The sequence below is a fragment of the Rattus norvegicus genome, chromosome 8, assembly GCF_036323735.1.
Source record: "Rattus norvegicus strain BN/NHsdMcwi chromosome 8, GRCr8, whole genome shotgun sequence".
In the NCBI taxonomy this organism is placed as follows: domain Eukaryota; kingdom Metazoa; phylum Chordata; class Mammalia; order Rodentia; family Muridae; genus Rattus; species Rattus norvegicus.
This window is the reverse complement of record NC_086026.1, coordinates 99,256,327-99,544,684: the sequence shown is the minus strand read 5'-3', so window position 1 is coordinate 99,544,684 and position 288,358 is coordinate 99,256,327. Positions and strand designations below refer to the sequence as shown.

Here is a 288,358-nt window from a genome sequence, read left to right as displayed (position 1 = left end):
CACATCTCTGGGGCCTCATTTCATAACTAAGCATCTGCCCCATGAGCCTTTTCTATCCGTTCACCGCTAGCTAGTGATTTACTTATTTCTTTCTCCTTGTCACCAACAGAAAATCAAATCTGGGTTGTAACAAGCCTCTGAGGTCTGGATACTCAGGGGACTGGGGTTGGGGGATTGCGGGCGCGGGGCGGGGGGGGGGTATCTCCCGCTCCCCTCCCCCATTGCTCGCGTCAGTGGAGGCTGAACTACCAATCCCGGCGTGCCTCGGGGGCGGCACGGGCGCAGGCTTGTGTGCGCGGCGGGTAGCCGTTGGCTGAGGAGGCGGCTGCGCCGGTCGCTGTGCTGTGAGGTCAGACGGCGCTGGCAAATCGCGCCCAGGATGTAGAGCTGGCTGTTCCCGACGGCGCGTCTGACGCTAAATTGGGTGGGGTAGAGAGTAGGGGGCGGTAGTCGGGGGTGGTGGGAGAAGGAGGAGGCGGCGAATCACTTATAAATGGCGCCCAAGCAGGACCCGAAGCCTAAATTCCAGGAGGGTGAGTGTGCAGCTTTGGGAAAAGGGACCTAACGGTGCAGGGGAGGGAGGCTGACTTGGAGCTGTTGAGGTTTGGGGGTCGGGGTCGGCGTGGCTCGAGGCCTGGGGAAACTGCGGGCCTGGCTTTGTAGGGGGGGGGGAGGCGCATTGCGGTGGGTAACTTCAGTGCGTCATTTGGCGACAGTGCTTCGTGGCGCGAAAGCGAGCCTCCGGCACAGGCAAAGCCGAAGGATCCCCGTGCGTATGGCAAAGCCTCGTCGCTTGTTTGTTTTTCTGCGAGCAGAGAAAGTCTATTGTAGGGAGGTGCCCGGAGGGCGAGCGATGGCGACGGTTAGGAAGTGATGTGGCGTGGGGGAGGGGAGCAGCGACAGCCCATCCCCGCGCTTAACTCTCGGCCATCGGCCGCGCGGGTGACTGTGGGCTGAAGGTTCGAGGCTGTTGGACACTGGGGCTATCTCAGCGTTCTGTGGAGTTCTACTGTAGGAGGACACGGGGGGTGGGCTGTGCGCCCCGCGGCGGGAGAACTGCGTTATAAAATGGCCGCGGCAACATGGCCGCGCCATCATGGCTGCCGGCGTCTCGCAGCTACGCGCAGCTTCGGGCCAGATGGAGCGCCCCCTGGCATGGAGATCACGCTCATTGCCTCCTCTTGCCTCTTGAGTGATGGGTGGGGACAGAAAAAAAAATAATAAACTTGAGCCGCCCGAGCGAGTTCCTAGGCTCGCTGTTGCCTGAGGGCATCGTTTTGCTGGTTTTGGAGTGCTCTCCGAAGCCGTTGTTCGTGAAAACAATTTTCAGTTCCTCCTTAGGGCGTTTCCGTTTAGAGGTCCTTGGCCACGTTGTCATTTTTAAATACAGTAGTTGCTTGACTGGTTGTAATAGTACTCGATTAATGGCGATTTGAAAGCTAACGCTTATTGACTTTGATTAGAACAGTGTTGCTGAACTACGGTACTAACAGTGGAAAGCAGTTACTCAGTTCTCACAACTCATTCTGTCCAGGTGGTTTATTTGGCATACTAAAGGGAATAAAACTATAAGCATAAAGAGGAACACTTTAAACTTTTTACTGCTAGCAATGTCTGTATGTGCTTGTTATACATGCTGGGTCCAGCTTGCATAACAAGTTTCAAGTGCCACCAAATAGAAACGTTTTAACTAATCGATGTACATAAGAGAGTATTGCAGGGGTATTTTAGTGCGGCCTCTTAATATTTTTCTCCCACTTTGAGACCATTCATTGTTTTTCTAGGTGTTTTGGAGAAAGCTTTTTGTTTTTTGTTTTTTTGAGACAAGTCTTGGTATGTAGCCCCAGCTACTGTATTGATCTTCCTTGTCTTAGTCTTTAGAGTATAGCAGCTAAGTCTTGTTTGCCGTATCCTGTACGTTCGCTCAATATTATATAATTATAATGACACTTAAAATAGTTTTGAGGGGCTGGAGAGACCAAGTACTTCCTAAGGCAAGCATGAGGACCCGAGCTTGGAACCCTAGCAAGCAGTTTTAAAAGCTTGTTTACTTCCGGTTGTGTTGGTGTGCACGTTAATTCAAAGCATTCAGGAGGCAAGGGAGGGTGGAACTCTGGGTCTGAGGCCATCCTTGATACTTAGAGCTACGTAGGACATCCAGAACTATACAGAAACTCCTTTGCGTATGGAGGTGTGTGTGTGTGTATGTGTGTGTGTGGTGTTGCTCTATACCCAGCAGGGGTTGGAGGGGTGGAGAACTGCAGCAGCAGGTAGATGGAGACCTCTGTAGCTCATTGGCCGGCAGCCTACTAATGTGTGAGTTAAAGTGAGAAACTGTCTAAAAAAGTGAAGAGTTAGTACTGTGGCAGACATTAAACTGGTTGGCCCTCACTTGTAGAAAGATGGTGTACCCTGTAGTTTTGCTAACTCTACTAAGTTGTTTTCCTTAGTAATGCCATGTTTTAGGTATCAAAGCATGCCAAGAGGCTCATAGGCTTCTCCAGGTTGTCAGAACAAACACAAAAGCGTAATCCTTGCTTAATGTTAGAAACTAGAAATCAAGAATGGTTGTTTTGAAAGAAATGCTTTCTTTCTGAAGGAGACAGTGCCAAAGTGAGGTGGATAAAGGCAAACCAGAAGGATGGTGTTGGTGTAGTTGGAGAAGAGTAGGAACAAAGGCTAGGTTGTGAAAGCCTGGTAAATCTCTGCTTTACCATTATTTCCCAGCTGTGGATTCCAGGTGTAGCTGGGTGTGATACCTAAAATTCTGTCCAGCATTACAGAAGCAGAGGCAGGAGGCTGACCAGCCCAGGGGTACATAAGATGACCCTGTCTCAGAAAACAAAACCAAACCGAAGAAATCCAAGCTAAGATAATATGGGTATCTTTTTAAAATTGTATAAAAGACATGTTCGGTCCTCACCTTGGCTAATTCATAGGGCCTATGTGGTAGAGGTAAAGAACTGTCTCCCACAAGTTGTCATCTGACCTCCACATATTTACAGTGGCATGTATACATACATTTACTCCCCACCCCATAGTAGATAAAAACCCAGAGAACATCCAGAAAGGAAACAGTGTTGATTGGATTATTTTGAAATCTTGGTAGAATTTTGATAGTGAAAGGTGGTAAATATACATTTTGTGTATGTGTATGTGTGTGTAGGAATATCCTCAGAAGCCAGAAGAAAGCATTAAATTCCCAGGAACTGGGGCTGCTGGGAATGGAACTGTTTCTCAGTTCCCTGTAGGGGTTTCTTAAGTAATTAATTAGCCCAGGGCAAGATTTTTGTCCTTTGAGACTAGAGTGGGTCTGAGGGTGGAGAACTGCCTTTGTAATTTGTCCATTCCACTTGTTTGACTGGTGTACACCATTTAGCTGTGTGTGTAATTTTTCATTATTCAAGGAGCCTTACTTATTAGTGTAGCTTTTAGCTGAAGTAGCCAATTTTAAAAAAAATGTATTTCAGAGTAGCTTAAAGATACTTGGAGTGAAATCAGTAATCACAGATCTGATCTTAGTGCTTCCGTTTAATAGAATGTTTTACCCACTTACTTGGGTCTTACCTCTAGACTGTTGGAAAAGAAAGCCTGGTCAATTATCCATCTTAGCCCCATTCAGGGGCTAAGGATGGATTTGAAGAGTGCTTCTATAGCATACACAAATTTGGATACAGAATCATTAGATACGGTGGTAGGTGTGTAATCCCAGGACTACTTTCACATGTTCACTCTGTTCATGGGTAGTGAACAACATATCAATACATTTTTACACACTTGTTTCTGCTATCTGGATTCTGTTATGTGAACACTCACAAGGAGTTGGCTCTTTTTATTGCTTACTGGGAAGAAAAGTACAAAAAAGGATTCAAACATTTGATTACCTGTGTGTCCCTTATGAATGTGAAATGCTTAGCATACAACAGAGCCAGCAAATAGATGCTTTAAGGGCCACATATAAGAGTGAGGAAAAGGTTTCATTCACCAGGTAGCCTTGGCTGGGCCATGTAGAACAGACCAGCCTTGAGATCTACCAGCCTTTGCCTCCTGAGTGCTGGGATTAAAGTTGTGTGCCACCATGGCACGCTCATAATATATATTTTTATATTTTATAGTGTACTTTTTAATGGAGTTTTTCCAGCATAAGACCAGTAGATTAAGTTTTATAGTCACATACCTGACCCTATTGGATACTTCAGTTGCTTGAGATGTGTGAAAAGCAAATGGACTGATTAATGTGTGAGATAAACTTCTGCTATCATCATGTGGGATCAAAGAGTCCAGAAATCACCTAACTTGGTTGAGCACAAATGGCTTCAAATCTTAACTTTAGTCAGATTTTATTTGGATTTGCAAGTGCTGATTACATTGGGTATAAGTTTCCAGTGTTAGGATTGTTTCTGTTGCTCATCGAAACAGCCTAGCTTTCAGAATACTGAGGAATAAACATAGGTAGGATAACTTAACAAACTAAAAACAACTAACCATTCCATCTCCCATGTATGCAATCAAATTTTAGTGTGTAGAAAGAGTATTCATTAAAAGGGAGTAGAGGTCAAAGTGACTAAACTTAAGATACTTGGAGAAGAACATTTTCAAAGTTCTATTTTCAGATAATTACAACAAGTGAAATAGCCAAACATTATCCCATAAGTACTGCAGTAGAATTTATTAGGTGATTAAATAGAAATTTAAGTTGGTTGTTGTTGACCTTAGACACTAAGGATATGGTAAAGCTTGTTCTGAAGTGTTCATGTATAGTCTTAACTGTTTTTCCTACTTTTGCTGGGATTATTAGCAAGTGCAGTGACTCTTGGAGTTGCATCTTTCTGTGTGGCAGAGGACTCACAATTAACCTGGCTTTTCCCGTTCTTTTCCAGGCGAGCGAGTGCTGTGCTTTCATGGGCCTCTTCTTTATGAAGCAAAGGTATGGAACCTGCTTTCTTTTGAGAAGGTGACCAAAAAGGTTGGCTAGATTACGTATTTTCTTACTTGATATGTAAAAGTTATTTCATTTTTTCATAGATTCATAAATTTCCCATCTCATTTTGAGTTTATTACTGTTTGGTGGATTGAGAAAGTTCAGACTTTTCTACTCTTCTGACTTTTCTAAATTTAGTAAAAGCCTTTTGGTTGGAAATAGCATTTAAGTGATAGGTGAAGGTTTGTTGGTTATAACAATTTATATAATAACCTCAGCAGAAAACAATATTGTATGTTTGTAAGCACTTGTACAGATAATATGTGTGCTACCTCATGGGTGGAGGTTAGAGGGCAACCTCGTGCCAGTCTTTTCCTGCTTCGGGACCGTCTTTTGGTGTCCTTATACATGCCTATCTGACCTTCAGATTTCCTGTGATTTTTATCAACTTCCATCTCAGTGTAGGAGCAGCAGGATTATGAGTTTAGGGGAGTCTACTTGCATGGCAAGCACTGCTATTCACTTAGCCATTTCCTCAGTGTGTGTGAGCATGTGTCTATCTCTTTATGTCTGTCTGCTTTTGATACTTGAGTTTTACAGTTGCTCAAGGCTGGCCTTGAACTAACAGCAGTCATCCTCAACCACTCATGCTGAGGTCTCTGGGATGGTTGTTATACACATTTAACTTCCCCATGGTTACATGGTTAAATTTGAATGGTAAACTTATAATCCTGAGTAAAGGAGGCTCTTTTCTTTTCATCAAGTGCTCCTCTTATATAAAGACTTCAAATTTAACCAGAGATACCTCATACATTCATTCCCAACACTCAATAGGGGTAGGTAGGGGTAGGCAGGGGCAGGTGGATATCCCTGTCCCAGCCTGGTCTACAGAGCGAGTTCCTAAACAGCCATGGCTATACGGAGAAACCCTGTCTGAAAAAAACAAAACAAAAATCCCAAAGATAACAGAAAAATGCATTTATTTTTATTAAAAATGTTTGTAGCACTCATGATTAAACCCAGGGCTTTGCAGTGCTTGGAAGAGGGCTACCACTGTAGTTACATCCTTATGCCCTGTACAACAAACATGAGTCTAAAATTATTTTCACTAATTTATTTCTTAGGACTTTTGGTAGTCTTTAGGTTGGGATATCATTTTAGTAATGAACCTGGATTTAAACATTCCAGCCATTTTTGTCTTTGAGCTCTCCTGTGATAGAATGCTTCCCTAGCCATTTATTTTTTTGAGACAGGATCTTGCTATATAGAGCTCAGATTGTTCTCAGTGGATAGGTAGTTCAGACTTTAAATCATATTCTGAGTGCCTAAGGGTTGGGATTACAGGCATTTTTTTTTTTAAACATTTTTGGGCTGGAGAGATGGTTCAGCTGTTAAGAACCCTGATTGCTAGGGGAGGGGAACACCAATATATAGAAGGGGAGGGGAAGGGGTTAGGGGGATGTTGGCCCAGAAACCAGGAAAGGGAATAACAATCAAAATGTAAGTAAGAATACTCAAGTTAATAAAGATTAAAAAAAAAAAAAACAAAACAAAAAAACCCTGATTGTTCTTACAGAGGTCCTGAGTTCAATTCCCAGCAACCACATGGTGGCCCACAACCATCTGTAATGGGATCAGATGCCCTCTTCTGGTGTGTCTGAAAAATAGCTACAGTGTACTCATATAAATAAAATAAATCTAAACTAAAAAGGCTTACTTTGTTGCGGTAGTCCTGGAACACCACTCTTTAGACCCAGGTGTCTTGAACTGCCCCTGTCTTCTTAGGACTGGGATTAATTGTAAAGGTGTGCCTTTACGAATTGAATTGAACACGAAGGCTGCTGATACTTGCCTACCATGACTGAGGCGCTGAGTTCAATCCTCAGTACTGTCACAGCTGCCCCTGAAGGAAACAAAATAAAAACACCCACACATGGAATCTGAATGCTGGCACAAGCCTATGGCTAGGCTACTTGGGAAGTAGAGAGAGAGAATACTTGGGGTACAAAGTTAAGGGTGGCCTGTGCAATTTAGTGAGACCAAAAAGTCTCACAAAGTAGTAAACAGGGCAGGGGACAAAGCTCTGGCAAAGTGGTTTCCATGAATGAAGCACTGACTTAGTCCTCAGTACAGAAAACAAAAGCCCAGCATCTCTTTGTCTTTCTCTCCCTCTATCACACACACTCTCACACACACAGACATATACTGTGTGTGGGGGGGGGTGTTTAGAAGCAGTTTCTGCAAATTTCTAGCAATTTTATTGTATGAAATACTGAAAGTGGTGTTCATTCCCCGTGTTTTGAATGTACATTTGTTTATAACTGAGTCCTTTTGATGATCGAGTATGGTTTCCATTGTTGATTTGTTGAGTGAACTTTCAGCATTCATCTGAACTGGCTATTTTTCTTTGACAGCAAAATACTCTAGTGAACATTTTTTTAAATGGTGATTGGAGAAACTTATTGTTTGCTTTGCCTATAGTGAACAACCTTAAATCCAGTCAGATAATCATCACTTGTCATGGTGACTTTCCTTTAATATTTTTTTTTTGCTGAATTTAAGAGTACTTTAAAAACTTAATTTTAAAAAATCAGCATAGTGTCATTCATTTACTGAGAAGACAAGTTTCTTTTGAGATTTTTTTTTTTAAATGCAGTTCTTAACTGGAGTTTGCAAAACAAAAATAGCTTTTATTTCTTCACCTTGGATAGCAGATCTAGCCTATTGATTTATAGTAACTTCTTATTAATACTGTGTATTTTAAATTGCAGTTTTGTAACTATAGAAAGGTATTCTCAGCACTAGATTATAAAATCAAATTGGCTAACAACTCTCAGTTCTCAAAAGTGTTCTGAAAGTTACAGTATCAAAGTAGTTCAAACAGTGTAATTCTTCATAGTAAAAAGAGCACATCTGTCATTAGGATGCAAATTTGCTTTTGTCTAAGAAGTGGTAAGATTATGTGTATACCAAACAAAGACTTATTCTTTTTTATTTCAGTGTGTAAAGGTTGCCATAAAGGACAAACAAGTGAAGTATTTTATCCATTACAGTGGCTGGAATAAAAAGTGAGTATTATATTTTTAAAAGCATTTTGTCTACTCTTGTAACATACACATTGAAGCAAGAAAGAGTCATTTTTAGTATGATGAAACTATGATGAACTAACCATTTTATATGTATTTGATTCTTGGCAATATTTCATGTACTTTGTATCTAGTGGTTATACTTGACCAACTGTCTTGGTTCAATTATGGGTGGATGCATGTTTTAGGATGGTGTGAATTTTTGGCCTGAGCACAAACCAAATGACTTCTCTCATGCACAGTTAAACTCAAAAATTGTTGTAGAAAAAGGGGGGAAATGTTTTAAAAAAGACAGTTTATAAACCCATTTTATGAAGTTTTGAAATATAATGCTGTTAACAGAAAGTAGATTCATGTGGCTCAGCATAAAATTTACAGAATTTAACTTTCTAGTGGCCATTGGAGCTTTTTGTCAGTAGTGTTCTCTTTGGGACCCAAAAGTAACAGCACCTAATGAATTATCCAGGCCTTTTTTGGTGTTTGGAATTGAACGGATTATTATTTTTACTAGGGAAATCTAAAATCATTTTTATTATTGATCTTTTGTACTTTCGGGATGGCGTTGCAAGGAACTAGCTGTTCAGGAGCTACTTTCTGAACTCGTAATGTGATGTCTTACTTGACACCTAGAGTCTGGTACCTGGGAGCAGATGCCAACTGTTAAGATGGTTGGTACTGGGTTGGGGATTTAGCTCAGTGGTAGAGCGCTTGGGTTCAGTCCCCAGCTCCGAAAAAAAGAAAAGGGAAAAAAAAAAGATGGCTGGTACTCTAGATGGAAGGGGGTAGGGGGTTGTTGTTGGTTTCTTTTTTTTCCCTGTTAAGTTTCCTGGCCCTATAACTTTGGTCTAAATTACAGTTTAGAGTTCTTGTCTGAGTAGCCAGCCAGTCAGTTCAGTTAGTTTGTTAAAATAGGCTAATACTTGTGGGTAAGAAATATTGAACTTTTAACTTCTTGATTAGTATAATTGTAGAAAGGCCACAATTCCAAATACATGAAAGCATATTTTGATAACTTATAAACAAAGTGATTTTAATAATGGTTAGTAAGTGATGTCAGTATTTCAGGATGGTGCCAGTATTAAGGAATGGGGAGCTGGATGTGCTTGCACATGCCTTTAATCCCAGCACTTAGGAGGTAGAAGCAGGAGGATCTCTTGAGTTTCAGACCAGCCAGAACTGACCCTGTCTTTAAAAAAAAAAAAAAGGTATAAATTTTGGTTTTTAAGTTGATTGTAATATCTAGGAAGCTGACTTTTAGACTTCTAAAGTATCTCCACATTAAGAAATGAATTAAAAACTGAATTTCTGTCTTATAGTTTATGAGGCTTATATTTGTTGTTGATATTTTGCTAATATCTAGCTAAAATAATGTGTAATAGACTCTTTCCTATAGGAAGTAGAATGTCTTTATGCATACCAGGGATGGGAAAGTTAAAAGTCCGTGTATATATAAAGTATGAAAGGAAAACATGAAGCACATCCATGGGCAGGGTCTATTTCCCCTTCCCTTTAATAACTGAATACAGCTTTCATGCTTCACTCTTGTATATTAGGTATTTTGTATAAAATTATATGTGGATATATATAATATATCCATGTTATTATCTCTACATTAGGTAACTTTTGCTGTAAATTGTGAAACTAAAAGCCACCAGTTTACTAGTTTTACTTTTTCATAAAGTTTTTCCTTTGTTGGATTGCGGATCATGACAGCAGTGGTAGTGTTATTTAGAGCTTGTTCTCTTGGGAAAATAAGGAGGGGGAAAATGGCCATCGTAGACATTCTTTGACTGTCGTTCTTAGGAGTGATGTTTAAGTGTACTGAGGGGAATTAAGATAACATAGGTGCCTTTCATGGTTGGCTTGTTAAACGTTCCATTTTAACCTTTGGGAAGTATTTTAGAAATGCTTTTTTATTTTTTTTCTTTGTAGCTACTGGAACTTTGAGTAATCTTTCTGCCTCTGGAATGCTGAGATTACAGGCTTGTACACCACAATCAGCTCTAGAGAAAGTTTTAAACCCATTTCAGAGGAGTGTTCTTTAAATGGCTGTAAAGTATACTATGTGTATATAATTTTATCTGTGGGTTTGACTTTTGGGATTAGTCACAGCTACTTTGGAAAAATACGAGAGTTACATGTTTGATCTATATTTAAAAATTTGAATAGCCCGTAATTATTAATTTAGTAGAGATTCTCAGAATGAAGATAATTGTTTTTGGTTTTTTTGTTTTGTTTTGTTGTTTTTTTTTTTTCATTTTCATCAAGGATTTTTAGCTCTTATAAACTCTTGAAATGACTTGGTAATTGGATATTGGTCCAAGTGCTTGTTTAGATGTGGTTTACATCTGAGGGGGATGGAATTTCTAAGGTTTTAAGGTTTAAAAGCAGTTAAAAGTTAGCACCTTTTGACTTGGGGAGAACAGGAATTATAATTTAAAGAAAAAAGATCTTCATCAGTGTGTTGGCGGGGGGGAGGGTTCAGTGGTAGAGATCTTTCTTGCCCAGCATGCATGGAGCCTTGGGCTTAGTCTCTAGTACTCACCTGACCTATCCCCAAGAGAAGAAAAGAGAGAAATCAAAAACAACTGTTTGTAGAACACTTCTATTCATTTATTTAGAAACTGTGTCTTAATATGTAGCCCTGGCTGGTCTAGAGCTTGGTGTATAGACCAGGCTGACCTGGAATTCAGATTTACCTGTTCATACTTCTAGGGTGCTGGGATTTAAAGTATACACCACTATGCCTCGCTGTAGGACACCTTTTTAAATACCCTGGTACAGCAAAATCATCAATTGTAAACTGGAATTTTTTAACATTACTTTAAATTCACTTTTAAAAATCACAGATACTAAGATATTTCTAAATTTTCAAAAAAATTTTACCAGAATTTGTTGACACAGACATTAAAATATTCCATTTGTAAATGAATCTTGATAAAGCTTAAGCTAAATTCTGCACATAGTTACTGAGATTACTTTGTACTATGCTGTCTGTATCAGAAGTGCTGTGAGGCCCAGGCGCTCTGAAAAATCTTTGAAGACACGTGAGGATATTGTAGCCCTTTTTCCTGTTCCTGAAGGAGCTCCCTCAGTACACCACCCCCTCCTGACCTCTAGGTAAATGCATGTTTTAAAGTTTTCTTTAGGAAATCATGTTGAGGAATGTTTTTTTATTTATTTTCCTTTTGGCTATACTCTATATAAGAGGTCAGAGGTGGGAATCATTAAGTAAAAGATTACTTCAAGTATACACTTGATGGTGTCACTAATGGAGCTCCATCAGCAGGAGAAAAGACCAGTTTTGCTCAAAAGTTAGTTTGCTTCAAAACTTCAGCATTCCATCAGAAAGTTTTGTTTTCCCATACATGTCAGCAAAAGGCTTGTTTTGTGAGATGCCAGATAGACACATTAGCTTTTAGAAAGCTTCTAGTCATCCTTGTAAATTGGAATGCTCCCTTTGAAGAGATGAAAATGAACAATTGGGGTATCTGAAAAACTATTCTAGGCCTTTAGTGTACAGACTTAGTCGAGTCATCTAGGTGGTGAGTATTATGGAGTTTATCATGTGTTCCAAATGCACCCTTTAGCATGTGTGAGTTATATAACAAGACAGTGCTGTAATTCTGAAAGGGTAATAATAACCAAGAGACTCTTAAGTGATTTATTTTTAGACCATTTAAAATGAATAATTACATACATAAAGTTTATATTTGAAATGCTACTTCTCACTAGAACACACTTTGCCTAGATTTTTCCTTTAAGAATGGATTTGCAGGTTGGGGATTTAGCTCATTGTAGAGCGCTGGCCTAGAAAGCACAAGGCCCTGGGTTCGGTCCTCAGCTCAAAAAAAAAAAAAAAAGAATGGATTTGCAGTGCCAGCTTCTAAAACTATTTTAGAAGCATGGTTTGTGAATTCCTGTAATTAGAGAATTTGGAATACTGAGACAGGAGGACTACCATGAAGTCAAGGCAGAGTTGGGGCTCATTTAAAAAGGTCTCAAGAAACTAGGGTTGACAGGATGGCTCAGTGGGTAAAAGTACTTGGCACCGAGGGTGAAGACCCAAGTTGGAGTCCGTGGTCTACGTGGTGGAAGAATGGACTGCTAAAGCTGTTCTCTGGCCTCCACACACACAAACGTCAGAAGGACAAAAGCAAACATGTAGTTAGTGCAGGGGAGGCCAAAGTTTAACTCTTAAGTCCTCAAAAGTTATCTAGGAAGAAACCCTACACTGTATTAAGAGTGTACTTCAGTGCTGTTCTAACTTGTCTTTTTCAGTTGGGATGAATGGGTGCCAGAAAGCAGAGTGCTCAAATACGTGGACGCCAATTTGCAGAAACAGCGGGAACTTCAAAAGGCCAACCAGTAAGCTTGATGTGAAAAACGGGTTTTGAGATTTTTGGACAGGGAATGAACAAAACGGGGTCATGTTGACTCCTCACTCTCTACTTTTTGTAAAATGATTCTTGGTACTTGTAAGTTCCAATGTTAAAACTTGATTTCAAATACATATTATCAGGGTAAAAAATATTGCATCATTTCTGAGTCTGTGTTCTTGCAGAAGAACATCGTGTTGGAAATTATAGATATCTTTTTTTTTTTTCTTTATTTTTTTTTGGAGCTGGGGACCAAACCCAGGGCCTTGTGCTTTCTAGGCAAGCGCTCTACCACTGAGCTAAATCCCCAACCCCTTTAGATATCTTTTTAACTCATAGCTTTTAAACCTCTTCTTGGGTACCGTAGAAGGCACAGTTAACTGATGGAGAAACAAAAAGAGATATTCCCACTAATTAATATCTCTGAAAACACATTGAGGAAAAGGGACCAGAAAAATCATCTAAAGGGTAGTTATTACATTTGATTTTTATAATATTTAAAAGATTAAAATTATAATATAGAATCAAAAGAAAATATTGGAACTGCTAGTGAGTTCCCAATCAGGCATAGCATTAGAGTTTTCCGTTTCTGAGATCATATATTAGTCAATTTGTATTAAATTGACTTTAGTAATTTTTCACTCATTTATTCCTTTCCATGTGGGCTTGGGTTTGCCATGATGAGATTGTGCTGGTTGGAGTCAGTTTTTCTCTCTTAAATGTGGGTTCTAGGTCAGTGGGCTTGGTAGCATTTGTAGCACTTTGACCTCTTGGGCTCCATGGGTTTGTTTGCTTTTCTTTTTTTAATCTTTTGTTTGATTTCTGTAGGCCTTTATTTTGGTGTTTATTTTATATATATGAGTATTTTATCTTTTATATATGGGCACTGCATGTGTGCCCGGTACCTGAGGAAGCCAGAAGAGAGGGAATCAGATCCCCTGGAGTTACAGATGGCTGTGGGCCACCATGTGGGTGCTGGGGATCAAACCCAGGCCTTCTACAAGAAGAAGGAGTGCTCTAAACCTCTATGCCATCTTCCCTAATTTTGGGTGCACACGCACACGAGTAGATGGTATCAGATCCCATGGGACTACAGTCATACGTAGTTGGGAGCAGCCAGGTAGGTTCTGGGAATTAGGATCTCTGGAAGAGCAACCCAAGTAAGTATTCTTAGCTGAAGAGCAGCCCTGATTTCACACTTTCTGTGGGAACTTACATTTTAAGACATTTTAACTCTTAAGAGTTAATCTGTACAACATAGACAATTTGGAACATTCTGAAAGTCCACTTATACTAACAGATAGGCTTTTGTCACTGTACAAGTCTTGCTGGCTGGGAACTTAATTACTAAGTAGACCAGGCTGGCCTTGACCTCACAGGCATCCATCGCTTCTGCCTCCAAAGTGCTGGGATTAAAAGTGTTTGCCACCATACCTGGCTGGGAAGCTCAGTTTAATAGAAATTCTAGGTGAAATCAATCAGATTTAATTTTTCTTAGATAAGTATAATGACTTTCTGACATTATTTTTGAAGGGAACAATATGCAGAGGGCAAGATGAGAGGGGCTGCTCCAGGGAAGAAGACATCCGGTCTGCAACAGAAAAATGTTGAAGTGTAAGATACTCTTTGCTTAAATATTGCATGCTGCTTTATGGGTATAATTTAAATTTACTTTTTATCATAATATATATTTTGTTTCTAATGGAAGCTTTTAAAAGTGTCAGTGAAATTCTTAATTCTCAGATACCAGGTTATTAAGGAAATGTAAATTGTTTTGGCAAGGATTACTTTCTTAGTGCTAAAAATACATGGGTAAAATGAGAGTGAGAAAGAAAAGTATAATTTGTTAACTCTGGATTGTAAGGCTTCTTGGTAACCATAATGTGAAAGTCAGTGTACACTGATCTCTAAAGGTTATGTAACTGAAAATGAGTATAGTAAGGTGACCAACTACATGATCTTTTTTTTAAGATTTTTATTTATTTTACGTGTGTGAGTACACTGTAGAGTGAGTACACTGTTGCTGTCTTCAGACACACCAGAAGAGGGCATCAGATCCCATTACAGATGGTTGTGAGCCACCATGTGGTTGCTGGGAATTGAACTCAGGACCTCTGGAATAGCAGTTGGAGCTCTTAACCACTGAGTCATCTCTCCAACCCCCAACTACATGATCTTAAATATTAGTTATACAAAAACATAGGGCACAACTATTATTGAAGGATAAGTTTTGTGTTCGTGGTTATAGGGCCACTCGGTGGAACCTGGGCAGCCTTACTAGTGGCCATACTCCTAAAGGGAAATGGCTCGCTCTTCCTCAGCAGCCATGAACTGCCAGTGGCTCCTCAACTGTAGGGCAGGTCTCATGGGCTCTTCAGTTCCTGCTGGAATGTTGGCTTGTACAAGTAACTCTAGTACAACTGTCATGTCCAGAAGTCAGCATTTCATGGCACTTTTTCCCTCCTGCTTTTACATTTGTTCCACACTCTCTTGGGCTTTGTTCCCTGAGCTCCTGGGTCTACAGCCCAGGTCCTGTGTGGAAAAGCAGCCAGTGTTCTTAATGACTGAATCATCTCTCCAGTCCCCTAGCATGTGGTTTTAACAGTTTATCTTTTGAGTACATATATACTTATAAATTTTAGCACTAGAAATCAGAACATTAGCAATTATTATATGAATTCTACTGTATACTTGAACTGCTTGCATATATGTTTAATAGGTAGCATGTAGATAATAGAAGCAAGACTGTTCAGGAATCCTTATTAGGAGTCATTAGAATGAGTGGTTTTAGATTAGTTGAGTAGTCATTCTCATATTATGGTACAGAGCTTGTGTATTAAGGATTAAGTATAATATTCCTTTTGGTTACCATGAATCATTAGCATGTACGTATATGCAAGTGAAGAAGTTCTTGATTTAAAGACTAGCTTCATACTCAAGAGATCTGCCTGCCTCTGCTTTTCCAATTTTGGGGTTAAAGATGTGCATCACCACACCTAGCCTTTTGTTGTTAAAATTATTTTTTGAACCTTTAAATTGATGTGTATATGGGGCTGTGTGTTCACAAGTGTGCAGGTCCTCACAGGGACAGGTGGATCTGAGTTCAAGGCCAGCCTGGTCTATATAGTGAGTTTCAGGATGCTAGAACTGCATAGTGAGACTGTCTATAATAATAATAATAATAATAATAATAATAATAATAATAATAATAATATCTAAAGTCAAGATTAATGTTTTGGGAAGCAGACTTAAAATATAGTCACTGATAATTTTGCTGGGCCATTTTTCTCTGAATTTACCATTCAAAGAATTGGAACAATTTTTATGGGAGTAATTTTTGTTTTTTGCTCTTTCCAGGAAAACAAAAAAGAACAAACAGAAAAGTAAGTATAAATGTTTTTAAAATTGACCTATTAATATTTCAGTTGTGAGTTCACTCTATGAAACTGACACTGGGACAGTATGTGGCTTAATGACCTCAAGTAGAGGTCTCACAGAGTTTGTAGATAAGGACGGAGTGGTTTTTATCTTGACTGCCTGAAAAGATGTGGTTGTTTTCACTGTGCTTTAGTCTTAGGGAGATAGCCTTTTAAATATGTTATTAAATATTTCCTAAGTAAAGTGTTAAATAAGTTTTTATTTTTATTTTTTTTTAAGAAAAACTATTCTATAAGTTGGATTAATTAAATATCTGTAATGGGGAAGTGAGAACTTACGACACTCTTTACATTAAGAATTTGTTAGTTAGCCAATACCAGCCCCGCCATTCTTAAACGTTTTGTAGCACCTGGAAATGGAGATGGTGGCAGTACCAGTGAGACCCCTCAGCCTCCTAGGAAGAAGCGAGCCCGGGTAGATCCAACCGTTGAAAATGTGAGTTTTCGTCTTTTCTTCTGGCAGGCTGTCCTAAAGGCCCTGGTGATCCTTCTCTACTTCCGCACTCTCTTCCCTTCCAATATTTATGTTTGAGACAGGATCTTGCTGTGTAAATGGCTAGTCTCTGCCTCAGATTTCCAAATGCTGGGGTTACTGGCACACGCTACCAAAGTGCAAAGGCAGGTTCTGGTTTAGTAACTGAAAAATTAAAAGTGTCTTTAAATAAAGATAAGCCATGTTAGCTGTGCCTAGTGGGGCAAGCTGTTACTTCTAGGACTCAGGAGGCAGAGACAGACAGATCTATCTTGTGAGTTTGAGGCTAGCCTTGTCTACATATTGAGTTCCAGGACAGTCAGAGCTACATAATAGGACCATGTCTAAATGGGGTGGGGTGGAGAAGAGAGAAAGTCATGTTTGGTATAAGCATTTGGATATCAAGAGTAAATGTGAAGAAGCTGTTAAGCTGTATTAAGAATATTCCATTTCCAAAAGAGGGAAAGGAGTCCTAATAACTCAAGACCATAATTTTTTTCCTGGCTATATGATTTCATGTATCTGTTCGCCTACAGAGCCCCACCCTGTATGGCAATTCCTTCTTTTGAGTGGTTCCTTCAAGGAATTAGTGTATACCTGATATCTTAAAGATCAAAAGAGAAGCAAAAAAAAGTTTGCAATACCTTTCTTTGCCTTTCTTCTTTAGGAAGAAACATTCATGAACAGAGTTGAAGTTAAAGTGAAGATTCCTGAGGAGCTGAAACCATGGCTTGTAGATGACTGGGACTTGATCACCAGACAAAAGCAGGTACCTTGAGAATGACACAGGGAGCGCTCAGAGTCTTATGATGAACTGTTATAATCTTGTTTTACAGGTGTTTAGTTTTTGCCTGCATGGCATGACCTATGTGCAGTGCCTGTGGAGGGCATTGGGTCTCTTAGAGCTGGAGTTGTAGGTGACTGTGATCCAGCACACAGAGTGGCGCTGGGAATTGAAACTTGGGTTCTAATGCTCTTAATTACTGAGCCATCTCTCCGATCCCTTAAAATTTTGTTGATGATTAAAAAAGTTAGAAGTTTGCTGGAGCAGAACTCTCCCAAAAACGCCAGTAGACAAAGGAGATACGTGCATCTTCAGTCTTAATGTGGTCACCATTAGAACATTTACACATGTCCTCATAATGGAGTGTAGTAGAAAACATGGCAGTCATTGCCTACAATTGATCCTGAATGCAATTAAGGTCCTAGGTTTAATTAATCATTTGCAGAATGTGAAAAAAAAAATTCCCTGTGGGAGAGGTGGAGACAAACTGATCTTGTCCTTAGATAGATAGAATATATGCCAATAGCAGAACAGCCGGCAAACAGGTGAGGCTTTGGGGTTTACAGATGGATGGTGGGTTGCTTAGAGAATTGTGCCCAATTCAAAAGTAGGTACACCACTGAAACACCCACCCCTAAGGAGCCCATGACTCAGCAGAGCTGCTTGTGAATATGTTGCATCCCTGGAGCTCCAGCTTAGGTGTTGGGGACACTGGGTCATTTAAATGTAAGTTTTCTGAGTCTTGTTTACTTATTACTTAGTCTTAGGAGCCTCTCCTTCCCTCTGAAGAAACATGTTCAAAATCTAAAGACTTTATAAACTGTTCTCAGAACAATCCAGAAAAACTTGAATGTTACTAAGAGTTGGCTTCTCTAAGTTCAGATTTAGAAGCTCTAGACAAACTATTTAAATTGACAAATGGCAGGTGCAGTGGGAATGAATGGTGGGGATGAGAATAATGTTAAAGATTGATGAAATTTGAGATTCATGGACATAGTTGGAATTTGCTTGATGATTTGGCTGGATTATACATTACATCTCCCTGCAAGGTATTTGTAATCTTGAACCCATTTATCAGACTTTCTGTGCCTCATCTACTCATTTTGGAAGGAATGTAATTTTTATAAACATTTGTATTCAAATTTTTTGCCTAGCTTTTTTATCTTCCTGCCAAGAAGAATGTGGATTCCATTTTGGAGGATTATGCAAACTATAAGAAGTCTCGAGGAAATACAGATAATAAGTAAGTGCACCCTTTTTGAGGATACACAGAGTACTCAAGCACTCTTAGGTGTAGCTGAAAGTATGCAGTGGGTACTTCACAGGCATTAGGAGTTTTGCTATTTTGATGCTGGGTAGTGGTGGTGTGTACGTGCCCTTTATCCCAGCACTTGAGAGGCAAAGGTAGGAGGATCTCTGTGAGTTTGAGGCCAGTCTGATCTACAGAGTGAGTTTCAGGACAACCAAAGTTACACAAACCCTGTCTTGAACCTCACTTCCACCCCATCCTCCAAACTTTCTATTTTGAAATTGTAAATGCCTTCTTATTTTTATATAATTTTAAATGGGTTTTAGTTGTTAAGTCTTAGCCAGGGTTGGGGATTTAGCTCAGTGGTAGAGCTCTTGCCTAGCAAGCACAAGGCCCTGGGTTCGGTCCCCAGCTCCGAAAAAAAAGAAAGAAAAAAAAAGTCTTAGCCATAGTTCCTTACCTTTATATTCCTCAGAAAGGAAATATCGTGAAACTAATGTTTTTGTTCTTTCATCAGGGAGTATGCTGTTAATGAGGTTGTGGCAGGGATAAAGGAGTACTTCAATGTAATGTTGGGCACTCAGCTACTCTACAAATTTGAGAGACCACAGTATGCTGAAATTCTGGCCGATCACCCGGATGCACCCATGTCCCAGGTGTATGGAGCGCCACACTTACTGAGATTGTTTGGTAATAAGACTTAAGAAAAAAAGTGACACCCCCCCCCCCCAGCCTTTAGTAATTGAGTTTTTGGCCTGTACTAAATGACTGAGAGGTAAAGTAACTGAAACATGACTGTTTCAGTTTGAATCTTTAGTTAAATTTTCTTTTTTTCCCCTTTCTTTTAAGTTTTTATTATTTAATGTATATGAGTACACAGACACAAGAGAAAAGAGAGGGCATCAGATCCCATTACAGATGGTTGGAGCCACCATGTGGTTGCCGGGATTCGAACTCCGGACCTCTGGAAGAGCAGTTAGTGCTCTTAACCACTGAGCCATCTCTCTAGCCTCTAAATTTTCATTTAAAAGATTTAAATACCAAATCTTTTTGCAAAAAGTTTTTTGAAAAATCATTAAGACTGGGGAGAAAACTCAGTTTATAAAATCCAAGTGTGAGGATTTCTCCATCCTCCCAAATTCACCAAAAAAGAAAAAAGAAAAAAGAAAAAAAAGAAGCTGGATGTAGTGGTGCATACTTGTCACCCAGTACTGGGTAGGTAGAGGGGGAACATTCTGGATTCTCACTGGCTGCCTTGACCTAGTTGGTGAACCCTAGTCCAGTGAGAGAGGTACTCTGTCTTTAAAAAAGGGTAGGTTGCACTTAAAGACACATTCAAAGGTTTTGTTCGTTTGTTTGTTTGTTTAGCTTATAAGACACACAAAAACATCTAGTTTTAAGGAGTCAGTGACAGCTCACTTTGTACATAGTTAATACATGTTACAGTGCTACTTTGAATATAACTAACTTAATTCTTTGTTAAATAGTGCGAATTGGAGCGATGTTGGCCTATACACCTCTAGATGAGAAAAGCCTTGCTTTATTACTGAACTATCTACATGATTTCCTCAAGTAAGTTTAATTGAAATCACAAACAGTTGGGATAGTTACATAAAGTGTGAAAGAATAGATTAACGTGAATTATACTAAAATAACGTATTTGTCAATAAGGCAATAAAACTATAAATAGCATATATAGGAATCTTACAGATGGAGAGTAAACTTGTAAATGCTGTTTGGGAAATGATGGAGTGACTAGACTTCCAAGCTATTAAGACAGTGAGAACATTGTAGGTTGATTTTGTAGTTTTACAGTTAGAGTAGAAAGATTAAATTGGTCAGGGCAGCAGTAATGTTTAAGATGTCTCATGCCTGTCAAAATTGATGCAGGATATTTGTAAGTTAAGCCATACTCTTGATGCCTGTCTCAAAAATAATGCCCAATGATATTATACAAGTATAAGTTAACAATAGTTAACTTATCACATTGAATTTAAAAGATTGAAGAAATGGTGAAGTAGTTCTAGGTCCAATATGTTAGAGAACATTTTTATAATAGAGAACTTAAAACGGCAGCTTTTGAGAGTGATAGGATTCTCTAAATATATTAACAAGAATACTACTGTTTAGCACTCTGAATTGAAGAAGAAATTAGCTGTAGAAGTATGCAGTATTCTGATTCTTGTTAAGAGAGAAACATTTCAATTTGAAAAAGACTGGAACTTCCAGAATATAAATCATAGCTACTGTGGGTTACTTCTTAGCCTTGGTATTGGAGGAAAGGATTGGAGTGTTTGTTTAGGACCCTTTTTCTACAGTGGTAAATATTTCCTTCAGACTCTTGATTTTGTTGACAGTATAGAATTGAGCTACTGTTTCACATTGTGCATCCCATTATTTCAGATTTGAACTTGAAATATGTTTGTAGACAACCTTGTACTTAATTGAAGTCTTAAAAAGCTAAAGAAAATTAATATTACTGTTTTAGGGTAGTGCTACTTACAGTAGGATAGCCATTCGTGATTCCCTAGGGATAAGGCAGCTGTCCCTGTTCTTGGTTTTGTTTTGTTTTGTTTTCCCTCTCCTGGAGCTGAGGACTGAACCCAGGGCCTTGCGCTTGCTAGGCAAGCACTCTACCACTGAACTAAATCCCCACCCCCTGTCCCTGGTTTAATAGAGAATAACTTGAGGTGCATTTTTGTCTGTTAATGTAATCTTAGTGGATTGTATTTTAGTGATGTGGTTGTTCAGAGAAACAATGATTTATGGTTAGTATCTGTAACTTTTAACATTTTCACAATGAATGAACAATTTTCTTTTTAGGTACCTGGCAAAGAATTCTGCAACTCTGTTCAGTGCCAGTGATTATGAAGTGGCTCCTCCTGAGTACCATCGGAAAGCCGTGTGAGGAGTGTGCTCTCTCACTCGTGCTTGGATCTCTGTAAACAGTTTGGTTCTTAGTCCTTCTCTTGTACAAATGATGTACTTTGAAGACCGTTAGTGTATAACAGAGTTGATGTTTGTTTCCTGTTTGATTTTAAACAGAGAAAATAAAAGGAGTTAACTGCTCCTTTTTTCTTTCTTTTTTTCATTTCAAAGTTTCTACCAGTGTATCAGTGATGGACAACGGAGAGACATGCTGTAGAGTGTTTGCCTAGTTGACAAAGCTGCTTTTGAATGCTGGTGGTTCTGTTCCTTTGACACTACGCACTTTTATAATATGTGTTAATGCTCTATGACAAAATGCTCTGACTCCTAGTGCCAAAGGTTCCCTTCAGTGTGTATAACTGAACACTCATCCATCTGTGCTCTTTTTTTTTTTAAATGGTGCTTAAAGAGCCCATCCTTTGCAAGTCATCCATGTTGTTCCTTAGGCATTTTATCTTTGCTCAATTGTTAAAGAATGGTGGCTTGTTTTCATGGTTTTTGTATTTGTGTCTAATGCACGTTTTAACATGATAGACGCAATGCATCGTGTAGCTACAGTTTTATGGAAAAGTCAATCTTGTAGGAGTTGTTTTTCAGATCTTCAATAAATTTTTTCTTTAAATTTCAAGAGATTGTGTGTCCGTGTTATCAAGACCATGGCACATTGTATATTGTGATTAGAAGTTGATTGCTTAGGGAACTGGCTAATTATCTGGTCGTTTATGGAGTGAAAAGCTTACTTGGAAGTGGAGTAGACTACTGGTCGTAGGATTTTGTCATCCTGAGTCCTAGTAAAAAGCCAGATGTCCACATGATAGTGCCCTTTATTTGGATTCTTGGTAGTTTTGAGCTTTGGGGGCATTTTTTTTAAACCTGTGTAAAAATTGCTGTTAGTGTTGTTTAAGGCATTTCTGTGAGAAGAAATGTGCTAAAAATCAGTATGAAATGTAGCATTAGGATATTTGAAAAGGAAAGCATTGTTATCTTTAATAGAGATATCAGTGATTTGGATCTAGGTACAGAATATTGGGGAAGGTTCAGATGGCAAGATCTAGGTGAGTAGTATAGGAGTGAGAGGGATTGAGAGTAAGGTAAGTGATGGAACAGTGTGAGCTCATAGGCTCGAGCTGTAGTAGTATTTGAGTACATGTTAAAGATAGTGTCTGTTAATTACTTATTGAGTCTTGGGTTCAATTCCTAGCACAGAACGGGGAATAAACCTGTTTTTTTTGGTACATATAAGGAAGTTGGGGGACAGTGGTGTTTTCCTGTATTTAGTGCCTGTATATAGACTATTGTTTTTAATCTAGAGTAGGGTTAGGGAGGTTGCCACACTGCACATGTGAAGCTGGTCGGAGGACAACTTTTTAAGAAAGTTTACCCCTTTCCCCTTGTACATGATTCTGGGGATTGAACTCAGGTTGTCAGGCCTTTCCCTGCTGTTCCCTGGACCCAGTGGTGTATTGTAGTTCTATTCAGTCACAGTGGGTTTATGAGTCATTTAATTTATGCAACTGTATGTCTAAGTTTGAATTTTTTTTATAGAAGCACCTGTGCTCAAAGCTTTTTTGTTTTAGGACTTTTATTTTGTTAAAAGTAATTGGCTAGGTATGATTAACACTGGGAAGTCAGAGGAAGGAGGAATGTCTGAGGACATCCTGGTCTAACACATCAAAGTAAAGTAAGACCTTTTCTTTCATTCGTTTAGACAGAATTTCTCTATATAGGCCTGGATTTGGAACTCGCTCTGTAGACCCTTTGGCTCCTATGTGCTGGAATTAAAGGCATGCACCCCACTGCCCAGCCCCCTCCTGTATTAGTCCAAAGCATGGTTGTTGGTAAGACAGAACTGGGAAGGTGGCTCTTAGCCCTGAAGACTCAGTTACCCAAGCTTGAACCCCAGAACATAAATCTAACTCTTGTATAGAGAGAAGGTAGAGACAGGTCATCTACCAGCAGAAACAAAAGACTTTAGCAAAGTCGAAGCAAGAATCAACTACTAGACTCAAAATACAAGGGAAAACAACAAAAACCCAAGAAACATAAGCTAAAAATGGCTGTTTTAGTCTTGGAGTATGAGACATACTGACCCTGAGTCTATAGTATCTGCTGCTGTTGAGACCAGGATAGGAGGGCCACTCGAGGCCAGTCTATAGAGGATCCCCATCCAAAGATGAAAAGCTCACTCTACAAGTTATGGCTTGAGACTAAAATGACCCTCAGGAATTTGTTAACATTTGATCTCTAGCTGGTAGCACTGCTTAGGAGACCTGTCTGGAAGAAGTAGGCCCATCCAGGTCGACTATCCCTCCTGCCGTACTCTGCTGCTTGACCTGCCAGTAAACAGGTGGTACCACAAGTTCCTGCCACCGTGAACTGAACAGTCCTAGTCTCTATGCTTCCCCTGTCTCTCTGAACTGTATGCCTTGACATTTGTATCTAGATTTACCACAACAGCAAAGAAGTATGTTTATGGAGAGAACAAGTTGTAAGCTTTAGTGATGCTATTGTGCGCCCCTGCCCCCCCCCCCAAAAAAAAAAAAAAAACCCAAACCTTTAAGTGGTTATTTAACTTACTCAACCTGTTTGGCATACTTGGCTCTGGTTTGCTCTCATCGTTTCATTGTTGGTCTTTGTTGAGCATAACTGTACAGGTCGTACTGCTCCATGTCTTCCGGTGCTGGGAAATGATTACCCAGGTCCTCTGGAAGAGCAGCTAGTGAGTGCTTTTGACTGCCGAGCTGCTATAGTTCCCACTGCCTGTTCATACTACAGTGTTCCTGTCTTCATTGTTCTTTCAGCCAATATTTGGGTTTGTTTGGAGTTTTGTCTTCCCTTTTAGGTAGCGTTCATGTAATGAGCAAAGCACGTTGAAGAATAACACTCTCTAACACTACATACATACATACATACATACATACATACATACATACATACATACATGTAAAACTTTGAGAGTCCCACAGTCTTTACATATTAAAAGTTCAATCCCTTTAAAATATCCAATATCTCTTAAAATTCAAAGTCGTTTTAAATTCAAAGTCTCTTAACTATGGACTCCACTAAAATACTTTTCTTCAAGAGGGAAAAATATCAGGACACAGTCACGGTCAAAAGCAAAATCAAACTCTTAACTGTTCAGTGTCTGAGATCACCAATGATCTTCTAGGCTCCTCCAAGGGCTTGGGTCACTTCTCCAGCTTCTCCCTTTGTAGCACACACCTTGTCTCTAGGCTCCAGCTGCCTGTTCACTGCTGCTGCTGCTCTTGGTGGTCATCTCATGGTACTTGGCATCTCCAAAACATTGCTGTCTTCATTGCAGCTAGGCTTCACCAATAGCCTCTCACAGGCTCTCTTCATGGTGCCAGGCCTCAACTCCTTTGCATGACCCCTTAGTCCTGGCCCACCAATTGCAACTGAGGCTGCACCTTCACCAGTGGCCTTCCATGGCCTCTCACAGTGCCCAGCCTCAGCTGCTCTTCATGACCCTTCATGCCTTCAAAACCACCACCACCTGGGTGACTCTTACACATTACCAAGTCCAGCCACAGCACACAGTCCAACCTTGGCCATCTCTGGAACACAGCCTCTTTGTGCTCTCAGAAAACACTTCCCAGATTTCACCTCAATGCTGTCTCTTCTTAGTCACCACTACTTTCTTAGCTCCAGCTGACCAGCATCAATAGTCCCAGTAATGCAAAGGTTTGCTTTAGTAGTTCTGATATCTTGTTAATCACAGCTGATTGATTCTTCAGCCCCAGCTAACCAAAACCACAGAATCTTCACAATCAAAACCGCAACAGCCTGACAAGAGTCTTTAATCTTCCCTCTGAAAATTCACAAGCCAGGCCTCCATCTTCTGCACTAGAATTCTCAACATTATCTTCAAAGCTCCTACAGAAGCCCTTAACATCCCAATAGCTCTTCTAGCTTGAAGTTCCACAGTCCTCCCCAAAACATGGTCAGGTTGTCACAGGAATACCCCACTGTGCTGGTACCAATTTGTCTTAGTCAAGGTTTCTATTCTTGCACAAACATCATGACCAAGAAGCAAGTTGGGGAGGAAAGGGTTTATTCAGCTTACTTCCATCACCAAAGGAAGTCAGGACTGATACTCAAGCAGGACTGGAACTCAAGCAGGTCAGGAAGCAGGAGCTGATGCAGAGGCCATGGAGGGATGTTTCTTATTGGCTTGCTCTTTTTCTCATACATACGTGAGAAATATGGTTCTTCCCAAGGTTTATATAAGCGTGTATCAACATTTAGAAGTCTAGACATGTGATCTTTGGCCAGTATGACATCATAGATCAAGAGTTTACAGAATATCAAAGAATGAAGAGGAAGTGTGACTGGGCATTATATGCAGGGACAGAAAGAGACAACAGTCTGAAGATTCATCTGCCTTCAATGTAGATAATGAGATATCCCATAGTTTTAAGATAATTTAACGAGAAGACAAATGATACTCTATTATGTAGAATGTTTGGAATAAAGGAAACAACCAAACAAGGGCCATTAAAAATAAAAGGGCCCCAAATTTGCTCAAGGAATTCCAGAAAGCAGCCAGCAGATGCCCTGGAGCACAGAGGTCACAGAAAGCAGGCAGTTTGACTTAACTTTTTGTAGTTTGGAGAATGTTTACCCAAAAAAGCAGTTTGTGCAGTGTTGTGACACCCCCCCCCCCCAATATTCTGGACTTTGAAATCTGATTCTCATACCCTTACTGTGTTCTCTACCATCAAACCACTCCTGTACCCTCATACTAAGGCACGATTTGAAGACATTGACTCTTAGACCAATGAAAGTTTGTCTCACTGTTTTGAGTTGGAAGAGACAGTATTTAAAGAAGAATAATTGAAAGGAACAAAATGGACTTAGACCAAGAAAGTTATACCAACCACTATTCCAACAGTATCAAAAACAAAACTATAGGGTGGTACACACATATTTAATGTAGCTTACTGGGGCTAATGGTTGCTCCCTTAGAAAGTGCCTTAAGCTTTGTGTGATGACTCATGCTTTAAGTCCTGAGACGTGTATGTTTGTTTGAGGCCAGAATTGAGCTGATTTACACAGTAATACTAAGTTCCAGGGTATACAGCGCTACATAGACTTAAAAAAAGGTAAATATGTTTTAGGTTAAAAAAACAAAACAGGTATATGTTTGTTTGCAAATTCAGTATGGTGCAGGCGAAGGGTGCCTCTGCTGGTACCTCTGAGGTACCAGGCACACAGTGGTATAGTATAGAGTTTATTTAGGGCATAGGGAGGAGAGTTGAGAGGATAGTAGAGACAGTGGAAGGGGGTGGGAGTAGAGACCAGCCATGAGCATGTGGGGAAGGGGAAGGAGAATGAGGAGAAAAGGGACAGGGAAGAGGGTAAGAGCAAGAGAAGAGACTGAGCAGAGCCCAAGCAGCCCCTTTTATAGTGAGTCAGGCACACCTTGCTGTTGCCAGGTAACTGGGGTGGAGCCTAGAAGAAATGTTAACAGCAAATGTGCTTTAAGATGTAGCTTTGTTGACTTTTTGCAGTTGTGTAAAGGGAGAACTAATGTCCATTGTTGACTCAAGTTGCCTTCATTTTACAGGGAAGAAATAAATTCAGTTTTTAGAAAAGTCATTCTTACAATGATACATTTAAGAATATACTTTCTGAAATCTTAAAAAAAAAAAAAAAAAAAGCCAGGGGTTGGGGATTTAGCTCAGTGGTAGAGCGCTTGCCTAGGAAGCGCAAGGCCCTGGGTTCGGTCCCCAGCTCCAAAAAAAAAAGGAAAAAAAAAAAAAAGCCAGAGGTGAAATCTTTAAAAAGAAGAATATACTTTATGTATTCAAAACTGAAATATCAGCATTTAAACCACAAGATTAAGCCCAAGAAACAATTGACAGTAAATAGAAACTCAGATCCGATATGGCAGCATAACCTGTTACCTAGTGTGTGAGGGTTAAGATCTACAACACAAATATCTAAGAGTGATCATTTAAGACATGCAGGCTCAGCTGAACAGTTCTGGATTTGCCTTGGAGTTCCTTGTGAGGCAAATGGTTGAGGTAAACACTGAAAGACAACATCGATGACTAGTCAGATCCTTAAGAATGATTAAATGTATGAGTATGGGTGTCTTACTTGTATGCTTGTCTGTCTCATGGGGTTCTGGTGCCGTGGAGGACATCAGAACATCTGGGACAAAGCCACAGACAGTCGTGAGCTGCTGTGGTGCTGGGAGTCAAAGCCCAATCTTGGAAGAGCTGCCAGTGCTGCTAATCTTTATCTCTCTTAGGAATTCTCAGGAATGATCTTTGTTTGTTTGAGTTTTTTGTTTTGTTTTTTGTTTGTTTTTTTTTTTCTGCAAGCGGGTCTCATGTAACCCAAGCCAGCCTCAAACTGTGTAGAAGAGATTGACCTTGAACTGATTCTCCTGCCTCAGCCTCCTGAGTGTTAGTATTAAAAGCTTCAGCCATGGGTGGTAGAGGTGGCTCAGAGGTTAAGAGCACTGACTGCTCTTCCAGAGGTCCTGAGTTCAATTCCCAGCAATTACATAGTGGCTCACAACCAACTGTAATGGGATCTAATGCCCTCTTCTGGCCTGCAGGCTTACATGCAGGGAGAAAGCTGAATGATGTTTATATAAGAAATATTTTTAAAAAAGCTTCAGCCATTACATCAAGGCCATCATGTTTTTTCCTGCTACTGAGGATATGCATGGTTAGTAAGTGCTGTACCACTGAGCACGAGAAATGGTATTTGAGGTCACTGAAGCAAAGCCAAAATGAACACAATTGTTTAGGTGCTGGCTGATAGCAAATGGGTTGAGACATGGAATCAGAAGATGGCGCTGGAGAGATGGCTCTGGAGTTCAGAGCACTGGCTCCTTGAGGTCCTGAATTCAATTCCCAGCAATCACATGGTGACTCCATCTATCTGGAATGGGATCCAGTGCCCTCTTCTGGTGTGTCTGAAGACAGCTACAGTCATATACATACTCTTAAGAAATGCCAGCCTTCCCCTTGTGACCACTTCTAGAAATTAAACTATATACCAATGTGTTTCCTTTTTATTTCCCCCTTACCCCTCCCCATCTCCATTCTTCTGGATAATTTTTGTTACCTTTTCTATGTAGTCCAGACTACATAGATCTTTCTTAAGTTCTGGGGTTATAGGTGTTCTCACAGGGAGAGTAGGTAGTCTTGATTTCAGCCTGAAGTGTTTGTTGACTGTTCTGGTGATAATGTGTGGAAGAGTGTTAGGGGATGAGCATCCTCAGAGGAGGGCAATGGCTGAGTATATTATGTAGATACTAGATCTGCCTTTGATCCTGTATTAAGTGACCAAGCAAGATGGTCAAGAGGTGAAGAAAAGCACTGTGCCAAGTCTAACAAACCAGGGTTCAATCTTCTGCACATATTTGGTAGAGGGAAGGAACTGACTCCTGATCTGACTGACCTTCACTGTGGCATGTACACACACACACACACACACACACACACACACACACACACACACTCTCATAACTCTGATTTCTTCTGCAGTTAGGGTCATTAGAGAGAACCTTGGAGAATTGAAAGGTCCTCTAGCTTGCTGCCTATGTCAGCTGTTGACCCAAGTCCTCATTTTCTGAGGGATGACAGCCCAGGCAGAAGAGTTCTGCTCTCGTTCAGTGGACTCCTTCCTTGAACATCCCACGAGTCACCTTTTGTTGGTGGTGCTGCCCACTTGGAGAGCAGCAATTTCAGCCACAGTTTTGCTGAGGCAGAGTCAGGAAGAGATCATTTGATTATTTTTTAAAACAACTGTGGTTAGATTCTCTGTCCCTCCCGCTTTCCTTCTCTTTACCCCCAATCTCTACCCTTCACTTCCTTATCCCAGGCTGACCTAGAATTAAATGTGTAACCTAGGCTTATCTTGTATGAAGGACCCTCTTGTCCCTTGTCTTCCCAAGTATGGAGATTATATGTGTGCACACTCCTGGTTTATTTTGAGTTTTTGGAAAAGCTTTGTGAAGTGTTTATTCTGGTATTCAGGTTTACTTTATAATCTTAGAACTGTAGCTCTTTTTGTTTTTTTCTTATCCTTTGAGTTAGGGCTTCTCTGTGTAGCCCTGGCTATCTGGATCTGTCTGCCTCTGTCTCCTGATTCATAAAGCCACATTGCCACCACCACCCAGCACAACTCTATAGCTAAAAGCAACATCATTTTCTTTTTGGTTTTCTTGAAAAGAGGTTTCTGTGTTAGCCCTAGCTGTCCTGGAACTCACTCTGTAGACTAGGCTGGCTCTGAACTTGAGATTCTTCGGTTTTTGCCTCCCAAGTGCTAGGATTAAAGGTAATGTGCCACCATCACGGTCGGTCCAGCTAGCTTAAAGCAGCATTTTAAGCTGGGTGACATGGAGCATGTCTGTAACCCTAGCTCTTGGAGGCGGAGACAGGAGACACTATGTGAGTAAACCCAGCCAGGACTACATAGCAGTGAATCAGGACTGGTGCCAAGGACCAGCCTTGGCTAGGTCCAGATTCCTGAGGGAGGGGTGTTTGGGAAGTCAAATTGTGGGTTGAAGCCAGTGGCCTAGCTTCTGGGCTGCCTTTCTAGATTGCTCAGACAGCTTTTTTGCTGTTCTAAAACTCTGGTTGAGACAGCTCTCTCTGCTGGTAAAAATTCTAAAAGCTTCTGGATTGCTCATGGGTTTTCTGACCAAAGTCAGCAGAGCTGCTATAAAAAAATTCTTGAGTCTTCTGACCCAAGTCAAGATTCCTGTTAGAAAAAAATTCTTTTTTTTTTTTTGGTTCTTTTTTTCGGAGCTGGGGACCGAACCCAGGGCCTTGCGCTTCCTAGGTAAGCGCTCTACCACTGAGCTAAATCCCCAGTCCCTAGAAAAAAATTCTTGAAGAACTGGTTTCACTTTCCAGAGATCTCCAGATAGCTTTCTCTAGAGAAAAAGTTATAAAAACAAAACAAAACAACAACAGCAACAACAAAAAACACTGCTGTTGCTTTCTGTTAGCTCACCTCATAAAGACCAAAAACCAAGTTTGGTTTTTTTTCTATTTTTTTTTTTTTTCGGAGCTGGGGATTGAACCCAGGGCCTTGCGCTTGCTAGGCAAGCGCTCTACCACTGAGTCAAATCCCCAACCCCAAAACCAAGTTTTTAAAGTTTACATATCAATTCAGTTATTTATTCCAGGTTCCCTTTTGATTATCCTAAGAATCAGCATCTCATGACCCCCAACCTCTTAATTCTTAAGAGGCAGCAAGCACACATTTTCACATTGTAAAAGAATCTAGAGATGGCCTGCCTCTGTCAAGCACAGACAGTAAACTGTGGTAAACAGGGATCCCTTCTTGAAATTACCATTTCTACCCCACCTGGGCCTAAACTGCTGCTTCCCAGGCTGACCTTGAACTCAAGTATTTGTCTGCCTTCGTGTCTGACAAGCTGTTTCATAGTGTAGTTGCCTCTTGTTTCTTTTGATTAGTAAAGCTCCTTATATATATATTTTTTGCATAGTTGAGAAATTGTATATTTCGAACTCATGTTTTTAGAGTTCTTTTCCACAGCCTTAAGGGCTGTCCTCAAGGTCCCATTGTTTACGATTTAGCTGAGACATTAGCCTTTTGCCTCTGTGACTTATGCTTATCATAGTCATTAACGTTAACAGGGAGGACATTGAAGGCATATGAAAATATATGTACATTGTTATACAAACAAGCCTTATGCTCACGGCAGCCATCAACACCTGTGGAGGTCCACATCTGATGGCCGGACGTCCCAGGCGCAGGAACCATGTCATTTTGTCCCCACCGAGGCCATGCTGGACCCGGCAGACAGGCTTGCTGGCTAGTTCCTCTGATAGGTGTGATGTTGGCTGCTGTCTTAGCCAGCGGTTCTGCTGTGGGAGGGCTTCTGCATGTTACAAGTGATTCTACTTCTTCACACTGTGTCAGCTTCAGGTGAATGTTGAGCTTCTTACTCAATGTCTCAGGACTCCTCTACAAGAGTTCCAAGAGAAACTAGCTGCTAGGCTAGTTACAGGCTAGGCTGCAAAGTTGTGCCTCTCCACCCCTTCCCCCCCATTTCTTTTTTTCTCCTGCTTTTCCTCCTCCTCCTGACAGGGTTGCCCAAGCTGGTTTTGAATTGACATCTCCAGTGATGATATTCCTGCCTAGCAGGGTTGCAGGGACAATCCCAATTCTTGGCCTAGCACTAGGCAAATTACTGTTTACAGTTTTGAGCACTCACACAAGTCAGAAGAAAACCTGCAGGAGTTGCTTCTCTCCTTCCACTAAGTGGATCCTGGGCATCAAACTTGGGTTGTTAGGATCCAGGCTTTTGTTTGTTTTGTTTTAAGTTTTTATTACTCAAAGAAGTTACAAGATTCAAGTATAAGGGACAAATGTGGGTTTTACTGGGAAAGGTATCAGGGTTCAAGGTGAACTTGAACATAGTTGGAACCCCAACAAAGGAAAGAAGAAATGGGCTATGTTGTCATTCAAATGAGCTATTCCACCCTGAAGTCTGGATGAGAACAATGTTATCTACCTCATGAAGATACTGATTAGTTGGGAAATCTTACATATTTAAAGTTTGTGTGTGTTACCTGAGGAATTTAATATGATTGCTTATAGCAACATGGGTGAAGGGTTTTCAAGAGCATGGACAATTTTTCAGTGGCTTGCCCAGCAACCATTACCTGTCCATAGAACATCCATTCTTTAACCTGTAGGTTTCAACTCCTAACAGGTGTCACACCTCAAATATCCTGCACATTACACATTTAACATTATGATTCATAACTAGAAAAATTACAGTTACAAAGTAGCAACAAAGATAAGTTTATGGTTGGGAGTCACCACAACATGAGGAACTGAATTTAAGGGTTGCAGCATTAGGAAGGTTGAGAACCACTGCTGTAAAACCTCAAGGTGGGTGGAGCCTAGTGAGCCCCACCCTCCTCCATGACTGAACACATAATACAGCTATTCTGGGTGCAGTGGCTACATTTACAGAAGACACCACTACCGCTTCCCCTGCTCTTGTATCCTTTACAATCCCTCTTCCGCAGTGCTCCACAACTCTCAGAAGGGGTGAAAATAGCTAATCAGGGCATTTAGGGCAGAGCATCAAGAGTTCATTACACTATAACCATTTATGAGCCTGGAGTTACTGTTGCCCTCTACAAAAAAGTTTCTCTATCCAAAACTAATTTATGGGCATGAACGTAAATATTTTTTGTTAATTTTTTTAATGATTTTATTTTATGTGCATTGGTATTTTGGCTTTGTGTGTGTATGTGTGACAGTCCTCTGCCATGTGGGTGCTGGGAATTGAACCTGAGTCCTCTGTAAGAGCAGCCAGTGCTCTTAGCTGCTAAGCCATCTCTCCAGCCCCCTAAAGATATTTAGAAGGCAGTTTTTTTTTGTTTTGTTTTGTTTTTGTTGTTGTTTTTTTAGCAAACTTCCCCACTGGTGCCTGTGGCCTCTATAAAAACAACCAAATTTTAATTTTGTATGTGAGTGTTTTGCTAGCATGTATGTATGTGCACTGGGTAGATACCTGGTGCCCATGGAAGCCAGAGGAGGGTGTGGGATCCCTTAAAACTGGAGTTCTAAATGTTTCTGAGCCATCATGAGACTACTAGGAATTGAGCGCAGGTCCTCTGCAAGAGCTGCCTGTGATCTTAATGACTCCACCCCAGTTTTTCTGAAACAATGGACTTTTGATGATTTCATCACATATAGTAGCAAGCACACTGCCAGGTTTTATCACCATGATTCTGATTGCTGCAGTCTCTCAAAGTCTAGGCATTGTGCTGTAGCAATAAGAAGACAGGAATATCAGGGGTTTTGTCCATTCTCACATCTCTTTAGCTATTAACTGTTTGCAGAAGTTTTCTTGTTTGCTTTTTTTTTTTTTGCAGTGCTAAAGATAGTTATGGCCTTACCATGCTAATCAAGCATTCTACCTTGAACTACATCATCTATCACCTTAAATGGGGCATTTTGGGGGAAGACACGGTGTCTCAGTGGGTAAAGGTGCTTGCCACCAAACCTGATGATCTGAGTTTGATCCCCAGGGCCCACATGAAGGTAGGAGAGAACCAACTCTCACAAGTTGTCCTCTGACTTCCATTTATACATTGTGGTACCTGCGTTCTACACACATACACATGCACACATGTAAAATAAACATGCAATAAAACGTTTAAAGGGGGAAGGGTCAGTAAGATAGCTCAGTGGGTAAGGTGCTTGCCCACAAGACTGAGTTCGAGGTGGAGGAAGAGAAGATTCCTGAGGGTGGTACATGATTCTGATCTGTGTACATGCTTTGTGGTTGTACAGGTCCCCTTGCTCCTTCCCAAACAGAAACACAATTAAAAGCTTAAATACAAAAGAAAACTGGGATCTCTCTTACATATTTCACATGGTAGACCGCTGATATTTTGCAAATCCTGTTGGAATTTTCACTTGGTATCCTTTAATATATACAAAAGACTTTGGGATGATTTTTCTTTTTTCTTTTTTTTTTTTCTAGATCTTGAAAGTGTATGTGTCCTTAGGGTATATAAGTTGCCATCTATGGATAGAATAGTTTTGATTCTTTTAATGTGAATACTTGTTCCACCATTCTCTTAAATGATTGCCCAGGCAATCAATGTATATGTCTTAGTTAGGGTCTCATTGCTGTGATGAGACATCGGCACGACTACGGCAACTCCTATAAAAGAAAACATTTAATTGGGGCTGGCGTATGGATTCAGAGGTTCAGTCCATTATCATGGTGGGAAACATGGCAGCATCTAGGCAGGCATGGTACAGGAGGGGCTGAGAATTTTACCCATTTTACCAAAGGCATCTAGAAGACTGACTTCAGGAAGCTTGAGTCTCAAGGCTCACCCCGACAGTGACACACTTCCTGCAACAAGGCCACACCTACTTCAACCAATCAGCACCTTCTAATACTGCCACTCCTTAGGCCAACCTTTTTCAGGCCACCACAGTATAATCTGTTTTACTGGGCAGAACTGGTGATAGCCAATCCCTGTCTTGGCCCTGTATTCAGTATTAAATCATTTACATATGGGCCAAGGGGTTTCTTAGAGGCCCTTTATCAGACTGATGTCTTCCTAGTTCCTTGAGGTTCTTTTTTCTTTTAAATCTATTTATTTATTATGTATACATCATGCAGCTTCCTGCCTGCATGTGCACCTACAAGTCAGAAGAGGGCATTGGATCTCAATACAGATAGTTGTGAGCCACCATGTGGTTGCTGGGAATTGAACTCAGGACCTCTGGAAGAGCAGCAGTGCTCTTAACCTCTGAGCCACATCTCCAGCCCCCATTTTATATATTTTTAAGTACAAAAATAATTTCTCACTACTTGTTTGTAAAAATAAATTTTCTCTTGGGGCTAGTGAGATGGCTCAAGAGGTGAAGGCACTTGCTACAACCAAGTGACCTGTCTGGGGTAAATAGACCTTCCATTGTGGACGGCAAGGTTTTCCACAAGCTGTCCTCTGGTCTCATGTGTACATGCATGCACATCCAAGATAAATATTTTTTAAACTTTAAAAAACTTACGTGTATTGCTCGTTTTGGCTGCATGTATGTGTGTGCAAAGATGTTAGATGTAGAAGTTACAGGTAAGTTGCGAGCTACCATGTGGGTGCTGGGCATTGAATCCGGGTCCTCTGGAAGAACAGTCAGTGCTCTTAACTGCTAATCTATCTCTTCAGCCCCCAAAATATTTTAAAATTGACTAAAACCTGGTAAAATTTAAAAACTCTTCACTTTTTCCCCAGGTAAACAGACTCTATTTATTTTTTGAGATTTTAGTTGGAAATATACTAAACATATTTCTATTTCTAGCAAAAGTCAATTCACATTAATCTTAGCACTTGAGGATATACTATGCTCTGTACTTCTTGGGGTGTCTCATAATCTTGTTGTTATTGGCTTTTTGAGATGGAGCTTGCCCTGTAGCCTTGTCTCGCCTGGAACTTCTATGTAAACCAGGCTGGCCCCAAACTCAGTGATTCGTGCTGAGCGTTGGGACTAAAGGTGTACGGCACCATACCTGGCGATTTTTTTTTTATAATTTAATTATTTCCTTCATATAACACATTGGCAGTTATTCTTAGACACCGTTTTGTTATATAAATTTTTTCCTGATTTTGTTAAATTTTTAACTTATCTGATTAAAAACTAGCCATTTTCTGAGTTCTTTTCTTTAGTTTTATTTTTGTTTGTTTTGCTTTTCCAAGGAGCTGGGGATCAACCCCATGGCCTCATGAATGTTAGGCAAGCATAGTGGCTAGATTTCAGGTTCATAGTGAGCAGTTGTGGTGTTTTTGGACCTTGCTGCTATCATCTGCCTCAATGGGATTCTTTTTGTATCCCTGTCCATTGATTTGGGAGCTTTTAATATACTTAGAAATTATACTTATACTTAACTATATGTTCTTTTTTAACTATAACAAAATTTTATCTAATCATGTTTAGGTCTTTTCAGTTTGTGTGTGTGTGTGTGTGTGTGTGCGTGCACACGCGCGCATGCACAGGCACATGCACAGGCGCACTGGGAATTGAACTCAGGGCCTCACACAGTCTTGGCAAGTACTTGACAAGTACATTGACCTACAGTCTTGTGTGTGTACATATGTATGTATATCCTGTATGTGCACATGTGTGTTGGGTACACATGTGTGCTGAGGCCACCAGGGCACATTAGGTAGCTCCTATATTATTTATTATTTTTCATGTACCACATATTTTTAAAATTATTTTTGTCGGTCCCCAGCCCCGAAAAAAAGAGAAAAAAAAATTATTTTTGTGTTTGTTTTGCCTCAATACCTATTACGTGGATGCAATGCCCTTGGATACCAGAAGAGGGCACCAGATCCCCTGGAGCTGAAATTCAAAATGGTTTTGCAATGAGGATCTGATCTTCTGGAAGAGAAGACAGTGCTCTGAACTGCTGAGCCATCGTTCCATCCTTCAATGCTGGTTTTTGAGAGTCGTCTTTCATGGAGTCTGAGCATGCTGTTTGCTAGCCCACTGCTTCTTTGCCCCAACACTGGATTTAAAGCACTCATGGCCACTCCCAGGTTATATGTGGGTGCTGAAGACTTAAACTCCAGTCGTCTTGTGTTCACAGCAAATGTTCTTACCTCCTCTGAGCTACTTCATAAAGCCCATAAGACCCTTTTTGAATTTTGCGACTAAAGTTACCCTGGCAGGCCTTAAATTTAGGATTCATTACCTGGCACCACCAGGCCTTAACTAGATGACGATGACAATGATGATGATTGTGTGTGCGTGCACATGCGTTGACTTAGTTGTAGTGTCTTATGTCACTAGAATTTTCTAATAGATTAAACTACAATTGCATTTGCCAAATTTTGTCACGAACATTTTTTTCCAATTGAGTTTTAGCTCTCAGGAGGCCCAAGTAACAGGATAGCCTTTCTCACTGACACAAAGAGCAGCAGTAGACAGGCTGCTGGAGCTGAGGGGCCTGCAGAATAGCTTCATGGAAGAGGGGGATGCTGTCCGAGGAAGGGCCTGCTGAGGAAGCTGTGGGGCACCCCTACTGGGAGCCTGCAGCAGCAGAGGCCACAGGCTCCCCTGGCTCTGCCACATTCTGGCCCATTTGCTCCATTCTTCCTCCTAGGATTGGAAACCCAGAATCACTAAACCTGCTCTTCCTCCTGGGATCTCCCTCTGGCTGGCACCGGCACCCCCACCATACTCCTAGCTAGTGATGCTGCTTCTGTCCAGGGAGATGGAATAGAACGTCAGTTAGGGGTCTAGGCCCAGCCCAGGCAGGCGTTCACTGCATTTATTGAATATACAACATAGAAAAGGTAGCCATCGGAGCTTTCCCTATATGAAGAGAGCTGAAAAGAGAAGATTCTAGGTCCACATGGTTTTGGGTCATTTAAAAACCATATTCAAACAAAGCGTATGGCTGGTGATGTCGTCACACGGGCGGGCTTGTTGCTGGTCAAGTTCTTCCTTACTGTCTTTAGGCGTCTAGACTCAGGAGTGAGAGGGCCTCTGGGTGGATTTCTGAACAACTTTCTCCAGGGCGGCATTCTCATCGTAGGACCAGTTCCTCCCTTTGTCTGCCAAGCAGTTGCCTGTGCAGCCGTGGCTTATACCTGAGGGATGGGGTAGGAGGCACAGGCAGCCAGGCCACACATGTTCTTTCCACGCTCAATGAGGAAGTACCTGGGTAGAGAGAAGGGATTGAAGACTGACTAGTGGCATCTGTACCTCAGAACTTTCTGGAATGTTCTGGTGCAAACCAGACTTGACTTGAGAGATTGGGCCCTCTGTATTTATTTATTCACAGAACAGCTACCACAGGTTTTCCGCAGGAAATGACTGGCCTTGCTTTGCAACTAACTTCTTCCTTTTTCTCCTTGCATATCCTACTTCTACCCAGAATGGACAGAGGTCCCCTCCTTGCTGCTGTCTGGGTCTCCACATAGCTCACTAACAGCCAAATAAAGACTCCAGGTGTGTCTGTCTGTCTCTTCATCCTGTTTCAAAGGAGGGGCAGTCCCTCACAGTAACAAATTCATTGCTTTCATTTCTCAGACCCTTCTAGAGGTTGGCTTTGTCCCAGCAAGATGTTGAAGTGTGCCTGTAACCTTCATAACAGACCTCATTAAGCTAATTGGTGTCCTGTTCCCTGCAGACTCGTTGGGACCTGGGATCTTATGAGGGGGTCTTGCTAACCGGACCTTGGCATGTTAAGGTTCTATTCTCATGTTCCCCTTTCCTTGGCTTGGCTAGAGCTTGATGTCCAACTCCTTAGACTCTAACTTTGAGCTAATGATGCCTTTCACTATGGAACGTCCCCAGAGTTTAGCATCCTGGGCTCCTTACCCATTGTTCCCCCAGTTGGAGCCCCAAGAGTTTTTCACAATCCAGTAGAGTAATCCATTCTGTTCTCCATAGCCAACAGCCAGGACTGCATGGTTTACTTTATCTGGAGTTTTATGACAGGAGTTACTGGAAATGAAAATGAAATTTATAAAGGTTTGTAGTATAGAGAGGGCAAAGGCAAGGACTGTCACAAACAAGGACTCTCCAGTGCTGTAGAGAGATGTTTCCCATTGGAGGCAGGGTGGTGCATTGGGTATCAATCAGCTACGGCTCAGCCATGTTGGGAAAGAATGAGTCTCATCAGTTCTAGCCCTTCTGCTTCAGTAGTCTCCACACAGTACCAGCCACACTCTACAGTGGACACTTCCCAGCAAGGGGAGGAGCCCCTGCTGTACTTCTGTGGGCAACAGTATTCCATCCTCTGCTGTTGCCTCCGAGTTCCTTTTGGCTCAGTGGTAGAGCGCTTGCCTAGTAAGCGCAAGGCCCTGGATTCGATCCCCAGCTCCGGAAAAAAAAAAATAGGAAAAACTACCTCGTACTTATGACAAATATGTAGGCTTGCCATTTATCCTCTGTGAAAAACTCTAGGACTCCAAGAAGACAAATGTTGATTCAATGGGCCACTTGTTGACTCAATGGACATGGAAGAAAGGGTGGCATAAATCTTTAATCCTAGCACTCTGGAGACAGAGGCAGGCAGATGAAAGAAAGAAAGAAGGAAAGAAACAAAGATAGATCCCCAAGGATATACAGAAATTAGATGGACTTGGAGCTGTCACCAGTATATGTCGTATACAGGGCAAGGTACTGAACTACAAACAACAGGACCCACTCTGCTCTTAGAAAGGTTTGTTTGGTAGAGGGCAGCTGGGCAAAGAAGCAGCTCTGAAATGGTCTGTGGATTGTGCCAATGAAGTAGGAGCCCCAAGGAGTGGGACAAACCAATAGGGTGGGAAGCGAAGACTCCTTGAGGAGCAGGAGTTATACATGAAACTCTAAGTCCTTCCTCATGGCTCAGTGAGGGAGCAGGGGCAGAATGAGCTTTGTAGAAGAGACAAGAAGGGAAGTTTGATGACAGATGTGGTGCAGAGGAAGAGGGGAGCGAGATCACCAAGGACAAGCTAAGACCCTGGGTAATGGGGGAGGCCTTGGCTATTTATACCCAAGGCATCGTAGGGCTGGGGAGACAGCTCATGGAGTAAAGGTGAATGGATCCGAGTTCCGATTCCCAGCATACATGTAAAAAGCCAGTTTACTTTTGTAATTCCAGTGCTGGGGAGGTGGAGACATTTGTCAGCCAAACCAGCTAAACTATTGAGCACCAGGTCTAAGTGAGAGACCCTGTCTCAAAAACTAAAGTCATCAGGGAAGACACCTTAGATTGACTTCTGGCCTCCATACACACATATGCACCTACATAGTTAGGTTGACTTCTGGCCTTCACACGCATATACATGCACACTTGGACACACTCCCATGGATGGATGGATATATATATATATATATATATATATATATATATATATATATATATATAATATTTGTTGTCAGTGGATTTATGGCTGTATCTGACAACTGCACAGAGGGCTGAGGGCAAAGCCCCAAAGAACATGGACATTCTAGGGGTAGCTAGAGAACAGAGAACATGAAGAGGAGCCTGGAGAGCAGAGGGGTAGCTAGAGAGCCTCTCAAACGTGCAGCCTAGGGGGTGTGGACACAAGAAATCCCATATTAGACATGCTATGGAGGACATGGTGCAGCTAATCCACAGAGTGACTGCCTATACTATCCATGCAGCTCTGGGTGCTAACGTCTCTGTGTGGTCTTCCTGAAGACCCAGATTGTGAACTCTCTAGCACAGAATTCTGGTGTCTGAAAACAGCTACTTTTCCTTTCCCATTGTTGTTGTTGTTGTTGTTGTTGTTGTTTTTATTAAGCTCACTACACAGCCATGAGCTTGAGCTTCTGATTCTCCTGCTTCTATCTCCTCAGTGCTTGAATTTTAGGTACCATCACGTCCCATTTATGAGTTGCTAGGGACCACTCCTACTAGGCAAGCTCTTACCAAATGAGCTACATCTCCAACCCCATCTTCAAATATTTGACTCTATTTTGAACCTTAGTTTTCTTGACTGGATGCAGCACTGAGCTCTGAGCATGGATTTTGGCCTTGGTTGTGATTTAGCTATCATGGCTGGGCTGGTGGCATCCTTCGCTACCTCTTTGCTGGGATAGAGACTTGGTCCCTGGCAGTCAGAGCTGCAAGGAGACAAATAGAGGGAACATATACTAAGTCTCACAAATATAATCTAATTAGGAGTCTAGGTTGAGGCAGAGGCCATGTGCTGGGTTTGAGGAGGTCCCTTAGCTTACCTGGAGTAGACACCACTTTTATACATCATAAAATCTTCAGTCACCTCAAAGGCAAAGCTCACAGGATTGTATAGGGCCACAGCCTCTACCATTGCAGCCTCATCATTCTGTGGACAGACAGAAGGGCTGACAGACATGCATGGCATCTCCCGCCTCCCCCACCATGTTTATGGCCTGTTGACTGAAGCCAGGGGCTGGAGTTCCAGGGCTGTGCAGGTGAACATGAGGAACAATAGCCCCTGGCATTTAGAAGGAATGCAGACTCCAGGTCGCCTTTGTTGTTGTGGTGGTGGTGGTGGTGGTGGTGGTGGTGGTGGTGGTGGTGGTGGTGGATCAAGCCCAAGATTGAATCTTGTGCATGCTAAGCAAATGTAATATGACTAAGCTACATGTCATTTGGGGTTTTATCTGGCTTATACTTCTTCCTCCCAAACCAAACTAACTTCCTGTGACTTCGGCCTCTGCCCTTCCGTTCTGAGTGTCTGGGACTCTCGCATTCGTCTCTCTTACAACTTCACACGCAGCTCAGCCATTCATTCTCTCCGTCACAACTGACCGCCGAGGCCAGCCACTATGGAGGACATGGAGATGATTGTGTCGCTCTTGCTTCAGCTCCCAATACTCCACATCTAGGAAGACAATCTAGGGGAGCTCACTGGTGGAACACAGATTGTACAGAGCCACAAATAGGTAATAACTACGCTGAGGTAAAAACTAGACCAGCCAAGGTTTGGGGGCCTTCTGAGTAGGACCTGCTACTTCAGTAAGGGGAGGCAAGCAGAAGGGAGTCATGGTAGCTTTCTGGAGGCAGGGAGTCAGCAGCAGCTAGAAGCACCTGGTAGACCTCAAGTCTCCCACCAGGGCAAGGTGGGTGGTTCCCACACTCTGTATTTTAAAGCACCCCAGATGGGAAAAACTGAGAGGGGGTCATGGTAATGAGATACTTAGGAGTGGAAATGAGGAAGTAAGGCTCAGGAGGAGGAAGAATGCAGAACTCTGTGTGTCCTCACTCAGGCAATGGGTTCCTTCCAAGTACTACTAGATTTCTTGGGAGATCACAGAGGCCTGCCACATTAGGGCCAGAACCTCAGTGGCTGGCACTGTTTCAACAGCTGTCCCTTGTCCTGTCTTGAGAGTTCTGGCCTGCTCTCTGGGGCTCTGCTGGTGCTCCCGACAAGTGTCTTCCTGGGAACCAGACAAAAGATAGCTTTTGAGTGCTTCCTTCACTTCCTGGTGGAGTACAGTGGCCCAGAGGGCCAGTCTTGGTGGGTGTGATAAAAACCAGGTTTCAGGAGACAATAGTATCTCAATTGCAGGAAGTGGACTGTGTTGCTGAGAGCGAATGTCAATTCTAGAAAGACATTCCTCAGCTCAAATCCAGCCCCACCCACTAGCTTCTGACTTCCTTGTCTCATCTATCACATGAAGGTAATAACCACATTCCTGCTGAAGGTTATTTGGAGATAATGTCTTATCAGATGGTTTTAAACTGCCTCTAATCACTCCAAGCTGTTATTGCCATGGAGATCTTGGCATGTCTGTCAATTAGATGGCAGCCGCTGTCTTTACACAAAGTACATGTTTGTGGCACTCACCCCCTTACCTGCACATCACACCTGCACACACCGTGGCGCTTTCTCACATCATACTTCTCCCTGACTGAGCCCATGCTTACCAGACTCATGAGGTCACTCATGCCCGCTCACACATTGTCTTGGAAAAGCAGGCTATGACTGTGTACTCGGGAATGTCGTCCTTCAAGTAGAACAGCCATTACCACCTTAGAGTGACCTGATCAGACTCAGTAAGATTTGACTTGCTGATGTTCCCTCCTAGGAGGGGCAAGGGAGATTCAGGAGATTCTCACCTGCCGTTCCAGATACTTCCTCCCTCTGCGTCCCTGTCAAGGCTATAAAAGCTCTGTCCCAGCTCTGGGCAGTCTCTGCAGGTTCTAGTGTACACAGGAGGTGGTGGGTGCTACCTGTGCAGCTATGCGAAGTTGTTATCTTCTCTAGGATGGGACATTTTGATGATACAGCTGTTTTTGAGCTGTTTTACACATTTCTGTAAGTTAGCCCAACAAAACACACTTACAGGTTCACTAAGCTAGACGTGGGTGCAATGTGATTATTTTGGTCTGTGGTTGGTAGCCTAGCTGGTATGAGCAGGCGTCTATTAATATCTTACCAGGAAAACTGAACGTGTTTCCCTGGGTACTCAAGGTGAGGTGTGGTATACCTTATTAGAGGTATGATTTGGTTACTCTCTTTCCCTCAGCTTGGGTGCTGAACACCCAAGAGGGTGAAGAGGGAGACCAATAACACAGGATACACACAGCCCCACCTAAGCCACAGGCAGGTTACAGCGGTGAGACACACGTGCCTTTCAGACTTGAGGAAGGCTGGGGCTGCTGCAAATCCTAGCCTGACCTGATTGACAAGTGCATGGCCCTCACCTTCCCGCATACTGACTTGCCTGGGCCAGCCGCTAGTGCAATGGTTCTCAACCTGTGGGTCTCGACCCCTTTAGGAGGGTGCTGTTGATGACTGATCCTTTCACAGGGGTCACATATCAGATACTTTTTTTACATTATGATTCATACCAGTAGCAAAATTATAGTTATGTAGTAGCATATGAATAACTGTATGGTTGGGGGTCACCACAACACAAGAAACGGTGTATTAAAGAACTGCAGCATTAGGAAGGTTGAGAACCACTGTGCTAGAGGGATGGTGGCGATTATCCCTTGCATTTTAGACAAGGAAACACACCCACAGGCACAAAATCCCCTGTTACCCCATGATTCCTTCCTGTCTTCCACCACAGAGCCTTGGCAGTGAGCAGGAGTTAGCAGTGACCCAGATTCCTTCGTCCTTGACAAGCTGCCCAGAAGAGCTGCTCTGTGGTCTCCATAGCAGAACATACTCCCTAACTAGAGATGGACGCAGTACTCACGAGTGTGATGTTGACAACATTCTTGACGAACGCGACGGCCTTTTCTGGGTTGAATTTGCACTGACCATTCTGTTCGGGGGTAACAGGGAAGAGAATACAGATTAGAGATGCTTAGCTGTCAGCTGAGGCGACACTCTCCCCATGAACATTGACAGCATTTTCTAAGCAGCCTGCGTGCACCATGGGCTTGCTGACAGTGGCATTCCAGAGGGACTTGGAAGTATCCTTGTCCTCAAAGTGTTTACAACCAAGGAGCGGGAGATACTTCTGTGCTGGCTGGGCTATACACTTAGTGCTTGGTCAGAGCCTAAGGAAGGACCTGAGCCGTGGCCCAAGGAAATCAAGAAAGGGAAGTAGAGTTGAGCCCTATGAAGCAGGGTGGGAGGGACAGTCCAGAAAACAGTGCTGACCAGAGGCAGGCAGGGATTACATCACCAGCCAGAAACTGGGGGGGAAGGGATGTGGTTTGTGGGAGCCGGGAGTTGATGGGTATAATAACAAGAAAGACATGGCCTTGTAGGGTGAAGCAGATCCCAGGAGCCTCCAGAGTTCTCTGACCAAGGTAGGTATTTTGGTCGAGCTGGTCAGAGAGGTGTTTTCTGAAGAGGCCAAAATCTGGATGGAGGTGGACACAGGGTGGACCAGTGGAATCACAAAGGCATTTGGCAATATGAATTGAGGTGGGAGGGTCCTGAAGAAAGGCATTCATGACAGAGAGAATTGATGCTCCGGAGGCAGGAGTGACAAGAAGTGCCTGGTAAGAGCAGAGGGTACACGCAAGCTCCCCAAAGGCTTCCAATTTGAATGGCAGCAGGGTGGAGGAGGATAAGGGTGAAAAGGAGAGACACAGCTGAGGCCACCCACAGTTACCTTGCCTATGTAAGGGTAGCTGTCCTCTCCCATGATGCCCTTGTTGTACAGGATGTACTCGAAGGCCTGGCTGGGGAGACCTCTGAAAGAAGGACACACGCATAAGCCCTTCTGGGCCTCACCTCAAGACAGGACTGGACATCAGCACTGGAGTTTGGGACGTTTGCCTTTGCCCAGATCACTGGGGTCTTGGTAGGGCACCTTCCAGTGGCAGAGGTTTCTGAGAGATTAGCAATGTTTCCCTGGTCTCAGCCACTGGAGTCTGTGTGAGTCGTAAGTGCCCCTCTGGGACAGGGACCCCTGTCAGGAGAAGCAGGCAGCCTCTCAGGGGGTTGAAAGAATCACCATCACCACAAGGCCACCCGCATCAGGCATCCTCATGGCTAGTGTTCCACAGACAGCCTGCCTGACCCCTCCTGTCAGCTCCAGGTGGTAGGTACTACCATGCCCAGGCCGCAAGCTGAATTTAGACTCTAAAGACTCTAAGGGTCACTTTTTTTCCCATCTTACTACCTTCCGCCAATAAACCAACCAACCAACCAACCAACCAACCAACCAACCAACCACTCAGCAGACCCCACTCTGTCTAGACTTTGTTCTTTCTCTCTATAACCCGTGTTAACACCTGACCTACAACATGCTTGTTGTGCATGGCTTATCCAACTCTGAGGAATGTTATTTCTGTGTGTTACTGTCTCTTGGGTCACCTGTGCCTAGGTCCATGGGGGCACATGCTGGGAACTGGAACTTGCAAAGAAAATGGCGGTAATGTCATGAACCAAAGCAAAGAGACGTCAAAAGATGGTGAGAATCCAGCACGCTCAGGAATCAGCCTCCTGCCATTCATGAGCAGTCTGACGATGGACAGAAGGAGGAGATTAGAAACTGAGGGGAATGTGAGCATCCCGGCAGGCTGTAGCACCAGCCCCGGATGGATCTCCGAACTCAGGCTAGAACATAGCTTTCTATAAGAGACCCTGCTAGTCACTGCTACCAGAGAAGATGGCGCATGAGACGTCCCACTGAGGAACAGTGAGAACGAGTGGGTCTGACAGGAAGTCAAGGCTGAGAATATGCCCAGAGGACCCTAGGGGACACTTTCTGCACATTATATGCCCAGAAAGGCCCAACCACACAAAACTCCCAGAGATCAGCTCACATGGACAAAGGGAAGAGGGTAAGTGTCACTGTGTAAATGGGAGCTACTTCCTAGTAACTTATTAAGAGGATGACCAGGAAGCTGGCACAGTACAGAACTCTCAGAGCTCTCAATACCTGGGGCAGCTTATGCTTCATGGAAAATGTCTAAGGGCCCATCAGTTCCCCACGTGTGAATCTGGAGTTTGGAGGGTGGTGTTTTTTCCTCTATTGATTCTTTTGGTCACTTGTCCCGAGGCTTTGGTGACTAGTGAGGCTGACCACACTGGGCACAGGGCTGGGTGACATCTTGGAAAGAGGCTGGACTCTTAGCCTTGAACTTTCAGCTTTGAGATCCTTCGATTCTACCCATGGGGGTGGATGGCATTTCATGACTCTAGCAACTACTAAATCAGACAGCAGCAAAGGAGGGAGATGAGAAGGTCGGAGCGCTCCCCTTCCCGAACATACCCTTGGCAGCCATGATTGTTGAAGTTCTGGGCACAATCCACCAGCTGCTGCTCAGCCTAGAGGAAGAAGCACAGACCCTGTGAGGAGATGGCTGAGGGGCCCTGGAGGTTCTGTTGTGAAGCTCAGCACTCACTGGCTCATGTACATTTGTGGCCTAATTAGTGTCGTGTGGTGATGATCCTGTGTGATATCTGAGTATCCTAGAGTGTCTGTCCTGCAGCTGGCACATGCTGGGAAGGGCACAGAATGACCTGGTTGTCAAGCAGGTGGGAGGGCCTCCTTCCTAATGAGCACTTGTCTTGTAGAGGTATACACAGGATGAATGGCATATCTCATGGTACTGTGCTAGAGGGAGAGGAGTCAGATCCACAGTCATTGCCCCATCACTCCTGAATCCAGGCTCTCATGGCCACACTGACCTTGCTTGACTCTCCCTCTTCCCTATACAGTGGGACAGTGCTGTCCCTTGTGGGACCCTTCTCTTGGGGGTTAGTGGATAGACAGATAGGCCCTAGCTCTCCCCTGCATGAGGATAATGAAGCATGGGAAAGAGCACAGCGCCTAGAAGGGGTAACTCCTAGGCAGTGCTGTCCAGAGCTCTTACTGGTAAAGTAGCAGGTTGAAAAACTGAGGAGCATGGACACCCACATCGACTCAGGAAGGAGCTCTTGGGGCCTTTCTTCGCTCACTTTCTTTCTGGGAAAACACTAGCTGAACTTGGGCTAAACGTCATCAAGGTTGGGACCATGAGATCCAAAGGAAATAGAACTCTTGGCTGACACACATGAATGAGCCTGAAGGACCAGGCCCAGTGTTGAGAGGTGGTCTGTAGGAGGTGGCCAATGGCTGACTTCTTACCAAGGTCATCATTTTCCCACTGGCAATAGCCACAGCTGACTCTAGGGCCCCAGTGGTTGAGAAAGTCCAGCAGCTGCCACAGGCCCCCTAGAGAGAACACACGGGGAAGAGGGAGTCAATGAATGTGTGTGCCCTCAGGACACAGCTTCACCCGCCAGTGTGGGAACCTTAAAGCAATGACACCCTGAGCCTTGCAGAGAGAACTAGAGAGATGAAAGAAAGAGGCAGGGGCAGGATATGCTTGCAGAGGTGCTGTGAGTATCTGAGTTCTCCATCCGAGTGTGCAGTCTGACAGCACGGCTCTGTTAGAGGGAAAATGTGGGGACTGCCAGACATACCTGGTTCTTCACTGGTGAAACGACATTTCCTTTCTTCCTCCAGTCCATGGAGGATGGGTAGGGGCCAGTACCACGGAGGTAGTTACTTTTGGTGGCTGAGCAATTCTGAAACAACCAAATACATTATTTTCAAGGAAAATGTAATCAAAATGTAATCGTTGTAAGGGATTGAAAGGTCTGGGGAGATGGTTCAGTGGGTAAAAAGTTTTCTTTTCTTTTTTTTTTTTTTCCTTTTCTTTTTTCAGAGCTGGGGACCGAGCCCAGGGCCTTGCGCTTGCTAGGCAAGCACTCTACCACTGAGCTAAATCCCCAACCCCAGGTAAAGAGTTTTTTGTCTGCAAAATGAGGTCCTGCATCCTCACAGCTATGTGACTTTGTGACCCTAGTGCTGAGGGAGGGGCAGGAGGCAGGCAGATCCTGGGGATTTGGTCAGAGAGTCTAGTTGAATGGGTGAGCTCCAGGTTATGGTGGAGGTGGGGTGGTGTGGCACATGCCTTTAATCCTAGCATTCAGGAGGCAGTGGCAGATGGGTCTCTGCGAGTTCAAGGCCAGCCTATTTTACTTAAAGAGTTTGAGGTCAGCCAGGCTGCACAATGAGACTTTGTCTGAAAAACAAAATGAAGGGGCTGAAGAAGAGATGGCTCAGCTGAGAGCACTGGCTGTTCTTCCAGAGGACCCAGGTTTGGTTCTCAGCACCCACATTAGATGGCTACTAACTATAATTTCAACTTCCGGGGATCCAATACCTGTGTCTTCTGTGCATATGCATATATGCACAGACACACACACACACACAGACACAGACACAGACACAGACACACAGACACACAGACACACACACACACACACACACACACACACACACACACGCATGCACCTAAATACATAAAAAATAAATCTTAAAAAATATCAGGTGGAAAAAAAATATCAGGTGGTGGCCTCTCATGGCACATGTCGGTGTCTAGACAAGTGCACTCACACACACACATCCACACTGGTGTATCCACCACACCACATGCATATACCACCTATACACACAACTCATACACCGTACACATATGCATCAGTCAAGCACATGCATACACCGCACACATTCGAGCACACATGCACATAAGGGAATGAGAAATGAAAATTTGAGTGTGGTGTCAACCACGGAGCTCTTTTGAGGTAGATGCAGGAGGATGAAAAGTTCAAGGTTAGCCTTGGTTACTTATCAAGATCCAGGCCATGGTCTTACTGCACCTTGATATGCCGTGGCTGGTTGACATTCATGGAAGATCTACCCTTTTCTGAAGAGATACAGGGGAATGGATTGGGGTTCAGGAAGAGGGGAGATAAGAGGGGAACGGGTGGAGAGGAGGGAGAAGAAACCGCAGTCGGGATGTTAGGGGAAAAAAGGCCTGTCCGAAATTCATTTTCAAGTGGGCACCTGTAGTCTATCTACTTCTAGATTACAGGTTCATATAGTTAAGGCCAGAGCCCTGGACTGAGGATGGCTGAGAGATGGACACTCCTGCTCCCTTCAGAGAACTCAGGGACACCCATACACCCCTGGGCATGGCTGGGGATAGGGTGGGACCTACTGGAAACACCACAGGCTTAATGTTTAATTTACAGGTATGAGTGGAAAGACCCAGATACATTTACAATGAACTGTACTAACCTGAGGCTCTGACCAGAGGTATTTGTGTTTTATTTCGGCAAAGCTCATATCTGAAAACTGGTTCAATCCCACTGGAAACCAAACCAAACACAGCCACAGTGAAATCGAGGGTTGTAGTGAATTGCTAGTAAACAAACGAACAAGAACCCTCATCCACCCATGTTCTACTTATAGGCGCTGCAACTTGGCTCCTATAAAATTCTCTATTTTGTATGATTCAATACAGCAAGGTCAACTGATACCGTGCCTCAGTGAAGTCTGGGCAGACAGACACACCCCAGAGTTCCTGGTGGGTGAGGTAAATCTGGGGTGCAGCTAGGCTCCCACTGGTGCTGATGAACACCCAGGTAAAGAGCGGTCTTGCCGCCCGCACCGTACCCAGCATTCACTGCAACCCAGCCAGTTCCGCTCCAACCCAAGTCAGCCCCTGCTCCAAGACCATATATGCTAGTGCCAGACAGAAAAAGACAGAACTCCTGTTTTCCTTTCAGTCCATGCTCGCTGCCCAGAGTCCCTTTAGCGGAGCTACCATCATCCTCAGCAACTGCTGCGATCAGGTTAGCCATGTATCTAGTGACCCTCACCAGGAGTGAAGCTGGATGAGACCCCCATGGTCTCAGAGCAGTCTGAGAGGCAAGGCCTCACAGCAGCCCAGACAGACCTGGGTTGTGTGTGCTGTACCCCAGATGACAGTGGGGTTGTGGTGGGGCAGGGCTTCTCTAGAATCTTTTGTAAACTTTGCTACTCCCACAGAAGGTTGCCAGTGCCGTCTAAATTTATTACATACAGTGCAGAATCTGAGATTCACCAAAGGCATCCTCTGATTCTGAGTCTCTGCTCTATACACCCATTGACCCTGAGCAGATCCTTTCACCAGCCTCTGCCACTGATCCTCTTTTTTTCCAGATCTGAGATGTTCCCACCCCTCCTTCTCCCAGAGGTCTGGAGGAAATGGGGGCTTCCCAGTACTTTTAAATGTGTGGTTCCTCTGGTTGTGGGCTTGAATCTTCCTCCAGTTGTTGGCAAACACCTGCAGCCTGTGGCTGTACTCCCTCGAGCTGTACGTCTTTTGATGCTAAAACAAAACACACCGGCAGCAAGTCCTGAGAATAGGTGAAACTTACCAGAGGGGGTCTTTTTAGAGAGTTCCCCCACTCCCCCCAAGAGTCCTCCAGGATGTCATGTATGTGGGCTGATTTCAAATGTCCCTAGACAAAATGATCGAGAACATCTAAGATTCCTATCCTAACTCTATACACCCCCGCCCCCGCCCCAAGGGCTGGGATTGCAGGCATGTGTCACTGTGCCTGGATTACAGGGTGCTGGGGCCACAGTGGAGTTCTGTGCATGCTAGGCAAGCATGCTACCTGCTGAGCTGAATCCCCAGCCCATGGGGGTTTTCATTCTGCCACTATCCCAGGGCAAATCTACAGTTAGACGGGACTCCGTTCTTGTTCTCTACTGCCAATATGGGGAAGTTACAAAGCAATCCTTTACCTCCAGGGACCTGTGGCCAGAATGAAGACCACAGGACCGTCAGGACATCAGTTAAGAGTTCAGGAGACCCCAGTGAGGAGACCTGCCAAGAGTAGGTGGCCCGCAGACACCATGACTCATTGCTGAGCCAAGTTGTATGGCTGACCCACAATTTTCAAAATGGTACACAGCGGTGTCCTCAATAGATTCTGCAGCCACTATGCCACGTGCTCTGAATATAAACTACGACAACGAAGAGAAGGCATGGAAGGCTTCCGTCAGGTCATCACTGGGCAACACTCCTTGGAAGTTCACTTCACTCCTGGAGTTTGACCAGTTTGAATCATGGAAAGGCCCAGGACAGGTAGAGCAAGGTTAGAAGAGTGCTCTTTTGTCTCAACTCCAATACAGTTTGGTTTGCTAACTGGAAGCTTTGTGACGAGAGAAACTTCAAAAGAAGAAGTTGGTCACTGACCTGTTTCATCCATGACGTAAAGTGAAACTTTTCTGTAAAGAAAAGAAAAAGAAAAAGAATTAGGTCTACACATGCTTTGTGATCATGTTGAGTCCAGAGCCCAATAGGGCACTGGAGAGCTGGTTTGCATTTTATTAATTTATGATGATGATGATGATGGTGGTGGTGGTGGTGGTGGTGATGGTGGTGATGATGATAATGATGATGATGATGGTGGTGGTGGTGGTGGTGGTGGTGGTGGTGGTGGTGGTGGTGGTGAGACAGGGTCTCACTCTGTAGTCTTGACTGGCCTCACACTCATAGAGATCTGTCTGCCTCTGTCTCAGAGGGCCAGGACTAAAAGTGTGCTACCAAGCCTAGCTCATTTGCATTTACAAAATATCAAAGTGGAGGTTGATGTGGGTTATCTAGAGCTCAAGTGCAAAGAGGAACTCAAACTATTTCTGCTTTACCGCCACAAGATATTTTGAGAAGCTGCTATTGGCATTGGTATGTGGGGGAGGTGTGCAGGCACGTGTGCACACGGGAAGGCCCTAGCTCACTAGATGTCTTCCTCTATCTCTACCTTATTTCTTGAGACAGAGTGTCTGGAAGAACCCGGAGCTGAGTGATTTGGCTTTACGGGCTGGCTAGAAAGCCTAGGATCCTTCTATCTCTTCTTTTCAGCACTGGGGTTATTATAGGCGTGCGCCCCCACATCTGGCTTTTTAGGTGGATGCTAGGGATCAGAACTCAGGTATGGGGATACTTGGGTCATAAGCACTTTACTCACTGAATACCCCATCAGTGGTATACTTAAAAGTCTGAAATTATATTTATTTGTGTGTGTGTGTGTGTTTTGTAGATGTCACAAGATAGCTTGTGGAAGTTGGGTCTTTCCTTTCACCAAGTGGACCCTCAGGATCAAAGGTCTCCAGGCTTTGTGGCAACTTCCTAGAAAAGCAGAGATCAGTCGAGATGCGGATTTCCAGCTATCATGAGCTGTCACCCTTGCTGGGGAGGATTTGTGTGGCTGCAGCACTGAGTTACTTCTGTTCCTGTCACTGGCCCTTTACCCACACTCCAGTAAGTTACCCTGGTAAAACTTATTGGTTCATCAAACTGGACTTTGGTGGTTTACTTTGGTCTGTCATTGATTCTCTGTCTGTGGTGAACAGATTTTTTTCCATATCTACCCAGAAATACAATTTTGGAGTGTTGGGGATATTTTATTGTTTCGTGCGGTGCAATTTACCTGAGTCTGTTCAATCATGGAAATTCACTGAAATTCATGTTTAGTGATTAGGGTACCTTTGCCACTACAGTTCAATATAAAGTTAATTGAAGACTTGGATACATTTTCCTCACTCTCCTGAGATTTGGGATTACAGATCTATACCACCATGCCCAGTGAGGGGAAGTGTTTAATCTTTAGCAATGCTTACAGTTACAGATATTACTCATCTTTGTCTCCTAAATGGAGCCACAGGTAATGGGAAAAGAAATGGGTATGGTCGTGTCTCCTATGAAACTTGACAAAATCGGGCAAACCAGCTGTTTGTGGATTCCAGCTACATCCTCCCTTGTATACCATTTCAATTTTCCACTTTAAATTTAAATAGCTGCACAAGATGTGTTCTGGTGTACTATTAATGTTTTAAATTTTTATTTTTATTATTATTTTTTTTACAGTGTGTACATTTGTTGTGCCTGAACACACCACGGTGTGACTGTGGTGGTCAGAGACAACATTCAGAAGCATGTTCTTGCTTTCCACCATGTGAATTCTGGGAACTGAACTCAAGGTGTTAGGCCTGGTAGCAAGCACCTTTCCTCTCTGAACCGTCTCATTGGCCTCTTATGTTAACTATTAATATTTGAAAATAAGACCATGGCTAGAGAGATGGCTGAACAGTTAAGGCACTGGTCACAGAAGCAGAAGGACTGGAGTTTGCATCTACAGAATGATTAAATGCCAGTAGAATGTGGAAGCTAATCTGAAGTTCCAGCCTGGGGTGGCGGGACAGGGGAAGCCCAGAGTGTATTCAGCAGTACTAGCCAGATTGGTTGACAGACCTGGCCTCAACGAAGAAGGTAGAAAACAATCAAGGAAGGTTCCTGCTATCAACCTGGGGCATCCACACATATCTACATGCATGTGAGTTCATATATGAGAACATACATGCATATACTGCCTACGCACAAACACAGGAGTTGAATACCAAGCCTGTTAATTCTAGCTCTGGGGAAGCTGAGGAAGGAGATCTGGAGGAGTTCAATGGTGGTCTGGGCTACATAAAAGATCCTACCTCAAAACCCCACCACCAACAGCAACAACAGAAGATATTTTACATATTTTTTTCCTCCTTGAACACCTGTCTTTCTGTCAGCCTAAGAAAGAACACTTATATTAAATCACTCTACGCCCTTTTCTGCAACACAAAAAAAAAAACAATTAAAATTATTTTTGCCCCCTAATCATTAAAAAATTATTCTAGATTGAGCAATAATCAAAATTATTATGAAGAACTTGATTATTTTTTTTCCAAATATATTTTGCACTATGAAAAAGGCACTGTTAAATCTAAAAGAGTAAAACTTGGGTGGAAATGTTTCTTTCCTATGTGTGTTTAGAATAGCATCTGGCTAAATAGCCCAGGCTAGCCTTGAATTCACAGTCTTTACGCTTCTATGAGTGCTGAGATTACAGCTCCAGATTGATCTGGTCAATGGGCAGTTTGGAAGTATAGGGTGTAGTCTGGTTTCACTGACACCATCGGTGTCCAGATCCTTTGGGATGATGGCTCCATGTTGCCACAGGGGATTCCTAGGGATCTAGGCCAGCGCAGCGGTTTGAAGGCCATTGCTCTGTAGCAGCTACATGTCTATCTAAAAGTCCCAGACCTGCTCCAGAAGCAGTCATATAGTTCCTCAAGACAAGCCCTGAGCGGGGTGCAGGCCCAAACCCGGGTTAAGGGCCCGCTGTGGCTGAGGCCTTCAGAGAGGACAAAGGTCAGCCCGGGACCAGGCTCTGCAGCAGGCAGATTTTATGGCTAACCTTTACCTCTTGTAGGGCTTGGGGGGTGGCAGTGGTGGTTTCCAAACCAACAAGAAGAAAGCCCCAGAATTCTTCAGTTTTGGTGGATGAAGGCACAGATGACCTCGACCCATCCCAAGCTTACTCTGACTTAAATGAAGTCAATTTCATCAATTTATCCTTTTACATGTGTCTGTGTGTGCACTGTGTGTGCAGGGCAGGGTGCACTGTGTACTCGCAGAGATGGCCCATGTTTTCCTCTCTCTAGTACTCTGCTTTACTGAGGTAGAGGTCTTTAACTGAACCCAGAGCTCGCTGATTCAAGGCGCTCTAGCTAGCTAGCTAGCCTGTTTACTCCAAGAACCTTTCACTGTTGCCTCCTGAATGAGGAGATTACAAATGGCTGCTGTACCTGGCCAGTTCTTTCATAGTTTGAGGGATAAGGACTTTGGGTCTCAGACCTGTAGGGCTTTAAGCGCTGAGCTACCTCTCTAAAAGGAACGTTTTTTACCTAGGGCATGGCACATGCCTGTGATCTCAGTACTTGAAGGATAGACAAAAGATCAGGAGTTCAAGGTCATCCTCGGCTACTTAATGAGTTAGAACAAACAAAACCAAAAACGGGTGAAGGGGCTCCCACAGTCTTGGTCCTGCCTGAGGATTTATAGGTAGTTAATAGTTGCTGGAGGAGGAAAGATACATTGGTGGTAAGGTGGTAAGGTAAGGTGACCATGTTTTTGATAACCTAATAAAGCCCAGAGGGTCATAGAAAGATTTGAAGGAGGGAGAGAGGGAGGAATGGGAGGAGGTGGGAGGAACTAGTTTCTAAACTGATGTCGTTGCTGATACCATCTGTGTTCGGATCATTTTTTGGGTTGGCTCCATGTTGTCCAAGGAGGTCCCCAGGGATCCATGCCAGTACAGCAATATGAAAACCATTTGCTATGTGGCATTTATATCTCGTTCTGAAAGCCCCAGACCTGTTCCAGAAGCTCAGCCAGGGCCATTTCTCTCTAGGAAAAGGCTACATAGTAAATTACCAAACAAAAAAGAAAGAAAAGAGACAAGCTGGGAAGAGGAAGTGGAAACGGGAGGGGGACAAAAGAGGGTAATGAAGGCTGAAATATGGTCAGAACATTTTATAAACACCCATGAAAATGTAGGAACGAAACTTATCATTCAACACAATTAGTATGTGCTGATAAAATCATTTTTAAAAAGGAAGTTTTGTGTGTCCTGCTGAAGGGCAGTCAGCAGGGCTCGGAAACCACAGACCAGCACCTACCCTGGAGCCGGGGGCTTTGATTGAAGGGAGTTTTACATTTAAAAATGGCTGGCGGTGGGGAGGGAGGTGGGAAAACAGCTGCGCCTGAAAATCATTTAACTTCTGTCTTCACTGTCCACAAATAAACATCTTTTAGAACAAGCTACTGGTAGCTGCGTTCGTCCCACAGCGAGCCTTTAGGAGCTGCTACAGAGACCAACGTTGTACACAATTTAAATATTTACTAGCCAGTCTTCGTTGCCAAGAGTTGAGGCAGCTTTCCCGAGCCAGCTTTTCCAGGCACACCATAGACACTAGGGTTAAAACTGTTGTGGGTGCAGTGTGTTCCTCAGGGCAGGGAGTCACCCAGCATGGAACAATCGGACTAGGCGATCCCCGGGGAGGCCAAGTCCACGGAAAGAACAAAAGTACAGGCTGGGATGTCCCGCTCCCACAGTGGGGCAGGAAAGTTCCGTGTCCTCAGCTGTCCCAGCTGTCGAGCAGAAGGGGCTGAGGGCTTCTGTATCTAGACCCGAGACAGAAGGACTCTGGGTACCTGCCAACCTGTTCCTCGGATCGCACAAGATGCATGTCCCCCGAGACTAGCCCGGAGCTCCCCGTTCCTCCTCCGGTGTCCCCGGAGCCCTGAGCCCCACTTTCTCCCTCATACCTATGGCATTCACGGTCAGCTCAGCGGTGGCCCCAGCACTCAGCAGCCAGGCCCCAGCGCACAGCAGGGGCAGCGCAGTCCACATCGCGGCGCTCACTGCTCGGTCCCCGCGGAGTGCCCTTTGAGCCCAGCCTGTGGGAAGGAGGTGGGGCGACTCTGGCCTCCGCCAAAGAGATGCTAGTTCCTCTCCCGCCCCCTGCGGCCATTACACTCCTTCTCTTTTCTTGGGAAGAAGAGCTCTCAGGGCCTGACCCTAAAGACTAGTCTCTGCCAAGTGGGAGGAAGCGCAGCCTAATCCCCAGTTTCCTTTTTGTCCCCATCTCCATGGAGGTTTCTTGAACCATAGCTCCCTGGCCTTCCCCACAGCTTGAAATGAAGTAACAAGAGGGCTCTCCTGACTGCTCACCCCCAACAGGAATTTGAGTTGGTTCCGAGGACGTCACACTGTACTTTTGCCATTTTCTTTATTTTCCAAGTCTGAAGGAGGAAAAGAAACATTTAAGGTCCGTATATGATATAAACAGACAAAGCACTTTTTTGTACTAAGGAGCCCTCTTGCTAAGATTCCTCTAAAAGAGAAAGGGGAATTCAGACAATATAACACCAGGCCTGGCACTCAAACCTGGCACGCATGGAGGCCGTTACCCCACTTTTATCATTGCCTTACCAAATGGCTCGTTTTTTACTCCTTACTTTATAAATGGGAAACTGAGGCCTTAGAACTAGATGGGTAGTTTCCCCCATAGGAAGTTTGAGCCTACTATAGCATTTCTTTCCTTCTCTCCCCCACTTCCCCTCTCCCTTCTCTCTCCCTCTCTCTCTCTCTCTCTCTCTCTCTCTCTCTCTCTCTCTCTCTCTCTCTCTCTCTCCATCATATAGTCTTCCATATAGCCCAGGCTGTCCTTGAATTTGTAACTCTCCTCTTTCAGTCTCCTTTATAAGTAAGTGTCCCCTGGCAGCCCATGGCATTTTGATGACGATAGAATGACCTTCCTCTCCTGACATTCTTTGGTCAGATTCTGCCTTTCTGGTGCCAGGAGAAGCAGATTCCAGAAGTCTTTTAAAATTAAGTGTAGTATGGTGGTTCTCTACCTGGAGGTCAAATGACCCTTTAAAAGAGGCCACCTAAGACCATCTTAAAAACACAGATGTTTATATTATAATTTATAACAGTAGCAAATTTACAGTTAAGGTGTAGCAACAAAAATAATGTAATGGTTGGGGTCACCATAACATGAGGAACTGTATTAAAGGGTCACAGCACTAGGAAGGTTGAAAACTACTGGTCTAGTGGATTTAACCAGTTCTCAGAACTCTAGTGAAGAAGCCTCGGGACTAAGGATGTAACTCAGTGAGCACGGCCCAGCAATGCACAAGCCTCTAAATTCAATGCCCAGTCCTTCTACACACACACACACACACACACACACACACACACACACACACACACACTACAAATAACCAAATAGACAAACTGAACCAAGAGCCACCACACAACGGCATGCCTTTTGGATGCCCTGGACATGTGGACACTGAATCTACACTCATCTGTTCTGACAGACCTGCAATATGATTCCAAGGACAGATAGTATGGAAAGGGCTCCCATTTTAGGATTTCTGACTTGATGTGTTTCAATTTTGAATTTTGAGCTCTTTCCAGGCCGGCAGCTTCAGTGCCCCGAAGCTCTAGTGAGCACAGAGATACTGAGGGAAGCAGCTAACATTCTGAAGCAATCTGTGTGGCGAATGGCTCGAGCTGTTTGGTCTTTGGTCTTTACTATGTAATGGGCTTCGTTTGTCAAATGGTCTTGCCCCACTGTTGGCGATGGTTGGCTTTTGAGTGTTTTCTTTGGGCAAAGCTGTGATGTTTGGTAAGTTGGATACATAGTAAAACGCACTCTTGGTTTATAGTGTTTTCAACTATGGAAGTCGAAGAGCATTTGCACTTTATTTATTATCCATTTCTTTCCAAACACATGCAAGCACTCACTCTCAAGTGTGGTCACGCGTATGTGCAGGTGTCTCATGCAAGTGAGTGTGCACATGCGTATCGAGGACCAAAGTTGACTCTAGGTGTCTTTCTTGATCATTTGCTCTATTTATTGAGCAGATTCTAGCTTGTCTAGACAGTCAGCTTGCTGTGGCTGTGTTCCTGTCTCTGCCTCTTGAATGTTGTGATTAAACAGAAGGCACTGAACCTGCTTGCGTTTTAGTGGGTTCTGGGGATCTGAAGTCTGGTCCTCACACTTGTTGGCCAAGTATCTTACCCACTGAGTCACCTTTCTAGCTCCTGCACGTCTGGTACTGCAGATGCTCTACTGGAAGAGAGCTGCGCTTTGAGGACAATGTCTCTGAAGTGAGCCTTCCTGGTTGTTAATTGCAGTGTAAGTTCCTGATCTGATGAAGATGCCCTCTGTTGCAGATGTCTTGCCCTGCAGGGTGTGGAGACTGCCTCACCCTTCCTTCACTCTGGCCTCCTGGAGAGGAGCAGGATTTAAGGACCCTGCATATTGAATTGGCTCAGGGCTGTTCCTGTGGCTTAACAATTGTGGATTATCCAGAGGCAGAAGCCCCTGGATAGTGAGAAGTGGAGGGTACCTACCTGGTCTCTTGGGTCCCAGTGTGTCACTTTAGCCTTACTGTCACCTGAACGGATGGTTTGCTCCCAGAGGGCCTCAGTCTCCTTATCTGCAAAACGAGTTAACTGTCCTTGTCAAAGGATTAAATACAGTCACAGGAAAAGTGCTGTAAGGGAGCCCTGAGCATGACCACATGTGAGCTTCTCCAAAGTCTGGATACACTCTGTATTCTGAGCTTGTGACACCTGATTTTTATTTTATTTTATTTTATGTTTTACTCTTCTCTCAGTTATTACATCCCCTCCCTCCTCTTCTTCCGGCTCCCTAAACCCCCCTCCCCTGTCTCCCTTAGATCCACTCTTCCTCTATTTCTCTTCAGAAAAAGGCAGGCCTCCCAGGGATATCAAACAAATATGGCATATCACGTTGCAGGAAGGCTAGGTACACCCCTCTTGTTAAGACCGGTTAAGGCAAGTCAGAAGGAGGACACTCCTACTTTTAGGAGTTCCATAAGAAGGAGAAGCTATACACCTTAACATATATTTAGCGGACCTAGGTCAGATCCTCTCAGGCTCCCTGATGTGAGTTCAGACTTTGTAAGCTCCTATGCACACACTTAGTTGGTTCCGTGATTTTCCCTGTAGTGTCCCTGACCCCTCCGACTCCTACAATCCTTTCTTTCCCTCCCCTGCAGGATTTCCTGAGTGTTTGTCTGTGAGTCTGCATCTGTTCCCAGCAGTTGCTTTGGATGCAGCTTCTCTGATGACAATCATGCTGGGCTTGGGTTTATGAGTAGAGCATAGTATTATTAGGAATCATTTCATTAACCTTTTTTTTTCTTTTTTGCCAATTGTGTTTGGTTCTGTTGTGGGTCTCTGGGGTCTCCAGCCTCCAGTTCCTGGTCCTTCAGGCAATGTCAGGAGTGGGTTCCCTCTCCTGGCACGCGTCTCAAGCTGGACCAGTCATTGGCCCCTCCCACAAGCTGGGTTTCATGGTACTTGCTCTGATTGTGAATTTATCTGCCCTACTGAAGTCAGCTGGCTTTTGCCTCTGCACCTGTGAGGTTTCTTCTCCTTGGATCTTGGCTTCTATGCATCTGCAGTGAAGTTATTGAAGGCTGTTGCTGATGACAGAGACTTGTGGGGACAGGCTCTGGGTAGACTCTGCAGGTCCCTTTTTTTCAGGTTATCTGGTCAAACAAATTCTGAGTACTGCTGGGAAGGGACTTTACAACCTGAAAGTAACCCTAAGTTAATTGACTTTAAAACATGATCAGTTTGGGAGCCTTGTAATCAATCACAGGACCCTCAAAGGCCGAATGCTATAGGTTATTCACTAGAGAAGACTGCTCTGCATGGGTTTAAGCCAACAGAAAACCTTTACTAGCTGGCCAGCAATGATCTCAGGGTGAGCTTTTAAGCACAAAACTCATGTTCTAGTTGACACACTTCAGTTAACAAGCATAGTCAGCCAGAAGTGGAACTACAGAAGCCAAAAGCAAGGTTAGTGCATTTAGAGACTTCCAGAGCTGTGGACTTTGATGGATTAAGTCTTTGCTTTCATGTGGCAGGTGGTGCTGTCTCCTCGATACGTTTTCCAGTCTGAGTGGTATTTTCATAATTGGAGTCAGTTGTGCTAAGACGTGGGGCTGTGAAGGTCTGGGACCCTGTTACAATTGGAGGAGGAAAGGTGAAGTAGGAAATGAGGTTAGAGGGAGTCAGAAGAGGAAGGAAAATTGGGCAGAGAGGAAAGACTGGGGACCTAAGTCAGTCAGCAATGTATTTGCTCAATGTGCAGGAAGCTCTGGGTTTAGACTCTAGCTGGGGGGTTTGGGGCGCTGACTCCTGTCTTGAGCTTGAGGCCAGCCTGGTCTACAGGCCAGGGGCTACACAGAGAAACCCTGTACTGAAAAGTGAAATCAAAGCAACAGCAACAAAATCCCTAGCACCATTTGACATGTAGCACAATAGTATATATACTTTCTATATAGTATATGTAATAGTATATATAATAGTATTACATATATTATATACTAGTATATAATCTGAGCACTCTAGAGGCAGGAGGGTCAAAAGGACAAGGTCACACTCAGTTACATCCAGAGTTTAAGGTCACACTCAGTTACATCGAGAGTTTAAGCTGCAATAGACATGATCTTAAAAAACAAAAAATAAACAACTACAAACTTAGGAAGGGATGATGCAGGAAGTGAGCCAGAGAGTTTAGAATCCTAAGAATCAGAGGGCTTAAGTCAACAAAAACAGGTAGACCCTTTGGGCAGGAAATGGCCTTGCTTGACTCCCTAAGGAACCTACGTTCTGTAACAACACAGCACTGACAGAACAGTTCTGTCAGTAATCTAAGTGAGTTCAGAAGCTAATTTGCCTCCAGGTCCTTGAGAAAGGAGAACTCTCCCTGGAATTTTGATTTTGACTGTGGAGACCTCAAACAGGCAGTACCATCAAGAAGACACACGTGATCTCCGAACCACAGGCAGTTCAGGAATGTGTGTGTGTGTGTGTGTGTGTGTGTGTGTGTGTGTGTGTGTGTGTGTGTGTGTGTGTTGTTCCCAGCCTCTAGGTCTGTAGCAATGATTATGTAGCAATGATTATGTAACAGTGAGGCAAGAGCCTTTCCTCTGGTGACAGAAGGCTGGAGAAAGCATAAGAGGTCTAGCATAGGAGAGGCCAAGAGAACAGGCTTAGAGCCACTGCCTCCAAGCACCACGGGTTTTGCAGGGATGAACTTTGGGAGTCTGGACTCTTCATCCTCATACAGGTGAGGTGACAGCCTGTGAGTGGCTTGGCTAAGTGTCAGACCCTCCCGGGCCCCCTCAGTGTTTACCCCCTGCTGAGCCTTGCTGTGAAAGCCTTTGTTCTTTAGGAAGGTAATTCCAGGCCTTGTTTAGCCTTGGGCAGTAACATCTTTGATGCCAGTTCTTTCCTTTTCTGTTTTCTTGCTGAGAATGTAAACTTGTTTTTCCATTGTGCTTCCTGGAATTTTCCACTTGGTGGACTTGGGTATATATTATGTGAACCTCAGGAAAGTTTGGCATTCTCGTAACACAAATGACCTGAGTATGTTGTTCTTTCTTAAATCCCGCAGGCCTACGCTCAGTTCTCCGTACCATGAAGGCAAGACCACAACTGACCTGGGATTGGAGCTTTGAATGCCTGGATAACTGAGCACAGAGCTCTAGGTTTAGATAAGAAAGTGCAAGCGTAAGGAGTTCAACTTCCAGCACCTACATAAGGCCTCGGGACAGGGTAGATGGCATTTGAAGACCTAAAGTACCAGTACCACACTGAGCTCCAGTGTGCACACACACACACACACACACACACACACACACACACGGACTGTGACAGTGGATGAAGGAAATCAAGACTTGTCTACCTTCCTAACCTTCTAGGCCCAGAATCCCAAGCAGCCTCAGAAACGCTTTTGAGTGCAGCCAATGCCAGCTTCTGGACTCAATAGTGAAGCTGCCTGCAGAAGGCCTCCTGGTGGCTAGTCTTCACATCCATTTTTTTTCCCTTAAGACAAAATTTGCTGCCTCCCTGCCCTGCCTTGCCCTGCCCTCACCCACCCCACCCCACCACAACTTTTTCTCATCTCAGACTGTTACCTACAGTCTTCAGAGTAAATGTCTTAGCAGATAGACTGCCTTGTGAGCAGATTCAACCCTGGCCTCAACCCACGGTATCTCATTATGATAACAGTGACTTCGGTAACAAGAGCGGCCACTGTTGAAGTGGAATTTGTCCTTTGATGTTTGTAAAAAACCTTGCCAATTTTATTTTTTAAATTAGAATATATATATGTATTTGTGTGTGTGCATGTGTGTGTGTGCATGTGTGTGTATGTGTATATGTGTGTATGTGTGTATGTGTATGTATGTGTGTATGTGTGTGTGTGCGCGCACATGTGTTTGTTCACATGCCTGCCACAGTGTAGAAGCCAGAATACAATTTGTAGGAGTTGGTTCTCTCCAATTGTGTGGAACTCAGAGTTCATCGATCCAGACTCAGGTCATTCGGCTTAGTGGCAAATGCCTTCACTACCTGAGCCATCTGTCTGTCTATAATTAACATATTAATTACATACAATAATAGATTTCATTATGAAATGAAATTCACAATTTTATACACTGTATTTTGATTATACTTATCCCCACAGTTCTTTCTTGACTCTGTTGTGGCATTCAAATCCAGTGGGAGAAATCAGAGACTTAGACTCAATTCAAATTTCTACTAAATGAATTTTTCTTACTGCTAGTAGGAGGACATAGAGCCAATACAGCCTGTTATGAGGAAGTGGTGGTTAAGAGTCGTTCTAAGGGCAGACAACAGAAAGATATATACTTTACAGAAATCCATGTAACTCATAGCTAAGCAAGAAAATTATTTCACTTCCTTCAGTGTCTTTTCCTTCCCTCTGTAGAATAACATAAAGACCATTTGGTCCCCTTTCGTATAGCACTAAGCAGATTTTACAGAAGCAAAGGCAGCTGTCAACACCTTATCTCCCATTATCTATTTTTATCTCACCCACAGGCCACTAAGATCTCCCAGGGATTCCGGAACACAAAGGTCAAGAGCTCTTAAGTGATGCCTGGCTCCGTATTGAGTTTCTTTAGTCATCACAGGACCTGTGTAAATTATTATTCATGTCTGAATATTCAAATGGCTGGGATAGAGCAGTTCACTTCTAGGCAGAGAAAAGACCTAGGCAGTGCCATCAGGTCAGGAGGCACTGACCTGGGCTGGCTGTCAAACCCTACAGTCCCACTCTCACCAGCCTTTTCAGTTTGCAGTGGTTACAGACCACCTTCTTTTTTTTTTAAATTTATATAATACTTAATAATAATTCTTTGGTTTCCGGGCAAATATCCCCCTCCCCCCTCCCCTTCCTTATGGGTGTTCCCCTCCCAACCCTCCCCCCATTGCCGCCCTCCCCCCAACAGTCTAGTTCACTGGGGGCTCAGTCTTAGCAGGACCCAGGGCTTCCCCTTCCACTGGTGCTCTTACTAGGATATGCATTGCTACCTATGAGGTCAGAGTCCAGGGTCAGTCCATGTATAGTCTTTAGGTAGTGGCTTAGTCCCTGGAAGCTCTGGTTGCTTGGCATTGTTGTACCTATGGGGTCTCGAGCCCCTTCAAGCTCTTCCAGTTCTTTCTCTGATTCCTTCAACGGGGGTCCTATTCTCAGTTCAGTGGTTTGCTGCTGGCATTCGCCTCTGTATTTGCTGTATTCTGGCTGTGTCTCTCAGGAGCGATCTACATCCGACTCCTGTCGGTCTGCACTTCTTTGCTTCATCCATCTTGTCTAATTGGGTGGCTGTATGTGTATGGGCAACATGTGGGGCAGGCTCTGAATGGGTGTTCCTTCAGTCTCTGTTTTAATCTTTGCCTCTCTATTCCCTGCCAAGGGTATTCTTGTTCCCCTTTTAGAGAAGGAGTGAAGCATTCACATTTTGATCATCCGTCTTGAGTTTCATTTGTTCTAGGCATCTAGGGTAGTTCAAGCATTTGGTCTAATAGCCACTTATCAGTGAGTGCATACCATGTATGTCTTTTTGTGATTGGGTTAGCTCACTCAGGATGATATTTTCCAGTTCCAACCATTTGCCTACGAATTTCATAAAGCCGTTGTTTTTGATAGCTGAGTAATATTCCATTGTGTAGATGTACCACATTTTCTGTATCCATTCCTCTGTTGAAGGGCATCTGGGTTCTTTCCAGCTTCTGGCTATTATAAATAAGGCTGCGATGAACATAGTGGAGCACGTGTCTTTTTTATATGTTGGGGCATCTTTTGGGTATATGCCCAAGAGAGGTATAGCTCAGGCAGTTCAATGTCCAATTTTCTGAGGAACCTCCAGACTGATTTCCAGAATGGTTGAACCAGTCTGCAATCCCACCAACAATGGAGGAGTGTTCCTCTTTCTCTGCATCCTCGCCAGCATCTGCTGTCACCTGAGTTTTTGATCTTAGCCATTCTCACTGGTGTGAGGTGAAATCTCAGGGTTGTTTTGATTTGCATTTCCCTTATGACTAAAGATGTTGAACATTTCTTTAGGTGTTTCTCAGCCATTCGGCATTCCTCAGCTGTGAATTCTTTGTTTAGCTCTGAACCCCATTTTTTTTGGTTCTTTTTTTCGGAGCTGGGGACCGAACCCAGGGCCTTGCGCTTCCTAGGTAAGCGCTCTACCGCTGAGCTAAATCCCCAGCTGAACCCCATTTTTTAATAGGGTTATTTGTCTCCCTTCGGTCTAACTTCTTGAGTTCTTTGTATATTTTGGATATAAGGCCTCTATCTGTTGTAGGATTGGTAAAGATCTTTTCCCAATCTGTTGGTTGCCGATTTGTCCTAACCACAGTGTCCTTTGCCTTACAGAAGCTTTGCAGTTTTATGAGATCCCATTTGTCGATTCTTGATCTTAGAGCATAAGCCATTGGTGTTTTGTTCAGGAAATTTTTTCCAGTGCCCATGTGTTCCAGATGCTTCCCTAGTTTTTCTTCTATTAGTTTGAGTGTATCAGGTTTGATGTGGAGGTCCTTGATCCACTTGGACTTAAGCTTTGTACAGGGTGATAAGCATGGATCGATCTGCATTCTTCTACATGTTGACCTCCAGTTGAACCAGCACCATTTGCTGAAAATGCTATCTTTTTTCCATTGGATGGTTTTGGCTCCTTTGTCAAAAATCAAGTGACCATAGGTGTGTGGGTTCATTTCTGGGTCTTCAATTCTATTCCATTGGTCTATCTGTCTGTCTCTGTACCAATACCATGCAGTTTTTATCACTATTGCTCTGGAATACTGCTTGAGTTCAGGGATAGTGATTCCCCCTGAAGTCCTTTTATTGTTGAGGATAGTTTTAGCTATCCTGGGTTTTTTGTTATTCCAGATGAATTTGCAGATTGTTCTGTCTAACTCTTTGAAGAATTGGATTGGTATTTTGATGGGGATTGCATTGAATCTGTAGATCGGTTTTGGTAAAATGGCCATTTTTACTATATTAATCCTGCCAATCCATGAGCATGGGAGATCTTTCCATCTTCTGAGGTCTTCTTCAATTTCTTTCTTCAGTGTCTTGAAGTTCTTATTGTACAGATCTTTTACTTGCTTGGTTAAAGTCACACCGAGGTACTTTATATTATTTGGGTCTATTATGAAGGGTGTCGTTTCCCTAATTTCTTTCTCGGCTTGTTTCTCTTTTGTGTAGAGGAAGGCTACTGATTTATTTGAGTTAATTTTATACCCAGCCACTTTGCTGAAGTTGTTTATCAGCTTTAGTAGTTCTCTGGTGGAACTTTTGGGATCACTTAAATATACTATCATATCATCTGCAAATAGTGATATTTTGACTTCTTCTTTTCCGATCTGTATCCCCTTGACCTCCTTTTGTTGTCTGATTGCTCTGGCTAGAACTTCAAGAACTATATTGAATAAGTAGGGAGAGAGTGGGCAGCCTTGTCTAGTCCCTGATTTTAGTGGGATTGCTTCAAGTTTCTCTCCATTTAGTTTAATGTTAGCAACTGGTTTGCTGTATATGGCTTTTACTATGTTTAGGTATGGGCCTTGAATTCCTATTCTTTCCAGGACTTTTATCATGAAGGGGTGTTGAATTTTGTCGAATGCTTTCTCAGCATCTAATGAAATGATCATGTGGTTTTGTTCTTTCAGTTTGTTTATATAATGGATCACGTTGATGGTTTTCCGTATATTAAACCATCCCTGCATGCCTGGGATGAAGCCTACTTGATCATGGTGGATGATTGTTTTGATGTGCTCTTGGATTCGGTTTGCCAGAATTTTATTGAGTATTTTTGCGTCGATATTCATAAGGGAAATTGGTCTGAAGTTCTCTTTCTTTGTTGGGTCTTTGTGTGGTTTAGGTATAAGAGTAATTGTGGCTTCATAGAAGGAATTCGGGAGTGATCCATCTGTTTCAATTTTGTGGAATAGTTTGGATAATATTGGTATGAGGTCTTCTATGAAGGTTTGATAGAATTCTGCACTAAACCCGTCTGGACCTGGGCTCTTTTTGGTTGGGAGACCTTTAATGACTGTTTCTATTTCCTTAGGAGTTATGGGGTTGTTTAACTGGTTTATCTGTTCCTGATTTAACTTCGGTACCTGGTATTTGTCTAGGAAATTGTCCATTTCCTGTAGATTTTCAAGTTTTGTTGAATATAGGCTTTTATAGTAAGATCTGATGATTTTTTGAATTTCCTCTGAATCTGTAGTTATGTCTCCCTTTTCATTTCTGATTTTGTTAATTTGGACACACTCTCTGGGTCCTCTCGTTAGTCTGGCTAAGGGTTTATCTATCTTGTTGATTTTCTCAAAGAACCAACTTTTGGTTCTGTTGATTCTTTCTATGGTCCTTTTTGTTTCTACTTGGTTGATTTCAGCTCTGAGTTTGATTATTTCCTGCCTTCTACTCCTCCTGGGCGTATTTGCTTCTTTTTGCTCTAGAGCTTTTAGGTGTGCTGTCAAGCTGCTGACATATGCTCTTTCCTGTTTCTTTCTGCAGGCACTCAGCGCTATGAGTTTTCCTCTTAGCACAGCTTTCATTGTGTCCCATAAGTTTGGGTATGTTGTACCTTCATTTTCATTAAATTCTAAAAAGTCTTTAATTTCTTTCTTTATTTCTTCCTTGACCAGGTTATCATTGAGTAGAGCATTGTTCAATTTCCACGTATATGTGGGCATTCTTCTCTTATTGTTATTGAAGACCAGTTTTAGGCCGTGGTGGTCCGATAGCATGCATGGGATTATTTCTATCTTTCTGTACCTGTTGAGTCCCGTTTTTTGACCAATTATATGGTCAATTTTGGAGAAAGTACCATGAGGAGCTGAGAAGAAGGTATATCCTTTTGCTTTAGGATAGAATGTTCTATAAATATCCGTTAAGTCCATTTGGCTCATGACTTCTCTTAGTCTGTCTACGTCTCTGTTTAATTTCTGTTTCTATGATCTGTCCATTGATGAGAGTGGGGTGTTGAAATCTCCCACTATTATTGTGTGAGGTGCAATGTGTGTTTTGAGCTTTAGTAAGGTTTCTTTTACGTATGTAGGTGCCCTTGTATTTGGGGCATAGATATTTAGGATTGAGAGTTCATCTTGGTGGATTTTTCCTTTGATGAATATGAAGTGTCCTTCCTTATCTTTTTTGATGACTTTTAATTGAAAATTGATTTTATTTGATATTAGAATGACTACTCCAGCTTGCTTCTTCAGACCATTTGCTTGGAAAGTTGTTTTCCAGCCTTTTACTCTGAGGTAGTGTACAGACCACCTTCTATTGCCATGCCCCCCCCCCCCGTGGTGTGTGTGTGTGTGTGTGTGTGTGTGTGTGTGTGTGTGTGTGTGTGTGTGTGACTCACTTTGTTTAATTAGGGTTCCTCATAAGAACAAAAACATAGGTTATTTACAAGAGCCTGGGAACTTATCTGTGGTTATAGCACTGAAGAAAATGCCTCTCTCTCCCTCAGCAACTGTTAATTGCCTTTATAGCATAATGGAGGGGTCAGGCCTCATGGTCCCCCTATCTCCACTTCATGACAGGATGTTGACAGACCCAGGACCTCTGAGATGATTGCAAGGGTAAAGCCCTTGCTGTGTAAGCCTAGAGTTTGATCCCTGGACACTACATAAAAGTAGAGGAGGCAACCAACTCCATAAAGCTGTCCCCTGACCTCCCCATGTGTGCAACAAATAAAAGAAAAAGAAAAGAATTTGACAAGCTCAATCTTGGGACGCTGCATCTCGTGTGATAATCACAGCTGCTGAGCTCAAGAATGCAGGGCGTGGATTATGCCCAGAAGAGTTTTCCACAGCACCCCAACCCTTCCTCTAGCTCCTACATTCTTTCTGTCCCCTCATCCATGATGCTCCCTGAGGCTTGGAGGAGGTGAGATAGGTGTTCCATTTAAGGCTCAGTTTTCAATGGTTTGTTATTCTCAGAACATAGACCGGCAATGAGTCTCTGCAATAACTTCTACCTATTGCAAAACGAAGCTTCTCTGTTTAGCCCAATAGCAGCTCTTATCTATGGGTCTAAAACGAAAACACATTTAGAAGGCAGTTTGTTGAACACATTGTATCTAGTTATCAAAACAACAGTAGTAACTTTCCCACCAGGGCCTACCTCCCCAGCCTTGGGTTTTGGACCAGATTTCCTGTACCAGATGTGAGTTGCCTCCTTCGGAACACCCAGTCATTAAATGGTTCATCGTTCTCAATAACTAAGAAATGGAAACAACCTTGTGGCGAGCTCTTGGTGCTGTTTCAAGGATATCATGTAGAAAGCGTGTAGGAACCAGAGGGACAGAAAGTTTACTGTGAGACCATGTCTTATAGAAATGACAGAGAAGGTATACCCATGTAGTCCCATCAAAATGGCTGCCTAAACAAGACGTGAACAAGGACAACAAAAGACATGCTGACATGGGAAGGGAAAGCTGATGAGGCCTCAATTCTAAACAAAAACCACAGGGATGTAAGGAATGCTGAAAGTGGGAGAAGTGGTCTTCTCCAGGGAAGAGCCTCCAAAGTTGGTTACCTAATACCAAGGGGTCAGCCTTGAAAGCGTACACATACCAGTAACATTATATAAACTGAGCAGATTTTATTTATGATTATGTATGTGTGTATATGAATATGATGTATGTGTATATGTATATGATGTATATATATGTAATCTACACACATACATGTGCACTATATGTACAGAAATTAAAAAATAGAGCTATGAATTTGAGAAAGATCAAGGAGGAGAATGTTGGAAGGGTTGGAGGGAGAAAACAGAAGGGGAAATGATGTTTATTTTAATTAAACAAAAGTCAGTGGTTGGTTACCTTCATAACAGACTTGCCATGACAGCACTACCTGCCTGGCCAGTTGGTGTGTAGCGTGCAGAGCCCACAGCTGAATAAGACTATTGACGTCAGCTTCCCCCACAAGCTTCCATAACACCTTCTAGCTATAAGGACTATCTAACACGGAGGAAGCTTCCAACCAAGTTACAGCTCAGTTTCTCCAGATCTTGAAAACAAAGCAGGAGGCATCTTCAGCAACATGGAGTCTTACAAACAGACACAAGCTCAAAACCACAAAGACTCAGAGAAGCTAAAGAGGCCGAATGCTGGGTGTTGGAGCTCTTTCCACCCGCTAGTTTTATACATTAAGAACTACATAGAATACATGGTTGGATGCCCACTGTAGGGATGTACATATGGATGACTAGGAAGAAGGGGTGGAAAACAGCTTCATGATGGAGTAAATACACGATTGGATGGACAGATGGAAACATGGGTGGATGGGTGGAAAGGAAAAAGGGTACCTGGATTAAAGGAGGGATGGATGAATGCAGAGATGACTGACCCAAGTTTGTGGTGAGAATACTAATGGATACAGATGTATGTGGCAAAGGACAAACTCTGGTTTCTTTATTTATTTAATCAGCTATTTTTGAGACAGGGTCTCATTATGTAGCCTGGAACTTGCTATGTATGTCAGGATGTCCTTGATCTCACAGAACTCTGCCTGCCTTTGCCTCCTGAGTGCTGGGATTGAAGTTACAGACCACTCTAATATTACAATGTAAATACATTAATAACCTCTCTGTTTCCTCTCCCCTCCTTCCCTCCATTTCCCTCCCTCCCTCCCTCCCTCCCTCCCTCCCTTCCTTCCTTCCTTCCTTCCTTCCTTCCTTCCTTCCTTCCTTCCTTCCTTCCTAGGATCTAGCCATGTAGCCCGAAGTTGACTTAAACTAATGATCCTCCTGCCTCAGCATCACAATACTGGAATTTAGTATGTAGTTATCATAGGGCTGGTTTTATTGTCAGTCTTACAATCTGGCAACCCTTCTGTCTTTAAATAGAATGAGGGCTACCGTTGGCTAAACAAAGGTAGAGAACATTTGGACAACCACCACCACCACCCATGTACAATGGACAGTGGTGGCACACACTTAATTCCAGCACTCAGAGGGGAGAGGCAGGAGGAGTGAGTGTGAGGCCAGCCTAAGGAGTGAGTTCCAGGATAGCTGAGGCTACAGGGGAAAATCCTGTCTTGAAAAAACAAAAGACAAGAGAGGATTAGCTTTGCTCTTTTTCTTGCAAGGTGTGTCAGGGCAAGGAAGGAGAACAAGAGAACAATAGGCAAGTTACTAATTAGCACTAGGTGACCTGGTTGCTTTGTACACCGCTCCCCATGAAGTTCCAGGCTGGTCTAGATACTGGAATAGTCCTGCCTGAGCTGAGATTACAGATGCTCACCGCCATGCCCTAAAGTTACTTTTCTGTATGTAACGATTAATTTGAGATAAAGGGAACTTTAGTATCACAGAAAATGAAACTGGCCTGTTGGGAAATAGAACCATCACTTCTCTATTGTTTCTTTCTCCCTCCGTCTGGACCACTGAGTTTCAGCTTCTTAAGCTTTATTGTGAGTGATCGTATTTTGATTCCAGGTCTTGGCTGGTGGGGACTAGGGCAGGGTCTAGTCCACAGAGATATGAGTTCTTCTCTAATTTTCATTTAACAGGCAGGAAGTTAGTTCAGTCACCAGAGTGGCTGAGGTTGGATTGTAAAGTAACTTGGGCCTTTTGTTGGCTTCATTTTAGATCAGACGGCATCCTGCTCAGTCACTTTGGTCACGTCCCATCACTGTGGGTCAGAGAAGAGCCCTCAGAAGAATGTTTTCTGATTACACAAGACAGTATTTGTCCCCTGGGATGACAAGGAATAAGAATAATAGCATCTCCTGGCTGAGCACTGAAAGCTGTACACTGTAACCTAGCCTGTGGAAGAGCCCAGAAGCTGGCCCTTCATCACAGCCAGTACTGGGAGAAGAGGTAAGGTCACACTGCAAAGCATCCACAGACAGTGTTTGCTTTAAAATGGGATGTGAAGAGATGGCTCAATAGTTGAGAGCACTTGTCGCTCTTGCAGAGGACCTACACTTAACTCCCAGCCCCCACATGGTGCCTCACAGCCATTTCTAACGCCAGTTCCAGCAGATCCAACAAGCACACACGTGGTGTGCTCATACACACAAGCTGGCAAAACATTCACACACAAAGTGAAACAAGTAAATCTATAGAAACGAAGAGCGGGATGTATTGTTAAGTATGGCATTAAATGTCTTTTATTTTTTTAGCTGGGTATGACGGTACATCTCTAAAATCCTGGCATTTGAGAGGTTAAGGATTACCCTGAGAAAAGCCAATCTGGGCTACATAACAAGACTATGTCTCAAAAAAAAATTGATTAAAAATGTTTGCATTACTCTTTTCCTTCTCTACAGCTCCAGAACCGTAGCCATCATGAATGACACGGTAACCATCTGGACCAGGAAGTTCATGACAAACCATCTGCTTCAGAGGAAACAGTACCAAAGACAGAAATTTGGGAAAAGCTGGCTAAGATGTACAAAACCACACCAGATGTCATCTTTGTATTTGGATTCGGAACCCACTTCGGTGGTGGCAAGACAACTGGCTTCGGCATGATCTATGATTCTTTAGTATGCAAAGAAGAATGAGCTTCAACACAGACTTACAAGACGTGGCCTTTATGAGAAGAAAAAGACCTCCCACAAACAGTGAAAGGAACACAAGAACAGAATGAAGGTCAGGGGGACTGCAAAGGCCAATGTTGGTGCTTGGAAAAAGCCAAAGGAGTAGCTCTGTGGTGACTTAATATTCTGCTGTGATATGCAGATTTCTGAGAGGATAAAATAAATAAAAAGCTTCTAAAAAATGTTTGCATTAAAGAACCAGGTATGGTGGTACACACAGTAGTTCCAATACTTAGGAGAGAGAGGCAGGAGGATGGAGAGATCAAAGCTAACCTCAACTACCTGGCAAGTTTGGGTCAGCCTGAGTAACACCAGACATTGTCTTAATACTTCTCAACTCACCATGTATTGCATAAGCCAGTTATGGTGATGCACACCTGTAATCCAAGCACTCGGGACGTGCAGGAGTTGTAGCAGACGGTTAAGGCCAATTTGGGGTATGTGAGTCTGTGTCTTAAACAAGCCACTGCATTAAATCATGAGTTTTAGCTACTGAGTAGGAACTCTCTTAAATTTTGCAACGGGTGTGCCTCACTTCTAACCCTGACCTCATCATGATACACCAACCTATGAACATTCCTGTAAATCCCTTCTGCACCATTGTGTAGGAACCGATCCAGTCTCAGCCTGTTTCTCATCTGCATAGGTCAGAACTTAGAACACATCTGCCTCCAGTTTCCTCCCCAGGGCCTCCTTTATTTTGTGATGGAGCAGAGGTTCCTCCGTCTTGTACTCTTGATGAGACCTGTTTCCAAGTTTAACTAGAATCTGAGCTCCTTGGTGGAGAATTCCATGGAAAACTACCCAGCTCTATTGTAGGTGCCAAAGGTCAGGATGTCCTAGCTAACTTATCTTAGCCTCTTTTTATTAAAAGATTTATTTACTTATTCATTTAATGTATACGAGTACACTGTAGCTGTCTTCAGACACACCAGAAGAGGGCATCGGATTCCATCACAGATGGTTGTGAGCCACCATGTGGTTGCTGGGAATTGAACTCAGGACCTCTGGACAGGCAGTCGGTGCTCTTAACCACTGAGCCATCTCTCCAGCCCTACCTTAGCCTTTGTTAAAACTGCATTTAGTGCAGAACCTCCTTCTGCTAACCATTTATCTTAGCTGCCTGTTTGTTCAGAACCCCTCCCCAGCTGCCTGATCACTTTTCTTAGCCTCAGTTAAAAAGTGTTGCTTCAAACTGCTTACTCTATGAAGGCCGCTCTGCAGCTGCCAAACTAGAAGCCTCCATGAGGCCTCTGCCCTTAAGAATCTCATGTTCTGGGGTTGGGGATTTAGCTCAGTGGTAGAGCGCTTGCCTAGGAAGCGCAAGGCCCTGGGTTCGGTCCCCAGCTCCGAAAAAAAGAACAAAAAAAAAAAAAAAAAAAAAAGAATCTCATGTTCTGTATACTTGGGACCACACCTAAGTCCCCAGACACTAGGATGAGATCTCAGAGAGCCGGAACAAAGACTTTAATTGGTTATACACTGTGTCTGAGTGGTCAGCTCTGCTGGGCTCCCTGTAATAATTCTCCCAGCATTCACAAGTTCTCACTGCACATTCACTTTTGTTGGAAATTTTAGCTCCTCTGTGGCACATTTCTATTCACATTACACTGATCAACACAGCACGCATTGTTCCACAGTTCGGCTGCCTGTTCTGGGCACAGCGCCACCTTTAACTCTCCTCTGTACTTCTCCACAGTCACACCCTTCTTACCCACGTTGGAAATCCCCTCTTCCTGAATTCCTAAGCTAATTGCCTGTACTTCATACCATCAGTCTTGTTTAATTCTGTCTGACTTGCGGGGCTTCCTGAGGAGCCTGGTTGTGAAGACTCTTGTATCCTTTGGCTGGTGGTAGTCTGAGAGGCTTTGCCTATACCGTACTGTGGGCTGGTGGTTCTGGAGATCCACAGCAATGCTGTACCTTGCCCTCATTGGTGACAAGTGGAGGGTGACATTCTTACACATTCAAGGGCAGAACCTTAAATCCTAGCAGCCCTGGGCACTGCTTATTCTGAGTCAGATAGCAAAAGGTTTGTGGCATGGACTGTGTTCGGATTTGGGTTCCAAGTGACTGAGATTTGGAGATATTGAAGGAACAAAGTCAGGCACAGAGGCTGTACATTTGTGGTTTGGGTAGGGTTGAAAGTGGGTTGTTGGCCTAGACCCTTGTGAATATCAAAGAACAGTTTTCAGACTGTCCTAGAGACTTGAGAGCACTTTCCCTGGGTGGGCAGAGTTCTCTGACTTCCCCTACTGGTACTCAGAAGTGGCCTGGGCAGTTTCTAGGTCATGAGTCACTTGGTCTGAGTATGGGGGCTAATTGCTTGGTAAACATACATCACAGATGCTGTGATAAGGTCTGAGGAAAGGCCTGACTGCACCTTCTTGGAATCAGGTTGGCCAACAGGGACTAGCAGGATTTCACCATCATTCCATGATGTGGTACTTCTTGAGCCAGTCACTTACATCTCCGGTTGGCCCCTCCACCTACCTTGGCCCCATTCAAAGCATCTGTCCTTCTTGTTCTCTCACACTTCAGCCCTTTCCCATGAGGGGCCTGACTTACCTGGGACAGCCAGGGATTCCTTTCTACTAGGAGCCCAAGGTTTCTATTAAGGGCCTGCTTTTATTTGGTTTTGTGCTGGCCATGGAACCCTGGGTCTTACCCTTTCTAGTAAGGTCTCTCCACTGAATTACAGCTCCATCCCCACGGGCTGGAGTGCAGACTTCTTCACGGATGTGGGTCCAGCACAGGAGTTCGGACCTTCGCGGCTTCCCACCTGTGCAAAGGCTCCCCTTCTTAGGCAAACTGGTGACTGTCTGCACCTGAGAGGCCAGAGTCATTGTCTCAGCCTTAGCACCACTGTATTATGGACATAACACACCCAGCCCTGAATTCCTGGGCTCAAGTGGTCCTTCTGTCTTAGCCGTGGTACGTGATCCTTCAGCTGTGCTTCCCTACCCGGGATTTTGGTTTGACATTGAGGTTAAATCCCCACATCATAAGCAAATTAATAATTTTAGGTTGGGCCTGGTGGTGCTTGTCTGCAAGCCTAGCACTTGGCAGAGGCAGGACTTTCAAATTCTGAAAGTTTGAGTTGAGGCTGGTCTACACAGTATCCAGCCAGCCCGGGATACATACCAGGAGCCAAAAAGAAACCCAAACAAAAGAACAACCAAAACACCCAGCAGTTTAAAGTGTACAATTCAGCATATTTAGTATGTGTATAGCATTACAAGACCACTATCTTCTCTCTGGTTTCAAAATATTTCATCGGTCCAAAAGAACAGTCTCTGACGTCTACACTTTTCTGACAGCTGTTGAACTACCTTCCGTCTACAGATATTTCATAGAAGAAGAATCATACATTTGACTTCTCTGTGTCTGGCTTAGTTCACTTAGCATCCAAATTTCAGTACATATCTTATTCCTTTTGGAATCTGAATATGCGCCAGTATATGGTTTTATCATGTTATTCACTCATTCGCATACATTTAGGTTAGTTCTACCTTCTGGCCTGTCGCTGCTAGGACTGTTGCTTGCACAAATAGCTTTCCAATACTAACAGATTCTCACTAGGATGGCCTCAAACTGTTTATGTAGTCAAGTGGTCTTGAACTTCTTGTTTTCCTGGCTCAACCTTCAAAGTATCATTACATCAACTCTTCTTTTATTTATCTATTTAACTATTGGCAATCGAATCCAGGGTTTCGGACAGGCCAGGTAGGCTCTCTATGGTGAGCTACATATAGCATCTGCTTACTGTTATTTTTAAATGTATCAATAAATAAGTCCTCCCAAAGTTTTGAATAAAAAATCATCAGTACAATTATATTGACAGATATTATCCATATATGTGAACAATTTTAAGGGTTTTCAGTCAGTTTTAGAAGTATGGAGGGCTCTTGGAAGCCAAAGTGTTAGAGATCAGCTCGCCCAAGGCGACAGTAGCCTGGACCTCATGGCCCTCTGGAAGTGGGAAGTTAGAGAGTGGCATTGTTGACTTGGCAAAGTGGATGGGAGTGTTAGCAGAGGGGATGGGAATGGCAGAGAAGGTGACAGAAGTGGCAAGTCAGCACGGTAGGGTGTGTTGGACATGGGTGCAGAGAACCTAACCTGGGATGGTGACGAGAGTTAGCTCTAAGGGTCTAGAGCCTACAGATTGGATAGTGGTGGCTGGAACTGGAAGTGTGGGAGTCACCTCACTTGTGGGCTTCTTCTCCTCAATGGAATCACTAGTCAGGAGTCAGGAGGTGGGTAGATGCTTGTTGCCTAGGTGTGCACACACAGAAACTCACTCCAAGGGGCAGGTGGGTGGGTCTGGATGGCTCTGGATGGCTCCTTTATACTCCTCATCAGGACTACCGTTGGGAAAGACGCTGTGACCATTAAGCAGCTTGGGGAGGGGCAGCCGATGTCAGCCGCACCATTTGCGATGTCATGAAACCTACTTACAACAAAGGACACTGTGATGGTTAGCCTGCTTTTTGTTTTGCTTCGTTTTTGTAAGTAGCAAACTTTAATCCCAAATTATTAATTTCATGCACGACCCAAACAACAAGAAAACTCCAAAAACAATCAAACAACCCCCCCCCCTTAAAAAACCAACTCCCCTTTCTCACTGAGAGCCAAGCCCCAGGCCTCAGAGTCCCAACAAGGCCAGTGTCAGCCACATGACAGACTGGTTTTAGCGGTCACTGGTGAAATGTAGAAGGGGCTATGGACACTAAGGGTGGTCGGCAAAAGTGTCCAGACCATCCTCAGTGAAAAGAGATAGAGCCTTGTTGAAGAGCAAGCCCCAAGGATTTCCCAGGGGGAACAGAAACTTCCCAGGAAGAACTGAAACTCAGCAGTGACAGCCAAGACAGGAAGAGGCCAACAGCATCCATGTCCCAACAGCATGTGGCCCAGGTCTCACCTCTAGGGGGTAATAATCTTGATCACCGGGCATAGGCTGACTGCAGCCTGGGGTGGGTCATCTCAGCAACCAAGAGAGGGAACAAAAATGATGGGATAGACAGATGGGCCTGTCCCAGGGCACCATTAGGCTCAATAGTCTCCCCTGAGGCTATTCTCTGAGAGTCTTCCCTGGGGACAACAGATGGAAAGAAGCTGGCTGGCTCTGTGCCACCTCAGTTAGCATACTCATACTGCAAGACCTGCTGAGGGCGGAGAGCTTCCTGGCACCAGAGACCTCCCATGGCTTTCCAAGCACAGTGGGCTGGACAGAAGACTTCGAAAAGTAGCAGAGGCAGTGCAAGGAGTGGCTTTTGGTTTTGTACTAATCACTCCTACCTTTTTCCTTAGGCCCAACCACTTGGTGTAGGCAGCTTCCGGGAAGCACTCCAAACACATGCTGGCCATAGTCAGGCAGCTCTTGGCCAGCACCAGCTTCAATGTACTACAGAAAACATTGCTCTGAAAGGTCTCTTTCAGTGTGTCCACCACCATTATCTTGCTGTCGTTGGTCATAGCCTCACAGAACCCCATGATATCAGAGACTGTCATATGTCAATGACAGCAACATCCAGGGACTCTTGGACCTCATCATGGGGCAGGTATGTTGGCAATGTGGCTGTAATGTATGTCCTTGGCATCCTTAACAACTAGGTGCTTGCTCTAGGACATTTGAAAGCACCAATCTTGTCTCATCAGCTTGGTATTTCACCCCCCCTTAGACAATGGGCCCAAGATTCACCTGGATCTCCCTCCACCCCCAATGTCTTGCTGGGGGAGCCAGGCTGTGTGGTAGGTAGGTAGGTGAGATAGCTCATGACTGCTTTAAATTGCAATAGCACTAGGTACTCTTGGCTGCTGATGGTTAATCTTGACTGTCAGTTTGATGAGATTTAGTATCCTCATGGAAGCAAATGTCTGACAGCTGGGAGACCCAAAACCAGCACTACGGGAGAGGCCTGACTCTGAAGAGAAAGAGACTCTGAAGGACGGCGTCTCCAAGTTTTTCCACAATGGCTTCTGTTTAAGAAAAGATGCGGTTGCAGCCAGTATTCAGAAGGTCGAGAAGATTCTCCAGTGGTTTGAAAATCAGAAGCAGCTTAACTTCTATGCAAGTTCTTTACCGTTTGTTTACGAAGGTTCATCTCAGCCAGCTACCACAAAATCAAACGACAGAACTTTGGCGGGGAGGTTTCTCTCCAAAGGACCCCTGTCGGATGCGGATGTACTAGAGTGTAATAACAACTTCCACCTGTTCAGCTCCCCGGCCAGCCGGACATCAGTAGGCAAGAGCTAATCTAAGGCGTACTCTGGGCACAGAAAGCTGTATGCAAAAAAGCACCAGAGTCACACTTCCCTCAAAGTTGAAACTCTGGAGCAAGACAACGGGTGGAAAAGCATGTCCCAGGAACACTTAAACGGAAACGTGCTTTCCCAACTGGAAAAGGTGTTCTACCACCTTCCGGCGGGCCGGCAGGAGATCACAGAAGCGGAAGTGCGGATGATAGGCTTTGCTCACGTGTTCCCTAGCAACAGTGGATGAGGGGTATGGTTACGGTCTGAAGCATCTAATTGCCGTGCTTCGGAGTATCTTGGACAGTTGAGTCTTGCTGCAGTCTGTGAAGGAGCGGGCCAATCACCACGGAGAGCTGCAGGCGTTAGCTGTGCACCTGTACTGCTCTGTAAAATTTGTATTGTGTGTCAGTGTTTTATTTGTCTTTATACTTTTGGCAGATGGTTGACTTTTTTTATATTCTTACTCAGGAATACTAATTTGTTCATTAGAAAACTATGAAGAATAAGCCTGGAAACTGGGAAAGGGAATAACATTTGAAATGTAAATAAGAAATACCCAATTTAATAAAGATGGGGGGAAAACTATGAAGAATAAAGAAATGTCGAGCATGGAATGTGTGGGGCACGGAGCAAACAGCTGTAACACTTGCAAATCATTACGCAGTCATCTAGAGGTCACATAGCTTTCGTAGCCTGTCACCATGAAATCTCTGTTCACCCAATCTGGGTGAGCTGACTCTACACTATAACTTTATCAGGCCGTCCTAAGATCTAGAAAGCGTCCCTAAACCTGGAGAACATTTTACACAGAAAGGCTCTGTGGGTTCTGTATTAAAGGCAGAGCGCGCAGTGTATGAAAGAAAGGTGCTTAAGTGGGTGCGCTCCACCAGCAGGGCTCCCTCCAGCCCCTTCTGTGCTCAGTGCCGAGCATCATGGGAAGGGGAGTGGGTCAGATGGCCGGCAACAGTCTTGGAATTAACAGCACAAATTTTCCTCCCTAGGGTCAAGAGAAGAGAGATTATTTGTAAAAAACACATTACCTTTTCTTTCTTTTGTTTTAAAGAATTTCACTCATGGAAAAGTCTCCACTTACTGTGTTGTGAAAGCTGGCATGAAGCACAACGCTTTTTATCACCAGTCTGAGGCTTCGGAGAGGTGAATGGTGGAAACTTTATTTCTTTTTTAATTTTTAAGAGTCTTTTCCATTTAAAAAAATTCTTATTTTTTAAATCTCCATTTACTTTTTAAACATTAGCATAAATATTTCTCAGAATTTGGTTAAGCATCAACGGACCCTGCCATGCCCAGTGCACCGGAGGAATCCTGCTTAGGTTTCATTTCCGTGGAGTCTAACAGAGATTTCCTAGATAATTTCTCTCCGAGCAACGGGCATGCAACTTTTCCTTGAAAAAATAGATTACTAAGTGTCATCCGCCTTTTTCAAAGTAACTGTTCCTTGTTAAAGTATTTTCAGACCTGAAATTGAATTTGCAAATCCTTTTGCTGTTAAGCTGCCCTTGGTTGCACTTGACCTGCTGATGTGATAAAATAACTGAACGGCCTGTTCTTTCTGCACTAAAGGGTTATGACCTGACCTTTCTTCTCCCTTTACCTCTTTTTCCTTGAGAATTACAAATCAAACTGCTAAATCCAAGGGCCATTTTCTGTAACGTGGAAGGACTTTTTCAGGCCAAACGTGGTTTGCAAACGCCCAAGCTCGAACCTGAGCCCAAAAGGAATGGGTCTTTAATCGGAGTAGGTCTGGGTAAGGTGCCTTCTGGGGGTTTTCTCTAGGAGGCTGCAGGCGTTCTCTACAAGAACTTCACATTCTCTGCCTAGGTGTGAACTGACTATAGCTATTTTTTTGTCTCTCCCGTTTTGTGGGAGTGAGTTTCAAGTGATAATTACTAGAAAACTTTCAGTTTTATCTTTTCTTCTTACAATATTGACTTGTTATCTGGGTGTGATTCAGGAACTCTCAGGCTCATCTGGTGAACACTATTTTGAATCTTAAGAGGCAGTTTGAGATGGTATCAGCCTATATACGAGGAATCAGGAAACTTGAGCTCTGTAAGTCTCTGATCTACAGCTGTTTTGAACATTTCAGACGCCAGCATCCTGCCCCTGCGACAACTAAATAAAACAGGAAGTGATTCTTATCCCTGCTTCTCAGGGAAGGGATTAGCATTCAGTTCTCCTTGTTCACATTTTACCAACTGCTGCCCTCTTTGTGTTACTTTGTGCTCTTTGTTTACCTGATCAACGCTTATGATGTAAGCAACTTGTGGCAGGCATCCAGGTCTGCCCTGTCTCTAAATGATACTGAGATTTGCCACTTGGGTAAAGAGGCATGTGTCACTAGCCACCCATATGTGAACACACAGACATTTAAGACATAAGCAAGTGAGGCGGTTTGAAGTGGTATTGCTAGCCGCCACTCCCACCCCCCCCACATGATTTTAGTGTGTTCCTTATGGGACGCAGTCATGGAAAGAGCTTTTAAAGAAATTGTGGGTGTGAATACATTTCTCAAATAAAAGTTTAAATTGTAAAATAGTTTTGTAATAAAGTATTTACATTAATTATTTAATATATAAAAAAAGAGAAGGCATCAACTTTTACAGTGTGCTGTCACAGGGTAGGATGCAGCCCTAAAAAGCCAGTCAAATACAGATGCACAAAAACCAAACCTGTCTTCCCAGGAATTAATCTTCAACCCAGAGCAGTGTCGTTCTCTCTCTCTCTCTCTCTCTCTCTCTCTCTCTCTCTCTCTCTCTTTCTCTCTCTCTCCAGAGCTGAGGACTGAGTCAGGGGCCTTGAGTTTGCTAAGCAATTGCTCTATCTCTGGGCTATCCCCTCAACTTTTCTTTCTTGAGAGGCATTTTGTACATTATCAACAAAGGGTCTACAGTCAGCTGTATAGGATCCTGAGGTTAATGGGTATTTTAGTTAGTGTTTTTACTGCTGTGAAGAGACACCATGACCACAGCAAGTCTAATAAAAAAAAAAAACCTTTAATTGGTGCTGTCTTACAGATCAGAGTTTTAGTCCATTTATCATTATGACAGGAAGACAGACATGGTGCTGGAGAGTAGAGAGGTAGCTGAGAGGTCTCTATCTGAATCAGTGAGCAGCAGAGAGAGAGAGAGAGAGAGAGAGAGAGAGAGAGAGAGAGAGACAGACAGACAGACAGACTGACTGACTGGGCCTGGCTTGAACATTTGAAATCTCAAAGCCTACCCCTAGTGACACATTTCCTCCAACAAGGTCATACCTACGCCTACAAGGCCATATCTCCTAATAGTGCCACTCACTGTGAATCTATGGAAGCCATTTTAATTCAAACCACCACAATGAGAAATACCAGTGTGTCTGATATTTACAAGTTTGACATCTTGGGTATTGCTAATTTCTGTGTGAACTTAGTCTTTTAAAAAACATTACATTAAAGGATACTTATGGTCTGGTAAAAGATTTAGTAGCAAAAGATTTGCTAAATAAGCTGACAGCTGGAAGTTGGGATCCCCAGTACCACATAAATGCCAGATGATCAAGACAATGTCTTGAACAAGATGGCTGTATAGGTGAGCTACATACGTTCTGGGTTTGATGGAGAAACCCTGCGTTCCTTTCTATAGAAGATTAAATACTGTTACGGGATGCTGTAGTTTTGGTATGCAGTGGATTGCAACAGAACAGACTAAAATCCAAATTAGTCACCCATATTCAGGTTTCACATGATCAACCCTAAACTAAGCTCTTTGTTTGACCCTTAAAACCAAAGACTGGATGTGGTAGTGTATGTCTTTAATCTCAGCACTGGGGAGGCAGAGGCAGACAGATCTTTATGAGTGAGTTCAAGGCCATCCTGGTCTATGCAGTGAGTTCTAGGCCAGCCAGGGCTACATAATTAGACCCTGTCTCCAAACGAATAAACAAACAAACAAACAAACCAAAACTAAAATAAATATACAAAATCCCCACAAAAGCCAAAACAACAAAACAGAACCATAGAAAAGAGAGATGACAGCCACATTTTCAATCAGGTTGGTCTCAGAAGAATGAATTTCTTTGGTCCTGAGAGCTTGCTTAAAGGTTCTAGACAGGGAAAACAGATACCCACATTCAGAGTTCTTCAGTATTTGGGAGAGCATACAGCTTCAGGAGGAATGCACATGGATGAGGAAGGAAGGGGACACCTGCTTAGCCAATCAGATCATCGGCATCTACCCTGGCGACCAACGAGGCGACAGATGTCACAGACAGATCATCCTCACATTTCTTTTTGTCTTTAATCCTCACACCAGAAGTTACCTTTCCCCTCCCCCCCATTGTCCTGTTCTTCCTCTTTTGTAAGAAAAGGATCGTTGAGATAACTAGATGACCAGCCAGTTTCTGTGTGTTCATACGTGGGTCAGCAAATGCTGGTACACGGAGGTCAGAGGTCAGCCTCCAGTGTCATCCCTCTGTCCCTGTCCATGTTGTTTTTTTTTTTTTTTTTTTTTGGAGCTGGGGACCGAACCCAGGGCCTTGCGCTTCCTAGGCAAGCGCTCTACCACTGAGCTAAATCCCCAACCCCTCCATGTTGTTTTTGAGGCAGGTTCTCTCATTGCATGGAGCACGCTGATTTGGTTAGATTAAGCCCCAGGGGCCTTCCTGTCTCTACCTCTGCGTTATAGACCCAGGCTACCATGCTCAGCACTTCTATATAGATTCCAGGAGACTGAGCGAGGTTCTCATACTTTTATTGCAAGCACTTTACTGACTGAGCCATCTTCCTAACTCTGTTTAATTTAATTTGATTTAATTTAATTTTTAAAGATACTGTCCTAAGTAGCCCAGACTTGACTACCCAACCTTCCTGCTTCGGCTTCCTGTTGGGATTACGAATGAAAGCCACACCTTTTTATTCTGTGCTAAGTATTTTAAGGTTGAGTATTTATCTGAAGCACTTGTGATCAGAAGTGTTTTATGGTTAATTTTTTTATGGCTAATATTTATTTATTTTTTGCATATATATATATATGTATATATATATATATATATATATATATGATGAGATATCTGGGGACATGGAACCTCAGTCTAATATACAGATAGCCTGAAGGTAATTTGATACGCCATTTTAAAAATTATTTTAAGTGTATGTATGGGTGTTTTGCTTGCCTGTGCGCCAGTTGTCACGTTCCCCCAGAACGGGAGTTTTAAATGGTTATGAGCTACGGTGTGGGTTCAGGGAACCAAACCCAGATCCTGTGGAAGTGCTGTAGAGGTGCTTTTAACTGCTGATCCGTCTTACCAGCCAGCCCGTGATGCACCATTTTTGATGTGCTTGTTTTTGACAGTGCTCTGTCTCATGAAGTCAACTATGTAATTTTCCATTTGTGCCTGCCATGTTGGGAATCAAGGAGTTTTAGGTTTGGAAACATTTTGACTTTGGGTTTTCAGTGAGTGATTCTTGGCTTGTGTTGGCTCAATTAGTTCTACTTTGTGATGAAATGTAACTTTCCTTTTTAAAGCACTAACACGTGTGGATGTTCTGACTGCATGGATGTCTGTCTGTGTATACCTAGTGCCTGTGGAGACCAGAAAAGGGTGTGGAATCCCTGGAACTGGAATTGCAGACCCTTATGAGGCACCATCTGGGTACTAGGATTGGAACCTGGGTCCTTTGAAAGAGCAGCTGGTTTTCTAAACCTCTGGGCCATCTCTCCAGATGCACATGCTATTTTCATATTCAGTTTTTCAGGTAAGGAAACTGAGTCTCTGAGAGGTTCAGTGACATTGTTGGTATCTACTGGGAGCCAAGCACACTCTGTCTCAGGTATTTTCCTCAGGAGTTTTCTCAGGCTCACTTTTACAGCCCTTTGTCTCCAGGAAAACTAGCCAGTTATCTATCTGTTCCTATCACTTTACAGTCTCTGGCTCTGGGAAACCTAGCCAGTTGTCTTTTCTTCTCAGTTATACCTGCAATTTATGGTTTATGGGAGGATGATGATGGTGATGCATTGGTCTTGGGCCCTGTGTGGCCTTCCCACCTGCTTGTCTTTTTAAGCCGCTGCCCTGAAGTAAAGTTTGAGAGCTTGATCAGACAATCGACTTGCTCTCCTTCTTTGTGCCTCCTGTCCCCCATTCTTTCATCCTTTCCCAGATCTTTGCTGAACCCCTGTAGGTCGGGGCATCTGGCGCCCAGACGTGAGGCTCGCCCATGGATGTCCCCCTCACATAGGATCGCCGCTTCCCGAAGGACACAAGAGAAGATCCACATTGCAATCGCCACAGTCACCCACTGTGAGTCCGATGTAAGGTAAAATTAAGCAACGCAATTATGGGACAGGCATTGAGTAAACATGACTTGTTTTTAAAGGGTCTTAAGGAGTCCCCCAAGGTGTGAGAAACTCGGGTTAGGAAAAAGGATTTTGCCAAGTTCTTTATATTCATTGATGATGTTTATTCTTGGTTTCCCCAAGAGGAAACTATTGATGAGAAAAGGTGGGCCAGAGTGAGAGGCTTTGATGACTGAGATGAGGATATCTATAGATATCTTGGGGCACTACAGTGCTGGATCTAGTAGGGGAAAAAGACAGCCTTTTTTGTAATTTTACAGCAAACAAAGGCTTGCGGACTGTAGATCCCCTGCTGTGTGATAAGTAGTGACAGCTCAGAGAGTTAGAGATTAAAGCTGCTTTTTAAAGAAGCTATTTAGAAAGTCTTTCAGGGTGCTCATATTCCTTCTAATGTGGACTCCGCAGGAATTTTGGGTTAATTTCCTAATATGACAGATTAGAAAAGCCTATCAGGCTCATTGTTTAACACTATTGTTTAGCTTACTTCCTTTTAAAAATTGTTTAATCTTCATAATGGGTGTGACTTTGAGTTTTATGGTTATATTATTACTCTGGGAGAGAGTGCATGATACAAGCTTTTCTGGTTACAGACTAAGGAGCACAGTATTCTGGGAGAAAAGGTCCTACAGTGCCATTCTGAGCTCCTCTGTCTCCATTGTCATGCCAGACCCAGTCCGAGAAGGCAACAGCACAGGTCCCTACTCTTAAAATTTACCCCTTCTTGACTGAGTTGAAAGCCCCAGTCCACAGCAAGCCCGATGAGGCCCCTCCCTCAAAGGATTCATTATCCCTAGAAGAGAAGGCTGCTCCACCCTTACACGCTGCTGGATCTGGGCCACCCCCCTACGCCATTGCTCCCCCATTTTGCGCTCCCATTTTTGATTTTGACTCAGATACTGCCAATGCCACTGAAAATGCTAAAACGAAATTTTGCCGGGAGGTAGCCTCCCTTAAAGATTTACTCTTAAAGAAAAGGGAACATCTTACTCTATTGAGAGAATTTCGGGCTTTGGATCTTGAGCTAACCCGGTCCCTCCCGAGTCCACCCCTCTTAAAATTGAGACAAAAAACAAACAAACAAACAAGCAAACAAACAAAAAAACAACTGAAACAAAGAAACAAAAAAAAAATGCCCTAAAACCCTTCAAGGGTTCCTGGTCCCATGGATCAAAATAGGTCCCCTCCCCCTAGAAGGAACGGCTGGAAAAGACAATGTTTCTGATCAGGGAGGAACCCCCCGCCCTCCCCCCACCCCCACCCCCACCCCCACCCCGGCTGATGAAGCCTCAGATGATGAGAATGAGGTTTCAGGAGATTCAGAAGGGGAAAAGGATAGCAGTTTCATCAGCCACCTGATGAAAGCGGCTGAAAGGTTTGTTGGCCAAGAGGAAAACGAAAGTAAATTCATTAAACTTCTTGCTTTTGAAAACACAAATCCCACCTGTCAAGCCGCCATACGGCCCCACCATAGCGGCAAGGACATTTCGGGCTATATCAAACTCTGTGGGCATCGGTTCGGCTCATACTATCCGCCTAGCCATCGGAGTCGCCCTTAAAGACTTTACCCAGGATAGTTGCCCAAAGACTTGCTTCAGTTGCAAACAGCCAGGCCATTTTTCCAGAGAATGCAGGGCCCCTAAGGCTGAACCCACGTCTCCCTCCTCTCTGTGTCCTTGATGCTAAAGAGGCAGGCATTGGACTTCTGAGTGCCTCTCTAAAACGGATGCCCAGGGTAACAACCTGCCTCCAAGGCAGGGAAACTCCCAGGGGGCCTAGCCCCTGGCCCCGAATTAGAGACAAACCCCTAGGGCTATCAGGTTTGTCCCCCAGAAAGATTAAAAAGTGATGAAATCCAGGGAAGAGAGACTCCCTGAGACCCCTCTTTCCTTTCCTCTTCACAGGTTAAGAAAAATGGATCATTCCCTGTCAAGATTTGTCTGAAGTGGTTCTCCAGAACTGAGGAGAACTCGATTTGCTCTCCCTCCAGCAAAGGGGGCTGTGTGCCACCCTTAAAGAAGAATGTTGCTTCTACACCAACTATACCAGGGTAGTCAGAGATAGTATGGCTAAGGTTAGAGAAAGTTTAGAACTAAGAAAGAAACAGAGAGAAGAAGAGGGCTGATTTAGGAGCTGGTTTTCCTCCTCTCCCTGGCTCACCACCCCCCTCCTCCCATTTTGGGGCCCCTGGTCGGTTCCTTCCTGCTCCTGGCTTTTGGGCCTTGGGCCTTTAACTGGCTCACAGACTTTATCAAACAACAAATTGACTCCCTGGCATCCAAACCCTCACAGGTTCATTACCATAGGCTGACAAAGGTTTGGCCAAGCCAGGAGAAAACAGACCTCCTTTAGGAGCTGCATAGGACTCAGACCTATGCTCGTCAGCCGGACAAGGCACGGGCATGACGTGGTTACCTGACAGGGTTTTGAGACTAAGTACTGCAAGGGGAGGACCCTATTGTCTGTCTCTGAGTCCCCTGAGAAGTAAACCTGATTGCATGGAGGTTGGTGTTGTTAATCTCTCCCTTGTTCGAATTTCACAGATAATACTTCTGTTGAGATCACCAAGACAAAAATTCGTCTGCTCCCCAAAAAGACACCCCACTGCACAAGTGCTGGGGGATCAGGTCACTGCTTCCCACTTCTGGTTAATGCCCATTTGTCCTCATAATGCAATCATCCCTGGCTGCTTACTGGCCTCATAAAAAGAGTTAAAAAGGGAGGAGATACCGGGAGCCAAGCACGCTCTGTCTGTCGCAGGTATTTTCCTCAGGAGTTTTCTCAGGCTCGCTTTTACAGCCCTTTGTCTCCAGGAAAGCTAGCCAGTTATCCATTCCTATCACTTTTACAGTCTCTGGCTCTGGGAAACCTAGCCAGTTGTCTTTTCTTCTCAGTTATACCTGCAATTTATGGTTTATGGAAGGATGATGATGATGATGCATTGGTCTTGGGCCCTGTGTGGCCTTCCCACCTGCTTGTCTTTTTAAGCCGCTGCCCTGAAGTAAAGTTTGAGAGCTTGATCAGACAATCGACTTGCTCTCCTTCTTTGCGCCTCCTGTCCCCCATTCTTTTGCCCCCTCCCCAGGTCTCCGTTGAACTCCCCTCAGGTCGGAGCACTCATCTAGCCAGCAAGCACTTGTATTGGTGGCTTGTCTTGGTGCTGTGACTAAATCCCTGACAGAAGCAGTTCAAGGGAGGAATTGATTTTTGGCTCATGGCTCAGGGGACGGACATAGTCCATCATGGTGGGGGAGACATGGTGGCAGGAGCATGAGGCAGTTGGTTACACTGCATCCACAGTGAAGAAGAAGGAAGGAACGGTTGTCAGCTGCCTTCCTCCCATTACCCTTTGTGTCTAGCCATGGATCAGCCTGTGGAAACCCAAAATGTGTTTAGGGTTGGGTGTTCTTGCCTCACTAAAGATCCTTCTGGAAATACTCTCCCTGACACGAGTCTCTTAGGTGACCCTAAGTCTAATCAAGTGGACCATGAAGATTAATGACCACACTGATGAAGCCGAAAGTTAAATCTGCTTTATCCTTTGGAGACCATTTTCTCTCTGCCTTTCCTTTAGCCCCATCATAAGTGGGAGGAGGGAACATTCACAGGTTGGGGTGTGGTGGGGTGGGGGGACTGAAGAGCAGTTAGAGAGCCTGGCTTCATGTCCAGGGGAAGGCGGGCCCAGGAAGCTCTGCATTAGGCCTCATCTCACAGTAGGTTTTCTACCTGTGATTGATGGTGGTGGTTATGGGTGGCGCTGAGGAGACATTTGAGGTGGATGCTGGTTCCAGGACTCATGCCTAAAGACCCATGCAGTGACCAGCTACCTCCTCCAGGGGGCAGGGCTCAGACCTTTTCCATTTGCTGTCTGCTCACCTTCCCCTGTCTTGAGTGCTCTTCTGTTTGGAATCCTTTTTCTGGGTTTCCATTTATTTGTGGTGTGTGTGTGTGTGTGTGTGTGTGTGTGTGTGTGTGTGTGTGTGTGTGTGTGTACATGCGCACATGTGGCACAGAGTGCATGTGGTCAGAGGCCGTTTTCTCCTTCCCCCATGTGAGCCCCAGAGATTGAACTCAGGTCGTCAGGCTTGGCAGCAAGATCAGCCTTTGCCTGCTGGGCCACTTGCAAGCCCTCTTCCAAGTTCCTATGGCTTGATTTCCTCTGCTGTACTCCCCACCTCTTTTCCAACAACTTGAACACCCTGCACGTTTGTGCTAGCATTTCTCAAACACTGTAATTCTCTCATGCCTCGGGGACTTTCTGTATGCCTCTCCCTCTGCATGGCATGCCCCTCCCCCAAGACCCCTTTCTGCCTGGCAAGATCACTTTTCCTCAACTTTGATGCCTTCCCTCGAGTGGAACTTCATTACTCTCCCCACTTTGACCCCAGCACTCTGGTCTTAATCCCACCCGTGTCTGGCAGTGTGGCTCTCATAGTCTGTCTTTCTAAAAGATAGCTACACATTTCTTCCCTTCCTGTTTCCAGCAAGAACATACATCCTCTCTCCTTTCACCAGACATATAGAATGTTGTATGTCATTCTGAGGCTTCTGGGGCTGGTTTGTAACAAGCCTTGCAAATTTCTTCCTGAGACTTGGAGCAGTCACTCTTGGGATGCAGCTGACATAGGGCAGGACACTCAAGTCACATAGGATGCCACTCTGAATGATCCTGTTGACAGTCCCAGAGCAGCACCTGGCCAAATGTCAACTTCCGGCTGTGTGAGGCAGCCATCTTGGGTATCTGGGCCTGCGTACCTTCCTATGACTGAAGCCCTTGCTACTGTTCCAGACCATAGTCTAAGGGCAGTCTCCACACAAGAGCTGCTAGTGCAGGCCAGTCAGCCCACATAAAGTAGTACAAACAGTTTAAGCCACTCTGTTTCTGAGGGGTTTGTTTTGAGTACAGTAGGTGATGGGATCAGTCAACCTCATCAGACCAAAGCAGGGATGATGTCACTGTCATTTGAGAGCTCTGGTACTAGCCCAGGTAAGGAACAACTCTCATCCAATATTTTTTTGTGGGAACAAACTAAACCAAGCAAAACTTACCATTTATCCTGAGATAGAATAGGCTTACTAACAAGGGGTAGTGAGGAAACATATATTTTTATAAAAATGGAAATGTTTTTCTAAGCAAGCTGTAAGTTGAGATATTTTGGGGCTTGAAATAGGATTCTCATACCACTAGGTATTGCTTACAGCAAACGTTGTTTGTCTGCTGCAGGGGAGAATGCCTGCCACTTCTGAGTGAACCTGTATTCTCTCTACTGTCTAATGTTAAAAAAAAAAAGTCATGGTAATCTTCACAGAATCAAGCACCACCTTAGCATATTCCTGCTAGAAGGCATTTAGACAAGACTATACTATATGCAATAGAAACACTCCATTTTGGTTTCCTAATTCTATATCACGGGACTAATTACTACACGGTATACAGACTCAGGGTATCTCAACATAAGCTTGTAATGACTGCCAGGCAGCTGAAAAAGGAGAAGTGACATTTTTATGTTCCTGACCTCCAGTGGAGGCTGGACAGAAGTTAGCCGGGGTCATCACAACTTGGTGTTCAGATTACATTTTCCAAGAGAACTTCTAGGGACATGTCCACCTCTACTGAGCCTGCTTTTCATGCTATCTGGTGTTAATCCTCGGGCTGAGAGCAGCACGGTGCTAGAAGTGGTGGCATTTGGTGCAAGGGTCATGGTTTGCAGCAGAGAGGACTACCTTCCAGCCAGGTTTACTGGGAGACAAAGGGGGACTGTCGAGATCTGCGATTCTGGCTGAAGAGGCTGCTTTGGAAATTGACATCACCGTCAGCAGGAAGAGGTGTCAAGGACTGGACTTGCAGGTATGGCTTTCCCTTCCCTCCCCCTGCCCCACCCAGTTATCATGACTATGTGGAACTTGTTGGGGAGGATGCCTCCGTAGTCTGAGACCAGGGGCCTGGGCTGGGCGGGATGTAGCAGGACTGAGTTTGAGATTTGTGTCATATTGGTTCTGTCTCCTTTTCTGACTGAAATGAAGGCCTGGGAGAGCTGACAGGGAGTACGGCCGTTTGAAGGAATAGGCTTCCCAGAAGATGGGACAGAGTCTCAGAGTGCAGACATTTGTATTTTGAATGCAGACATTTATTCTTCGGGTTTACACGACAGGAACAGATTATATATTCTCAGAGAGGCGCACACCGCAGAACAAGTACAGAGGAACACGAACGGTTCTTCTACAACATTACATGGTTATTCTACAACATCACATAGCAGGTGTTCACAGAAGCGGCTGGGGTTACGGCATGGGGTTACGGCATGGGGTTACGGCTGGGGTTACGGCATGGGGTTACGGCATGGGGTTACGGCATGGGGTTACGGCATGGCACGGCGCAGCGCAGTGTGGCGCAATGTGGCGCGGTGCAGCAGGGGTGGGGAGTGCAGCCTCATGTGGGGAGTTTTGGTTCAATTCGGAGGGAGGCCTCATACAGACTTTCGTCGTCCAACACAAAGGTTTCATCCACTAAGTACTGAGTTACCTGAAATGAGAGAAAGAAACAATAGAATTGTGGGACTTCTCAGGCTGTGGAAATGGGTGTCCTGTGAAAATTTTCTTTTTCTTCTTTCTTTCTTTCTTTCTTTCTTTCTTTCTTTCTTTCTTTTCTTTTCTTTTCTTTTCTTTTTTTTTTTTTTGAGACAGGGCCTTATTCTACAATCCAAGGCTGGCCTGGAACTCACTATGTAGCCCAGGTTAGCCTTGAGCTTGAGACCATCCCTCTATTCTAGTCTGCCAAATGTAGAGATTACAGATATACATCACCATGCCTTAATGGAACCAAACTCTTTTGTAGGTTCAGGACACACACGTGTGGGATATACATTTTTGGCCTCCTCTACTCCCTAAAGGGGTCTTGTTATGAGACAAGGCTAACTCTAGCCTCCAACACAGGATCTCTTGCCATAGCTTCCCAAGTGCTGGCACTACCATATTTGGCTGTGTTAATATAACTTTTCTTTCCACCTCCTCCTCTTCCCCCTCCTCGCCCTTTCCCCCTCCTTCTATTTTTAAAGATAGGGTTTCTCTGTGTAATAGCCTTGGCTGTCCTGGAACTCACTATGTAGACCAGGCTGGCCTCGAACTCACAGAGATCCACCTACCTCTGCCTTCCTAGTGCTAGGATTAAATGGGTGCATCACCACAGCCAGCATAACTTTTTTTAAAAAAAATTATGTCTTAAGATTCATTTTGTGTGTATTTTGCTGGAGTTAGAACTACTGAGTTATATCCACAAGTTCCTATATTCTCTTAATAAACAATCTTAATAGTAATAAACCGTACATGGTAAGAATGAGCCTTGATTGCTTTTCTTTCTTTGCTTCCTCCCCTCTTTCTCCTCTTCTCCCTCCCCCACTCCTCCCCTCCCCCTTCTCCTCCTCCTCCTCCTCCTCCTTCTCCCTCCCCCCCTCCTCTTCTTTCTTTTGTTTTAGTTGATCACTTGAGGAAATGTTTTGGACTTGAACAGAACAAACAACTCCCTGATAGGCCAATTGTTGAATCTAAGTGGCACGTTGATGGTGTTCACAATTCTTTCTGTTTGAACAGTTCCTTTCCAATGCCCTACAGCAGGATTAAACGGTATTGTGAGACTCATCTCAAGCAGGACTGTCTGGGGGTGGGGAGGACTTGTGTAGGCTTCCATGGCTGGGACTGAGGCAAAATGTTAGCATGAAAAATTGAGAATGGTCGCTCTGGGAAATTCAGTTATCTTTCCTTGGGCCTGTCCACTTTCCTCCTGATTCCAAGTCTTTGCTAAGTTCCTGTACATTCAAGGAGAGATCAGAGCTCTGACCTCTGGATCCAAGGTTCATGCATTTGTCAATTTGGAAGCAAGCATGCCTTTTTCCCTCCACAGAAACCAAGAGCAAGAAGGGAAAAGAAATGGTCCCTGCATTCTCTGCTTGCAAGTCGAATGACAGCTGTTTCAGGGGAAATCAAGCCTGCTGCTTTTTGTCTTGGGGAACTGACTCTGTCACCATGAAGGTCAGAAGCATCTGGATGCTGATTGACAGTAACAGATGGCCTGTCCACTTTCCTATGTCTTATCAACAGCTCACACCCTGCATATCTAGGAAGACCACCTTTTATCTGACGGCACTCAGCCTGTAGGTGAAGACAGGGTGACCTATGGCCTCATCAGATGAACTAGTCTTCCAGCCCTAGACAGGAGCTCCATGTAAGGGGATCCTAGAATTTATTGGAGTACTCTGCTCCCAGAACAGACTGGCCAGTCCTTTCCATGAATACATAGTGCAGTATCCCTGTGATGCTCCCCTGGAGCTGGAGACTGGTGGTAAAGCCATCCCTGCAGAGACACTTGGTAGGTCTGAAGGAGCAGTGGTGTTTATTTGGTCTGAACCTCAGAGCGTGGGAGAAGGTTAAGGTGGTGGTAGGAGATAGATGAGAGCCTTGAAATTTGAGGATAACTTCTGAGACTTTCAAGGGTGCCATGTTCATTATAATGCACAGTGTGTGAGACACCAACATAGTTCCTCCAAATGCTGCTAACTTTAAATGGATAGTTATGCCTTAATATTATTATTTTCTCTCTGTGATGTGTGTGTGTGTGTGTGTGTGTGTGTGTATGTGTGTGAGTGAGTGTATGAATGTAGGTGTGTGCATATAAAGATCAGAGGACAACCTTTTCCAAAGACTCTTTGGGTCTCTGCTGTGCACTGCTGTGAAGTCAGTTTAGTTGGCAGGTGTGATGGTTTGAATAAATATGGCCCCCATAGGCCCATAGGGAGTGGCACTCTTAGGAGGTGTGGCCTTGGGGTAGGTGTGGCTTTGTGGGAGGAGGTGTGTCAGTAGGGGGTGGGTTTGAGGTCTCAGAAGCTCAAGCTTGGCCAGTGTGTCACTGTCACTTCCTGCTACCTACAGATCCAGATGTAGAACTCTTCAGCTACCTCTCCAGTACAATGCAGTCTCCCTGCATGCCACCATGCTTCCTGCCATGGACTAAACATCCAAGCCTGCCTCATTTAAATGTTTTCCTTCCTAAGAGTTGCTGTGATCACGGTGTCTCTTCACAGCAATAAAAGCTTAACTAAGATAGCCTGAGTGTCTGGAGATTTTCTTTCCCAGTCACAGGAGTCAGAGACTCCCATCTTGTCATAGGAACATGGTGCTTAAGAACACAGTGTGAACATGAACTGTGACTGGATTTTATGGGCTTTGAGGATTTGAACTCAGGTCCTCATGCTTTTATAGCAAATTGTTTTACCCACTCAGCAAATGGTTCTCAACCTTCCTAATGCTACGACCGTTTAATACATGTTGTGGTGATCCCAGCCACAAATTATTTTTGTTGCTACTAATTTTGCTACTGTTAAGAATCATAATGCCTCCGTCCCCAGCTCCGAAAAAAAGAAAAGAAAAAAAGAAAAGAATCATAATGCCAATATCTGTGTTGACAGATGGTATTAGGTAACTCTTGTGAAAGGGTCGTTTGTGCCCAAAGAGGTTGTGATGCACAGGTTGAGAACTACTGCGCTAGGCCATCACCTCAGCCCTTAATCTTTATTATAGGCTAAATGATGTGTGGCTGGGGATGTAACTCAATGCTTGCCCAGCATGCTAGAAGTTAATTCTAGCCCTCAGGAGGTTGCTAGATGTGGTGGGAGGCAGAGTGAGGCCAATCTCTATGAGCTCAAGGCCAAGGTGGACTACATATTGTGCTCCAGGCCAGGCAGACCACAGACCACACACATTTTTGGCTTAGACCGGGTGTGTATGTGTGTGTGTGTGTGTGTGTGTGTGTGTGTGTGTGTGGTGTGTGTGTGTGTGTGTGTGTGTGTGTGTGTGTGTGTGTGTGTGTTCTGGAGATTGAACTCACATCTCTGGATGGAATCATCTTGAGTATCATGATTCTTCCTCTGCCATGTGTTTGCTAGTATAAGAGCCATCTTCTCATAAAGAATCACTATGACAGTCATGACAGGTAATTGACATACAATTGCCTGATATACAAGTCATTCAAATTTCAAGTACCCTTCAAATCTTCATAGAGTCTTCCAAGTACTTGTACATTATTATTATGTGTGTATATGTGGTGTGTGTGTGTGGGGGGGCATTCATATGCCATGGTGTGCATGTGGATATCAGATGACAACTTTTGGGAGTCAATTCTCTTTTTGTGGGTTTTGGTGTGTTTTAACCTAGGGTAATATCGTGTGTGTGTGTGTGTGTGTGTGTGTGTGTGTGTGTGTGTGTGTGTTTGCACACATGTGATTTTTCCTTTTTGCTCTATGAGGTTGGATGGAACTTCATGGGCTCCATGAGGCCTCAAGCATGCTAAGCAAACATCCTACCACTGATTGATACTGTGGCTTTACTTTTTTGTCTATTTCCCTCCAGCGTGCAAACTCATGAGGACAAGTACTTATCTATTTTGTGCTCTGTGCTTTATGGCCTGAGACGGTGCTGGAAGCACAGTACTCCTTCTATAGATAGGTGTCTGTTGAGTGAATGAAGAGCAACATACTAATGGCCCAGTTAGTTCTCCATGGATCTTCTCTACATGGCAGAACAGAACATGGCACAGAATTAGAGACAGGTTCTCTCTTTTATGTAGCTATGACTGTCCTGGAACTCACCATGTAGACCAGGTTGGCCTGCCTTGAACTCACAGAGATCCTCCTGCCTCTGCTTCCTTGGTGCCTAGATTAAGGATATGTATCATATCATACCCAATAACACTTTTTTTTTTTTGAGACAGGGTTTCAGGTAGTCCAGGCTGGCCTCAAATTTTCAATGTAGCCAAGAATGTCCTGGAATTTCTTGATCCTTTGCTTTCACCTTTTAAGTGCTAGTATTATAGGCCCTGATCACGTGCCTGGATTTATGCTAGGGATCCAACGCAGGGCTTTATGCATGCTAGGCAAGTACTCTGTCAACATCACCAACTCCAACACAAGAGTTGGGTTTGGTTAGTAGCAGAGAAAGACAAAAATGAGCTAGATGTCCATCCACATAAAGGATTAGTGAGAGGGATGGCTGTCTTTGCAACTTTAAACAAGGGTAAGTCACAGGAAGGAGTGACTCCAGACATATGAGAAAACACAATGGCGCTGGGCCATGAATGGCAAGTAACATCATAGTGACATCATAGTAGAGAAAATATGCTGTGTTTATGAACTGGCCCAGATGTAGACTTGAGAAGAAGGATAATCTTGTCTTTGGGAGGAAATATATGTGATTTCCGCGACTTGGAAGTATAATACTTTTCAAGAAGAGAAGTATCTGGGACTGGGGATGTGGCTCACTCTCCTGACTTCCATTTGCAAAATCCCAGGTTTGAGCTTCATTCAGCCCCATACAAAAAGAGCATGGTGGTGTCTGCTTATTTTCCTAGCCCTTGGGAGACAGAGGCAGGAGTATCAAGAGTTCAAGGTCGTCTCTGGCTACATATTGAATCTGAGGCCAGCAGGGGCTACATGAGACTTTGAAAAACGTCAACCAAAGGCCAATTTACCAGGCTGATCAAGATGGCCCAGCTGGTAAAGGCATTGCTGACAAGCCTTGTGATGTAAATTCAATTCCTGGAATTTATATGGTGGAAGGAGAAATGTGACTCCTACAAATAGTCCTCTCATTTCCACGGGCACTGTGGTACATGTGTATATGAACACACACACACACACACACACACACACACACACACACACACACACACACACATGCACACCCTGTGAACTGAAAAACAAGCAAAACCGCAACTAACCAACCAACCACAGGGGATGTCCAGAGCCCCTCTAGTCTTGTGGGAGAGCAGACATTGTTTTAAGCCAGCCCTCGGGATGTCAAATAAGGCAAGAATTACAAGGAAGGACCAGCTTGTTTAATGGCCAGGGGACAGGGATGGTTTCCTGATGGAAATGGCATATTTAAGCTGGACCATGAGGATCCTTGAAGGGATGAGGGAAGATGCTTCAGAAAATGTCAGAAGCCTATGCCGACGCACCACTGTGAAGGAAAGGAGACTTCTTACCTTTGGCTGGGGCTCGATTTTGTAAGTAGTCTGCTGAAACTGGCGAATCTCGCGGATAATATGGGAGATCTGCAGGAAGGCAGAAGAGTTTTAGAACAGTCTGCTCTCCTTTGTTGCCTTAGGGATGGAAAGGGTCATTGGTAGCTATATCTGAAGTCACGCTGGCTCCTGGAAAACTCCGCTGGCTTTCTTTACACCAGCCATCTGTTTCTGAGGTGAAATCTGTTTGTGTGGGGGACAGCTGTGCTGATGTGTGCATGCATGAGGCATGCGTGCGTGCATTTTAAAGAGAACTCCCTCAGTCAGGGCTGCAGATTTCCCAACACCACTACAACACAAACGTCAGGCTGCCAATCAGAGTGGGTGCCAGATATGTGGGTGTCTAATGTGTGTATGCCAGGATGCAGAGCATGAGGGCTTCTCTCCATCGCCAAGATGGAGTTGCTCATCTGTGTTGGAAAGATACCCTTTTTATTACTATGTAAGCCCATTTGACAAAACAGGTGCAAATAGAGGCTCTGTGGTTGGGGTGAGTGAGAGACATGGACAGCTAGGAGTCCTGTGCCTGCTCAGAGAGGTCTCCTTAGATCCTCTCAGCCTCGTGTCATGGATCTTTTGGAGCAGATTTGAAACTTGCTTTCTTGAATGGTGGTGTTGCAGAGTGACTTTTCCATAGTTACACAAAACAAGCATTTCTGTGTCTATTAAAGGGTGAGGATGAGGTGAGCTTTAAGATCAGACCCAGCTCTTCTTTTTTACATAGGTGAGCTATCTTGCCCTCATCCATCCTCCCCTATAGGGAGGGGTACTGGACTGAAGTGCGAAAGGCAGGTAACACAGGGCTAAGGATGTTAGTGTCAGCCATGTTGTCAGCCATGGTTTTACTGGAGGCCTTTTGAGCAGCAACTGGCAGCACAGGTTGTGCTGGGGCAGAGGCTGGGTGGTTCAGTCTGGAGTGAGTTGTGCCCCCATTTGCCCAGGGACACATACCATCCTCATCTTGGAGAAGTTGACCAGGCCGTCCTCTGTGTAATTGGGTGTTCCTTCCTCGAGGAATGCCAAGTCGGTCAGGTACATCCCCAGGTAAGGGACACAGGGTGGATCACAACTTGGAAAGAAATGGCATTCACAGTTTTTTACTTAAGGAAAGGGACTTCTGCTAAGAGAAGAGCACTCTGCATGCAGATTTTGCCTGGATAGAGGCAAAGGGATTGGTAGTTATGAAGAATCACAGGGCACACACAGGCATTGATAGACTCCCAGCCATGCTGGAGTGTAGGATAGTATGGAGCTGCCTGGGCCCTCACGCACAGGCTATGAGAAAGGGTCTTACTGGAATCTCCTCCCTCTATGACCCCAAATGCCTTTTTACTTCTCTGACATATTCGCAGTGCAGTTCCCCATCTGTTCCCCATCACCTCCTGGTTCACAGTTTTTCCCCACTGTTATTCTGTGTTTAGTCACCTCTGGGAAGGCTGTGCCACCCATGCCCAAGTTCCAGCAGTCACTCAGTGCGGCGTTCCCAAGACCTGTCTTCTTGTCACCTAGGTTTGAGGGCCAAAGCAGGAAACTCTGGCCCTCTGACCATTTTCCTGGAAGTGTCTTCTGGAAAGGGTGGGGGAATTCTCAGGGTCTGTAGTTACAAGAGATGAGACTCTGGTGTGATGGACCAAGCCTCTGATGTGTAGCTCTGAGCATGGGCTCATGTCCATGTACCATGGCAGCTTTCTGGTGCCTTGGGTGTGGAGGGGTGTTCAGGGGGAAGGAATAATGGGTTGATGATGGAGTGAGCAGCCACCACCCTCCTCCCTTCAGCAGCTTTGGGGGAGCTCCTGAGATAGTCCACTATGGCAACCTCTTCTCAGCTCAGCACAGAGATGCCAGAGGAATTGTTCCTCTGGCCACTTGAGACTCTTGCTATGGTATGAGGTACAGACCTTGAACCTGTCTCCATCTCCCCTGTGCTGGGATTAAAAGTGAATACTATCACATCTGATTGTGTTGTTATTGTTTTTGCCACTGGGTCTCTCTACCTAGCCCAGGCTGTCCTGACCATCAAACCTGATTTTATTGATACTGGCGAATCAAACTTAGAGAACTAAGTAAACACTGTACCAACTAAGCTATATTCCCATTCTGAATTGCTTAGGAGGCCATCAATAGATAACTATCTAGTAAGATCGTTCTTGAACAAGGATGCAGCATTGCCCCACTGTTAAGAGTTAATCCAAATGGACCTGTCAGTCACTTGGACAGGGAAATGCTGCTTAGGAACCTGTTCCTGAGATCTTTTAGAGTGAGATGCCTACCTAAGCCTGTAGGTCACCACAGTGGTCAGTCCCCTTCTTGCTCATTCTCATCCCTTGGGCATGTATCTTAAATGCTACTGTGAACTCCATATATTTCTATATGTCTTCTACACTGCACTGAGAATCCTGCCTGAACTTTTGTTTTTTGATGGAAATCACTAAGACCAGTGAGATGGAGTGTACAGAGTAAGAACCCAGTGACAACCCAGTGATGAAGAAGATTTTAGGGATTTATGAATGGGGTGTAGACCCTTCAGAGATTTATGAATGGGGTGTAGACCCTTCAGAGATTTATGAATGGGGTGTAGACCCTTCAGAGATTTATGAATGGGGTGTAGACCTTCAGAGATTTATGAATGGGGTGTAGACCCACATGGGAGAGTCACTACAAGACCCTTTGGGTAGGTCACCATTCCTGCCTGAAGACTGTTGTCAGTTAATTATCTTCTGGTTTTTGTTCCTTTCCTGGTGAAACAGACGCCCCAGCATCACTGGACATGGTTTGCTCTCCATCTTCACAGAGCAGATCTGCCTTACATAAAGACCTTGGTTCCCAGAAAACCCCTGAGCTCTCTGCCCTGTGCCACAGGCAGCAGAGGGCTCGAGGGGAGGCACTTACACAGGCATACAGGAGACCTGAAAGGGAAGACAGTCAGGAGAGGGTCAGACAGAATGGGAGCCACGGAGACAGTTAGGTAGCAGTAGTGGCTGCGGTGGGTGAGGAAGCCGTGTGAAGGAGGCAGATGGAGTAACGCCCAGAGGCAGACGGACAGTTGGTGAATGCACAGGGGCAGCTCCGTACAAGCACAGTCCACAAGGGCTCCAGGGAGCCCGGGCGGAGGAGAGACGGCCGGATAGCACAGATGAGTTCAACATCTGTCTGAGGACATAAACAAAGTTGAAATGGTCAAGGCAATGGCACACTGAGCCAGTGAAGGATGGACAAGAGGTAGGGCAGAAAGGAAGCAAGAAGAGGAGGCAGGTGAGGCTGACTGGGAAGAAGGAGTTAGCAGGGCATTCCAGCCAGTGTCAAGGGCTGGAGTTGTTGGCTGTCCCAGGCCAATGTACAGTACTGGGGCTCTTATCCGCTCTGGTCAAGAGATCCCTTACAGAAGGGAAGAGAGTATTCCTGGAAGCTGGAGGGACCCAGCATTTCCAAGGTCCAGTGAGAAGCCAGCCAGCTAGGAACGAGACAGGGACCGATGGGAGTGGAACCTAGTATTGACGCCTGAAGAAACCATCTCTCAGGACTAATAAAAGCAGAGCATTGTCTTTTCAGAGTCCACATCTCATGAGTACGTGGCCAAAGCGAGCCCAGTCATTGCTTTCTTGTTAGTGGTACGCGAACTTCATGAGATGGTACCCAAGGCAGACTTCAGAGTACTGGTCTTGGAGACCAGCAGAGGCCAAATCCAGGCTCTAATGCCATGGCCACCTGACCTTGGCATGCACCCCCATCCTTCATTTAGGAAGACAGGATGGAGCGAGCTGTCTTAGGGTTAGGGTACACAATGTCTGGAGATGTTTCTGGTAGTCTTAAGTAGAGAGATGTCATTAGCAGCCCATGGAGCAAAGCCAGGGTGTGCCTACAAATCCCACACTGTACCAGGAAACTCTTGAACACAGAACCATCCTGGTCCAAGTGACAACAGTCCTGGAGTTGAGACACCCACATCCCAGGAAGTGTCGATGGGGTTCAATGGCAATGGTTAGGGAGGTGCCTTGCAAACTGGAAGATAAAATTATCAACCATTGGTAAAACCGCATTTCTTTGATTCTAAGATGCAACTGTCAGTAATGTGTGCACTCGTTCTGATGACTATTTCTGCACACGAACAAGAGATAGCGGCCTTAAATGAATCGCCTGGGCATATCGCTTATTGGAATCACTAAAATGGAGAATTGTATTTAAGAATCAAGAAATCTGGCACCGACTCTATGGTCAACCCCGGATATTTGTTCTGGCATTTCTCTGACAGGTAATGGAAGCAAAGGAGATCGGCTGCTGGGGCCTGGAGAGTCTATAGGTCTTGTGAGTAGGCAGGGGGACAGACAGACCTCTTGCTTGGACTGGTTGTTGCGTGAAGATGCCTCTGTAACGTGGGACACAATTTTAAACACAACAGTGAAGACGCAGCACTTACTTTCGCAAAGTTTCTCTGAGGTTCTTAAATCGGCCATCTGATGACACAAGCTTTTGGAGCTTGTCAAACAGAGATTTCGTCTGGAAGGAATCAGAAGCATTTACTAACATTCATCACACACCCAGGCCCCAAGCCCCAGACTCTGGCCCGTGATCTAACAAGCTCCAGGCCACATTTGAATTTGGAGACTTTCTGTGCCTGGCAACCTCATCCCTGATGTCCTTAGGAGTTCGGCTCAATTTCTGTCATAAGCACCTCTCTTCACATACATCTCCCAAAACACCAAAGTGAGCAATGACCCCGGAAACTGGTGAGATCCTGAGAACTGGTGATTTAGGAAGACGTGGTGAGGAGTGTTTGTATTTAGAACAGAAAATGATTAACTAGAATGCTCATGGTCGTGAGTTTTGGTTTTGTTTTTGTTTTCAGTGCTAAGGACTGAATCTGGGGCTTCTGACATACAGAGTAAGTGCCTTGCCACCGAGGTATACGCCAGCCCTTTAGGGAGGTTCCATGAGCTGGCCAGATGGACCAGGCAATTTTTCACACCTTTACTCTGAGGAGCCAGGAATGCCATCCAAGGTCAAGAATTAAGGGGAAGGATGGCAGAAGAACGGATCACCCCAGAAGGAAAGGCTTGGGTGGAAAGGGTGAAATGCTTGGGAAAGGGTGTGTAAAATGATCAGCCAGGCCTGGGCTAAGCAATGAGCAGGGGAGAGAGTAGGCAGCTGAGTTTGTCTGACAAGAATAGCTGCTTTCTCAGGAGAGTGCCCCGTACTGCATCTGTCTCTCTGCTCCCTTCCCTGCCTGGTCTACAGGATGTCTCTTTGATGTACTCAGGTCCCCTAGTTATAAAAGGGAGGGAGGAATTAGTTTTTCCCTATCCAGATCTGGTCCTCAAAATCCAGAATGTAGCTGAGAAACCATGCCAAGGATCACAAGACCAGGAGTACTGATCAGCCCCAGATGGACATAGTTGCAGGCCACAGTGTGTGCAGTCACAGAACATGGCAATCCAAACATCTATGCTGATGGATGCTCAGTGTACGCCCTTTGAGGAGGAAGACAGGACAGAGACATTGACTGGTTTGGCTCCTTAGCTGCAAAGAGCGGGAGCTCCAGTGTTTAGACTGACCTGTCTCAAAGCACAAACACATTCCAATCTGATGACAGACATGTGACAGCAGAACAGAACCTACACCAAGTTAAGGCATGTGACTGAGTTTCCTTTAAAACTATCTTTCAGCACCCTGAAGCTTGTAGACTAATCTATGCCGGGGTCTTGGTGACTGCTCATATCATCTCTTCCTTTGGTAGTACCCTCTTCCCTTCTTGTCTACTCATGTGCAGAGAAATGACCCAGGATGGATTCAGGTCAGATGTGGGGGTTTAGCAACAGATGTGGGACCTTCTCAGCCTCTGTCACATACCCTCAGCATGCACAAGAGCAAATCCCCATTCCTTAGATACTCACTAAGGGTCGTACTAGGGTAGAAATGGTAGGTTTTGGACAATGGATACCCATACTTTGAAGCTATAAACATGTATACAGGCCAGTGTGTGTGTGTATGTGTGTGGGGGTGTGATTTGTAAATGTATGTAGAGGTCGGAGGGCTTACTTCAGGAGTCTTCCTTCTACCATGGGTTCTGGGGATTGAACTTAGGTTTCAAAGCTTACACATGAACCACTTTACCTACCTACCAAGCTATCTCATTGGCTCTATGTAGGTTACTGTTGTGCGGGGACCAGCTATGGCTCTGAGCAGTGCACAATTTGTTTCATCGACCTTCTCATGCCTATTGTGTACATAGACTGCCTTTGGGCTGCTGTACTCTATCCAGGATAGAGTTTGAAAGGCCATAGAGCTTTTTTATTGTGCTTAGGTTAGACCTAGAGCTCTCACTTTCTAGTGCTCCTGGGATGCTAGGCCCCTGGATCTTGAGGGTCTCTGGACATCAGAGGGCAGAAAAGGTAGAAGATCTAGATATGTTACTGGAATCAAGGCACAAGCAAAGTCTATGTCAGGAACATTGTCAAGAAGGAAGATGCTTCTGTTGCCTCCAAAATACCTTCTTTTCCTGCTTATCAAATAGAAGACACCAAGTGATGAAGACTGTCTCCTTCCAAAGAGGCCAAGGTATATAGGGAGCTGAAGACTGGCTTTTGTCCCTACAGACTCAGCCTCCCTGAGCTGAGGAAACACAGGCCCATCACGTATTGTTGTTATCCCATAGAGTCACACTGAACACTTCCTTAAGGGACAGAGATTGTTTGAAAGATGACAGGGAAGGGAACTGAAAGCAGAAAGGAGAAACACAAAATTTCAAAGCACATTTGACCTTTCTGTATGGCTGGTCTGCATTTGACGTCATGCTTTATTGAATTAGGCTGACATACTGAAGAATGTGATAAAAATGAAACTTGTTTCAGGGGCTTAAGGAAGTGTGGCCATCTTGGTAGGTTACAAGAGTCCACAGGCTATCTGCAGAGAGTTAATGAACCCGACTTTTGCTGCTGGGGCCACGCACACGGCCTTCCACAAGCCATCAGAGCCAAGCACAGTGTAGGTGTGTAACTACTGCATAGACAGAAAGACCAGAGAAGGCAGCCAGTTCAATACACTAGTAAAAGTTGAGGCCTGTGTGTGCTTCTAAGGTGCCTTTACCTTTATTAGACCAGGCTTGCTGGCTCCTAGTTCTGAATGATGTTCTAGAAAGCAGGTCAGGCTGCATACACTGACCACTAACTTCTTTTGTTTTAGACTCTCATGGAAGAGAAGGGATGATTTCAGAATGGCCATGATCCCCATACCCCTTAACTCCATGAGGATGGTGATGCTGAGGAAATACGGTCAAGAAATACAGCATGTGAATTCTAGGAAGAGTCTCGTGGGATAGGAAGTGAAGCCCAGTCTAGGGGATCCTTGAAAAGGGTGCCATAGGCTCTCTATGACCCAGGCTAATCCTTCACAAGTCATATTGACTCAGAAGACTTGGAGCTTCTGCAGGGTTTTGTTCAACCCTGACTTCAGTTTATGAGAGCACTGGCCTGTGTGGCCAGTTGTCTCCGAAGTTCCCAGCTTCTATTCTTTCGTGGAATTACTAACCATAAAGACATCTCCCATGGCTCTAACCCTGATCTGGGCATCAAGTGTGCCATTGAGGAAGAGGCCCAGTCTCACTGAGATGTGAAGACTGGAGCTGAGTTGTACAAAGCAGGGGAGGACAGAGATGGGAGTATTACAAAGCTTTCCTGGTTCGGAAGCTTACCTAAGTAGGAAGATTAATGGAGCTGCTAAACGTTAGTGGGTAAGATCCTAACCTGCTACTGGCTCTAGGAAGATAAAAAGAAACAGGCAGGAAAGGGAAAATCGAAGGGGATACAGAATGCAAATCTAGAGGGCTACAGATGGGGCAGGCTCCATGGTGACGCTAGGTCCTGCAAGATTCTCTCAGATGAAAGACCACAGATGCCACTGTCCAGTAGATTACAGTTACCCAGATGGCTGGTGAAAATTGGAATCTTGGAAGGGAATATCTTAGCTCCTCTTCAGATCTTGGCTGGGAGTTTTATGAAGTTACTGCTCTTGTTCCAAACCAAGATGAAGAGTATTGGTACCAAAAAAAAAAAAAAAAAAAAAAAAAATCACTGCCTTATGGCTCCCACTGTGGGATCTTAATTGGCTAAGTAGGAACTGAAGTTTCACAGGTCCACTGCCACATCTGTGGGCCAGATATCGGGCCTTAAGTGGCACTGTTTTCCTGGAAATCTGAACCCTCAGCTCAGTCTTTCATTCACACCTGACGATTCTGGTTTCCCTGCTCTCAAACCCCAGCCCAGGACCCTCCGGTGGCAGTACCAGCTTTCTGTCCGCACCTGCTTAGAAACTTTGAGCCATGTCTTCTTGAGTCGGAAGATTGCGCTGCGGTTGATGGAGGAAGTGATCTCCAGCACAGCATTGTAGTTGTGCAGGCAGCGGCAAATGTCGGCAACAGCCACCCACTTCTCGATGGTGCTTGCCCTTGCACTGACCTCCTCGTTTCGGAGAATTTCTGAAGCGATCAAGTTACTGATCTTTAAGCCAATGCAATAAGAGAGGAGGAAAAAAAGTATGAGAAATGAATACTGTAAAGATAATAAATCGTTATTTATAGACACAATTTCATGTTAAAAATCCCCAAACAACGAATTAGAAAACTGTCGGTACAGATGCTTAATATAAAAAGGAGACATTGCCCTATAAATTACTGATGCTCAATTAAAAAACACAATGAAGCTGACCATGCACCTGTAGTTTCAGTACTTAAGAGGCACAGGAAGGAGGACCCCAAGTTTGAGGTCAGCCTGAGCTACATGGTAAGATGTTACCTCAATAAAATAAAATAAAAACAAATGAGCAAAAATATAATGGCAAAGATTCTTTTGGCCACCAAAATAGCAAGAGAGCTACGAATTACCTTGGAATTTAAGTTTAATGAGAACCATATAGGATGTTTCATGGGAGTAAGAGGTTATTGGAGGATGTAAATGCTTGAATAAGTGCCACTTTTTCATACTAACCTATGAGTTCAATGTAAAACAAACACCCAGTGAAAATTGCTTTGGAACTTGATAGAGTGACTCTTCAAGTTCATGTGGAAGAATAAACACATATGACAAGCCTGGTTCTGGGGAACTTCCCACCATGCTCCCTTCTGGAATAGGACACATACTTGGTCTCACATACACAGCAGACTAGACCTCCTTAGAATCCTGCAGTCTGCCAACAATCACATTCATACTAACAAGTCATGTGTGAGTTTGAACTGGAGTGGCTAAGGGGATGGAAACTGGGGCCCAAACACCAGAAAACTAGAATTGCAAGGAGCTGGGGAATCAGGAAACATCTGCTTCCCTGCATGCTGCATTGCATCTATAATAGTTTAAAATAGAAAGTAAATGAAGTATAATAATAATAATAATAATAATAATAATAATAAATGAAAGCATTGCAATGAAATAAATGCATTTTTTGTATGCTAGTTAAAATTTAAAAGTCTTTCAAAAGGCAGAGAAAAGGACTTGTTATTGAAAAAACAAAGATGTTAAGAGCCAATTACACACAAACAGGTCCAGCCCTGCTACCAAGAAACCTTCCCTACGGCAGTTGCTGCAGCATAGATCCAAGAGGGGATGTGGGATTTTAATTTGTTTTTGCATTTGTTATTTATTTCTGTGTGTATGTGTGCATGCAGGAGGGTGGGATGGCGTATTCCACAGTGCATGTGAGAACAACTTGAGGTTGTCTGCTTCTCTCCTTCTGCCATATGGGCTCGGGCGATCAGCCTTGGCAGCAGGCTTTCCCACTGATACATCTTGTCAAAGTCATTAAAATATCTTTCCACATAGAAAACACCAGACTAAAAACCTTTCAAAAAGAACTAAAAAAAAAATTTTTTTTTTGAAAGAACAAGTCGGCGAGATCCCCCACAGGAGAGAGAAAGAAAAAAAAATCTTGTTAATTTATTCTACAAAGCCACCACTGTGTTCTAGCACCAGAGACAGGAAAAAAAAAAAAAACACAAGAGAGAAATATCAGGCGTGCAGCTATTTATAGTCTATGGCTGTGTTAGGTTTGTGCCCGAAACACAGGACCTTTGAAGATTAGAAAACCCCGTCATTCTCATTTACCACATCAACGGAGTATAGGAAGGAGGGATCCTATGACTATCTTCGCAGCTATAGAACAAACTTTTTTTTTTTTTTCCGGAGCTGAGGACCGAACCCAGGGCCTTGTGCTTGCTAGGCAAGCGCTCTACCACTGAGTGAAATCCCCAACCCCTAGAACAAACTTTTGAGCAAAAAAAAAATCAACTTATGAGGTGGTGAGACGAGTAGTCCATGGTTAAAAGCACTTGCTGCTCTAGCAGAGGACCTGGGTTCAGTTCCCAGCACCCATGTTATGTTGCCCACAACCTGTAACTACAATTCTACAGGATCTGATGCCTTCTCTGGCCTCTGCTGGCACCTTCATGAATGAGGCACACAGAAATATACTCAAGGCATACACGCATACGCATTAAAAATAAATAAAAATTAAGGAGTCAACATTCGTGATAGAAATTATTGCAGTTGAGGAATCGAAAGGCATTTTTCTGACTGCCTTCTCTTACACAGGGGAAGGTTAAAGGCCTTTCTTACAAAAGGAAGAACAGGGCCCACAGTGTCCATCTGCATTCTACACTGTCCTGGAGAGAGCTGGGGAAACTGAGGCACCAGGGTGTGGATGGGGAGGGTGGGTGGCTCCTTCTGTTTTGCACCCTGGATGCATGCCTATGTCCTCCAAGTCTGGTCCCAGCGCTGGAGATCCTAGCAAGTGTCAAGCAATAGGACATTAGAGGCAAAGGGATAATGAACCATGTCAGAGATTAAGGTACCCCCTGCCTCAGAGGCATGCATTCCATCTCTGAACAGAGATGCCAAGTGCCAAACAGTCACAAGGGCAGCCTCCAGAGGACTGTGTGAGTTCAAAGGGGGCGGAGTTTCTATGTCACATGGGCAGTGCCATTAATCTCTTTCAGCTTCCAGTTCTTCCTCAGCCGACTCAGTGTTGTGGGTTAAACGAGGTGGCACGTCTTTCCCACAGCACCTACTCCACAGTATCAGCAAATAACCATCTTGCTCTTGACCTGTACTTACTCGATCCTGGGTGCACAGAGATCCAGGGCCAGGCAGCACCTTTCTCCCCGGCACTGCAATACTGTGCCTTCCTCATTTCTTCCTGGCTGTCAAGGGCACTTCAGATGAAGTTTGTCAGGGACCCATTTTAACTGGGGTTGATATACAATGCTGTCTGCGGCCAGGACAAGTGACATCATGTGCTCCCACCTCTGACCATACAGGGTTCTTTACTTGTGTTGATAACTAGAGAGTGAAGATGTTGTGTACAAATGCTCTCAGGGCTGGTGCAAGATTAGGAGAGAGGAGCTCCACGAATGCAGAAATTGGAGGACCATGTGGAGAATTTTTGTCAGTGTTGGAGACCCAGCTCAGGACCTTGTATGTATTAGTTAAGCACTCCTGCACTGAGCTACATGGCCACCCCTTTGTTTTTTTGAGATAAGATATTGTTATGTAACCTTGGTTGGCCTTGAACTTGTCACCCTCCTGCCTCGGCCTCATGAATGCTGGAATTATAAGTAATCTGTGCAAGAGTATTTTTTTCCCTCTCATATAGTTATCTTCCATCATGCAACAATGAAACACATGTAGTGCCACATGCTAATCAGCAGACCCTTCCAGACCTCTGTATCTCAGGATCTTGAATGTCAGAGAAGCCCCCATCTCCTAGGGTGATGTAAACTTTAAATGAGATTACAGAACGTGGTGCTAGGCAATTATGCGAAATCTTAGAGGCTACTTTTATTAAAGAACTTTGCAAGTGCCCTTTCCCCAGAAGACTTCGAAGCCTGTTCAGACCTGTTCTCTGGAAAGAGATTCTGAGAACATTGTATGCGAGTGTGTGTGTGTGTGTGTGTGTGTGTGTGTGTGTGTGTGTGTGTGTGTGTTGCACCAGTCTGATCTCAGTGTCCTCGTCAGTCAGCTCAAGCCCTTTGGTCACTCACATGGGGCCACTTTTCTTCTTTCGTGTTTTCTACCCTCTTAACCACTCTATGCCAGGAAAGTTAATGGTGGAGGCAGTACTGGGAGGTGGGAACTGAGGAGACAGATGCAGGGCTATCCCAACTCTGTCCAGTAGCAGTCTCAAGCCCTTGGCCTTGTTCTCAGTGTCTCTGGGGCCTCTACTCTCTTCAGTGCTAACTTGTGGAGCCATCTTTCACACACCGCACAAGGAAATGTGGTGGCTAGAACATCACACCATCATGTCCAGGGTCCACAGAACTCCTAGACGACATTTTGGAGAGTCAGAAGGGTTTGGGTAATGTTCACATCAGAGAGGAGTTGTTGGCCTTTTCCAGACTCATTTTGCTTATTTCTAAGGCTGAGATGAGCTAAGAAAATAAGAAACACAGCAAGAATGCTTTGGGTCTTTTCTGTCCAACCCTTTCTCCTTTCCATCCTTTCTACTACTGGTCTGCTGTGACCCCAAGGAGGTCGTGGTGACTACATTGCAGGCAGATGGCTCGAGATAACTATTCCAGCTGATCTTTACACGGCTTTTTTCGCGTTCATCTATTTAACAGGTGAAGAAATTGAGACTGAAGTGAAGCAAGCTGGCCCTGACAACACCGCTGCGAGCCGGCCTGGCCTCCGCGCGGCCCTCTGTGGGCCTTAACCAATGAAAAGTCTGGCCGGAAGTCACTGAGATGCGCATGCGTACTCACATGGTTGAAATGTCTGGTGGTTTTCATAATGTAAGGTGTCCTTTCATTCTTATCTGCCTTCATCCAGCCCTGGCCAAAGAATTCCCTGTAGGGAGGAAAGGGGAACCCAGAGCAGATGAAATTAGTTCCGCAGTACTCATTCAGTGTGGGGTCGCTTCGTTGTTTTTTGAGGTGATCATTTCTAGGGGACCAGCCCTCTGCAGAGGCCTAGCGAGGAAGGAACCGTGAGCTCAATCAAGCCCAGGTCTGTGATGCCCTGTTTCAGTGGGAGTGCTTTCAGACAAGTGCTTTGCATCTTGGGTCCTTTCCTCATCTGTGAAATAGGAGGCCATCATGAGACTAGAAGGATTTGAGGTAAGAGATGGTGGAGCACTGCTGTGAAAGTGGGTAGCACAGCAGATTTTCCTATGGATCTTGTTTCTACATATTAGTAGTGAAACAAGTTGGCCCTGGCTACACAGCTGAGGGTGGGAGCCAGAATAGCGGGTCTTCAGAATAGAAGTGATACTTAGTTGCAAAAGGGGCTTGGTGGTAGGGCATGTGCCTAGCGTGTTCAAGGCTCTGGGTTCAATTCCCAATGATATATATGTGAGACATAAGAGGATAAATGGATAAAATAACCACAAACCAGTTCCAGAGAACCTAATGGGAAGCCACAGACTGCCCACGTTGCTAAGTGACCAGTAGAGGTGCTTGAGTGAAGTCCCACAGACTGGTGAAGCTTTGGGGAGATAGCATCTGTGAGCATACATCTTGCTCTTGCTACCAGAGGGAGGCGGGAGTAATATTGCTTCCACATCCTGGGAGGTTGTAGGTCTCCGCGCCAACCCTGTCATCAGGTTAGGCTGTACTCTTGTCTGTGAGGCTATGAACATGCCTCTGGAGGGCAAACCGAATGCACTGAAGGCCCTGGTGATATGTGGCCTCAGACACGGCAATATCAAAGCCAGGGAAATCGTTACATAATTATTATTGGAAATTCAGAGAAATGCCTTGTTTTGGAGGAAATTTAGTATAACTTTAAAAATAAAAAATGAAAACAGAAAGCCACCTTAACTTAGAATGCACTGCTCAGGGCATGAACAGTCTTCACAAATGCATGCCAGTTAGATGAAGAGAGAGACACAAAATTTTGTAATTACAGGGAAAACCAGGGTGACTAGAGACAGGGCAGGGCAGACAGCAGCAAGCCTGAGGCTTCATCAAGGTCTAAGGCCATTCCCAAAATTTGTTCCTAGGGTTTGTACACACACACACACACACACACACACACACACACACACACACACACACACACACTGAGAGAGAGAAACACACACACTGAGAGAGAAACACACAAACACAGAGAGAGAGAGAGAGAGAGAGAGAAACACACATACACACGTGTACAAACACACTTATGCCTGTGTGCGAATAAACATGGACTCTTTCTGCACCCCCAGAAAGAGGATTCTGAATTAGAGGTTTCCAGGACAGTGTGTGCATGGCGGGGGTGTGCTTACATGTGAATAGGCAAAGAAGGAGCAGGAGAGGGGAGTTCTTTCCAACCTTTGGAGACTTCACACAGCTAGAGTCAGAGATGTGCTGAGGAGGGAGGAGGAGGGAGAGGAGGCGGCAGCCATACCCACTTACTCATAAGGAATACTCTTGAAGACAAGGTGATCCAGCAGGGTCAGCTGCTCTGCTATCTCCATGGCTGAGTGGTTTTCGAAGGGCTCAGTCTTCACACCCTCCGTCTGAGGGAGCAAGGTCAGAGTCAGGCCCACGAGGTGATGCCTACGGGCTTATGGGTACTTTTCTGAGAGGAATCTCCTCTGGGTTCTGGTGGGTGGCTGGGCTATCAATGAAGAAGCTGGGTCCCACTGCTTGTTGCACCCTGTGTGTGTGTGTGTGTGTGTGTGTGTGTGTGTGTGTGTGTGTGTGTGTGTGTGTGTCTGTGCTCCCAGAGGACTCTCCCTGGAGGAGGAGGTAGTCACCTACCCTGTAGGGAACCAGCATTACACTTGTAGGAAGGAGGCCAAAGACTACCCAAGCTTCTCAGATGGAGAGGCTGACTGGGAAGCAAGCTTGGGTATCTGATCCCAGCCGTGGTGGACCACTTCCTCTGGGCTCTGCCTGGTCCCAGGCGGGCTCAACACAGCTTTTCTTGGAAACTCATTTGCAGCTGTGGGCTCCTGGGTATGAGTTGTACTGGAGACTATTCCTGTCTTGTGAGCAGAAGACAGCTGTCTGGCCCAGTCCTCAGCTACTGTGTCCCTGACTTATGAGGTTCCCTCACGGATACTAACTTTAAGATTATCTGTCACCTGGTTCCCTTGACCTGGGAACACCCTTAGGGAAACAGTCAGGGACGGGGCACCCATGGCAGGAGTTAGATGAGGGTGGACACAGGGAGGCTGATGTGCTCAGGAGTGCAGGAAGGGTTTGGGTCTGCTGGATTTGGGAGTTGGGGGTGGGGAGAGGAGGAACTCACACTGCTGTTGGAGCCTGTGTTCACCGAGGGGTGGGTCGGATGAAAGGTTTCAGTACCTTGGGGCCAGCTGGGTCATACAAGAGTGAGGGGAGGGCTATCGGGTAGAATAGGTTTAGAGATGGGCCTGCCAGCCATTCCAGATTTGTGCTTCCTTACGCTCACTCCACCTCACCCAGAAGTTCCAGCACCTGGCCAAGTGCCCAAGTGGCCCATCTACATGGATCAAAAGGGAAGGAAGTGGGGTCCACCCACACCCAGAGAACATGCCATTCCTTGAGGCGGAGTGTTCTGTTGCTTCCCTACCCCCACTTTTTCTGCTCTCACTGAGGTCTGTACTGCCAGGCTTGTGGTAGACACTGGGGACGGGCGACCTGAAAGCATAGTCCTCACTCAGGGGCCTTCACAGAGCAGGGACCTCATGGGATCGTGGATTCTCTATGGTAGCAGATCAGTCATCGGTGTCTCTTGGCAGTCATCTTGGGGAGGGGATGAGTTCCCAGGCAGGCAAAGGGGGTGTGGGCATGAGGGGGAGAAAGGCTTTGAGTGGCTGGGTTGTAGGGCAAGATCTCTGCGGTGGCATTTCTCCTGTGTGCTCTTTGGGACAGACACTCCAAAGGTGTGAGCTTAGCCTCGGGGATGGACTCTTTGCAGGGTGGGCAGCTTAGCCTTGGAGATGGGTCCTCTGAAGGTTCACAGCTTAGCTACAGTCACCCCTGAGGGTTTCTCAGGGCTGGGTTCAGGATGGTGGGGTTGTGAGGCTCACAGAAAAAACCCGGGAGGTCATGCTGGGGTGTGGCCCAGTGACTCTAGGTGCTGCACAGGAACAGGTAGCCTTCTCCTCACTTTCGATATTACCAAGGGACTAAGTGGCTTTGGAAGTAGAGTCGGAGTGACAACTTCTGTCACCTTCCAGAAGGCGTGCGTGACATAATGTGGCAAGCCAGTTTTCTCCTGCCCACTGAGGCTGCTGGCCTCCATTAAGCTGGACCTGTCACTCAGAGGCTTTGGGGATCTGTGAAGGATTGGGGTGGGCAGAGATAGGGCTCAATGACCTTTTGTTCTAGAAGGGCCCCAGAACATTGGCAAAGGAAAAGGGCCCTCGGGAAGTGTAAACATTCCAGCCAGGCTCCTGTTGGCAAGCAGCAGCACAGGGCATTCTCAATGCCAGAGGAGTGAAGAAGGTTATTTCAGTATCCTGAACCCAGAGGATCAGTCTGCAGCAAGTGGCGTTTGGATGCTACCACCTTCCTTGCCTTAGTTGGGGTGGGTGGACAGATGGGAGAGCTGCGTGGGTTCTACGGAGCACCAGTCAGACAAGGTTGTTCCTGGGCCAGAATGTGGGTAGGGTATTGTGCTTTCATGGGTGCTGGGTGAGGAGAGCTGGGAGGAGACAGAGTCCAGAGTTGCTGATACACTAGTGGTCACTGGCCAGCCTGGAGCTGAGATGGAATCACACTGAGTCCAACTCTGGGGAGGTTAGAGTGGGTTTGACTTGAGAATCTCAAACCATCATAATTCAGTGGCCAGGAGCTTTGGGTCGGTTCACGGGACATTGTGAGTGTCCTAGCCAAATGCTGGAAGCACTTGAGGCCATCATTCCCCATGGCATACGGAGAGTCACCCCTAGCTCATGCTCTTTGACTGAGAGCATAGCTCTCTCGAGGTCCTGTCATTTCAGAGGTTCAGTTAGCATACCGTGACTCCTTGGGATGAGGTGCTGTGGTCTAGGGGTTGAGTTTCTCTCTGGGGTCAGCTGCTCCTGAGTGTGAACAGCTCTCTTGCCTACCACTTCCCACTCGCACCTCTGAGTGGGTGATTTAGGTCTCTGTGCCTCAGTTGTAAAAAGGAGTAATGATGCAAACTGGCAACATCACTGACAAGCGGATCTGGAGTGGTTCAGAATGTAAAGTTTTCTAGCACATGGGCATGCATCAGAAGACCCTCTTTAAGAAGGCATGAAAGAGAAGGGAGGGGTAAGGGAGATGAGGAGGCATGGTGGATGAGGAAAAGTGGCAGTGTTACTAGTTAGATTTTGCTCCTCAATAAAGAAGCAATGGTGCTTGTCTACAACCTTTGCCAATGTAATGAATTTACAATGAGGCTATCAGGGTAGGTCAACATTACTGATGTCCTTGTAAGATGAGAAATATGGACACAGTGGACAGAGACACATACACAGAAGGAGGACAACACAAGGACACAAGAGGAAATGGCTCCCAGACTGTTCTGGGTGGTTTTGTGTGTCAGCTCGATATTAAGTTAAAGTCATCAGAGAGGAAGGAGCCTCAGTTGAGAAAATGCCTCCATGAGATCCAGTTGTAAGGCATTGTCTCAATTAGTGATCAGTGGAGGAGGGACCAGCTCATGGTGGTTGGTGCTATCCCTGGGCTGGTGGTTCTAGGTTCTACAAGAAAGCAGGCTGCGCTAGTCAGGGGAAGCAAGCCAGTAAACAGCATCTCTCCATGGCTCTACATCAGCATCAGCTTCTGCCTCAAGGATCCTACCTCAAAGATCCTGTCCTGACTGACTCCCTTTACTAGTGAACAGCAATATGGAAGTGTACGCCAAATAACCCTTTTTCTCTCCAACTTGCTTTTTGGTCATGGTGATTCATCACAGCAATAGAAACCCTAAGACAAGGACTGTAGTGGGTTTAGTCTAATGCTGCTCCCCCAAAATTGCACAAGAATCTGTACGTCTGCATGTAAGACACTGAGGGACTCGGCTCCCAGTTGGTTTTGATTGCTAAATAAAGTTGCTCACAGCCAGTGGCTGGGCAGGGCAGACAGAGGCAGGACTTTTAGGATTCCCAAGCTAGGGAAGGAGAGAAAGGAGGAAAGGAGAAGGAAATCTACCATGCTAGGGAAAGCTGGAGGAGAGGGGAGAAGGTGTGGGACAGAGAGCATAGCTGCCGTGTAGGAGTCATGAGACAGTGGTCCTCAGAGGGCTGTTTGACTGGATTCAGTGTACCAAAGGTGGAATATAGAGTTTAGTAAGTAATGACTTGGGAATACTGGAAGGAGGTAGATCAGGCATGTGGAGTCAGGAAGTAGTCCAGTCACTGAGCCATTTAAGGCATATAAAAATATAAAGGCTTGTGTGCATGCGTCTTTCATTTGGGGACCCAGAACACTGGGGTGCTGAAGAATGTGCCTTGGTTGCCAGGATCTACTTGAGTATTTTTTTTTCTATTCTTTTTTTCAGAGCTGGGGACCGAACCCAGGGCCTTGCGCTTGCTAGGCAAGCGCTCTACCATTGAGCCAAATCCCCAACCCCGAGTATTTTTTTTTAATTTGGTACTTTTTATTTACATTTCAAATGTTATTCCCTTTCCCAGTTTTCCTGTTCATAACCCCCCTATCCTATCCTCCTCCCCTTCTTCTATAAGGGTGTTCCCCCTCCCCATCCACTCCCCTTCCCGCCTCCCACCCTGACATTCCCCTACACTGGGGGCTCGAGCCTTGGCAGGACCAAGGGCTTCTCCTCCCATTGGTGCCCAACAAGGCCATCCTCTGCTACATATGTAGCTGGAGCCATGGGTCTGTCCATGTGTAGTCTTTGGGTAGTGGTTTAGTCCCTGGGAGCTCTGGTTGGTTGGCATTGTTGTTCTTATGGGGTTGCAAGCCCCTTCAGCTCCTTCAATCCTTTCTCTAACTCCTCCAATGGGGACCCGGTTCTCAGTTCAATGGTTTGCTGCTAGCATTTGCCTCTGTATTTGTCATGCTCTGGCAGAGCCTCTCAGGAGACAGCTATATCAGGCTCCTGTCAGAATGCACTTCATGGCTTCATCGGTATTGTCTAGTTTTGGTGGCTGTATAAATATGGGCTGGATCCCCAAGTGGGGCAGGCTCTTAATGGCCATTCCTTTAGTCTCTGCTATTTGAATATTAAATTGGATACTTTCAACAGATGGTACCTAATGTGGGGCAAGAACTCATTCTTAAAAATTAATTGGAAACTCCTGAATGGAAAACACGTGCTATGCCTTTAAGGATTAGGAGGTGGAGAGAATTGGTTTCTTAGCACAGCTGCACTTTTTTTTTTTTTTTTTTTGTTTTTTTGCCCAAGCTGCATGGGGTGGGGACTAGGAAAACTGGCACACATTATTCTGGGGTTCATGGCATAAGCTGGGATAACTATGTCCCCCAAGCTGACCCAGACAAAGCTAGGTGGTGAGCTCAGGATTCAAGCCCATCTCAAAGGCTTCTAAGCTGTCTCAGAGAGCTTGAGCTCGGAGGTGTTGGGAGCCCCTGCTGTGCAAGGAGAGAAGCTGTTCAGAGGGCAGAGAGAGAGGCTGCATGCCTCCTGCAATCGGATAAAAAGAATAGAAAAAAAATGGAAATTTAAAAAGTCAGTGCTATCACAAGGAGCTGGGTTCTTTGAACATGTGCTCTGTGGGAATTCTGGGATTGCTTAGCCTGGAATATGACACATTGCTAGTCTGAGAATAGGCTTATACAGTAAACAGAGGGAATTTAATTGAAGTCAAATAGGAAAGGATATTATTTCAACTCATTTAAAGAGGAAGGTGATATAATTATATATATCCATAGAGATTATAATCTCCTGAGGAGGGAGGAATGAATAAAAATTGCCTAATGGTTTTCAAGTATGCATGGACGAATAAATAAATGTAGGCCTTTGATCTCAAATGTAGGCTCAAGGGCAGGGGATAAGGAGAAGACTCTATCTTTTTTTTTTTTTTTTTTTTTGGTTCTTTTTTTTTTTCCCCGGACCTGGGGACTGAACCCAGGGCCTTGCGCTTCCTAGGTAAGCGCTCTACCACTGAGCTAAATCCCCAGCCCCGAGAAGACTCTATCTTAACAGATAATAGAAACTTAGGCATTTGATCTCATGTAGGAACAAAGGCAGGAGATGGGGAAGGAGCTCTGTCTCAACTGATAATAATGGTTGTTTAAGATTGCTTTTATTGCTTTGAATTATTTTAATTATCAAAAATGTGGTGGCTATAAGTTTGGTGGTTATGGTATTACAAATCCTCTGTGAGAGAGGTCAAAATCGAGGAGGCCTAAATAAAAAGGAGGCTGCTAATTTGAATCAACCTATACTTTTGATGATTTTGGGTTGCTGGACCAAGGTCATGTTGTTTTAGGAGAGAGGCTCTGTGTTTGCGTTAACAGGAAAGAAGAAAAGGCTTTGAACTTCTTCCAAAGTTATAAGGATCAGATACGATAGGGGATGACCCCCTGAAGATCTTGACTACAGACAGAAAAGAAAAATTCAAGCAGAACAAACAGGACACGTAACATGATATGCTGATCCCTCCATATGGGAACAGGCCTGTAACTGGCTTAGACACAAAAATATTTCTGGCCAAATCTTCAGCTAAAATCAGCCAATAAATCTTGTTGGTTACAGAATCCTTAAGATTCATCATGCTGTCATTCACATGGCATGAATGGAGAATTATTCCAATTGGTTATTGATCAAATTAACTCATAAAGAAGATGGTTGTCTTTCACCTGCTCAAACAAGGAGCAAAAATTTATCCCTAACTGATCTGTGCACTTTGAACAATTCATACAAATATTCTTATAGTACTAAAAATTTGGTTATAAGACTCATATATTGCAGAACGAATATGCAAGATGCAGTTCTGACAAGATTCATCCTCAGGGATGCTGAAATGACCTGCTGTTCCAGCTCCTTGCTTTCTGAAGCTGTTTCCAGAAACTTGCTCACATAACAGCTTTAGGAATAGCTGCTGATTCCTGATGACCTTGGTTTATCCAGCTTTTCAGAAAGTTCCAGTCAGAACTTCAGACCCTGAACTTTCTAAGCATACAGAGACTGCATAACAAATGCTAAAGCTAGCTCTTTCTTAAGTCTAAATTTTTCTAATTTTCCTAACTCTTCTATCCCTTAAAAAATTCATCACCTCAATTCAGCAGGAAGAAGCTATGGAGAGTTGTCATCCTGATTCCTTAGATTTGGTTGTCTGGTTATTGTTATTTTATAAATTATAGATAGGTTGTCATTTTAAGGAATAATTTGGAAAGGGTCATAATTTTGGATAGGGAGGAAACTACATAGAGAACTTGGACTTGGGGATTTCTGTCTTTCCTTTCCTCTTCTCTGTCCTTTCTTTCTTAAGTAAAAGTAAGAGTGTTGAAAAGAGAAAGGGGATAAAGTAATATTATAAGAAATTAGATATATGGGATAGATTACTAAATTAATTCTTATATAAAGCATTTTATAGCCATAAACTTACATTGGTAGAAATCTTTACATTTTGATATAGAATTGAAGTTATATTCTTACATTGGTACAGAATTTATATATTAATACAGGTTTAAGGTTGACATTGGTATATATTTTTTATATTATACAAAATTTAAAACTAATTTTCTTACTCTTAGAGAGGTCTTGTGCCTATGCAACTCCTTTAAGAATACAAGGCTTGGGGGCTGGGGATTTAGCACAGTGGTAGAGCGCTTACCTAGGAAGCGCAAGGCCCTGGGTTCGGTCCCCAGCTCCGAAAAAAAGAACCAAAAAAAAAAAAAAAGAATACAAGGCTTAGACTCAGTCCTTCTAATAGCTGGCATTACAAACTGTTTAGGATGATTAAGTAATGCAAGTTAAGGTCAGATAGTAAACTCTTGGCAATATTAAATTCTAATTTAATTATAATATGTTATCAATAGTATTCAAATAGTAAATAACTAAAGGTAGTCAAGGGTTAACAGTTCAGATATACTATACATAGTCTTCAAAAGAATCAGAGATTCACAGAATATGGCATTAAAAAAATGTATTGTTAATAGATCTTTTGACTAGGAGACATGTGTGCTCCTGACAATACCCCCTTCACACTTTAAAGAAGATATCAAACATTATAACTTCCGTGTAGAGTTGCTCCAATTGTGGCAAGGTAGCCACTGGGCAAGAATTGCCCCAATTTATCTGCAAACAAAAATCACTGTCTAGAAAAGGACACACGATGTGAGAGAGTTTACAGCTTAACTCTGCCAAGACAGGGTAAGCTATCCTTCATAGTTCCTGCTTCACTTAAGATCTGTCATGGTTCTGGACCAGAAGGCTGAAGACAGATGCTCCAATGTTATGAGGAATATAGGAGACTGTCCATGTAGTCAGCTGTCTCTACAAATTGTTTAAGTTTTGGAAGCTATGTTTTTGTGCTTCAAATATATTTAAGGAATATTTAATTCATCCTCAGATCTCTGATGGGGTTGAAGACTAGTTATAATCTCATAATCACTTAAGTTGTTTAGCATTAAGGCAGATGATCTAGAAGTAAAAGGTTGGTTTTTCAGATGATGATACAAGTTGAAAATCAAAACATAATTCAAGTATAGAAATGTAAACTCTTCAAGTTAAGTTCCAATGATAGGATAATTTATCTAAATTGTCAAATATGATGGACTGGATGTTATAAGTTGCATATCATACAATTTACATAATTGTTATAATTGTGTTCAATTTATATTTGAGAGAAAAGAGCCTTTTTAACTGGACAAAAGGGGGAAATGTAGTGGGTTTGGTCTAATGCTTATATCATGTTAATTTGGGTCCCCAAAATTGCACAAGAACCCTCATATCTGCATGTAAGATGCTGAGGAACCCAGTTCCAAGTTGGTTTTGATTGGTAAATAAAGTTGCCAGCAGCCAGTGTCTGGGCAGGGCAGACTGAGGCAGGACTTTTAGGATTCCCAAGCTAGGGAAGGAAAGGAAGGAGGAAAGAGAAGGAGATCCACCATGCTAGGAAGAGCTGGAGGAGAGGGGAGATGCCATACTTGAGAAAGTGCAGGGCAGAGAGCATAGCTGCCGTGTAGGAGCCATGAGAGAGCAGTCCTCAGAGGGCTGCCTGACTGGATTCAGTGTACCAAAGGTGGAATATAGAGTTTAGTAAGTAATGACCTGGGAATACTGGAAGGAGGTAGATTAGCCATGTGGGGGCTAGGAAGTGGCCCAATCATTTCAGCTGTTTAAGGCATATAAAAATATAAATATAAAGACTGCGTGTATGTATCTTTCACTCAGGAACCTAGAACATTAGGGCAGGTAGTGAGGAATGTGTCACTGCTGCCAGGACCTATTTGAATATTTAATTAGAAACTGCTACAACGGACCATGGAGACATGCATTGTATTGATTCAGCCAGGAGCTGAGGGTACACAGGATTATCAGCAGCTGGCAGAGGCAAGCAAGGGACCTCCTGTAGAGCTCTTGGGAGAGCACAGGCCTGCATACATCTTTGCTTCAGACTTCCAGGATCCAGGGCAGGGAGGAGGAGGAGGAATATCTTGCTTAGTTTGTGCTACTTAGTCACAAAGCCATAGGAAATGGATGCTAGTGATGATTGTGCTAGGTCAGGGGGTCATGAAGTAATGAAGGTGAGGAAGATGTTGCCTAGGTGATCAAATGAGATGGTCATCCGACTTACCATTAGTAAGAGCTCATCCAGCATGCTATGGTTTTCAGTTATTTCTTCCTGGGTCAGAGTCCTAGGGAGAGGAAATCTTGTGAGTCCCAGTGTACCTCTCTGATAGGCCTTCCTACCTGGCCTGTCTTCTACATCCCCCGCCACGCCCCATCCTTGCTTACTGCCTTTAGCCAGAAGCACTTTATCTCTTTGTTCCCCCGGTGTCTCTCTGCTTTACCGACTTATTTCTTATCCTTCTGTTTGGGAAAAAGGTGCTCCCTTAGCCTCAGAGCTTCCTACACTCTGTTGTGTATGTATGTGCCAGGACCCAGAGAGGCATAAGCAGGGAACTCTGAGGTCAGGCTGAGCCTGTGGCAACCACTTCTGTGTGCACATGGAATGATGGGATACACATGGTGAAGTAGTGTCAGACTTGGAGGACCAAAGTGGACAGGGGATATCCCTCAATGGAATACTCTTCAGGCCTGGCTTCCTTCCTTCTTCCTTCCTTCCTTCCTTCCTTCCTTCCTTCCTTCCTTCCTTCCTTCTCTCTCTCTCTCTACACACACACACACACACACACACACACACACACACACACAGAGAGAGAGAGAGAGAGAGAGAGAGAGAGAGAGAGAGAGAGAGAGAGAGAGAGAGAACTGTAGATGAGGAAGGGCCAAGGATATCTTAGGACTGTGAACATGGAGGAGTGATGAGGCCAGTGCAAGGATAGAAAAGGGGCTGGAGACACTTGGGTTGCAGGAAGCACCTAAGCTGGATTTGGAAGGAAGTCTGGGGCAGATGCAATGATGGGGAATACAGAGGTGGCTACCTGGTGGTAAGGAGAAGAATCCTCCCCAGGTTGGGCTGGGGAAGCCAGCCTGAGTGGAAAGAATAAGAGCAGGATGTAGGGTGCTGGTGCACCTCCACCATTTACCTTCTGAGAACCTGAAGAAGCTAAGTGAACCATCTTACCTGAGCCTTACTACACCCTTAAAGCCAGCACTGTTCACCCATTTTACAGAAGAGAAAGTGAGTTTTGGCTAAGGGCCTTACTCGAGCCAATTGTGAGTCACGCTGGCTGAGGTAGCTTGGCTATGGGACTACCTGACCCCTAACCCCTGACCTCTGCTAGAAGATGCAGGTTGGGAATCAGATACAACACAGGTCTGAGGCATAAACAACTTAACTGAGTTTAAACCAATAGACATTCCTGGAATGACTATGAATATTATCCAATAGAACCTCTATGGTGAGGAGAAGAATGGCCTATGCTAAGATAGGGGCCTCTAGCAAACTGAAGCTCTGGGAGAGATACAATTTTATTGTATTCAATTTTAGTGCACTGAGATTTAAGTAGTTGTATGTAGGTAGTACTTATCACATACTCTGGACAGGTGTTAGCAGCCATCGACATACTTGGAGAAGTGATACAGTCCCCACACCCAGCCCCAACAGGGTCTCATGTGGTTGAGGATGGCTTTACCATGGGGCCAAGGATGATTCTAAACTTCTCATCATTCTGTCTCCTAAGTGCTGGGATTACAGCTCAAGAGATGGGATTGCAGACATGCATCACCATACTCAGTTTACGTGGTGGTAGAGCAAGAATGATACCAATCAAGCTATGTCCCTAGCTATGTCCAGGTCTGGTGAGGGGTGGGCAGAAGAGAGAGCAGGAAGTCCATACAGCACTCACTTTAAGCTTGGCTGCAGAGTGTGGTACATCCCTCCCAGATTTTTTGGGGCGTATATCTACCTTATTTCCTGCCCAGTCAGGCTACTGTGGAGGTACGGGGCAGGGCCCTGTCCCAGCAGGTTATCCTCCTACCTCATGATGTTGGCTGCTGCCTTTCGCTCTTGTGGTAGAAGGTCTGGGTCATGCATGACCTCTTCCAGAAAGCAGATCACCTTGTATTTGAGGAGGTCGTCAGTTTCAAAGTCCTGTGGGAAAATGACCATGAAACTCTGGCTGTAATCACAAACTTCCCTGCAGTATTTTAGAGCTAGGCTGCAGGACAGAGTTTCTCTTTCTGCCCGTGGTGGCCGCTCTGCTTTTCTTATTTTGTCACTATTTCCTGGAAGGCTACAAGTGGGGCTTCAAATGTCCTAGTCATAAGGTACTGGAACAAGACCAAGATTGTCTCTCAGTTGTACCCCTAAGTCAAGGAGACCCAAGCCTACCCATAATCTAGCTGTAGACAAGTGGCCAAACAGGCCCCTTGTCTTCTTGACTGTCTTTGCTTCATTTCTCTAGGGAATTTGAGCAGGCCCTCCTGGGAAAATGGGGTTCTTTTTCTCTGGTTGACTGACTGTGTGCTATCACTGTCTGCTACTGGGAGGTAATTGTTCCTGGAGCACAGTCCCACTCACCTGGGAGTGCTTGGTGACCCAGTGGCGCAACACATTCAGTACACGGTTGGTGGCCGCTCTGCGGATCACGAACTCTTTGTCGATATTTCTCTGGTCAGAGGAATACCCTGACAGTGACACAGAGAGAAGAGGACAGGAAGTTGAGGTTACTTAACGGACTCATCTGAGGGCCTTGGAGGGAAATACTTAACTGTGTTCAGACTCAAATGAGAGGCCACAAAGCCTCAGTATTCCAGTTCCTCAACACCAAACCTCTGACACACCTGCTCCATCTAGAATGTTCAGGAAGCCTCCACAAACAAGACTATACAGGGTGCCCAAGACCAGAGCTCTCCAGGAACCCTCTTCTAGCCTTTGGAGTGGAACCATTGCTGGGGAACTGAGCAATGGAAGGAAGGGTGCTGAGAGCTCTTTTGGTTGATGTTCTTTGCAGGGAGTAGAAGTTGGCCAAGGATGAAAGGGGACTTAGTAGGGAGAACGGGACTCTAGGATGGCAAGACAGCACTGGTAGGGCCTGCAGGAAGAGTGGGTAGCAGCAGTTCAAAGTGGATGGAGGGGAGGGTAAATCTAGGGGTGCGTGTGTGCATGTGAATGTGCATGTGCTTGTGTGTGGCTGCCCTTTAAGAGGGTGATGAGCAACATAGCTCAGAGTTTATCCCATTGATGATGGGAAGTGGAAAGGAAGGGTGCACCCTAAACATACAGTTGCTCTGGCTATAGGTCTGGGTATGCAGAGCCTAGCTGGTGCAGAAAGAAGGACCCCATCTTGGCCTCCCTAAAAGGAATGGTCAACAGGGTAACAGAAAAGCAAAGGCTTCATTCCATGCTCAGTGAGTGAGGGCAGCTTTCTGGAGCAGGGAGCCCTCCAGAGGCGATGTACAGGGACTCACCATGGCCTCTGCAATGCACATCAAACACCTGAGGAAGGGCGGGTCCCATGCCTATGGCTATGACCCCTGGCACAGGACCATGGAGAAGGGGAGTACTCATAAGCAGAGATGTTCACACACCTGTGTTGGCCAAAGACATCCTTCGATATATCTCCTTGTTTGCGGGGCTTTCATTGGCTCCTGCAGTCGCTATGGCAAAGGCAGAGGTAGCTGACAGAGGGCTGCGGTTACTGTCCATCAGATCGCGACATGTCATCATGATTCCACTGTTGTAGTTAAAGAGTGGGAACTCTGTGGAAAGAATGGGAACTGACCCTCAGCCATTCTCTAGTCCTTTTAGGCTGGCAGACATTCAAACAGTAGGAGGACAGCCCAACCTCAAAAGCCTAAGGCAGGAAAGGGGTTCAAGGGGCAGTGTGTGTGTGTGTGTGTTCTCTATAAGAGTCATGCCACAATATTCCTAGGACTACCCCAGGCCATAAAGGCTCAACTAATCTTTTGCTGCTTAGAAGAGTGGGATTCTCCCTTGTTGGGCCTAGACCTGCTTGAGAAAAGCATCATGAGCTGTGTCATGTTTTCAGTGTACTAGGAACTGACACACAGTCCTCTCAAAGTCTGATGTTCACAATTCGTATTGAAAGGGCTGTGGGCATGGTGGGATTGAGGTAGCATTGTACGTGGGTTGGAATTCTTCCTGCCTCTCATGGGCTATGTGACCGTGGGTATATCCCTTCAACTCTGGAGCCCCAGGAATCTCCTTTGGACTAAGGATACATCCAAAAGTGGATATACAAAGGGGATCACAGAAGAAAGTACAAAAGGCTCTACAAACAAGGAGACCAACTGATGGTAACAATGACGACAAATAGTCACAAGGGTCAACTCCAGAAGCCTTTGCTTCACCTCACAGGAGTATGGAAGACATACTATACCATCACAGTGAAGTAGCATTTCTTGAGGCATGAGGGACAACTGGTCTTGCTTTAAAAACTCAGAGCTATTCTTTTCCTTTTCCCTTCCCTCTCCTCCCTTTCCCTCCCCTTCTTTTCCTTTCTTTCTCTGAGATGTCTCTCCTCCTTTTCTTTGAGACCAATCTCTCTCTCTCTCTCTCTCTCTCTCTCTCTCTCTCTCCCTCTCTCTCTCTCTCTGTCTGTCTTTTTTTCTCTGAAACAGTATCTCATCCCTCTCTTCCTCCACTCTCTGTCTGTTGAAGACAGCTCTCAGTAAGTTGCCACAGCTGTCTTGAACTCTCTCTGTCCTAGACTGGCTTGGCACCCTCATTCCCCTGCCTGGGGCTCTTAAGTATCTCAAGTGCTGGGATTATAGACATCCCTCACAATGCTGGTTTCTGAAAATGGGCTCTCTGAGATCTACTGCTGTGTCTGAGTATCCAGGAAGGGCTACAGGGTGCTCAGGTAACTTTTCTCTAAAGCTGGGTAGCTTCGCTCCTTATTGGGTTTCTTTTCAGGTGCGGCAGCGGGGGATTCTGGGATTTGGAATGTCCCATGAATATAGAGCAAGAACTTGAAAGTGAATGACATCTTTGACTTTCCTTCTTTGGGAGGCAGAAAGATTGTCCTGGTAGCTGAGGTCCCCTGAGTCCTCTCCCACCCTTGGATGTAGTAGTGTCAATGAGGACCAGAAACTAGGTAGACAGCTCAAGAATCCTGCAGGACTGTGAGTCTGAAATGTGAGTGGGCAGAACCACTAGAGTCTTGGCTCCTATCTGTGAAGGTAGGGATTGAAGTTTAAGTATGTCAGGAAAGCACTCTACTAATGAGCTACTCCCCAGCCTTGCTTTCCTTATTTAAAGGTAAGATCAACACAGGTTTTCTCCATGCATATTGAAAGGATGAAAGTCTGAACCAATGAGATTCCAGGAATCACTTCTGACGTGAGCTCTCTCCCATGTGAAATCCCCAGTTGCTGGGTCACTGATTAGACAATGCAGTTCTGCCTCAAGTTGGAGAGATCAGGGCCTACCCAGCCAATGTCCCAGCACCCATATCCCTCACATCCCAGGGGGATATAAAATAGAATAGTCACTGGCCTTAGGTATCACTCATAAAACAACAGCAGCACTAATGTACCCCTTCCCTCCTGGACAACCACCGTCATTTTCACACTGGGAAACATACCTTGAGTGATTCTGTTTCTGAATGATTTCGGTGTTGGTGGAGACACTTCTGTGTCGTCTACATCACTCTGGTCATCATCAGACTCTTCTTTCAAGATGTCTGAGGCTGGGGGAATAGAAAGATGTATACTCTTCTCAATTATTCATTGATGGGAAGCCTCACATCAGTCATTTGTTAAAGCAAAGCAGACTAAGTAACATGGGCCTGGTACCCTGGATGAAGACAGTTCAACAGCTTAATCACCACAGGTTTTATCAGAGCCTTTCACATGCTTGTAGAGGTTGTGCACCTCCAAGATGGCTTTTCCTTTACCAGGACTTCTAAAAATGTAATGGGCACACCTAGGTTCTTGTTAGACTGCAGATTGTGGAGCCTGGAAATGTTGCCCAGTGGTACAGCGCTTGCCTAGTGCAGCAATCTTAGAGTCCTGGGTTCCATCATTAGTGGTAGAGGAAGGGGAGAGGCTGTAATACAGCCTCTGTCTATGTGAAACAGGGAGGTCTTTCTTTCATTCCTTTATTGTTTTTGAATCAGGTTCTCATGTAGCCTAGGCTAGCTAGCCTTGAACTCTCATGTAGCCTAGGCTAGCTAGTCTTGAACTCTCATGTAGCCTAGGCTAGCTTGCCTTGAACTCTCATGTAGCCTAGGCTAGCTAGCTTTGAACTCTCATGTAGCCTAGGCTAGCTTGCCTTGAACTCTCATGTAGCCTAGGCTAGCTAGCCTTGAACTCTCATGTAGCCTAGGCTAGCTAGCCTTGAACTCTCATGTAGCCTAGGCTAGCTTGCCTTGAACTTTCTATGTGGCTAAGGATGACCTTGAACTTCTGATTCTTTTGCACCTACCCTCTAAATTATTGGATTATATGCATGTACCAACCACACCAGATTTTATATGGTGCTGGGGATTGAATATAGAGCTTTGTATCAGGCAAACATACACTCTCTTTTTTAAATTGAAAATGGATTTTTTTTCATAAAATACATTCTAATTATGGTTTCTCCCCAGCTCCTCCCATATCCTCCCCACTTCGTTGTCTACCCAAATCACCCCCTTGCACTCTCTCATTAGAAAGCAAACAGATGTCTAAATACTACTAATAAAAATAAATAAAGAGCTCTGCTCCCAGACCCGGTGAGAGAGAGACCCAACCGCCTGGTCAGGTGGGCACTCCTGAGGCTGCAGAGCGGAAGAGACCACCAACACTGCTCACCCCTGCCCACATCCCTGGCCCAAGAGGAAACTGTATAAGGCCTCTGGGCTCCCGTAGGGGAGGGCCCAGGAGCAGCAGGACACCTGCCAGAGACACCACCGGACCCTGAAGGAAACAGAACGGATAAACAGTTCTCTGCACCCAAATCCCGTGGGAGGGAGAGCTAAACCTTCAGAGAGGCAGACAAGCCTGGGAAACCAGAAGAGACTGCTCCCTGCACACACATCTTGGACGCCAGAGGAAAAAGCCAAAGACCATCTGGAACCCTGGTGCACTGAAGCTCCCGGAAGGGGCGGCACAGGTCTTCCTGGTTGCTGCCGCTGCAGAGAGCCCCTGGGCAGCACCCCACAAGCGAACCTGAGCCTCGGGACCACAGGTAAGACCAAATTTTCTGCTGCAAGAAAGCTGCCTGGTGAACTCAAGACACAGGCCCACAGGAACAGCTGAAGACCTGTAGAGAGGAAAAACTACACGCCCGAAAGCAGAACACTCTGTCCCCATAACTGACTGAAAGAGAGGAAAACAGGTCTACAGCACTCCTGACACACAGGCTTATAGGACAGTCTAGCCACTGTCAGAAATAGCAGAACAAAGTAACACTAGAGATAATCTGATGGCGAGAGGCAAGCGCAGGAACCCAAGCAACAGAAACCAAGACTACATGCCATCATCGGAGCCCAATTCTCCCACCAAAACAAACATGGAATATCCAAACACACCAGAAAAGCAAGATCTAGTTTCAAAATCATATTTGATCATGATGCTGGAGGACTTCAAGAAAGACATGAACACACTTAGGGAAGCACAGGAAAACATTAATAAACAAGTAAAAGCCTACAGAGAGGAATCGCAAAAATCCCTGAAAGAATTCCAGGAAAACACAATCAAACAGTTGAAGGAATTAAAAATGGAAATAGAAGCAATCAAGAAAGAACACATGGAAACAACCCTGGATATAGAAAACCAAAAGAAGAGACAAGGAGCTGTAGATACAAGCTTCACCAACAGAATACAAGAGATGGAAGAGAGAATCTCAGGAGCAGAAGATTCCATAGAAATCATTGACTCAACTGTCAAAGATAATGTAAAGCGGAAAAAGCTACTGGTCCAAAACATACAGGAAATCCAGGACTCAATGAGAAGATCAAACCTAAGGATAATAGGTATAGAAGAGAGTGAAGACTCCCAGCTCAAAGGACCAGTAAATATCTTCAACAAAATCATAGAAGAAAACTTCCCTAACCTAAAAAAAGAGATACCCATAGACATACAAGAAGCCTACAGAACTCCAAACAGATTGGACCAGAAAAGAAACACCTCCCGTCACATAATTGTCAAAACACCAAACGCACAAAATAAAGAAAGAATATTAAAAGCAGTAAGGGAAAAAGGTCAAGTAACATATAAAGGGAGACCTATCAGAATCACACCAGACTTCTCGCCAGAAACTATGAAGGCCAGAAGATCCTGGACTGATGTTATACAGACCCTAAGAGAACACAAATGCCAGCCCAGGTTACTGTATCCAGCAAAACTCTCAATTAACATTGATGGAGAAACCAAGATATTCCATGACAAAACCAAATTTACACAATATCTTTCTACAAATCCAGCACTACAAAGGATAATAAATGGTAAAGCCCAACATAAGGAGGCAAGCTATACCCTAGAAGAAGCAAGAAACTAATCGTCTTGGCAACAAAACAAAGAGAGTGAAAGCACACAAACATAACCTCACATCCAAATATGAATATAACGGGAAGCAATAATCACTATTCCTTAATATCTCTCAATATCAATGGCCTCAACTCCCCAATAAAAAGACATAGATTAACAAACTGGATACGCAACGAGGACCCTGCATTCTGCTGCCTACAGGAAACACACCTCAGAGACAAAGACAGACACTACCTCAGAGTGAAAGGCTGGAAAACAACTTTCCAAGCAAATGGTCAGAAGAAGCAAGCTGGAGTAGCCATTCTAATATCAAATAAAATCAATTTCCAACTAAAAGTCATCAAAAAAGATAAGGAAGGACACTTCATATTCATCAAAGGAAAAATCCACTAAGATGAACTCTCAATCCTAAATATCTATGCCCCAAATACAAGGGCACCTACATACGTAAAAGAAACCTTACTAAAGCTCAAAACACACATTGCACCTCACACAATAATAGTGGGAGATTTCAACACCCCACTCTCATCAATGGACAGATCATGGAAACAGAAATTAAACAGTGATGTAGACAGACTAAGAGAAGTCATGAGCCAAATGGACTTAACGGATATTTATAGAACATTCTATCCTAAAGCAAAAGGATATACCTTCTTCTCAGCTCCTCATGGTACTTTCTCCAAAATTGACCATATAATTGGTCAAAAAACGGGCCTCAACAGGTACAGAAAGATAGAAATAATCCCATGCGTGCTATCGGACCACCACGGCCTAAAACTGGTCTTCAATAACAATAAGGGAAGAATGCCCACATATACGTGGAAATTGAACAATGCTCTACTCAATGATAACCTGGTCAAGGAAGAAATAAAGAAAGAAATTAAAGACTTTTTAGAATTTAGTGAAAATGAAGATACAACATACTCAAACTTATGGGACACAATGAAAGCTGTACTAAGAGGAAAACTCATAGCGCTGAGTGCCTGCAGAAAGAAACAGGAAAGAGCATATGTCAGCAGCTTGACAGCACACCTAAAAGCTCTAGAACAAAAAGAAGCAAATACACCCAGGAGGAGTAGAAGGCAGGAAATAATCAAACTCAGAGCTGAAATCAACCAAGTAGAAACAAAAAGGACCATAGAAAGAATCAACAGAACCAAAAGTTGGTTCTTTGAGAAAATCAACAAGATAGATAAACCCTTAGCCAGACTAACGAGAGGACACAGAGAGTGTGTCCAAATTAACAAAATCAGAAATGAAAAGGGAGACATAACTACAGATTCAGAGGAAATTCAAAAAATCATCAGATCTTACTATAAAAACCTATATTCAACAAAATTTGAAAATCTTCAGGAAATGGACAATTTCCTAGACAGATACCAGGTATCGAAGTTAAATCAGGAACAGATAAACCAGTTAAACAACCCCATAACTCCTAAGGAAATAGAAGCAGTCATTAAAGGTCTCCCAACCAAAAAGAGCCCAGGTCCAGACGGGTTTAGTGCAGAATTCTATCAAACCTTCATAGAAGACCTCATACCAATATTATCCAAACTATTCCACAAAATTGAAACAGATGGAGCCCTACCGAATTCCTTCTACGAAGCCACAATTACTCTTATACCTAAACCACACAAAGACACAACAAAGAAAGAGAACTTCAGACCAATTTGCCTTATGAATATCGACGCAAAAATACTCAATAAAATTCTGGCAAACCGAATTCAAGAGCACATCAAAACAATCATCCACCATGATCAAGTAGGCTTCATCCCAGGCATGCAGGGATGGTTTAATATACGGAAAACCATCAACGTGATCCATCATATAAACAAACTGAAAGAACAGAACCACATGATCATTTCATTAGATGCTGAGAAAGCATTTGACAAAATTCAACACCCCTTCATGATAAAAGTCCTGGAAAGAATAGGAATTCAAGGCCCATACCTAAACATAGTAAAAGCCATATACAGCAAACCAGTTGCTAACATTAAACTAAATGGAGAGAAACTTGAAGCAATCCCACTAAAATCAGGTACTAGACAAGGCTGCCCACTCTCTCCCTACTTATTCAATATAGTTCTTGAAGTTCTAGCCAGAGCAATCAGACAACAAAAGGAGATCGAAGGGATACAGATCGGAAAAGAAGAGGTCAAAATATCACTATTTGCAGATGACATGATAGTATATTTAAGTGATCCCAAAAGTTCCACCAGAGAACTACTAAAGCTGATAAACAACTTCAGCAAAGTGGCTGTGTATAAAATTAACTCAAATAAATCAGTTGCCTTCCTCTATACAAAAGAGAAACAAGCCGAGAAAGAAATTAGGGAAACGACACCCTTCATAATAGACCCAAATAATATAAAGTACCTCGGTGTGACTTTAACCAAGCAAGTAAAAGATCTGTACAATAAGAACTTCAAGACACTGAGGAAAGAAATTGAAGAAGACCTCAGAAGATGGAAAGATCTCCCATGCTCATGGATTGGCAGGATTAATATAGTAAAAATGGCCATTTTACCAAAAGCAACCTACAGATTCAATGCAATCCCCATCAAAATACCAATCCAATTCTTCAAAGAGTTAGACAGAACAATTTGCAAATTCATCTGGAATAACAAAAAACCCAGGATAGCTAAAGCTATCCTCAACAATAAAAGAACTTCAGGGGGAAATCACTATCCCTGAACTCAAGCAGTATTACAGAGCAATAGTGATAAAAACTGCATGGTATTGGTACAGAGACAGACAGATAGACCAATGGAATAGAATTGAAGACCCAGAAATGAACCCACACACCTATGGTCACTTGATTTTTGACAAAGGAGCCAAAACCATCCAATGCAAAAAAGATAGCATTTTCAGCAAATGGTGCTGGTTCAACTGGAGGGCAACATGTAGAAGAATGCAGATCGATCCATGCTTATCACCCTGTACAAAGCTTAAGTCCAAGTGGATCAAGGACCTCCACATCAAACCAGACACACTCAAACTAATAGAAGAAAAACTAGGGAAGCATCTGGAACACATGGGCACTGGAAAAAATTTCCTGAACAAAACACCAATGGCTCATGCTCTAAGATCAAGAATCGACAAATGGGATCTCATAAAACTGCAAAGCTTCTGTAAGGCAAAGGACACTGTGGTTAGGACAAAACGGCAACCAACAGATTGGGAAAAGATCTTTACCAATCCTACAACAGATAGAGGCCTTATATCCAAAATATACAAAGAACTCAAGAAGTTAGACCGCAGGGAAACAAATAACCCTATTAAAAAATGGGGTTCAGAGCTAAACAAAGAATTCACAGCTGAGGAATGCTGAATGGCTGAGAAACACCTAAAGAAATGTTCAACATCTTTAGTCATAAGGGAAATGCAAATCAAAACAACCCTGAGATTTCACCTCACACCAGTTCGATTGGCTAAGATCAAAAACTCAGGTGACAGCAGATGCTGGCGAGGATGTGGAGAAAGAGGAACACTCCTCCATTGTTGGTGGGATTGCAGACTGGTAAAACCATTCTGGAAATCAGTCTGGAGGTTCCTCAGAAAATTGGACATTGAACTGCCTGAGGATCCAGCTATACCTCTCTTGGGCATATACCCAAAAGATGCCTCAACATATAAAAGAGACACGTGCTCCACTATGTTCATCGCAGCCTTATTTATAATAGCCAGAAAATGGAAAGAACCCAGATGCCCTTCAACAGAGGAATGGATACAGAAAAGGTGGTACATCTACACAATGGAATATTACTCAGCTATCAAAAACAACGAGTTTATGAAATTCGTAGGCAAATGGTTGGAACTGGAAAATATCATCCTGAGTGAGCTAACCCAATCACAGAAAGACATACATGGTATGCACTAATTGATAAGTGGCTATTAGCCCAAATGCTTGAATTACCCTAGATCCCTAGAACAAACGAAACTCAAGACGGATGATCAAAATGTGAATGCTTCACTCCTTCTTTAAATGAGGAAAAAGAATACCCTTGGCAGGGAAGGGAGAGGCAAAGATTAAAACAGAGACTGAAGGAACACCCATTCAGAGCCTGCCCCACATGTGGCCCATACATATACAGCCACCCAATTAGACAAGATGGTTGAAGCAAAGAAGTGCAGACCGACAGGAGCCGGATGTAGATCGCTCCTGAGAGACACAGCCAGAATACAGCAAATATAGAGGCGAATGCCAGCAGCAAACCACTGAACTGAGAATAGGTCCCCTATTGAAGGAATCAGAGAAAGAACTGGAAGAGCTTGAAGGGGCTCGAGACCCCAAAAGTACAACAATGCCAAGCAACCAGAGCTTCCAGGGACTAAGCCACTACCTAAAGACTATACATGGACTGACCCTGGACTCTGACCCCATAGGTAGCAATGAATATCCTAGTAAGAGCACCAGTGGAAGGGGAAGCCCTGGGTCCTGCTAAGACTGAACCCCCAGTGAACTAGTCTATGGGGGGAGGGCGGCAATGGGGGGAGGGTTGGGAGGGGAACACCCATAAGGAAGGGGAGGGGGGAGGGAGATGTTTGCCTGGAAACCGGGAAAGGGAATAACACTCGAAATGTATATAAGAAATACTCAAGTTAATAAAAAAAAAAGAAAAAAATATTTATAGAAAAAAAATAAATAAAGAAACAGAATAGGGAAAAAAATCAAGGACACAGACACACCACAAGAAATACATACAGACTCAGAGACATATGTGTTCTGTGGGAAGACGGTCAAAAGAATGGTGCATGGTGAGCAATGCCTTGGGGAACTGTGAAGAAGGTTCGAAAAGGGTGGGGCAGGGGCCTTTTACCTCAAGTCATTTTGTTCCCTGGATTGTTCTTGGGTGTGATTTTGTACCTCATGTGACAAACATTTACATTCAGTTTATAGGACACGCTTATTCTTGTTGGATGTCAGGACAGCTGTAGAACCCAGTCTGGTGAAAGGATATGCTGAGTGCTGTCCTCAGTGAACCCTGAATCTGGACATGGTCTCTGCTTTGTTTTCATGATTTCCCAGATATAACCTATAGTAGGTGCCAGGCAGTTGTGTTTAAATAGGGCTGTCCTGAGAAAGTCCTGGGAAAGGGCTGCTCTGTTAATATATAGTATGTGCGTATTGATGCTTTTTTTTTAACATGTTTTTCTGATCCTGTTTTCTGAGCTCAAGCAATGTTCCTTAGATCATTGCTTTCTTTGATGCATTGTACATAAAAGTACACGGAAACTGAAGTAAGGTTGTCTATGGCATTAGACCATAGTCTGACTCATTCTTCTTTTTTTTTTTTTTTTTTTTCCTTTTCTTTTTTTCGGAGCTGGGGACCGAACCCAGGGCCTTGCGCTTGCTAGGCAAGCGCTCTACCACTGAGCTAAATCCCCAACCCCAGTCTGACTCATTCTTAAAGTCCTCAAATCGCAAGTTTCTCAGATAGATCTACATGGGTTGACAAAAGTCTACACATTTCAACACACAGAAATCTCCTAAGAACACAAAACTGGAAACTCCAAAAAATGCCATCGAGTTCATTTGTATTGGCCATCTACTTCTGGGCATGGGCCTGTCCTTAAGTGTGGTTTGTGTACCCAGTGAGACTGTGTTAGAAAAAAATTAATTTTTCTTTTGCAAGTAGTTATCAATTGGAGATAGCTTCTGGGTTAGGGATAGGAGCTACATTTCCACCCCAAAATGTCTGCATTTATAACAAGTTTCTATTGATGCACATGCAGACCTCATATTTCTGTTTGTTGTGAGATGTCCTGAGATATTTCTATCTGATTTGCCAAGAGTAGTTCTGTTTTATGTTTCATCTCTTGCTTCTGATCTGAAATAAATATTAGTCTCCTAATCATAGGAAAGTCAGGGCCAATATACTCTTTGTACAATGTTTTTTTGCTAAAAAAGAAAGAAGTGTGTGTGTGTGTGTGTGTGTGTGTGTGTGTGTATGTGTGTGTGAAGCCAGAAGTTGACATCAAGTACCTCTCTTAATTGTACTCCATTTAATTTTTTTTGAGACAGGGTCTCTCACTGAATCTGGAGCTTACCAATTCAGTGAGGGTGGCTATCAAATGGGCCCCAGGGAGCCTCACGCCTCTGCCTTCTTAGCAGTTGGGATTACAGGGGTGCCTCTGAGCCTGACTTTCTATGTAGGTAAATACAGAACTCAGGTCCCCATGCTCATGTGGGAAACACTTTACCAGTGGAGCCATCTTCCCGGAGCCTTGGGAAATAAAAACAACTTATCCTCTCTGGGTCTCAGTTTCCCCAACTAGAAGGTGATCACACTTGAGCCTGTTTATAAAACCCACTGGAAGCCACAGGTCTCTTTAAAACCGTCCACTCAACCAGCTCACATAGACAGATTGAGGGTATCACGGACTCTGGTATGAGGTGGCTTTGTAGGCAGTCTGGGGTAGCATTCCACAGTGTAACAGTGGGATCTCACTGCAGGTTTGTGCTGGACAAAATTTTGAGCCTTTCACTGTTGCCTCTCTAGATTCCACACATCACACACACACTGGATGGTATTTGGGTTTTCTGGCAAGCTATTACCTTAGCTACCAACTTTCAGCTGTGCGAGCCGTGCACACCACCTATTTGTTGCATGTACCATGGGAATGTCCTTAGTGATCGAGCCTTGGTGGCTTCTCTTCTTCCCAGTTGTGCCTCCTTTTTAAAGGCTGGAACTTGTGATCAGCTCAAGTATGTGCACACACACACACACACACACACACACACACACACACACAGAGCAAGATTTTGCTGGTAATTTCCAGCATATTTTCTGATCTGAGATAACACCGAACCCAATTGGACCCTTCTAGAATGGTCAGGAAAGGCTTTAGATAGGAAGGCATGAGTGGCCCCAGAAGGATCTTGGACCACTGCCACCATCTTTGGTGCGCCAGGTGTGATGAGCTGTTCTTACAGCATACAATGCCTTCCTTATTCTCCACTATTTTACATTCCATTATTTTTGTCTAGAATGTTCTCCCTTTCTATTGGTGAGCATCAAATTATTGGATCCATTAGGAAGCCTTCTCTGGCTCTCTCAATGGTGTCCCCAGCATATCCTCAGTGCTCTTCTAGCACCTTTCAAATGTAATATGAACCAGGTCTCAACCAGGTTCAGGGTCTGGTCTGGTCCCCAAGCTAGACTGAATCCTGAGGGCAAGGGCCAATGAGATGATCTGAATACTGGGATGCAGGATGCTACTGCAGTAGGGAAAAGGAAGGCACAAATCTGAGAACTTCAGCTGAGAGTCATCTGAGGTATGATAATATCCTGGGAGCTTCTGATGGCCTCACCTTGGCAACCTGTCCCCTCCATGTGGCTACCAGTCTGTACTGCCTATAACCTGTTTATTAGAGGCTTTGCAAGTCCAGCTCACCAAGCCTCCCAGTGATGTGTGCTAACGGGATGGTTCAGCTTATGTATCCACTCACTCGGCTTCCTGAAGCCTGATGACTCCTCTAGAGTGGTCATATCAATCTCCTCCGGCGTTCTGGTCAAGCTGCTGGCCACACAGAGCTTGCTGGTGTCCAGCGTGGTTTTGCCGAAGGGAGATATGGGCGAGTGTATGTTGGTGTAGCCGTCGGAGGGGCACCCGAGCGAAGCCAGTTCCAGCGCCTTGCCGCCTGTGATGATGGGAATGTTGAGAGACAACTTCCGGCGGCGGACTGGGGACGAAGTGCCGATGGCCAAGGGCGGCGGCGAGGAGAACTTGCGGCTGGCACGAGGCGACTTGGGGGCATCTCCGTACAGAAGTTTGGTGTTGTGGCTACTGGAGAACAGGAGTTCCAGTGACCTGTGAGGAGGGGAGGGAAGAGGGAGAAAAAGCTGTGAATGTAGACGTGCCCACCGGGGCTGATAGTGCATTCCTTATATGGGTGATCTTTGAAGGCTACAGTGGGTCCCTGCACAGGGTTGTGATTAAAGGGCTTGGGGACGAATGTCTATACCCACAGGACTGGGTGCCTGAGTTGTGGGCATGGTTCTATCTGATGTTCATACCTCTGGCTCTTTTCTGAGGTGCTATAGCTCCTGACTGTAGGCCTCTGAGGGGCCTCCATTTACCCACATGAGCCCACATGAGGATACTAACATGCATGGTCTGCTCTTGTCCTTACAGTGGTTTGCTTTGTGCATGAGGAAGCAGAGGCTGAGGGACAGACAGTGACGCATCTGGTGTCTCTGACTCTAAACTCATGTCTCTGCCATGGCATCTGAGGGGTTTCATGTGCCTACTGGGTTTGGCACATATAGAAGTGCCTTAGCAATCCTGACGCCTGTGTTTAAGCTCCTCAGTCATAACTTGTAAGGGCCATGTGGAAAGTCTCTTGGCCTTTCTGGGCCTTGTCATTAGAGAGCTTCGGTGATGTAGGTAGGAAAGATGTCTGGAAGCCATGGTAGCTAAAGGGTTCTGTCCACTGGAGGATGTACCTTGAATATACCATAAAGGACTCTTCAAAGCATGACAGGTATACACAGAGCAGGGGTACCTTCCTGTCTCTCTCTCCCTTCCATTTTCCCTTCTTTCTGTAAAGGGCGGGCCCTAAGTTTCCCAAAGGGTTTTAGGGAATGGAGAATAATGGATATCCCTTGGTTTCCCTGACCAAGGCTTGAGGGCTAGGGGGTGTGTAAAAGAAGCTTAGTGGAGTTTGTGTGGTGGTGGCTAGGCAGTACAGCTCCATGACAGACTCGGCACCTACCCCGCACACCACCATGTTGCCCAAGAGGAAGGTTTGGGCTGATGAAGTGGCAAAGGCGGGGAGCCCAAGCCCTGCTCCAAGAGGCTATTGGCCAAGCCTGCTCCTGCCAAGGTGGACACGAAGCCAAGAAAGGCCAAGGAAAAGGATAAAGCAATAGACAAAAGTAATACAGATAAAGGGGAAGAGGGGATTGAAGGGCAAACAGGCTGAAGTGACTGGCTAGCAACCACGCATCTGCCTTCAGAAAACAGAGACAGAAAACCAGAGTCCACCCCTGAAGAAGAGAAAGAAGGCAAGTCTGACTAAGCATCCATCTGTCAGTGGTCCCCGCCTCCCTTCTTGCACAATCCAGAGGAATATTTTTATCAACTATTTTGTAAATGTGAGTTTTTTTTAAATAGCTCTAGAAACATTTTTAAAAGGTGAGGGAATCCTATCTCATCCCACTTTTTAAGTGTAACTGGTTTTTTAAAAGAGGGTAAATCATTTACTGGTTGATTTTTGTTTGTTTGCTTTGTTTTTGTTTTTGTACAACCAGAAAATAGGGTACTGAATCAGGAGAGGCTATGACTGTCTCAGGGGTCACCATAACATTCTGTAGAGGGGGCTAGTTTTATATCCTACAGTACAAAGCACACTAAATGACAATTTGGGGTCTCAGTCATGCATTCATGTCTGGAATGGAATATTTTCAGTTGTATCTGTTTCTAATAGAATCATTTCGTAAGAAAGCCAGTCTTTGGTCCTTGCCTTGTCAGAACTGTGATGTCTGAGGTCATGACAGTCCATTTTCCTAACAGTTGTGATAATGTGCTGTGAAAGATGGAGATTTTGAGTATGTTCTGTGTGTGGCATAAAATTGTGAGTTGGTGGAACTGAGGATTATGAGTATTTGGTTGTTATGAGAGGTCTTAAGGAAACTTGCCAAGTTTGAGGCAGGAACAACTCTGGAATAACTTCAAAGAGAAACAATATGTAACTCTTCTTTGGCATACACATACACAATGTGATTCTTCAGAGTTTGGGTAAGTGTGATACGGTCTGGAATGTCTGTGTATTCTGCTCCTCAACCAATAAAATCTCAGCTGTGAAAGAGTGAAGAAAAAGAAGAAAGAGGAGGGGGAAGAGGAGGAGGAGAAGCAGAAGCAGAAGCAGAAGCAGAAGCAGAAGAAGAAGAAGAAGAAGAAGAAGAAGAAGAAGAAGAAGAAGAAGAAGAAGAAGAAGGAGAAGAAGAAGAAGAAGCAGAAGAAGAAGCAGCAGGAGCAGGAGCAGAAGCAGAAGAAGCAGAAGAAGCAGAAGAAGCAGAGGAAGAGGAAGAAGAAGAGGAAGAAGCAGAAGAGGAAGAAGGAGAAGAGGAAGAAGAAGAAGAGGAAGAAGGAGAAGAGGAAGAAGGAGAAGAGGAAGAAGGAGAAGAGGAAGAAGGAGAAGAGGAAGAAGGAGAAGAGGAAGAAGAAGAAGGAGAAGGAGAAGAGGAAGCAGAAGAAGCAGAAGAAGCAGAAGAAGCAGAAGAAGCAGAAGGAAAAGGAGAAGGAAAAGGAGAAGAGGAAGCAGAAGAGGAAGCAGAAGAGGAAGCAGAAGAGGAAGCAGAAGAAGAAGAATCAGAAGAAGAAGCAGTAGAAGAAGAAGAAGGTCCAGGGACTAAGCCACTACCCAAAGACTATACATGGACTGACCCTGGGCTCCAATTGCATAGGTAGCAACGAATAGCCTAGTAAGGGCACCAATGGAAGGGGAAGCCCTTGGTCCTGCCAAGGCTGGACCCCCAGTGAACAGGATTCTTGGGGGGGGGAGGGCAGCAATGGGGGGAGGATGGGGAGGGGAACACCCATATAGAAGGGGAGTGGGAGGGGTTAGGGGGATGTCAGCATGGAAACTGGGAGAGGGAATAACAGTTGAATTGTAAATAAGAAATACCCAATTTAATAAAGATGGGGGGGGGAAAGAAGAAGCAGAAGCAGAAGCAGAAGCAGAAGAAGAAGCAGCAGAAGAAGCAGAAGCAGAAGAAGCAGCCTACTGATCAGCAGCATGGGTAGCTAGGCCTCAAGGAGTTTTGGGGAAGGGGGGGGGAGCAGAGCCATCCCTCCCTAGAGAATATAGTCTTCCAAGAAGACCTCTAACAGGCATAGCTGAGGGTGACCTTGTGCTTCTGTTGTATACATTCATAGCTCCAGAGCTGTGGGATTATAGCCTTTGGGAAACCAACCAACCAGTCTTGAAATGTACTCCCTCTGTGGTCTGGGAATAATATGTGCCTTAGCACTCCCACTTCTGGGACAGCCTCTTTTCCAGAGACTTCATTGTCTAAGAAATCTGTGGGGTTCAAGAAGCAGTGTGCATGGACCCAGTGGGGAACAGTGATGGTGGGATTCTTTTAAAAATATTTTCACATTTAGTTAGTTAATATATGTGTGTGCATGTGGTTGTGTGTGCTTGTGTGTGTGTGATAGAGTGAGTGTGGATGTCAGATGACAACTTGCAGGAATGGGTTCTCTCCTCCCACCATGTGGGTCCAGGGGTTGAGATTAGGTCATTAGGCTTGGTAGCAGCTGCCTTTTCACACTAAACCATCATGTCAGAGTTCAGGGATTCTTGTAGATGGTGATGGCAAAAGGCACGCATATACCTGGCAGGAATCGCAGTGATGGGCTTTTTGTAGATGCTGATCAGCTTGTCTAGGACCACCACAGCATCGGTGAAGACTCGATAGGAGTGCAGGAAGGTGTTGAGAAAGTCAATACTCAGGAAGCGAAGATCAGTCAGGCGCTCCAGCAGGCGCTCCACGCTGGCATAGCGGATCTGCAGCACTTTGCAAGAATTCATGGTTTTGCTGAAGCGAATGTCAACATCATCACAGTATAAGGAAGCATCAGACCTATAAAGGGGAGGGCAAGGAGAGGTGATGTGTGCAGATATGAACATCACAGCAACATAAGGAGGCACTGAATCTGAACACTGAGGGAGAGGAGGAAGCAGTGACGAACATCTAAGGTGTCTCTTCACAAAGTGAGGGTGTGAGGCTATCACCAGCCATCTTGTCAACCCCCACATGCAGACAAGAACAGTTTTCTGGACACGTCAGAAGGATAACACCAAGAAAGAGCTATAACTCATTCCCCAAAGACTCTAAAATCCTTCAGTATTGGAAAAATACAAAAAACAATGTGCTTCCAAATTACTAAGACACTCTAGAATTATATTCACACAAAAATCTGCACATTTACGTTTCTAGTGGCCATGCCCATAATAAAGGAGAGTGGGTGAGAACCTACAAATATCTATCAGCAGATGGATGGTCAAATAAAGTACAGTGGATGTTACTCAGCTATAAAAAGAAATGGGAGTACTGACACGTGCTACGGCATGGATAAGCCTGGAAGACACGCTGAGTGAAACAAGCCGCACACTCTATGGTTCCATTTATAGGAAAGCACAGAACAGGCAAACCACAGTCACAGGAAGTAATCTGGTGGATGTCAGATGCTGGCTGCAGGCATTAGCACTGACTGTTCACATGTATGTCATCTCTTGTTTTCAGTGGGCTGGGGCACGATCATAGTATTTTAGAAGTAGATGCTGGTGTTAGTTGTACAACATAGTGTACTGAAATATACTGACTTGTACTTTTAAAGTAGAGACATATGCCATGAAATAAAAAAAAATAAGTAGGACCAGGTGTGATGGTATATATATTTCTTCTCAGCACTTGGGTGGCAGAGTGTGGCAGATCTCCGTGAATTCAAGGCAGGCTTGGTTGACATAGTAAGTTCTAGACTAGTCAGAGCAACATAGTGAAATCCCATCTTTAAAAAAAAGGTAATGCAATGTAGGGGTTTTGAAAAGATTCAAGGGAAATTCCAGTGTCCCGAGAGAAGAGAAAATAGGTAACCAGCTTCTGTTTTGCTGCCTTGAGGTATATCTGTAATTCAGGTTTCTAGATTTTCAGGTGAGCCTGGCCTACTGTGTAGGAAGCTGGGTGACATTTCCATGTCAATTTGGGATCCATGAAGGGAACAACTTTCAGAGGACATCAAAGGAAAAACTTCCAGCAGAAGGACATCTTTCTGATGTGGTTCAGGCTCCAGCTCTTATTGTGGTCTTGAAGTACAATAGACTACTGTTGTAATCCATGTTCTTCAGACTGAGAACTCAAAGTGGTGTCACAGACGTGATGCCCCAAGAATGGTCAATGGAAGAACTATGAAATCTGTCTAGAAAGAGACCCCGATCAGGCTGTAGAACATATTCATTGTAAGTCCTTAGTGACAATCCCAAATTGAGAACCACACAAGGACTTAAGCTCCTCAATATAACAACTGAATTAAACCAACTCCCCCAACCCCTATATATTTTTCCCTCTTCCTTTCCCCCTTTCTTCCCTCTTTCTTTTCAGTGTTGCCATGTGGAGTCCAGGCTTGCGTAGAGTCTAAAATTCTTCTCTCAAGAGCTGAGATGACAGTTGTATACCAGCAGTCATTTTAAAATTTCTTTGCTTAGAAAGTCATCCATGCAGGTGGCCGCACCACTAGTGAGAACTCTTCTCATAGTTCTTCGAAATAGTAATTGATAAAGCTGGCTTTGCAAAGCTTCTTACCATAAACTTCTAACTTACTTGCCAACGTAGGTGGGCAGCTCAGGAGTTTATTTTCTTCCGTCTCCCTAGCGTTTGTAGCATAGGTCACTCTGCTCTTGACCTTGGCTATTCCTTGACCGTCAGGACCAGCCTTTGTTTGGCAGTGGATCAGATGGATTTTAACCTTCTCACAGGAAAAGAAGCCCTTAGGGCCTGTCCGTTCTCCCTGAAGTTTTACTGAAGGACTTACTGAAGTCTTCTTCTTGCTAAGGTGATCATTGCAAGAGTGGAAACCTGTCCCAAGCAAGACCTCCCCACAGCCTTTTCTAAGACTTTCTAAAACTGGATTTATTCTCAGGTCCTCACTCCTGTCTGGGCCGCAAGGATGTGAGGAGAGGAGTCAGTTACCCAGATCACAGCGGCCTAGAGAACTGAAGATGGAGGTCAGGATCTAAACTGGGAACTCAAGATCAATGGTGTCTTCTGGGCTTAGTGGGGATCAACAGCCCTGGAAGCCATTCTGTCCTGCAGTCCTAACTGGTGGTTGAGCCAGTTAATGGCAGACTCAGTTAATGGCAACAGTGTGGGGTATATTCAAACGCAAGCAATGACTCTGAAGTGTGTTTTGTTGTTTTGCTTTCTGCACGGTGTAAATCTTTATAATCATGTCTTTGCCTTTTTTATTTTTGACTACTCAGAGTGAAATGCAGTGTTCACTTGATTTTTCCTTCCTTCCTTGTCTTGACCTGTACTCACTATACATTGAGGACTGTATCTTTGTAGTTTCTACCTGCAGATAGTAGCTATCTTAGACCTTTTGTTTTTCTGGTCGGATGTTATTAACAGAGAGCAATACATCAATGAATAAATATATGCTCTTAACAAAAGAATAAGCTTGAAATTTTTATCTTAATGAACCCTTAGAGCAAAAAACAAACAGTTCAGCTTGTCCTGACTACTGAGTAGAGAACAGGTTTACACCTGTAATGGTTATTTTTCTCATGGCTGTGACAGAACACCTGACAGAAGTAACTTCAGGGAGGAAGGTTTATTCAGGCAGTCCACCATAGGGCTATGGCTGGGCAGGGCCGTGGGACATGGTACAGCTAGCATGCATCTTGATGAATCCAGAAGCAGGTCATGGTTATAACTCTCAAGCCCTTTGGCCCTTTAGAAGGCTAACTGGGATTAGCCTTCTAAAGTCTCTACAGCTTCCCAGAATAGGGTCAGCAGCAGGGTACTAAGTATTGAAACACATGAACCAGTGGGGGGTACCTTAATATTTAAATCATAAATGTGGAGGACACCACTTGACATCAGCTCTATCCTTGTTTCCTGGACAATACCTAGTCTTCTGTTCTCTGTCTCCCTGTCTGTGAACTGGAAATGAGGCCCTTCACAGAGCTCTCTTGAGAGTGGAAAGAGTGAACCAATTTGAGAGGCTTGGCATGGTACATGGAGCACAAAGAGCTGTAAGTGGCTCTGAATTCCCTGGCTTTGCAGAGGGCTTCTCCCACTCAAGGGTACGGCAGAGCTCTGAGGAACTGAGAAAATGGACTTATTTTCCCATTTTTACCACTTCTAAGGCGCTCTTTTTGTTTGGGTAGGGGGAGCTGGTGATACAGCTGGGTGATAGAGCGCTTGCCAAACATACATGAGGCCTTCTGTTCAACTCCCAAGTACTTTCTCTAAATATACTGGGATTATAAATACCAATAAATGTTGATTATTTTCCTCCAGAGCCTCCAAGGAGCAGGAGGGTGAAATGTAGGAGGCAGAGAAATGGAGCAGCAGATTACGGTCCTGTGTGGACAAGTGACAGTTCCTCATTATCTGAGTCTTGGCCCCCTGCCTTGCTTCTCCCTAGTTGCATCAGATTTTTCTGCTGCATGGACCAGAGGGGAAGTGGGATAAGTGGGCTGTACTGGCAGGTTTTGTGAGTGTTAACTTGACACAAGCTGGAGTTATCAAAGAGAAAGGAGCCTCCCTTGAGGAAATGCTTCCATAAGATCCAGCTGCAAGGCATTTTCTCAATTAGTGATCAAGGGAGAAAGGACCCAGGCCATTGTGGGTGGGGCCATCCCTAGGTTGGTAGTCCTGTGTTCTACAGAGAGTAAGCTGAGCAAGCCAGGGGAAACAATCCAGTAAGCAACACCCCTCCATGGCCTCTGCATCAGCTCCTGCCTCCAAGTTCCTTTGCCCTGTGTGGGTCCCGACTTCCTTTGGTGACCAGCAATGTGGAAGTGTAAGCTGAATAAATCCTTTCTTCCCCAACTTGCTTCTTGGTCATGATGTTTTGTGCAGGAATACAAACCTTGACTAAGACATGGGCCCAACTCAAAGTATGTAGAACAAACCGCAAGGCCTACAGAGAGAATGACATCTCAAAAGAGATCATCTCAGAAACAGAGGTAAGGCCTTCTTCTAACACAGCATTCCTGTCTGCAAAAGGAACGTTTTAGGAACCTGCTGGTCCCAGGTCCACAGCTGGCCCCCAAGTCCACAGCTGGGCCCATTACCTTTTTTCAGCTGATACCATTGCTCCCAAGGGCTCTATCAGAATGGCCACCAGGGGCGTGGGGCTGATACCCTTTGGGTACAACCCTACCACTTGCTTAGTAAAACCCAACAGCTTGCCAGACACAACATTGTTAACTGACTCCCACATGTCTCATCCTCCCCATCTTTCACCACATGGTGTAGATTTCTCTGTTAGTTAATAAGGTCTGACTGGGCTATAAAAAGCTCAGAGAAATGAGAAATGAAATTAAGGATAGGAATAGCTCGTGAGACATAGCACACAGACATACATAAACTACAGCATCTGTATGCTGGATGTCAGAAAGGATCAATGGACTACATGGGTACCAAAGATTCATGGCACCCTTAATATATATGAGGCACAAGGGATGTTCAGTATTACAAAGTTTTGAGCAAGACATCCACTGATGAAACATACGTGCAGATAACATCACTGTGGTTGGTTAGGCCAACTGACACGCTCAGCTATGGCCAAGCATGTGTGCCCTTTTCCATCTCAGAGAGGGCAAGTATATACATACCACAGACCTAAGTACCTTTCAGTTAGGGCTTGCTCATCTAACTTTCACTCTGGTCCATGTAGCAGGTAAGATTGGCACAACGTGGGGGGAGGGAGGAAGGCAGGGTAGGAGAGCACTGTGTAACTGGGACTCTGGTGATGTGGAACGGACACTGACTGTAAGACATCCTAACCTACTGTTCTACTTCTCTACTCCCAACCCTGCTTCTAACTCTGTGTTTTAAATGGACTCATCAAACACTATGGTAAAACATCTTAATTTGCTTGGTGAGCCTGTCTGCTGCAAGGCCTGTGGGATAATGGTCTGATCAGGTACCTGGAGAACACGATTCACCAGGTCACTGCCTACATGGTACTCTAAGCCCGTAACTCTGCAGGCCCATGAGATTATTCATCATTTCTCAAACACACAGCACTCTACTGACTGTGAGCAAACACACAGTTCCTTCTTCCCAGAATGCCTTTCTAGTTAGCAAACTGCAACTGGCTTTAGATGCTAGCTCTGGGTTCCCTTTTCAAGGAAACCTTGTTCAGCTGTGCCAAGTTGAGTTAGTCCCTCATCCGTGGCACCCTCCTAGTACCACATAAACTGTCTTATGGCACCCACTCTACTGTCCATAGTGATATTTCATTGCGTCTCTTTGGTTCACTGAACAGTTCTTCCTATGACTCCACTGCCACCACCTCTGGGTGGTCAGTGGTGTGGAGGAGAGGGGAATGATATCTGACCAATGTTAAGGAAGTTTAAGGGACCTGGTGCATCCGAAACTGTCTCTGCTGACCCCTAGTGACACAGGAGAAACTTGAAGTAATTAAAACTGATGTTATAAAGGTTTTACTGATAAACTTGCTTAAGAGACATTAAGTCACATAAAGTAGAATTTAACTAACTAAGGGAGCAGTGCCTCCCCAAACACCTCAAAGTGTAAGTGGTATACTAACCAGGCTTGCTAGAGATAGTTCAAGTTTAGCGTGATGGGAAAACACCTGTCAATATTTGTTCACCAGGATTGCCCTCCAACTAGGGTTCCATTTCAACTACAAAGAAGACACCCTGTCTTAGTTAGGGTTTACTGCTGTGAACAGACAACATGACCAAGGAAACTCTTATAAGAACAACATTTAATTGGGACTGGCTTACAGGTTCAGTAGTTCAGTTCATTATTAACAAGGTGGGAGCATGGCAGTGCCCAGGCAGGCATGGTACAGGAGAAGTTGGGAGTTCTACGTCTTCATTTGAAGGCCACTAGGAGAAGACTGGCTGCCAGGCAGTTGGGACGAGGGTCTTAAAACCCATGTCCACAGTGACTCACTTCCTCTAATAATGGCACACCTTCAAATAGTGCTACTCCCTGGTCCAAGCATATTCAAACCACCATATTCCACTCCCTGGCCTCCATAAGCTCGTTCAAACATTCAAGTCTATAGGGGTCATACCTAAATATAGCATAATATGTTTAGTCCAACTTCAAAAGTCCCATAGGCTAGAGCAGTCTCAATAATGTTAAAAGTTCAAAGTCTCTTCTGAGATTCATCAAATCACTTAACTGTAATCCCCAAATCAAGACAGGGAACCAGCTAGGCAAACTCCATACTCTGCATCTCCATGGCTGATGTCAAAGCAGTCTTCAGATCTCCAACTCCTTTTTCACATTTGTTCACTGTAACAAACTTCTTTCTCTGATTCCTACATGGAGAGTTTCTTAAACTCTATTAGCATCTTTCCTCAGAAGATATTCCATAGCTCTGGCATCTTGACTATCTTGGCGTCTTCAAGGCAACTTCAATGTTACTTCTTGTTCCAATGTCTGATATCTACACATGATCTTCTGGGTTCCTCCAAAGGGCTGGGGTCCCATCTCCAGCTCTGCTCTCTGTAGCTCAGGTTGGTCCACTCCCCTGTCGCTGCTGTTCTTGGTGATCATCCTATGGTACTGGCATCTGCAATACACTGAGGTCTTCTGCTGCAACTAGACTTTACCAATAGCCTCTCAAAGGCTCTCTTCATGGTGTGATCTTTGTATGATTCCTTCAGTCCTGGGCTGTCAACTGCAACTGAAGCTTCACCTGCACAGTGGCCCTTTTTGGCCTCTCACAGTGCCAAGCTTCAGCTGCTCTCCATGACCCCTTCATGCCGTCAAGACCCGTACCACCTGGGCAATTCTTACACATTACCAAGTACAGCTGCAGTACAAGGTACAACCTTGGCTATCTCCGGAACACAGCTTCTTTGTGTTCTCAGAAAACACTTCTCAAAAGATTTCACTTCAGTGACGCTGGTCCCTTCTTAATCACTGTTAATTTCTTAACTCCAGTTAACCATCATCAATTATCCCAGTAGTCCCTTCTATTTCTGACTCTAAAGCTGGAACCATGTTGCTGAAGCTGCCGAGGTCTGTCGCTTGCTGGGGCTGTAACATGGCCCCCTTTTTCTATTACATTATCACCAGCTCTCTGTTTTCCAACTCCTTCGCTGCCTAAGCTTGGCTGTCCTGGAACTTGTTTTATAGATTGACCTTGAATTCAGACATCTGCATGGCACTGTCTTCTGAATGCTGGGATTAAAGCATGTACCACCACACCTGGACTTTACTTGGAACCTGCTCTATACCAGGCTGGCCTTGAACTCATCTATCTTGCCTCTGCTCCTAGGATTAAAGGTGTATGCCACCATGCTTGGACTTAGGTTTAACTGGGTGGAATCCCCAAAATCACTACTCCCTCAATCCATTTATCTCCTTGAACATAGGATTCAGCTCCATTTCACTTCCTGGTGTCCCTTTATTACTTGAACCATACATTTTATATTTTCCCCTTTCTTAGCTTGCTCCTTTTCATTAAAATGTTTTTTTTATAAGACTAAACCAGAGAATAAAGTCTCTGCTGGGCTTTTTTGAGACTTCCTTAGTTTCAGGTAGACTTTTCAGAGAAGGGCAAAATGCAGCCACATTCTTCACAAAAATAACACAAAAACAGTCTCTAGGCCACCCTCTGAAATTCTTCTCCACTGAAACCACTTGGACCAGTTCTGCACAGTTCAAATTACTCTCAGTAACAAAGTCTTCCATATTCTTACTGGAACAGCCCACTAAGCCCCACTGAAAGCATTCCTCTGCTTTCCAAATCCAAAGTCCTCAAATCTACATTCTTCCAAACAAAAGCATGGTCAGGCCTATCACAGCAGTATCCTAGAACCTGCTCCTAACTTCTGTCTTAGGGTTTACTGCTGTGAACAGACACCATAACCAACGCAACTCTTAAAAGGACAATATTTAATTGGGGCTGGCTTCCAGGCAGCTAGGATGAGGCTCTTATAACCCATGCCCACAGTGACACAATTCCTCCCAAAAATGCCACACCCATCCCAACAAGGCCACATCTCTAAATAGTGCCACTCCCTGGGCCAAGCATATTCAAACCACCACACACCCTCAACTTACAACTAACCATTAGGCTCAGTCCCATATCAAAGACCATGTCTCTAAGAGGCAACTCAAGGGGCAGGTTAGGGTGACAACTGTTTTTAAGAACTGGTACACCATAAAACATAGTTCTGCCAGGTGGGCAAAATGACCCCAGGGTAACAACTATTCAAAAAGAACAACACTATTTGTGTATTTGAAAAATAACTGTGACAATATCTTTTCTGTGTGGCCAGATTTGTAGTCTCCTGTCTCTGTTTAAATTGTTCCAAGTGTAACCCTGCAATCGGGACCTAAAGAAGTTTAAGAGTGATAGTGTATTTGGAATTAATAAGCCAAAGGCATATACCAGCTGATTAATTCTGTTGAAAGCTTGTTCCATTTTGTGTATTAGCAGAACTACTTAACATGCTATATTATTAAAGGGTTTTTCTTCATTAACTTCTAAACGTGCAGAGTGACTTCTCACTGTGAGGATACGTGACAGCAGCACACAGTAGACTTATCAGGTGCTTACCTCTATCTTGGTGGCAAGTGTGAGCACAGGGAGTCTGGCACCCTTTAGATACAGTCCTGTGGTAGCTACTGTCCCAGGGCACTCACTGGAAATAACAGAGAGGCCAGCCATAGTCATCTAGACACAGGCCAGGGGGCAATGGGGTCCTGGGAGGGACCCAGTGACATCATCAGGCTTAGGACGCAGAGGTCAAGATGGGAGCCAGACAGCCAAGGGGAAAGAAGAAGAGGGGAGAGGAGGGGAAGAAAGGAGGTGAGGTTCACTTGAGGAAAGGATGTTTCAGGAAGTGTACAGAAGCCATGTTACGTGGGGGCAGGGCTGGGCAAACTGAGTCCAGAGGACACTATTTCCCTCATCCCGAAGGACTCCACACTGATGCTCTGGCTGTGTCGCTGCACCCTGCCATTAGATTTTTATGTATTTTTGAAATGCTCTAATGTATTTATTTTGTAATGAGAAGAAAAATCCTTAGAAACCAATCTGTGACATTTTCATTCCTAATATTTTTTAAAAAGCCCAATATAAAAAAATTACAACATGTAAATAATTTTTTTTAAAAAAAGAAAACCTAGCTGAATAGTGGTGGTGCACACCTTTAATCCCAGCACTTGAGGGGGGCACACACAGGGGGACCTTAGAGTTAGAGGCCAGCCTGGGCTACAGAGTGGGTTCCAGGACAGTCAATGCTGTTTCAAACAAAACAAAACAAACAAGCTAAGAAAACCCCCCACCAACACTAACGACAACGACAAAAATACCCCCAAACCCAACATACCTAAAAGCGACATTAAAGGATCAATTCAAACAGACATCAACTCAAAACTTGAAATGAACTCTGTCACAAACCCCAGCGTCTTCCCAGTTCCACGGACTGGCCCTGTCCAGGACCTAGTGTCTCTGAGCCATGTTCCGTTTCTGGAGTTCAGACAGGTTAAGGACACTTACTTGATCATCTGCGGCACGGTGACCTTGGAATTTTCTTCAAAGGCATTCATCATGAGCCCGTTGCAGCGGATATTATCCACGCACTGGAAAAAGAGAGGATCCCAGACTCAGAGCCCATTCTCCATACTGGAACCCAGACCCACCGTCTAAGAAAGGGCATCATTCAAATTGTGGAAGTCAAGTGACCCTGGGGGGCTGACTCGGCCTTCCTGAGTCTGTTTCTTTATCTGTAGAGATGGGTTTAATGGCTCTGTTCTACCAGGGTGTTTGCCAAGCAGGAGCATCAGACTGTGGCCACTCTGCTGCACCCTTTGAAGCCAGTGTCAAGGATGAGGTTGCCTCACAGTGATCTGGGCTTTCTGGGAAGCTGCCTAGTGAGTCTCTGCACCAGAGTGTGTAGAGTACATGTGTCCTGACCCCCTTGTCGTCCCCCTGACCCCGCACCAATGCTCCAATGCTGGAGGTGGCTCCTACATTTCCAGCCTATACGTGGGGAGTGCCGTGTGAAGTGAGGGGGTGAGAAGCAGGCTGGGAGCAGGGACGATGACCGGATATTTACAGTCTCTGAAAAAATTCAAAAGCCTTATTCTGCTTTGAATAAGAACCTTCCCAGACAACACCAAAAGATACATCTTTTGTACCTAGTGAAGTACTCCATGCCTATAATCCAACACTTAGGAGGTTGTCTGAGGAAGATCACAAGTTTGAGACAAGCCTCTCTTCAAACAAAACAAAAACCAATCAAATTCAGGAAATTAATCCTTGGGGATGGGAGGGATGGCTGCCTCCTTTTACCTCCTGACCCTCTGCCTTGGTCTTAACATTTCTGCTGTGGAAGGGTCCTTCCTAAATCAAGGTTGTGAGGAGCTCTGAGTATCACAGAATCTGATGGCCTTGAGTTGTAAGTTAGTGGAGGCCAGTACTAAGGTCACTGGAAAGTGGATACAGCAATGTTGCTAGAGGATAAAGATGCCTGTGGATCCTTATAGGAGAGCAGCCAGTCTTTGAGAGCCGTGCCTGGGTTTGATCTCTCCATTTTCTCTAGAATATGCTGGCTTTGTTGTTGTTGTTGTTGTTTTATTTTGTTTGCATACAACTCAAAAGAATAGATTTACACTATGTTACACTGTGTATAATCCCATTGTGCCTTGGCCCTCTCTCTGTGGACTGAAGAGGGGCAGGCGGTAGCCAGAAGGCCTAGCAGCTGAGATACCCTGGATCAAGCGACACTGATGTTTGCAGCTTTTATTGACTGCCTGGGCACTCAATGTAATTTAGAATCACACAATATGAAAACAGACCCCTGGTGTTTTACCATCGCTCTTTATCTGGAAGTTCCTTCCAACTATACCTTTTCTTCTTCAGTGCTGGAGATTGAATCCCACTTTGAAGCAGGGCACAGAGGTAGGAAGGCAGGGAGAAGGTGAGGGAAGCCCTTTAGGTATGGTGAATACCCTGCTTTTCCAGTGCCCTGTAGGCACAGGGCTCATCCCCAAGTCCCCAAGACACAGGGAGGAGAGCCAGCCATAGCTGTCCTTCTTGCTGCCTGCTGCTTGCCTAACACCCCTCCCAGCTCTTCAGAGAGAATGGCCACAGACAGAAACTCTGGGTACCTGGCTCCTGCCTTGGAGGGATGTGCCCTTTAGTTACTGGAGCCCAAGCCGGGAGCTGTTGACCCCCATAACTAGATTCAACTTCCCACCTCTTGTACTTCCAGTGCCCCAACATCTTGGGCTGCTGACTTTCCAGGAGAAGCCAATGTTCCCTGATTAATGGTTAAATAGAGTCAGGGGAACAACTCAACTGCTTGCCATAGACAAAGGCCAAAGCTCCATCTTTTTCTAGCATACGGATGCTGTCCTGGACCTCAGCAGGTTGTTCTGACTAACTGGAGTAGGTGCCCATGTGTCTCAGGACTGTGGAGCCCTCTCTTCCACCACCTCTAACCTCCATAGATGGTAGTGCCAACACTGTGTGTGTGTGTGTGTGTGTGTGTGTGTGTGTGTGTACGCACGCGCGCATATAAGCACTGGACAGCAGGCTTAAATGTAGGCACTCTTGCTGTTCACAGGTCTTGGGGGGTAAGAAGTAGAGCCTGGTAGTCTTAAGGGGTTAGAACCATCCTGCAGATGGCACTCATTGTCTGGGCCAGCCTCCATAGACCTGGAGGGCTCTGGTCTTTTCTAGAACAACGCAGCTGTGGTCTCAACACATCCAGGTCCCTCACCAGGCCAAATATGAAGGGACAATGTTCTCGAAGGGACAAGTCATGCTGCTCACCTGGATGATGTCACTGGTCCATGCCGCCTTCTCCTGCCTGGATGAGGCCACCAGGATGACTGTGAAGGGTGGGGAATCCTTTGGCTCCACCCAAATCTTAAAGTCCAGGTGATCTACCTCTTGTCCTTTGCCTTTTCCAGTGACAAAATATGAAGTTAGCAGAGTGAGTGTGGGTGTCTGTGAGCTGGAGAAGGTTCTCTGGTCCCTGACTCACATACCAATAGAGGCTCCGGTGGGACACCAGGCCACTAGCTTCTCCTTTTACAGTAGTGTTTCATGATTTTGGCTAAGTGAGAGTCACCATTTCAAAGAGGAAAATAACCCAAGGCTCTGGCATGCACAAGTAATTTATAGGTATACAGATTCTTGACTCTGATTCGGAACCACTAAGTATAAACTCTGTTTTCACCACACCAGTGGGTTCTGAGTCAGGACTTGGCTAAGTCTACAAGCAGGGACACAGCTATGCCAGGGTCAGACGGGGCCTCATGACCCAGCCCTTTGGCTAACACCCAGGACAAGTAACATTCACATCTGAAACTCTTCTGGACAGGGTTGAACATTCAGTTTGGTTTACAGCTCCATGAAAATAAATCCCTGCACTTTATTACTGATCCCCAACTCTCTTTTCCTTTGCTCTTTTCAGTGCTGGGGATTAAATCCAGGGCATGACACATGCTAGGCCCTGGAAGTCTTGGGAGCTGTTTACTGGAAAGACTAAGTTCAAAATCTTCTCTCTAGGGGCACATGATTTTGAGAACCACCCAGTCTAGGCTGTTTTCTCGATTTTTGCATCTGGGTCAGGGGCCATCATGTTTTAACATCTGGTTTTCCTGAGCTCCAGCCATGCTGAATAAGCATGTGGGCAAATCCTGCATTTATGAATCTCTGTGAGTGTTCAAATGAATTAGTGGCTTGTACACTGACCGTCATCATCCATGTTTTCTGGATCATCCAGTAGAGTGCAGTCAATGAGGGAAATCACGCCATTCTGAAAAAGAGCAGCAGGTACCACTTTGAACCAGGAGTCCACGTGCTGGAGTAGGAGTCCCAGAAGATCAGGGTTGGAAGGGCCTCTGCACCAACAAACCACACAGCCCGATGTGTGTGTGTGTGTGTGTGTGTGTGTGTGTGTGTGTGTGTGTGTGTGAGTGATATGCTGAGCAGGCATTTTGCTTTGTAAGCAAAGGACGCTAGCTTCCTTCACAAAGTCTGCTGAGGTGGGTGGGATGAGATTTTTCTCAGGTAGACCACTCCTAAAGAAGGCTGAGGTCAAGCTGTGGGCAGAATCTGTCCGGTTTGGCTTCCACTTGCCCCATCAGCATCTCTGAGAATTACTTCATAGCCCCAAATCTATAAAAAGGTGAAATCCTCTGTTCTTGGTCAATCCCCCACATTACCAATGGTGAAACAGGCCAGGTTTATGGATGCATTATATGTCTTGCTGACTCAATTTTATAGATCAAAAAATGAAGTCAGAGAGGTCGAGTTTCTGTTCGAGTCACCCGGTCAGCTATTGGGAGTGGGGAGGGTCCTGAGAAAGCCTCAGGGGCCTCATCCCAGCCCCAGGTCAACAACTCATTTTCTATTATCAGGAAGAATAATTCCTTTTCTCTTAGGTGTGGGCTGGGCTGGGACCAGCATCAAATGGGAACTGTAGCCTTTTGCCTGCTCTCTTGTTCTCTCCTGGATCACCTGTCCCAGGAGAAGTGGGTGCCATGTTGTGAGGAGAGTGAGGAGTTGAGGCCTCCAGCAAGTATTTCCATGAATGAGCCATCTTGGTTGGGTAAGCGTTGTGATCACTGTGGCCTGGCAAACATTGCTATTGCAAAACTAGAGCCCTGAGCCAAGACCATTTCTAAGCTGCTTCTGACCTACTGACCCACTACAACTGTGAGGCAGTGCTTATTTTCCAAGAACTGATGTTACTGTAACCCGGCCACGTGACCGATCTATACATGAAATACTGGGCAGGCTGCCCACTTTTGTTGTTGTTGTTGTTTCAAAACTCGGAATTTATTTTTAACCACTTGCTTGGATCATTATAGTCTCATGTTTCATGTATGTATATATAGGCTGCTGCTTGTGAGCATCCAAGGGGATTCCCAGGCCCTGGGGTCTGCTTCTTGCTTCCTTCTTTAGTGGCCTTGCGAAGTTCCCAGGACTTTTGAACAGTAACCTTGCCCTCTGATTTCACAGGGCTTGACCATCCTGGAAGCCCCCTGATATCTGATATTCTCTTATTCACTTGAGATGCTGAGGTCAGAACCCAGGGCCTTCCGAATGCTAGGCAAATGCTCTACCACCAGGCTACACCTAAGCTGGTGCTCTCTTGCTGGCTTATTTACTTCCTTATCTCATCTGTGAACTGGGAAAGTGGTAGTGTCTGCCTCATGGGTGTTCTAGGAATTAAATATGCATAAAACACTTGGGAAAGGGACTGGCCACGGTAATCATTAATACAAGGCCTTGTGGTCTGTAATATGACAAGCCCATCATCATCAGATTTATACCGACTGTTAAACTTACTGAGAATTTATTGTACCAGGCACCTGGGACTCCCTTAGCTTTCCTGGGAAGTATTTTCTTTTTAAGATTTATTTATTTTATGTGTATGAGTACACATTAGCTGTCTTCAGACACACCAGAAGAGGGTATCGTATCCAATTACAGATGGTTGTGAGCCACCGTGTAGCTTGTAGGAATTGAACTCAGGACCTCTGGTAGAGTAGTCAGTGTTCTTAACCACTGAGCCATCTCTCCAACCCCACCTGGGAAATACTTTTATATTCATTATGCAGGTGAGGAAACAGGCTTAGTAAGTCACATGATTTGGGTGAGGTTTGCCCGGTACACAGCAGTACTAGGATTTGGTTAGCACCCTGATCATGTGTTCTTTGCTAGCAGGCTACCCTTTAAAACTATTTTAAACGATTTAATTTGTGCATATTTGTGAGTATACATGTAGGTGCATGCAGTGTGTGCGTGCATGTGTGTGTGGGGGTAACATATGCACAGGAACCCATGGAGTCCAGAGGAGTCAGTCAGATCCTTTGGAGCTGGAGTTACAGGCAGCCATGGGTCATCTAATGTGGGTGCTGAGAGCCAAAGGAGTCGTCTGAGGAGCAGCAAGGGCTCTACACTGCTGAACCATCTCTCCAGCTCCTAGGCTATTCTTTCAGAACTCAAAAAAAAATAATAATAATAGAAATAAACCTACATAAAACCAAGAACTTCAAGTCTCAGATCAAGGATCTTCCTGTGTTTCCTCTGCAGCCTGCCTGTGCTTCCTCTACTGCTGAAGGATGGGAGACCCCGCCCTTCCAACCTGGACAGAGATGTCTGGAGTAGAAGAACCTGGAGCTAGAATGGACAGAAGCCTCTCTTGACACTCAGTTTGGTTGGAACTTGAGTGTTTAATATTTGTAAATTAATTTCTCATTGTGCAGCCAACCAGCTACTCTGTTAACAGGTTAACATAGGTGGTGTGTTCTTGGAAGCCCGGGTTTGATCTAACACTTCAATGAGAGTTCACAGACCAGGCATCCAGGTCCCTGAAGGAAGGTTTCCCTGATGCTCTTACTAAATTAAAGGCACTTTCTGGCCCTTTGCAGGATGCAGTATGTTTGCATTTGAAATCCCATCTGCTTCCACCGGATGGACATAGTTTTGGAAGAGAGAGAAGGCAGCGTAGAGGGTCAAGATTTTGTAACCAGCATAGCAAATTCATAGGCACTGCCAGCTGACTGTCAGCTACCTCACACATTGTTTCTGTGGGGACTGTTATCTTTGTTTGACTGATGGAATGTATACAGGACAAGGACATTTCCAAGATCACAGGGGTGACAGAGCTGGGGCCAGCTAGGGTTCAGAGCAATAGGACCATCAACGAGTCTCGTGGGGGAGCAGTAGTTTTGTCTTGAACCCCCAGCTTTACAGCAGAGCTGCATTTCAGCCAGTCTTAAAGGACGTGCTTGGTTGCTTGTCTTGCTCTGAGAACATGCTTGAAGGGTCTGCCGTAGACGAGGTAAGGATGTGTAGCTGAGTGCACAGCAGGAGCAAAGGTCCTGGGATCTAGATTCACATTTTGCTCTACCGACTGGGGTGAGCTAGGCCATTACACTTGTGCTACAAGAGGGAAGACCTGGTGACAACGGTTCAGGTGACAACAGTTCAGCAGCCCACTAGTGTCACCTGACCTGAGGAAGGCTTCCTGTGATAGAGGAGTGGGTGTCTGGGAAGGTCAGGAGGGCTTTGTTGAGAACCTTTGCCTGGAGATAACAAAGATGCTATGTGCTGCTCTAAACCTCAAATGGAGGGGACCCTCCACTCTCCCCAACACCTCTATCCACATAACACACACACACACACATACACACACACACACACACACACACACACACACACACACACACAATCATACATTCATACTTGTTCCTTGAAGGGTTGGTTAGAACTCCTGACCAGCTCTGGGAGTCTCTGGGGCCTAACACCACCTTCCCAGATCCATGATTTCTTCAGGGGAAGATATCAGGGGATTTTCTAACTCATTTCCACCCTCAGCTTAACTAGCTTATCTATGTGTGTATAGGTATGTGGACACACACTCACAAGCTCCCACCTAAGTGCTTCAGCACCCTACTGTAGCATCAGGTTCCAGCCCTGAAGTGAAAGAGGAGCCTGTGTGCCTGGGCCCCAGGGCCTGCAGCTCCTTTCCCATGGCCTTACCTTGGTTAGGTGCAGTTTGCTACCAGAGCCTCTGGTGCAGATGATGAGATGCTTGGAGAACAGGAAACACTGGCGCTCACCTTCTTTCTTAAGGGACAGAGACCCCAGGCGGCCCTTGTTGATCTTGCCCTTTTCTGACATGGGCACCTGGATGAGGGAACCTGTTGGAACAGGAGGTAATGGTAAGGAGGTTCTGAGCCTAGGCTCAGATGGGACAAATGACACTCCCCTCTCGCCCAGCCTTGAAGGTGGAGGTACAGCTACACATGGTTGTGGAACAAGGTAGTCCAAATATCCTGGTCACTTTTTCCAGCTCAGCCTCAGAGCCAGGGGATGGGGAAAATGAGGGCTCTACACAGGGTCTCACAACCTCCCAGCCAGGGGCCAGGGTTGTGGCAAGCAAAAGGTACCCTAAAAGAAATGGGGAGCTGGGCTGAGGTCTGGAAATGGACTGAGTAATGAATCCAAAGAAGTGGGGAGCTGGAGGCAGGTTCCGACATCTTAACATGATGTATTGCATAGCTGTGGCCTTGGAGGACATCACCAATTAATTCTGGTGCTTAGCTTCACAGCCCAGACCGAGCATGTGATGAACCTTGGTATACTAGAGTAGAGTTATCCACTGCTAGATAGAGTGGCCGCTGTCTCTACTCTGGTTGTCCCAAGTAACACCTGCTCTGTGGGTTCCTTTCCTGTTGTCCTCACTGTCCTCAGGGATCAGACTCGGGGTTCCTCATCAAGGTTTGCATTAGGCTCCCCTCCCCGCCCCCCCCAGCTCCTCTCCTCTCTTCATCTCTCTGTCCAATAGCAAATGTCATTCTAGACCACACTGCCCAGTCCCTCTCCCCTGACTTCCCAGTTGCTCTGTCTGCTGCAACTGAGATGCCCATTTGTGACAGGTCTTCTTCTGCAGGGTGGGGCTAGCTCCATTCTCTGTGGGCCTTGGAACCCCACGGGGATCTGGGGCACACAGGGCAAGGGTCAGTGTTGGCTGTGTGGCTGAACAGTGGGGAGGGCTGGGAGGGGATCTGGGCTCTGCTCCAGTACAGAGGAGGAAGCTTTTTCTGGGTGATGTGGCAGCTTCCTGGTCTTCCAGGGGACTGTCTACTCCAGGAGGGGCTTTTGTCCAGGGTTTTCTTCAGAAAGGGAGAAAGAGGCTTCATGGGAATGCTTCTGATATAGATCATGTCTTGAGCAACTCAGTGAGACACAGAGACTAGGAGTTGCCTCTGGGCTTCCTGCATCACAGGTAGGCCCCAGGAGGGCCTTCAGGGCCAAATGCAGGCACTATCCAGGAAACATAATGGATTATCAGATCCTCCCCAGAGGCCAGGTCTGATACACAGATCAGTATAAGCCTCGCACATAGCTGTTTACTAGTTTGTGAACTCCAGACCTGGATGAAGGGGACGCTGACGGATTATTTGGGGGCAGAGATCTATCTGTGGCAAAATGAACAAGTGCTGAGTTTCCCACAGAATATGGCAGCTGCGTGAGGTGACCTTCAAGTGCATCACAACTTTAATGTCTCTGAGCCACGAGGAGCCCAACAGGGACATGCCATCCAGACTCATTCCCGGGGTTAGCAGGAGGCAGAGGTGGGAAGACCCACTTCAGGGAGAACCACTGAGCACAGGCATCCTCCCAATACCTCTGCTTAACGCCTGCCCTTCTCAGGGCCAGTTGCGATCTGTCCCATTCTGTCCCCTACTTTCTCCACCAAAAGACAGGTCAGAGCTTACAACAAAAAGTCCACGGCTAATCTGGGTTGTAGACTTTTATATGGCATGACTGAGGACTAGTAGCATCTGCACGTTCTGCTTCCACATCAAGCTTCTGCACCCTAGCAGTCCAGAACATTCCACAGTCACAGGCCAGCCCACTGGTGATGCCCCCGAGGGTTGCTCTCCTCTCAGGGATCCCTCAGTGGGGTACAGAGCAGTCGCCTACCTTGGCGCACAAAGGTCTGGCTGGTGTCAAGGAGGATCTCACAGCCCTCGGTGATCATACGCTCAATGGCCAGGTTTTTGCGGATGTTCTCGGTCTCACTGACTTCGTCGTGCATGACCCTGGGGAGACAGGAAGTTAGAGATATGCTGATCCACTTTCAGGGAGGGGGACGTGGGCTCTCCGGGTAGACCTAAGGAGAGAAGCTGGGGTGTGGGACCCACAGTTAAGAAAGGGAAAGGGGTGCGTGTCTATTGAGTGTCAACTGTATGCTGGACACTGGCCAGGCTCCATCTGGTTTAATCCCCTGGCAGCCCAAGTTGCCAGGTGCTTATTTTAGGAAAAATGAAGTGGAAATTGGCAGTTGGAAGCAGGCTGGTCATATTTCAGTACTGGACATTGTAGGACAGAGAGCAGATCCAGTCCAGGAGGGAGATGTGAGCCCAGGACACTTGTTTGTTACCTATCACTTACTATACACTATTCTCACCCACAAGCAAAGTTCATTACCCCATACTTTTTTCTTCAGGCTGTTCTCTCCTTGCTGGGAATTGAACTCGAAGATGATACTCAAGAGCTCTATCACTGAACTATGGACCAGACCTTTCTGCCATATCTTTACATGGCTGTGCTTTTAATGTTGCATGGGCCCTGGAATATCACGAGGTTCGTGTCTGCCAATTAAGCTGGCTCAGGGAAAGGCTGGCTTTTTTATCTACCTGCCTTCTGGGAGGAAAACAATGTTTATTTTCTGTATCCTGCAACTCTAGTACTGTCCAGGAGATGGCGCCATTTAATTATGTTGAAAAAAGTAATACGAGGGGAAAAGGGGGGTTTTCTGGCAATTCTGCTCTGGTGGGTTCCCAGGCCTTTCAGGAAAGCAGAGAAAGCACTGAGAAATCCCTACCCACTTCAAGAAGGGCCCATCTCATGCTTCCCTGCTGATTTCTGAAGTTCTACAATCAACGTCACCACGAGGGCTGGTGAACGCATGTGGTTTAACCTAAGGGGAGAGGTGCTTGTGTGGGCCACAAAATGAGTAAAGCACTCAGGCCTCAGACAGCTGTCCATGTGTGGAATGTTGGGGTGGAGCTGGGGCTCAGTATTTCAGTTTTCTGGTTTTTTTTTTTTTTTTCTTTTCTGGCTTAGGACTCCTATTTTAATTTAAACTCTCTGGGATAGCTAAACTGGCTCCCTTCTCTAGTAGCCTCAGTTTCCCCTTTTCCTCCACAGAAATGTTTTTCTGAGACATCTAGTTCTTAAAGATGGAGTTCTGTTTTGAGAGATGCAGAGAGAACATTTCTCACAGTGAGGGCGAAGCTTTGCTTGGACATGTTGGACTGTACAGGCAGGGTAAGTTCTGTTTCCGGTGCTGGGGACTTATGCGCACACATAGCTGCCACACTCTTTGAGGGACATCGGGGGCCCTGGAAGCGATGGCTATCAGTGGTACCCTGGTGGTTGAGGATAAAATGGCAAAACTCCTGGACCTTGAGGAGAATGCAGCTGGAGGTGTGGGAGGAGGTACAGTTCTGAGAACAGCTAGTGTCTGGGTTGGAGAAGGAGGTGTGGTTCCTAGTCTAGCCAGGGCTTGGCTATCTGATGGTTTCTTATCTTGCTAGGATACTTCCCTGAGCACTCTATGGAGGTGGGGGTGAGGGTGGGGTGGGTGAGAGAACGCTCCAATGCACCATTAGAGAAGGTGCAGGTGTTGGGTGAGGAATACAAAGTAGGATGCAAACCCAGGTCTTAGTTTAAATACATTGGCCTCTCAGGCCATCTGCACCCCAGACATGTATCTGTCAGCAGTGAGGAACCTTGGGGAGCATCCTAGGCCTTTTTGGAGGAGCATTAGGATTTGGATCCACATAGGGTCCTTTTTTCCTGCCACAGGCTGTGCCTCTCTGCAGGTATACACCCCATATGCTTCCCTGCTCCTTCCCTCCTGACGCAGTAACTCAGCTGGGTCTCAGAGGGATCGCCTCCTGCCTGTCTCAGACTCCTCCTCTGCTTAGCTTGGAGCTGGGACCTGCCCGTTGCCCTTTGCTGGCTTCAGTAAGTCGAGCGTCCCTCATCTCTATCCCTAATCCCCATGTCTGACCACAGGCTCATCCTCATGTTGTGACCTCCCTCCAGGTTCAATCCTAGGCTCTGGTGTCTTCCTGTTTGGAGTCACTCCTGTGGCAATATAGCACTGGGGTTGTCACCAAAATGAGGACAGCTCTCGATTCCAGACTCTAGAACCCCCCTTTCTGGTCTCCTCCGCTTGGGTATCTAAGGGCCTCTCATCTGGAATTACCAGTTTTTTTCTCCTTCTCCCACCCAGCCAATTGGGAAATTTTACTAGCTCTGCCTAGGCACAGGGCAAGGAGGGACAGACAGTGATGACAGATGACAGAAGGCAAGAGCTCTGCCTTTGGCCTCCATTCCAGTTGTGACCACTTCCCCCACACTCCCAGCACCTCGGAGGGGTGTGACAGGGCTCCCCTTCCTGCTTCTGCTCTTGCAAAGGAAAGTACCCTCTGAACTGCAGGACAGAGAGAAGGCCAGGTGAGGAATTTCAGACTAGAGGACCAGAGTGTCCTTAAAGGCCACAGCTTTTCCACCTGTCACCTCCTGCTGTTATGGGAACCCCATCTTTGGTGGGGGGCTCTTAGCACCACAATTTCTTTGCTTGTTTGTTTGTTTGTTTTTGAGATAAGGCCTCATAGATTCCAGGGTAGCCTGGAAATTTAAACTTTGGATCCCGCTGTCTCTATTTCTTAAGTGCTGGGGTTTAACAGGGGCCGCCACACCTGGTTTTATGTGGATACTGATCACAAAGATTCATGCATGTTGGGCAAACAATCTATCACCTAAGCTATATCCCTGCCTTGTTTATGTTTAAAAATTAAAAGTGTGATCTTAAGTAGCTTAGGCTGTCTTCCAACTTAGAGGCTGGCTTTGAACTTCTGAACTTCCTCCCTGCTTTCATCTTCTGAGCACTAGGATTTTATAGGTGCCCAACATTAAACCTGGCCTACCACTGCAGGGTTTGATAAGCTGACACTGTAAAAGAGGGGAAGTGGGTGTTAAAAATCCCTGGAAGTCCCCTTTCCTGGGTCATGGGTCTATTTGAATGCCAAGGTTCTGCTGGTTCCATCAGTGCCATCGACAGCACCCAGCTGCTTCACCTAGGCCTGCGTGTAAGCTGTGCAGGTCAGTCAGGGGGGACCCAGCTTTGAAATGAAGGCAGGCTATGATTTTCCTGAGGAAATTCTCAGCCCTGCCCTGCCCACCCGTTACACCATGGCTGGGCACTCACCTGGACAGCTCCTCTAGTTTGGATTTGGCATAGTCCAGGCTGTTGCGCTCCACATGCTCATGAGGTGTGTGGGCCAGCAGCTCATGGAGTGTCAGGATGTACCTGGGGATCTGTGAGTGGCAGGCGACATGGAAGGACAGAGCCGGAAAGACGAGGGACAGGTGGAAAGACAGAAAGGGACAGGGAACCGAGGAGGGACAGGGCAAGGAGGGAGAGACATTGATGGTAGACAAGGGATGCATGGAAATGAGGGAAAGGGACAGAAAGCAAGAGAGTCAAGAATGGATCTCTGAACCCAATAGACAGAGGAGGAAAGCAGACTGCATTTCTGATCTGCCTGGAGAGCCAGGACAGTAGGAACCCGCTCGTGACTGTCTCCGAAAACTGCCCGTTCACCTTCCCCACTGCTAGAGTGGACAGGTGTGTGGGTGCACAGTTTGCTCTCTACCGACCAGGATTTCAGGGGGGGGGGCTGTGTCCTGCCACCTGTGCCCTCAGTGTCCCCACCCCAGCCTGCTCCCTTGTAGGTCACCAGCAGCCACCTGGAACATTGGATAGGTGAGGAAGGTCTCCAGTGTGCGCTCCTCGCAGTCTGGCTTGGCCTCATACTGCTTGAGGAGCTTGTCAAAGTCCCGGTTTTGCTTGCAGTGTGCTAGGATCTGGAGACTGTACTGGTGGTTGCGGACGAACTCCTGGTAGATGTTAAGCATTGGCAGCAGGATGTCGAACAGGTCCGCTGCAGAGGAAGGGGAGTTGGTACATCAGGAGACGAGACATCCCCAGGCCTTGGGCCCATTGGCCCCCTCAGAGAGACTGTGTGTGAGGTTCAAATCCCAACTCAACAGAGAGATCCCACCTTGGGGCTTATGCTGATATACAACCCTTCACAGGTGGGTGGGTCCAGGGCTAAGGCTCAGAGGTGTGGGCTGTCTTGTGGCAGCTCTGACTGAAATGGCTTAGAGAGATGGTGAGGAATCCCATATCCTGATGGCTGTGGCTCCCAGGGGTCCTGCTCTGGGAACCATCTCCAGAAGACAGCCTTGGTGTAGATCACACCTTATCTCATGGTTGATCCATGTGGAGTGTGTGGAGTGTGGCCCGCAACTGCTTCCACTCAGTGAAGAAAGTGTCTTTGTTAGAGGAAGAGGCAGGATCTCTCTCTCTCTCTCTCTCTCTCTCTCTCTCTCTGTGTGTGTGTGTGTGTGTGTGTGTGTGTGTGTGATGGTTTGTATATGCTTGGCCCACTCTATGGAGGTGTGGCCTTGTTGGAGTAGGTGTGTCACTGTGGGCGTGGGCTTTAATACCCTAGTCCTAGCTGCCTGGCAGTCAGTCTTCCACCGGCAGCCTTCAGATGAAGATGTAGAACTCTCAGCTCCTCCTGCACCATGCCTGCCTGGATGCTGCCATGCTTCCTGCTTTGATGATAATGAACTAAATCTCTGAACCTGTGAGCCAGCCCCAATTAAATCTTGTCCTTATGAGAGTTGCCTTGGTCACAGTGTCTGTTCACAGCAGTAAAACCCTAAGATAGTGTGTGTATGCGTGTGCATGTCCATATGTGTGGGTATGTAAGTGGGCACCTGTGTGCCCACATATCTCTGTGTGTTTGTATGTGGAAGCCAGAGTTCGACCTTTGGGGCCATTCCTCAGGAGTCATTGGCCTTGTTTTCTGAGATAAGGTCTTTTACTGGCACCTGAGACTTGCTGATTAGGCTAGTCTGGCCGGAAAACCCCGGGCTCTACCTGTCTCTGCCTCTCCAGTACTGACTGGGAATATAAATGTATGCCATTGAGTCCATTTAAAAGTGTTTGTTTATTTTTATTTCACGTGTATGTTTTATTAGGTCTCAGATAAACACAGAACAAATGGCCGAGGAGCCTAGCAACATCCCAGCAGAATCTGGCCACCAGATTCTCCCAGAGTCAACAACAGAGTCTGCTGCAGAGTCCTGGCTCCTCTCAGCACCTCACTCCCAGCCCCTTCCCTAAACATCTCCAGTCCCTGAGCTTCGCGGCTCTTCTCTTCTGTATATAACCCAGCCATTTTGGTTAAATGCCCTCTTGGTGATGTTGCTCTCTTGGCTCTTGGGTTCTCTCTTGGTTCTTCTCTGCCCTCTCTCACTCTCCTCTCTCCACCTCTCTCTCCTCTCATGGCTTGGTTCAGTCTGCTGTCCTCGTTTAGTTTGGACTCTACCATATACCTGTGGGTATTCTCTCCTTCATATCTGTTATAAAAACCTTCTCCTCAGCCTGACCAAGGAACAATCATGTCCTCATTTCTCATGCATGCTTTGCCAATGTAAATATATCATGCATATGCAGCACCCACAATGGCCAGAAGGGGTGTCGCATTCCACTGGAATTGGAGTGACAGACTGTTGTTGGCCTCCATGTGGTTGGCTGAGAACCAAACCTCAGTCCTCTGCAAGAGCAGCAGTGAGTACATCCCACTGGGCCCAGGTATAGCTTTTTTGTGACTTCTGGGATTTCACTCAGGTCATTGCTCCTCTGAGGCAAACATTTCACTGACTGAGCTCTCTCCCCAGCCCCACAGAGCAGAGTTTTTGACACAAGAAACATCTAAAGAGTATAGGGGAGTTGGGGAGCTACATCTGGCCCGGCTCTGACTGTGATTCTGCAGTCTCAGGGTCTTCCCCTCTGCCATGAAGGGAACACTGGTGTTCCTTTACCAACCATGTGAGAACATGAGAAGGAGAAAGGCTTGGGCCTGGCACAGGGGTGGTACAGTGGAAGGGACCAGCTGTGGCTCATTCCCAGAATCCAACAGCACGGCTTTCTAGGCAACGGAGATGAAGCCAGAGCCTTTGTTCTAGCAACTCAACTTCTGAACACCTAACCCAGGGAAATGGTCCCTAAAGATTTGCAACGGCTTAGAATCAATGAGAAGAGCTAGCTGGTCACTTGGTTTATGGTATGTATAGTTAGGGACACTGGCTCATTGTATAGCCATCAAAAAACTTAGCATGAGAAAACAGGGCATGACAAAGCTCCATTCACAATGCTAAGCTAGGATGTAACGACATTGCCTGTGTGGTGCTGTACATCTTTAATTACAGCCGTGGAAAGGCAAAAGCAGGGCTGGGGATTTAGCTCAGTGGTAGAGCGCTTGCCTAGCAAGCGCAAGGCCCTGGGTTCGGTCCCCAGCTCTGAAAAAAAAGAAAAAAGGAAAAAAAAAAGAAAGGCAAAAGCAGACAGATCACTACTAGTTCAGGGTCAGCCTGGTCTTCATAGCAAGTTCCAGGGCACCTAGGGCTGAAATAGAGACCCTATTTCAAAACAACGACAGCAGCAATGTAATAGCATAATGTAATAATCCTACGTAAGCAAATGAGTGAAATGTCTGCTACAAACAAGCTTCAGACTTTCTAACTCACTCTGTTTTAGGTCATGTGGGGGGAACCCCGCACACTTTCAGGATCTCTGTGTAGGAAACACAGCAATGACTGAGGTGGCTGTCTTTGAGGGAGAGAGTGACAGGTGATATTTTAAGTTTTTTTTTTTTTTAACTTTTCTGGAGTTTGAGATGTTCCTGGTGGACACGTTTCTGAGTGGGCATGTTCCTGGTGGACACGTTTCTGGGTGGGCATGTTTCTGTTGACAGGGAAGGCTGATAAGCAAATAGAAAGATCTCATTCCCTTCTAGAGCACATGCTGGTCGTCTTTCTCCTCTCAGGGACTCTGGGGTCTACAGAGAGCCTCACTAGATCTAGAGGGACAGAGCTGTCTCCTACCCAGGAAAGGAATATGTGGGAGCCCGGGGGGGGGGGGTTAGGGGATGGCTACTCACCCAGAACCAGGGTGGGCCAGCTGGCGATACGGGCCTTCAGGCCTTGGTAGAAGATCTGGTGCAGGAACATGATGGTCTCACTGAAAGAGAAAGCACTGGTGAGCTCTTGGCTGGGCTTCTTCCCTGGGGAGGACCCTGCTTATCACTTTAGTGCCCTGCCAAATCGGGGCCTTCAGTAAGAGCTCTAGTCGCCTAGGATCGAGTGGCAGAGCATTAACCGCCACACAAGCCCCTCTGTGCAGGGGGTATGAGCCGATGAGGAAGGCAGAGACAAGCTGCTGTGGCCAGCAGCCAGTTGTGCAGAAGAAGCCCTCTCTGCTGTCTCCCCCTACTTCATCTACCTCAAGGTATTGGAGAGACCTGGGGAATACAGAACACCATCACTGATGTGGAGAGAAGGGGCTTGGGACCCACATAGAGTGATGCTCACATTTGACCTGGGCTCTCTGTTAGCTGTTGTGAGACAGCTAGAGACCTCTAGCAAGATACCTAACATCTCTGGAATTCATATCCTTCTGTGTGAAATAGGCTGAGATGAAGAATCTCCTGCAATGCTGTGGCTCCTTGGATGCCTGGTATACACTAGGAGCCTAGCAGAGCCCAGATCCCCACTATTCCTTTAATGCCTTCATTCATTCTTTCTCTAATGCCTTACCTGGTCCTTTTCCTCCTTCCCCTTTCCTGCCTGCTGTGCACGGAACCTTTCGGATTTTCTGAGGGTCTTTTTCCTCAGACCCCGCTCTACCCACCTCTGCTATTCATGGCTCCCTCACTCTTCCCCCTGCTCAGGTAGTGTGATACAGCAAGACCCCCTCAGTGCACAAATGGCTGTGAGGGAGAACACATCTGAGCAGAGAGCAGAGCCGAGTCACAGGGAGGCCACTCCAGGCAGCCAGAAGATATGCACCAGACACTAGGACATACACCAGTGAGGAGAGGAAGCTCTTTGGATCCCAGTACCTCACAGACCAGTGCAGCAAAAGACCAGAGATACCACAGAAAGGATGGTAGAAACAGCTTGAAGACATTACAAGGGACGGCTCCAGACCACACAGCAAAGCAAACAGGCTAGTTAATCGAGTCACAAGATTTCTTTTCTCACTCTCAATGTTTGTTAAAAGTTATTATTTCCACTGTTCTTTAGTCTCAACACACAGTAACATGATGTCTCTGTGTCTCGGTGTGGTGTGTATTTGGTAAAAGCACATCTGTGGGTGAAAAAGCCCATCTTGCACGAGTGTGGGGATGGGAGGGGAATATAAGGTGCCCTGCTTCACTCCTCTCTGCCTTGTTCCTTGAGGCAAGGTCACTCACTGAACCTGGCACGGGGCTGGTAGCCAGCAAGCCCCAGCCATCCTTATGATTCTGCGTCCCCGCACTGGTGTTAAAGACATGTGCAGATACATCGGTTTTTTGATATGAATGCTAAAGATTTGAACTCAGATCCTCACTCTTAGGCAGCAAGTGCTCTTGCCCACTTAGCCGTCTCCCCAGACTGAGTCTGATTGTTGTGGTTTGCCCTGGAGTTATCTGTATTTTGATGCTAATTCCACTGCCCCAAGGACAGCTGCCTAGTCACTACTCAGGACTCAAGTGACTTCACCAGAACCACCTCCCCATTGAATCTGTAAAGTACAGGTGAGGGGCAGGTACAGGATAGAAGGAGGCCTGTCATTGGAGGAGAAGGAAGGATGGGCGGGAGAGAAGTTTGAAGGAGGAGGAGGAGACTGGAACAGAAGGAGGAGAGAAGGGGAGAAGCCAGGGCAGGACAATGGAGGCTGACGTAAAGATTTCACTCTGTGTATTTACAGGTTGTTATCAATGTTCCTAAGGGATGGATGGTACTGAGCTTTGTATGTTAAGTGGGCAATTATAGCTTATGAATTGGATCTAAGATTTTTGTGTTGTGTGTTCTTTTATGTGACAGTTTGAGTGCAGGAAAGTGTGCGGCGGCAGGAGACACTGGGCCGCCGAGGAGTTGGGATGTGTTTCTGCCATGATATCTAGCAGGTATCTTGGGGCACCATGGTGCTGGACCTAGCGAGGTAAAAGACAACCATATACTTTTTCTTATTTTTATATATTTTACAACAACATCTGATGACTTAAAAACCCACATAACCTAACTGAGTAACGTTTCCTTGCTGAAAGATGCTAATGGCTGCCTGAATCCTGGTGGAGGGTCCTGTAGCAACACTGAGACAGTGACCAGTGAGGTAGCTGCTGAATGTTAGAGTGGCTGTGGTGACTTCTTAAAATAAGGCAGCTGTGAAGTTTCCCAGATTTGCTGACTTCCCTGAACTCGGGGAAGGAGTTCTCAGGTCTGTATTTTATGGCCAGGCAAACGTCTTCCAAACTTAGAGCCTCAGACTCTGCTGCTGCTGCCAGTCAGGTTTCTGTGGCCCTCCAACCCTCTGTCCCAGGGTCTCCATGGGCAAGAGCCACCTGAAGACACCGACTTCTTTGCTTATATCCCAAGACTGTAACTCTCCAATCTTATCTTCAGACTCCGCTACTGACCCTGGTTCTTTGCTGTTTCCACCACACCTGAGATGAATCTCTCTGTGGAAGTCTCGGATGCTTCCAAGTCACCTGTGAGAGAGACTGTCTTCTTCCAAACTGTTAACGTCCATGTCTTGGCCTTTCCCCTGCCTCACAGGTGTTCTTTCTGACATCTACAATGCTGTGTGTTCTCCAGAAGCTCTCGAATGAACTCTGACCAGATCCTTTAGAAGAATACCTCCCCATCTGTGGCATCTACAAAAGTATATTGCTTAGATAATCAAATTTGAAAGCTGATACGCTTCCTCGAGGCACCAGCTGTGGAGCAGATGTCGAGTTAGCAGCCTCGAGACAAACAGTTACTTTGTATGTCTCCATCCTAGCTCTGGGGTGACAAGGTGCACCGTCAGTCACTCCTACTGTTTTGGAAAGAATCATTGTTTTTCCTTAGCATTAGGTCTCAACAGTGGACGTGTGTGTGTGTGTGTGTGTGTGTGTGTGTGTGTGTGTGTGTGTGTGTGTCTGCGTGTCTGTGTGTGTGCACGAACGTGGGTGCCTGTGCCTGACTCCCCTTCACAGAGCACAGGTAAGGAAAATTCAGGCTTCTGAATTAAGAATTTTAAAATGATCACTGGCTTAGCTTCCACATCTGGGTCCTTAACAAGACAGCCCATTCTCTGAAGTTCCCAAATCAGACATCAACTTCTCTGTAGCTGTGACAGTCTTCCACAGAGTTGTCTATTGTGTCAGGCTCTTTGGTCCCCATGGAGAATCAGGGGTGAAAGTGCAGCCACCTCCATGGATGTCCTCTGATCCATCTTCTGGACGGTGATCTCTGATCTATTTTCTGGACAACTTCCTTCAGTTTGCCTATCAGCACCTTGCGCTGTGCCTTGGAGGACTGATTTCTTTCTGTGAGTCTGACAACTTCTACAGCTTTCTCACTCTCTGCCTTCTCAGAGTTGAGGGGAGTTAGTGCATCTCTCTGGATTAGGTCCCAGCCTCAGGCAATGCTACTGTTTATTTGAGCTTCCCTCTGGACTACTCAGTGTCTCTCTAACAGTAATGTGAGTGCTAGCCTCCTTAGCATTGGTGTTTATTGGGCCAGCGCCTCTTTTTTTTTAAGTGGAAGATTTATTTTTGTTATTTTTAATTATGTGCCTGAGTGTTAGCATGTGCCCCTCAGGACTAGCACCTGAGGAGACTAGAGGTATAGGGTTCCCTGGAACTAGAATTACAGTCATTTGAGAGCTGCTAATGAGGGAATCAAACTCAGGTCCTTAGTGAGGGCTGAAGGAGTACTTTACACCAAGCCATCTCTCCAGCCCCGGAGAAACACTTTTAATTCCCTTCAAGGCTGTTTCCTTTGCTTTCAGAACTTGGCTGCTTGTTGCAAGAAGCATGGCTCTCAGGCCATTCAGATCTCAGCATGCATTTCTCACTGAGCCATATTTTTGCTTTTGATTCAAAATAGGATATTGAGAATGTGTTTTATTCACGCACTCAGGGGCCACTGTAGAGTTATCGTTTCAATTTCAGTATTGTCTCTGGAGATCAGCAGGCCAGAGGACAGCAAGCGAGATACAGTAATGACCAACTGGTTGAGCCTCCAAAGCATACACATGGCATGTATCATATCAAATGGATCATTCTCCTCCTGGCCCCCCACCCGCTGCTTGGTAACAGGGTTTCTCTGTAGCCCTGGCTGTCCTGGGACATGTCCTGTAGACCAGGCTGGCTTCAGACTCACAGAGATCTACTAGCCTCTGCCTCTTGGGTGTTGGGATTAAAGCTGTGCACTACCATGCCTGGCTTCAAATGGACCATCTTAAGATTCATGGCATCCCAAACAATGAAATCATATCATCAAAGTCACTTGTCACAGATCATTATAACAAAACAAGGTTTAAAATTTCACAAGAATTACCAAAATGTGGTGGAGACGTAAACCGAGACTGTGTTGTTTGATGGGTATGCTCCGTGAAGGGTGGACACAAGCCTTGCACTGTGAAAGGTGACATCTGTTCAGCCAGCTTGTGGAGGGATTGGAGGTAGAGGCAGGTGTGCATGGCAGTAAACAACACGGAGGCTCTGTCTCCAACAAGGTGGAAGGAGAGGACAGACACCCAGAGTTTTCCTCTGACCTACACATGAATATGTCCACAGGCACACAAAGGTATACAGGCACATACACACATACCCACACGCATGCATGCGTGCATACACACACGTGATTAGTGGGTTGGTTGAACATTTTCCATGAATATCAGTCTTTTGTCTATTTTGGGAGATTCCCTGTGTTGCCTAATTACTCTTTTCTCTCAAGAAGTTGAAACAACTCCCACAAACACAGGTCTGACATGCGTGAGTCCCATCATTCACTTCAGATTTACCATGGTTGGGGATATGATTTTCCATTTTGCTATGGGAGGATCTCTGTTTTCTTTCTGCCTTCACCTTGGCGCATCAGGTCTTTTTCAACCCCTACATGGCATCCATATACCTGTATTTTAGTTTATGTGAAAATAATCAACCAAAGCTTGCTTTGCTGCAATATGAGACAAAAGGCTATGGATGTGACTTTCCTCTTTGATTGGCATGCAGAGTGGCCAATTCAAATTAGAATGCCAGTGGTTTTTACTAAATTCATGAGCATTCTTCAACCTGAGCCTGGATTTTCTTTTTGATCGATGGCATGCTGCCTGGCTCTGGTCTTAGGTGGTTCTATCCTGTTATGATATAGCTTTGTTCTATCTATCTATCTATCTATCTATCTATCTATCTATCTATCTATCTATCTATCTATCACCTACCTACCTATCATCTATCTACCTACCATCTATCATCTATCTACCTACTTACCTATCATCTATCTATCTATCTATCTATCTATCTATCTATCTATCTATCTATCTATCTATGTATCTATGTATCTATGTATGTATGTATGTATGTATGTATCTATCTATCTATCTATCTATCTATCTATCTATCTATCTATCTATCTATCTATCTATCTGTCTATCATCTACCTACCTATCACCTACCTACTTACCTTCCTACCTACCTATCATCTATCTGTCTATTATCTTGCAGGTATGTAGCCATGTGAGGCCAGAGGCCAGCCTTTGGCGCATTCCTCAGGAACATTGTCAACCTTATGTAGAGGCAGGGTCTCTCATGGACCTAAAGTTCACCATGTAAGCTAGGTTGGCTGGCCATTGAGCCCCAGGGAGCCTCTGGTCTCTGCCATCTTAGTGTTGAGATCACAGGTATACACTACCTTGGGTTTTTCACATGGTTTCTGGGGTGGAACTCAGATCCAAGTGCAAACTGAGCCATTTCCCCAAGTCCTACTTGTGTGTTTTCCAAGTCTTTACAAAAGACATAAGAAAGCTTTATTTCTCTGTCACTTGGAAGCTCTGTTTATTTCTATATATTGTTGGTTCTATTTCAAGCAGGATCATTCGCTCATATTTTAAAGTTACTCTGTAGACAATGGGAAAAGGTACCCCATTGGATTAAAAACTTCCTGGACTTTGGACTCCCGACCAGGTTCCCATCGCCTGTGACCTCTGATTTATCCAACACAACTACTCCTCCACCATCTGCTTCTCTTGTCACTGAGTAACAGCTTGAGCTGACCAGTCTCTTGGTCATGCCATCTGACCCATCATACTGTGGATTCTGTGCTCTGCTCTCAGGGCCACCTGCTTTTCTGTCATCTCTGCCCAGACCATTGTTAGTGGGTTCCTCAGGGGTCCCCTGCTTCCACACTGCCTTCACCCACTCTCTTGAACATCTGAGCTGCCTTAGAGTGGCCTTAGCTTGTCCTGTACCCTCCCCCAGTCTCCAGTCTGTCTTACAGATTCATTCCTCTTTCTCACTTCACTTCAGCCACTCTGCCTCTGTTTCTGTCCACTGTACTCAAGTTTTCCTTGCCTCAGAGTTTTTGCATAGGCCATTCTCTTGGGCACAGTTGACATTTTTGGATGGGAGAAGGAGAGTAGGAGAGAAGAGGAAATGGGAGGGGGAAAGAGTCTAGTATTATGTACGTGTGAGTATACTTGAAAATTACTTCAGATTTGTTATTTTATTTTAGGTGTGGGAATGCTCTGCTTTCGTGTATGTGTGCTCACAACATGCATGCCTGCTTCCCATGGAGGTCGGGAGAGGGCACTGGATGCCTGGAACTGGAGCTATGGTTGTAAGACACCATGTGGGTGCTGGTATCTCAATTCGGGTCCTCTGCAGGAGCAAGCAAGTGCTCTTAATCGCCGAGCCATCTCTCCAGCCCTAAGTAGGCCTTTATTTAAAAAATCGACTTTTGACTAGAATAATTGGAAGGGCTTTCCATTTTATTCAGTTCTGTCAGTTTAAGGGGAAAAAATGATTGATTTCTTTCAGTTCTGTTGGTTTAAGTAAAAACGATTGATTCTTTTAAAATGCTAAGTTCATCGTGGCTCTTCAAGTAGGTTTCCTAAATGCGCTGCACCCTTTCAAAGGTGGGGGACTGCGAGCCCTGAGCTGAGCTCTGCCAACACGGAGTCAGGCACCAGGCCAGATGCTGGTCACTCACACCCAATCCTAGCAATGATAAAGATGGAGATTGGGTTCCAGTGGGTACCATCCTTCCTGAACTCTGTGTCACAGGTTAGCAGCTGTGGTCTGCAGGACACACGCGACACACCCCATCTCCGATGACTTTCACTTTTTTGAGGTTATTGTTTTAAGACAGAATCTCACTATGTATTTAAGGATGCCCGGGAGCCTGTTATAGACTCCAGACTGGCCCTTGCCTCTTCAGTGCTGGCGTTCTAGGTATGTGCCACCACAGCTGGATTTTCTTTTCATACTCAAATCCTCAAACAAATATTTTGTGACATGTGGAAATTATATGAAGTTCACATCTTAGTGTGTATAAATAAAATTAATTGGAATAGAGCCACCCCATGTGTTTGTGTCTCTATTACTGCTTAGTTGCCATAGGGAATGTGGGCTCCACAAACTCTAAAATATCAATTTTAATTAATTTTTTAGTGAATGAAGCAATGACATTTTATGTATTACTGCACTTTGCTCTGGTTTATCCTTCCACTACCCTTCTGTTCCTTCTTTTGCCTCCTACGATAAGATCAAAATACTCACATATGGCCCTTTCCAGATAAGTTTTGCTGGCCAGTATATGAGTGGTCTCCCAGGAATTGTGACGTGTGTAGCTCATGGGCCTGTTCTCGCCCTCTGGGAAGACCTAGATGGATCTAAAGATATCATTGTTTGGGTTTGTGAGGTGGCTCAGTGGGTCAAGCATGTGCTTCACAGGTACGAGAATCTGCATTTAGACCTCCATCACCCATGTGAAACCTGGCACAGTGGCATAAGTCGGCCATCCCAGCTCTGGGAAAGCAGACAAGAGGATCATTGGTGCTTGCTGGTCAATGGGTATAGTCCAAATGGTGAGATCCAGGTGTACTGAGAAATCTTACCAGATAATAAGGGGAAAAAACCTAGGATGCAGAGAAATCGAAGGAGAGGCCCAGTGTCGACTTTTGCCTCTACATGTATACATGTGCACACACTCACACATACACAAAAGAAATCACTGTTTAAACGTACTGAGGGCTACTGCAGAGAGGCACTCTAGGAGTTTACGGAAGGGAATGATTGGCTAATAGCTATCAAGAGGTCTGGGGGCTGCTGAGGGACAGAACATCCAAAGGAACCAATGAGAAGAGTTCATTTGAGACCTGCTTACCTTCCCCTTTCTTCAGGGACCAGGAAGGGGCATAACCAAGGCCAGGCCAAAGAGGACAGAGTAGGGCCAGAGCAGGGCAGATACAGGCCTGTCTACACTGCTAGTTATGGTGGCTTTGGTGTCCACCCTTGTCCACTCCCTAGATCATTCAGACATGACAAATGGATTGTGGCATTTCCTTCCACAGAGTTCCTCATTGGCCCAAACCAAGGCTTCAGGCAGTCACTCACTGTCAATCATCAGAGTAAGCATCAGGATACAGACACCCCCTGTCACCAGGCTGGGGAGCCCCTTAGAACAATTGTAGCTTCCAGCGCTCAGTGCCAGGGGCCTGGATTTTATTAAAAGAAAATTGTTCAAGTCTGTAAGCAGACCACACTGGCCACTCAGAGCCGGCTGCTGCTGATAAGGCGAAGGATCTTCCCGAGGTATGACAAGCATGCAATTAACGCCCTTCATGACACTGCCAGCCTGGAGGAGAGAGGTCTCTTTCTTCTCTAGGACCCTTTTACGGAGCACCAGTAAATTAAATCACTAAATTGATATCAGGTTTCTAATGTGGCTGTTCACTTCCTCTCCCAAGCAATGCAACTGGGCAGAGATGCTCTCCAGTAAACCAGCAGGCAGCTCCACTCTTCACATGTGCTGCCCAGACCCCTTCCTTCCCCTTCGGGAACCTGTCACCAAGGCACTTATAGTAGGAGGAAGGGTGGGGCTCACACAGTGGAACAGACTTCAGATGGGGGTGGTATTTGGAGTCCTGTGCTGGGATCTATGCTCACAAGAAGCATGGAGGAAAGAAGAGGCGGCTGGCTTGTCTTTCCTTGTCCAGCCTGTGATGCCTCTTTTCCACATGCTTCTGTCCAGTGAGGCTCTTAGCACAAGAATCTCCCAGAAGTAAAGGTTGCTGCTAAGCACTTCAAAGTTCCAAAACCGTGAGCGCAAATAAGCTATCTTTCCTTTCTTTTTCTTCAGTTCTGTGAACAAAACTGACGGTTTCCCATATGCTGGGCAAGTTCTTCATCTGAATTGTATTTCCAACCATTTTTACAAAGTAAAGTACTCAGCTTCAGGTATTTTGTTATAGCACCATGAACTAGATGAAGACAATTTGTAACTGTTAAATATTGAAAGTAGAGTTTCTCAATCATGTTGGTATTGTTACTCTGGGTAGAATAGTTCCTGGGTGTTATAGTCTGTTTGGACACATCCATGGCCTTTGCCCACAAACATCAGTAACTATCGCCTATAAATTTTGCAGTCAAACCCATTATTGTTAACTCTCTCTTTTTTTTTTTTTTTTTTTTTTTTTGGTTCTTTTTTTCGGAGCTGGGGACCGAACCCAGGGCCTTGCGCTTCCTAGGCAAGCGCTCTACCACTGAGCTAAATCCCCAGCCCCTTGTTAACTCTCTTATTATGCCCAAAATGCTTTAGAGTATGTATGCCTTAGTTTATACTCCCATCTCAGGCTCTGAAACTGCTTGGTCATAGGACCTTGAATTCTTCCATTCCTCCCTCGGGCTCAGAGTCCTCAGGTGGGAAACACACGTGAGTTTGCGTCAGCATTCAGCTCAACACCTGGTAACCAATGCTTCCCACCTTTGTCGCCCCTCCTGCTTACCTGTTCAGAAAGATACTGCTGACGTCGTCATGTGTTATAGGGGGTTTCTTAGAGCTGGCGGCCATGCGCAGTGGGCGCAGAAAATTGTTGACAAGGATGTGTAGTTGCTGCACGTACTCGGCCTCAGCTTCCAGCATGCTGAACACCACCTGGTTCCTCTTGCGCATGCTGTCGGCATGAGGAGACCGGATGTAGTCCTGGATGATGTTCTTCCACTTTCGCCGGCACAGCCATCCGCGAAGGAAACTCTGTACCTGGGAAAGAAGATTGTGAGAGGTTAATGTTAGCATCAGTTACTCTTGTTCTTAAAAACTATGGCTACATTAGGGGCGGGGACCGGGTGTTGGTCATCCTCTCTGCTGGGAGTGTAGGGAGAAGAGCTGATATGAAAGGAAGGAAGGCCTGGCTCTGCCGCCTGTGTGACGCTGCGCATGCGCCATGTGCCCTCAGGCATTTTTCCCATTTATGAAATAGGGATCAGGAACATCACAGTATGGACTAGTCAGCTAGTTAGAAACGTGAGTTCTAGGGCCTGCTCCAGCCTGCTCCATTTTAATAAGTTCCCTGATTGTTCTGGAAGGGAGAAAGGAGGGAAAGTGGACCTCAAGTCTCCACACAGGGCTAGCTTGAGAAGGGTTGCTAGGCTGTGCCAGCCGTGGTTTCGTCTTGTGTAATGATTCTTCTGAGAGCCCAGGGGTTTCAATTAAAGCTTGTCTGGAGAAGGTAATTATCAAATTGAACAGAACAAGGCAAATTTGCACATCTCCAGCTCTTCTGTGGCTTCTGAGCCCTAGCGCCAGACTGGAGCCTCTCCCAGCTCAGCAGGAAAGTAAGGGGGACACTTGCTTAGTGGCCTTGGAGTTGGCTGAGAGAAGTGGTCTCTAACGAGTGTCAGGAACTTGAAAAAGGGTCTTCACTTATGCATGTGCATGGACGCACATACAGATACACACAGAGAAATGCATACAGAGGACACAGACACACATGAACATGCACACTACATATACAACACAGGTGCTTGCACATGCATACGCGTGAGCACACACACATATACACACACACACAGATACATTTAAACACATATACATTTGCTGACTAGTTTCTTTTTTATGATCTTGACACAAGCTGGAGTCACCAGGAAGCCCTCAAATGAGAAAATGCTTCCATAAGATTGGGTAGTAGGCAATCCTGGAGGATATTTTATTAAATTAGTGATTGAGGGCCCCATGCATTGTGTGCAGTGCCACTTCTGAACTAAAGGTTCTGGGTGCTATAAAAATGCAGGCTGAGCAACCACCAGGAGTGAGCCATTATGTAGCTTTCCTCCATGCCTCTGCATCAGCTCCTACCTCCAGGTTACTTTCCTGTTTAAGCTCCTGCCTTGGCTTTCCTCAATGGATAATGATATGCAAGCCAAATAAACTCTTTGCCCCCCAGGTTGTTTTGGTCACGGTGTGTCATCATGGCAATAGAAACCCTAACTAAGACAATGCACAAACACACAAAGACACAGGTCCACACACACATGCACACGCACACTCACACACACAAGTGGCTCTCAGCTGCACATGGTTCTAAACCAGGGTCATCTACCTCCTGCACTCTTGGGGCTGCTTGGCTGTGCACAAGCTCATGACCTGTGTAGGAGGACACAGAGACAGGGGCAAGCATATAGGAATCTTTCCTGAAAGGCATTGGCTACAGACAGTAAGTGAGCCTGCTGTACAGATTTCCCTCTAAGGACAGGGAAACCTTTGTGGAAAAGAGAGGGCTTTAAACCCCCAAGAGACAGATAAATGAGGGTGTGTGTGGATTTCAGTCAGCTCTTATCAAATGCTGCCAGCAGAAAGAACCGCCCTAAGTCAAGGGGTAGTCTGGGATGTTTAGGGACCAAACAGAGCCAGCTATCCCTGCCTTGGTGGGACCTGGTGTTGAAACTCCATGTTTGTCTGTGTGAATCTGAAAGCTTCTACATACACATGTGGCTGGCTTGGTAATGGGAGAGGGCAGCCTCTCTTGCCTGTGGCTGACATTGCTACCCCTGTACTGGAGGTCTAGGCTGTTAGACCTCCTGCTTCTCCAGGATGCCACATGTTCGTGTAGCTGAGGGCATGGGCTGGAGAACTGGTGCCAGGGTTGGAGTATCTTTCTGCACATATCTAGCTGTTTCAGCTTTGACAGGTTACCTGGCCTCTCTGTGTCTCAGCTTCCCCCAATATGAGAATGGAGATGATAATCGCATCTCAAAGGCTTCTACTCAGGATCCACTTAATCTGCATCAAGCTCCCGGAATAGCATCTGGCACGTAGAAAGTGGCTAATGAATGCTGCAATGTCTATTTTTGAGAAACTAGATACCCGGATTTCTGTATGAAGTGTTTAGCTCTGCCAGCACCAGCAGCAAATATAAATGGGGAAACAGACACACGCTGCGAGCCATGCACCCCGAGGGCTGGACTTGGCCTGTGGGATGCATTAGGAGTTTCTGGTCTGTGTGACCCGGGGTTCTTCCTGCAAACTAGACAGAGTGTTTCATTTGCTGTCCTTAGGGTAAACCATCGCCCTCGTCTTGAGTCTGACAAGATGAAAACACAGCCAGGCTCCTTCTCTGTGCGGTGGCACTATGGGGTGGCCCGAGGTATTGTTATTACCTTGGCTACTGGGCAGGTCCCTGACACTGTTTTCTCTTGGGAACTCTAATAGAACTGAAGGAGTGGCTGACTGTGGGGGTCTCACAAAGGCTGGCCAACTTCCTGTTGAATCTTGCTGGGGACTGGGCAGGTGTGTGTGTGTGTGTGTGTGTGTGTGTGTGTGAAAGAGAGAGAGAGAGAGAGAGAGAGAGAGAGAGAGAGAGAGAGAGAGAGAGAGAATGGGAAGGTTCCTGGGGGAGGGGAGGGTTGTGAAGCTGTACAGCACTTAGAGGAGAACTCTTAAAGGAGACTTCCTAGACCTTGGTCCTGTCCCCATTTCCTCCTTTATCTCCTTTTTCTCTATACAGTGGGCTTGATCACTCTCTCTCACAGTGACTGTGATTTCCATCTCTGGAATGAAGTGGCTGGGTGAGTGGCATGCCCTATGGGCAGTAGAATGTCAGGGGGACACTGGCAGCCAGGGGTAGTACAAACCTTCTTAATTTTCTTGATGTCACTGTCCTCATCCTCAGGGGCAACCAGCTGGTTGGACTGGATACGTTCATTGTCCTTGATCAGGTTTGCAATCTGCAACAGAATCATAGGTCAGTGGTGGGCAGGAAACACTGACCAGCGGGCAATGGTGGCCCCCGAAGGCTTGCCTCATCTGCAGCAGGAGTTGACACTGTTGTGTGCTGAGTCCCAGACGCCCATTTGGTAGAGCATGAGGTATTGGAACCAGTGTACCTTGGATACCTTGGGGCCGTCAGGGTGTGGACCAGGCCCTTCTATGTCTGAGGCATTGTCTAGAACCCGGCCTATGAGTCTTTTCCATGTTCTACAAACCATAAATCCCTTTTATTTTACTGTGGTAAGATATGTAGGAGAAAGGAGTTACCATATACATTTTTTCATGTGTAGTTTTGTATGTGCGTGTGGTATGTGCGTGTATACGCAGGCAAATATATTCCTGTATGTTCCTATGTATGGAGCCTGTGGTTTTCCTCAATTGCTCTGCAGCTTTAATTTTTGAGACAAGGTCTCACTGAACCCGAAGCTCGTCAGTTCAGCTAGGGTGGTTTGCCAATGAGCTTCAAGGGTCTTCAGCCTTTCACCCGAGGCTGGGATTGCAGGCATGTACCATTATTGGGTTCTGGGGATTCGAACTCAGGTCCTTGTGCTTGCATGGCAGGGACTTACCTGACTGAGCCAACTACTTAGTACCCACCAATCTTTTTTTTTTTTTGGTTCTTTTTTTCGGAGCTGGGGACCGAACCCCGGGCCTTGCGCTTCCTAGGTAAGCGCTCTACCACTGAGCTAAATCCCCAGCCCCCAATCTTTTTTTTTTAAACTAAGGTTTGTTTATGTATTTGTTTGTGCGTGTGCCTGTGTGTATGCGTTTGTATGAGCCAGAAGAAAACTTTCAGGAGTTCAGTTTGCTGCTCCCACGATGTGGGTTCCAGGACTGAGCTCGCACTGTCAGGTTTGGAGGCAAGCATCCCTGCCCACCGAGCATTCACTGCCTTCCTCGGCGAATCATCGCTCAGAGCATTGTTTAGAGGCATCCACCCTATTCGTAATGTGCAGCCAACATCACCGACTCTCCTTGCCATCTTTAGAAGGAAACTCAGTGCCCATGACGCAGAAAGTTCTACTGTTGACAGCTAGCGTGCTACCTTGCACGTCTGTGAACTTTATACTTGGAGGTCCATATGGAGTTACTTGGTGTTTTGCTTAGCATTGCAACTTCAGGGTTTGTCTGTTGTCAGAATTTTCCTCATGCACATTATCATTACCCTGTGTTCTCATATACGCCCTCTCTGCTGTCCTCCCATGATTCCCCTGGCCCCTTCCGGCTATTTCTCTTCCTTCTCCTAGATAGTCCTCCTTTCTGCCTTTTTATTCTGTGTATTCCATCACCTTTTTCACTCCAGTTCCTTAAGAGCTCATCTTCCCTCTCGAGATCCCTCTTTTAGTTTCGTGATTGACACAATACGCACACACGCGCACACACACACAATCTTGATTCTAGCTTCTACATATGAGAAAACGTGCAGTACTTGTCTGATTCTGGCTTATTTCATTTAATGCAGAGATATGCAGTTCCATTCATTTTCTTGCAAACGTTATCATCTTATTTTTCTCTATGGCTGCATAAAGTTCCACGTCGTATTATGTACCACATTCTCTTTATGCATCCATCTGCTGGCTCCGCATCCTAGCTACTGTGCATACAGCAGCAGTGAACATGTATGCACGAGTGTCTCTGTGGGAGGCAACGCTCACCTGTTGGACTGTCCTTTATCTTTCTGACAAAAACACATGGGCGAATAAATCAGGTCAGAGCTGGGGGCTCAGAGTAGGGCTCTGTTCATTGGCCTCTCTCTTCTCTGGGTTACCCTGAAACACTTCCTGGGATCAAAGCTCTCTTTGGAGCTTAACTACTAGTCCAGAAAGATAGCAGTGCAGGGACTGACAGGACTTAAAACAAGCTCCATTTGTCTCATTTGTGGATCATAGAGAATCAAGACCAAGGGCTGGCACCCAGGAGCAGGACATTGTACGTCTGTCTGAGACTGTCCCAGTGGTCAGGCCATACCCAGTGGTCATCTCATACCAGGGCTCACACTCGAATAGTAAAAAGAAAGAACTTTCTAATGAAGAAAAGCCAACCATTTCCTCTCCTTGCTTTGGTGAGAGTTCTGTGGAGGGTGACTGGAACTGGTCTCATTCATTACAGAGCCTGATGGCTAACACAGGACCCAGCATGCAACACGCCCTTGTTGGCTACAAAAATAAGTGAATTAAAAATGGATCAGAGTAACAGCAGCCACAAAAGCCCCAACTATATAGGAAGCTATAGTAGTCACTGAGCCCAGCACATCTAAAGGCAGAGGCTGGGGGGATAGACACGGCTGGCTGCCGGCAGGCTGTTCCCTCCTCAGAATAGGAGGCTGTGCCCTCAAGGCCACTTGCTGAACTTCAGGATGAATGGCTCTTAAAAAATGAAACATTGAAGCCTTTGAAAGTGGAGTGAGCAGTTTCAGGCTTTCCACTCCTAGGCTGCTAAAATCACCCTGGCTGGCCTTCACTTGGAGGGTGTCTGAAAACTTCTAACTGGAATGTTCAGTGGACAGACCTGCTTACCTGTCCCCGAACCCCGCTTTTATGCTCTCTGTACTGTTCCCGAACCCCGCTTTTATGCTCTCTGTACTGTTCCCGAACCCCGCTTTTATGCTCTCTGTACTGTCCCCGAACCCCGCTTTTATGCTCTCTGTACTGTCCCCGAACCCCGCTTTTATGCTCTCTGTACTGTCCCCGAACCCCGCTTTTATGCTCTCTGTACTGTTCCAGAACCCTGCTTTTATGCTCTCTGTACTGTTCCCGAACCCCGCTTTTATGCTCTCTGTACTGTTCCCGAACCCCGCTTTTATGCTCTCTGTACTGTCCCCGAACCCCGCTTTTATGCTCTCTGTACTGTTCCCGAACCCCGCTTTTATGCTCTCTGTACTGTTCCCGAACCCCGCTTTTATGCTCTCTGTACCGCTTCCTTATATTTTTTCCTCAGTCCTTAAGCTTGGAACATTGATGTGTTGAAATAAAAGGCCAATTCTTTGGCTGGTAGTCTAAAGGTTATGGTACACACATGTACAACACACACACACACACACACACACACACACACACACACACACACACACACACACACAGAGCCTGGGTGACCTATGAGGCTTGGTCAACACCTTCCTCTTGGCCTAAATGTCTTCCCCTTCCAACCAGCTTGCTTTCTTTGCTAGTTTTGGTATTTGCACAGAGGGGTAGTGGTGATAGTTTCTGTTGGGGGCTAGTCTGTATTTAAAACTGATGGTGGGGTTAGAGAGTTGGCACCATGCTTAAGAGCAGTAGATACACTTCCAGGGGACCTGGGTTCAGTTTATAGCACCCACAGGGTGTCTTATTACCATCTAAAACTTCAATATCTGGGGGCCTGATGTCCTTTTTTTTTTGGCTTCTTCGGACACCATGCATGTAAAAACTGAGCAGACAAATGTGTAGGCAGTACTCATTCGTACCTAAACCACACAGAGACCCAACAAAGAAAGAGAACTTCAGACCAATTTCCCTTATGAATATTGATGCAAAAATACTCAATAAAATTCTCTCAAAGCAAATACAAGAACACATAAAAGTGATCATCCATCGTGATCAGGTAGGCGTCATCCCAGGGATGCAGGAATCGTTCAGTATATGGAAATCCATCAACGCAATCTACTATATAAAACTCAAAGAAATAAAAACCACATGATCATTTCATTAGATACTGAGAAATCATTTGGCAAAATTCAATACCCCTTCATGAGAAAAATCATGGAAAAATCAGGAATTCAAGGCCCATATCTAAAATAGTAAAAGCAATATACAGTAAACCCATGGCCAACATTGAACTAAATGGAGAGAAACTTGAAGCAATCTCACTAAAATCAGGGACTAGACAAGGCTGCCTACTCTCTCCCTACCTATTCAATATAGTACTGGAATTCCTAGCCAGAGCAATCAGACAACAAAAGAGGTCAAAGGGATACAAATTGGAAAAGAAGAAGTAAAAATAAATATCACTATTTGCAGATGATAAGTTAGTATATTTAAGTGATCCCAAAAATTCCACCGGAGAACTATTAAACCTGATAAACAAGTTCAGCAAAATGGCTGGATATAAGATTAACTCAAACAAATCAGTAGCCTTCCTCTACTCAAAGGATAAACAAGCAGAGAAAGAAATTAGGGAAATGACACCCTTCACAACAGTCAAAAACAATATAAAATGCCTTGGTGTAACTCTAACCAAGCAAGTGAAAAATTTGTATGACAAAAACTTCAAGTCATTGAAGAAAGAAATAAAAAAAGATCTCAGAAGATGGAAAGATCTCCAATGCTCATGGATTGGCAAGTAAAAATGGCCATCTTGCTGAATGCAACCTACAGATTCAATGCAATCCCCATCAAAATTCCAACTCAATTCTTCATAGAGTTAGAAAGAGCAATTTGCAAATTTATTTGGAATAACAAAAAAAAAAAAACCCAGGATAGCAAAAACTATTCTCAACAATAAAATAACTTCTGGGGGAAATCACCATTCCTGACTTCAAGCATTATTACAGAGCAATAGTGATAAAAACTGTATGGTATTGGTACAGAGACAGGCAGGTAGATCAGTGGAATAGAATTGAAGAACCAGAAATGAATCTACACACCTATGGCCACTTGATTTTTGACAAAGGAGCTAAAACCATCCAGTGAAAGTAAGACAGCATTTTTAACAAATGGTGCTGGTTCAACTGGAGGTCAGCATGTAAAAGAATGCAAGTCGATCCATTCTTATTGCCTTGTACAAAGTCCAAGTGGATCAAGGACCTCCACATAAAACACTGAAACTAATAGAGAAAGTGGGGAAGAGCCTTGAACATATGGGCACAGGGGAAATTTTCCTGAACAGAACACCAGTGGCTTATGCTCTAAGATCAAGAATCAACAAATGGGACATCATAAAAATTGCCAAGCTTCTATAAGGCAAAGGACACTGTTAATAGGACAAAATGGCAACCAACAGACTGGGAAAAGATCTTTCCTAATCCTACATCTGATTGAGGGTTAATATCCAATATATACAAAGAACTCAAGAAGTTATAGACTCTAGAGAACCAAATAACCCTATTAAGAAATGGGATACAGAGCTAAACAAAGAATTCTCAACTGAGGAATATTGAATGGCTGCAAAGTACCTAAAGAAATGCTCAACATCCTAAGTCATCAGGGAAATGCAAATCAAAACAACTCTGAGATTTCACCTCACACCAGTGAGAATGGCTAAGATCAAAAACTCAGGTGACAGCACATGGTAGTGAGAATGTGGAGAAAGAGGAACACTCCTCCATTGTTGGTGGGATTGCAAGCTGGTACAACTTCTCTGGAAATCAGTCTGGTGTTTCCTCAGAAAATTGGACATAGTGCTACCTGAGGACCCAGCTATTCCACTCCTGGGTATATACCCTAAAGATGCTGCAACGTATAAGAAGGACACATGCTCCACTGTGTTCATAGCAGCCTTATTTATAATAGTCAGAAGCTGGAAAGAACCCAGATGTCCTTCAACAGAGGAATGGATACAGAAAATGTGGTACATTTACACAATGGAGTACTACTCAGCTATCAAAAACAATGACTTCATGAAATTCTTAGGCAAATGGATGGAACTAGAAAATATCATCCTTAGTGAGGTAACCCAGTCACAAAAGAACACACATGGCATGCACTCAAGAAAAAGGAAGACCAAAGTATGGATGCATCAGTCCTTCTTAGAAGGGGGAACATAATACTCATGGGAGGAAAAACAGAGATGAAGCATGGAGCAGAGACTGAAGGAAAGGCCATTCAGAGACTGCCCCACCTGGGGATCCATCTCATACACAGTCACCAAACCCAGACATTATTGTAGATGCCAAGAAATGCATGCTGATAGGAGCCTGATATAGCTATTTCCTGAGAGGCTTTGCCAGAGTCTGACAAATAGAGAGGTGGATGTTTGCAGCCAACCATTGGACTGAGCATGGGATCCTCAATCAAGGAGTTATCGAAAGGACTGAAGAAGCTGAAGGGGTTTGCAACCCCATAGGAGAACAACAATATTAACACTCCAGAGCTCCTAGGGACTAAATCACCAACCAAAAAGTACACAGGGAGTGACCCATGGCTCCAACCACATATGTAGCAGAGGATGACCTTGTCAAACATCAATGGGAGGAGAGACCCTTGGTCCTGTGAAGATTCGATGCCCCAGTGTAAGGGAATGCGAGGGCAGGGAGGCAGAAGTGGGTATGGGGTTGGGGAAGCACCCTCATAGAAGCAGGGGAAAAATCAGGAAAGGGGATAACATTTGAAATGTAAATAAATAAAATATCCAATAAAAAATAGACATGAAAAAATATATAAAGAATTTAGCCCCCGAGGTTCAGACACTGCCCAGACCTGAAGGGACTGGACCAACAGTTCTCTGCACCCAAATCCCGTGGGAGGGAGAGCTAAACCTTCAGAGGGGCAGACACGCCTGGGAGGCCAGAAAAGACTCCACTCTGACTCCAGAGGAAAACACCTAACGCCATCTGGGACCCCGGTGCACTGGGGCTCTGGGAAAAGGCAGTGCAGGCCCTACTGGTGGCCGCCCTCACGGAGAGCTCAAAAGCAGCCCCCCACAAGCAACTTGAGCCGTGGGACCACAGGTAAGACCAACTTTTCTGCTCCAAGCGACCTGCCTGGTGGACTCAGGACACACGTCCACAGGAATAGCTGAAGACCAGTAGGCAGGAAAGACTACACACCCGAAAGCAGAACACTCTGTTCCCATAACTGGCTGAAAGAAAACAGGAAAACAGGTCTACAGTACTCCTGACACACAGGCCTATAGGAAGGTCTAGCCACTGTCAGAAATATCAGAACAAGGTAACACCAGAGACAACCTGATGGCGAGAGGCAAGCACAGGAACCCAAGCAATAGAAACCAAGACTACATGGCATCATCGGAGTCCAATTCTCCCACCAAAGCAAACACTGACTATCCAAACACACCAGAAAAGCAAGATCTAGATTTAAAAATCACATTTGATCATGATGCTGGAGGACTTCAAGAAAGACATGAAGAACTCCCTTGGAGAAACGCAGGAAAACATAAATAACAAGCAGAAGCCTTTAGAGAGGAATCACAAAAATCCCTGAAAGAATTCCAGGAAAACACAATCAAACAGGTGAAGGAATTAAAAATGGAAATAGAAGCAATAAAGAAAGCACAAAGGGAGACAACCCTGGATATAGAAAACCAAAGGAAGAGACAAGGAGCCATAGATACAAGCATTACCAACAGAATACAAGAGATAGAAGGGAGAATCTCAGGAGCAGAAGATTCCATAGAAATCATCAACACAAAGGTCAAAGATAATGTAAAATGGAAAAAGCTACTGGCCCAAAAACATACAGGAAATTCAGGACTCAATGAGAAGATTAAACCTAAAGATAATAGGTATAGAAGAGAGTGAAGACTCTCCCAGCTCAAAGGACCAATAAATATCTTCAACAAAATCATAGAAGAAAACTTCCCTAACCTAAAGAAAGAGATGCCCATAAACATACAAGAAACGTACAGAACTCCAAATAGATTGGACCAGAAAAGAAAATCCTCCCGTCACATAATAGTCAAAACACCAAATACACAAAATAAAGAATATTAAAAGCAGTAAGGGAAAAAGGTCAAGTAAAATATAAAGGCAGACCTATCACTCACCTACCAGACTTCTGACCAGAGACTATGAAAGCCAGAAGATCCTAGACAGATGTCATACAGACCCTAAGAGAAAACAAATGCCAGCCCAGGTTACTGTATCCTGCAAAACTATCAATTAACATAGATGGAGAAAGCAAGATATTCCATGACAAAACCAAATTTACACAATATCTTTCTACAAATCCAGCACTACAAAGGATAATAAATGATAAAGCCCAACATAAGGAGGCAAGCTACACCCTAGAAAAAGCAAGAAACTAATTGTCTTGGCAACAAAACAAAGAGAAGAAAAGCACACAAACATAACCTCACATCCAAATATGAATATGACAGGAAGCAATAATCACTATTCCTTAATATCTCTCAATATAAATGGTCTCAACTCCCCAATAAAAAGACATAGATTAACAAAATGGATACCCAATGAGGACCCTGCATTCTGCTGCCCACAGGAAACACACCTCAGAGACAAAGACAGACACTACCTCAGAGTGAAAGGCTGGAAAACAACTTTCCAAGCAAATGGTCTGAAGAAGCAAGCTGGAGTAGCTATTCTAATATCAAATAAAATCGATTTTCAACTAAAAGTCATCAAAAAGATAAGGAAGGACACTTCATATTCATTAAAGGAAAAATACACCAAGATGAACTCTCAATCCTAAATATCTATGCTCCAAATACAAGGGCACCTACACACGTAAAAGAAACCTTACTAAAGCTCAAAGCACACATTGCACCTCACACAATAATGTAGGAGATTTCAACACCCAACTCTCATCAATGGACAGATCATGGAAACAGAAATTAAACAGAGACACAGACAGACTAAAAGAAGTCATGAACCAAATGGACTTAACAGATATTTATAGAACATTCTATCCTAAAACAAAAGGATATACCTTCTTCTCACCACCTCATGGTACTTTCTCCAAAATTGACCATATAATAGGTCATAAAACAGGCCTCAACAGATACAGAAAGATAGAAATAATACCATGTGTCCTATCAGACCACCACAGGCTAAAGCTGGTCTTCAATAACAATAAGGGAAGAACGCCCACATATACATGGAAGGTGAACAATGCTCTACTCAATGATAACCTGGTCAAGGAAGAAATAAAGAAAGAAATTAAAGACTTCTTAGAATTTAATGAAAATGAAGGTACAACATACCCAAACTTATGGGACACAATGAAAGCTGTGCTAAGAGGAAAACTCATAGCTCTGAGTGCCTACAGAAAGAAACAGGAGAGAGCATATGTCAGCAGCTTGACAGCACACCTAAAAGCTCTAGAACAAAAAGAAGCAAATACGCCCAGGAGGAGTAGAAGGCAGGAAATAATCAAACTCAGAGCTGAAATCAACCAAGTAGAAACAAAAAGGACCATAGAAAGAATCAACAGAACCAAAAGTTGGTTCTTTGAGAAAATCAACAAGATAGATAAACCCTTAGCCAGACTAACGAGAGGACACAGAGAGTGTGTCCAAATTAACAAAATCAGAAATGAAAAGGGAGACATAACTACAGATTCAGAGGAAATTCAAAAAATCATCAGATCCTACTACAAAAGCTTATATTCAACAAAACTTGAAAATCTGTAGGAAATGGACAATTTCCTAGACAGATACCAGGTACCGAAGTTAAATCAGGAACAGATAAACCATTTAAACAACCCCATAACTCCTAAGGAAATGGAAACAGTCATTAAAGGTCTCCCAACCAAAAAGAGCCCAGGTCCAGACAGGTTCAGTGCAGAATTCTATCAGACCTTCATAGAAGACTTCATACCAATACTATCCAAATTATTCCACAAAATTGAAACAGATGGAGTGCTACCGAATTCCTTCTATGAAGCCACAATTACTCTTATACCTAAACCACACAAAGACCCAACAAAGAAAGAGAACTTCAGTCCAATTTCCCTTATGAATATCGACGCAAAAATACTCAATAAAATTCTGGCAAACCGAATCCAAGAGCACATCAAAACAATCATCCATCATGATCAAGGACGCTTCATCCCAGGCATGCAGGGATGGTTTAATATATGGAAAACCATCAATGTAATCCATTATATAAACAAACTGAAAGAACAAAACCACGTGATTATTTCATTAGATGCTGAGAAAGCCTTTGACAAAATTCAACACCCCTTCATGATAAAAGTCCTGGAAAGAATAGGAATTCAAGGTCCATACCTAAACATAGTAAAAGCCATATACAGCAAGCCAGTAGCTAACATTAAACTAAATGGAGAGAAACTTGAAGCAATCCCACTAAAATCAGGGACTAGACAAGGTTGCCCGCTCTCTCCCTACTTATTCAATATAGATCTTGAAGTTCTAGTCAGAGCAATCAGACAACAAAAGGAGATCAAGGGGATACAGCTTGGAAAAGAAGAAGTCAAAATATCACTGTTTGCAGATGATATGATAGTATATTTAAGTGATCCCAAAAGTTCCACCAGAGAACTACTAAACCTGATGAACACCTTCTGCAAAGTGGCTGGGTATAAAATTAACTCAAATAAATCAGTAGCCTTCCTCTACACAAAAGAGAAACAAGCTGAGAAAGAAATTAGGGAAACAACACCCTTCATAATAGACCCAAATAATATAAAATACTTTGGTGTGACTTTAACCAAGCAAATAAAAGATCTGTATGATAAGAACTTCAAGCCTCTGAAGAAAGAAATTAAAGAAGACCTCAGAAGATGGAAAGATCTCACATGCTCATGGATTGGCAGGATTAATATAGTAAAAATGGCCATTTTACCAAAAGCGATCTACATATTCAATGCAATCCCCATCAAAATACCAATCCAATTCTTCAGTGAGTTAGAGAGAATAATTTGCAAATTCATCTGGAATAACAAAAAACCCAGGATAGCTAAAACTATCCTCAACAATAAAAGGACTTCAGGGGGAATCACTATCCCTGAACTCAAGCAGTATTACAGAGCAATAGTGATAAAAACTGCATGGTATTGGTACAGAGACAGACAGATAGACCAATGGAATAGAATTGAAGACCCAGAAATGAACCCACACACCTATGGGCACTTGATTTTTGACAAAGGAGCCAAAACCATCCAATGGAAAAAATATAGCATTTTCAGGAAATGGTGCTGGTTCAACTGGAGGTCACCATGTAGAAAAATGCACATCGATCCATGTTTATCACCCTGTACAAAGCTTAAGTCCAAGTGAATCAAGGACCTCCACATCAAACCAGATACACTCAGACTAATAGAAGAAAAAGTGGGGAAGCATCTCGAACACATGGGCACTGGAGAAAATTTCCTGAACAAAACACCAATGGCTTATGCTCTAAGATCAAGAATCAACAAATGGGATCTCATAAAACTGTAAAGCTTCTGTAAGGCAAAGGACACTGTTGTTAGGACAAAATGACAACCAACAGATTGGGAAAAGATCTTTACCTTATCTATTAAAAAATGGGGTTCAGAGCTAAACAAGGAATTCACAGCTGAGGAATGCCAAATGGCTGAGAAACACCTAAAGAAATGTTCAGCATCTTTAGTCATAAGGGAAATGCAAATCAAAACAACCCTGAGATTTTACCTCACACCAGTGAGAATGGCTAAGATCAGAAACTCAGGTGACACAAATGCTGGCGAGGATGTGGAGAAAGAGGAACACTCCTCCATTGTTGGTGGAATTGCAGACTGGTACAACCATTCTGGAAATCAGTCTGGAGGTTCCTCAGAAAATTGGACATTGAACTACCTAAGGACCCAGCTATACCTCTCTTGGGCATATACCCAAAAGATGCCCCAACATATAACAAAGACACATGGTCCACTCTGTTCATAGCAGCCTTATTTATAATAGTCAGAAGCTGGAAAGAACCCAGATGCCCTTCAACAGAGGAATGGATACAGAAAATGTGGTACATCTTCACAATGGAATATTACTCAGCTATCAAAAGCAATGACTTTATGAAATTCATAGGCAAATGGATGGAACTGGAAAATATCATCCTGAGTGAGGTAACCCAATCACAGAAAAACACACATGGTATGCACTCACTGATACGTGGCTATTAGCCCAAATGCTTGAATTACCTTAAATGCACAGAACACATGAAACTCAAGAAGGATGACCAAAATGCGAATGCTTCACTACTTCTTTAAAAGGGGGACAAGAATACCCTTGGCAGGGAATAGAGAGGCAACATTTAGAACAGAGGCAGAAGGAACACCCATTCAGAGCCTGTCTCACATGTGGCCCATACATATACAGCCACTAAACTAGATAAGATGGATGAAGCAAAGAAGTGCAGGCCGACAGGAACCAGATGTAGATCTCTCCTGAGAGACACAGCCAGAATACGGCAAATACATAGGCGAATGCCAGCAGCAAACCACTGAACTGAGAATAGGACCCCCGTTGAAGGAATCAGAGAAACGACTGAAAGAGCTTGAAGGGGTTGGAGACCCCATATTAACAACAATGCCAAGCAACCAGAGCTTCCAGGGACTAAGCCACTACCCAAATACTATACATGGACTGACCCTGGACTCTGACGTCATAGGTAGCAATGAATATCCTAGTAAGAGCACCAGTGGAAGGGGAAGCCATGGGTCCTGCTAAGATTGAACCCCCAGTGAACGGGATTGTTGGGGAGAGGCTGGTAATGGGGGGAGGATGGGGAGGGGAAGCCCATACAGAAGGGGAGGGGTTAGGGGGATGTTGGCCCGGAAACTGAGAAGGGGAATAACACTCGAAATGTAAATAAGAAATATTCAAGTTAATAAAGATAAAAAAAATTTAAAACTGCAAAGAAAGCTTACAGTGCATTTCTTAGAGACAGGCCTGAAAATAGGCACCAGCAAGCCTCATACCACACTGTGATGTTCAGTGCCCAACTGTCTTAGAGACTAGAATTCATTTTTACATCCATATTTATTTATTTGCGTATGTGGTATGTGTGTGCACACATGCATGCATATGTATAGAAATCAAAGGACAACTCCACTAGTCAACCATGTGACCCAGGACTCAACCTTGTAAGGCTTAGTAGCAGAAGTCTTTATCCCATGAGTCTGGAGGTTTTATTTAAGGATCAGTCTGGGATGCTGCTCAGGGGACTTAGGAACTTGGGTTGTTGTAGAAGTCTTAGGCTATGGCCTGTAGTAACTAGCGTTCTCCTTCTTGCTTCCCTTTGGTCTCCTCCAAGCCCGTATGTCTCCTTTGTGCCAGCCCCATCTGAAAATCTTAATGCTCTGATAATGTTGTGCCCTGGGACCGGCAGTGCAGCAGCTGGGATTCCAGGTGTGTGCTATCACCTGGAAGCTGAGACAAGAGGTTCAGAAGGCCAGCCCAGGCTACATAGTGACACTGTTCAAAAAAAAAAGTCTGGGCTGGAGAGACGGCTCAGCAGTTAAGAGCACTGACTGCTGTTCCAGAGGTCCTGAGTTCAAATCCCAGCAACCACATGGTGGCTCACAACCATCTGTAATGAGATCTGATGTCCTCTTCTGGTGTATCTGAAGACAGCTACAATGTACTTATATATAATAAATAAGTAAATCTTTAAAAAAAAAGGTCCAATAAGGCACAGATAGAACAGTGGTGTGCAACTACCCAGTTTCATGAACAGGCCATTCAGTTGGAAGCATTGCTCTAAATTTCCACCAAATGGGTCTTTGTTGCCATTACAGATGCATGCTCCTAGTCCCCCAGGGGACTCTGTCCTCCCAAACCAATGATAGCTTTTAAGGCTAAGTACAACCTGAGTTCATTCTCTCTGACTTTCAAACACCTTGTCAGAACCAGGTCTCACACAGCCCCATTGTGGCTCCTGTTCACACTCTTACACAGCAGACTAGAACAGTAGACATCTCCATACTCCTAGTGCCTTCCAGAGCACTCGCTCACCAAGCCCTCATAAGCTTAAGCAGCTGAGTGGTTAGAGGGGACCACTCTGTCCTTACAAGGTTTCCCCCAGGCTGTTGAAATCACACACGGGGAGCTGGTGTGTCTACTGCATTGTATTGGGCTTGAGAAACCCTTGTGAATAGACATACTGGCCACATGGCCAGGTGGGAAACATGGGCATGAAAGGTGCATGATGAGGAGGAGTAAAAATGTGCAAGGGGTAGGACAATTTTTGCTCTGGGGTGCTGGATGGTGCTAGGTGACTTCACAGTTGGGATCTGTGCAAGAGGGCGATGTCTGTGGTGGCTGAAAGTAAATCTTTCACGAGTAAATGACTGACTGCCACCCCACTGCTCTTGGCCAGAGTTAATAATTAGGTAATATAGCCATAATCCTCTCTCTCTCTCTCTCTCTCTCTCCCTCTCCCCCATCCCTCTCCCTCTCCCTCTCTCTGTGTGTGTATGTGTGTGTGTCTGTCTGTCTCTGTCTCTGTCTCTATCTCTGTCTGTCTCTCTGTGTCTGTCTGTCTCTGTCTCTGTCTCTATCTCTGTCTGTCTCTCTGTGTCTGTCTGTCTCTGTCTCTGTCTCTATCTCTGTCTGTCTCTCTGTGTCTGTCTGTCTCTGTCTCTGTCTCTATCTCTGTCTGTCTCTCTGTGTCTGTCTGTCTCTGTCTCTGTCTCTATCTCTGTCTGTCTCTCTGTGTCTGTCTGTCTCTGTCTCTGTCTCTATCTCTGTCTGTCTCTCTGTGTCTGTCTGTCTCTGTCTCTCTCCATCTCTGTCTGTCTCTGTCTCTCTCCGTGTCTGTCTATCTTTGTCTGTCTCTGTCTCTCTATCTCTATCTGTCTCTGTCTCTCTATGTCTGTCTGTCTCTGTCTCTCTCCGTCTCTGTCTGTCTGTCTCTCTCTGTGTCTGTCTATCTTTGTCTGTCTCTGTCTCTCTATCTCTATCTGTCTCTGTCTCTCTATGTCTGTCTGTCTCTGTCTCTATCTCTGTCTGTTAGTCTCTCTGTGTGTCTGTCTGTCTCTCTGTGTGTCTGTCTGTCTCTGTCTCTCTATCTGTTTCTCTCTGTCTCTGTCTCTGTCTGTGTGTCTCTCTCTGTATCTATCTCTCTATCTCTGTCTGTCTGTCTCTGTCTCTCTATCTCTGTCTGTCTCTGTCTCTCTACCTCTGTGTGTCTGTCTGTCTCAATCTCTCTATCTTTGTCTCTGTCTCTGTGCATGTGTGTCTGTCTGTCTCTGTCTCTCTATCTCTGTCTGTCTCTGTCTCTTTCTGTGCCTGTCTGTCTCTCTCTGTGTATCTGTCTCTGTCTCTTTATCTGTCTCTGTATTTCTATCTCTGTCTGTGTCTGTCTTTGTCTTTCTATCTCTGTCTGTGTCTGTCTGTCTGTCTCCCTCTGTGTGTGTGTGTGTGTGTGCTCTGTTTGGATTCAGGGAGCTATGGTGGGTTATCATAGATCTCAGAGTTTTTCTCCAAAGCAGGATGGAGCCCAGAATGAGCCAGAAGTGTTGGAAAGAAGACATTTTTGAGCCAGCCTTTGGAAGACTGTCAGAGGCTTTCGGTACATAGTAGAAAGACTAACAGATGGATGGAAGCCTGTGTTCCAGTTCCAGGTCTGTCACTTCTCGGCTGTGTGTGCTTGGACTAGAAACCTGAGGTCTCTGAGCCCGATCCCTCAAGACTTATCCTATTTTTGTTTGTTTGACTTTTGTTTGTGTAGCCCTGGCCATCCTGGGACCCTCGCAGTAGATCATCTTGGGGTAAGAGATGGGTCAGATGCGGAACTCCAGTTAAATGTGAAGTTGTGAGTTGGTGGTGGCTCTGGTATTGAGCTTTGCAGCTGCTAGGCAAGATGGGGTTGGTGGCTCTGGGGCTCTGCACTTTCTGTACAGGGATGGAAGGCACTGGCTACAGCTACAGGTATCGGAGGGAGTTCCATACACAGAGCTGCCCCTGTAGCCAAGGCTTTTAGTTCTGTCACGGATACCTGCAGGTTCTTCACCCTTACCTGCCGGGATTACATGTTTTGAGGGAAGCCTGATGGGACTTCACAGGGAGCACAGCTTGGGGACTGCAGACCTAGATCGCAAGAATCTCCACCTCTCATTGGACTCTGCCTCCTTAGGTAGGTTCTGTCTGCTCTCACATCCTGTTTTCAAGGATGCCACATGGGCTTCTGGGAAGGATGCCCAAGGGCCTGTGCTCCCAGGAGTCAACAGCATCTCTCAGGATGATATCTAAATGTAGGTTCAGAAGTTCTGGGCTGGCCCAAGGCCTTGGTTAACAATGAGCAGCTATGCTGTAGGAGATATTTACAGAACTGTCACTGACATAAGGAAGACTTGATCCCATGCCATCAGGGGTACACCCCAGAAGCTTGTGATTTGTCATTTGACACTTGTGTATCTGGTGCAGTCAGAGAGAACCCATAATAATGACCTATAGGTAATATGGTGCCTCCAGAGTCTGAGGTTGACAATGGTGATGGTTCATGTGTACCCACACAGTCTAATAGCTTGTTTTTAAGCAATCTCACTCACCCTGACCATCCGGCTAGGTCATAGCAATGACTGCATTATATGAAACAACCCAGAAGCAGAGAAGTGGGGGACACAGCCCAGGTGGTACCTGGTAAGCACGGAGGTAGGATCGACTGCTCTGAAGGCAGGTCCCTCCCATTCTCCTCCCACCACATCCTAAATTTGGAGGCTAGGGATTGAGCCTGCCCATTCGCCCCTGTCCTGCAGAAATCTAGAAATGGATCTGGTCTCTAGGGACCCCAGCTTGCAGTCACCTCTGCCTTCAGGCGCTCGATCTCGACCTCGCCATCCTCGAGCTGCTGTCGCAGCTGCTTAGCCACGGTCTTCTCTGTCTCCACCACCTGCAGCAGGTGCAGGTACTTCTGCATGAGCGCCTCATGCTCTGTGGCCAGTATCTTGTAGCTGCGGACGGAAATGCATAACAGGTGAGATGCTGCCCCCCATCTCTGGGCCCTACCTCATTGCACAGCAACTTCTGGTTGCTTTATTAGCTTGGCTCTTTTTGTTATGTTCTTTTCTTTTTTTTCTGTCTCTGTCTCTCTGTGCCTCTGTCCATCTTTCTGTCTCTACACACACACACACACACACACACACACACACACACACACACACACAAACACACACACACACACACACACACACACACACACACCCCACATACTCCTGGGACTTAGGTAGATTTACATTTTGAAACATACCCCCCCCCCACCTTCTCTTAACTCCACCCTCCTTTTGAGATTCAGCTAAAATGCCACCTCCTGGAAGCTTGGGTGGACTGCAGGGATCTTTTTGAGCATCTGAGCTTCTAGTACCCTGGTGTTGGTGGGTGGGTGTATTATACACCTAAAGAGAACTTAGTGGACACTCACTGCATGCAAGGGTGGCTACAGATGTGTGTATCAGGCCTTGTAGGGTATACAGAAGACAAGTAGGCGCACATATCTCATTGTTTGGGTGATGCCCAAAGACACTGCAGAGGACACAGACATACCAACTGGTGAGTTGTGGGCTCTCAGTGTATGCCACTCAGTGTATGCAACAAGGCCTTGTGGTCAGGCAAGATTTCCAGTAGGTCCTAGGCAATACAACCCCCAGTTGGAGCTGAGGCCTCTGACTCTAAGCTGTTTCTTTGGGTAAATACTCGCTGTAGGGCAGCCCTGGGTAGGAGGCTTGCATCAGCAGTAATTGGTAATGAGGTAAGGTTGTTAGGTGGCACCAGATCAGAGAGAGTCCCAAAGGACAGGCAAAGGAGGGAGACGGTGTCTTGGAAGGTGGTAAATTAGTATGTGGTGTACAGATGGACAGAGTGGGAGAGGAGGAATGGAGGTAAGGAGTGGCTTACCCTAAGGTCATCACACCTCAGAAGAGAGACCTCTAAGTTCTAGGTCTGGCCTCTCCATGATGATCCATGGTATGAACAAGGCTTTTGGACAGCATCATAGCTGGGTAAGGAATCTGATTCCAGGAAGAGGCCCAGCCTTGGAGAACAGGAAGGCTTAGACACAGGAAGGTGTCTATCCAGATGGGGTCAAGGCCAGGGAAAGGGCCTTGGGAGAGAACGGTTAGAGTTCTCAGGGATAATGAGGTCTGGTTCTGTATCCCCCCATTACTCCTCAAATTCTTCCTCTTGCTTCAACCCACCATCACCTCATGGTCTCCTGTTTGCCTTTCCTCTCTCACACCTGCCATTTCCTCTGTGCCCTCTCCTCCCCCAGCAAGGTGCCTTCTTTATCACTCTGTGTCTCCTTTCTTAGTGGTAGCGACTTGGCAAAAGTCAAGATATCTTACATGCCCATCAAACCTCTCTGTAGGATCTCTTTCTCTTAGAGAAAAATGCCCTCTGCTCCACTATACATCCAGTCCAGCATCCAGAAAGGGCCCAAGCCCACACTCCTTTAGAGCAAACCAGACTGTCTTTTGACCTCCCTAACCCTACCTTGACTGTCAAAGTGATTGGACTGAGATAGCTAGGATATTAGGAAAGCATATAATCTAGGTGTTTCCAGAGATAATTAATGAAGGGCTGGGAGGACTTGCTTTAAATATTGATGGTGCTATGCCATTGGCTGGAGGTCCAGAAGGAACCAAAGGGGAAGAAGGGTGAAGCCTGCGAGGTAGGCTATTCTCTGCCTGCTTTCTGGCTGCCATGAAGTGCCACAGGATCACAGCACAACAGAGCCCAAGGGACAGAGGAATAAAGCTACTAAATCATGACCAGATTAAACCATTCTTCCTCGAGGTTGTCCTCTTAGATATGTTACCTTTGTCTGCACTGGCTCAGCATAGTTTAAGAGAAAGAACAGCTCACCAGTGTCTCCTAGCACTTTGCACCCTGACAGTACAGCATCGGCTCTTAACACCTACAGCAACTGCTTGTGAGATCAACGGACACTTTTTATTCTGGAAGTTTCTTGTATAATCATGCAGCCCAGTACACAGCTGACCAGTGTGGTCAAGCTAGGGAGGGAGGTCTTTGTCTCAGCCTCAGGAGCCTGCTACCTGAGCCCACAAAGTCTCTGTGACCCTCAAGGTTTGAGGTGAGACTCTCAGGAGGCCATGATGGATATAACCTTGCAATAATGAAAGGCTGTGCCAAGGGGCTGATGTGGACAGGGCAGCGGCAGAGGGCCCTGTCTTCTGATGGTGCCAGAAGGTGCCTTCTTGGGAGGAGGCTGGCAGCAGCCATGTTCTGAGAGTGGGAGGATATGGCAGGAAAGGCTTGCCCCATCAGGCTTAGGACAGCTGTGGTGAGGAAGGGCTCTGGAGATCCAGGGAAGAAACCACAATCCAGAGAACTGATCTCTGTCCTTAGCGCCACCCTTTCTTAAGTAATGGTCTGAGAGAGAAGCGGTTCCATTATACCACCATTAGATTAAAATGGCGGTCTGGGTGTTTCGCTTGTGAAAATGAGCACCTACAGGAAGGTCTTTCCATCTTCCTGGGATACTTAATTGTCTTCACTCGCAAGCGAAATTCACTTGAGAGCAATGTGTCTGTTTTCACACCATCCTGCTCCCTGTTCAGGGGTGTGAAGCCCAGCTTCTCCATTAGTCTGGTCTTACTTGTGGCAGACACCTCAGTGCTCCAGGCAGGAGTCTCATCTGCAGGTGATCTGCTTGCCTTGCTTCTTCTCCTCCATTCCCCTCTCCCCCTATCCTCTTCTTTCTTTTCTTCTTTCCTGTCTAATTTCTCCCTCCCCTCTTTCTTTTCCCCTTTTCTTCCCTCTTCTCTTCTCTATTTGCCTCCCCCTCCCTTCTACCTCTCTTTTCTTCCCCTGCCCTGTCTCTCCCTTTCCTTTTATCCTTATTTTAATAGGAGATATTATGCATTGAATGTGAAGTCCCATGTGTCAGAAAATAAGCACCAATAAAGTTGGGACCAAGAGCAGCAGGGTTGCCACAGGGGTGATTAGCACTGGACTGCTAATCCAGTCAGATACCTCAGTCAGTAAAATGTCTGCCTCAACAGCACAAGGAACTTAGTTCAATCTCCAGAATCCAAATTAAAAAAATAAAATAAAACAGGCCTTGATGGTGTGTGCTTGTAATCCCAGCTCTGGGGAGAAGAGATAGGCAAATAATCTAACCTATTGTGAGGACAACCTGAACAGACAGACAGACAGACAGACAGACGCACGGACACACACACACACACACACACACACACACACACACACACACACGAATTGACCAGTCTCTATCCACTACTGGCTCAAGGATGTTTGAAAGACCTTGCTTTGAGAAGTCACAGGGAACCCATGGAAGTCCTTCTCTACATCCAGCCATTGAGTATTCAGAGGCAGCTGCAGCTGTAAGCTACATAGATGTGGCTGCCATTGAAGTCAGTGGTAGAATTTGGTGTTAGCCATAGGATACAGGTTTTGGCGGTATCCTGAATATAAGGGTTGTGAATCATAGAGGTTTCCACCCGGATTTCAAAACATGGCCTTGGAAGCTAGGCAGTATGGGAAGGTCAGAGTCCACATGGGAGGTCTCTGACAGCATGAAGCTGTGAGAGTTAAAGATGAAGAGTTTTGGAGCCCTCAGAAGATTAGAGATGCCAAGAATGTGGGACACCTGACAAGGAGAGTTTCAAGAAGTGAACAGGGGCTTCTGAGAGGTGACATTGAGAAACTGGCAGTTGACAGATTGCCTGAGGCTCACAGAGAGGGAGAGGGGCCATAGCTAGACAATAAGATGGTGAACTTCCAAGATGGCAGGCTTCTTCCTCACCCCTCCCCACACCTCCACCTGAGACAAATACCTGACAGCTTAAAAGAAAGACTTTATTGGCTTTTTCTTCAGTCAGTAGGGCCCCCTGCTGGTGGACTGGCTCAAGGAGCCCACAGTCACATCAGGACATGCTTACCCAACAACTGTGGGCCCATCAGCCATCTTTTCTTTCCTCACAGGAATCAATGTTAGGGCAGGGAGACCCTTCAAAGACTTTAAAATACTCCATGCCTCCAGGAGAACCTGTGCTTCATGAACCTAGTCTTCATCATGCTTTGCAGAGGGTCTTTTCTCTGTGTGCTTGGTGTATTTGTATGTTTCTTCCCCTCTGATAAAAGCCGTTCACTCCCCAGCTACTTTCTCCAATTAGACTGAAACTTCCACAGTTTCTACTACTTGCCAAAGGTCTATTCAATGATGAATTCATCAAGGGTCAGTCCAGTGGTTAGGTCAGAGCCATGGGAGAGACTCTATTTTGCTACCTGTTGTGTTGGAGATTTTTCCCCCCTTGCCTTTTAATTCTTAAACTGACAAAGGAAATGAACCTGGTCAAGACTCATAGATGGTACAGCTAGAAAAGACTGCAGGGGTGGGAATTTTGAAGCCTATTGGAGCTCATATCATGTCCCAGATACTGGACATGCTCATGAAATGACCTGGACGCCAAGACATGGAGTTCCATGCTATAACGTTTGTCTGGCTGGCTGTTGACCTCATTCCTGGAAAGGGGAAAGTCCCATCCCTGTGTGTCAGAAGTACATGACTTCCTTTTATGTTGTAGATACTCACACTACTGCTGCCTTGAGTCATTGAAGAGTTTGAACTTAACCTTCTGCGTGATTCTTGGACTATTAAGACTGGAGAGCTTTGGGAACAGAGTAAATTTATTTTATATTGCGAGATGGCCATGGGACTTTGGGGGCCAAGAGGAGAATATTATACTTTAGGTTTGAGTGTTTTTCATGAGCTGATGTTTAAAGGTTTGGTAGCCAGCAGATGGGCTTTGGGAGCAATCACAAGGGTTCTGACCTAATCAGTGGACTGACCTTTGATGAATTCATCATTGAAAGGACTGTTGGGAGGTAATAGAACTGTGGAAGGTGTAGCTGGGGAATGTGTCTGTGAAGGACATATCTTGTCCTCAGCTCTTGCTCTTTTCTCTCTGCTTCTTGCTTCTGTGAGGAGAACAGTATCTCTCTACCATACCCTTATGATAAGATGTTTCTATCCTAATGTAAGCCTAAGATTCATGGAGCCAGTCAACTGTGGCCTGAAGCCATGAGCCAAAGTAGGTCTTTCTTTCTTTAAGCTGATTATCCCAGGTATTTGCTAACAACAATGAAAAAACCAATACCATGCTCCCTCCATTCTTATTCTTTCTATCCACTCCTACCCCATCCATTCTTTTCTCCATCCCACTCCCTCTTCTGAAAACCTTCCAGTGGAGACTGAGTGAGCCTCACCTGGTGTGTGCACTGTCTTTATGAACTCATAGACTTTTCAGAGCTAGAAGGAAACTCAGGGATCATGAAAGGCTGACTGTATGATTTACTCAATGAAGACACTGAAGTCCAGGGAAGAGAAGCAGTTTGCTCAGAACAACAGTTGGACAGTGTCAAAGTTGGAGGTGGAATTGGTCCTAGGGTTGGAGAGTGCATTTCAGCCTCTCTGACCTCTGGCCAGGCATGAAACTCTCACTAAAATGTTGGATATGAACCACATTGTCTGCTTTATCTTAGAAACAACTATACTCACACACTATAGAGGCATCCCATAATACTAGACTATAATACATACAGTGTGAGAGAACATTGTGTCTCTACATGGTATTAATACACCACAGTGCTTATTTTTGTACATGAAATGTTTCTATTAAGTATATGTAAATAAAAACTAAATTGGGGATATGTAAAAATACTCTACACTCAATATGGCTGTGGCAGAGAGCCAGTTGTTGTTGCTACTGGTGCTACACACACACACACACACACACACACACACACACACACACACACACACAGAGTTATAGAATGTGATCTCCCAAGTTGATAGTCCTGTATAGAAGGAAAGGGTGGGGAGGGTCATTGGATCCCCTCCTGAGATTCAGGACCCTCCTCCTGGTTATTTTTAACATGTGACTTTGGGGTGTAGGAAGGTGTTAGAGTATATTGTCTGGGGAGAGTTAACAGAAGGCGGCTCCATCTATATGGATATGGGGAAGTCATAATCTATGTTGAATGAATACTTCCCAGTGTAGGTGCTCTATAATCTTGCCAGCAATCCCTTACCACTTGTGGTTGAACCTAATATATCCTCTAGTTTCCCAGGGTAGAACTTGTAGGACTGGGGGCTTTTGCTTGGGACTTCACAAAGACAGGGTAGACATTATTTACTTCTCCCCCAGGGAAATAATTCTTGCAACACACGCATATCCACACATTTACATGTATGTAGATTATCTCTCTCTCTCCTCCTTCCCCACCTCTCTCTCATGTTGAGGTTGCATAAAACTCATAGTTCAGTGACCTATTCTTGATTTCAGCCTCACAAGGTACCAGGCAGAAACCTCAGTTGAGTCTGGACTTCTGATTTGCAGAACCACAAAATAATGGAAGGATATTTTAAGCTGACAAGTGTGTGGTGATTCGTTATGCAGCAACAGAAATGTGAGACATTCTATTATTCATCACTCATTTTTAAAATGTAAAGTTCAATACACACATTGTAGAAAGCACAGATGCTAATATTACAATATTGAGGAAGACAAGTATAGGAAATAGCTTAGCAATCTGAGACTCTGCTTGGCTTGGGATATAAGGATTTTTTTTTTTGGTAGAATCTCATATTTGCCACTTTAAGACTGTGCATAATTGGGCACACATATGATTAAATCAGATAAATTATGGGAAAGGACACATGTAGAAAAGAGGTTCTATAACTTAATATATCAATCAGGACAAAAACCCCCATCCTTAAACAACAACAACAACAACAACAACAACAAAATCTTTTATCTGAAGCCCATAAAAGGAAGTGCCAAACAGCAATTGGGCCTTGAGTCCTCTCACCCTTGGGGCCTGATGTCATGTCACTCTTGACAGAACATCTGACCTAGTCTATTCCTTTGCTACATTTACAATTTTATGTGAGCTGTTATTTTAGTACTTTAAATAAGAGATCAAGAATATGGATATAACCAGTCCAGGTCCCAGAATCCAGTAACAATTTGAGCAATTATGATAAAAGGCATAAATTCATAATTAAGGCAAAGACAATTTCTAGGACCCAGGAAGCTCTTCCCACTCTATCCCACCCCAGAAGCAGCCGCTACTCTGGTTTCCACCACCCTGGTTAGTTTTGTCTGATGTAGAAATTCATATAACTGAAATCATATAGCATATATTTTTGCTACATTTACTCAGCATATTGGTTTTGAAATTCATCCATCTCATTGTGTATAACTGTAGTTGATTCATGATTATTTCCCAGGAACATTCCATTTCGTGGATGCACAAGAGGCTTGCTTGTATGTTAGCTTGGTTATAGTCATCATGGCTTATGGTTGTGCATTAGGCTGTTAAGAACACAGGAGACTTTTGTGGTCATTTTTCACTCCTCTTAGATAGGTACCAATGAATGGAACTACTGGATGATAGAGCACATATTATTACTGTGAATGTCCTAACCATATGTTTGTTTGGAGGAAAGAATGTGGACTTGGGGGCTTTGAATTAAGAAAGTAGTGGAATGCTTTAGGTGGGACTTAATGGGCCCTACTAGTAGAAGCAGGGATGATGGTGTACTCAGTGTGATTTGAACTGCAGGGGCCTGGTTCAAGAGATTTTAGAGAAGAAGAATGTTAATAGGTTGCCTAGAGATTGCTCTTGTGATATTTTGGTGATAAATATGGCTGTTCTTTGCCCTTGTCTGAAGAGTCTGCTTGAGGCTAAGGTGACAAGATTTAAATTTTCTTTGACAAAGAAAATCTCAAAACAGCCTAGTATAGACTCTGTCCTGTGGTTCACTCTTATGAAAAGTGGCCTTTGCAAATGGAGCAACCTGTACAAGAAAAAGTACAAAATATGTGGTTCAGGGATCAAAGGGGCACTGGGAAGTGCAATGAAACTAAGTCTTGTGTTCAGGGAGATAAACAGATTAAAGATATTTTGTGGAATTAAGGTTGTGGTGACCTCAGGGCAAGATTCTACCCAGCTAAGCTTCCACCTTGTGGAAAGGATGTTCCCCAAGGGACACTGCCACCTACTGTAAATTTTAATGCACTTGCAGTTGTACAAGGGATAGTTATATCATGTTAGGCATTGTATGACCTGGTAATTGTTTCTCTTTGGACGTAGAAGACATGTCCAAGGGGTGGATTTTGATGGCTAGTCTCTGTTGTCAGCTTTACTATATCTGGAGTGAACTACAATCCAGAAATGGAGGGCACACCTGATCTGGATCTTAAGGCAGGAAACAATATGCCTCTGATCCAGATCTTGAGGCTGAGAGACACAGGCTTTGATCTGCATCTTGAGGTAAGATGAGACACACTTTTGATCTGGACCAACATATGCCTTTAATTCAGATCTTGAGGCGCAGTGGCCATGCTTATAAAGATCTATATTAAAGAGGAATTAAAGAAAAGCTTAGGTCCAGGCATGTATCCAAGCATTTAGGAAACAGAAGCATGCAGATCTCTGAGTTCAAGGTTAGCCTGGTCCACAGAGCAAGTCTCAGAACAGCCAAGCTTAGGCAGTGAAGGAAACCATTGAAAACAGAAAGCTGGTGAAGTCATAACTGAACAAGGGGGCCATGTTGCAGCCCTATCAGGCAGCAGAACTTGGCAGCTTTGCCTTGTGGTTCTGGCTTTAACATCAAAATGGAATCTCCCTCTGCATCTAAGGAAAGCCGCAGAGGCCAAAAATATGTCAGGGGTGTCTCTGCATAGAGGCCCAGAAAGGCCATTGCGTGAAGCTGTAAAAGGCCATTGTGTGAGGCTCTGAAGTTGAAGCCTGGATTGCCTTGGAGACCCCGAGGTGTTGTAGATGCCAGAGTTGTGGGATACCTGCCAAGGACAACTGCTAACTGAGAGTGGAAACAGCCCAAGAGAAAGAAGTCCGTTGCAGACAACAAAGATGGCAGAAAGTTAGAGATCTGAGGCGGGATTCCACATCAGATACGGAGATGCAGAGTTTGCAGTTGGCCCAGCTGGTTTTTGCTCTGGGTTTGGTCCAGTATTTTCTCACTGTGTTCCTTTCTCTGTGGCTAGTAACAGTAATATAAATCTTTTGCCATGATATGTTGGAAGTATGTGACCTGTTTGTTTTTATTTTGATTTTATCGGGGATTACAGCTAAGGAATTACGTGAGTCTCAAAAGAGACTTTGAACCTTGGACTTTAAAACATTGTTGCGATTGTGATGTAGTATGAGGACTTTTAAATTGGACTACATGCATTTTGCATTATTTTATGGCTACAAGCCTAAGGGAACCAGGGAGTGAAGTGTAGTGGTTTGAATAGGTTTGGCTCCCATAGATTCATGTGTTCGAATGCTTGGTCCATAGGGAATGGCACTATTAGGAGGTGTGGCCTTACTGGAGGAGGTGTGGCCTTGTTAGAGGAAGCATGTCACTGTGTGGGCAGGCCTTTGAGGTCTTAATGCTCAAGGTATGCCCAGTGTGAGACATATCCAGTCTCATTCTGGCTGCCATTGTATCAAGATATAGAACTCTTGGTTCCTCCAGTGCCATGCCTGCCTGCACATTGCCATGCGTCCTGCCATGATGATAACGGGCCGAACCTCTAAAACTGTAAGTCAGCCCCAATTAACTGTTTACCTTTATTAGAGTTGTGTTGGTCACTAAGACAAGATGAAGCTATATGCTTGGAGCAGAGAGGGACTCTGCAGTGTTCTCTCTCATTCTCTGGGACAGCCTAGACTGGGTCCCAACAAGAGATGCTTTTAAAGGATCTATGCTGCCCTCTCCTCCTTTCCCACCTGCTCGTTCTGAGGATTGGACCTGCAGAAACTTGCTTGGTTTGGTGTCTGTTGCCTAGACAGTTTATCAAGGCGACACATACCTGGCGCGAGCAATCGCTGCCACCCACTCGTCACAGTCCTTGGAGTCATCGGTCCTCAGCTCTAGGGACTTCTGGCTGTCATTGGAGAAGTTCACTGTGAAGTAATGATGCTGCACAGAGAAAAAGACACAGACACCTCCAGTGACCAGGATGCCCACACATCCCATAGCATTCCCAGCTGCACTGCTGAGTGTACCTGCTGCTGCAGCAGCTGAGCCCAGGTGCACTCTTTGTGATCGTGAGAATGCCACTCTATTCCGTAGCGCTCAATCTAAAAGGAATTTGTGTGGGGTGACGAAATGTAGACCTAGAATGTGGTAAGGTGGCAAACCCCACAAAGCCTTATTTGCCCTCCAATTACAAATAAACAAACAAATGAAAAAAGCCAGTTCGAAACCATCAGGCACTCTGGAAGGACAGCAGGGGAAACCCACTAAGAGAACATCTCTGTGGAGGAACTGGGTACCAGTTCAATGTAGCATGCCTTTAATTACGCCATGAAAATTGACTAAGAACACATCTAGATGCTGGGGTGAAAGAATCAAATCAATTGTACAGTCCCCAGAAAGTAACATCATAAGCCACTTCTGTGCTGGGCACAGGTGTCTGTTTTCAAGCTCAGTCAATGGTGGGGCTGGCCTCCCTGAGGTCTCCGGGGAGCTGAGGAGTCAGACACACATCTATAAGGTTGTTATGGGAATTAAGCACCCATAAAGCTCTCTGAACACCACCTGTCACTAAGTAAGGGTGACGTGAGTGTGTGCGGTAATTAATACCATATGATTGCTATTATGCTCGAGGTGAAAGGGACTGTGTAGCACAGAGGAAGCCAGTCACTGGAGAGGGGCTTCTCGGGGGATGTGTCTTGGTCCTGGTTCTCTTTCAAGTTGGCTGGAAGACTGTGTGCAACAACACAGGTACCCGGAGCCCGTGGCCTGCTGCCAGAAAAGATACACAGCAGATAGACAAAAGGCAGAGGGTACTCAGACACAGGAACTCGGGGTGCAGAATACAAGGTGAGAGGAGCTAGGGTGAGGCCCTGGTTTCTTGTTTGAATAACAAAAGTGCCATAGATAGGCCTGGATGGGCGGTTTAGGGTGGGGCAGGATGAGTGGGAGATGAGTATACGGAATGTGGGGTTCAAGGGACAGCTTTGAGGTCAAGAGAGAAGCTGAGAAGCCATTCGGATGGATGGAGACCCCAAAGCTGTGACCGCCATCTCTGTCTCTTAGAAAGAAGCAGGGTAAGGTGCAAAGAGGGGGTCTAGGGCCTGACCTATGGAAGTGTGCCATACATGGTGCCTGTGTTTCAGCACTTCAGTGTCCAAGTAGCTGGAAAAAGCAGCAGCACGAGGTGATGTGTGTAAACTAATTTTAGTGTGTGTGTGTGTGTGTGTGTGTGTGTGTGTGTGTGTGTGTGTGTGTGTGATGTGTCAGGGGTCAGGGGTGGGGGGAGACTTATTGCAGAGTTAGTGATATTCCTTGTCTCCTAAGAAGCAGATAACTGGGCCTGTCACAGGAAATGTCAGCTCCAGCCTTGAACCATGGGAGAAGAGCTCTAGTGGGCACTGGCCCTGAAGGAAGGAAGCAGGTTAAGAGAGGAGCTGCAGGTGGTCCTTCTCCGTCTCAGGAAAGTAAAGGAACTTCTAAAATTCCGTCTTATGTGATCTTGTTTTACCCCATATCCACCAAGTGCAGCAGGCGTCCTCTGCTTTCTAGTTGTTGAGCCTGGACGGACACTTAGAGACACTGAGTAAGTGGAGAACGAAGGAGCCAATCAACACACTGCCTACTTGGGGCCTGGCCTTTGCCACTGGGATGCAAGTTGCTGGGCACAGGTTTCCTTTTCCTAACTTTTCCTCTCCAATGTTGGAGCCTCTGAGATGCATTGACCCACGCATGGGGCTTGGATGGCTCAAGGCCAGGACCTGAATGTTCTGGAGTGTTCTCAGCCCTGCCCTGTGCTGGTTCTGAGTGACCAATAGGTGGCTGAAGGAGAGGACGAATGAGACGAGGAGGCTCCACCTCACCCTGTCTCTAAGGTAAGGCACCAGGAGGATGTAGCCCTTTCTTGGTTCACAGTAATAATGACTGGACACAACTCTCCCGAGCGCATGCACTGTGCTGGCCCTAACAACAAATAGAGCAAAGCCCCCAGGAAGAGGGCAAGACCTTAAGTTTGTTGCTTTTGATTTGTGGGAGTCCGGATCCAATGTTTTATTTTAATTATCACTATAGGCTCCCCAAATACGTAGAGCTCAGGGATGGACACAGGGTGATAGCATTTTTTCTCTGTGCCAGCCTGTTTCTCACCTACTCCCCATCCAGGGTGGAGATTAGAGGAACTTCTGGGGAAGGGGGTGGTGGTGTTAAAGTAAGAGGAAGGGAAGTCTTTTGTGGAGGTGTGATAATAGCCAACATTATGAATGCCCCTGGGTCGAAAACTGAGGGAAGACAAGGATTTAGAAAAAAGGTTACAGCTAAGGGACTCCCTTTTGCATCTAATTGGGACCCTGAGGTCTGCGGGCTGAGAAAGCCCTGGCTTTTGCTGCTCCTTTTCTCCTGCCAACATCTTATTGTGAAGTTCAGGTGTTTGGAAACATTGGCAGGGTTTTATAGGGAAGCCGACATAAGCTACCATCTGGGCTCCTGTTGTACTCTGCAGCCCTCGAGGACAACCTTGGCTTCCACGAGTGGCTCCTAGTGAGCAGTCATTCCAGATGGAAGATTCCTCTCTACAATTTGGCGCAGACGCCTAAGGACAATGGAAACACCTTTCCTGCACCGCAGAATGGCCCTTTGCGCCCCTAGTCTGGTAACAGTGGTACGTGTCTGTTGCTTGAGCTTGGGAAACAGCTGGTGCTAATCACAGAGGGCATGTGTGGATCTGGTTTAATTGTTTCCTACCTCCTTTAGGTGTGGGGCCTACACTGTGAGAGGCTCAGGTGTCCCCTTGATCTGGGACTTTGGAGAATGAGAACATGGAAGGGTCAGGGTTGTAATACTGTGGCTTTTCAGGGCAATTTGGGTCAAGAAGTACATCCCTCATCTGCCCTTGTGCAAGGAGCTGCCCTCCCTGGGGCAAAGCATGACAAAGGTAAGGGGACAGGTTACTCCAGCCTTCATTAAAGGAGGTTAAAGGAAAAAGAAGACTGCATTTAGAAGCACTGCATCCCTTTTGCTTTTGTTTTGTTTTGTGTGTGTGTGTGTGTGTGTGTGTGTGTACATGTTCCTGTGTGTGTGTGTGTGTGCGCACGTGTATGCGCGCATGAGTGTGTATGTGCATAACTTGTGTGGAGGCCAGAGGTTGACTGTCTTTTTCAATTGCTTTCCACCTTAAGTTTTGAGAGAGGGTCTCTTATTGGACACTTTCCCCCATCTTCTACCTCCCAGTGCCTTTCTGTGTTCCCGGGGATCCAAATTCAGGCTCTCACACAGCAAGCACTTCCCCAGTGACCTATCTTCCCAGCCTCTTTACTTTCTTACAAGATGAAGAAATGGCTGACTTCATGGAGGGAGGAGAAATGAAAGGGCGGTTCATATTCTTATGTATTTGGAGGACAGCAAGCCCTAGGGCCTTGTGTTTTGTGATAAATCCTATCCCAACACTTCGGGGGCTGTGGTAAGAGGATCTCATGGTTGAGGCTAGCCTGGGCTACATACACGATGGCTGAAAAAAAAAAAAGGTAGGTAAAGCAGTAAGTCAAAAAATAAAGGTTCTATATTGAATGTGTTACAGAAATAATTCTTTGGCTGCAGGACTGCCTAGTAATTTCCTGCTGTCCGTGAGGCGTCAAAGTCTCTTTCATAAAATGCCTGCCCCCCATCAATCTTGTGGGCCCCACTGCCCACTCCTTAAGGGTAAATTCGACACCACCTGCTTTGAGACTCTTGCTATTAACCAATTAACTAATGAACTGGTCTAATGAGCTTGGTCACCCACTCAACAAACAGGGACAGCTCCATGCTTAGCACAAGGCACAGCGCCAGACTGCAGGGCTGTTTCTTAGTCAGAAAGGACTTCTCTGAAAGGACAGGAGCCCACTCACAACAGCGAAGGCAAAAGAGAAGGTGTGGACAAGCATGACCGTGGTAATTAGTGGAGCACAGAAAACCAATGTGCCCAAGGCCTGAGTGAGGAACCACTTCCATCTGCCTTACCCCTATGAGCAGCAGCATCTCCTTCGTGCGTGTGCTGAGACCCTCCGCTTCTGTAGAACTCAACACACTCAAATCATTGCTGCCATCTTCCCATTGCTCTGTCCCACAGGTACATATCTGATATGTATCCTTTCTGAGAGAGTACATAGGACATTAGTGATAATGAGCTCTTCTCGGAAACTAGAGGCAGAAAGGAAGAGCCATTTCACTAGATGCCTTTTTTTTTGTCTTGTCAATTATAGTAGCCAATTGTACTACTAATAGACTAGGATAAACAAGGTAGTGGCTGTTTTTGAGCTTCTCTGACTGACTGTTTGGTCTCCAGACTTGGGTGGCACTGTACACAGTCAGGATGCTGACACTTGGATGCCACCAAGTGGAGCATGGTTTTCATCGAGGGCCAGCAAGGATTGCTGACAGTGACTTAGCCTTTAAGGTCAGCTTTATGTCTCTGCTGAAGTTATGCAAGCCATTCGCACTTTTGCTCACTCCAGCTCCTGAGGCAGTTGGATGTCATAATTAGTCTGATATCTTTGCCTAGGCTAGCAGGGAAGCCCTCTGACACAACTGCACACCGCTCCTCACCCAGACTCAAACAGTAAGGCTCCTCAGGGACTCTACACTCTTTGCCCCTCCCAGTTTTTCACAGATCTGACCAGAGGGAAAAAGATTCTGGGTGACAAACAGTCTGGCCAGAGGGCAGAGAAGATGCTGGGTGGGCAGGCTTGGGGCAAAAGCATACTGGACAGTTTGTAAACACTGCCTGTGGCCACCGTCTTCCAAACCATTTTATCAATGTCTGGAGGTTGTTGAAGAACCCAGGAGACATTGGAGCAACTATACCTGTAGTCAGAAATGTTCAAGTAGGTTTCTCTGCATTTCTACAAGGAATTTTGGAATCCCAGTGGAAGCCAATACAAATTCATCCATTCACTTTCCTAAAGTAGGTTTGACAAAGTTTTATTATAAGATGTGAGTTGGATTTTTCCAATGTGGAGAAAGTCAAGGATCAACTGAGAGATGTCATCTAGAAAATGATTATCTCCTTTTGTGCAGGGAAGAAGTTGCCTTTGCCTGAAGGGTTAGCAAAACCTATTCTCTAGAGCAGAAATCACCTAACTTAACAATTGGCCTGGAGGTCCATCGACCCTATAGATTTAGGAGGTTTGGTTCCAGTTCTACCCAGACCTGGATGGTGTTTGGCATCTAGAACTCAGAGCTGGGCACAGCACAAACTCCCAGGTATTCATCCATACTGCATTGAGGCATACATAACGTTCAGCAGTGTGTCACAGGGTTGGAAGAAATTGAAGGGGACCCTTAGTGCTCCACAAATTCTAGCCTTTACCAGTGCTCACTTCTAGTGGTATAGTGCTGGAGACCAAGCAATGCACTGCAGCAATGGGCTTTCCTGTTTCAGGGGTAGCTTATTAAGAATTTCGGAAGCTTTTGGGGTTACAGCTCTGTGTTGACTTGCTTCACCTGGCACCCTGGTGACCTGGTTTATTGCTTCATTGAGGAAAGGTTTTTTTTTCTTTTTTTAGTGTATGTGGAAATTGTAACTGTTACAATGCACTGGCTACATCTGCCAGGCCCTACTGTAGCTTCCTACATTGTAACCAGTTTAACAGTGATGGGGCACCGAAACTCAGAGAGACTGAAATCTATCTTAATCTGGTGTGGGGTGTGTGTGTGTGTGTGTGTGTGTGTGTGTGTGTGTGTGTGTGTGTGTATCTAACAGAAGTGGAATCCACACCTAGGCTGAAAGTTCCTGGCATTACTTCTCCTGAGAGGCTGGGAACTTCTCCATGTTCAAGGCTGGAGGCAGGAAATTAAGGCTTCGTGTTTGAGGGAGTATGCATTCCCCTCTGGGGATAAGAAGTAGAGGTGTCTGGGCCTCCCTGATATTCTATGCATGACAGTGGCCCTCATGGGAGCGATTGGGCCTTGGCAGTGTTCTGGGCCCCTGTCACACTCACAAATCTCTGGGGCTCCTGAATATACATCAGGGAACTGAGTTGTGTTTTTGGCTGTGTGTACACCACACCAGCTCCGGGCTCCTACAGATTCCAGTGAGTCAGGACTGTGGGGTGTGGATGCCTGCCATGTGTTTTCCCTCGATCATGGCAGAGTTACAAAGTTCCCACCCAAGTGGAAAGCCACTGCCTTCAGGAAAGTTACCGAAACGGCCATGACATATTTCACTCATTGTTATTTTCCCCCACCGAGACAAGGTCTCTCTCTTACAGTATCTTTGGCTGGCCTCAAGCATGCTGATATCCTCCTGCCTCTGCACCCTGAATGCTGGGGTGACAGTTATGTACTACCATGACTGGCATAAGGATCAGCCCAGGTCTTTGTGTTTGTTAGGTTAACTGGCCACATCCTCAGCACTGCTCTTGATTCTTCCTGATTCTCTTTCTATGCTGACAGGCAGAGAATGCCAAGAAGATATCCAGCCAGAGTCTTTATGTCTTTATGACAGGCTGGAGAGCTTAGGTTTGCAAGTGATCTGGGTGCCTGCATATCCTTGCTCTGTAGCTTTGACTTCGAGAAGTAGGATTTGTTCGTGGAGCCTCGGTTTTTCCATTTTGAAAATGGATTAACAGTGATGACCTTCTAAGGCTGCTGAGATCATTAAGGGCAGTATAGAGTCATACTTTGGAGCTCAATGGCTAGTACTCAGTGCTCTCTCAGTGTTTCTTGTATAGTCTTTTAAAGCACCATGTTGCAAAATTATATACATTTGAAACTGGGTGTAGTGGCTCATGCCTGTAATCCCAGCTAGTTGGTGGCCTGAGGCAGGAACATCCTAAGTTTGAGACCAGCCTAGGTAACTTAGCGAAACTGTATGCTTTTTTTCTTTTAAACAGCAAAGTAGGGTAGACGGGTAGCTCAGTAGCAGGGCACTTGCCTAGTATGCACAAGGTCTTTGTTCAATCCCCACTACTGAAAATAAAGAGAAAGAAAAATCATAGACATTTTAATCTGCATTTAGAACGCGCCAAAGCTGAGCCGAAGGGCCTTCGGTAATAACTTGTAGCGAAGGTCAAATGCTTTATAGCATTAATATAGATGAGTTTTTATGTGGAAACCCAATTAATATATAAAACAGTTAAAAGCAGCCTTCTCTGACTGATGTGGGGGTATGGCCCCCAGGGCTTCTCAGAATGAGGGAGGAGGACCACAGATGGAAAGCTAAATGATCAATCTACAGGGATGGTGGAAGAGACGCTTCGACTCCACTCTGTCACGCAGCGCTGACAAGTCTTCTGGGTTTCCCATCCTTGTTTGTGGAGCTGGAGAAACAGTACCTGGGTAGCACTGTGGAGAACACTCTGAGCTCAGTGCATCACTGTTGGCTGCTCTCAGAGAACACAAAGGATCGGCTAACAAGCCATGGCAGGCTGTGAAAGAATTTAATGTCAGGTTGACTCTAAAGGAGCACACAGGGTCTATCTAGCTGGTGCTGCCCTCTGTCTTCTCGGTGCACCAGTCCAGTACATCACCTCATTCCCTACCATCCAGGTAACAGGGAGGCTACCTGACAAGCATCTGACCATGGCCTTTCGTTGGGTCATCCCTTTCTGCATGCATGGCGGCTCTTGTCCACTGAGGGTCGCTGTCTCTGCAAGGGGCATGCTCTTCACAACTGTGAACACAGCCTTTTCCTGCCTCTAGCATTTCCCTGCTTGTCCTCTTGAGACAGCATCATTTCTTACTGTCACGAGTCTACTCTCCATCACAGTTGGCTGTATGCTCATGCCCAATGTCCGAGCACAGAATGTGGGCATCATGCTTTATCTGCCCCTGTCCATCTCATCCAGTGGAATGACAGTTCTGCCAGTCCCTCATTAGGGTCTCTTCCTTCCTTTCAGGGCTCCACATCTGCGACCTGGGCACTTAATTATGTAATTCTGTCCCAGTTGCCTGGCACTGTCCTGGTGTCTGGATTTAGTGGAGGAAATGTCCATCTCCAAACTACCAGCTGAGCACAGGAAGTAGTCGTGGGCTATGGCTACAGATGTGAGTGAAAAGGGGGCTAGAAACACCACCAGTGCTGAAGTTGGGAGGTGTACTGGCTCCTGGAGGGGTGTAGGCAGACTTCTCTTCTGAGAGGCCACTTTTAGGCTGAGACCTGCTAGAGAATCTGAGGCCACATCCCTCAGGTATGGGCAGGGATGAAGATCAGTCATCATATCAGAGGGAAGAGAGGCTTCCAGGGCCTTGAATGTAGGAAGAAAGGCTGTACAAGTTGAGGATTTGTCACATGAGCAAGGAGCAGGAGGAGGTAAGGGGAGGAGGAGGAGGAGAAGGGGGAAGAGGGAGGGGGAGGAGGGAGGAAGAGGGAGGGGAATGAGGGAGGAGGAAGGAAGGGGGAGGAGGGGAGGAGAGGGGGGAGGAAGAGGGAGGAGGGGAGGAGAGGGGGGAGGAAGAGGGAGGAGGGGAGGAGAGGGGGGAGGAAGAGGGAGGGGGAATGAGGGAGAAGGGAGGAGAAAGGGGAGGAGGGAGGAGGAAGGGGAGGGGGAGGAGGGAGGAGGAAGGGGAGGGGGGGAGGAGGGTGGAAGAGGGAGGAGAAAGGGGAGGAGAAAGGGGAGGAGAAAGGGGAGGAGGGAGGAGGAGGGAGGAGGAAGGGGAGGAGGGAGAAGGAGGGGGAAAAGGGAGGAGAAAGGGGAGGAGAAAGGGGAGGAGAAAGGGGAGGAGAAAGGGGAGGAGAAAGGGGAGGAGGGAGGAAGAAGGGGAGGGGGGAGAGGAGGGTGGAAGAGGGAGGGGAAAGGGGAGGAGAAAGGGGAGGAGGGAGGAGGAGGGAGGAGGAAGGGGAGGAGGGAGGAGGGAGGAGGAAGGGGAGGAGGGAGAAGGAGGGGGAAAAGGGAGGAGGAGGGTGGAAGAGGAGGGAGAAGGAGGGGGAAAAGGGAGGAGGAGGGTAGAAGAGGAAGGAGGAGGAGGGAGGAGGGAGGAGGAGGGAGGAGGAGGAAGGAGAAGGGGTGTTGGGGCTGCATTAGGGGAGTCAGCAGGCTTACTTTCAAGGGATCATCTAGGGAGTGGCTAGCAGAAGGAGGAATTTGAATTCACTCAGAGTAAGAAACATGAGTTCAGGTAATGTATATAGAAAGCAGTTACCCTATGTCCATCAACACTTAATGTGGATGCAATCAGCATGTAACACTACTTTGTAAGCATGTAACAAATGCTATGTGTTGTGTGTCAGTCACAATGGTAAAAAGTGATATAAAAACAATAGAATACTAGGACTACTTGAGGGGGAACCAGATGAGAGTGAGGGGAGGAGATGAGGCAGAATTCCTATCCAAGAGAGTCCTCTAGGGGCTCTCTAGGAGGATTTCTTGCCCTAGGTAGATACTGCATGGAACAAAGCTCTGTGCTTGCTTGGGGTGGAACATTCTCTCCTCTGCACCTGTGGAATCTGACCCTGGCTCAGTGTGGAGAGCCAAGGTGTACTCTGGGCAAATCAACCACAGTGAGGTTTCCCGCTTAGGTTTACAGACTTACAACGTGTCCCCAACCCTCATTCTACTGCCAGCAGACATGGGGCAGGGAGTAGAGCCTTCTCTGTTCTATTCCTATGAGAGGCATCCTCAGGGAGCTTCTTCAGTCTCTCTCCTTCTCTTTGTCTGTCTCTGTCTGTCTCTGTCTGTCTCTGTCTTCCCCTCTGTCTCTGTCTCTGTCTCTCCCTCTGTCTCTGTCTCTCCCTCTATCTCTGTCTCCCCCTCTGTCTCTGTCTGTCTCTGTCTCTCCCTCTGTCTCTCCCTCTGTCTCTCCCTCTGTCTCTCCCTCTATCTCTGTCTCTCCCTCTGTCTCTGTCTCTGTCTGTCTCTGTCTCTCCCTCTGTCTCTCCCTCTGTCTCTGTCTGTCTCTGTCTCTCCCTCTATCTCTGTCTCTCCCTCTATCTCTGTCTCTCCCTCTATCTCTGTCTCTCCCTCTGTCTCTGTCTCTCTCTGTCTCTCCCTCTGTCTGTCTTTGTCTTTCTCCCTCTCTCTGTCTCTGTCTCTCTCTCTCTCTGTCTCTCCCTCTGTCTGTCTTTCTCTGTCCTTCTCCCTCTCTCTGTCTCTGTCTCTCTCTGTCTCACTGTCTCTCTCTGTGTCTCTGTCTCTGTCTCTCTGTCTCTGTCTCTGTCTCTCTCTGTCTCTGTCTCTCTCTGTCTCTCTGTCTCTCTGTCTCTGTCTCTGTCTCTCTCTCTCTCTCTCTCTCTCTCTCTCTCTCTCTCGGCTGAGAGGTAGGGTGGGTAAAGGCACACCCCACAGTTTCTGCAGTGCCAGCTATCACACATGCTGGCACTCTAGCTCAGCCTTGCCAGTTTCTTCCAGGGACAAACCTTAGGTTGGAGCTGCTGATTTCCTGCCCTTCGTCCTTGGTTTGCTTAGATCACAGGAAGCTGTGTGTGAAGGGTATTGCCAGTAGAGCAGCATCATTTTCCTACTCTCTGGCTTGCATTTTCCTGGCTGGTGGAGGACTTGAATAGGTTTCAGCTCTGGAGGGTAGTGAGGCTGGCAGAGCTGCAGAGGGAGGGGCGGAGGGCAAAGCTCATGTTTGCTGATATGATGGGTGACCATGGAGGAGTTTGTCTCCTCACCTGTTAAACCCGAAGCACGCAGAGTCTCCAGGCTGTGGTAGAGATCAATCCACCAGGCCAATCAGGAATGTTCCCTATAGATAAGAATCCTGCGTAATGTTAGGTAATAACACTGGCCTAGTGGAGGAGGGGTTCTCAGCTCATGGAGCCTAAGCTTTTACCAAGCTCTGAGCCATTGGCATTGCTATCTGTTTGAATCCTTCTCCTTCAAGGGAATCATAAGGCACCTTCCATCCACATTAACCCCTCCTGGTTGGAGGGAAGGAAGCACAAGCTGTACTGAGGTTGGTTTGGCAAGATCTCTTACTGAGAAGCCAGCTCTAAACATTTTTATTTCAGGTGGTTTGGGAAAGCCACCGTGGATGACTTTGCAGAAGCAGGGTATGGGGCTCCCAGGGCTAATCTCTAAGCATGTTGAACCCATGCTCTAAATTCAGGTCATGGTTCAGGGATGGGAGGAAAGGAAATCAGGGCTGAGTAAACAGAGGCCAGGCCAGGGAGGTACCCTGCAGCAGCTAAGAGGGTGGGGACAAGAGGCATCTATCTCATTTCAGAAGACCCTGGGGGTCCCAGGGCAGAGACAGTGTGAGACAAAGCCCCGGATATTGCTCTTGCTTTAAACATAGATCAATCTGGGTACAGCTGAGTCAGATGACGTCAGATCAGCCTGGGCTCTCAAAACACCTGGCAATCCAGGTCTTTACAGGCTATGGCATGCCCCCCACTTGTATTTATGTTCCCCCAGAATCCCAGCATCTGTAATCATCAGCTTCTTAGCTATAGTGCCCAGCACCCAGCCGGTTCTCAGGACATGAAATATGGAAGTGTCATATGACACCTCTAGCATGCCTAGCCCAAGAAGCATTCTCTGTACATCTGCTACGTGTTCTGCTCTCAACCTGCCACTGCCACCAGGGTGGGGGATCTCCAGCTTGCACTTGGCTCTCTGATCCCATAGGTTTACAGTTGGGTAAAACAAAGCCCCTTGAAAATGGAGTTCTACCAGGTACCAGCTAATCTTGCCAAATGTAGACACTGAGTCAATTCTAGGTCTTATTCTGTCAGGGCAACGCCCTTTCTATGGTCCTCAGTTTCTCGGCTTGGAGAATGAGGGGAGTGGATTAGTCTAATATGCAGACAGATATCATTCTAATCTAGTTAAGAGCCCACTAAATTGTATTGTGAGCGTCTTCTCCTACACAAAATTTTGCTTTGTGTTCTCAAGGACCTGGGGATCCATCTGGCCCGTGCCATTTCCCCTTTGTACACACGTCAGTCTCAGAGGACTTCTGTGTGTTAGCTGAAGAAGCCACACTGTCAAGCAGCCATTCAGTTGGGGAGGACTCAGTCTCCAGCTTGTCAGTCTTCTAGTTTAGGGAACCTAGACAGATGCCTTGAACCTGCACCCACATAGCTTCCCTACTCCTGTTTTCCTTCCCACCTAGGAGCTCAGACCCTACTGTGACTTAGGGAGCTGGGGGAGGAGGGCCTTGGCTGAGCCTGGTGTGGGGGGGTGGGGGTGGGGAGGTGCAAGCTACTAGTAGATACAGTTGTGCTGCGGCTGCCTGCAGACAGTGGGTGAGCAGAAGGGCTGACAGTCTGGGTTGGGTGTTCTAGCTGAGCCAGGAAGGCTCCATTTGGGGACAAGCTAAAGATGCTGCTGTTCCTTGCCACCTGGGAGCCTCTGCCTGGTCTCGTGACTGGTCATTCTCAGAGCCTTCCCCCTAATTTCTGCCCCCCCCCCCGCTTCCAAGCCTACCCCCACCCCCAGAAATCATCACCTAGCACTAAAGGAGCTAAGGCAAGGTATGAAGAGGGTGGTGGAGGACAGGGTGCAGATCTCTGTCCTAATTATGGAGAAGGAGACTTCAAGGGTGGCTGCCATCCCAGTCAATTCAATTGCCACCAGCCTGAATGTTTTTGAGATCCTGGTTGGTTGTCTTCTCAGAACATTACGTCGACGTCCACTCCTGCTATGACGCTGTGCAAAAAAAATCAATCAATATTTCTCTCTTTCCTCCCCCCTCCCCCTCTCTAGGCCCCAGTGTCTCCATCCGGGCAACTAGCCAGGTGGGGCTGGGCCCTACGAATGTCAGGCCTCTCCTAGAGCTGACATTTTAGGATACACTGTCATGTATTTTTCCTTCCCTCCCAGAGGTCAGGGGACTAAATGCCTTGGGGGGGCAGCTATCAAGCTTAAAGATATCTCACCCCGAGGGTTCCCACCCAGAGGCTGCAGGTGCCCCTCCCCTTTCAATGGCAAACTAGCGCGTCTGTCAAGTCTAGGCCCAATTGCGCATCGAGGCCTAGCCCTTTAGCCTTGCTGTTTGGGCAACATCAGCAAGCGAGGGAACGAGTGAGCACAGCGCTACCGCGGCGACTGCAGCGGCCGCGGCGGCGAAGGGGGCGGGGGAGGAAAGAAGAACCCACTTGTCCCACTGCTTCGCAGCAGCCCAGGCCCTGGCCTCTGCGCATTTTAGCGGTTTTTGTAACCCTGGGGTTTGTTAGCTTGGCCAGAACCAGCTGGTGCACACCATCACTAGATCGCACAAAATGACTCCTCAGGCCTTCGCACCCCCCAACTGGGCCAGCTAGCGCAGATTATTCCTCGCCCCTAGCTGCAGGAGGCAGGGGACCGCGACGCTCCGATGTCTGTCTCACCCTTTCCAAGCTCAAGTGCAAGGAATTTCACATTTGGGGCAGAAGATCGGGCTATCAGAGATGGGGGGTGGGGGTGGGGGTAGGGATGGGTTTAGGGGCACCATTTTGAGTGGGACGGTGATGAGATTCCTTGCCCGAGTGGGTTCTTTGGACCCCATCTTCATCTGTATCTCCAAGTTTCAGCCTCTCTGTCCCCGCCCCCCCCACCCCCCACGGGGCTCACCCTACCAAGGGCGGCCGCAGCTGGTAGCGGCATCCTACCCGCAGTCCCTGCCTCCCTCTGCCCGCACTAGGGTCACCCTCCCAATTTGGTCCTGCGTGTTCTTCCCGCGAAAGATGCTGAGACTCCCTAAATGCTTAGAGTAGAGGGTCAAAGTTCTGTCACTGAAGCTGGATGGAAGTCCCTGAACCCGCAAAGGCCTTAGCGGGGGCGCGGGAGGTCGGGACGCGGCGCTCCCTCACCTGTTTGTCGGACTCCTTGGAGGAGGTCCCTCGCTTGGGGGAGGGCATGCGTTTGCAGATACTGCCCTCCAGCAGGTAGAGCCCCGAGGGCCGAGAGCTCGAGTCACTTTCGAAGTAGAAGAGCAGGTTCTGCAGCAGCGCAAACCACTTGGTTTGCCATTTTGGGTTGTCCGAACTCCTCTTGCTCAGGTAGCCTTTGCGCGTGCCGTCTCTCTGGGCCAGCAGTCCCAGGGACACGACGTGGCCATCGTTCAGTCGGATGGCTTTCTGCATGGTGCTTGGAGGCCAGAGAGACCTCACGCACTAAACATCTCCGAGAGGCACCCGACTGCCCCTCGTCGGTGCGCGCCGCTCTGCCGTTCTCTGGCGCTCGCTGAACGCTCCCTCTCTCTCTCGCTCTCTCTCGCTCTCTCCCCCTCCCTCCCGCTCTCTCCTACCCCGCCCCTTCAAGATATACACTTTGAGATCTGCCGCTGAGCTCCTAGGTGGACCCCTCCTTGCTGAAAGCTCTTCCCTCCGCAGAGCTGCGGGGCCCCTGGGGATGTCGCCCGACCCTCCCTCAGCGAACTGAGGGAAGGGCGGTCTGAGCGTTGGCAGGGGGCAGCAGGCGGAGTCATATGACGCCAATCCCTCGAAGAGCCCGTTTCAGCAGCGCGGACAGGGACACACGCACGCAGCCCCGCCGAGGCGCAGAGCCGCACGCAGGCTGCACCTTGGCGCCTCCTCCCCTCCCCGGACACACACACGCAAACACACACGCACGCACACGCACACACACACACACACACACACACACACACACACACACACACACACACACACACACGCCTACTCCTCGCTCCTTGTTTTCCTCTTCTCCACTTTGGGTGTTCTAAGCCAAATCAGATCAATTTTCGTTCAACCCAATGGCACCCCGGAGACTCACCTCCCCGGAGTTTGCGTTCTTTGCGCCCCACCGCGGCACACCATAGACCTAGGGTTAGCCCCATTTGTCATTTTTCTCTCCTACAGCTTTCCCTCACCTTCTTTCCCTACTTTATTTTTCTAATTCAAGGTGGATGGAGGAAGGTGGATAGCGAATGTACTAGGGATAGGGATGTACTAATTTTTGCATAACCGTTCGGGTCTCTCTCTTTTCTTCTTCTGATTTCAGCTCTATTCCTGGCTGACTTCGCCAGCGACCCGAGAATACAAGGGGTGAACTTGGGTGGGGAAAGGTGACCGTTTATTTTTATTCCATTTGGAGCGTTGCCATCATTACCGGTGTCACCCCATGAACCCTAAGGTCTGGCTGGCAAGCCGCTGCTGGGAGTTTTCAGCAAATACCCCTGAAGCCTGAAGGCGGGCTTCAAACACAGGCGACGGGGACCATGGGAGCCTTCAAATAGCTGCGCTGGCGCAATGATACCTTAATGATAGATTTTCCGTTCTTATTTTTAGCTTCAATTCGCCTACACAGTTACACGGCATTTATCCGAGAACGTCACAGCGCCCGCATGCTGCACCGGCAGAGCGCGCGGGCTGCCAGGCCAGCCGGGTTCTGGTGCGGGGAGCGCGCATCGCCGTCTGCCGCAGAGGGCAGCGGCCTCGTTGAAACCGGGAACGGCGCCCGGCGCTGACAGTTTGCAGCCGGGACGGGTGTCCTCGCAGCTCTCTGGAGAAAAAACACCATCTTTTCTCACAAAACCGCGAAAGCCCTTCCCCCTTTAGAGTGCACACACACACACACACACACACACACACACACACACACACACACACACACACACCATGGTCTGGAATGGAGCTGTTCCAGTTCAGGACATAGTGGCTCAGGCCTGTGCTCTTATATGATGTTAATTTTTCTTCCTCGGATAATCAAAAGAAAAAGGGGCTAAGCCCCTTAATGCAGTCTTGATTTGAGAGAGAGAGAGAGAGAGAGAGAGAGAGAGAGAGAGAGAGAGGCTGTGGAAATGATTGTAATAATTTTTCCTTGTTTTTCAATTTCCTTTTTTCTCCTGTCCCATTCTTTTTCTTACCTAGACATTCTCCTCTTTTCAGACTGCATCTTGGTATGTAGCCCAGGCTAGCTTGAATTCTTAATTCTTCCACATCAGAGTCCTAACTGCAGGCAACTCACTAACTTCCCTTGCCTTGGTTGTAGGGGCATAATTTTCAGTATTGAGGTTTTTATATAAATTCCCATTTTGAAGCCTGTTACAGAAAGGGCCAAAGAAATATTTGGTAAGGGGCACTATGCTAAGAGCACTTTGCCTCAGGTCAGCCATTATGCTTCCTTCAGTGTAGGTTGGGTTTGAGTTCACAGGCTTACTCTAATGGAAAGTGAAGGTGTTGGGATTTGAATCAGATTGAGGCTGATGTAGAGCAGGGCTTTATTGGGGTTTATCCCCCAATGGTGCGGGATAGTCAGGGAGAAAGTATTTCTGTGTGAGGTAGAGCAAAGGTTTGGCCTTAGTTGAAGACTGCATGGCAGACAGACCTAATGTACCTATAGTTCATGGATCTGACTGCACCTGAAATGTAGGTTTATGGATGGGTAACGCGTCTTCACAAGGAATTTCACTACAGGAGTTTGGAGACTTACTGATCTATGGCAGAATTAATGATGCTGCCTTGGGCACATGAATTGCCTGAGATTGCAGTCATAGCATACATTGTCATTCAGGAGAGCCGGGCAGGGAATGAGACAGACCTGCCAGTGACACAGCCCCACTGAGTTGCATTAGATTTTGGGCACTTGGGAGGTGGGAGAGTATGGTACTCATCAGTCTCTCACACACATCTTAGTCTGTTGGCTGGATCCTGGAGATGCAATGATAAGAAAAACGTAGTCCCTGCTTTCTGAAGCTTGGACTTGCCTAGGAACATCTTTGCTCTATAACTCCTAGGATAGCCAGAGTGGGGAAAACACCTTTCTTGTGGGTCTGAGGAAGGCATGCTAAGCCAAAGTGTCAGTCAGGAGAAAGAATTGAGCCCATTTCAGAAACTCTGAACTTCAGTGTATTTTAGAGGTTCAAAGCCTGTGTTCAGACCTTACTTCAGGCCAGTGATGACAGAATCTGGACATGGGAAATCCCAACATGGAGCTAGGGTTAAGAACCATTAAAGCTTGCCCCCCTCCCACTGACCTGGTTAGCACTGGGGTGCTGGGATCATATACTTTTGCAAATCCTGGGGTTCTGGGATTTCCTGGTGAGCTAGACCATGCTGGAAGACCTGTGTTAGCTCCAAGCTGCTGTGCTAGAGAGACGAAAATGTCTGGAGTCCTGTCTGGAATTTTGATTACTCTTATGTAAGCTGTGTGAATATTGCTTTTTTTTTTTCCTCTAGTGACCACAGGCAGAAACCCGAGACTAGCATTTGGCCTCTTGGCAGTCTTTTGACTGGAATCAAGCTTTGTGCTTTCAGAAGCCACTTAATAATTCTAGCTAAGGAGATACCATTTACAAGGCTGGTTCCTGCTTGGCTTGTGTAAGAGCCTTAGAGAAGGTGGGCATATGTTGTGTAGTAATTTCTTCTAGATTGAAATATCCCTCCTAGAGGGGAGGAGGAAGGCTCATAAGACCTCACAAGCCTCTTTTCTTAGCCACTATCCCATTGCAGTGAACAGACATCACGACCAAGGCAACTCTTGGCATTTAATCTGGAAGCTTGCCCGGAGAGATTGGGTCTAGTATGTGCCTTTGAAACTTGAAGGTACATTTCCTCCAACAATGCCACGCCCACTTCAACAGGGCCATAGTTTCTAATCTTTCCCAGTCTACCAACCAATGACTAAGTATTGAGCCTACGGGGGCCATTCTCATTTGAACTACCATAGCTCTAGAAGCTTGGATCTATGGAGACTCACAGAACTCCCTAAGGTTAAGATACAGTTAGAGTTGCTGTGGCAGGTGGCACTGGAGGAGAAAACCTTCAGGATAACTGCCAGCAAGTTGGGCAAGAAGCTCCAGGGATGGCACCCATCATTGGGAGAGGGTGTGGGTTAGTGATTCAGCTGCCTTTGAGTTCCCCATGCCCTGTAAAAAACCCCAGTAATCTTATCGGTTCCCCAAGCGAGAGAGTTGGGTGAAATTCTTTGCTTTATCATGGCTGCCCTATCTGGTAACAAATACATGTTAATTCAAATCACTTCCCTGCCCACCAAAATTAGAGAACACGATACACTGTCATAGTTGGTAGAAAGGGGCACATTCAAAGGTTAAACACACTGTCCACAGGTACAATACTTGGCCTATTCTCCAGGGAAGGGCAGAGGATGACTAACCACAGTGCATTTGGGCCTTGCCTTTATTCACTCCATCCTCCCAATAAACTTTTTGAATAGAGGTTAACAACCCCATTTCTCAGGTGGAAAAACTGAGGCCTCACTGTGTGTGCGTGTGCACAAATGTGAACTTACAGAAATTTTGCCCCTTTGGCAACATATTAAAAAAAAGAAAAGCTTTAGAAACAGAGACATTAAGTTTATGGAGTCAGAGAACTTTTGGTGTGTCTGATTTGCCTGTGGGAATTCAGACTCTAATCTTAGGCTCATTGATCACCGTGACCAGACACATACCAGGGAGCAAGAAGCCTATAGTTTTAGTTGTATTAGCCATGTTATCCTGCCTGTTTCTAAGATGGGGTTCTTTGTAAAATAAATAAGATCATCCAGGGAATAGAGAGATGAGACCATCAAAGATTCTTCTTAGAACCTTTTTCTATAAAACCCTTTCACATTTTTCTGATACAAACATACTCATCAAAATGGTTTTCTATAGTATCTGGTTTTTTATAGGCTCAATCTCTTTCTTTGTCTCCTTTGTAGTACATGGAAATATCTCTTCCTACCTAAATTTGATTATCTTCTTGTTGTGGACAGTTGAGCTGGATTCGGTTCATAGCTTTTGGCCATGATGGGCAACGGTTACTGCTGATGTACACCTCCAGTCTTAGGCTGAGTTCCTCAAGGTAGGCCTTCTAAGTGAGAGGACACACCTGAACACTGGTGTGGATTGCTCCATTCCCAGTAGGTTGGTTCTTAATCGTTACATTAAGCCATCAACAGAAGATGAGAAAGCCAGTTTCTTTACCCTATTGTCAAGATATTGATATCTAGTTTCTTAAATATTTACTCATTAGAGGGATCAAAGCTACATTCATGCTGTATTAATCTTATTTATCTTTTAGTTTATTGAGTTTTAATTGCTCACAGACACAGCATTCCTCTTTAAAATTTTTTTTGCTTATATTAAAATTTTTAAAGTTTGAAGAAGCACTTATATTTTCTTGTAGATTTATCAGTATTCCATAAATGTATAGTCAGTGACTACATATATGATGTAAAATTTAACTTCTACAGTGTCTTGCTTGTCTTATTTATCATTGTAGTAAATATTGCAACATGTATTTGGAAAATAGCCCTCTCCCCCTTTAGATAATGTTTATATACATAGCCCAGGATGTCTTGGCACTTGTTATGTAGACCAGGCTAGCCTTAAACTCCCAAACATCTAATTACCTCTGTGTCCTGAGTGCTGGGATTCAAAGTGAGCACTATCACACCCATTTTTTGTTTGCTTGTTTGTTTATTTTACAGTGTTCATAAGTATTCTGGTTTTATCAGGTTCCAGAACAAAATGGCTGGAATTGTTTTGAAAATATCACAAAATTAATTGTTTATGACATGCTTGTCTTTTTATGCAAAAAGTTCATCCATCAAATTCTTTATTCTTAATGTTTTGGTAGAGCGTTATACTTTCCTTTACATATGCCTTGCACATTTCATTTCTAGATATTTTGTATTTAATGGTTACTATTGGAAACATGATATTTTTATGTTTTGTAAGATGGGGGCTTGCTGTGTTGCGCAGGCTGTGCCCAAACTTGGAGATTCTCCTGCCTCCGCTTTCACAGTAGCCGAGCTTACAGGCACATCCCATTACACCATTTTTCTTAAAAGTGAACATTATTGGCAGTAAAGGAAGTCACTGCTATTTATGTATTTATTTTTAAGCCACTACTATGAATTGAATTTTTTGGATGTTAAGATTTTTGGCTCATCTGAGTTTGCTAGTTAAATGAGTGGAATGTAACCGCGAACTCCCTAACACCTAGGCGGGACAGCATTTTTCAGACAAGCCCCACTTGAAGATGGAACATTCTTACATTATTATTGATTTGTTTAGCTTGTCTTTCTTGAGTCAATCTTGATGTAATTTCCAAGATCACTTGTTCACACTTTCCAATTTATTACACTTACTACCAAACACTCTCTGTCATTCCAAGTTTCTCCATCTGTGTCACCTCTTCTTTTAATGTGCTGATTTTGTCTTCGTTGAATTGGACTTTTCTTATAAACATTTGATTTATGCGATTAAGATGTTCAACTACTTATTGATTCTGTTTCCTAGCTCATCGATACCTGTGTTTATTAATTATTTTTCCTTTGCTGCTGCTATTTTTTATTGCTATTCCCTTTACCTCGTGAACAAGTGCTTTATTTTGTTTTCGTGATTTCTTGTTTAAAGGCTGAGTTTTTTCTTGTAAGACCTGATTCCTCCTCTTCCCTCAGATCCAATAGGATAGCTATATCAAACAGATCCCATAGAATTGCTACATAAAGATTCAATGGGTTTGTTATATAAATCTCCAGTTTTCACTATAGTAAAAGAGTCCAAAGTGAAGTTATCCTTCAGGTGGGTAGTTATTATATAATTGCTCCCCTCTCCTGCATTTTAAGACATAGTCTCACCTCATGGACCTGACTAGCCTAGAACTTGCTTTGTAGACCAATAGCCCCTTGTAGACCAACAGAGACCTTCCTTCCTAGTGTGCCACCATGCCTGGCTGTCAAGTTGTAATCAAATGCCTTTTGAATTTCCAAGGCAAGTTTTTGTTTGCTTTGCATATGTCTGGCTTTGTTGCTCTGTGCTCAAAGAATGTGTTCTGCATTATTTTATATATACTGAAATGTATGTCTCTTTTTGCTGTGTTCTGCAGCTGGCCAACTTGTGACTGTTGCAAGAATTCTGGGGAAGGCACACACTGGATTCACATGGTGTGGCATTTGACACACATTTAGTAGCACAGTTTGATAAGTTACATACAACACACAAGGACAAAGCCCTGATTGTGACTAATGTTGGTGTGTCTAGCTGGCAGTTGTGAGCAGAAGTGGTGAATGTGCCTGAGAACTGAGAGAAACTGGTTTTCTCCCTTAATACCACCAGTGTCTTGGTAGTGCAGGAACTTGCTTGGATCCTGATCTCCGTTGTTACAGACCAAGAACAAACGTGGGGTAGACAAAGGAATGTTACCTTGAACGTTCCCAAGCTCTGATCCCAGCAGTGCAAGCCTCCAGGGCTCTGGCCTGTTACCAGCTGTAGTTTGCACATCCTCTTTTAATTTAATCACCGTTGTAGTGGCATTAAGATGTGGGCCTTTTAAGAGGTATTCTGCTCTTATGAGCAGACTAATGCCGTTATCAATGGGATAATGGTTTAATGGGTTACTCATCACAGGCATGAGCTCCGGGGAAAATGCATGGGTTTGACATTATGTTTCTCTCTCACACACACCATGACATGACCAACACAAAAAGGCTTTTGCCAGATTCTGGTACCATGATTTGCCTTTCTTAGTCTCTAGAGTTATGAGTTGAAATTCTGCTGTTTCTAAACTACCTACTCTGATATTCTGTCATAGCAGCCAAGAATGAACTAATTCATTCCTTTTATATCCACACAACCCAGTGCCTTCTAGTGACTTGGTGATAGGACAGCCCAGTCCATTCGAAACCCAGAGGGTGAAAAAAATCACAGATAATTGTGTAGTAGCTTGTAATAAATGAAGAAAAAGCAAACACGTTCCCATGCTCATAGTCAACAGAGGGCAGGTGGTAGTGAATTCAAGAGATCCACTGAGCTTGTGCCAGATGCTCCCACTTGCTACTCCAGGCTTAGCCTGAACTCTTTTCTCCACCCATTCTGTGGCCCTGGTGTTTGGTCTCAGTATCTGGTCTTCCCTAGACAAATGGCTTCCTGTTGGGTTTGGCTAAAGAGGAGCATTTTCCTAGAGGAAGTTGGGAGAGAGATTGGTGTCACACCTTCTTGCTGAGTGCTATCTCACTGCACTGTCCTTAGGTTCCAAGTCCTGCTCTCTCTCCTGCTCAGGAGGAGTGATAGTACTTACCCCAGGACAGCGTGATGGCCCCGGCTGCTCTGGACCTCACTTTGTAGACCAGGCTAGCCTCCAACTCAGAGATCCACTTGTGCATATATCTGTCTCCCAAGTGCTGGGATTAAAGTCTGTGGACCTTCACTCTACAGAGCTGATAAAAACATTCACAGATATTTCAGTCCTAACGTTTTACCATTTGACTGAGACAGAGGCATGCGCTAGGTCACAGCTAGTCATGACTGTCTATAACTTTATCCAGGACCCTGGAGTTTCAAGCTGCCATGCTTATCTCGCCATTGTTCACACGTTTGGACCACATTCTGCTACATTTACAGGGTTAGGGTTGATTTATAAGCACGGAATAATATGAAAAATAATTCCAAGATTTTGCCACCCCCTTCATTGGAACCAAGCCCAGCTAATCTGATCTTTCGAATCATTTCAGGCGAGTGGGAGGGAGGGAGGCATATGTGCAGTTTCTCATTTAGATTCAACAGGCCTTCTTTCTTATCTGTATTTCTTTTACTTTTAAAAATGAAAAACACAACTAGTAAAAGGGGGGGGGCAACAAGGGACATGCAAAGGTCCTTGAGGAAAAAAAAAACCACATTGAGTCAAAAACTTTTGGAGATCTAGTGAGATGGCTCTGCAGGTGTTTGCTGCCAAGCAGACAACCCGAATTTGATCTTGGGAGCTTAGGAGGTGGAAGGAGAGGACTGACTCCTACCATTGTCCTCTGACTCCCACCTGTGTCCCCTCCCCCACAACACATACCCTTTGTGTGCTAGGTTTTCAAGTCCAAACTGCTCTCACCGGCCTCCCTCCCCGCTGTGAATCTGGCTTCTCCCCAGATGTAAGAACAATAGCTTCTGATTATAGCCCCTGAGCTACTCTTAGGATAAAATGTAAAGTCACCTGAACACTATTCATCCTGGGACTCTGAACCTTCTGTTGGACTCATGCTGAGCCCTATGAGCTCTTCCCTAACAGATTCAGGTCTCTACCTGTTTGCGCACCACGTGCCTTCTGCGCAGAAGAACACTGGGCAGTTACCTTCTACCTGCAGCTCATTCTGTTTCTTTTTGAATTACCTTTCTCATTCACCTGTTTCCACTTTGCTTCCACAAAGTCTCAGTGGTTTCTGTGGCTTGTACTGTGGCATCTTGACCATAAGGCATCATGGAGAAGTTCTCTCTGGTGGCTGAGGGTGCTCTCAGGACCTCCTGTAGCTGGATGCCCATTTGTCTCCCAAGATTGGGGGACTTATTTTTACTTTTGTATTGAATACATTTTTCTGTGCTCCCCATTTAACCTCAGCAGTTTCTACCTTGAATTCTTGGTCTCTTTCTCTCTCTCTCTTTTAAAGCTTCCTTTGTTTTGTTGATGATTAGAGGTAGCATTTTCTCCAACCTGGATACTTTTGTTTCCATGTGCTCATTTTCTCTGTTGGTGAACTTTTTATTTGATTCATTATTTCAAATCCTTTGGCTTTTTTTTTCTTTCTTTAAATACATTTCCTTGCTGGATTTCTCATCCACACCGCTGATTTTTTTTTTTTTATTTAAACCCGTATCACTGACTATGATGTTGGTGTTCTTCCCCAGGTCCTCAAGTGTTTTCCCCATGTCTGCTTCCTGCTTGTTGATTCATCTGAGGTTATTGATCCCTTTTGTGAGTAAACTTCTGAGTTCTTCACCTGGCCTTTGACCTATTTCAGTCCTTCAGTGGTCAGAGAGTTATGAGACATCTCTCTCGCAGGGTTCACAGTGCTTTGCTTGTTTTATTATGCTGTGTCCCTGTGATGCAGGAATTTCCACATCTGTTGGATAACTCTTCTGGTTCTCTTGAGGGATCTTCTTAGTGAACAGCATACACTTTTTTTTTTTTACTAGTGTGTGTGTGTGTGTACGTGCACATGTGTATATAAATCCAAGGCTGACATCAGGAGTCTTCCCTGGTTGATCTTATTCATTGGAGAAGGTTCTCTTAAGTGAACATGGTTTGCCAATATATCCAGTCTGGCAAACTACTTTCTCTAGGGATCAATGTCTTTGCCGTCTGAGCACTAGAATTATAAGGGAGCTGCCACACCCACTCAGCATTCACATGGGACTCAGGGTCTGAACTCTGAGCCTCATGCATGTAAGCTCCTTGCCCCTTGAGCCATCTCCCCATCCTGAGCACCTTACTCTTGAAGTATCTTAGTCTCCAGCACCATTTTGGGGTGAGGTTTCTGCTTCCTGTCTCCAGCTGGAGAGCTGTATAGGGCAGTGTAGGGCTTCCTTCACTTCACTATATCACCCTCACTGAGTGTGTGAAAAACTGGGAGAAAAGCCAGGGTGATCTCAGGTGCATGTCCGGAGCTCCATTGGGACAATGAGACCCCAAGGTCCCTCAGCCTTATTCTCTGATGGTGAGGATTTGGGTCATTTCCTTTTCACAGGGCTCAGCTCTGTAGTGAAATTTGGGCCTCTTCTTGGGACCTACACAACCTTCCAACTCTCCTGACTGACATATGATATGCTCCTACCTTAGCACAAGAACTGGATAATAGGGAAATATGCTAAAGTACACAACCTCTGAAAATAGTAATGAGGGTGCTGTGTAGGCTTGGGGGTTCTCAAACGCTTTGCCTCTCCTTCTACTCACTGTCCAAAGGTAGGGGAGAAAATATGGTAAATAGAACAAGGGGGCGTGGACCTGTTTAGAAGCAATTCTTTGGGGTAGCTCTAATCTCCATTTGTCAGGTACCCGCAGTCCAGTTCAGCAGTGTTTGGATACCAAACACAAATCAGCAGCAGTGGCACAGTCCAGCAGAAACAGCCAGGCCTCTGCCGAATAGGAGTTCTCTGCCCTGCCTCTCTCAATGAAATGAAGACTCAAGACCAACAAAGTGTTGCAAGGCTAGCTATGCAAGTGTACCTCACTGTCTGTTGAGTCCTACTTATATTCTCTCCAAATATCACATGTCCTCTAATGAGTCTTGCTTCAGCAAAACATCACATGAGTCTGTATCACATGACACCACCAGAAATTTCCACTTCAGTACTGGGGAAAGGACTAAAATATTTGCTTATTTTTTTCATGATGATGATGATGATGATGATGATGGTGGTGGTGGTGGTGGTGGTGGTGGTGATGATGGCGGCTGTGTTGTGGTATGTGTGTATGTGCATATGTGCACGCCCACATGCACTCATACTTGGGGACACTTGGGTCCTTTGTAAGAGTAGTATATGCTCTTAACCACTAAGTTATCTCCCTAGCACTAGACCTTTGCTTTTTAGGTATGATTTAAAATAGGTGCTATTAATCAAGCTGAGACTATACCTTTGAAGTTTTAGTTTTTGGAAAAATCCTTTTTCTTCAAAATGATAAAGTGGTGAATTTCATCAAATGCTTTTTCTGTGTGTTATTGAAATTTTAGTTTTCCTACCTTATTAATATGGAAGATCATAAATATGTCACTCCATTAATATGTCCGATAAACTTTAAGCGTTTGATACTGAGCCAACATCAAAAACTTGCAAAGAAAAATTCTACGAAACTCCATTTAGTAAATGACTGATGAAGCAGTTAAGTCTCTTATGTGGTAGATTTCACTGTGAGCCATTTTACCACTAATCCAATAAACACCTATGGGATTAAACACATGCCATTGAATAAATGCAATATTCCAAGAAAACAGAAACAAAAAACCAAAATACCTGCTCCTGTAGCACCTTGGGAATCTAAGCTTCTTTGTCTGTTGAATCCTTTTTCCAGTCCGGTCATGTGTCTTTTGGAGATGCAACTATGTCAATGAATTTTTGTGTTATTAAAAGTACTTTTCTTTTTTTTTAATCATTGTATAAATTCTTCATTAATAATATTATAATAAAAGATATTGTAGAAGACAGAAATAAAGGAACAGGGCAAAAACTAAACAGGAAAAACCTAAGAAACTCCATTTAGTACTGGTATGTATATATGGTATGTATATATTGCCGAACTCAATGAATTAGTATTTTACTGAGGATTTTAAAAATCTGTACTCATGAACCATATGCTTTATAGCTTTGTTATTTATTTATTTTTATTATTCTTGAACTCCATCCTCCTGAACTTGCTATGCTGGTAATGTTGGTATCAGGAAATGGATTGAGGGGTGTTTCTTAATCTGATTTTTAGAATAGACTGTGTAGAACAAATGTTAATTTTTCTCTAAATGATTAATATGGTACCGGTAGCCCTACTAACTCTTAAAGGAAAAGAGAAAAAGAAAAGAAATGCAAAAACAAAACAAAACAAAACAAACAAAAAACCCCAGAATGATGAGGTCAGCAAGTAGGGAAGCCAAAGTACAAACACTAAGATTTATATTACTTTTTATAACATCCGTAAACACACAGAAAACAGCATTGGAAATACAAGAACTTTAGGGAAACAGCTCATTTGCTAAAGTGCTTGCTGTGAAAGTGTAAGGTCCTGGCTTTCACTCCCAGCCTCCATATAGAAGCTGGTGTGACAGTGTACAGCTGTAATCTCAGTGCTGGGGAGGCAGAGACAGGCTGACCCCTGGGGCTTGCTTGCCAGCCAGTCTAGCCCTTGGTTTAGTGAAAGACCCTGTCTCAAAGAATAAAGGGGAGAATGATATAAGAAGACACTCCCATGAACTGCTTGGCTTCCAAACCCAAATGTGTATACTCACCAATTCAATGTTATCTACAGTTGCTCGAAGATGAAATTCTCAGGAATAACTGCAACAAAGTACATAAAAGACTCAAGCACTCCCAAGTATAGAACCTGACTGAGAAAATAAAACACCTAAATAAATGAAGACTTATTGTGTTCCTGGGTTTAAAATTTCAACGGACTTAGGCTGTCAGGAACTCATACAGTTTTAAGTAAATTCCCATTAAAGTTGCAGCAACATTTTTTTTGTAACACAGATAAGAGAATTCTAAGATGTGCACTTAGAATAGCTGAAGAAATTAAAATAACCAAGAGGATAAAGGTTATCAGGAAGGTCTCCAGGTGTTACCTAGCTATGTAGTATTGGCAGAGGGATTGACCCAGTGACTGAAGCAAGACCCTGGGAACAGATCCAAACAGATGAAGAGCAATTTAATAGGATGGCAGTTCTTTCAATGAACGAGTGGGAGCGCTCAGATCTCCACGAGCCATTATATAAATCTCTGGTTAAACCTCCCTGTGTGCAAAAATCATCTCAGAATGGATCCGAGATACAAGCGCAACGTGAAAACTAAAAGAGAGAATCAAATCATCGGGACATAGGCTTGGAGAGTAAGTAGTATGGTCAAAGGAAGATGAGATCATCTACTAAAGAAAAATATCAATACATCGGACCCAGTCGAGATTAAAAATGACCTTGTTAAGAGGACAAAAGGATAGCTACATATTGGGAGGGGATATTTGTAAGCTGTATCTGTTGGATTTGTATCCTGAATGTGATATATGTGTTTATATATGTATACATACATGCCACTCAAGACCTAGCAATCCAATTAGAAACTAGACAAAACAAGGGCATATGGATGGCATAAGAAAAGTCACTAGCTGTTATGGAAACAGAAGTTGAGGGTACGAGGAGCCATCACTTCATACCTACAAGAAAGAGGGGCAAAAAGACAGTGCCGATTCTGGCAAGGAAGCAGGGGAGGGAAGCCCTTACCCATCGCTGTAGGCATGTAAAACTGTACATTGGGAGAGTTTGCTTCTTCCACAGCTGAGTATGTATTTACTCTGAGCCCCCCTAAATCATACTTCTGGGCACTTACCCAGAGAAACAAAAATTTATGTCCATACAGACTTGTATAGAAATGCCAACAACCGCTTTAGCACAGTAGTCAAAAGTTGTAAAGAATTTGAAGTATCTTTCAGTAGGTGAATGGCCAGATTTCCGCACACAGAAAAACCGCAGTCGACCCCATGAAGCCTCAGAGATGCTATGCTGTGTGATAGAAACCAGTCTCCAAAGGCTAACTATGGCATAATTCCATCGACAGAACTCTATGTTTCCTGTTAGTTTAAGCATCCTCCAGCCCTTTGCAGAGTTCCTGTGTGTTAGGGGCAAGCTAGCTCAATGCTCAGTGCCTTCGTTTTAGCCAGTAAGAACCTGGTGCCGGGTGTGGTGGCATGTAGCCTGTATATACCCATATATACACCTGTAGTCTGTATTCCTGGTACTTAAAAAAAAACCAGCTTCTTGCTCTCCCCCATGGATGCAGTAACCTCCTGGGTCTTCTCAGGGAGGAAAGGTAAGAATCCTTTTGCTTTCTTCAGTAGTTCAGAGGCCTGAGGTATAATAAAGCCACATCCAAATTCACCCCTGCAGTGTCTTCACTGCACTCTCATTCGGGGGATGGGCAGACAGACTTATGGTATTCATCGTACCTGGTGAACCAGGCTATATGAGCAGTGCTCCTGCACATAAACAAGGAATGCGCCCCTCAGGAGCCACCCAGACCTGTGCACAGGCCCCACTGGCAGCCTCACTGCAGTGCTGCCCTGACCTCTTGGCTGCCGCAGCTCTTTACATAACAGAGCTCTAGATGCTCTGTAGGGCAGCTGGCTCTGAGGGATTTCTCATTTTCGGATATTTATGTCTTAAACCGAAAACCAAATACTGCTGGTTTTTGTCTCCCGTCTCTTCCCGGCATCATTAGTAGCTTTCAGGAGCCGTGCTCTGTAAGTGAATCTGCCAGCTTGTCACTGGTGAGTTTTAAGTTCCCCATGACACTTGAAGATATGCTCAGAATAGCTCCAGCCAGCCACCCAAGCAGAGCTGGGGAGACAGTGGCTCAGAAGCCTGTGTTTATGGAGAGCAGTGGGGAGCTCATCCAGAAACCCCATAATAGTATGCATCACGCACCCAGGAGCTGAGCACATGGGGTTGCTCCCAGCTGCTTGCTCAGAGCCCCTGTTGGGGGAGGGCAAGCAGGCTGGTGTTCCACTACGCAGGCTATACCAAGGGGCTGGATTCACCACAGTGTGCACTCAGCTCTATCATGGGACATTCAAACACTGCCAAGGTCAAGGCAAGTAGGTAGAGCCCAGGTAAGAGTGGTGTTAAGTGAAGTAGCAAATTTACAGAGGAAATCATTACACATTTTTACTCAATCGGTAACCCATAGGCCTTTGTGCTATCCGCTCTTTGCAAGGGATGGGACAGAGAGAAAGGTTGAGGGAGCAGGACTTGCTTTCAATGAGTTCTACATCTTATAGAAGCAGCAGACCCTTAAGCAATTAGAGTGTTACAATGCAGGGCTGTTATGAACAGTTACTCAGACAGTTCATTGCATGAATGCTGACCTTAAGAGGCAAGTGAGTCTGAAACTGATCGCATTGTTACCGGTAAGGTGCTGGGTCCTTGTCAGGAAGGGGCAACTTTTCTAGTGGGGAGAACTCATGTGGACACAAGCACCAAGTGAACAAATTTTCTAGTATTATCTTCTGCAGATTCTTCCAAACCCTTACCACAGGTGGCTAACCTGATGCAAACCCCTCCCTGAAAGCTTGGTGCTTTCATTCCTGAAATAGAAGTATTTGCTTTGTGACTAGGGAGCTGACTTATTCGGTAAAGTGTTTGCCCTGCAAGCATGAGGTGCAGAGTTTAGTACCTAGGACCCAGGTGTGAGAGTCAGACCTGGGAGACAGAGTCAGGAGGATTCTGGGGGCTTAACTAGCCAGAGGTGTGGTCTACTTCAGGCCAATGGAAACAACAATAAAAGAAAACACCAATGTGGGTAGTCTGAGAGGACACACAGCTAGGATCATCTCTGGTCTCCACACACATGCACAAACCCATATGTGCACTGGGCACAAATATGACTACCCATATAAACACTTATATAAGTGCATGCACACATGAGAGAGAGAGAGAGAGAGAGAGAGAGAGAGAGAGAGAGAGAGAGAGAGAGTCTGCGAACAATAATGGTTTTAGGTGCTATGCCAGCAAGTAGAGACTTTAATGAGCAATAACAGCTGGATGTGGAGGTACAGCCTATGTATAATCTCAGCACACTGGAGGTTGAGGCAGGAGGATTGCCAATTGGAAGTGGGTCTGGGCTCGATAGTAAAGATAACATCTCGAAAATAAAAATGAAGTAAAATAGAAGCTTCTAGAATGCTGAGCAAAAGAGGCTGGGTGCAGTGCCACACAGAGAGACTCTTCCCAGCATGTTGAAGGGGACATGCTACCTCTTCCTCAGGGGGTTAAAATGCCACCTTCTGCTACACATCTGGACGAAGGCCCCTGACATTCGGCTTCTGAGACTTCTTGCTTTACTAGAAAGAATCCGCAGGGCTCTCATCACCAAGCTGTCTAACCAAGACAGTGACGAGCCCGATCCAGGCAGCTGGAGCAGGAACGCTATTTCAGTTGCTGACAATGTCAAACAGATGCTTGCAACATGCTGTCAAATTGGACAAAAAGGACAGTACCCTGAGCTTAGGCAGGACTCTCTTCTCTCTCTCTCTCTCTCTCTCTCTCTCTCTCTCTCTCTCTCTCTCTCACACACACACACACACACACACACACACACACACACACAAATTAATTTAAAAAACCCACAGGCTGGATCTGCATACCATGGAGACTGTAGCTCAGGGAGTCTCAGAGAGAGTGGTGATGACAAGCAAGGAATCTGAGCTGTCAGGATGACAGGGATGGGTAGAAGGAATAAGCCAGGGTTGCATGCACTGTAGTCTTTAGGGAGCATCCCAGTGGGATTTCCTAAGACCTGGGGAAGTACTGCTGCCACTCCAGGGCGGGGAGAAGCCCAGTCTCAGACAAGGCAACAGTAAGTTATCAGGTGGTGCAGTGAGGAAGGCTCATGCCAGGCCCAGAGCCCAAGCTTGACCTCATAAGCCAGGCCACTGAGTAGAGGCTGTACCAGTTATGCACACTGTGTAGCGCACTTGTTTCCCATCCTCTTTGGTTTCATTTATTATAATTTTCATTTGTGGTGTGGAGATCCAAATACCACTGGAGACTCTGTCCATCCTGGATGAGTTGAGCCCCCTCGCTGACCTTTGCAGAAAGTCATTTCCTTGCATTTCTCCCATGAAGACTAAATGTGGGAAGAAGATCCTACTATATTAGTCAGCCTGAATCAAAGTATAAGTAATTCTACTCAGAGTTCTCTGTTCCTATTAGCACTTCTGCATGCCTGGGTTGGGGGCTATGGGCTCAAGAATGCAGGAAAATAGCAGGCTGAACCTCAGATTGTGTTGCATTGTCTTAATGAGGAGAACTCTGGGGGTTCTCAGCCTGAGGTGATGGGACGCTTAGGGTCCCCGAGGTCAAAGATTGGGCACTGGCTTGGAATGATGGTTGTGTGTCTCCATTCATCCTGGAGGCATGGAGGCTGGTAGAAACTCCACCATCACAGACCTGAATTGGCCTGGAAGCTGCAGCATAACTTGGCTGAATCTCCTGAGGGCTGCATATGTAGTCTGGTACGGCTTAGAATGTGGGAAGCAGGCTCCTCAGATAGCAAGGAGTAGTTTAGAGCAATGGGTTGCTTTAACCCCACTCCCTCCCTGCCACAGGACCTTTGCCGAGAGCTTTTGCTTGACTCACGTCATAGCTTCCTTTGTCTTCCCCCACAGGACTAAATAACCACTTTGTATCCTGTAGGTCTGGGTATACCTGAGGCCTTCTTGGTCCACTCTTTCAGCAGAACTATCTGCCTGCTTCTCTTATTTTCCCCCATACTTGTTATTTTTGTTACACATATTAGAATTGAAATGATTTTATTGCTTTCTTATATTATTCAGGGTTTTCTGAGGGTACAGAACTGATAGAACGTATACATGTATAGGTTTCATTAGATTGGCTTCTAGGATGCTGTCTGAATAGCTCAATGGCTGCCTCACACTAGAGAGCCCGCAAACCATAGTTGTTCAGTCTACAAGGCTGGATGTCTCAGCAGCCAACGTAGGGCTGAAAGCCTGGAGGATAAGATCAGCTGGTCATATGCGCCCACGTGTGTGCAGAGGCAGGAGGAGGGCATGTGAAGTCCTGCCTCTCTCCCTTTCCCTTCCCCTCCCCACACACTCTCTCTGTCTCTTTGTCCCTGTCTCTCTCTCTGTCTCTGTCTCTCTCTCTTCTTATCCCCTGCAGTCAAGCTCCATTGACATCATTGCCGAGGCTGAGAAAGGTAATAAAGGGCTAAGACAGTGACAGTGACACACACACACACACACACACACACACACACACACACACACACAAGAGAGAGAGAGAGAGAGAGAGAGAGAGAGAGAGAGAGAGAGAGAGAGAGATCCATCAGGTGACTGGTATATACCAGCTAGCAAGTCAGATACCTGGAGTACACTGATGAACATGACTTAGTCTTCTTTCCTGAGATCTAGAGAACCATGAGGGACCTCTCCTTCCAGGATTCAGGAGGGTCAGCCCTGGGAGAAGGGAAAGGAGGGAGCCTGTTTGCAGGGGGTGAGGACTGAGTGGCCTGCTGTTGCAGGCTGGGAAGGAAAGCGGTGAGGTGGGTGGTTCAGGCAGGTGAGGCTGAGAGAAGAGAAGTAGAGAGGAGGTCCATGCAGATAGTGGCAGAGGAAATGGTTACAGAGGCGCAAGAGAAAGGCTTCTCAATTGTCTATCAACTGACCCATCAAGAGCTGGCTCTGGTCTTAAGCAAACAACAACAACAACAACAGCAACAACAACAAAACTGATGGACTTGAGTACTCAGCAGTCTGGCCCAAGTCTGGCCACGGAAGGGGCAGGTGACAGTGAGGTCTGCTTTGTGGGAGGGAGGCTGTGAGGATTGTGGAGCCTGCACAGCCTGTTTCTAACACTCAGCCCACACAGTACCAGGCACACACTTGTACACGCTCAGCCTTGCCACTTGCAGTGTGCACTCTTCAGATGACACTGCATAGCTCTCTGCACAAGCAGCAAGGGAAGGCCCTGTTCCTATCCTGAGAGGTGCAGGATTACTTGAGGTTCACCAGCCACTTACTCTCTCTGCCCAGACCTCTTCAAAGCTTTCTGTGCCCACTGTGTACCACTTCCTGGTAGCCAGGATAGCTGGATCCTGACTGGCTGCTCTTGGTGTCTCTCCAGGATTCAGTTTCTCCAGCAGGACACAGGGCTGGATTCCAAGGGTAGAAACTATCAGCTTTTAAGGTCTGGTCTCAGAAGTACTTGGATTTTCTAGGTCCATGCAAAACTCATGACCTGGCAAGTTCAAAGCCAGCTCAGACTCAAGGAGAGGAGGCACCTGCTGCTAGGTCCCCAGTGTGTGGCATTGTGAGGGGTCTTGCCTGAAGAATTGTATTACTGAGGGTGGGCTTTGAGAGTTTAGAGTCTTGTCCCCCTTCCAGCACCTCTCTGCTTTCTCTGTGTGATGTTGTATTCTTTCAGCCTCCTGCTCTGATAGCCGGCTGTGATGAACCATATGCCAAAATGGTCTTTCTTCTGTGGGTCTCTTTTGGTCATGGTATTTAATTCCAGCAATGAAAAGTAGCTGCTACTGTTGGCTGCAACTTTATTTAGAAACAAAGGCTCCACAGAACCAGAAAGCTGCAGAATTAGAGCCCAAGACCATAAAATGCCAAGCCCACATTTTCAAGTTGGGCTCTTCCTTTCAGATCAGAGTCGCACAAAGCCTTCCATGTCGTACCCTGGGCCTCCTCAGAAGCGGGATACCAGCCTAAGTACAGGCAGCTTACTGGCAAGGCAACTAATTCTCTCTGCTTGTCCCTGACTTTCCCACCAGTGGCTGGCTGCAAAGAGCTGTCTCTATTGGCGGAGTTAGAGAAAGGACTGAAGCTGCTAAAGGGACTGGCAGCCCCATAAGAACAACAATGCCAACCAACCAGAGCTCCCAGGGACTAAACCAGAGAGCACACATGGACAGACCCATGGATCCTGCCAAAGCTAGACACCCCCCCCCCCAATGTAGGGGAATGTCAGGGCAGGGAGGCAGGAAGGAGTGGGTGGTTGGGGAAAACACCCTCATAGAAGAAGGGGAGGGGGGATGGGATAGGAGGGTTTATGGACGGGAAACCGGGGAAGGGGATAACATTTGAAATGTAAGTTGAAAAAAAAATCCAATAAAAACAATAACAACAAAAACGTGTGGAAGTAATCCTAGTACTTTAGAGGCAAAGGTGAGAGGATCACCAGTTCTAGTCTAGCCTGGACTACAGAACAGGACGTGGTCTGAAATTGCATGTGTGCATATGTGCATACACCCTTCCTTCCACATTTGTGGTAGAGTATAACTCTGGCAGTTGCAAAGGAACATATGGCCTAGTCTTCATTCCCTGCCTAGGTCCCTCCCATACTAACTAGAGAGTGGCCCCATATGTGATAAAAGTACGGTGGTGCCCATTAGCAAACCTGGGAAGGTAGCGGCTTAATGAGGAGGAGGAAGGGGATGATGATGAGGAGGAGGACTAGGAGGAGGAGGAGGAGGGAGAGGGGGAGTGGAAGGAGGAGGTGGCAACAGTGGTGGCGATAGCGGCAGCGGCAGCAGCAGCAGCAGCAAGGGAGGAAACCACTTGGTTAGAAAGAAACGATTTGTGAGGTCCTTTCATAAGTTCCTTTGTTGTGTACAGCGGCAAAAGTCATTACTGAATAATGGTATTGCATCTAGGTCACGGGTTTTGTACCAGACATTGTGTATGCAACAAAGCTACACAGAAAAATAATTTAATTCCCACAAAATGAGTGGAGTTACTGAAATTTTCCCCATTCAAAACAAGATCACCAAATAAATAATTTCTCCAAGCTACTGAATGCTCCATATTCAAATTTCATTAATAAAGCATAATTTGTTTTCCCAATTTTATGGATTAATTTTTCTAGTTACACTATTTATTCCCACACCTTTTTTCTCTTTGAATCATAAAAAATAAATGTCAATTTCAAAAGTTACATGTTGAATATTCATCCCTCCCTCCCTCCAAAAGGACACCCCCCCCCCGACTTAGAATGGTAAAATTCACAATTTCAGTATTAAGCATACAATGAGTATGGTTTCGTTTGTGCCTTTTTTGTGCTGTGATTCTGTGGTGCCAGAATGTTATAGTGCTACATTATAAGTCTTGTGGCTTCTCACTTCTCTCCCGCTCAGCGTTGCGCAGCACCGTACTCCAGGGCTCGGTCCGCATCTTTGTATTAAACGTCTGGTGTAACGATTCTAACTGTTGCAATGTGTTAAACAGAGCCCGCTTGCCACATTCCTTTTCATTAATTTATTTATGTTTATTTATTTATACCCTAAATGCTGTGCCCCCGTCCTCCTCCCCTTCTTCTCTGAGAGGGTGGCGCTCTACTGTATATCCCTCTCTCCTGGTGCATCAAGGTTTAGGCGCATCCTCTCCCGGTGAGTGGAATTCGTTCCCTTAATCCAAGAAGTTGGCCACAATGTCCGTTTTTAATATTTCCTGACAGACTCAATTCAACGAATATTCTTGCATTTATATTCCCAGCCATGCGCAGATTCACAAGCCTTTATTGGGTGAAAAATTCAGAATGTACACAGATCTATAAAGTTGAATTTAGGTTTTTCTATCGACTCTTCATTTCCGTAATGAAAATGCCCACAAAGATCAAACTGCTAATATTGTGGCTTTGAAAACGAACGGAGTCATTGTAAACATCAGTTGTTTCCCAATTAATTAGTAAATTCCCTGCGAAGGAAAACTAGAAGAACATGAAGCACAGTCCGATCTGTTGAATTCGTTCAAAGCAAATGCACTGTCGCGGTAAAACCTCTGGCGGTTTGTACCGCTAATTAATTTACTAACCAATTTTAACGTTGTACATATCATTTAGATACAAGACTAATAAGGAATAGAAGGAACTGTGTTTTAAAGTCAATGGATCCAGTAGGTATTAATAAAACATTCCATTCAACAGCAGCAGAGCACACATTCTTTTCAACCATGTATTGAGTGTTGTCCACTGTGGATCATGTAGTAAGTCACAAAGCAAGTCTTAATAAATGCATAAAAAAAACTGATATCATTTCTTTCCAGACCACATGAGATGAAAGTGGAAGTCAATAATAGGAAAATTTGAAAACGAATAAAATTAACCAACACATTCTAAATAACCGAAAAGCCAAATAGGAAATTGAAAAATAAATTTTGAAAATGTCTTAGTCCAGATGTGATGGCACGCACTTGCAATCCTAGTGTGCCAGAAACAGGGATAGGAGGATTATTGAGTCTGAAGTCATTCTAGTTGACAAAGCAAGACCACAACTCCGGAAAAAAAACAAACAAACAAATCTTGAAGAAAGAGAGAAATACAACTTTCTCAAATAATGCCGGGGAAAGGAGACATTGCAACGAATGTCTGAAATATAACCAAAGGTAAGAGGCCACTGTGAACCACTACACACCGTCTCAGAGAAATGAACGAATTCTTAGACATATGCAATCTACTGAGACTAAATCAGACAGAAAGAGGAAAGTTAAACAGAGCAAAAACGAATAAAGACAAGGAAGAACACCATTCTCTACAAAACATTGTAAACTGAATCCAATTCCCTGTTCTAAAAAAGTGTTCATCATGATCAAATGGGACTTATCCTTGGAATATTAAGATTACGCAGTATACATAAATGAATGAATGTGGCTGTAACGGAGCTTTTGATAGTTTATTAGGTTCTTTTATCTACCATCCTTCTCCACCCGCCATCTCGCTACACCAGGAAAAAGAGAAAGACTTAAGGGGGAAAGAGATGGTGATGTCGTTAGACTGCTTCCTGCTGATTAGGGGCATCAAGTTCCTTGGGGCAAGTCTGATCTTCCACATCGGGTTACCTCCAACAGGCAGGGATGGCGGCAGTGGCAGTGCTAGGGGCAGGGGCAGGAGCAGTGGCTGAGGCAGGGGCAATGGAGGGGCAGCGGCTGGGGCAGGGGCAATAGAGGAGCAGGAGTAACAGTTGGGGTGGGAGTGGGGGCAGGGGCAGGGGCAGGGGCAGGGGCAGGGGCAGGGGCAGGGGCAGAGGCTGGAACCGTGGCTGGGGCAGGAGCAGTGAATGGGACAGAGACAGGGGAGGGGGCAGCAGCTGGGGCAGGGGTAGGGCTGGTGCAAGGGCAGAGACTGGGGCAGGAGTGGTGGAGGGGCAGGGGCAGTAGAGGGGCAACAGCTGGGGCAGAAACAGCGGCTAGAGCAGGGGCAGGAGATGGGGCAGGGGTAGTAGCTGGGCCAGTGACTGGGGCAGAGGCTGGGGCTGGGGCAGGGTTAGTGGGTGGGGGAGGGCCAGCAGCTGGGCCGGGGGAGGGGGTAGCGGCTGGGATGGGGGCAGTGGCTGTTGCAGGGGCAGTGGGGGGTGCAGGAGCAGCAGTAGCGGCTGAGGCAGGGACAGTGGAGGGGCAGGAGCAGCAGTAGCGGCTGGGGCAGGGACTGTTGGGGGGCAGTAGCAGCAGTAATGGCTGCGGCAGGGGCAGTGGAGGGGCAGAAGCAGCAGGAGCAGCTGGGGCAGGGGCAGTGGAGGGGCAGGAGCAGCAGTAGCGGCTGGGGCAAGGGCAGTGGCTGTTGTAGGGGCAGTGGAGGGGCAGAAACAGCAGTAGTAGCTGGGGCAGGGGCAGTGGAGGAGCAGGAGCAGCAGTAGCGGCTGGGGCAGGGGCAGTGGAGGGGCAGGAGCAGCAGTAGCGGCTGGGGCAGGGGCAGTGGAGGGGCAGGAGCAGCAGTAGCGGCTGGGGCAGGGGCAGTGGAGGGGCAGGAGCAGCAGTAGCGGCTGGGGCAGGGGCAGTGGAGGGGCAGGAGCAGCAGTAGCGGCTGGGGCAGGGGCAGTGGCTGTTGTAGGGGCAGTGGAGGGGCAGGAGCAGCAGTAGCGGCTGGGGCAGGGGCAGTGGAGGGGCAGGAGCAGCAGTAGCGGCTGGGGCAGGGGCAGTGGAGGGGCAGGAGCAGCAGTAGCGGCTGGGGCAGGGGCAGTGGCTGTTGTAGGGGCAGTGGAGGGGCAGGAGCAGCAGTAGCGGCTGGGGCAGGGGCAGTGGAGGGGCAGGAGCAGCAGTAGCGGCTGGGGCAGGGGCAGTGGCTGTTGTAGGGGCAGTGGAGGGGCAGGAGCAGCAGTAGCGGCTGGGGCAGGGGCAGTGGAGGGGCAGGAGCAGCAGTAGCGGCTGGGGCAGGGGCAGTGGCTGTTGTAGGGGCAGTGGAAGGGCAGGAGCAGCAGTAGCGGTAGCGAAGCGCGGCAGCGAAGCGCAGCAGTGGCAACAGCGGCAGCACAGCAGTAGCGGTAGCGGTAGAAGTTGTGGTAGCGGTAGAAGTTGTGGTAGCGGTAGCGGCCGTGGTAACGGTAGTGGCCGTGGTAGCGGTAGCAGTCACAGTAGCGGTAGCGGCAGCCACGCGGCAGCAAAGTGCGGCAGTAGCCGCAGCGCAGCAGTAACGGTAGCGGTCGCGGTAGCGCGGTAGCGAACGGCAGCAGCGAAGTGCGGCAAAGAAGCGCAGCGACAGTGGCACAGCGCTGGCATTTTATACCCTCTGAAGAGTCCTCAGAATTCCAGACATAAACTATCTTCAGCTGGCAAAATCACACCCCTGCTAGAGCATGAGAATAATTACAGTAAGCTGCTGTGGACAGTAGGAAGCAGCCCCGTATCTCACACCTGGGCTTAAAACAAAGACATATTCACAGAACGGTTCTGTGTTTTTAAGGAAGCCACAATTCTTACAACACATGGCCCATGACAATAGCAAAAAAGAGAGAGGCTGTTATCACGCTGTTATCTGCATAGTTGCATGAAAGAATCTGATAAAAATTGATATTAGTTTATAGTAAAAGCTCTCAACAGAACAGATCAAACAAGCAGGGAGGAGGTATGTCTCAATCACGCTTGTGTAGCACGTACAGTTTGGAGTTCCATCCCTCGCGCTGCATAAACCAGGTATGATGCCTGCCTATGACCCCAAGCTTGCCTATATAAATGAGTTAAATCTCCTGAGTTGCATTAAAAGCTATCAAAAATAAAAACAAAGCAAATACAAACAAAACCCCACAGTTCTAGACAGCTATATGTGACAAGCCATAAACTATTTTTTAAAAAAATCTTTCTATTGATTCTTGGTGAATTTCACATTGTGCACCCTAATTTATCAGTTTCCCTATCCCTCCATCTCTGCCCTCGCTCTCTGCCCTCTGCCCTTGCAACTTCTTCCTCCTCAAAAGAAAATAAAAATAAAACAAACAAAACAAAACAAAAATCTTGCTGTGGAAGGTGGGCTGTGGTGTGCCAGAGACATCCATAGGGTCTTCGGTCTTAGCCTGGGCTACAGATCTTGAACATAGTGACATAGGTGTGGTTTCAATGGCAGCGTGGGCCAGGATACCAATCGTGGCCTCGTGAGACAGGGCAGACTGCTCATGTCGGAAGTGATCCTTACCGTCCTTGCAGATTCAGTTCCACTTCTCTTCATAGTGCACAAGTCACCTTTTCATCTAACTCTGGTGTGACGCACCTTCCCCACGGGTACTGCATGGGTGCCCTCTTGACTATGCACATTCTAGACAGCAGGAACAGCATGCCTGATTAAGGAAACAATTTCATCAATGATATAAGAAAGAAGGAAAACACTTAGTAAATTTATGCAAAGAAATGAAGGACGAGGCCTCCTGAAATTGCTAAGACCTTGATGAAAGACCCTGAAGGAGACATGGAGCTTGTGCTTACAGATTACCAGAATTACTATTGCCAGAATAGACATAGTACACAGGACATTTACTGAGCTGACGTGGTTTCTATCAAAATACCGGTGGCATTCTCCACAGAAATAGAACACACAATCTGAAAACTCAGGCGGGATCAGGAAGACTGAGAAGCTGAAGTAGTTTCGAGCAGAAGGAACAAGTTTACACACATCACTCTTTCTGATCTCAAAATGTATACTGAAGGAATTAATTCAGAACAACAAGAGCCTGGCATCATAGCAGAATTAGTGAGTATTGGGACAGGAGAGAAGGTCCAGGGTATGGTGTGGTGGTGGTGGTGGTGGTGGTGGTGGTGGTGGTGGTGGTGGTGGCATATGTATTTAAGGTTGATTAATTTTATGTGTTAAATTATGATGGTTTGCTGCTAGCATGTATGTGTACCATGAATGCTGCTGTCCCCAGAGACCAGAAGAGGACATTTTGGATCACCTAGAACTGTACTTACAAATGGTTGCTGGAATTCCAACCTAGGTCTTTTGGAGAAGCAACAAATGCTCTCTCCTGCCTCATGGCTGATTAATTTTGAACAGAGGTACCAAGAACACATACTGCAGTAAGGGCAGTCTTTTCAATAAGGGGTGCAGGTAAAACTGGATCTTCATATGCAGAAGGATGAAATTAGAGCTTTTTTAAAATGCTGTGTATGAAAATAGACTCAAATAGATGAGAGATGAAGCATAATCTGGGATGATGAAGGAAGCAGAAGAAAACAGGAGAAAATCTCATGGTCATGGTCTAAGTGACCATTTCTAGGTTTGGACTTTAAAATCACAGACAACCAAAGCAAAAGGAGATGAACGGAATCGCATTTATGAACAGCAAAGATAGTCATTACTAAAGAGAAGACATACCCAGGGGTTGGGAAGAAATATTTACAAAGCATACAGTTAATAAATATTTGAGAATCATAAGTTTCTGAAAAGAAACCAGTACCGAAAATATCTAAGAAAATAAGGAAAATGCATACCTGGTAAAAACCTGACAGGGAAAACAGGTAAAGGATCAGAATACTCGTTTTTCAGAAGAGATAGGATTGGGCAACAAGTACATGGGGACAATGTTCAGCTTCTCTGCTCAGCAAGGGGTGACAGTAAAAGCCATCACGAGAAACCACACAATACCAGTTAGAAAAGCCATTCTCTGAAGAAGAATGGTTGGGAGTCTTGGGTGGGGTTTGGAGGAAGGACAGTCCCAAGTCGTGATGTAAAGTACAGTGCCATCTTGGGGAACTAGTGTGAAAGGTTCTTAAATGACTAAAGAATTGACAGGACTCAGAAGTCCAGCTTCTGATTACCAGGAACTGAAATACTTATGTGCTGAAGGGATAGCTGTATCCCTAGGCTCAGCTCAGCAGCCAAGATGAGCAAAACAATGTAAGAATCTCATGGTGGTCAGATGGACAGTGAAAACGTGCTTTAAACATGTAGGGAGGCGCAGTGCAGTCTCGCAAGAAAAGGACATCCTGTCATTTGTGATAACAGATAATAACGCGATGCATTGGTATTTCAAAATTGCTTAAAGATTGTTTAAAGATGACTAGATCTTTTTTTAAAAGCATCCTTGCCGCAGGGGGCAAAAGAAGTTGGGAAGTTAATTGGTATTTTAGTTAGCTTGCTTGAATCTTTTCACAATTGATAAAAATATTACATTGTATTCCATAAATATGTCATTTGTGGTAATTTGTGAAGCTGGAGGGTGTGCTAGGTAGAATAAGCCAGGCACAGAAAGATGAATATCTGTGATGTTGTCTATGAAAGGCAATAATAAAAATAGATAGTAGGAAGTACCAAGGGGGGTGGGGGAGGAGGAGGGATGGAGAAATGGGAAGTGATCAAAGGGAACGAGTTTCCAATATGAAGACAGGGGTAACTTTAAGGAATATATTTCAGGGCCCGGTGAATGCGATTTACGCGATGGATTGGTATTTCAAAATTGCTAAAGGATGACTAGATATCCTTTAACATCCTCACCACAGGAAAACAAAATAAGTTGGTGAGGTAATTGATGTGTTAATTAGCTTGTTGATTCTTTTTTACAACTGATGAAAACATTACATTGTATTCCATAAATATGCCTAATTATCATTGGTTAAAACACAAATTAATTTGAGAACCAGGCACTTTGTTTCTATAAGCTCATCACGTCGAAAACTTAAAGGCAAAATAAAATTGGGATATGTTTATAGTAGACATGGCAAGTTATTAAAAGTGCTAGTTATTAATGACGGTGAAGCTGGGCTGGGGAAATAGTTCAGTGTAGTGGGTAAAATGCTTGCTATGCAATCACGAAGACCTGACTTTGAACTTCAACACCCTCAGGAGCAATCCTGGCCTGGTGGGGTGCCTGGGGGAGGGGGGAGTCTCTGGATCTCACTGGCCAGCCTAACTGACCAACCCTAGGTCACTATTGCAAAAACACAAGGTGACCATTTCCTTTGGAATGACCTCTGACCTCCACATGCATGTGTGCAAACACTCATATGTACCAGGACATACATAAAAACACCCCTTTCTATACAAGTTGAGACCAACAATGCTAGACCAAGGCATTGCCATCAGAAGAATGTTGCCAGCTACTGTGCTGGCTTGATTTCAACTCCCACAGGGTTGACACTTTCTTTGCTGTGCTAGATATTTAAGCATGTCAGACAGGGGTTTGTCTTGCCCAGGTACAGCTACTCTGCTGATGTTCCTACCTGTGGACACACAGGCTAGGATGGTGTTCTGAATGGCATGACCTCACCAGGAGGGAGCCATGTTGTGGGTCAGTGTCTGAGTTAGGGTTTTATTGCTGGGTAGAAACCATGACCACAGCAACTCTTATTAAGGAAAACACTTAATTGGGGGTGACTTACAATTCAGAGGCTTAATCCATTATTGTCAGGGCGGGAAGCCTGACAGTGTGCAGGCAGACATGGTGCCGGAGAAGGAGCGGAGAGGTTTACATCTTGACCTTTAAGCGGCAGCAGTGAATGCCTAGCATGAGCATCTGAGACCTTAAAACCCACTCCTGCAGTGACGCATTTCCTCCTAGCCAGGCCAAACCCACAAGGCCACAACCTCCTAATAGAGCCACCTGTGTGGGCCAGACATTCAAACACCAGTGGGTAAGGCCCATTCCTACCACAGACATTATGATAGCTGTTTTTGGTTATCACATTTAGTTATTTACATCTAGAATTATCTGTAGCCCAAGCAACCTGCCGGAAACATCTGTGAGGTGATTTTGTTTATGGAGCTATTTGAAATGAGAACACCCACCCTAAATTTTTGTCTTTTTGAGGCGGGAAGGTCCACCCTCAATCTGGACCACACCTAGCCTCCGTCTCTGTGAAGAACATGGAAGCAGGAAGTTCCTGCTTTTCACCTGCTTGCCTTCGTTCTCACAGGCAAGTCCATTCCTTCATTGGCATTGGAGCCCACTTCTCTGGGATTCTGGCAAATCCTGAAAACTAGCTGAGACATCCAGCCTTGTGCAGCGAATGACTACTGGAGTTTTGGATTTTTCCATCCGCAGACAGCTGTTGATGGCATAGTCAGACTGTAACCTGTAAGGCACTCTAATACATTCCATTTTTTACAGCGAGCCATTCTATCGGTTTGTTTATCTAGAGAACTCTGACTCATCCAGACAGGGAGGGCGACAAGGGCTGCAGCGATGAGTCACTGGCATGACCAATAGCTAGAACTCCTAGTTCCGAGAAGCGAGAAGCGGTGTTGGTGAAGTGGTTTGCTCGCTCTCTCTCCCTCTCACCATGGCTACAGTGACACATAAGGAAGGCAGCTTGTTTGTTCTGGACGCTTGGATTTCTATTTAATTTGAGGTCCTGTCTGCAGGTGTGGAGGCTCCTCCAGGGGATGCAAGGGTGGGAGGCCCTGAGCTCAGGGTTGCGATGGCTCCTCACATCCATCCGCAACTCAGGCAAAAAGATCCTCACAGTCACTGCGCCAGGCGATGCGAGGGATTCTCTTAGCATCTGAGAGCCTGTCGTGTTTAGAAGACAGTCTTGGGAGACACAGGGACATGCAGGGAAGGGTAACAGACAGGGGGCTATGGTGGGAGTTTAGGAGGCCACAGGAAGAGTTGGGTTCTACTTTACAGCTGCGTAGCGGAAGGCGGAAGGCAGCAAACCAGGGACATGGATGTGTGATCTCTTGTTTTTTTCCAAGGGCCTCAACTCTGTGGATTCTTGTTTGTACTGAGTGTGAGTCATATGGAAGGCCCAGACACTTCATCGGCCCTCTGATCAATATCGTGATATCTAATAGATTTAACATGATCCAGGAGTTTGTTCCTTAATGGCTTCACTGGCTGACTGTCTCTTGGATTGCTCTCCTGCCTACTCCCCAGCCCCATGCACATTAGACCCTAGGAATGAAATGTCTAACAGTGAAAGGAAGTTAACATTTGGCTTCCCTAGGCACAAAATGTCATACTTGGGGAAACTGTGAATGGAAGTTCTGTGGAAGAACAGTACCTTGTATGGACTGGTCTGATGAACCCGATTAGAGCTTAATAATGTGAGGAGGTTGGAGTGCTGCAGGATCATAGGATAATTAGGAGTTATCTTGGGCTGCCCTTAAAAACTATTCCTTGCTTAAGTGTATGTCTGAGCACATAACAGACTAACAGGTGGAACCTTTTGGACTATGGCATCTGGAGCCTACACAGCTGTTTCCCTGCTGTGCTATAACCCACTTGTCAGATGCATTTGACAAGTGTATTGATTCATGAAGTTCTTTGTTTTGTTACTCTAAAAACTTCACGAGGGTCACTGAGATGGCTCAGCAAGGAAAGACATTTGCTGCCAAGGCTGCTGACCTTAGTTCTATCACTAGGGCATACATGGTAGAAAAAAAGAATCAACTACAGGCTACCCTCTGACCTCCATATGTGAGCCATAGCATAGCACAGGCACCCTTGTACATGTACACACACACACACACACACACACACACACACACACACAAATGTGATAAAAATTCTATACAAACTAAATGAAACGGCTGCCATATTGAAACGTGGAATTTTGGGTAACCTGAATATGTGTTCCTGGGCTCATGCTCACTAATATTTGGCTTGAGACCAAACTATTCCATGCCCCCTTGAGGTAAGAACTGTGTTTTATGTGACATAGGGAAGACACCACAGTGCCTTAATGTTTCTACTGACTCTGAGTTTGTCCTGTTGACTTAACCCTAAATTCTCCAATAACACTTTACATGTCTTATGTCTGAGTGATTTCTTCTCTAATTTTTTACCCCTTCACCTCAGGTCAACACTGCCAGTTCCCAGCCTCTGAGGCTGAGACCCTTGGTGTACTCCCCAACACTGCCGTCAACTCTAATCTTGTACCTATTGCTTTTGCGTCCACCCCTGCAAAGTGGGGGTGGTGTCAGTTTCTGGAAGGCACATTGGTGGTGAGAAGTGTAGGCCTTGAACTTCTGTGCTGCTCAGGGTGACCATCCCTCCTCCATCCCTCCCTCCCCCAGTCCTTACTCAGAGCAGTTGGGAAGGAGTAGGCTAAGCTGCACCTCCTTGTCCCTCTGCAATCTCACTGATGGCTGCTGGGGCCTCATGTGCACACACCACATCTTGCACTCCAATTTTACCCAGCATGCTCTACCCGTTCTTTGCTTATACCCTGATACAAAAGACAAAGCCTTTGAAACAATGACAGAGGGAACTATGTCAGTTAGTAAAGTGGGAGTAAAGTCCTTACTATGTGGGAACCTGAGTTTGATTCCTACAACCCATGCACATGTGTGTATATACATGTGTGGGCCACAAGATAACAAAAGCCAGCATTTGTTATCTCAATAGTGGGGAGACTGAGGCAGGCAGGTTCTTGGGGCTCACTAGCCAGCTGGCCAGCCAGTGTAGCCTATTTGATGAATTCCAGGTCAGTGAGAAGCCCTGTATTAAAGCAAAAACAAAACCAAAAACAGTGATGGTACCCGAGGAACACTTAAAAGTTATCTTGTGGCCCACACCATGTATATACACACATGTGCATGTGTACCCCCACATAAACACACACACACACACACACACACACACACACACACACACACACACACACACACACACACACTCCACATGAACAACATGGCTTCCCACATGCAATCTCAGTCCCGGCCAAATCATCACCAAGTGGATTAGAATAACACCAACTTTTGCTACCATGGCAACTGCTGTTGGTTGCGCAAGTGCTGACTTTTGAAGCTACTTAAAAATGTGCAAACCGTTTTGCATAAAGTGGCTTCGAATCACCCGGAGCAGTGGTTTCCATTTCCCCTCAAGACTTTCTCAAGAAAATTTACCTCTTTTCTCCCTTAGAAACATTTCATAATTTCTATTTTCAAAGGATTATTTAAAAATAAAGTCCACCAAAATAGTTTCCTTATGCTCATGGAGGAGCAAATATAAATTAAAAAATGAGAAACTTAATTCTTTCCCTTGAAATAAGGGACTTCTGGTGCCCTTCTTAGAGCATTTGCTTTAGAAAACATGACTTTTTCTTGTCTTTTTTTCTAAATATACATAAATCTTTTAATCACCAAAATATTCTTTTGCCAGCTCTATTACCCAAAGACCCAGGAAAGTTTCCCTTTAAGGATTGGAGATCATCACTTTGAAATGTGATTACCAGAGAAAACAGTGTCCTAGGGTAGACACCAACTCCCCAATCTCCAAGCTTGCCTTAGAAGCTTGAAGATCTGAGTTCAAATCCTCAGAACCTACATAAAGCCTAGTATGTATTGAGATGCAGTGGGAAGGGGAGACAGGAGCACTCCTAGAAATTGGCAGGCGAGCTAGCCTGGTGTATACAGTGGGAAATCAACCAAGAGAGGCTATCTCAAGCAAGGTGGAAGGTGAGTGAACACTCAAGGTTGTCCTCTGATGTTGTATAGCACAGGTGTGCTCACAGTTACATAAGTGTGCGCGCACACAGGCACATACATGGAAGCATATGTGTGCACACACATGCATACACACACATACACATGCACAGAAGCACACACACACATGCACACACATAAGCACATACGTACATGTACACAGGCCCTCACTCCTCCTTCTCTTCACATAAGCAGCAGCTTACTTTCTTATTGGATAGAGTTAACTATCGAACAGTGTCAAGTAGGTGTAAGAGGAATGCTGAGAAACCCTGCTTTTGGACCCTCTCACTGAGGATTGGTTAACGTTGACTTTAAGGATTCGAGTGCAGTGGACAGAGCTTTTCTTTGGCCTCTGTCATGGCTTAGGCAGTTCCCTGATATGCACTCCAGTCCAGCTTGATGCTTGCTCAATAGTAAAATGCTTCTCTCTCTCTTCCATTACCTTTGGGGAAAGGTTTCTGGGCTGGGAGATTTTGTTTTAATTGTATTCACCCAACACCCACCAGAAGCAAACGTTTTAAAACAGCACTGCTAAATGCTTTTGTAATGAGCTTCTGTGAATGTTCTAGAGTGGGGGAGTGTTGGGGAATCAGAGGGCCCAGGGATAGGCAGCCACCCTCTTCCCCAAGCATCCTAGGCAGGGCCTTCTTGCAGAATCAGGCTGGGATGCTCCTCCCCCAGCCTGGGGCAATGCTGGCATTCTGGGCTAGGTCGAGTTGCAGGATCTTTTTTCTCTGCTTTTTTCAGGGAATAGAAAATCACATGTTTTAGACACAACCCATAGCTGGGACTAATGCTGCATATGTCACACAGGTTAGGGTTGCCAGGGGATCTGTCTCAGTCTGGGAGACATTAATGTCTGTGTTACAGCCTGTGTGCCATGCCTATGCCTCTGTGTGTCATGGCTACAAGTCTCTCTCACTGAGTTTATTTCAGAAGACTGTTAAAATGCTCGTGCCCCTGCTTTTCACCAAGGGGAACTTTGGGGGTCTGGATTCCAGATGCAAGAAAGGCATTGGCTGACACGGGGAAGGTGTTGTTTTACTCTCCTGGCCTTAGGCTCCTCCCCTGCAATATGGTGTCAGCTCACACATCCAAGGACAGACAAATGTCACTCAATGGAGGTTCCTGATTCCGGTCTGGAAGCTAAGTCTGGATAGTGAAGACTGTATGGCTATTTGTTGTCATTCAAATTTCAACTCCTCAGAGTGTCCTTCCCTGAACAGTCCATAAATCAGGCCATACCTGCTTACCTTACAGCCAATCTTTTCTTTGCAGTTATTTTTCTTTCTCTCCCCTTCTCTTCTTTCTTTCTCCTCCATTTTCCTCTCTCCACTTCCATCCCTCCTTATTTAATTTCTCTCTCAGTCCCTCTGTCTCCCCATTCCCTTTCTCCCTCCAGTGCTCCCTCCCTCCCTTGCTCCCTCACTCCCTTAGTGCTCCCTCCCTCCTTCCAGTGATCCCTCTCTTCCTTCCTTGCTCCCTTTCTCCCTTCTTTGTTCTCTCCCTCCCTCCCTTGGTCCTTCCCTCCCTCCCTCCCTTTTCTTTCTCTTTCCCTCTCTCCTCTGTTAATATCCCCCAACTAGATTGTGGGAAATATGGGAGGAAGCTATGCCTTCCTTCTCATCCCTGAGTATGAACCTGCACTTGCCCACAGTTGCCCCTCAACACGGGAGGCTGATCTGCTTCCTCCGCTGGCCTTTAGCAACCTCTCAAAGCTTTGAAAAAACGTGTATGTGTCAGACCCTTGTAAATCACAGCTTCCTGCCTAGTCATGGTCCTCAAAGGGTTCTGATTCATCCTGTTCACACCAGTTTCCCCTCCATCAAGACTTCTTTGAGGAGGAACCCTGCCCATCTTGTGGACTCACATTTCAGCTTCTCTTGATGGAGGCCCCTTTTCTCCATCTTTAGGAAGCATGCTGTGGCTTGTACGGCACTGGACCTATTTCCGAATGGACTTGGAGATTCTTGTGGGGCCACGATCTCCAGCTAGAGGCCTTTGTCTGAAGGATTCATTTAGAGCGGAGCTGCCTCTCTCAGTTCAGACACAATGCAAAGGTGAATCGTGTGATGTATCTGGGCTTGTAATCCCAGCACTGCACTGCAGCCAGGGAAGCAGGAGGGTCCAGAGTTTAATGATATAGCAAGTTAGAGACCTTGTCTTAAACAAAAACAGTATCACAACAGCAAACCCTAAATGTCAAGAGACAAAAGAAAAAGGTATAGAGAGGTGCGAAGACAGTGGTGTTCAAATCCTCTCTGTTGGATTTAAATGCAATTAAGTGAGCTAGAGAAAGCAACTTGGATTTGAAAACAGCTGTCATCAGGACCACAGGCATTTGGGAGGGACTCACTGGCAAAACTGTGGAGTAAGGACAGAGCCTGTCTGTACCCTAAGTTTGGGACTGCCCAGAACCTGAGATAGAGATGGTGGCCATGTTCTGAGCATAAGGGCTTACAGGGCCCAAATCACCTGTAAGCAAGGGGCAAATTGTCAGTGCTTACAGCAGGAAGCAAACCAAACCAAACAAAAAACAAGACAAAAATTAAGACAAGCAAACAACCAAAAGAAAACAACCCCACCCTGAAACAAACAATAATAACAACAAAACAAAAAGCCCAGATCCCTCAGAAGGGTTCGAAAGTATTTAAATATTCACATCCCCTAAAACCATCCTTTCCTGGAGAGATTACTTCTCTTTGTAGAGCATGGAGCAGGTGCACACTCCATGTATGACACGGTCCGCGCTTCTGGCTGTTCTGATGAAGCCACTGTGCTGGTAAATGATGTCACCTGAATGACAGTAAATACGCAGGAGCAACAGTCAGTGGTGGTCCGGACTTTATTATTTTTAACAATGTCGGAAGACCCCCCAGAGGGCTTTTGGCTGGCTTGGAGAAGAAAGAAGGAAGGGGGAGGGTACGGCAGAGGAGGAGCAGGGTTAAGGAGAAGAAAATAATGTGCAGAGAGAGTAGAGCAGAACCTACTCTCACTTTTAATAAAAGTCATTATGCTGTCAACAGAAGCCACGGGAAGCCACTGGTTTTTTAATGTGGAAATAAATGGTCTGCAGGAGGAAGGATGGCTGCTTGTCAGAGTGCCACCTCCTGAAGCTGAGGTAAGTGCAAAAGCCACACTCAGAGGGATCAGGAGAAAGAGGGCCATGGGGGGTGGTGCTGGGGCTAGGCTGCTAGGGGAACAGCTACCTGACTGAGTTTGCACTCCACAGCCTCCATATGGGATACACTCCCCAGGCTGAGAGTTTGGGCTTAAGAAATACACTAACCAGCCTTTTTCTGGAGGATTGGTTGGTCTTGATCCTGGGGCACCCCCAACCCAGGTACTTTGGAATCACCCTTCTAGTTCATCAACTGGTTTCCAGATCATCACTCTAGGCTACGGAAGCCACCTGTATGCAGAAGCACCTCAATGTCCTCCCTCTTTAGGAAGCATGCTGTGGCTTGTACGGAGCACTTTTAAATGGAAGGGAAACCAAGAAACAGTATACATAGCTGGGCATGATGAGGTACACTTGTGATCGCAGCACTCGGGAGGCAGAGGTGGGATTGGAAGTTTGAGGCCAATCTGTGTATAGTGAAGAGTGTCTAGAAAGACCTGGCCTAAGGACACCAGCTGGGAATGTGGATTAATGGTGGAGCACTGGCCTTCGATGAAGAAAGCCTTGATGGAGTTCAGACCCAGTCTCCCTCTTCTCCTACTAAAGAGTTGGGAAAATCCTTCCTTACAGAAGAGAGGTCCAAATATATCCAAAAATAAAAAAGAATTAAAAATAGATAACTTGTGAAAACAAAGGAAACTTATTTAAAAAAAACACAAAAGGGAATGTTCTGGAGATGGGAAGTTCTCTGTGAGTTTGAGGCCAAACTGGTCTATACAGAGAATGACAGGCCACCCAGGAATACATAGTGAGATATTTCTCAAAATAGACAAACAAACAAACCCAAATAATGCTATACTCAGGCAAACTGCAAGTAAAGGGCAGGACGATTTTGCAGCCTGCTGGGATGCTGGGGAAATGCTGTCATTCTACATTACCACTTCAGCAATGCTCCTCTCAAAAGGTGTTGCAGCAAAACAAAAGAGCCAACCAACAACAAAAAGAGCCCAGACTCAGAAAACCCAGGAATCCACCCCCACGTCAGTACAGACAAAGCCTGCGCATCCTTATGCCAGTTAAGAACTTGATAAAGAAGTCTAGGGAAAGATCTTTATTGAATAATGATATTATGGGCGAGAGGGAAATTGAGACACTGGTTATAAAAATAAAGCAGAATTATAACCTTCAGGAAAAATAAATAACTGTGCATAAAAGGATGAGTCGCACCGGATTCCACTCTGCTTGGCTTTGCTCCTCCCAATGCTCATAGCATTGGGAACATCATTTACTGCCTTTGTCATTTAGTTCCTCTCTATAGACAAAGCAAAGACAATTTAATCTTTGTTGCAGAACAGAATATGAATCCCATTGTGATAAGAATGTAGAGGTAGGGACTGGGGAAATGGCTCAGCGGTTAAGAGCGTGCACCACTCTTCTAAAGAACCCCTTTGATTCCCAGCACCCACACACATTGGGCACCTTATACTCAGTAAGTCTGTAACTCCAGCTTCAGGGGACCTGACCCCATCTTCTGGATGCTGCTAGCACTTCACTGCACTCTCCAAAGCACAGAAAATTCCTCCCCTATAAAAAAATACAAGATTTATTTATTTAATGCAATGGCAAACAGGTATGGAGGCATATACCTGTAATCCCAGCATGTGGGGACTCTGAAGCAGGAGGATTGTCAAAAGTTTAAGGCCAGCCTGGCATACCAGATGAGACCCTGTCTCAAAAGAGAACAGATTAAAAAAATGCTAAAGAAAATTCACAGCTGCCAGAAGTAGAACCAGAGAGGGAAGGAGAGGCTGATGGGAAGCAGGAACCACTGAGGCTCAGAAGTGGGGGGCCACTAAGCCTCAGAAGTAGGGGTCACTGAGCCCTGGAAGTGGCTACTACTTCGAATGGGAAAAATATCTGGCAGAAATACTGTGCTAGTTCATTGCTTGTGTTTATCAGAAGCTCATAGCCAAAAGTGGAGCTCCAGTTAGTACTATAACTGTATTGACAGTGTGTGCATGCTGGGGGAGGGGTTGGAGAGAAGGGAGCAAGTTTACAAGTGACAGTCTCATGCAACAGCAGAAAGTCAACCTTGGCACAAATTAATAAGCCAAGGAGTGGTGTCAATAGCCTGGCATTTTGTGATAAGCAGACAGGTGACTTGTTCACTGAGTATGTGGAGGTGGGACCAGGGATGATGTGTTTAAGAAACAGCTTTGTGTGTCTCAGGCTACCTGTACACACGATCACATCTGCCTAGCTTATCCTTGTCTTGTGTTTGTAACACTGAGGTGGAGGGGGCAGCTGTCAGAATCAGTTCTGTTCTTTTCCAACCTACAGATCAAATATATTTGTGCCGGAAGAGCCTCCTGGGATCCTGGTATGCAAATGAGGACCCACTCTTTGTCAAATTACACCCTTCTTTTATATTGAATCCTATTTCCGTAGGAGGATTGACAAATGTCCTCCGTTATCAACCACGATGTAGTGCACTTTCAGGGAGGGTGTTGGCAGGGTGGGATGGGACAGAAGACAGTCTTTCCTCTTAAGAGACTCCTGATGGTGGTCCTAACTCTCAAGAAGAGACCTGGAAAGTCTTGCTAACTTGCCTGCCACCATCTTGGCAAATGAGCTCTAAGATCAGTTCAGATGCTAAAGAAAAAACAGTTAGAGCCAAGCACAGGAAGCAGGAGTGATGCTGGGACTGAGGCTCTTGGTAATTGGAGGAAGACCAAACAAAAGAAGGAAGGTGCAGGGAGGGCTTGTGTAGAAGCTAGAGAGATGAACTTGATCTCAGATCCATGGGAAAGCCTCATGGGCTGGTGTACAACTGTAAGCGCAGCATTGGAGAGGCAGAGACTTTCTGGAGGACACTGGCCAGCCAGTCACTTTAGCTGAGAGCTCCCAGTCCCAGTGAGAGTGTCCAAAGGAACAGGATGAATGATATCTGTGGATAATCTCAAGGTTGGTGTCTGGACTCCACATACAGCTGCATACAAGTATACATGCACATACGTGAACACCACACACACACACACACACACACAAACACACAGACACACAGACACAGACACACACGCACACACACACACACACACACACACACACACACACACACACACACTGAAATTTAATCAGAAGGGGCAGATACTAAATCCACTAACAGGTAACATTGAGAATAAGTGATCAAGTGTAACAGATAGTCAGAGGAGACCCTGTAGTCAGACACGCCAGCACAGTTCTCAGAAGCTTATACTTGGAAAAGACGAATCCTGTCATGTTTCAGAGAACATAGAACCCATTTATACCAACTCACCATGGAGTTCACACAACAATGGCATCTTCAAAATCAACTGAAGAATCCAGAGGAGAAGATGGAGAGAAATTTGTATTTTCTATGTTATAGACTGTGGAATTCTAGGAGTTGGTATTTACAACTGGTAAAGACATGGAATTTTGAAAGTTGTCCATTCAAATACCTAAATGTCAATTCCTGAGCCGGAAAATTGAGATAGAGATCAAAAATGAACATGGCCATGCTTTCTGGGGGTTTAAAGAGTCTTTTTGAGTCATTGCTATATTTGGAGAATACTCAGCCCCATAGGTTCTTGAGAAATAAAACTCGAATTCTCATCTCTCAGCTTTCTTGGTGTCTAGGACATAGGAAAAGGACCCTTGTTCCAGGGTCAGGGTTGTGGGATTTGTTTAGAAATGGCTGATCAGAAGAGGAGTCTGTTGCTGATTGATGTGTGTGCATCTGAGGCTGCCGTAGGGCAGAACAAGGAGGTTGGCAGGGTCTGTGAGCAGGAGAGCCCCACAGAGTGGCTTTGGACTTGATCACCTTGAGCTCTTAGACTAAAGCCTCGCCTCTCCCAGTAGTCGCTGAGCTTCATCAGCTTCTGCCTCCATGGTTTGCAACTCAGAATCTTGACATTTTCAAGGTGTGCGATGAACAAAGGAATTGCTTCACAATACTTCCCTTTAAGGACATATTCACTCAACAGAGTCCTCCACCCCAAAGTTGAAGTTATTGACATTCTATTTAGTTTCCAAGGAACTAGCTAGCTTTGACTCTGACTTATAATGTCAGAAACATCTGACAGTGTAATTATGATTGTGTACCAGTTATCTCATAGAGTGCAAAATGTAGATTTTTTTCTTCTGTTCTTTTCTATTGAACTTCTTGCGAGTGGGTGGGCTTTTGTGCCTGCATGAGATCACGTTAGAGCTAAGGTCTGGGTACCTGAGGGAAAAAAAAACATTTCCATTGTGTCATTTTCAAATGTTCTTAAATCAGGTTGTTCTTTAAGAATTTTAGGAGAAATTCAAATTCAGGCTGAAAGGACTTGTCTACCAAAATGCACCCTGTTCAATATTTCTTGAAAGACTGTTTCATAAGGGACAGAAATGACAGTAGAGAGGTTCAAATTCAAAGATGTAATTTGGTAGAAACTATATTTTGGGAAGTTCAACTGGGAGGAAACACCTGAAAACATTTTGTTTAATCTAAGACTAGAATTCAAAAGCAGTCAACAAAGCCAGAAAACTCAAACCCAAAGCCCCTCACTTTAGTCAGATCAATAGTAGACAGGCACTTAGTTGTGCTGTTCACTACAATTGTTGGCAATAGCGTTCACGGTGGTGGTCATTGAAGTAGTCAGCTATGGTCATCACTGGATTGGTCAGTCAGTCCCTGTGGTGGTCAACTTCGTCAGTCACTGTGGAGGTCAGTTGTAGTGCCTGCTTGGATAGTCAGCCATAGTGGCCACTCTGGTAGTCATTGAGTTGGTCAGCCTTAGTGGTCACTGTCATGGTTTCTGTGGTGATCAGTTGTAGTGTTTGCTGTGATGGTCAGTCATGGGGGTTACTGTGATGACCAGTTGAAGTGGCCACTGGGTTGGTCGAATCAACAGTAAATAGGCTGCCAGGGCACTGACTCCTCCAGAGAGAGAATTCCTCCCCAACCTTTCATAATATGTGGCCACGAAGAAACCAGGCAGATTTCCTCAGAGCACAAATATCGGGGCATCCATAGTTACCGAAAATTCACTCCAGGGACAAATAACAGAATCTTTATTACTTCAATGTGGCAAGATGTGGTTTAAAGTACCAACCATGTTTGCTCTTTCTTTCCATTTTCTCAACAGAGACACGCATGTGTGTGTGTGTGTGTGTGTGTGTGTGTGTGTGTGTGTGTGTGTGTCTGTCTGTCTGTCTGTGTGGGTGTTTATTTCCCTCTACCACTGTATATCATGTATTTAGAAATGGTTACATTATCACACAATCAATTTCATGACCACTAGGAACCACATCAGACATGATTACCACAAAACTACAGTACTTGGGGATCCTGGGCTTAGAGCTAGAAACAGTAATTAGCTATTGCTTTGGGATTGTCTTCTGTTATGGATGTTAAATTTGTTGTACTTGTATTGCGGTGAAAAAACTGAATCTTGGGTACAGGGAAACATTTTTTATTATTTTGAACATGAAATATGCAAAAAGAAAAAAACCAAAAAGACTCTTTACTTTTTATTCTAGATAATTAAACATATTTATAAAATTATATTGCCACTATTATTACTTTAAATTTTATTTAATTTATTGCTTGCGTATGCGTGTGATTTGTGTGTCTGAGTGTTGGTTGGTGGGTGGTTAGAGATCAATCTCTCCTCCTATTTTGGAGTCTAGGTATTGAACCCAGATTGTCAGGTACGTGCAACAAAAACTCTCATCTCCTAAGCCATCATGCTGGCCCCATTTTCAGTTATATTTAATCATTTTTGCCATTGATGGATCTTATAAGTCATTTAGTTTTTTTTAATACAAAACTGAACATTATCAATTTGAAAAAAAAGAGAAAGATAATTGTATAACTCTATACATTGTTGTAGAAAACTATAAAGAAACATCACTCATTTTGCTGTGGACCAGCATGAAATAGATTTCAAATCCAACCAGGCATATGAGAGAGTCACAGAGATGAGCCTCACTCCTGGGACTTCAAACAGCATGGAATCCTAACAGAGAAATGGCAGAGGGAAGAGCCAAGATGCACTGAAGGAACTAGAGAACCACGCTGGGTAGGGCTCACACTAGGAGCTAAAGAGATTTCAATGTTTGCAAATGGTTTCCTTATATTCCATTCATTGGCACTCCTAATTTTAAGATGCTCGATCAAATTAGGCTCGAGGAGACTCTTAATAAAGCATTTCCATCAATGAAACAAAAACACATCTCAAACAGAAAGCCTGCATTATTCTTTATGATTAAAAACTCGTTAACATCACTTAACAAAGAAAGACGATAAGGGTGTACACTCTCACCATTATTGTCTGAGTTTTTCTAGAGTGTTATAATGGAGGTATAGAATTGCCAGCCTAGGCATGGAAACATTCTTAATGTCAACAGGCTGGCAAAAGCCTGGAGTTGCATAACACGAATGGGATACTAATCAGCCTATAAAAGGAGGAAAATCCTGCCATAGCTGACAGAATGTATGAACCCAGAGAGTGTCATGCCAAGGGACACAAGGCAGTCAGAGAAACAGATACTGCGTAATTCCACTTGGATCATGAATGTAAAGTGGTTGGTCGGGCAGAGAGGCAAGCGTAGCATGGTACTTGTCAGTGGCTAGAGGGAGGGGCACATGAGGGGTTGTCAGTCATTCAAGGGTATTTTAAAAGATCCACTGTACACAAGATCCACTGTTGCACGCCTGATAACTTATCAACAGGTAATATCCTGCCTGAAGTTAGCGGTGCAAAAATCTTACATCCGGAATTTGTTATGAGAAATCTGATTCTGTTTTTTTTTCTTTCTGTTTTTCATAAACTCAGAAAAGAGAATAAAAATGGTAAAGCTGTTAGCTTCTTATTTCTTGTTGTGATAAAATTCCATGACCAAAGGCAAGCTGGGGAGGAAAGGGATTACTTGAACTGTCCATCACAGAGAGAAGTCAAGGCAGGAACTTGGAGGCAGGAACTGAAACAGAGACCATGGAGAGTACTATTTTCTGGCTTTCTCAGCCTCCTTTCTTATACAACCCAGAACCTCCTGCAATGTGAGCCACCCACAGTAGGCTAGGCCCTTCCACATCCATCCTTAATCTAGAAAATCCTCCATAGATAAGCCTACTGCACAGTCTTCTGAAAGCATCCTCTCAACTGAGGTTACCTTTTCTCTGGGAACCCTAGCTTGAGTTAAGTTGACAAAACATTAACCAGTAGCAGAGGCAAAATTATTTCAATTGCTGTGCTTTTGTAACTATGAGGCTCAAGGAATTAATTGAAAAGCCGTTAACAATAGGCAGAGCACTCACGGAAGCTGCCAGCTCCCAAATCAATACGTGGAAATCAATAACTTCCTACGTGAAAGAACACTTGGCTAGTTCCTGCGATGGTACTGGAATGTGAAAGAAAAAGGTTCAATCTCATTTACAGCTAATGAAATCAAAGCAAACAAGAGTTTGGCCTCACTTATTAGATAACTACAGTTAAAGTGCTAGGAAATGGATGTTCTTATAGACTGTTGGTGAGGCGCTAGAATTGGAGCGCCTTATCTGATAACCAACTAAATATTACTTAGCAGGGTAAACACAACATCCTTATCTGTGGGCTTCTGCACATCTCGGAACTTGTTCAACGGGTAATTTACATACACACAAAGACAAGTAAAAAAGGGTGCTTATTGCAACCTGATTTGAAACAGTAATTGACTTGTCGTCAGATGTGACCTGGACAAGCTGAAAACACAGCCACCAAGTGACGCAGCTATGCGTCTTCCAGCTGTGAGCCTAAAGGACCAGCATTCAGCATGCAGCAGAGAGAGCTGCACGCCCGTGCTCAGAGTATCAATCAGCCTGTAAGAATAAAATCATGCCATTTGCAGGAAAATAGAGGGAACCAGGGATCAACACGTTAGGTGAAATAAACCAGACCCTGAGAGAAAAATATTACATGTTTCTCTCATATCCAGCACCCAGACTTAAGACAAAGCAGGCCAAAACAAAAGAACTGGAATTTTTGGAGGAGGAAGAGGACCCGTGGGAGGGTCTAGAGGGCAGGAGCGGGGGGTGGGGAGGATGTGCAGTACATAAGATTCAAGTACATCATGCCTATTCGTGAGAATATCATCTTAAAATCCATTGTGTTGTTCAATGAATGGGCACTTAATAAAAAAGAACTGGAGAATGATTGCATATACTTAGAGCAGAGTACCGCTTGGCTGATTAAACAGACTGCACAAACCATTTGCACAGCTATAGAGAAAATATCTTAGTCAGCTCCTACTTGCTATAGCATCACACTTGAGGCTGGGTAATTAATTTTTTAGTTTTATTTTACTGTGCAAATTTTATTTTCATCTCTTCTTTCAGTTGGCATACAAAATAATGGGTTTCATGACACAACATTTTCACACTTACGTCATTGCATTGATTCATGTTCTCCCCTCTCTTTCTCTTGCCATCACTGGTATCCCTCCTCCCTTCAGATAGCCTTCTACATGTTTTTATGTCATAGTAAATATATTATATATATACACACATATATAATGGCATAATATATATGATATATATATATACATATATATAATCATCATATATGCGGGTCCACATCGGAAAGAAAACATCTGTGTCCCTCCCCCACCAATGATCTTGTCTTTTCTCCTCCACCGTCTTCTAGATGCTTCTTGCTACCTAGTTATTCTACTTTCATTAGACTTTGTAATTTAAGAAATTACAGAAACTTACTGTTCACAATTCTGGAGGCAGAGAAGTTCAAGGTCAAGGGACCAGAAGGTTCCATATTTAGTGAGGGATCAGTCCCTTCTTCAGAGATGGCTCCTTTTGTGTGCCTTCTTCATCTGGTGACTCTCCCAGATCTCCCATTCCAAACATGAGGCCAGAACCATCGTGATATGATTGTCCCCCATTGGCCTCCCTTGGGTTAAGAATTAGGGTTCTGCATATGGATTCTGGGGCTCAGAAATATTCAGACCAATAAAACCTCCAATATAAATACCAGGAGAAATGAAACCAGAGGGCTGGGTATGCTCTCATTTTTCCCAGGGGGGAAAAGTATATCTCTATATCTATCTATCTATCTATCTATCTATCTATCTATCTATCTATCTATCTATCTATCACTAATGTTTTCTAGAAATCTAAAATAAATCAAATTTAAAAACCTGCTACAATGTGACCAGAAGCCCAGAGAGAAAGGAAGCAGCTCTCTCAGTGTTACACCAGGCCTCAGTTACTTCTTAATGCACATGACCAGGGCAGTCATCTGAATGGCTCTAGCACTCATTTATTTCATTCAGATATATAATGCGTGTGGATTTCCTTCTTCTTCTCACAGCTCTACATCAGGCACTGTTCAGCTCCATAGGATACAGTAGGGAGCAAGACATGGCCATCGAATCCTTTCACCACCATGCTCTGAGATGCTCTTGGTTGCTAAGGCCATTCTCCTTCCTTAAGTGTAGTTTATGGACCAGCAGTTTCAGGATAGTCCAGAGCATCATCGCAGATTCCACCCAGACAAGCTGGAGTCCCTACAAACCTCCAGGGATTCCTGCTCAGTGTGGCTTGAAAGCTTGGTTCCAGGGAGTCATCCCTACATAATCTTGCTCTCCCACACACAGGTATAGTTCTTGGCCTAGAAGCGATGACACAGTCACAGATGCAGGGCTGAGGAAAACAGGGGAACACTGGGGAGACAGAGGTTAAATCCACAGTCCAAATTGTACTATAACTTTACACTAATTTTTGTCCTGCCTTTTCTCCCAGGAGTTAACAACTAAATAGCTTTGCTGTGTTGTTGCTATAGCAACAGAGTCCAGGAGCGCTTTTACCATTTCCCATTGCAATAGCCTCCTGACAGTCTCCCCCGCCTCCAACCAAGCTTGCTTTTGGTTAATCAAAACTGAAATCAGACACATGGCAGTTGGGACAATCACAGTCCCTGGATGATACAGCAGGTGCGGTAATTGCCTAACTTTGCATTAATGTAGAACTATATAGAATTATGCTCAATTGACTTCCAAATTCAGCACAGTCCTCCCTTTCCACTGGGAGAAAAATAGCTTCTTGGACAATTTTGTGTTTTCAATTTTTAATTTCTGGAGTTTATTTTTTCCTGTAGAAATACAGTAAAAAAATATTAAAAAAGAAACTGAGTAAAAATTCCCAATCCGAAGCTCAGGCCCAAGCTCCCCTAAGTGACTGCACAATTCTCAATGAAAGGGAAATGAGATGATGCAGTAAAGGACCTGGCCCAGAGCCCAGCACATAGTGGGTCTACTGTCATTGAAGAACAGAGGGCCAACATCATCATTTAGTGGGTCTATTTTCCATGAAGCATACAGCTTGAGGCCCAGCACATAGGTCTATCATCTACAAGGCACCTGGTACTGAAAGAACACTTAGTGGGTCTACCATTGTGGGTCTACCATTGTTGCTTCTCTGTGAAACCATGGGGACAAGGGATCATGTGGATTACTTCCATGATTCCCAGCAAGGCCTAGTCTTTTGGATTTTATGGATGTGACATCGTGGTCTAAAGGAGTGATATAGGGTCATATGGCACATAACTGGCCGAGAAGAATTACTTATCTTTAGACATGAGGTTTTTCTCCCTGAGGTGTCTACTATAGTATCCTTTGAAATGTCATGTCCTGTTGAAGTGTACTGCAGCAAAGGGCGCACACTTCCATGTATAGGTCAATGGAGTGCCACATATGTAGCCAGAACCTACAATGCATAAATGGGACCAGCACCTCCCCAGGCTGCCTCCCTAAAAACACCCTTCCAAAGGTATTGTTGTCACCTGTAGGCAGAGTAAATGCATACAACACACGGCTCTGAGGCTCAGGGAGCAGTTGTCAGCACCACTCCCTTACATACGGGAAATTTGAAAGTTTTGTAGTAACAGCAGTAGCATCAAATAATATGTATTGGCTGTTTCGTCTGTGTCAGGTACTGTGTTTAAAGCATGCACTCATCCATCCATCCATCCATCCATCCATCCATCCATTTTATTTATCATCTATCTGTCTGTCTATCTATCTATCTATCTATCTATCTATCTATCTATCTATATCTATCTATCTATCTATGTATCTGTCATCTATGTATCTATCATGTATGCATGCATGTATCTATTTATCTATCTATCATCTAGTATCTGTCTTCTATGTACTGTCATCTATGTATCTATCATCTAAATATGTATTATGTGTATATGTATATATGTATGTATCTATCTATCACTAATTCATATATCTATCTAGCACTTATCTTTCTACCTACCTACTTGGCAGAGAATTGCCTTCCCAGTGCGGGCTGGTTAAGTGGTCCCTGCTACTTCTTTGCATCTGACTCTGGGTGTTGAATTCCACTGAGTCTGCAGCTGAGAAGGGAGTTACATGGTAAGCAGAGAGGAAGAATCATCCAGCACAAACTGGAACAAAGTGATCAGCTAACTCCATGCCTGTTTGCTCAGAGCTGAGAGAGTATCTGAGATTCAAGGCTTATGGTTTTAAAATTGGGGAGATTCCAGGTAAATTTGGGGAAATTCCAGGATGTTATGGTTACTACAGTTGGAAGTCAGAGAGATGGCTGAAAACTGTGTGCTCTTGCCAATCTTGACAATATGGTGTCGTACAGAAGAGGCTGATGCCCAGTTGTGGTGCTAAATAATAGATATGACTCAGGAGTGGAGCTGAACATGGACGTGGCCCAGAAAATGAGGAAGCTAGAGGCTTAGAGGGAGGAAGAAAAACTGCAGGCTCTGCCTCAAGGAGTTCAATGACAATTTCTATCAGCCACAAAATGGCTGCCAGCTTCACCCAGGAAAGGCATAGGGTGGTTGGGAAGGGAGGGCTGTTCAGCCAAGTTTGTACAGCCCTCTCCCTTTCTTTCTGTGGGAAACAGCCTCAGAAGGACAAAGTTACCTGCCCCAGGTTCACAATGCTAGCAAGAAATCTTGGATCTGGAGCTCTGTCCCAGTCAGGCTGTGTCTCACAGGCTGTGGGAAGGAAGCTCATGCTGTTAGCAGATGGGCTAGGGGTGGGTCTTCCAAATTCCACATATAGTAGTTAGGGCTCAGGTGAGAGTCCCTGGACCCAGACAATAGGTGTGTGGTGTGGGCTGGTATTGTACCCACTCCAGCACATCATTTTGCTACAAGGTTAGGTGGGCTCACTATAGTGCCCATTTCACAGGGCATCTGGGACGGTTAAGGGAGTTGATTCCAGAATCCACTCGAGAGTATGCACATGTTCAGGATTCATTTGTAGGGGAAATGCTTTCACGGGTGGACGATGGAAAAGGTGTTTTTATCCCAACTCTGGGAGTAGCCCCTTAGGCCAAGAGGATCAGATGGAATGGAATGGAACCACACGCAGAGCCACGTGATTATAGAGCTGACTCAGGGGTACTATCAGACCATGGGAAATGAGCTCCCCCAAAACAGTTTCAGTCCCCTTTCCCAAGCAGCACAGCAGAGAAGGGTCGTCATTGCACGTCCTGCCAGCCTGCAGCACTGGGCGAGTCAGCAGGACTCCTGTACATCAGGATAGACCACGAGCCGAAGTGGAACAACCTCCTTATAGCCAGCTTTGCCGCAGGCGCTGGGGGCAAACGCACCAGTTTCTCAGGGTTTGGTGCTAAATTTAGAATCTAGCTTCTTAGTGAGCTCAGCCTGTGTTTAGTCAAAGGTAAAATCCAGGGCTGATGAAATACACCTGCCTATTCCTGTCCAGTGACTCCGTCCTACAGCTAATAGGGTTGGAGGGTGGGTGGGGGGATGACACGGCTAGGAGGTTGACAGTGTCACAGTCTGTGCCCAGGTTTGGGCTGCACAGTGACCATGGCAACTCTCTGACTGAGCCATGGCAACAGCTGCCTCAGAACCTACTGACCAAAAGGCACTCTCAAATCAGGGTCAGTTCAGAGCATATTGTCTGGAAGCTTTTGCTGCCTTTTGAATTTAGCACCAGGAGGATTGGATTGACCATGGGGTCTTCTGAGTCTTAGAGTTCTTGTCTGTTGGTTCCAGGGAATCGGTTATTTCCCAAGGCCAAGACAGATCACTGGCTTAGTGGAAGTCAGGAGTGTAGGGTATGTTTGTATATGAGTGCAGGAGCTGTCAAACCAAGCAACTGGGAGTCTCTATCTGTCAGGTCATGAAATCAATTTAGTGGTTCACAACCAGCATTTAAGGGAATGAAATAAAAAAAATCAAAGAGGACTAGGAAAAGAAAGGCTGGCTGGGGGTTTGAAAACTGTCCTTCGTGAAGGGGAAGCCTAGATGGTAATATAAAAGGCATTTGTCATTAAGGGTCAAGGTCTGGGCCGGAGAGGCTCTAACACTTGAGAATCCCTTGAATTGTGTGCTTGCCAGTGAGTAAGTACAAAGAACTGAGTTTAGAGCAATATAAATGCTGGGCATGGTGGCTTACATCAGTAATTAGGATTGCTTCTCTGTAGTCCTACTGCTGGGGAGGTGGAGACAGGAGGATCACTCACTGTAGCTAGTTTCCGGATGGTTTTGAATTGGCAAGCTCCAGGTTCTGTGAGAGACCCTGTGTCAAATTTAAGGCAGAGAATGATAGAGGAAGACGCTTGATACTGCATTCTTGTCTCCACATGCATGTGTACACATATGAGAGCACACATACATGCTTCACCCTCTGTCTCTACCACACACAAAGAAAAGCCTGGATTTGAACCCTGGATCCCTCAGCCACTGTGTGGCCCTGGCCCACATGGCAGCTCTAAATCTCCATCTTTTTCTTCCCTCTCCTTTAAAATGGACAACAATTTTCTCTAAGGCTATTAATAAAAGCTAGAGCTGATATTTGCTCAAGGTTGAGAATGAGTAATAGGTGCTCGGAACCTCGAAGCTACCGCACAGAGAGCACCAGGAGAGCTGGGTGGGGGTGGGGATGAGGCTTGCTTGGGACCCGGAAGAAAATGTCCACCAGAGTTGACAGCCAAATAGACCCACCATATGTAAAGAGGCATGTGAAAGGAAGGTGAGGAGTACAAAAGGTCTTTAGAAGAGCAGTCATGGCATTGGGCTGGGACACAGAGGAGTGAGTAGCAGGTAGGATGTTATAGGAGATGGGTGTGGCTCTAGATATTGGGAGAAGGTTGAAAGATGATGCTTTGGGGACTGAGCATCATCCTGGTGGGGGGTACAAGGGTATCCGTAATTGGATATGACTGTTGCTTCATTTTTTTTTCCCTGAGGAGACACACAGAAAATCCATTTACTCCAGACAAGACTCCAACTAAAGAAATGATTCCATGTAAGTCTAGTTCAGTGAGGGAATGAGTTTGTTGAGATTACATACAGGAACACGAGTGACTCTTAGGTAGCTGTATTCCTGAAATGCAGTCCCATCCCAGCATAGATGTCAACTCACAAAAGCATTGCCATTAGAATCTGTGTGTAACCTGGGCTGCCCATCACTGACGAGCTTCTGGTCCTCAACAACTGTTTACTTCCATTATATCTTGGGTGGAAAGAGGTGCCTTGTGAGCCTCTGCCTCCTTCCACAAAAAGTATCAATAGTTCAAATCTTGTGAGGGTTTCAAGTGGATGATCCAATTCAAGATGGCATGGACCTGACCAGGATGGATTAGGTACTTTTCTGTGGCTTGTGATAAAATACCATGACAAAAAGCGACTTACAGAAGTAAGCGTTTATTTATTTTACAGTTCCAGAGAGATACGATGCACAGCGTTGAGTGGGAGAAGTGAGGGCAGGTGAGGGAATCTGAGAGACCGCATCTCTATCCATACACAGAGGTCAGAGATAGGGAACTGGAAGTGGGGTGAAGCTCGGAGCTCTCGAAGCCGGTCCCCAGTAACTCACTTCTTTCAGCAAAGCTGTACACTACTCCCATGAACAGTGGCACCAACTGGGGACTAAGTGTCAAACACCTGAGACTGTGGAGGACATCTGTCATTTAAACCAACTCACTAGAGGAAATAGCCACCCACCAATGTCCCTTCCAAAACTGAAGTGTTGGACATACTGGTCAATGGGATTGTGTTGAGAGGTAGGGCCTCTAAGAAGTGATTACACCATGAGGGTTCTGCCCTCACGAATGGGGCTGAGGCTTGTATAAAAGGCTCCTTGCAACATTTGCTCACTTTCCATTCTGTCTTCTCTCATGTGAACGTGAAGCAAGAGGACCCTCATCAGACACCAGGCCAATATCTTGATTTCTGACTTTTCGACTTTTAGAACTAGGCACACTATATTTCTGTTGTTTATAAACATGCACCTGATAGATATATATCAGGACAAACAAACTAAGTAAGGGGCCCAGTGGGGATATATGATCAGATTTTCCTTGGGCTTAACCTTTGTGATGCTTTATTCCAAGGTTAATTTATAAAATGTTCTCTATTCTGAGATTCATCTCACTGTCTTGACCTAATGAGAAGTCCTCTATTAACTAGGTCATTAAATTTAGTCTAATAAAGGAGGGTATGAGCTTGAGTATCTGGATTGCCCTTGTCCAGGAGTGAGCTCAACATTCCTGGAAGTAAGCAAGTAGAAGCTAATACAGCTCTGGAGAACAACAGGGTAGAGAAGAAAGTTTTAAGTTCTGAAGGATGCAATTAGATTGAATGCCTTTGGAGGGCTCATTTGTTACAGACACTCAATGAAAAAAGGCATTCTGAGAGCTGCCCTAGAAATATCTCTTTTCTTTCCACACTGAAGTTTGATGAGAGGGTCTGGGTCAGAGAGACATGCATGATTTGAATGCAGGCACCTTCCAGAGTTCCAGAAGGAGAATATAATGTCATGTTCCCATGGATGCAAGTTGTCCTATGTGAGAGGCAGAGACCCCACAAATCCCTGCCAAGCTGACACATGACCCAGTATTCCCGAGCAAAGGGTAGACACATGGAAGAAAGACAGGTTTTTAAATCCCCATACATGGGTTTGAAAACTGCATCTCCCATTCTGGGCTGGGTAGCTTTAGAAAGCTGTGAAACTCATGGGTCTGAGAGTCATAGGTTGCATTTGGAGAGTGGTCCACTAGGATTTTTGTAGGGCACAGAAACAGGCAGGTATGTGAAGAAATCTATAGCTAATAGTGATGATGATGACAAACATATAGACATTTTTATTAGTTATTACAAAATGCATGACACTTGTCCCACTTAAAAAACTTTCATCAGGGCTTGAATTGCAAAGAAGTCTAGAAGGCCCATGGTGAGATTCGAAGTAAGGGATGTGTCCCTCTGGCCACATCCAATTATAGCCAGAAAGGCATACAGGGACATAGTTAATCATGTTGGTCAGGCCCGGAGGAACCTTAGGACATCTGTTGAAGAGGTTCAGATTTCCTGGGGACAGGGGATAGCTTCAGAGGTGAAAAGGTATTGAAGACAAACAAGAAGTTTGGGGGGGGGTTGGACAAAATGACTTTGGTTGTTGAGATGACTTAGTGAGTAAAAGTACTTGCCACCAAGCATGACAACCTGAGTTCAATCCTTAATAAATGTATTCTTACTGTGGGTTCCAGTCCTCCCTGAGCACAGTAGGTTTTGGATGCTAGCCACCTCTATGGTGAGCAGCTCCCGCTCACAAAATCAACTGAGGGCTAGAGGGGAGACCACAGAGATCGAGAGTGGTCTCCACCTCGTAGTGTTCATGACTTTGCCATTCTTGGCCTTTGAGCGAGAGGCCTGGGTTCTGCTTCTCACCCCAAGATGTGGCAAAGGTGGCCTGCCGCCGCCACTCTGTTGAGTGAGTGTTACGTAAGACTGCATCTTCGCAGACAGAAGCGGACTCTCTCTTTTGGGCTTTTTGAAGGGACCAGATTGTTGGAGACTCCCACATGGCAGGAAAGCTCAGAAAGCTTCCAGAATCCGAGTGGCCTCCAGCCAATACTCAGCAAGAAACTAGGGTCCTCTGCCATATAGCCACATGGAAATGAATTGTGCTAATAACCCAAGTGAACTTGGACTTGGACTTCTCCCCAGTCAAGCGCCATATCAGAATGCAGTCCTGCCGGCACCTCCATTACATCCTGGCAAGACCCAGAACACAGAACCCAGCTCAGCCGTGCCTGGACTGTTGCCCCAAGGAAAGGGAGAGATGGTAAATGTTTGCTTTTCAAACTGCTAAATTGCGATAATTTACTATGGAGCACAGAAAACTAATAATATCCATTTCCAACATTAAGTATAGCTTTCCTCCGTTCAGTCTACTGTTCCATTTCCATTTTGTATTCTATGTAATATATTAACATATAATAAATGTATATAGTGTCAACATTTTAGAATTTTCGAAGGATTCATAGGAAAACATCACCCCTTGTGCCTTGTTCCCAGTTACTCAGTCTCTCTCCCCAGGGCGACACGTGCTACCGGTTTCTTATTTATCTTTCCAGAAAGTCCTCCCATCTGTGTGCAAATTCCACCCCATATGTAGTTCTCTCTGGCACTGCCTGCGCCTTCCTCCACAGACTGCTCTGCCCTCGGTATTCAGGCTTGGAAGTCAGTCTTTATCATTCCTGTCCTGTCTTTTGAAAAGATGGATGGTTTGTAATTTAGTGGCCGGTCTCCAGCTGATGGATTTTCAAGTAGTAGTCTAATCTTTTTTTTTTTAAACAAACAATATTGGAACATGAGTTGGTGCCTTTGTGATAAGATGCATGTTTGTTCTGGAGTTTTGGAGTGCTAAAGCAGACATCTTTATAATACTGTCATTGCTTTCCTTCCATAAGCTTATAGCAACATTCCTCTGTAACAGCTAAATATGAGAGTCTGCTTCTTTTACTCTCACCAAGCAATAACCATATTTTTGCCCCTTGACACACTATCAGGTAGAAAATATTTTGTTGGTGCCTTTAATTGGACACAGAACACGTCCATGGATTAAGAAACAGGTCTATTTCCTTCCACTAAACTTGGTTCGAATTCTTTACCCATTTTCTTAATTGCTTGTGGGTCTATTATTTTATTTTGCCAGGTCGATGTGCAGAGTGCTGTATCTATTAGAATAATTAGCTTTTTGTTTGGCATTTGAATTGCAAATTCTGTATTTTTCCTCCATCGCGTTTTGATTTTGTTTATGAGCCTTTGCAATGTTCATTCCTTCAAAGTCAAATTGACTACTTTTCTTTCCTTCAATTTCTCCTTCTCCCCTTCCCCCTCTCCCCTCTCTTTCCTCTCTCTTTCCTCTCTCTGGATTTGAGTCATACTTATAAAGTCCTTCCATACTCTGAGAAAAATAATAAAAAATGTCCAATTATTACACTTCAAAAATATCAGTTAAATATAGTGCAAGGAAATTGGTCCCTTTGAGACCAACCAACAGGAGCCTTTGCTGTGAGCCACGGAGAAAGGGGAAATTTCAACTTTGAAGTCAGAACATGAAGCTACCTCTCTTCTGGGCAGAGACTATGAAAAGGTCAAAGAAATTCTAGCTCAGGTCAGCCTGACCCCAGCTCTGCTGCCCATATTGTGTTCCAGTTCCTGGTCCTGACACCCAGAGGACACAAAGCCCATGTGTACCAGTGACGGTGCCCTCACCTGTGAAGTGGGAGCATCACTACACACTTCACCTTGTCTGCCTTGCGGAGTTGATCTGAGGATCAGTTGATACCAACAAACATAGAAAGACCTGGACACCCCCCCACCCCCAGCCCCTCGTCCTTCGTGGTTATCTATTGCCCCTCTGGGTTTCCCAGCATAAATATATCTCCCTCAGTTAACACCAATGAAACCACCCCAGCTGGAAAGCCTCAAGCCATCCTCCACATCTGTTACCCACATCTTTCACCACCAAGCAACTCCAAGGCCCCCTGCCAGCATGCTGGGATGCCTCTTGTATCTGTTTTCCTCGTTCACTTCTGACCATCTTGCCTTTGCTCTCTTTCTGTTTAGACCATTTCAGTCTTGTCCCCTGGGACTTGCTGCTACTGGTCCTTTTTCTCCCCCACTCTGCTGCTCCTGGCCTGGCCTTGGAGATGTTTTGGTTATACCTGAAACTAACTGATTCCCCCCACCCCAAACTATCATTTTTCCTGGGGGTACAGAACACTAGATTATTTGGTATAATAGGTTCTAGGTCAAGCAGATATGATTTTTTTAATAGCTCAAGCCAATCATGAAATTCAATGTTTCTTGCCAGTGACTGGTTTAAAGGTGGGCATGGGACACGATTTTAGCCAATTAGATTTGAGAGGAAGTCAATAGAATTCTGGAGAAGAGTTTCTTGCTCTGAAAAGGGGAGGAAGTATTTTCTACTACTGCATATTCACTGGTCTGTATGTGACATTGGGGACTGTGATGGGTACTTGAGTACCTTCAGCTGATGACGGGAGGGAGGAAATAGAGCAAGTATCATCTAATATTCAACAACTGCCCACTGAATAATAAGTCCACCTCTAGGCTCAGGCTTATGTGAGGTAAATAATGCATTGGGTTTTTGTTCTATGGAGAACTGAACAGTGCCCTGCTAACAAATAGGGCATCTTTGCACATAATGGGACACTGTGTGCCCTTTACTGGGAAGACATGAATAAATACCTCTTCTCTCCAGATAAAGCGGTGATTATAGAACATAGAGATTCTACCCAAGTCTAGCTTGATCAACCAATGAATTTATTGGAGTTATTTAAAGGAATGATTCAAAGGCAGCTACAGTCTGAAGAAGTCCATTTCAGTGTGGGCGATGTCTCAAGACAGCTACATCATTGGAATTCCCCACACTAGAGAGCCTCTTCTTCCCAGAAAGTGTCTAGTTTATCAGTCCAGGGAGGAGCCAGTAGAACTTGTAGCCTCCATGAGTATCCAAAGTCTCCTGCCTTCCCTCCCGTGGAGAGGTGTTTCAATCTGAAGGAAATAGCTGTGGAACACAGGGTGCCCTGCTGGGGTGGAGCTGATGCATGACTATGACTAGCTCTGGGGCTATCTGGTTTAGCAAGGGAATGTTTGCTTGGTTAATATGTTTCGTTGTCTTGGACTAGAGGAGGAGGGGAGGTTTGCAAATCTAGCAAAGATGGTGAAATGGGGATGGAGGGATGTTAAAGACATTATCTTCTCTCCTACTGTCTCCATGGGAGTTTTCTGGAAGGAAAACGCTTTGAGTAGGGCCAGGAGACAGAGAAGGCAAGGTCATGGAGGATGTGATGAGTCCCTGTGTTAGTCAGTTTTCTACTGCTATGTTGAAATCTCAGGAAAATCAACTTTGAGCCTGTGGTCCTATTGCTTCTGGGATTGTGAGGAGACAAAGGTTCATGGGAAAGAGCATGTGGCACAGTCAAGTCTTTCATCTCATGGCACACAGAAAGCCGAAGCAGAGAGGAAGTAGCCACAGACAACATACAGCTCCTTTACTGGCTGGTTTTCTGTGTCAATTTAACACAAACTAGGGTCATAGGAGAAGAAGAAGCCTCAGTTGAGGAAATACTCCATGAGATCCAGTGTAAGGCATTTGCTCAATTAGTGATCAATGGAAGAGGGCGTAGCCCATGGTGGGTGGTGCCATCCCTAGGCTGGTGGTCTTGGGTTCTATAACAAACAGGGAGAGCAAGTCAGTGGGAGCAAGCCAGTAAGCAATGCCTCTTCATGGCTTCTACATCAGCTCCTGCCTCTAGGTTCCTGCCCTGTTTGAGTTCCAGTTCTGATTTCCTTCAATAATAAGTAGCAATATGGAAGTATAAGCCAAATAAACCCTTTTCTTCACAACTCAGGTTTTGGTCACAGTGCTTCCTCACAGCAATTGAAATCCTAAGACAGCTCCGTAAGGCAAGCCTTTGAGGACTTCATTTCAACTACATTCCACCTACTTCAGTTTATACATGGTAGTTCATTAGATTATGAGCCTATTGAAGAATATACTAGCCCTCTGGTGAGGTCAGAACCCTCAAGAACCAATCACCTCCCAGTCGCCCTAGATCTGAACATTGTGCACAAGGACAAGCCTTCAAGACACAAGCCTTTGGGACCATTCTAGATCTTAACTATGACAGGCCCTAGAATATGCAAGTTGATTCAGGGCCCGACAAGTGGGCAAGAATGGCAATGAGGCGGTGAAGGTGACTTCTGTAAGAACCCAAACATGAAGGAGAAAGTGACCTGACCCTAGATGGTGACAGTAGGTTGTGAAAGATGGCTAGACAGTTCCCCACAGGTAGAGGAATGATCAGAGAGGAACTTTATGAAAGCCATGGTTCTGGCCTGGCCATCTGTGAGTGACACTCCACCACTGCCAGGAAAGAGAAGGTCATGAGTGAAAGACAAGGAGTCACATGGGACAGCAGATGGGTGGACACAGCCACTCTCGTCCTTTGGTGGTGAACAATGAAGTAAGTCACAGATCTGAAGATGAGCTGTCTAAAGCCCTAAGTTTCTCTGAAAAGTGGAAACTGGCAGACAAGGGCACAGGAAGGTTCTCTGTTGGTTTTGTACCCACCATTGCTTCATTTCACTGTCAGTGATATTTTGGTACCTTTTGCATTTATGGCTGCTCTGTTGTTGGAAGAGGGCAGCCTTGGGGTTTTGCGTATATACCCAGGGGTAGAGGCATCAGCATGAATCTCAACAAACCCACATCATGGACTCAATTACTGTGAACTACAATTCCTCAAGCCACATGAGACCTTTCTGTGTTTGTTTTCTCTGTTCTGGTACTAACAGTCCTATTCAGATGCAATCAGTCTGGCCTTGATACTGGTGACAGGTGGGCAGCTGCAGCTGGAGTCTGTTGCTATAGCAACAAGTAGGGAAAACTGCCCCAGAGCTCTGGTCTGATTAGCCCCCAGGGCCAGTCTACTTTCCCATCATTAGCTGCTGTCTGAGAATGTCTGGGTTCTTCCAAGACAGGAACCTTTAAATGGACAGTATATTAGAGGTGTAGCTGACTATATTGTCCCCTTCCTTTCTATATAATTACTCCCTACCACTAGCCACAAATAGGCAATTTCCTGGCTCCTTGTACATTAGTAACAGTCATCCAAAAGGTGGCCCCACATCTTGTGGCTATTGGAGTTATGCCAATGAGACCAGATAGCATGAAACATTTTCTGGGGGTCTCACAATTTGTGGAGCTTCTGTGTGTGAGCTAAAAGTGGTCATGGGGCGCCTTCCTTTTTTCCAGTTGCTATGATGAATGCATACCATAGGTCAGCATCTTAAACAACTGCTGACTGCTTTCTCCACATTCTGGAGGTTGGAAAGTCCAGTGAAGATGCTGGCCCATTGGGTTTCTCGGAACTCTCTTGGCTTGCAGATAGCTACCTTCTCCGTTCACTCACGTGGTCTTTCCCCTAAATGCTTTTGAGGCAACATCAAGCTGCCTGGTCTCTTCTTTATATGGCTCTACCCACCCTCGTCACCTCATCTAACTCTAGTTATTTTCCACACTACCATATGGCGGGTTAAAGCTTCAACATATGAGTCCTTGAAGATAACAGATACTTAATTCGTAACACAGAGATTACACAACTTGAAAGTGGCCTATCAGGACCTACAAAGACATTTCTTATTCCATTCATTCATTCATTCATTCATTCATTCACTCACTCATTCCATAGGTGTTTTGGTCTCATTTTTTTTTTAAAACAGAGTCTTAACGAGTAGCCCCAATCAGGCTTGACCTCATGGTCTTCTGCATCAGCCTCTTGAATGCTGGGACCACAGCTGTAATACCACAACGCCTACTCACTTCATTCCACTGTATTTCTCTTTTTGTAGTTTTTGAAATTAAAATATAATCATGTAAATTTCTCTTTCCTTTTCCTTCATTCACCCCTTTTTGTATACCACCCACTTAGTTTTTTCTCAAATTCATAGTTTCTATTTATTTTTTTATTTTTCCCCCACCACAGTTTCTATTTCTTTAATATATGTTGATATGTGTGTGTGCATGCACATGTGTGTATATTTATGTGTATTCCCAAATGTATAACTAGAACCTGCTCAGCCTATGTAATGTTACTTTTGTGTATACGAACCAATCCAGGGCCTCTTCCCTCAGAAAGACTCATTCTGTTCTCAGCACCCCTTAGCTACCTGTAGTTCTTGGTCCAGGATTGAAGTTTGATGACATCACCCCTTGCATGTTAGTATGTTGTTCCCATCATCTGTGTTCAGGTCTTGTTTAGACGGTCCTGTTGATGAGACTCCCTGGGCGTAGCTTCTCTGACCTTTCTTGACATTGCTGTGACAGTCACACAGCAAATCTCTGTGTCTGACTCTTACAATCTTGCCAACCCCTTCTCTTTATGGTCCCCGAACCTGGGTCACAGGACTTGTGTTGTAGCTGTATCAGTTGAGGCTGGAAACTATAGGTCACTTAGTCTCTAACTTTGATTGGTTTTATACACACACACACACACACGCGCACGCGCGCGCGCACACACACACACACACACACATATATGGAGAGAGAGAGAGAGAGAGAGAGAGAGAGAGAGTAGTGTTCTCCCTCACATAGTACTTTTTTGAGTGTCAGGCAACCATTTAATGTGCTAGGGATAGGGAAGTGATCAAAACACACAAACATTTCTGCTTATCTTGTTGTAGTAAGAAATTAGGATAAATAAAACCCGCGAGTGATGGTACGGCCAAAGTGCACAGAGCAGGAGGGGCTACAGAGCTGCTTCAGAAGTTAAGAGCACTGATTGTTCTTCCAGAGGACCTTCCTTCAATTCCCAGCTCCCACATGGTAGTTCCCAACAGTACGTAAGTCCAATTCCAGGAGATCCAAATGCCCTCCTCTGGCCCTGATGGGCACTGAACGTATGTAGTGCACAGATATATGTTCAGGCAAACATTAACACACATAAAAAAATAAAAAAATAAATACAAATTTTAAAAATGCATGAAGCAGAGGAGATTGATAGAGTGAGGGGTCACAGGGGACTCATTGTCTTGTGGGAGGTTGTAGATCAAGGCGCGTAAGACTGAGGGAGCATTTGTGGCTTGGTTGCGAGAAGAATCTCACATTCTCTCCAAGCACAGCAGCTACTGTCAATCCCTCACTGCTGCGTCTTTATAAAGCTGTTCTCCTACAGGCTGCTTCTTACCGATGACTGACAACCCTTTAGCTCCCTGAGGGTTTTGCAGTAGATCCTTAACCTCACAACACTCATGCTGTCTCCACATTGCCTTAGTTCTCTCAATTGTTCTTTAAGGACAGCACAACCTCATGATCCCACTGCAACCCTAGCCACCAGCTTATCCCCACTGCTTTATTTTTAATCAATATACCCTCATCGTGGCACACAAGAGTTTTGAACAGATATTACACACACACACACACACACACACACACACACACACACACACACGCACACACACACACACCAACAATATCTGCTTCTCCAAGGACTGGGACTGAGGCAGAACTGAAAAAATCAGTATGCCTGTGGGTGGTTGATGCATTCAGTTTTACCTTACAGGGTAATGGTCACCATGCTGAACATTTCTGGGAGTGGGACAGGACTCTATTACTTGTGACTCAGTCAGCTCCACATTTCATGGGTCAAAATGACTCAGAAGGGTTTTGGGGATTTAGCTCAGTGGTAGAGCGCTTGCCTAACAAGCACAAGGCCCTGGGTTCATTCCTCAGCTCTGGAAGGAAAAAAAAAAGGCAAAAATGACTCTGAGGGACAAGGACACTGGTTTGAATGAAGGGAAATGGAGTCTTGATGGAGGAGCCACAGACATGGTATGAAAAGGATGGCTACAGGGTGGAGAATGATCACAGCTCCCTTTGCAGATCACTGCAGCTCCCTTTGCAGATCACCACCGCCATCAGACTGAAACTAGGTGCCTAGGGACTTGCGGTAGAGCAAAGCTGTTGAGTCACCATGTGAGGCCACATGGGATGCTTCCGTGTTTGGCCTTATCCAGTTCCTACTTTGCTCAGACAAGACCACACAATCTGGCCAAGGGCCGGGGGGCTGTCTCTGTCTCCCTGTCCTCTCTGCTGGCCCACGAAACAAGGCCTCAAGGGATCATGAGACCTTTGCGTGGCTAACACTCTGCTTTTTGTTGGCAGAAAGCACGAGGAGGGACAGACACAGACTGTGTGGCTAGCCTGCTTTGCATCCCCTCCCACACATTATTAGCTCCTCTGACTACCAGAGCTTGCCCTGGCACCAGAAACCAGCTTACCACTGTGTAAGGAGAGCCATTCGCTCAAGCAGAATGTGTCACTGCTGGAAGTTTCTCTCTCATCATTAACTAATTTGCTGTGCTTTGCTACGGCCCTTGTTATTTATAACCATGGTAACGATGCAAAGAGCTCTACATGCATTTATTTTGGACTCCGAAAGCCCAAGGGGAGTGTTTTTCCCACTAGACTTCAGAGTGCTTGGGTGAGGCTAGACTTGGCTGTCCAGCCCTCTGGGGATGCTATTTTTCAAGTGTGACACGAGGGGGGTTGGGGAATCAATGGCTGCTAAGAACTCACCCAGCAGAGATTTCCTGCCATCAGTAGGGTGTATTTAGGATCTTGAGAGAGGAGAGTTTCCTTAGCCTACTCAGGAGTCTGTGCTGTGAGTGGTTGTGAGCCTGGGGATGACAGTGGTGCTCTACTGCTGTATCTGACAGTCCCTCATTCTGCTAATTTGATGTCCTCACTATATAATTATACTGTGAAATTCCCTGACTGAAGGAGACAATTTTTTTTAATATATCCTTCCCCGACTCCCACCACTCATTGCCCAGATTCGTGAATGGGGAAAGTGGGTGTTTGCAGCTTTTGGAGGGGAACAGCCATGTTATGCAACCTGCCCTTCTCTGAATTTCCGCAGCACCACCCCCCACGCTGGGCCCCAGAGAGGAGGAGTAAGGCTGCTCAGAGCCAACAGATGCAGATTCAGACCTCTTTGGGTCTCAGTTTCTTTATCTGGAAAGCAGGGAGAAAGTCACTTCCCCGTGGAAACACTGGAAAAGCACAGACTGCCAGAGAGAGTGTGACAGAGAGTGGGCAGGTGACTTCATGGCCTTCAGCCTCAGTCGTGCCTTCTGGAAATGGGGCCAATAATAGCTTCCCTCTGCCAGACAAAGTGTGGGGGGTTAAGTGGGGTGCTGCCCGTTCCTGGATGTCCCCGTTGACTTGCTATTCACAGTCAGTATTGCTCCTAAGTGTCAGGGTCTGCTGACCTGGGTGTGCTCTGCAGCAGGGAATGGCTGGGCTCTCGGGCTGGTCAGATGTGGCTGGAGCTGTCAGCTTGATTCTAGAGCGCGTCTGCGAGCTTCCCAGAGGCAGGTGCCATTGCCACACTGATGAGCACCCATCTCCTGATGGGCTCTTGGCATTTCCTGCTTTGTGCTCTCCTGTTTGCCCAGGTCAGCAGCCACACACTGAGTCACAGTGGCTCCCTCCAATCCTGGCTACCCCAGGCCCTTGCCATGAAGTAGCAGTCAGTTTAATAGAACACTCGATCAACATGGCATTCTTTCGTTTCATTGGTATTTTCGAATGTTCTCTTTCTTTCCTTGTCTTATTTATTTGGCAGATATTACTTTGTTTGTTTAGTTTTGCTTGTTGGAGACAAAGTATCCCACTTTATCCTAGGGTGGCCTTGAGAGTCTTCTGCCTCAGCATCTCAGATTACAGGCATGTACCACCATGCGTGGTTTATTCTTTCTTGCATAAAGAAAACACCCAAGTAGTTATTACAATGCATTTGACCATAGTTACCCATTGAACATGCCAACATGGGTTTACTTAATCACAGAGTGAGGTCTAGAGGGATCTGGAAACTAACAGTTGTTATTTCTAGCGAAAGACATCAGGGAGACAAGTGGAGAAATATCTTTTTACAGAGTGAACCGAGGGGTCATAATTAGCAAAATTAGCTTCATTTTGATTTGAGCAAGTGATGTTTTGTGTATTTTATATTTCAAAGTGTTTCAGAAAAGCAAATGGCTCTTGGATCTTTAGATCTGTGTATTACTTGGAGAACCTGTGGACAACAGGAAATTAAAACAAGACCATTGGTGACAAGGAGGATGAAAGATATTAAAAGTGGCACAGTAGAACACAGGTGACAAGAGGGGAAAGAAAGGGAGACTGATGAGGATGGAGATTTAACTAACGGGTGAGGGTTGGAAGGGTTGGAGGGTTGGAGCAAAGAAGGGGGAGGGGATGGATAATTAACACTAAGGAGTTTTTAAGTTACATGAACCTACAATTTTATAAAACACACACACACACACACACACACACACACACACACACACACACACACACACACACACACAGGGATTATGCTTCTCCCAGGAGCCATAGGTTCCAAATAAAAAGCCCAGTAGCAGATGTGGATTATCCCCTCTTGCTGTTGGTCAGAGGTGTCCCAGAGCCTCTGTCCCAAGCAATATAGGCAACTGCCATTGCTCTTGGTCACCCTCGAGAACTTGATGAGGAGACCTGACTACTGAAGACAACACACATTGATCACAGGACATATTGAAATCAAGTTGATATTGACCAGGCAGCCTCCTTCCTGCTGGTCAGCTCTCATAGTACCAGAAGGTTTTTGTTGGCTGTTGCTGGGCAAAGCTCATTAAGAGTCTTACCCAGCGATGACACCTGTAAATTACAACGATAATTGATATTCAAGGTTTGCCCATGGGTGTAACATTGGCATGAATGTTATAGGAGCAACCAGTCAATTTCTATTAGATTTCAGTCCTATTCCACAAGAAGAAATGTATATAGGGAATTTGTAAATTCAATCAAGAATCCATGGTTGGGAGCTCACAGCTCTCAGGGTTGAACTTATTAACCTACTAAATGGACATAATATCAAACTTTTGTTTAAATTTGTATCCTTATACCTATAGATTAGTGTAGCTCCTAGATCTCCTCAGAGAAGTTTCTTTGTGCAGTGGATATTGGTTAATAGAGAAACTCAAGGGCTGGAGAGATGACTCAGTGGTTAAGAGCACCGACTGCTCTCCCAGAGGTCCTGAGTTCAAATCCCAGCAACCACATGGTGGCTCACAACCATCTGTAATGGGATCTGATGCTGATGGCCTCTTCTGGTGTGTCTGAAGACAGCTACAGTGTACTCACATACATAAAATAAATAAATAATTCTCACACACACATATGGAGACAGTCAGAGAGAAAGAGAGAGAGAGAGAGAGAGAGAGAGAGAGAGAGAGAGAGAGAGAGAGAGAGAAAATATGTGTCTTTGGAGAATTCAATCAAATATGTGCAGTTTATATCAGACCCTCAACCCAGGCTCAAGAATAAGTTCAGAAGTGGAGTTGGGAAGATTGTAGGGACCAGAGGCCTAAGAGGAGTGGAGCAAAATAGTGTCGCCTGGACATGACAGGACCCGTGTACTCATAAACTCACAGCACAAGACCAGCCTAGTCAACATTACAGCCTGGAGTGAGGCACCTCCCACCTCCTGTAACTGAGGAGCTACTGACAGTTGATGGCTTTTGGGGAAGGGAGAGTCAGTTTATTTTAAAGAGTGTGACCACTGGGTAGGTCAGCCACATTCTAGTGATAGTCCCACGACCATGAGAACATGGATAGTACAGAGTTATCTTGGAGGAGTTAAGGAGAGGAAAGGGGATAAATATGATAAGCAATTGAAGGAAATTCTCAAGGAATTAATAAGATTATATAAAAATTGATGTGGGGGGACTGTTTCAGTTCACATTTGAGTTTGAGCCCCTAGTATTTAAAAAGTTCATTACTGTCATATCTATGTGTTCGTAAACCCAGTGTCACAGGGAGATGGTGACAGGAGGATTGCCTGGGCTTGCTGGCCTCCTGGTGTAGTGATAGAATCCTTTCCAAGGACTAAAGCAGAGAGTGAGAGCACACGACCCTCAGTGTCCTCTGGCCTCTGCTTCTGTGTATGGACGTGTGCCCACAGCACACACTCATATGACACACACACACACACACACACACAATAATGAAGTAAATAGCATGATTACTTTGAAATTGGAGATACAGTTTCAAACTTTGTAAAGGCCGTTCCTTAATCCCACTTGGGGGGACTCCACATCCTAGCCTAGATTGTGTTTAAAGTGAGTTTATCAGCTCTCAACACTTGTACTTAGTGATTAGTCTGTATTTTCACACTCCCTCTGAGGGCCATTCCTCCTGTGCTCTTTGCATATCACAGATGAGACTGTGTATCCCCTGTTGTGACACTTTGTGTACACGATCTCATCCATGAATACTCAGCGCTGTGAAGTTACTTTCTTTGGTTGTCCACCATGCAAGGAAGGTTGATGCTACACTTCTGTGCTGTCTTCTTGTGTAAGCCAGGCTCAGTACAGAGTCCATGAAGCCTCAAACATGGCCATAGTATTTTCTGGGGAAAGATATTCTGTGATGGAGAACCCCAGGCTTGTCAACTCCAAACCACTCCAGAGAATATATCATTACCATGAGAGATTCTACTTCCTGCCTGGGAAGAGTATCTCACTTTGAACCTATCAATCCACGCTAGGGGCCCCGGAGAACAGAGGGCCCTCGCCTCTTCCCATCTGGGTTTCCAGAGTCACTACTTGTCCTTTTAAACAGAGTCAGGTGATTGTCAATCCCAGTTGTGTCACCAATGAATTGTCTGAGTTTAAGTAAGTCAGTGCTTTGGTTTAGATGAGCATTCCCCAAAGGCTTCTGCGGTGTCAAAGGCCTGGCCTTCAGCTTCTGGTGGAAGCTTTGAGAGGTGGGGCTTGGTAGAAACCTTGTAACCATTGGGGACAGGACCTTGAAGGAGTTCGAAAGATTTCAGCCATTCTCTTCTTTGCTACTGTAAAGAGAACAGATTGTCTCTCTCATACTCTTCTTACTATGAGGTACGACTTTACCACCAGAAGCCTAAAATCCACAGGGTCCAGCCAACCACGAACTGCCTTACCTCTCCCAGCTTGTTCAAGAGACCTGTGCATTCTTACTGGCTGCATTTCCAGGTTTTGTCTCCAGGCCCCATAGGACTTGCTGGCTGCTGAGGTATATCAGATTTTCCTAGCATCACTGTAGCCTCAGATCCCAGACCCCAGCCCACATGGGCCCGCTCAAAGGCCTGGCAGGCTTTGGTTTGCCTTTGAGTCCGTCTTTCAGGAAGACATTGTCTCTGAACTTATCTATTCTGATCTGGGGTACCCTACCCATCCTGGACTCCTGAACGGGGCATCTCGTCTGATTTGAGGTACAGGCAGTATATTCTCTTGGCACTGTGTAGGACTGGTAGGTGGCTTAGCTCTCCTGGGATCGTCTCTGCTCCCACATTGCTCTCTGAGTTTTGGCTCTGCAGTGCTGTGGACCTTCTGAATGTTCCCTGATTCTTCACTTTCAGAGCTGCACTGGGTGGAGAAGGAGATCAGGAAGCGACTTGCTTCTCCCCAGCAGCAGTCCTTCAGACTAGTGCTGTTGCTGACCCTCAAGCCAGCCTCAAGGGTGCCACTTGCTCAGAATTTGGGAGGCATCTGCCAGGCCTAGCTCTAATCTGAGGATCGAACTCTCTCACCTTAATGCCTAAGGAGCATCCACTCACACTGGCCACATCAAGAATTGTCAGTGGACCGAGAATGTGTCTCTCGAGGGGTGTGAGGCAGTGTAAGGGGTGCTACTGAACCAAAATGGTAACAGGAGGCTTAGAACCTGTGTCTAGCCTGCCTTGAAACTTGAACACAGGACTTACCCGTGAGAGTATACTGAACCCAATGAGAAATCGCGAATGTTTCTTTACCTCTTGGAGCCAAGGCAGGGCAGGACAGGCTAGTCCATGAAGGAGAAACCCAGCAGCAGCAGCAAGGCTGTAGGTCTCACTACCTTGGACTCTCCCAAATAGCAGATCTGGAATGTTCCCAAATAACCCAGGGTCTAGCTGATGACTCTTAATTTAGTCGACCACAGACAGTGCTATGGACCTTCAATTTAACCAAGCAGCCCCAGGGCTTGCCTGGCCGTGGGCTGTTTCCCCTGATGCAAGGTTGGGCTGGCTGCTGGCAGGTCAATTGTATTGAAACATACCTTTGTGGGAGTCAGCTGCCCCCTTTCAGAACTACAGTCTGGCCCCAGGGCCAGCAATAAGGCATGAATAAAGAACTGTAATGAGCTGGGTAATACTGGAAATTAATAGTGGTAATTAATTCTCAAAGCATACAGAGACCATGGTAACAGACAGAAGGCAAAAAGCATTTCTGCTTGCAAGCTGAGCTCCAAAAGGCTCTGTCTCTTTTTAAATAACTCGCGGCGGTTTGTTCAAGTCTTGGTAGGAAAACACCAGTGTTGGATGGAGTAGGTCTTGCTTCTGGAGCTGCCCCCTTCTGCTTCCTGGATGTGCAGCTCCATGAATTCCCCTGGGCCCATTTCCTTGTATGTGAAATAGAAAGAAGAGGATCCAATTCACAGATCTTCCTGAGAGCCAGTGTGGTGTCCTGTGTGAAGAGAGGACAATTCAGCCTCTGACTGCCACTGTCTGGGTTGAGATAAGCCATCTACCACTCTGAGCCTTAACACCTTTGCCTGTAAATCAGGAATGACAATGATAGCATCCATAACAACATTGGTGTCATGGTCACCATTGTCATTCGTCACCATCGTCATTATCATCATCATTATCATCATGATCGTCATTGTCACCATTGTCATTCATCACCATCGTCATTATCGTCATCATTATTATCATTGTTGTCAATGTCACCATCATTTGTCACCCTAATCATTATCAGCATTATTATCATCATCGTCATTGTCACCATTGTCATTCATCACCATAGTCATTATCATCATCATCATCATTATCATCATCATCATCGTCATTGTCATTATGATCTAAGTAGTAAAGTGGTGATCACATACAACCTCTAGGTCGTTGTAGCATTTGCTATGCAACCTGCAAACACCTCACGGTAAGCTGGTTAAAGCTCTAGGCTCTGTACCTAATATTACCAACACTGGTAACATTCATCGAAAACTCATCATATGTCAAGGGCAGCAAGATCTCCTTTGACCTGTGTGTGCTTCTTTAATCCCCTTCTCAATCCTAAAATATAAATTTCCATCATCCCTATTTTACCTAAGATTAGACTTAGTTTAGATCTAGTGACGGGCACAGGATACAGAATGTTTCTAGAATTGCCTGGATCCTGTGTTTGAACCTTGGCCTTGAATTTAAAAGGACTATGAAAACAACCATTGCAGGAGTGGGGAGACTGGGCTAGTTAAGCCCAGCCACTCAGCTCTGGGGCATTTCAGCACATTCTGACTTAGGTGTTGTGATGTCTGAGACCCTTTAAAATGTGGCTATGGGATGCCGCCTCTGGAGGTTGACTGGCAACCTCCACTGTGAGGACTTTCTAACACTTCCCAGTTTGGGGGTTGGGGAAACGATGGTGTTTGCTGGGCGAGCACAAGGACATGAGTCTTATCTTCTAGCATTCAGAGAAACCAGGTGAGGCTGTATGCTCATGTAATCTTAGCGCTGCAGAGCTCGGGACAGCAAGGTCCCTAGGGCTTTTGGATTAGCCACCTAGCCAAATGGACAAGTCCCAGGTTCAGTGAGAGAAACAGAAAATAGGAAATGGATGTGACCAGATGACTCAGAGGGAGGGTACAAAATCTCTTGGGTTGATACCCATTCCATAGAGAAAGCTCCAGGCAAAAGGCATGACCTATGACCAACCTAAACACACCAACTGCACTGTCTCCCAAGACCTGCAGACTGTTTGCATAGTCCCCAATAGGGGAGTTGCGGGCTGCTACTGGTATCCTGTGAATAAAGGCCAAGAGAAGTAGAGGCTGGCAAAGATCCCATGATGCACAGGGTAGACTCCCATCACACAGAATGACTTGGCTCACAGAGTTGGGAGTTCCAGAATGGAGAAACCAGTCCTGTGGGCATATGGGAAGTAAGGGTGGAAGACATACAAGCCCATTGGGGGAGATCAGCAAGAATCGAAGAAGCTGGGTCTAATTCTCCTGCAAGTCACTGGTGGAGAGATAGCATGTGGGGAATATGAATATAGAACTTGGGGAAAGAAAGTGAGTAGAGATAAGCCACCAGCCACATGTCCTGCTCATAAACCACAACCCTGAATCCAGACCATCCGATAGTCCCTGTGGAGGGAGCTGTTCAAGATTCAGGGATGAAGGTTCATCTCCAGGGAGCAACCACACTCTCCAGACAAGTAGAAAAACCAGCATCTTTGGATGAGTCAAGCACCATCTCCTTATTGCCCCTGCCTTTGTAGTGTCTGCAATATCCTATCTACTCTTT

The 288,358-nt window shown here is 45.2% G+C and overlaps 3 protein-coding genes, 1 long non-coding RNA gene and 2 pseudogenes across 14 annotated transcripts; 4 read left to right on the top strand and 2 right to left on the bottom strand.

The window, feature by feature from the left end:
- Positions 1 to 252: 252 nt before the first annotated feature.
- Positions 253 to 21,884, top strand: Morf4l1 (mortality factor 4 like 1). Of its 10 annotated transcripts, none has more exons than XM_008766445.4 (13): positions 253 to 533; positions 4,881 to 4,927; positions 7,922 to 7,989; positions 11,011 to 11,127; positions 12,289 to 12,375; positions 13,920 to 14,000; positions 15,744 to 15,769; positions 16,171 to 16,259; positions 16,963 to 17,064; positions 18,234 to 18,322; positions 18,846 to 19,018; positions 19,816 to 19,900; positions 21,152 to 21,884. In XM_008766445.4, the coding sequence occupies exons 1-13, from the start codon at positions 494 to 496 to the stop codon at positions 21,234 to 21,236; spliced, it is 1,089 nt and encodes a 362-aa protein (XP_008764667.1). In that variant the 5' UTR covers positions 253 to 493; the 3' UTR covers positions 21,237 to 21,884. The 10 variants fall into 10 exon arrangements, with proteins under 10 accessions (XP_008764667.1, XP_017451068.1, XP_063121274.1 ...); XM_017595579.3 differs by having other exon boundaries at positions 274 to 533; positions 11,014 to 11,127; XM_063265201.1 differs by having other exon boundaries at positions 295 to 533; positions 4,881 to 4,966; positions 11,014 to 11,127.
- A 15,161-nt stretch (positions 21,885 to 37,045) lies between these two features.
- Positions 37,046 to 55,929, bottom strand: Ctsh (cathepsin H). The gene is made up of 12 exons (NM_012939.2): positions 55,707 to 55,929; positions 50,757 to 50,788; positions 49,775 to 49,880; positions 48,806 to 48,876; positions 47,143 to 47,247; positions 46,805 to 46,891; positions 45,947 to 46,002; positions 44,339 to 44,420; positions 43,469 to 43,537; positions 40,514 to 40,620; positions 38,141 to 38,266; positions 37,046 to 37,477 (listed from the first exon to the last, which is right to left on the bottom strand). The coding sequence occupies exons 1-12, from the start codon at positions 55,789 to 55,791 to the stop codon at positions 37,402 to 37,404; spliced, it is 1,002 nt and encodes a 333-aa protein (NP_037071.1). The 5' UTR covers positions 55,792 to 55,929; the 3' UTR covers positions 37,046 to 37,401.
- A 4,952-nt stretch (positions 55,930 to 60,881) lies between these two features.
- LOC120094225 (uncharacterized) lies at positions 60,882 to 64,061 on the top strand. Its single transcript, XR_005488370.2, has 2 exons — positions 60,882 to 61,063; positions 61,391 to 64,061. It is a non-coding gene; the product is annotated as an uncharacterized LOC120094225 (long non-coding RNA).
- A 7,565-nt stretch (positions 64,062 to 71,626) lies between these two features.
- Rps24-ps11 (ribosomal protein S24, pseudogene 11) lies at positions 71,627 to 87,511 on the top strand (annotated as a pseudogene).
- On the top strand, positions 77,754 to 87,511 carry LOC120094224 (uncharacterized; annotated as a pseudogene).
- A 3,074-nt stretch (positions 87,512 to 90,585) lies between these two features.
- On the bottom strand, positions 90,586 to 219,699 carry Rasgrf1 (RAS protein-specific guanine nucleotide-releasing factor 1). Of its 2 annotated transcripts, NM_001170531.1 has the most exons (27): positions 219,221 to 219,623; positions 205,346 to 205,455; positions 195,286 to 195,433; positions 178,757 to 178,849; positions 175,633 to 175,886; positions 165,755 to 165,834; positions 162,489 to 162,682; positions 161,947 to 162,056; positions 158,646 to 158,764; positions 156,696 to 156,856; positions 152,895 to 152,958; positions 151,968 to 152,098; positions 149,688 to 149,770; positions 139,796 to 140,044; positions 135,907 to 136,268; positions 125,567 to 125,671; positions 123,549 to 123,719; positions 122,539 to 122,645; positions 121,997 to 122,109; positions 120,187 to 120,247; positions 110,921 to 111,024; positions 109,289 to 109,373; positions 104,841 to 105,038; positions 100,964 to 101,043; positions 97,501 to 97,618; positions 96,511 to 96,579; positions 90,586 to 91,002 (listed from the first exon to the last, which is right to left on the bottom strand). In NM_001170531.1, exons 1-27 carry the CDS (start codon positions 219,491 to 219,493, stop codon positions 90,910 to 90,912), a joined length of 3,735 nt encoding a protein of 1,244 aa, NP_001164002.1. In that variant the 5' UTR covers positions 219,494 to 219,623; the 3' UTR covers positions 90,586 to 90,909.
- Between the last annotated feature and the right edge of the window lie 68,659 nt (positions 219,700 to 288,358).

Excerpts from the sequence above, each read along its gene's own strand:
- Morf4l1 (XM_063265200.1), top strand. The coding sequence starts at position 494 with ATGGCGCCCAAGCAGGACCCGAAGCCTAAATTCCAGGAGG. Across the intron at positions 11,128-12,288 it reads CACCCCCTCCTGACCTCTAG|TTGGGATGAATGGGTGCCAG; the intron begins GTAAATGCATGT and ends TGTCTTTTTCAG. Across the intron at positions 15,770-16,170 it reads AAAAAAGAACAAACAGAAAA|CACCTGGAAATGGAGATGGT; the intron begins GTAAGTATAAAT and ends AACGTTTTGTAG.
- Ctsh (NM_012939.2), bottom strand. The coding sequence starts at position 55,791 with ATGTGGACTGCGCTGCCCCTGCTGTGCGCTGGGGCCTGGCTGCTGAGT. Across the intron at positions 49,881-50,756 it reads TTACGTCATGGATGAAACAG|CATCAAAAGACGTACAGCTC; the intron begins GTCAGTGACCAA and ends GTTTTGTTTTAG. Across the intron at positions 40,621-43,468 it reads ATGTTGTCAACATCACACTC|AATGATGAGGCTGCAATGGT; the intron begins GTGAGTACTGCG and ends GTCTGTCCACAG.
- Rasgrf1 (NM_001170531.1), bottom strand. The coding sequence starts at position 219,493 with ATGCAGAAAGCCATCCGACTGAACGATGGCCACGTCGTGTCCCTGGGA. Across the intron at positions 122,646-123,548 it reads GATGTCTTTGGCCAACACAG|GGTATTCCTCTGACCAGAGA; the intron begins GTGTGTGAACAT and ends TGTCACTGTCAG. Across the intron at positions 109,374-110,920 it reads TTCAAGAGTATTCCTTATGA|GGAATTCTTTGGCCAGGGCT; the intron begins GTAAGTGGGTAT and ends TCCTCCCTACAG.